This window comes from Corvus hawaiiensis, chromosome 1 (genome assembly GCF_020740725.1).
Source record: "Corvus hawaiiensis isolate bCorHaw1 chromosome 1, bCorHaw1.pri.cur, whole genome shotgun sequence".
Classification (NCBI taxonomy): Eukaryota; Metazoa; Chordata; class Aves; order Passeriformes; family Corvidae; genus Corvus; species Corvus hawaiiensis.
In genome coordinates, this window is record NC_063213.1 from 31,109,556 (window position 1) to 31,397,913 (window position 288,358).

The 288,358-nt window shown below is 40.1% G+C and overlaps 1 protein-coding gene across 35 annotated transcripts; it reads left to right on the top strand.

Moving 5' to 3' along the window:
- The first annotated feature begins 7,377 nt into the window (after nt 1–7,377).
- Nucleotides 7,378–207,752, top strand: ARPP21 (cAMP regulated phosphoprotein 21). 35 transcript variants are annotated; one of them, XM_048298457.1, is made up of 24 exons: nt 7,378–7,454; nt 62,846–63,007; nt 100,563–100,731; nt 102,372–102,571; nt 102,969–103,010; nt 103,413–103,448; nt 104,354–104,443; nt 108,501–108,645; nt 109,898–109,976; nt 111,311–111,370; nt 112,273–112,413; nt 127,813–127,921; nt 129,722–129,823; nt 136,188–136,225; nt 138,295–138,354; nt 140,868–141,100; nt 151,849–152,079; nt 158,660–158,829; nt 160,340–160,444; nt 162,810–163,115; nt 163,757–163,762; nt 170,720–170,846; nt 205,624–205,775; nt 206,932–207,752. In XM_048298457.1, exons 4-24 carry the CDS (start codon nt 102,410–102,412, stop codon nt 207,187–207,189), a joined length of 2,652 nt encoding a protein of 883 aa, XP_048154414.1. In that variant the 5' UTR covers nt 7,378–7,454; nt 62,846–63,007; nt 100,563–100,731; nt 102,372–102,409; the 3' UTR covers nt 207,190–207,752. The 35 variants fall into 35 exon arrangements, with proteins under 35 accessions (XP_048154414.1, XP_048154452.1, XP_048154636.1 ...); XM_048298495.1 differs by lacking the exons at nt 7,378–7,454; nt 62,846–63,007 and adding an exon at nt 65,318–65,476 and having other exon boundaries at nt 102,409–102,571; XM_048298509.1 differs by lacking the exons at nt 7,378–7,454; nt 62,846–63,007 and adding an exon at nt 65,319–65,476 and having other exon boundaries at nt 138,298–138,354.
- The last annotated feature ends 80,606 nt before the right edge of the window (nt 207,753–288,358 follow it).

Genomic DNA, 288,358 nt, shown 5'->3' on the forward strand with positions numbered 1-288,358 from the left:
TCCAGTTTAGTGTTAGTCTTGCAAGTTAAGCTGATTAGTGACAGATATAGATAGGGATAGGGCAATGATTTGTTATCCACTATAACAAATCAATCTAAAAATAAACATATGACAGAATAAACAACATGAATTGAGGAAACTGATTTTTTCAGAGAGATAAGGATGCCTTATTTTATCTGAAACTGGAGGCAGTCATGATAATGAGTGGGAGATGATTGTGATATATCAGAAACAGGGATTGGAGTTAGTACTAATCTTTCTTTGCTCTGGTTTTTGCTTGCAAGTAGGAAGCTTTCTAAGAGGGGAACTCAGTGGTAAAATGTGAGTTGGCCTTGGTAAGTGATGCTAAGGATGGAATTGGCAACAAAATGGGATGAGCCTCACATAATTTGGGGGTGGAAGGGGGATCTTGAGTGAGTGAAATATAATTATGGCTTTCCTGGCTGGTAATGCTGCCTTGAAGTTGCTCTCCTCCCTGTATTGTGAAGACATTTTCGGTGCAGCTGGAAATATGTTGCCAATCAACACGCAAATGTGAACACTACAAATATAAAACCACTGACATTTTTAAAGAGAAAATATAAAGGCTTTTCATCTGGAGGATATTTGTACTTGCTAATAGCTTTTGACAGTGAAAAACTTGTGGGCAGTGTCATTTCACAAATGAGAGGTTAAAATACTGAAGGATTTCTCCAAACGTGAACCCAGGGTCATTTTAAGGTTCCTGGCAGTGAAAAAGTCTAGCCCAGTCTGCCTTGCCATCCAAAGATGAACTTGTTCGTTTCATTGCAGATCTTCCTTTTCTGTTGGTTAAGAATGAGGATTTAAAAAAAAAAAAAAAAAAAAAAAAAAAAGCAGACTATTTCAGGAAAATACCTGTTTCTTATAAAGAGAGGAATTGCTGTACTAGCCATAATGATGCATCTAGTCAAGCATCTTTAATAAGCTCCTGATGCTCTGCTTCATTTGTTCCAGCCAGCAGTTCAAGGCAGGCATTGGAAATTAAAGTTGTCTTTCAGACCTGTACCTCTGAGCCAGAGATGGATGCCATCTCGCCTGCATGTTCTGCCAAATGATCCGTGATGTGCAGGGGCACCACCTCTGCAGCGGAACCATCTTTTTTGCTACCCTGCTAGTCTTCAGTGTCACCGCGCCCCTCATGAGTTACAGAAACTCATGCTGTGATACCAAAACTGGAGGCTATTGCAGTATGTGGATGCCTGAAGAGAAATTGGAGATATATGTATTCATTTTTTGGGGGTTGTTTTCCAGTCCATGTTCTTTTAAAGTGAGACAGAAAAGTCTCAACATTCCCAAATCATCTTTGAAACCACCCAAACATGTTTTTCCAAGAGATGGAGAATTAACTAGGATTGAACTAGGCTTGGCTTGAAGTATTTTTTAGCTCAGTCAGAATAGCTTTTTTTGCATGTTCCCTTGTGTCAAGAGTACGTATAAGTAAAAGCAAAAAAGAAAAAGACAGATAAGCATACTCAGATAGTGATGACACAATCTTGTTTCCTACCAGGCATGTTTCAGATGTACCTTTTCTAGTTAATCGCTAATCATTAGTGTCCATTTGACAATCTGGCTTTGCTAGCAGCTTGTATCGGTCAAGTGTTGAGGCCAGCAGCTTGCACCAAGCGTGTTCTCCCTGCTCCCTCTGCTCATCGCTGCTTCCTCTTCTCTTCAGATGGTGCAACTCAGCACACTTCTTCCTCCTTCTGGTAGGGCTGCAGCACTCACTAAATCCAGGTCCAAATGGCAATCTGGAATAGCCTCCCAGTGCCTGTAGTGAGTTAAACCAAGTGGTCTTTCCCAAAACCTCTGCCACAGCAGCCTGCCTGCCTGTTTGCTGGGTGGGCTGCTTTGTGAATGGGTTGGTGCAGAGCAGGCAGGCTGGATGCAGGCGGGGGGTGTGTGTGTGCACGGGAACATCCACTTAGGCACCTGCAAGGGGGCTCGTGTATCCTGATCTCTGCTCATTAGGAATTTTTAATTCTGCTTCTTGCTTCAGCTAGGCTCTTGCATCATCCAGGGGCATTTTTGGGTACCTGCTTAATGCCAAGCTGCCATCTGATTTTTTTTTAAACAATTTTTAATCTTTTCTGTTTGGGGGAAAAACAAGCTGTGTTCGAGCACTACTTCACATCTCTAAAAATAAAAGTTGGCTTTCTAAGTGCACAGCATACTCCCTCTCTTTCTGCCTCTCCATCTCCCCCCTCTTCCCTCGCCCTGCTTCTTTCTGCTGGAGAGACTGGGAGGGGGTCATTCTTGGCAGCCACTGAAGATGGATTCTAAGTGGTGCACAAGTGCACACATAGCAATTTGGCACACAGCAGGGGCTGGGGGCGGGAGGCATTTTGGATTTGTCAGCTCATCGGCACAGCTAGGTTCTTGTCAAACAGCAGAAGTTGCACAAGTCCCTGGTGGCTGAGATGCAATTGGTGAAGCTGTGTTGGTCTGGAAAAGCAAAGATGTGAGGTCACAGGATCATTTTCCCCCTCGTGTTGCAGCACAGTTGACAAATCAGCTCATAATCCAGCATTACCTCCTCAACTCCCATTCCCTTTCCTGTCTTGTGTGGCCCAAATTTTATGTCAGTTCTGAAATCTATTCTTTGCCTGTGTGTCTTCATTTCCCTGTTTTTATGTATCAGCAATTTTGTTAATTTGGATTCTGTGGTATGAATAGCTAGGAAATTTTAGAGACTTTATTGTAGTCAGCACAAGCGCGTGCCCAGGAAAGATTTTGTCAAGCACAGGGATTTCTAAAAGGTGATACACGTACCGAGGGAGTTACACAAGCTGCTGCAAAGCAGTACCCAATTCAGGGCTGAACCAGGGGTTGGCTTTGCCAATATTGCTGCTGCCACTGATGTGCTATTGATGACCTGTCAAGAAGTATATAAAAATTGAAAGAGTATTATGTTCCTGGTCTAGGAGCTGAATATAGTCTACATAGCATGACACAGATTTCCTTTGATGAGATGCCTCACACTTTCCCAACCTCATTTTCTGAGTTAAATTATTTTTTTCATTGTATTTTTGCATGACTCAGAGATGCCTTTTCTATTTGTGCTTGCAAGCAAAAAGCATTGGAGCTTTTTACATCTATGCTGTTTGGGAGACATACTTTCATCTGCAGGTGAATATACAGTGTAATTTTGGATATGCTTGACTTCCTTCCATGACTCCCACGACTTCCATTGACTTCCATGTCAGTTGCTTCAATTCACGGTATCAGAATTTCTTTAAGATATCTCAGTGGCAGGTCATGTAACTGTGTGGATTAGATTCCTGCCTTGACCCCTACTTCTGTAGAAGATGTTGAGTCCTAACAAAGGGAGTAGGAGGATGCTGATATATCCCTGCTTCTGTGTGTTCACAGTCCTACTACCCCTGGTGCAGCACTGCACCCTGATATGGTGAGGGGCTGCTTCTCTGTGAGTAGGTGCAACAAAGTCCTCAGAAGTTATTTTAGAAAACATTAAGCCAATCTGTCACATAAGGTTTGGCCTGGAATTAATCTTGGACTAACCTGATGATCAATCCACCCTTCCCCAGTGTGGTAGAGACTGCATAATTACAGACTTCTGTAGGAATGGAGCTAGGATTTCTGGAAATCTTACTTCAGGAACAGTTCAGAGGAGCTTCTGCTCAGCCTTATCTCCCACAACAGAGCCCTGCACATCACACACACTGTTCTGCACACTGGATGTGCATTGCTATTTTTCAGATGAACTGATATACTTAAAAAACTGAAACAGAACGAAAATTTAAAGATTATTAGTAACCAAAGATAAGAGTAGATCCAGATCCATGTGCATCAAAACATTCAAATTTTTGTTTGGGTAATTAAAGGGTTGACAGAGTTCAAAAATAAGCCTCTAGTCTAGTAATCAAGGCATTCTGCCAAGTTAAAAGTCCTGTTGCAAAAATATGTGAATATTCCCTTGTATATACAGACTAGCTGGAAACTTGCAAACTGCTTTTGCCTTATAAGAATTTATTATACCTATTCTACTGAAATAGCAACAGTTTTAAATTGCAGACGTCTCACTCAGAGTGCTTTGTAGCTTTAGCTGGGTGCGTAGGGCCTTTTCTTGGGTTCAGTTTCTTGTAGACAGGGAAAGGGACATAACTTATTTTTTTTCATATACCATGTCACAGCTCTAACCACCAAGTGTTTTGGAAAAGAAAAAAAAGCTCTGACTTAGGCCTAATCTCAATATAAGCTACAGACTCAGCTCTTTAGTTCTGCTGTGACTAAGTACAAATGAGTAAACTCAATAGCAGATATTTGGAACAGTTGTATTGAAGACTAGAGGCATCTCCACAACAAGGCAGAAGCCAAGTGTTTCTTTTGAGCATCCAGCTCTTGTGGATCTGATAGTATCTATTTTTGTCCTCTCATATCTTTGGGAGTACATTTAAAATTACAGGGGCTGGAGGGGCTGGACTAAAAAAATGCTTTTCTTCTCATTGTTGTAATTTTGATTCTTCTGATAATGCAAGCAAAGCTAGGTCAACAACATCATGGGAGACCATACGCTCACGAAAAGTGCTATGATACCATAAAAACCAAAATCAATGTATACTTGATAGTAGGGTAAAATCTCTGGTGGGAATTGCATGCAGGCACATCCAGGTTCAACACTGGCCTCCTGCCAGCACCTGAGCAGCTTGTTTTGTGTTGTAAGGGCTTTCGCAATGTTGAGTGATGACACCAGCTGTGCTCAGGTTCTCGAATTACAGCTTGAAGGATGTTGGCCATCAGGGGACACACCAGGCCTGCAGGAATGGCTGGCTTGTTGCTGGACTGAAAAGCAGAGGGTTGGGAGCTGAGGCTGAGAAAGAAATAAGTAGTTTCCTGAGTCTCTCTGGTTTTTGTTATAACTCTCTTGGAGAATATGGCTTTGCATGTCAAATTTTTGTTCTGATATGCTTACCCTCTAGTGGCATGTGCTGGCTTGGTTGTCCCATATGTAATAGAAGCTTGAAGGAGACAGTTACATCCCAATACATTCAGAGCTGAGACAGTCTGCTACCTGCACTTAAGCTTTGCAGCTAGATTTGGTTTTCATTTAGCTTGAATTATTTGTGATGAGAATTCTAGCTGAGGACACACATTTCCTGAAATGGATATACAACACATGCCTCAGCTACAAAGATCCCTCACTAAACTGATGTCTGGTGCCTTCCTCTTTTAAGGAAAGCTGTAATTTTCTTCCATAGTAAGCTTAATGCCTTTGACAGAGACTGAACAAAGAAAAGACTGATTTAAGTAATTTGTTTATATAGGTGGCTGCACATAGTCACTTAACAGATTGTGTCAGATAAAGCAGACTTCCCATGTTCCAGTTTGGCATGCATTATAAGGACTGGAAGAAGTGGATCTGAACCCACATTCCTTAAGAGAAATGTTCCTTTCTCTAGCAGGCTGGATTATGTAGCTTTCATCACCTAACATCTTTTCTCTGAAAGGCTGTAAAATACCAAGAAAAATTTCCAAACCTAGCAATAATGCTATTTGAAAGATGTAAATGTAAATTTTATTTTATTTTTTTAAGATTTAGTTTAAAGATAGATTTTCTGCTTAAATTGAAATATTTTTAAACTGAACAACTTGAATAATTAGTCAGGGAATGAGTAAACATTATTTGGCTACTGCAGTCTGGCAAGCTCATCTTGATTTGGTCAGATAGCAAGGAACAATACAGCTAGCAGGGAAGGAGGAACCTGCCCAGATATTGGCCAGGTTTATATATTACTATCAAAAGAGAGACTTGGCTGTGGAAATTAATCAAGTTTCTTTTCTCCAGGGATCAAAGAGGTTACTCAGAGGATGCAGGGGAAACGTAGGGATTCAGCTGTGTCACATTTTCTCTCTAATTGAGCTGTCTAGGGAACCTCCCACGTTTTGCAGAAGTGGAAACATCCAGTTTCATTTTATCTTTCTCAGACTGCAGCAGCTCTCTTCTTTGGAAGCCAAGGTCACACTACGTTTACTTTTGGTGTTTGTCCCTTTAATTCTCCTACAGTTTCACAAACGCTTCTGATGTATTTTTAAATTTTAGCTTATAATCACTTTTTTTTTTTTCTTAAAGGATCCATCTGGTCCCTGACATGGTTTAAAATAATCTAGCAGGCTCACAACCAGCAGCAAGACTTTACACCTTTCACAACCCAGTAGGAGAGCTTCCCCACCCATATTTCTCCATCACTGTCACCATCAGGTCCTGTTCCCTCCAGACAGGTCCTGCAGAAAGCAGGGTCTTGCATCTCTTGCTTTCCATCCCTTTCATCTCAAACACAGTCATTTTATGAAAAAAAAATGGATGCACTAGAAAAGCTTACAGCTAGGAATGTGGGAGGTCTGCTGTAAACAGCTCAGTCAGAGAATTTGTAGTTGGAGCTCACGTTTGCATTTAAGCTGCCCTCTGGTGCTTACCACTTCTGCAGTGCATGCCTTCATCATGTCCCCTGGTGCCTGGAGACATCTGCAATATCCAGGGAGAAGAGGGAATCAAGCATTGCAAAAATTCCTCTAAAAAAAAGTGGCCCCATTCTGTGGGTGTTTTATTTTCAGCAGGACAGTAACATGCTCTGTTATCATTGCAGGTTATGCTGGGCAGGAAGGTTTTCTTGATTTTGATTTTTATGAGTCACTTACAGCATGGTTTATTTTATCTTTAGCTGCATGCAACAGCACTGTCTGTCATGGTGCCTTCCCAGTAGCCACAAATTAAAGCATGCCACTGAGCAGAGTGATTGTGTGGCTGTCACCCTCAGCACAGCTGGGGCTCAGCCTGGTGCTTCTCTTCTGGCTGTTGGAGAACCTGGGGTTATCAGTGCCAAGGTAGCAGAGACAAGAAATACAAATGTACCCTTTCCTACCTACAGCCAGAAATTTTGAAAGGACCTAAACCACAGACAAAAACAGGCTAATGTGATGAATGGGAAAGGACTGTGAACGGCTCTGGGACTTCTGCGTAGGTTATCTGTCTGGCGGGATAGCCACTGGTCTTTTTGGTTTGTTTTCCTATTAACCAAAGACAAAGCTGAACAATTATTTCCCTACAAGTTGCTCTGTGCCTGAATCATGCTGCTGTCCCCGCTGCACTGCCCTGGTGCTGGCAGCGTGGGTGGTTAATATTAGCCACACAGCTGATTGTCCCGGCTGGTGCCCTGCGACAGGTGGGGGCCGGCCGCTGTGCTGGAATCCCGCCCGGACCGATGCCGGTGCTGGCACAAGCCTTCCCATTATATCAAGAAGGGCCACGTCCCGTCGCCAAGATGCCCCGGCACCCCAGGCTGGCCCCAGCTGTCTGCGGGACGTGGAGCAGGGTGACAAGCACCCAGGGAGCCTGCTGTGGGGAGAAGCGAACCGTGACTCCTCTGGAGCAGGAAGACGGGAGGTTCCTGGATGGGACTTACAGCTGTGTGCATGGGGTAAGGAGAAGGTCTCGGCAGAGCCCCAGGCCCGTGGTTTTGCAGCATTGCTCTTAGAGGAGGGAAACACACACAAACAAGTACTAAAAATCGAGTATCAGCACTCTGAAATGAGCAAATATGGGTTGCATTTGCTCATCATGTTGGCCGTAGTTTCTTTACAGCGCAGTACTTTGGGTTTGCATTAATTTTAATTGGCACTCTCTAATTTTAGAATGCTCCTGTGAAAAGTTACTTTCAATTCCAGTGGTGATTAGATGGTGATGACGTGTTTTAATAATAAACATGGGACAGATACTGAAAAAGAAATCAAATGTGCTGGCTGCACTTCTGGGGAGGGGAAGAAGTGCTATTGCTCTGCTCTAAAATTATCTGATATGTCTGATCTGGTGTGATATCTTAAGGTCTCCCATCTCTTTTTTATATACATTTTTTTCTTTCTTTCTTACCCCCCCCGCCCCCCCCCCCCCCCTTTTTAAATTTTATTTTCTTAAACCATAATAGCATCTTTTGGTAAGAACAACAAAATATCTAGGTGGTGTTTACGTAGCCTAAATGTTGGAGAGAGGAAGGGCGAGCCAAAAGACTGGTAAGGTTTCACAGGATCCCTTCTAGTGTCCTGTTCCCTTAATACAACCCCTCTCCACTGACTGTGTGAAGAAAGGCAGGGCTGTCAGGCAGGTCAGAAGGGATCTGTGTGCCGCAGTGTGACTCTTGTGTGTGCTGGTGCTGTGCATGCTCAGGGACAGAGCCAGGCAGGCTCGCATGGGGACTCGAGCAGGCTCTGGCTGCAGTGTGGCAGTTTGCTGTGTGCTGGAAAACAGATACTGCTGCTGCTTCTAAATTAAGGAAAAAAGCAAAAATAAAAGAGAGGCTCATCTCTAAATTCAGTGATTTCTGCTATGAATTGGTCCACAACCGAGGGCAGTAGGTCAGGCTGAAGTAATGCTCCTGGAGAGTTAGATTGATGCAAGGGACTGAAATCAGTGGGAATCTCTCCCTTGACTATGGTAGATTTTGGTCAGCACAGTCCTTGCTATTTCTATTTCTATCTATGTGTAGCTGTGAAACAACTTTTTTGGCAGTTGTGGAATAAATAAGCGCTATCTGGGCCAAATAAGTACAGTAGCAAACTCATGAGAAAGGTCCAACTTCGTAAGTGTCAGGTGTCTCTATGCATAGTCGAGGTTAAAGCTCCTTCCAGGAGAGGTTTTTGATTAAAGCCATTAAAATTTTGACATGTTTTTGACACGAAAGAGAGAAAATGCCTTTTCTCACTACTACTTGTGACTAATGCATGTGGGATGGTGCCTCAAAGCAGAGGTTCTTTGCTGTGGGAACTGTAATGTCTTAGGGGATTGTGAGATCCTTCCTGAGCCAATGCCTCTGGCTTAGGACACTGCTACTGTAACACTACTACTGCCCTGCTGCTCCTGACCTCTCTGCAGGCAGCACTGCACTGGGGGTTTGACGTGGCTATTTGGCAATGAGGACACTATGTAAACTATGACAATCTTGTACATCTCACAGTGCCTTGACTCATGCTTCCAGTGAAACCTTTCTCCAGCTCCCTGTTTCCCACCGTCCACCCACACTGGTTTCTATTCCTCCTATTTTGATACGTGAAGCAGAATTGCTGCACCTCCAACTAGTGCTTCAGCCATGCCTGAACAGGAGCTCCCACATGGGCATGGGCCAGTGCCGAGGGTTGGTGTTTTGCTGAAGGGACATGTGCCAAGGCACAGGGAAGATACATAACTATCTCTCTTTGAAAGTCATTGATTTGTGACTTTGAAAGTGCCTCCATAACCTGCTCACAGAGAAGCCATTTGCAAATTTGATGCCAGTTTTTAAATGCAAGATGAAAGTGGTTTTGCTGCCACTAAAATCAGCAGATCTGAGTCCCTCGGGAGAGGTGCAGCAGTCCGTGTCACTGGAGAGCCAGATCTGTCGCCTCACAAAAGATCTTCTATCCAGGTAGGAAAGCATAAACAAGCATCTGGCTCTCCAGCAGTGCTGGGTACAGACCAGCATATTACTAAAAATGATATTTGTTTTTTAACTATTATGATAAAATGCTCAGAGTTACAAAAGTTTGGGAAGAACAAAATGTTTATTCCACTTTGTACACAAATTGGTGAGAGAGAAGTTAGAGGGCATATCCAAATAAGTTTTACAATTAACCTTTTATAACCAAGCAGGTCATGCAGTCATTACTGTATCTAGAAAATTTAAATGTATTTTTTATTAAAATTATGTATAATTTTCATAGGAAACTGACATTATGTGTTTATGGGCTCCTGTGTTACATTATTAGTGCATCATTATCATAACTTACTCTCCCATCATTCTAGTAATTTCTTGGACATTTAGCTTGTAATTTCACTACAATATATGACAAATACAGTTACATTTAGAAGCATCATGGGAACCCTCTCTGTCACTGTAAACACATTACCTGGCCAGATTTATTTTAATTTGCTGTTAAGGAAATAGAAGAATATACTCTAATGACATACACTTCTAGGTAGTGAGAAAAATAATCCCTTTTACTTTTTCAACTATTACAAACATCTGACTTTTCTTATGCCGTAGGAGTATGTACACATGTATGCATTTGAGAATATAATTTCTAGAATATAAAAAACATGGGCTAACTACTCAAAATTGACCCTGTTAGGATCCTTACAGCACTCCTGGTGAACCTGATGATAGCCAAGCATGCAAGCAAGGTATCCCTTGGTCGTACACTGGCAATCTTGTACTTCTGTGAATTTATAAAGGAACCCTTCCTTCTTCTGGCACAGAAAATGTGATGATGGCCTGCTTCCTCCTCACCAAGGTCTAGAGACAAAGAGCGAGGGAGAAAGGCTGTTTGGCAGAAAGACTTGGAAGAGAAGACTGGCACATTTTCTACCAGATGCTCTCCAGAGCAAAGGCAATATGCAGATAGGTCTACAGCTATGATTGTGTATTATTGAGAAAATTTCACCTCCTAAAAATTAAAAGAGAGAAGGGAAATTACTGGAAATACAGAAAAAGGATGCATGAACAATCTTACTGGAGGCTGCAGAGGCACATCAGTGGAACTACATGACCAATCCCTTGGCAAGGTCTGAGGAGGACATACCCCCGTGGAGCTGAGTCTGTTGCTGTCCTGTTCTTGCCTCACTTGTTATTGACAAACTTCACTAGAAAACTAGGGTAATGTTAACATGTTCTCACTACACATGATTACATTTAGATGTCTTTGTCTTGAATCTAAATCTCTCTCAGATCTATCTAATTATGGTTTTCCCTTGTTAATTTCCTGGCAAGTTCAGCCACTTCTCTCTTGCTGCTATGATGGCAACTGCACCCTTATTTACACCTTCATCTCTTCCCTGCAGCAATTAAGAAAGGTTAGGTAAAAATCTGTGTATCCCTAGGCTAAAGACATCCATATGTGTGCATGCAGGAGAGAGCAGGCAGGCACCACAATTATTCACAGGGAAGGAAACCCCCATCCATTTCTCCTTCAAAGAAGGAGGAAGTGAGTTGTTCATGCAGCGTGCAGCCAGGTTGGCTTCTCCTATATTAAGAGGATGTTATAGGAAAGGCTCATAAAGAAGGTGCCCACTCAATCCTTAGAAACATGCTGGCTGCTCCAGGCAGGTCAAGTGTTAATGGAAGAATGACGAAATGGAAAACAGCAGCAGCCCAGGCTCCGGGCCCCTACAATGGTGGATCCCCAGAGCGGGAGCAGGGTAGGTGACTACCAGTGATGAATGATGTTGAGACCTCATAGAGAAATGATATAATAAATGGTTGGTCTGACACAGTAGGAAATGTTTGCATAGTGAAGTGATGGGTAATAAATAAGATTATGTTGCTATAGGTCCTTCAGGCAATGCTGGAGCAAAAACATGTTCTGATTTTCTTTCTCTAAGGAAAAAAGGTACAGAGACAAGGACTCCTATTTGTAATAGCCAGGCATGAATAAAACTGTGCTTGCTGCATACAGTCAGTGTAATCTAAGGCTGAGGCAGATCCAAGCCAAGTATTGCTGTAGCTGTTGGTTCTCAGTTGTCATAGCTAAGGTTACAAAACAACTTCCCTCACAGCTTGTCTAATGTCACTGTCTGGAGCTGAGGCCCCATCACTGTATCCATGGTTAAAAGATTGTCTTTTCTTGCACTTGTTATCAGGGCTGCCACTAAGATTGGGACAATCTGACAATTTGCCCTAGGCATTGACTCATTATATGTGATATACGATAATACATAGGGGGATACAGACCCATCTTCTCCCCTGAAATTTCCAGGTGTTCCATTTAATCATCTGCAACAGGGTTTTTTTGGGGGAAGGTTGTTGTTTGGCTTTGTTTGCTTGGTTGGCATGTTTTTTTGGTATGAATTTTCCTCTCTTGTTCATTTTTATTGGAATAACAAAAATAGAGCTCTATTGCTGCTGCTGCAGTCGTCAGTTAGGTAAGCTCTCCAAGCTAGTTTTTGCTAGGTAGATAAATACTACGTTGGTGCAGCATTGCCAATTAAGAAAGACTTTGATTATGAAATCTATTAATTGCTTTAGCTGTCTGGAAGGGATTATTCAAGAAACATCTCTTATTTGAAAAAAAAAAAAAAAGGAGGGGGGGAGTACACTGGGTATATTTTTAACATTTTGAGCTAGCTTCAAAAGTCTTGCCCTCAATTCCCTGAAACCAGTGAAACATAATCCACTCTCTTTTATTTTTCTTGTAAATACCTAAGGAATGCATGAGAAATTTAATGTTGTATTTTTTTTTTTAGTATGTATCTGAGGGTTAGTGAGGAGCAAGGGAAAGAGAGTACTTAAATTATCTGCCTAGGTTTAAGGTCTTGTATAATGCATTTCAGAATACTTTCTGTGGGGAATTTTTAGTGGCTTTCTCCCCCTCAAGAATCCTACTTCATGCAATGGCAGCTATCCTGCTATCCATGTTTAAAGGACAACCATCCTGTAGGAAAAAATAAACTCACTAAAAGTTCCATTTTACACCACTGAGTTCTAGTTTCCAAAGATTACCCTGCTGAAAATATGAGTTTTTGTGGGCCACTAGTAATTAGGATGCGGGGTGTTAGTGAATAAGGACCAGAAGAGCATTTGAGGTCCCTCCCAGATGTGTTGCTGGCATCTACAGTGGGACTTCTCGGACTGTTCAAGAGGGTAAGCGTTTATAAAATCAGCACTGAAGTTAAATTACATAGTATGTGTGGTTTTTTCATACATTTGTAATTTTAGAAGCTTTGTCATTTCAATGACTTCCTGTGCACCTGACTGCATATCTTCTGTTTTTCTCATCCATGATAAGGGTTTCTGGGACTTAGGACTTGGCAGGGAGGGAGGACTATTTTGGAATAGGCACGTAGTGACCTATGATTTGACTTACAGTATTAGGCAAAGACCCAACAATTGCTGTATCGACCTAGTGAGCACCAGCATTTGGAAAGTGAGATCTGCAAAACAAAGCAAAGCATTTTTTCCTGAATCTATCCCTTAGCTATGGTAACTCAAAGTGACTGGATAGATTCTTGCTCTTTCCTGTGCTTCTGCAGTACACTAAGCCAGAGCTAACTGGATTTTAGGATTACTTGCTGTTCAGTACAGCATTGACACCACAGGATTATAAGGTAGGACTTTCCAGCCACTGTAGTATACAATATTAAATCCTGCAATATAGTTTCCATAGTATCACATTACATTCTCTTCTCATTAATCCAGTGTTCCCTAAACCCTGTATTTTTAATGAACAAATAATTGTTCTATTACAGATAACTCTAATAGGGTTAAACCTATTTGATAAAAAAGACTACACAGTTTTACAAAGGTGAAAAATAGGGGTGGAGGAAATACACATGTGGGGAGTTGGTAATTATATACAATACAGATTGGTTCCAACATCATATTTATCTTAATTATAAAAATATGTTTGAGAGATAAAGTTTCCCTAGAAGACAGCCAGCTAACAACAGTGGTTTTATCTGGTTTGCTACTGCTCTTTTTATTTGTAGATTTCATATGCTTTACAGAATAGTTGTCAATAGGGTTATCCCCACTTTATAGACGAGGTATCCAGTTTCTTGAAAATGAGAAAAAGTTGGAGAGCAGCACCAGCTGCTAGCCATGCTATGTCCTCTTTGACTTTCCAAAGAACATTTTTACTGCCACCCATAACACCACTGCCCATTGCAGGCTCCAAACAGCACATACACTTCTGGGGGTTGGATTTCAGACCCACTGCTCTTCTTTTGCTGACAATGCAGTAACAAGCTGAAACAATTATTCCCAGGGCTGTGTGGACATTGCTAATGCCAATGATTAAATAAAACTTATTTTTTGTGACAAGGTGATACTTGTGTATTACGCCAGATCTTAGGCTGTTAAACAAGAAAATCTCTACTGATTCTCATTTCACATAGGAAATGAATACTGAAGAGGAAAAAAAGAATCAATATTTTCAAACTGGGAATGTATGTTTATCAGGTTTCCGAGAGGGACTCTGGAAAAAATACAAAGCCTCACATAATAATTAAGTTTGAGGAATATTTCCTTGAAATTAGAATCCATTTCCCTTTTCACACTTCCAGACATTGGGAATATAAAAGCAATGCCACGTCAGTTTCAGAAGGGCAGAGAGCTGAGCTGGTCATTACCTTCCCAACTGTTTTTCAAGCCCTCAACAACACCCTGAGTTTTAAGCCCCAGTGATTGTGTGAGAAGACAACATGGAGGGGCAAGAAGCTTTGCTTTGGTTGGTTGTGATGGTGGTGTTGGCAGGAGACAAAGACAAGAGTTTCAGGCCCCCATCTTGCTGAGATGAGCAACCAGACATGAACACCATCACTGGCTTCAATGTGACCCAGGCAAATATAACCACAGTCCTGGTAAGCCAGACTGCCAAAAGGTGAGAAGCATAGCTGAAATGACATTTTTAGAGAAGGCTGTGTCTCAGTAAGCTTACACTAGAAGTCTGTTAGGAAAGCTCAGGAGTCCTCTGTGGAGATTTGAGCTGTGTTTGATTACAGGAGAGAGAGGAGGTCTTGACATGGACCCTTCTTTCCCTCTGTAAGCCCAGGAGATGAGGAAGGGCCCTGAGAAACTGCAATATCTCAACCATATGCTGTTAGAGCTGAACTGAAATCCCAGGATCCCACAGTATATTTGGATTATTATATATTATATATTTCTATTACTATTTTTACTATTATAACTACTATTTTATATATATATTATACTTCAATTACTATTTTTACTTTTGTAGCAGTATTTTTACTTTTTGTAGCATTATTTACACCATATTCTTGGCAAATTGCAGAAGAGATTGGTTTGCCTGTTTTACAGGATGGGTAAACAGCTGCCTTAGGCAGGCTGACGACAGAGGCAGTTTTAATCTGACTCTTCCTCATAAAACCTTCTGCATTGCAAGGAGGCTTCAGTGAACATCTGAGCTGAGACAAGGATGGTTTCGAGTAGCAGATTATGGGGCAAAATCTTCCAGCCAGAGCTTTCATGAACAGCATGAGCCAAAGTAGACATCTCCAGATCCTAGCCCTGGAAAGGGTGATAAATAAGTCTTAAATGAGCAGTTTTATTGACAAATACCTCAGTCTGTGATGTGTGAAAGGATTTGGTGCTTTTCACTGAGTGAAAACTGATCTGTGCCATAGTAGCTAGATGACTCGCCACACAGGAATCAGAAAATGCCTTGTGACAAATGGTCAAATGCAGCACAGGGTTGATTCCATTGGTGTCCTGGGTATTCTTCTCAAGATGAATAACTGAGGTCAGAGACATCTCTGCACTGCTCAGACTCTGAACCACCAGCTCCACAGCTCATCTCAATTTTTCGGTTTGTTATGCAGAGGAGGTGGGAGACTATATATTCATCTATCTTGGGATCCTTTGGAAGAGCAGGGACCAAACCCTCCTTTTCCCTTCTACAGCTCTTTGCCTTCAGGCATTGAGAAGCTTAGGAGGGACTTCCTGAATGGTGTGGCATCCCAACCATCCTGTTTTCTAGACATGTCCCTTATGAATTTGTCTAGTCCCCGCACAGGCTTATTTTATACTTTATGGCCTCTGCAGTATCCTGTGGCAGTGAGTCACAACTTAATTACACCTTGTGTGAATAGGTTCAATGCCGCACTGGAACCAGCAATTAGTACTTGCAAAGAGACATTTTCTGTGTGAAATGTACTTTTCATCAGTGCTACCCCATGAGAGGAGCTGCCTGTTGAAGCTCGCAGGAGATAACAGTTTCAGGGGGAGAAGGGGCCAGTGCCAGCCATCACGTCATGGATGAGCCAGAGGAGATAGTCAGGTACTGTCAGCGTGGTGTCACACACCTCACACTACCCAGCACTGGAACAATTAAAAAACCCACATTACTCGCTGAACCCCAACTGCTTATTTGGTTCACCGTGGCCATGGAAACATCTGACCTATTTACACCTTCAGCAGAGTGAGTGCTGGCTGATGGAAGAGAGGTGAGAAAAGCAGAATGCTTTGAATTTGGATTTCAGAGACTGTTAATTAAGATAGTGTTCGTGAATGCATGTGAGGTCACAAGGGAGAGTCAGAGGAACGTGGCCTGAGCAGGCCAGGGGTTCCTGCTCCAGTGCCACTGTGGCATCGGGCCCTCCTTGAGCAAACATGATTTACCCAGAGGCTCTGCTTTGCATACGTAAAATAACACCCACCGTTTCCAAAGGTCTTATGGAAATTCCTTCTTCTGTCACTTTGCCAGCAAAGCACTTCACATTGTCTCTGCAGCATTCTTTCCTGAAAAGGCCCCAGTAGATGGGAAGCAGCTTGTTCTACCAAGGAAGGAAGGGAGATGAGTCTCGTTCTGCAGAAGGCTTGCCCCATGCACCTCAAAACACTCATCTGTCCTTTGCCCGTCTCCCAGTACAGATGGGAAGATGGGGAAGAGCATCGGAAAGTCATTTGGGCACATCGAACAGAGCAGGAGATTTCACTTAATTGCAGCTGGGGCATTTACCTAGACTGCACATTTCCATGACAGGATAATGCCATGTAAATTACCAGACCAAGGACACAGCACTGAGCTTCCAAATCCTATTCTTCTGAGGGCATGTATTAATATAAATGGGCACATTAGGTTTTAGCAGTTACCTGAAATGGACCCTAGGTAAAAGGAGATCTGCTGGAGAGGGGAAAATATTAAACTCTAGGTGTAAAGAAGACTTCTGCAGATACAACATAATCACAGTGAGTATTAAGAATGAAAGGAATTTCAAGATTTTAAAGATCTGTTGGGAAATCTTGAGGAAGAAAGGACGTTCACTTTTGATATTAGTGAGAGAGAGTGTCTTTAATATCCCCAAAGCATCCGATTGATAACCATAACATCACACCTCAAGAAAGCAAATTTGGTAGCTCTTTAAGATAAAAGCTCCCCCTCCACATGCTTTTTATTTTTTTATTTCACATTTCAAAACCATTCATATTCTGGCAGGTAACAGTTTTTTATCCTGAAAGTAAGGGTTGACTGAGGAACAAACTGTGCAAATTCTGTTCTCAAACACCAAAATTAGAGAGAAAATACCATCTGTTTCCTCTACAGCCTACTTTACCCGGTTCCAGCATTATCTTCTAGTGGAAAAACAGTCATGAAGCTACCAACAGGACACACAGCAATGCAACATAATGCAATGGTTTGTGTGTGTGGGGACACCATTGTTCCTCCCTAGAGGAGGCAGCTGGAAGCCCTGTTCCCAGCTGGATGGGGAAGATGTTCATATTGCCCTGTGCTGCTGGGCCCCTGCCTGGGCTTGGTGGGATTCCTCTTCCACAGCAAAGGCTTTCAGGTGGCATTCCTAGGAGTTTTCTCCTCGACCTGCTACAGCAAATTGATGGAGCTTTGACAGCAGCTGTGACTCATTTCAGGAAGAAATCCACTTGAGTGCTCATTATCACTTCAGCATCATTTACATTTTTCCCAGTTGGGGTGAATATTTTGTAGTGACAGGGCACAGGCTGTTTCCTTTGCCCTGGGAAGCCCACACAAACAGACTTTCTACGTGTAAGTTCCTGCCAGAAGCTTTGCAGCTGGATGTCTTTTGTTTCTGACTTCATTTTTTTCCCCCACCTCCTTGTCCTTTGTAGACGAGTTACACAACACTGTTTTTTCCTCCTCTAGAATTGCTGAGCAAATTTCAAGGCCGTGGAGGAGGGGGAGGAGAGACTGATGCACCGAGCCACCTTTGCCCATCCACTTGTGACTGGGGTATAATAGGTGCAGTTGATTTGAGACTGCCAAGAGTTTGCTGCCAAATTGAATTTTTCATAAACTGATTACTGCAAAGTGCTCTTGGCAGAGGAAAGTTAACACCTTTCTAACAAGCTCAGCTCAGCACAGCTCATAAGAGGGATACTGTAATAATAATCCTCTTCTGGATCCTTGGCCAGGATTTTGGATTTTCCGAGAAACTGCTTCCACCCCCATTCCCTCACCCATGAATAAATCCACTTAAGGCTTTTTTTCATAGCTGTTGGTGAAGGCATAGGAAGACTTCTCTGCTGGTGTAAAGCAGCCAATCTCCATTGATGGCAGTGCTCTGAGTTACTTTAGTACTGTGGGGGTGATAGTATGATTCAGACATGGTTGATAAAGTTAATGGTAATCTACCCTCAATAACTTAATCTTAGCATTTTTCTCTAAAGAGAGCTATGTAGCCAGGGAAAGGCGCTGCCTGAACTACTCAAACAATTTATCTGACAATTTCTGCCTTGCATTTTCTGCTTGCAAAACACTCACCCGGAAAGTTTTTGGTTCATAAGGGATTTTATTCTTCATTTTGTGTCAGTGGGTTATAAAATAGGGAGGTAAATTTAATTCTTCAAGTTGCAATATTGTCCTTGTTGCCTGTCACCCTACAAGCAGAGAGAGGCAACGTGCAAGGAAGGACAACCTCCTACCTGTAGGCAAGAGTACCTTTGCTCATTCAGAGACATGTGCTAAGTGGACAGAGTTCCCCAGAATTTATTTAACTTTCATGAGCATTCACGAAAAGAAAAACAGGAAACAGATTGTAGGTGAATCAAAGCTGCTATTTGCAGTTAGCCCAAATCACAGTCAGAGATCAAAAAATGCACAACAAGAGTATTATTTTGGACAGACTTGCATCCCTTTAGTTTAGCTATTGGAGGCTGTGCCCACTCAGTCACCTGGTTTGTGGTGGTGCCTTGATGTGAACTCCAGTCAGATATTCCAGTGGGTGGGCAGGGATCCCACAGTGTGAAACATCTGCTTGGCAAAACAGATGCTGGGTGTAAGCAATGCTTTAAAATAATATTAAAAATCATCATTTCAAATCTCCCACCCCTCAGATGACCTAACTTAAAATAAAAAGTGCTTTAGCAATGGCAACAGGGATAGAGCATGTCCTTATTTATTATTCTTTTTGCTACGCTGTTCCTCCATATTTACACCATTAGCACATGGCAGGGTTTCACACGTGCCACTGACATAGATGCAACAGAAAGCTTTTACTACTCCAAAGGGGACACATTTGTGGAAGCGCCAAGGAGAAGACAACAAAGGCCCAATGTGCTGCTAGGTCCATCACCAGCAAGAGCTTCTGTGGAATAATCCGTGTGGTGTATGGGACACACATGGAACATGTGCTTATGATTTAAAACCATGCCATCTGTTTGGGAGATCTGAATGGTTTTGATCTGCTTTGAAACAAACAAACAAACAAAAGAAGTAGGGGTACTGGGACTTTGATTCTCTTTGGTGGTGCAAACAGGCAAGATATTTCCAAGTATCCCAGCATATCCTCTTCTGCTTGGCAAGAGGGGTGGCTGTGCTGGCCCACAGAGCACGCAGGGGAAATGGGGTCATGTTTATAAAAATTACATACTCTGAGAGTTAATTAAGGTACTGTAGATATGTTAATGTTTATAATTAAAATTTTTTCCACCATAGTTTTTTTTCAAATATTGCATCACTGGCATAATTTTGTGGACCAAAAATCTACAAAAGCTAGACGTGGGAGGGGGAAGAAACCTGAAGTCAAATAAGGGATTCTTGTTTTCATTTTACTCCAGGAAAATTTCTTTTTGCTCCCTGTTAGCATCCCTTTTTAAATTAGAAGTCATTTTAATTTGAAAAATGAACCTTTGAAATTAAAAGTGAATTTCAGTTAGACATTTTAAATTATGTTGAATGTTCACTGAAAATTGTCTAAACCAATGCCAAATCCTCTCAGAAAATGCTTCATTGTGTGGCTTGAGGCAGTGTGTGCCAGCTCTTCTCAGCACAGACACATTATCTATAGCAGTAGGAGTTCTCGTGTTAAAACAGAAAGGGCATATCATGAAAAACTGCCATTTCAGCCATATAATTCATAAAAATTAAAGAAAATTGTTTGACATGATAAATGATACTGAAAATCACTATGTGATAGGAGAGAAAAAATGGCAGCTGTGATTGTGCTATAGTTAAGTGTCAAAAGAGTTTGGTGATAAAAAAATCATGTATTTGTTGTTTTTAATAAGAAAACCTATGTTTTATTGTGGTTTCAACATTTCAGAATTGAATAGCATGCCAGTAAGGAAGAGTATTAAATAAACAAGAAAGTCAAAATTTTTTTTTCTGATTTTTCTCTTTTAATCAACCAAGGAGTTGAGGGAAAGACAAGCTGCAGTTTCAAAGTTCAGTAGCTTCGTTAAAAAAATAATTTGAAAAATTCTTTCGTTTCTTCAAAAAACATAAACTACTCCTAAAGAGGAGTATATGAAGCTGACCCACAAAGACCAACCCTGCTCTTTCTTCTTGGCAAAACCACTTGTATCTACAACATAGCTTACTGAGATGTGTCTGTCCATCTGCCTCTGAGTCAGGAGTCTGTTTCTTTTGGTGAGTGCTGAGCCAGGAAGATTATGGCATGTTTTTCTCATTGTCACAGCTCCTTCCTAACTCTTGCATGATTATAAATATACTAAATACATTTTGATTCAGCCTCCAGAAGGAGGGTGGCTTTTAATACAGCAGTGTCAGGATCTGCCCCGCCTGGTACATACATGTCATTCAGTTCTTGCATTGAGGGAGAGACTGATGCCAAAGACTCAGATACTCTTTTTCTTCATCCACAAACCTCCGTGCAGTGGGGGCATTGCCAGAGCAGGGGATACCAGCTTTGTGAAAGGGAGAGCACCTGCAGTGATTTCTGTGTAAACTATTACTCATCCTCACTGCTGTCTCCCAGTAAGCCTGTTCCCTCACCATGCCCTGCAGGACTGGGGATGCAGTGCCTCTCAATGCCCAAGTACAGGTTAGGTGGAGCAAGGACCATAACCTTTTGGGTTTTCCCACTCTGCCTCCACTAGGCAGAAGAGAAGACAGTGATTTGTTTCTTCGGGTTCATTCTAGTCCTTTTTCCTTTGTTAACACAGATACCAGATTTGGGAGGGGAAACAGTTCTACATTTATTTTAGAGAAAAAAGCTGAAGTGTTGTTTTGATTCTGAACTGGGAGCTAAAATCCTCTTGACTTTCTCAAGGCACAGAATTCTAAAAATTCACTTAACGTCCTATTTTACTGGCTTTTCAGTTCTGAATTTATTTTCTGTCTTTTCCTGTGGTATGTCAATAGCGCACAGTGCTGGTTTTCATCTTTCATTTGGTCTTTTTTGCAATAGCTGAAATACTTATTTTAATTGATTCTTTTTTTAAACGTTAAGAGCAGCTGCTACTCGGTGTTGACTAGCACATCTTAACATTACTTGTAGATCACAGGGTTTCTTTTTCAAATTCTAGTTGAAAGTGTTTTTCACTTGGCTTAATCTTTTTTATAGGTATCTAGATGCCATACTTTTGATTGATTTTTAAAAAAAATAAAGCAGACTTTTTTTAAATTTGCATGGCACTGTTACATTAGACCATATAATCCAGCATCAAACATTTATTTAGACACATGCCTTGCCTATTTTCATTCAACTTGGAGGCATCAGGCAGAACCCTTGAGCATTTTGTTTCCAGTAGAGAGATATTAATGTTTCTGTGTGATAGTGTTGTTTTCTTCAGTTTCATCTTTCTGTGGCATTAACACTGTAAAGGCAACAAGTGTTGGTAAACAAGGTGCTCAAAGACCCAAACAGCAGACCTACACCAGTGAAAGCAGCGTGACACGAATTAGAGGCAAGAGCCATCTTTTGATCCACTAATATGTACTTTGTGTGCACATCTAGGTTGCTGTACAGTGCTGTCATTTACTACTGGCTACATGACAAATGAGGTACCCTTGTCATCTCTGACCTGTGCCTAAGGAAAATGAGCTTTTAAAGCTATGATCTTGTGTAAATATCCGGCCCAGTTTGCTGCCAGAGAATGTTGCATATATGTATGGTATCATCATCTGGTAAACAAATTGTATTTACAGTTTGGTCAGCATCATTACTTAATTAGACCTTGGCTGTTTAGGCACCTGGAACAAGCAGTGGGAATTTAAATTCTTCTGATAAAAGGATTTATTTATAATGAGTCTCACCCCATAATGAGTTCCAGCCAGGGGAGACTGACCATTAGCAGATGACTCACAGCATTACCCTAAAGATCAGAGTCACACATTCAATTTTATACGGCTTACATACACTCAGATTCTAAAAACTGTGCTCTCTAGAGCACAGATTCTAAAAACAAGTCTTTTGGCTCCAGTTTTTCAGTCATGTTAAATTTGATACAGTCCTGCTATGCCTGAGAGTAAACAGGCAGGATACAGCAGAGTATTTATTTTATTTCATTTTTTTTTTATTGCTCTTCCTCTCTACAGTTTCAAGAGGAAAAGAAGCTGAGTTTTTAATATTGTGAGAATGCTCAGCCCTTTTCAGCTGGGAGATGTCAGAAGCAGCTGCAGACCTAAATGAAGGGAGCTCATCTCTGAAAATTTGCTATGCTGTAATAAATGCAGGGTTCTGCTGGTGAGCTGCTGATGGCCCTTTAATGTCTTTAGCAATACTCCAAGGCACTGCTGTTCCTCCCGCTCCCTTCTCCTCCCTCTTTGCCCACCCAGGCTCAGGATTTCATCCTGTGAAGGCAAAGATTTCACTGCAACACTCAAGGGCTATGCTGAGTTTGAAGAAAGGGGTCGTGCCTGGTTTTATCATTCAGCCAGCAGCTTCCCTTCAACCCAGATTGATATTTTTTACTGGCATATTAGCTTTAAACATTTGGCTCCCTGAGTCATGTTCATATAATGGGAGTTGTTGGTATGCAGCAATATGGGGGCTGTTATCTATTTATTTTATCTAAGTAACATATGCTATGCAAGGAAAAATGTGTTTTTCCAGCATCCTTGTGACATATTTTCATGATTAGTTACAAAGCACAGTCAAATGAAATCCAAGAACTACCTTCCAGCCTCCAGGTCTCTGCTCCTCTCTCATTAATCTGTGATCATGGGCATCTGCCAGTCTGGAGACTGGAAAAGTGTTAAGAACATGACAGATTCCCAAAAAACGCATTTACAGCTGGGAAGTGAGCATAGCATATGTGGATCTTGGTAAAAGGATCTCAGAGTTTGAAGAAGGCTCTGGGAAACCATTTGGACGCAGTGTAACATGCAGTTTAGAAAACTTAGAAAGCCTTTTCTCCCTGAAGTTTGAGAGATGCTGAGTCTAGTCATGATGTCCTTGATTATGGGGTGTGTGAGGCACAGTATTTTAGGCTGGCGGGTGCAATCCCGGGGAAAGGGGGAAAGCGTGACTGATGGGCAAACCAAACACTGCCTGGAGCAGCTCTGGGTAATGTGGAAGAGCTACTAGATACTTGTAATGGTCAAGAGAATCACTTTGAGGCAAATGGGCATATGCAGACAGATGATAAAACCACAGGATAGTTTTGATTATTTGGAGATTATCACATCTGAAGGGCAAGAGTACTTTCACTGCTGGGTAGAAATAGGACTAAACTCTGCATAAAACCCAAAACCTCTCTGACAGAGAAGGAAAGAGGCCAACAGTTGGGATCCTTCTCAGCCTGACAGGGACATTTCTAGGCATTGATAAACACATGGTTTGAAAAAGAGCCGTATGGGGTTTATGAGACTGTAGCGAATGTGGTGCTTGGAGCCCTGCTGGAGGCACTGAAGCTGGCAGGACTGCGGTCATGAGCTCTCACCATAGTCACTAAAGCTCCATGGCTAAAGGCAGCAGTCCCCACTGCAGCAGGAGGCTGGATGTTTGAAAAAGCCATGGTTTCCAGAACAGCAAAGGATATGCTGGCAAAAGCAATTGACGGTTTATAGCAGTCTCCATCATGTATCCTGACTCAAGAGGGCATGAGTGAGAACATGCATGGTGAGAGAGTCCCACATGAAAGAATGCCAGCTACAGTAAAAAAGAAGCATCAGATGACCCAATGGTGATAAACCCCATTTCCTTCAGGCAGGTAATGCTCTGGGTAACCCCTCACCCTGCAATTCAGCCCATGCCAGTACGTCAGACCAAGCAACAACCACTGAAGTCAGAAGTGATCTCTGGAGGAAAGGACATCAGTGGTGAGAAGACCACCCACGTCCCCATGGCCAAGTGTAAAGTTGTCTCTACCTTATGGAAAAAGATCCGCTGGTAAAAAGCTCATTTTGTTTTATAAGCTTAGAGTCCTAACCTGAGCTTACCAAGCACTCAGCTGGCAGGTGTAGTGCTATAAAGAAAAGAATCAGCAATCATCATTATAATGAAACATCGGTTTTCCCATGGCTTGGGATATTGCAGTAAAATACCACTAGAAAGCAAGTTGCTCTGAGTGACATAAGTATTAACATCGGGAAATAATTTTTTTTGTCTTAAATTTCCCTCGCATTTTTTATTTCAGATGATGCTTTTACATTAGTTTGAATTTTTTTCAGACATAAATAGTCCATTATACAAGACTTTAGCCATCCCTTTTCTTCTAAAATTGCTCATTTGTTCTTCTATTGTTCTTGGCTAGGATATGCCAAGAAAATGAAATGGTCCTTTTGCTCCTTTTTCCCAGCATGCTACCCAGCTGTCCCAAAGTCTCTCTGCTCTGTAATACTGAATACTTCAAGGGGGAGGGAGATAAATAGAAAGAAACCAAAAGTACCTTTTTATGGGGCAGTTTGCCATTTGGCAAGAGCCTGCCTGAGTCAGAGTTTAATTGCATTTGCTGATCATAGTTTTGGACTGTATACTTTAAACTACATCTTATCTACTAAAAAAAAAAAAAAAGGAGAGGGTGAAAGAGAGGAAAATTCACACTTTAAGGCATCTGTATGCTTTTAAATTTTTTTTTTCCTTTTTAAAACAGCCTAGGAAGCTGAGAACATGCACATTATATTAAATGGAAGTAGAGACTTTGGAGTTCCAGTTTACAAAATATGTGCAAAATCCAGTATAATTAATCTCTGATGTTGCAGCCAGGATGAATTTATTCTGAGATCTATATAGAAACCTTTAATTCCCTGGTTTGACAAAGACCAACCATGTTATATTAGATATTCGAAGCATTGAGGCTGTGGTTACTTTTTTGCCTGAAGTGGCCCCAGTGCCCTCATTGTTGTCAAGTACTTTAAATGGCATTGCATGCATGAGCAGCCAACATAGTTTGTTCAGCCTAAAATACCACAGCCATTAGCTAATGGTGACAAGTTTGAGGGGTGTTTTTCAGTTTGTTCTGGGGGAGGGGGGGTTGTACTCCCTTATCTGGCGAACCTACAATTTGAAATTCCCCTGCTAAGCATATTGTGGGAATAAGTCTGTACATTGGAAGATGAGCTATTGAAAAAAAGAAATGTTTCAGGGGTGTCCCTTTCTCTATATAGTTTCTTAAAGGAGGAAAGCAGCATTAGTCCACCTGTATAGGAAGCATCCCGTGAACCGCAGTGGAGTGAAGGAAGGGCAGGTGTGGAGGCTGATGCTCCCACCTCCACACTGCCTGGGGAGCAGGCACAACTCTCTCAAAAGTTTGGCAGGTGGAGTGGGACTCCCAGAAGCCTAAAGTTTCTTACTGGCATAGTTCTTCTCTTCCATCAGGGGTCCCATGCAGGTGTATCACACTTGATCAGAACAAGAATTCAGCTCTCTGCAGCTAAACTGTTTCCAGGTGCAGGCAACAAACTTCACATTTGGCTCCTCATGTTCCACCTTCACCAGAGCAGCCTGTAGCAGCTGTCAAAAAATATCAGCTAAAAAAAATACTGCCCATTTTCACAGCTCATTTTCTTTTAGAATTAATGACCATTGGAAAAAAAAACACTTAGAAAATGCCCCCCAAAAAACCAACTGTGACCAGCACTGGGAATTTGGGGTGGAGTTTTCCATGGTTGTGGACTAGGATGGGGGCAGAACATCAAGACCTTTGTGTTGTGTGTGTATTTACCATGATAGCTTTTCCCTCTGAGAGTGATTCTTATTTTCAAACTTAGCTTCCAAAGAAAGTGCGTGAAATGGAATAGAGCACGTATAAATGCCGAGGTGGTGTGTTGCTGATTTAGGTCTTTCATCTTTAAAGTCTGAAGAACGTTGTGAGTTTCATAAAACCTGAAGGATACATCTGTGTTCCTCCGGCAGTGCAATAATAAAATCAGTGAAGGCTGATGCTCCTGCGCAGCTCCATCACTCACAATAAATATTTGAAAGGCATTACAGCTCTACAGCAAATGAGGCTGTCAAAGAAGGCCACTTCCAACAGATCATACTAAATTATGGCATGTGAAAAGTACTGCAGATTAGCAGCTCTTCATTCATTCAGCACTTAATGGCCAGGCTTGAATGGCAAGCAAGAAGAGGGAAGCTGGTGGTATTATCTATGTAAATACAGGGGCAATGTCTTGAACCCAGTTCTGCTGCCTGCCCTGAACCTTTCAAATGCCAGGGAGCTTCAGCATCTCCAAGGAGGTTGGCACCCAGTGCTTGGAGCAGACTCCTGTGGCAGCTGCATGTTGTGCTACCCACTGCACTCCCTGTTTGTGGAGCATTTTCCTCTTCCCTGATGTCACTGAAGCCATTCAGGCTGAAAATGTGTTTTGCTCTCTGTGTATCTGCAGTACAACCATCATCAATGTGTCCTTACTCTTAACGACTAGGAATAACCCATCCTTGCCTGCCCTGCCTGCTTCTGCCCCCTCCCCACTTTGCCACCAGCTCTCCTTGCAGTCTTGGTTAAATCAGCTCCCTCTCTCTGCTTGCAGCAAGTACCAAATGGTGCTCCCAATGCTTGTCTCCGTTTTTGTGTGGATTAGATGGATGAAAAGCTCAATAGAAGGGAATTATTAGTAATTGTAGAGTGAGTATTTTATTTTTATTAGTATTTATTGTGCCTCTGGCAAAATCTGCCTTTTTAAAGGAAGTGCCAATAATTAGTTATGGTATTTTAATTAAAGAGAACAATCTATAATTAACAAAGGGATGCTGTAGTTTATATCTGACTTTTATTATTTTTATTAATAAGCAGTACTTCACAGATGTTATATTTTGAATTGTTTGTACTGCTCTTTTGCATATTTTTTTCCCACTTCAAGGTGGACTAATTGAGTCAGATATTTTCCTCAGGCTTTAAGACACAGTCAACCTGACAGGGAGACTGTTAATGTAATACTGGTGCTTGTGTCAGTGTTGTACAAGTTACTCCAGACACCCTTCAGAGAACGTAAATTCACATTCTTGTGCCTTAAGTTTCGATGCTTTGCTTCTTCTGTGGTATAAGTCACCTGCTGAACTTAAAGCATACAGGTTATTTAGAAACTTAGTTTATTACCCAGCTTCTTCTCTTCACATTAGTAGTCATTTCTATTAACTGAGTGGTTAGGCATCACTCTGCAGTATTTAGATAAAAATAACTTGTATCATTGCCCACAGAAAAAAATACTTTTTAGTTCTTTTTATTTCTAAAATTTAGCTATGTGATGAACTCACATATTCTTCATGTCAGCAAGCACTACATCCCAAATGGCCAGTTTGACTGTGAAATATATTTTGTTCTAGTAAATGGTTGTTCTTCATGTGGTTTTATCTTAGTCTGGATAGCTGAAATTGGTATTAAAGCCTGGTAAAGACCCAGGGATGATAACTGAGCAACTTCCAAAGAGCTCGTATTTTTCTATATTTTGCTTTGGAGACGTATGCATTCAGTTGAAAGAGTCTAGCTGAGAATGACCATGGATAATCATTTTCTAAAAAATGTGTATGACCATTCATCAGTTTGGGTGTTCTTTAGAGACATCAAGAGGCACAGTCTCCAGGATTGTATGCTCCTTAGATAGGTTGTTGTGCCGCAAAAGCTGGCAGAAAAATTCCTGAACGGCTTCTCACTACTGGCATTAGCAGTTAACACCTTTCTTGTGTATGACAGGCCATGTGAAAGAGGTGTATGGTCACCTAAGCTCACTGTGAAAAGCAGAGTAAAATGGTTCAGAGCTGTCAGTACTACAAGATTTATATTCATTCCTTGCTGTTGTATCCTGCACGCACTGTGCAACCTCTAAGCTGATAGCTCCTGGATTTTAATTTTCAGGTTAAGTCCCTTGACACTTTTGTGGTCCTCACAGCTTTGGTGGCAGAGCCATTCCTGCAAGGTGTAGCCTGATCGAGGGATTGTAACTGCAGATTTAGTCTGAATGTTAATGGATGTAGAACTGATGTAGGTGGGGAGGGGGAGGAAGGCATTTTTTTTCCAAACAGAGATGCCTGTAGCCAGGTGAAATTGTCTGATCCCACCAGTCTTCTGCTTAAAAGGCTCCTGCTGGGGCTGGCAGAAACAGTGATGTGACCTTGGAGCGAGGGACATGTGTACATGTGTGTATTCAGCCAGGCTTTGCAGTGGGGGCAAAAAGACTTTAGCTTTTCTCCTCCTGTCTCTCCCTCCTTTTGCATCTTTCCTCCCTCCTGCAACTCTAGGTCTAGAGGTAATTGCTATTGTTTGTTTTGAAATCATTTGGGAAACTTAAGGAGAAAAAGAAACTTAGCATACTGCTATCTTGTATCAGACTTATGTTCCTTATTTATCCTTAAAGATATCTTTCAGAAAGAGTAGCCAGGATTTAGGATGCCCAAATGGACTATACACTGAATCTTCTCAGATATCCTAGTCACCTTTCCTCCTAGCTTCCCTCCTAACTAGTGATTCAAAATAAGAGAGACCTTCCTTGAGGGGAGAGCTTACCTGTGCTTAATTAGAGATTTAACTGTAGCCTTAAATGCTTTTCCAAACAGGAATCATCAAGTGAATCACAGACTTGTAAAAATCCCTGGCAGGGAAACCTTACTTCTGAGGCTTCCAGATGGTTAACCATGCCCTTGTTTTCAACTCCACTGAATAGTGCACGAAAAGACTCACAGCTAGAAATACTAGGGCTTACATTTATTTATTTATTTTATTTTGGTTATATTCCCATGAACACAAGTTCACGATCTTCTTGAAAGGAAAGTTAGCAAATGTTGGCATTTACTAAAAAGGAAATGTTTTCTTGTGCCAATGTGTGCATGAGCTAATGCAGTTTTCTATCATAGTAGAGAGAATGTCCTGAAAGTCCCTCTTCCTTATGTTGCTGAAGGAAAGAATGGAAAAGATGAGGGAAGAGAGCAAAAGATGGGGGGAAAAAAAAAAAAAAAAGAACGAAAATATTAAGAAGCTAATGACAGTGAAAGCTCACTGCCCAGGATATGTCTCTTTTTGTATTTGAATGATTTTTCTTTGTAGACAGCTTTGCATAACACTATTTTTAGAATCTCTTTAATAATTGAGCTCTAGTGATTGTGCTCAGCAGTTAGAACAGTCAGGGAAAATAGCATCTCAAAGAAAGTGTGCACCAGGGTAATAATTTAAATCAAACCACATTAGACTGTGCTCCCCTTTCTCCCCTTCCCCAGAAAGGTGAAACTCTGCTGAACACTGAGCACAGGGGAAAAATGAAAACTGGTCAAGTTTACAACATGTAATAAAATCCATCAAGAGAGTTTATGTTTTAGAGGTGGAGCACAGGAAAAGGTGATCTGGTCAGCTGTTAATGAATTGCTGTGACTAGGTGGTTTACGAGGGGAGTGCCTTAAGTTCCCACCGTCAGCAGTGAATTAGGAGAGAACAGCATGCCTCTAAGTTGCAAGGAAAGGATTGTCACAGAGGAAAAACATTTGTTAAACCACGCTGAAACAGAGGCAGAGCAGCAGTCCAGCAAGATGCAGGAAGCTCCAGTGGCACTGTCGCTGTTTGGTATGTTTGGCTTTTGCCTGGCTGCACAGCCAGGTCCATGGCAGTCCTGGCGCAGAGCTGAGTGCCCACTCTGCTCCTACCAGCTGCCTCATACAGGCAGGTTTGCCAATCCTGACTGCAAAGTATTGTCCCTAACCCCTCTTCTTACGAGCAGCAAACTTGGGGCTCCCACAGGAAAATGGCTGAGGTGTGGAGAGTAAATCCACGATCAATGAACCACTGTCTAACTTCTCTTGAAAATACAGGGATGGCAGAAACTATGGCAATCTGTAGATTAATACCACAGCCTTTGATTTTTTTGTGAACTCTATCCATCCTAATACTGCTATTTCAAATACCATTTTATAATAGTTTTGTTTGTCATTATATTGTGATAATGTTTTTTAATGACATGTCCTGGCCTTATGGCATGGTTAAGTCCTCCTTAAGAATTTCAGAAATTTACCTTGCAGCTCCATGCTGGTTGCCTTGCCTTAGATTAACATGTTTCATTACTATACAGACAGAAAACATTTTGAAACAGAAAAAGTATATAAAGTGTTATGATTAGCACTAAGTAGTGACTGGCTTTAAAGATCCAAAAATAGGAAAAAAAATCTGTAAGTGTCTTACAGTGTAATATTACAATACAGTAATAATTAGAATCGATTTTTGTATAAACCCATGGGAACTGGTAACAAATTCAGAATTTCAAAAACGAAAGTACAGGATTCAAGCTTCTATTCTCTAGAATTTTTCTTTTAACACAAAAACGCTCTTAAGAAGACTGAAAAAAAGACATTGAGAATTTCTTACCAACCAAAGAGTCTGAGTGTTGACCTGTTCTGCTCTGCTTGTCTGAAAACTGTGTGTAAACTTGAATATACACAATAATCCACTGGGAGTGGGTATAAGGCCATTATAGTTTATGACTATAAAGAAGCTGTATTTGCCTGTTAGGAAGTTCGATTTTCCTCTCAGCACATGGAAGATTCCCCTCAGCATTTTTTTATTCAAACTTTTTACAGCTACTGGAGTTTATTCTTTAATATTTCAACTCATATTCTTCTCTCATATGACCTTCTTCTTCCACTTCTGTGACAGTTTGTATAAAATAATAATATTGACAGTGCGATATGAGAGATATCCCTATGATAAGCTGGTGTCAAAGTTACTGGCTTCCCTTCAAGTTTTAACTTGTCTGTCAGAGTGAAAAGATGCTTTTCAAAAGCAATTATAATAGCCTAAGTCATAAAGATCCACTAAAAAGATCAGAAGTATCATGCAAGGCATTGGCCTTCTCTCCTGTTCTGACTTAATTTGGAAAGGATTCTCTTTGAAATTCAAGAAGAGTATTACAATTAATTGACTTCTCTCTGTTGTCTTTGTTAGTTGGGCTTTTATTTCCTTAAAAAAAATTGGTTTTTTTGCTTTACTTGTAATAAGACTGATTTTTAAAGATATTTACTTGCAGCTAAATTTTAAGCTCCTGAGTTTTGACCAAATTTGAGTTGTTGTATCCTAGCTCATGAATTGTAAGCTAACCAGAATATGTAGCTTAATCTGGGAGCTGTCAAGCAAAACAAAATGTACAGAAGTTTATTTCTCAGGATAAATTAATCTTCAATAAACTTGTAGATAAATAGATCCAAACTGTTAGCACTGAAGTGTGTATTGCCTGTCTGCAGGCAAACTGATTTTAAAGTTAAAATAAGAATATCACATAATAAATAATAAAGAAATCCTTGCATGCTTGTAGAAGGTGTTGTGTCAAAAACTGATAGTTTGAAGACTAGGCTGAAACTGTGATTGCTGGAGCAACTACTGCAGGCTTGCCTGGGCTATGACAAAGCAGGAAGAGGCACAGAAGTAAGGCCAACGTGTACCTGAAGACAGGTTATGTATTTTCCACGTGTCTATAACTGGTGGCTTTGGAACTATGTGACTGAGGGACTCTTTGTTAAGCCTATGATCCATACTTTCCTGACCTGTCACCATGGGAAGATTAGCCTGAGAAACTCCGATTCCTGCACCCTGGTGGTGTCTGGAGACGAGGTGTGAGCAAGATGAGGTGTGGAAGATGCCTGGGACAGGTCTGCTGCAGCCTAAAGGACCCACACAGAGAAAGCCCAGGAGGGGTGTGGGCTGTTGATGACAGATGGCCAAGGGGTCTAGTCCCAGGGCTGAGCCCCATGACTCGTGACTGCAGCCGTGGTGGGACAGCAGGAGGGAAAAGGGCAGAAGTGCCAGTACTCTGATCTCCCTCCCCAGAAGGACAGATTGGGGTTGATGCCTTGAGAGGCCTCCTAGAAACAGAGACTAGACAGGAGTAAGGGAATAAAGTAGGTATTTATTTGAAAGGCCTTTAAAGGTACTTTAAAGGGGAGCCAGAGGCTACTGCCAAGATGGACCCCAAGATGTACGACAGGTCACGAGTTCTTGACACTTTCATAGGTTTGGTTCATTTGCATATCAGGGTTAATTCTCCAATTAAAGCTTCAGTTAATGATGTGATTCCCCTCCACTTTCCCCCCTTAGAGGCTCTTTGGTTTATACTTTTGGGCCTAGGACGGTCTGGGTGTCCTTGAAGAGCAGGCCCAGAGAGGCTTTGTTATGTCTGCCTAGCACGAGAGAGCAGAAGTTACCAGGCTACAAGAAACTTCAGAGTCACACAATAAGCAGTACAGGATTTGAAAAATATAAAAGTTAAAACCTAAGGCATCATTTCCCCCCTAGACTCTAGCACAGCCCACCCTTGGAAAACATGGACTAATTTCTTTTCAACAGCACCTGTACTAATCCAAAATAGAAAAACTGGGCCTAAAGTGTTCAGTATCACAGTAAATCCCTTAGTCCCTGAAGAGCAGAGTGGCTTTGCTCTGGATTTCTTGTTTGTGCTTGCCCTGTTCCCAAAGTGCCTGCTCTGTCCTCCCTGATGCTCCCAACACAGAAGAAAGATGTGTTTGGGGCTAGCTGAGAGCTTCCACACACAGCTTGGCTGCTTGGTCACTACCCAGAAGAACGGTCAACAGACAACTTTTACCTGTGTTTTCCTCAATAAAAGCAGTGTCTTGGGATCTGCCTACCTGTCCTTGGCTATAAAATTTCTAGGACCCTAAAAGTTCTCATGAGAGCTTTGTCCCAGTGCCAGGAGGAATTTTTCAGTTCTGTGCGGAGTAAAGAGAAGAAAGGGAATGTCACTAGGCAGTGTGCAGGCAATACAATCGCTTTATCAAATTGGTCTCACAAGTACACTGAAATAGAAGTTTGGCCTTCAGTTTGAAAATAAACTATTTTAAATTTGTTAATGTCATATATAACAGAATGTTTATAGCACTATCTAAATGCTAAACAGAGGGAAATACCATTGCCGGTCAGTGAGCTTTTATATGAATAAAAGAAGAATTAAACTTTTATTTGGAGACTTATCAACTGATAAGAAAACCTTACTGATGGTATAACAGAGGAATAGAGAGATACAAATAGGCAATAAAAAATTAATTATGTTGTTTTCTTTTCAGCCTCATATTTGATTATATGCTTACTGAATGTTGGCTTCTATTTATTGGGGGACTTAATGTTGGAGTTATATCTAAATATAAAATAGAAAATTTAAAAAAAACCAACTCAGAAGCATGAATTCCTTGGAACAAAAAATTCATTGTTTATGGTTTACAGGTTGGCTGATATGCAAAGAATATGTGTGAGTAACATCTCTCTGCAGAATGGTAGGAATATACATATATCATTATACTTGCAGGCATTCAGCAGAATGGTAATTTTCAACTTCACAGACTTTCCTAAAGCTCAGCTGCATGAGCCAATTGGACCCATGAAATTGAAAATGAGCTCAGATTGGTTTGAAGGGATTAGAGCTACAAAGAGCATCCACAGAATGGTGAACTTGGCCTCTCTGAATTATCTGAATCCAACCTCAGAAATTCTAGTTGGAAACTTCATTTGATGGAATTTACAGTGTGCTGGAGAGCATCAAGTGGACCTGTGGTCCCAGAGATGGCTTTGTGGCTTAAATGTTGTGAGCTCTCAGCTCAAGCCTGACTCCTCTGAAGCTGCTTAGTATTTGAGGGTATTTAGGTGGATTATATGTCAGCTGGAAAGCCCATGAGTCCTAAATGTTCATGTAAGCTTGTAACTCTACTTCTGTTCCTCTTAACCTTCTTTATTTCTGAATTATGAGTGATGGGAATTAGTGGTTAATTTAATAATTGTGCTTTCAGTGGTGGGAGAAAAAGAGGAATTTAAAATTTAATTTCTCCTAACTCTTTTTTATGAAAGAAAGAGACGGAGCTAATAGTCAAATATCTGGAAAATTCTTCCTGCTTCACCTTGTTAGCATCTCCAGTGTTCTCTGTATAAATACAAAGACATTTTCCACCATAGATTACTGAGATAATAGTAATGATAGTTCCTGCTTTTGCTACCTCCCAGTGTCCCAGCATTATGGAGATTGAAGTGAGGTCATGTCTTCAGTAAGAACTGTGGTGGCTGAAATACCTGTATTGGTAACAGAAATAAAAGCTACTGATGGGAATGCACCCGCTTCCTTTTACTGCATGTGACATTCCCATCTCCTCAGTGCTCAGCCATTAAGGTATAATGAACTTCTTAATGTGCATTTGTTTACAGAGACAACTGACAGAGGGATCATTTAATTTGGTCTTCAGTGTCTTTTCTCGAAAGTGAAAGCCTACCACTCCTCCTACTGAGAATTTTCCTTGTGCAGGTAGCAAAGGATGCTGTTCTAGAGAGAAAAAGAGCTTTTACAGATTTTAGGATCCCTTGATGCACTGTAGGTTTCTAAATTGTGACTGCCAGCAATTGTATCAAAGCAGAACTCTAGTCACAGACTCATTGCATCATCTGTGCATTTGATAAAAGACATGTTCATTTAAGGATATGCGGAAAAGGAGATAAATGAAGAAATTAAAGATTCCTATATTCATGGACACTAGGCTGCAGTACAGTGCACGGGTGTCTTTCTACATAATAATAAAATTACAAAATTATAAAGTCTTGTCATCAGCAGTTTTATTTTTATAACAAAGATTAGGAATTAACAATAAAATATATAAAAATCTTTTTCACATGTAGCTAAATATGTATCTTCCTGCAGAGACTGATGCTTTGTTATTTGCTTGGGTTTTTGTCCCCTCTGGAAGCTTGAGAGAAGCTCTTGTTTTCACAATAGCATATTCCTGCCATTGTTCTTAATCAGATGGTGCCTAGCTAACATGCTATCATTATCCTTTATTAAGATACCCATTACGAAATGACCATTACTTTCTGTGTCAATCTGGAGAGATTGAAATTACTGTTAGTATGCTTTTTTGTAGTCTTATGGTGAAAAACCCTTAGAAATGGAGAGTAATGGAAAGAAAATGACCATTTCATACTAGTCAGGTAGACACAGCAGAAGGCATCTGAGTATTAATTATGTAGGAAATACAAAGTCTGTCCATTGTTATGTTATCAAAATCACTTGGGATGGGGTAGCAGGCAGTTGTGAGATGCTAAGTTGACTGGAGGATCCATTTCAAATGATATATTAATTTAGAAACTAATTAACAATTTTACTTGTAAACACACGGAAATAGCGATTATGTTCTGAAAGTGTAAGTGCATCAACACTAAGAGGTGGAGCACGGTCCTTCCTACATAGCAATGTAGTTAAATCTGACTGGAAGAGAAAAAGTCAGTTGAAACTTATCAAGGGGAGATACACATAATCTATACATATAAATATATATTTGCAGAATATATACTAGTGGTCTTTTCTGGTATTTTATGCATTCATTCCTCTATTCTAAAACATTTCTTTGAATTGAGAGTGTTTTATTAGACTAGTAAGTAATTTAAGGCTTTACATTACATTTGGGCAAGTATGTATTTCTTACTAATTTATTTTCATTAGATACTCAGATGTATAAATGCACTTACAGCAAACTTACAAAGCCCTCAGGAAGCAAAAATTGCCTCGTGCTGAAGAAATTTTATGGTACCATTAAGGCCAACCCTAGACAACTGGTTAGGAAAGTTTTATGTTATCACTGCACCATTCAAGGTAAAGTGCTAACCTGGCATTGTTACAACTTCTAAAGTTAAATGGAGTTTCCTGATAGGTCTGAGCAGCTATTTTACAATATTTATGCATTAATATGTACAGATCTTGTATGCTTTACTATCATTTCTTCAAACAGGAACAAAAATAAGGGTTTTAAGAGCACTGTAAATATCCAGTGTTGGCATATTACAGCGCTAATACCCTGTGAGCCAAATTTTCAAAAATATTTGATGTTCTGGCTGACTTCTCAAATGAACCTAGATCACAGTTCTGTACTTCAGTCAGACAGAAAAGCTGCAGGGGAAAATCTTGCTCCAGTAACTATTCTGAGGAGAAAACCTGTTAGTGGGTCTGGACCCAGCATGCCACCCTGGCACGCTGACCAGCAACATCACCTTCCGGCCTGGGTAGGAGAGAGGAGTGTGCAATCGTGGACAACAAGGGCTACTGATGTTTCTTCATTCTGTTAAGATTTAAAGCACCTGTTTCCAACCCTCAAGGCTGAAGAACAAGGGTGGATTATTAAGTTTCAAATATCATATTAAGTATTAAGGTGCAATTGCTTTCCAATTAAGCAAATTCTGGGAGTTTGCAGAATATGAGGCTTTGGATTTCACTGCCTGAAAAATTTTCACTGAAAAAAAATATCTTTAGACAGTGCTTGAGATAGGTCAAGAATATGGCAGGATGGAAGCAAGGCTGGTAGAAAGACTTCTACATGCCTGCACTAGATCGTTGTCTATACACAAATTCATGGAATATAAAGGGTGAACGTGCTTATGTTTGCATCATCTTCATCTGACAACAATCAGAAAAAGATAGCAGAAATCAAACTTAATATTTGCAACACCTTCTCTAGTACAGCCCTCAAACCACCAGCCTAAAATGGTCACAGCATTCCTTGCATCTACATTCCTTGCAGCACGAGGAAGACAATCCCTAAAGCTGATGCATGGCCACTGGAATCTAGTCAGATACTGCTGTAGGTGGAACAGGTAGCACAGCCAGACACGACCCTTTAAAAAACAGCAGCACCTAAATAAAACCCTCACTTATTTCTGTTATTTATAGATCTGCCTAATCCTCTGCCATTGTCTGGATAGAGACTTTCCAAAGTGTATGCTTTGGGCTAAATTTCATTGAAATTTGATTCAATGCCATCCAAATGTTTCTAAGAACAAACCTAGGCAAAAGTAATGTCTGGCTTTCCCTTACTAAAACCGAGCAAGTAGAAGAACCATTCTGACAGACCTTGGAAAGCCTCATTTCCCTGAAGACCTGAATCAGATCTTTGAAAATGGCCGTTATTTTGGAGATGTGCATTTTTTTTCTTCCCATGAGCCTCCACTAAAATTGCATATTTTGTAACTACTGCTCAGACATGTGCAGAAGAGATTTCTTTTAATTTTAGTAGAGTTTTTTTTCTAATTTTTCTCATGTTTTCACAATATTTTTTAAATCCTCTAAAAAATTTAGTTGTCTGAAGCTGCAGCTGTACAGTGAACTTAAGCAGCCAGTCTGGCAGTGCTCTGGATCTCTTTAGGAAATACCAATGGACTATTGATTTTCTGCCCCTTGCAGTCTTTTTTTTTTCTTTCTTCTTTTTTTTTTTTTTTTTAATGTCATAATATGCTGCACAGAGGTTTTGGCTCACAATGTTAATATCTGAAATTATCTGACATGCACAGATCATATGTGCCTCATTTCTCATGAGGACCTTTTACAGTTCACAGCTTTCTCAAGAACATTATATCTGTATTTTATCAGCCCTTTAGCATGTGGTGCTGCCTATAGCATATTTAATTATCTGCAGAGATTTGCAGTTGGTCTTCATTTCATTGAAATGGTTGAACAGTCAAGTCACTGACAAGAAAATAGCTGTGTTTGCTTCTGTTGGTACTTTGTTTGACCAATTTACTTTGATCCCTCTAACAAAGAAAAAGCCATTTATTCTGTTTTTTGCTCAGTAGAAAATGAGTTTGATATATACAGGCCTCTATCCTAACTAGAGTTCTGCTTCTGCAGGCAAAGATGAGGAAGGTGGGTTTCAGTCCCCATCCTACTAAAGGTGTGAGGGGAGCTGAGTGGGATTCTCTGAATCACTAGCAGTGACAGAAGGGGAGACAGTGGGGGAACAGTCTGGGTGACGAGAAATCAGTCTGCAGCCAAAGATGAGAAGTAGATCTAGAGAAAAAGGGAAAAGGCCAGGAATAACTATACAAATTATATTTGTCTGAGTACTTTAAGGGGTGTCAGGATAAGCTTGCTACACGTGGGATTTGAGAACATTAGAGTACAAAGGAAGAGCAATGGCTCTGTGTTAAGTCTCAGGTTTGGAGACTGTGATTAGCTGTGCAGGAAGAATGATCATGGAACAAGGAGTCCAGCTGGATGAGAAGGAAGTCAAGGTCACAACCAGGGGCTTTCAACAAAGCATGATACTTGAATCCATGCAAATACACAATTTCCAGAACCTGAAGAGGCTCTTCAAGGACCTTGGATACAAGCCTTGCTTTTCTGAAACTTCTGTGACGTTCCTCCCATCCCAGAAAAGTTATGTGTTTAATCCCTTTTAGTGTTGCACCTTAACAACAGCAACCTACTAGACCTCCACTAGGAAGTGACAGAATTAGTTTTGCCTGTGTCACTTTAATTAGCCTGTCCCTGCTCTGCACATAAATAATTTACTCTTTGCAAAATAGACTTTAACTGCATGATGAAATTTTTCCCTCTGGACTCATGCTTCTTTCATTGCAAAGAACAGTTCTGATACAGCAACAAATACAAACTGTGCAGTTGAGGATGCTGTATATCTACAGATGCCCTGCCTCACCAGTTGTGAAGTTAGGGATTGTATAGAGGAACTGAAAATGGAGGTAGAAAATTATCATAGTGAAATGTTTTCCTGAAGGTTTTTTTTCCTTGCTCCTGCCATGTTATTTTGATGCAATATTAAAACCAGAGAAAGGCAGTGGAGTTTTACAAGTCCGACTTGAACAGTTCCACAAAATGTTGCACTAAATGTCCCCTTATCAGAGGTTCAGTCACTGACCATGTGAAAGTTGCAGTATTGTGACACTGGTTCCTTCTGTAATGGATCGGAAGAGCCTTTTCTACCTCGCTCTGAACAGGAGCCATGAAACTCGTGCTCATTTACTCCCTCTCAGCTGAAGGTATAGTAACTTCCATGTAAGCTGCAGTAACTGGGAGGGGAGAGGCAGGAAGACTGTCAAATTCAACTGCAGCAGCACCTGAAACTATTCTTTCAACTGGGAGTGAAAGGTTCATTTCAACAGAAATTTGAGGGTCTGATCTCTGTGAGCATTTTATTTCATTAAATGAAATCTGGGAGAGGTGTGCTTTGGACATAAATGATGCCATTGAATGCTAGGTACATTTAAACTCTCCAAGCAAATAGAATGTCTCTTTAGCCTATGCTTTTTTTCAAATCTGAGCCTCAATTCCTGTGATCTAAAATGGAGTTAGTATCTCTTTTTAATCCCACAGATGTTTGAAAAGAAAAAGTAGTATTTCCAAAACTGCTTGAATACTTTAGTGATATGTGCCAAAATGTCTGTAAGTAAATTGTTATCTTCTTCAGAGCAAGGTGTAAAGTGCGAAGCTGAACCATTAGCACTGATGAGAAATGAAATACTGAACAGGTTCTCATAGCGTGGGTGCCACCCATCCCTGGTGTTGTATGGTTCAAGGAATCTGCAAAGCAGTAGTATGTGACCTTGTGCTTAAAAACTCCTTGCTAATGCATCCTCATCAAGGGAGTACATTGCAGTTGCAGAGGCCAAGAAAGCAGGAGCTTAGGAGTAGCCTTGAGAGTGAAGTGAGCAATTAGGTGGAGTAGAGCATGGTATATACAACACTCTGAAGTCTATGGCATGGCCGTCAGATTCATGCAGAATTTTCCGTAATCGCAGAAGAGTTTTCCATAGGAGAACAAGTTTCCTCTCTTATAAGAATGACCACGATTTGTCTTGTTTATTGGTTTTTGTTAATTGGGACTCTTCATGGAGAGTTTTTAATATGTGGTTCTTCTCAGCATCACTCATTTTTTCTAAATGAAATTTACTGCTATATTTGGAAGAGAAATAGTATAAATTTACCTTTCCTCTAAACATGAAGACTAGAACCTGTTCCATCTCTGCTGGAGGTAGTTTTGTAATAAAGTGTTTTAATTACAAGTAGTCTTGCTGTCCATGATAAAAGTGCATAATCATGCTGCACTGTGAGCTGAGATTGATACCTCTGCCTCTTTCTTCCCTGACTTTGTCTTTCCCTGAACCACACTTTTGGCAGAAACACCATATATACTTGCATTTAGTCACTTGGATGCGCTGATCAGCTGGTACTCATTAGAAATAGTTAATTAATTTATCTAGGGTATGGGTTTGTTCATCTGATTTTGGAGTTCAGTTGGTGGGGCAACACAAAGGAACATTGGGATGTGGGGGAAAGAAAAATTCATGACGTAAAATAAAAGGCATAAAATGGAGCAGATGTGCAAAGGGGACATGTTCCCTTACCTCCTGTGTCAAGTCAGAGCTAAGGAGACAGTCTCGGAGGGTCTGTTACTGGCTGAGGTAGAACTAATTTTCTTCACAGTGGCTGATGTGAGGCTGTGTTTTGGATTTGTGCTGAACATAGGGTTGATAACACAGAGAGGTTTTGTTATTGCTGAGCAGGGCTCACACAGAGCCAGGGCCTTTTCTGCTTTTCCTACTGCCGCGCTGGCCAGGAAGTTCAGGGTGTGTGGGAGGCTGGGAGGAGACACAGCCAGGACAGGTGACCCAAACTGACCAAAGGGACATTCCAGACCATGGGACATCATGGTCAGTATATAAAGTGGGGGGAAGAAGGAGGAATGGGGGGATGTTTGGAGGGATGTTTGTCTTACCAAGTCAGTCTTAGATGTGATGAGGCCCTGCTCTCCTAGGGATGGCTGAACACCTGCCTGCCCATGGGAAGCACTGAATTAATCCCTTGTTTTGCTTTACTTGTGTGCATGGCTTTTCCTTTCCCTACTACACTTCCTTTATTTCAATTCATGAGTTTTCTGGCTTTTACACTTCTGATTCTCTTTCTGATCCTGCAGGTGGGTGGGGGAGTGAGTGAGTGAGGGGCTGGGTTGCTGGCTGGGGTGAAACCATGACAGCTTGTCTCCCAGTATAAGCTCAAAATCTTGTTTAGCCCCTTTATTAAACAACTGAAAGCATATTGGTACTCAGAATGTTGGGTTCTTATAACCAGATGTGTCCAGATTATTCCAGTTATTGAGTAATCTAAAGTTTTTGTTTTTCCTAGCAAACAGTAATCCAAGCACAATATAAATCAGCAAACAAAGTTATTCTGCATTTTTACGTGTAGTTTCTGAATCCTCTCCGATTTCTTTTGTGCAAATGTGTCCAAACTTAATAAAAAGGCTAGTAGCATTCCAAGTTTGTTCATCATCTGGGGAGACAAGCAAGGCAGGGGTTGATGTGTCAGCCTGTCCTTTTTAGTGAAAGAGCCTTGAGGGATATTGTCCTGCAAGTGAGACATAAGTTTGATTTAATTCCCAGCCAAGATCACTTGAGTATTTTCTGCCACTGGGTCTAGTGATAACAGGGAAAAGCAAACCAGCCAACAAGAAACAGCAGGAACTATATGGGTATCACTGGTAAGCCAAAGCTGCCTCTAGGTGGTTTTTCCCCCGCAACAACTGTCTTTTCTCATGATACAGAAAGCCATCTTTGGTCATAGGAGGAACGTTTGAGAAGCAGAGCCAGGGATTTGCAACAAATTTTTCTGACAACTGAAAACATTTAAGATAAAAAAGGGTTTCACAAGGAGTATATATAAAAAAAGTACTTTTAAAAATGAAGTTGTTTTATTTTCAGTTAGCACCACTTCTGAGAAACTATTTCTTCCCATAAGACCTGGTAGTGTAGAAGGTTCATGTGTCTTACATGCTCTCTGATGGTCTGGTATTGCCCACACTACAATTTTTCATTAATATGGTTGCATTTTAATTATGTTTAGAAGTTTATTGTAATCACATTGTGATCATAGACTGTCTCAAGTTGGAAAGGACCCATAGGGATTGAGTCCAATTCCTTTCTCCTCTAAAGGCTACCTAAAACTAAGCCATATGACAAAGAGCAACATCCAGAAGCTCCTTGAACTCTGTAGTACTCATTTATCTTGGAACTAAGGGAGAATGCATGCAAAAGATTTAAAGTGATCAGATCATAAGATACACCTCTTGATTTCTTTCTGGCATATTTTTATATCTTAATGATACTAATATGAGTAAAGTAAAAACAAGAAAACAAAAAAACAGTTACTTTTCCATTCTAGTTAAATCTCTGAGTAATTTAGACAACACGTCCTAGTTGCAGTTGACCTGAATTGTTTACCATCATAACAGGATCCAGCATTTCTCACCAGCGGAATACTTTCACAACCAAGCCTGGTTTGAAATATGGTCTTTCAGCACTTCTATGAGAGACTCTACATGTGATTGGAAGCAGTGCTTTTTAACAGCAGGAATCCCATACTGCAAAGGATGTAACAGGATTTAGATTTTCTGTTAAATATCTTTAAAATCTGGCCTTTAGCAATGAGTCCTTACTACAACCTCAGGATAGTCTAGGATCTGTCATTTTTCTGACTTCACAGGCACAGACATTGCTATCAATAGCAGACCACAAAATTTGCCTCCTTCCCACTCCTTTTGAGTTGGCCCACCCTTCTCAGTCAGCCCCAGATTAAGTTTCTGTACGGCACTACTTCTGAACTCCACTGGAAAATCTAGCCTTCATAGAAGACAGCTTTGGCTTCCCAAAGTAGTAGTAGTGTGAGACAGAGTGAGCAATTATGATCTATCTCTTAGTTTTTGTAGACCTTGCTTGTAAACTGCAGATTGTATTTAGACAGTCAATGGTGTTCTGCAGTGCACAAGCCAGTTTAGGGCAACAATTTATGTGAAATCACCTTTTACCCTTTATTTTGTCATCATTCAGATAATTTGTAACTTTCTTGGACACCCTCTGACACTTGGCAGTGAAATTCATGTGTAGCAATGTTTTTTTCCCCTTTTTTTTTCTGCTGGGACAGCATTCAGGGAGGCTGTTCTGTTCCAGAGCATCTTTAATGCTTTCTGTCCACTGGTATCAATACTCCTTTCCCCGAGGCATACTTTTCTTGGCAAGCCTGGTGAGTTACATCAAGTAACCTTTAGATCACCACTCAAGGCACATTTCTTGCTGTTTCTGTCTTTTTCATTGGGATTTTGAAACCAGCATACATAATTCATGTAGGAAGTGCAATTTCTCATTGTCATTGTGCTACAATATGGCATGTAGTACTGATCAGTAAATTTAAAAAAAAAAAACATTACACTGGGAATTGAGAGGCCATGACAAGAAGTAAAAATTTATGGATATACTTAGTTTGCAAGCTGGAAATCAAGTGCTGCAGTTGTACAGTGCTACTGCCATTCACAGTGTTTTCTCTGCTTCATTTTTCCTGTGCATGATGCTTTGAGGGCCACCTCCATCAAATAGGAGTTTAACTGGAACTGGAAAGATCATGTAATGGAGTTGCAAGCTTACATTAGTCACAAATGAAAATACATGCTTAAAAGTAAGAACAAGAAGGTAAGAAAAAGAGCGTAATCACAGCTTAAGATGCTTTTCAGTTGCTCAGGGAATCAAACCAGTTTTGCAGTATTAATTAACATTTTAGGGCATGCTATATCTAAAGCAAGAGACTGTGTGTATGTGTGTGTGGGAGGTGTCATTTCACCACAAAAAGATAGAAATAAATAAAAAGCAGATATTTTCTGAAAAGTAATATTTTCCTTATGTGGTACAATAGAAAGGTAAAAAACATGTTTTTACTATCAAGTGAAGAATTTAGGTGTTTTGGCAAATGACATTAGAAAAACCTGGCACTTAAAAAGTTGAGGAAAAATTTGAGGTGTACGTGCATCTTGCTCTCTCCTTCTGTTGTTAATCGCTTCTCTGTGTCTCTGGCAACCAAGCTGTCCCTCCTCCACTTCAAATGCATGGAAGATGCCAAGAAAAGTTGCCTGGCCCTTTCCCCCTCACTCCACAGACACAAACAGAGTGAGGCTTCTCCTTCAGCACAGAGAGAGAGTTTAGGATTCTCAGTGAAGCCTCCCTCAGACAGATCTTTATAGCTTTGTTCTTTGCTGTATCTTTCACGCGTTGCTCCACCGTATCCCAGCTGCACAGCTGTGGGTGACAACCTCAGCCCCTCTGAGCTGCGATTCCTCTTTCCAGTGCCTCCCCCCAGCATGTGGCACCTACATAACAGCTGGGCTCATACAGCTGCTCCCTTCTTCCTGGAGTCTTGCTTCATAGGTCTCTTCTAGATGCAACATCTATTTCTGAAAATGTTGTGGATAGATGAAGAGGCATGTGTGATGGCAATATACCATGAAATATTTAAAATACTTGATTACCATTCAATGTACAGTTATCATCTCACCACATTCATTTGTATGCATCCCTTTCTGTGCATCGTGTGGTTTTGAGCCGTAAACGTGCTTTTCACTGTGCCAGGATAGCAATTGCCAACATTAAAAAAATAATATTTTGTAGTTGTTCCTAATTGAAGGTGTTGATATTTTAGCATCTGGCTATTGTAATAAGCCCATTTAGGCAAATAAAAGGAATTTGGCACGAACTGAAAAAAAGCTGAGACTAAGAAAATATCAGTAACAATGAGCAATTGAGAGAAGTCGATAGTAAAGAGTTGGAAAGAAATTTGTCCTGCTGGAAAAAGAAAAAAAAAAAAAAAAAGAAAAAGGAAGCTAACTTTCCAGGGAGACTTGGGTAAATAAGAAAACTAAATGGGGGGAATAATAAGTACTAAATAAAATGCCTGAGGAGAAATCCTGGTATTAGCAGCAATTACAAATTTTAATACATTATCTGTAAGGTAATGGAGATTATTAGGGCAGGTGTTCAGTTTTATATTCTCTTTTAAATTAAGCCTTTATTTGATATAATTTTTAAGCCAGATAACAGCAGGGATTGAAGAACACCACCGCATTTTTTTTGTAGAAGTCTATTTGTGTATCTCTGTGGTCAACTGTGTATTGATGTCTACAGTTTTGTTGTTAAAGAAATCATCAATCAGTCATTATGATACAGTGCTGGATGTACTTCAGCCTTACCTACTGACTACTGCAGGCCAAAATATTGATAGATTTATTTTCTAAGATTATGTGTTATAGAAGTTAACTGAAGGTTCAATAACTCAGCTGCATCCTTGAATATAGGTTCTTTATATTGTCCTGCTCTCACAAAGCAAAATGGAAGGGGGGAAAAACCCAGCTGAGATGCACAGTTTCAGAGAGCTTTTCTGCATTTTTCAGGAAATATCTCAGACAAGTATGTTACAAAGTTAAAATACAGAATGTCTCATCATCTTATCAATTCTTGGCTCTGCCATTTTTTGTGGCAGATTTGGGTATAAAGTAAATTTTCCAGCTTTTCACAATTCTTAAAAAAAAAATGGTAGTTGGAATTTAACTGAAAATGTATGCATACAGCTATCTATTATAGCTGCATTGGACATATGAAAAAATCAATGTTTCAAGTCAGATTGCATATTTTTAATTCAGAAATCTGAAGACATTTAATTCTGGAAAGTACAGGAAATGTTTTTTGACTTAAGATTGTTTAAAGACAGAGAAGCTAATTTAAAAGATATGAAAAACTGTTGTCATTATTTATAGCATTTCTGATGTGTTGGACTTAAAAATGATGAAAGCTAAAGCTCTTGTAATGTTTCACAAACAGCGAATTTTTTCTTTGGAAGATAAATAATGAAAGAGGAGGCTATCAAAAAGCAGGCCCAGAAATACTTCCCATCAGCATGACTCATGCTCCTAAATCTCATTCTGTGTCTGATACATCAACGTGTGCTACCCTACATAAGCCTGTGGCTTACTTTCTATTGAAAGAGGAAATAAGATGTTTCAGGTGGAGATAGAAGAGCAGATTTTGCCACATGTATGACAAGATCTCCGGCTGATGGTGTTAGCAGAGATTTACAGAGACTCTAGGAGCACTGCTGCCTGCCTGCTAGCACCACTCAGTACAGTTTGTTTCGTGTCTCAGACACAATGCACAGCTGTGTGTTGGAAGCACCAGCCATGAACAGGAGTCCCGGTTCTGCGCTTACGGTACTCAGGGATCCACAGAGCCAGGGCTCCCTTCTGGATGGAAAAGATAACATCACTCCTGTATTAGGTGCTGTGCTGCTGTGCCAGAGGTTTGAGTGATGCCAGCAATTATATGATTAAGCAAGAAAAGGAGGGGGAGCTTTTTGTGCCTGTGTGTGCAGGTACGTATGCACACATACATGCATTTATAAGCCTTTCAATGTGCTCCTGTGCCAAAAAGCATGAAAATCAGGAAGTAAACCAAGAGGCATTCCTTTATCTAAAACATGCTGAGGTTGTTTGAAATGCTCTCATTCTGGTGCTCTGAGCATCCTTTTAGGACGTGTCAACCTTTAGACATATCTATAAGAGCTCCCTTGAGTTGCTACTTGTATTTCCAACTGTCTTTGGTGAAGAATATGTTACAGCAAATCATAAAATAGAAAATATAAATGAGGAGAGATCCATGCCAAGTTTTTCTCCTACACTGTTTCACGTGTTCCTCCAGCCTTAAATGAAGGCTACCTAATACATACACCACGATTGTGCATGCAAGATTTTAAAGTGTCATTTAGCAGTGATAAACAATTGAAAGCTAGTAGACTTTTCTCACTAACACTCTCCAGAGACAATCAACTGCTTCACTAGAGCTCAGTCTTTGCCATGAGTTCATTGTCCTTCCATCTTTTGCTTTACAGAATGAAACAAAAAATTGAAAAATACAGAAAACTGTAATGGGAAAAAGTTACAAAGTGAAGAACAGATCATACAGCCAGATTATAGGAAATGAGATTAAATTCATGTTAAGAATGTCACTGATTTCTAAATATTTGAAACAAACTGTTTTAAGAAAAGGCCATTTTGACTTTTTCACTTAAAATTGTGTTTTGCATGAAGGTTAAACTCAAATCTTACTGCATTATTACTTTCCCATGTTTGATATTAATGTATATACATGGTTATAGAGACAAAGAAAACACTTGTTCCAAATGTTTGTATTGAAATTACACGATATATGCCCCATAATAAAATAGTAGAAGGTCTGCAAAAGGAGTTAAACAACTGTTCTTGAAAAAGAAAATTGCTTCTTGATCATCTGCTAGTCTCTATCACAGAAGAGAGAGGGAGAGGAAATCAGAGGGATTTGCAAGATTCAGGCTATGATCCTCCACAAGTCAACTACTAGTCACTGGGAGAGCATTCAAGCTTTTTTGTGTGGTTTGTGCACACTTTCTCTCATGCCTGTTTTTTCTCTTTCTTGAAATATTTGAGAACCTTGTTTTGAAGTGGAATGTTGAAATCTTGGCATTCTTTCAAAAAAATGTCTCTTGTTTACCAGACAGACCTTACAAGATTTTTGCATTAATAGTAGTAAGATGGTAAAAGGGACATCAGCATGCAGGTTTATTATTATTATGCAGACAAGGTGCATTTGTGGCTAAAAATGTTAATTAGGAATGTCACAAATTAGGAATCATTAGGTGCTTGTGAACAGTAAAGACAAGTGTTGACATGCTGTTATGTGACTTAAAAATTCATTTTCACCTGGAGTGACCTGTATAGAACTGCAGGTCACTTTATTTTAGAGAGGATTCTATGGGTTTAGAGGGTATTTCAGAAATGAATGATGACAATGAATAATAACATAGGAAACCTCTCATATGAAGTGAAAAGTGATTACCTTAGAAATAAGAAGACTCAGAGTTGACATAAAAGTAAAAAAAGTACTGAGTGGTGGCAAACAGGTGAGCCTCTATTGCAATGCTGGTGGAATTTAAATGGGGATGTTTAACACTAGAAAATGAATACTCCTCACCATGATATCAAAATTCTATGGGATACTGTTAGCAAAATTCATACACTTGAATCTTGGTAATTTGTATGGATAAAGAAAAATATCTAAAGTTTAGTGCTAGGAAAGAGCTTATAAAGAATTATTTCACTGTTTGTTTTAGTACACTGCAGGATTGGAAGGGGGATTCTGGTAGGATCAGATCCATTACAATGCCTTCCACACAAACATATGTGTGCACATTTCACAAATGGCCCTGTCTTTACAGGAAATTTAAGTGCAGTAAAATGAAAAAAATTCCATCACCTCACCCTTCAACCCTAGCACAGCAAGCTCCAGGAGACACCTTACTTTTGTAGGCTTTTATCTAGTGGGAGAAGAAATTTCTCAGGAAATGCAGAGCTGAGCTTTGTCCTGAAAGGAAGCAGTTAATTCACTCCAGGATTAAGCCATCCTTCTTTCCAGCCCAGCAGAAAAGGGCTTCCTGGTTTTAGTGATGGAAGTGGAGTATGATTCCTTCTATTTCCCAGTCCCTTTGGACAGATAAATAGAAAAAAAAGGAGATGAAAGTTTATGGCTGGGCTGTTGCAAAAATGAACTGATGGGGGAAAGCTTTCTTATGGCAACTGATATCAAACAATAACAACAAACACTTTCAAGAAGGCCTGAGATGCATGAGGAAAATGACCTGTATTTCTTCTTAATGAAAATGTATATTATTGTATCACATTATTATTGTGACCCTCTTAGAACATTAGAAAGGAGAATGTGAGACAGGTACATTTCTTTTTTCTGCAGAATTACATGGAAAATGCTAGGATTTTCCACAAGTTGCAGCAACAAAAAGTATCATTTTCTTAACTTTGGTACATTAATTGCATGGAGTGCTTATAGGGTATACATGAAGTTCCAAAACATTGTTCTTTTTTCTTCTTGAATTGGTCTATTTTCTCAGCACAGAGTGGATTGACAACAGTAACCTGTCATTCACCTGAAAGTCCTTTCTAATTTCATGACTGATTTTTTTTTGTCTTTGATTAAATTATATTATTGATTAAATTATATTTTAAAATACTTTCCTTTGGACTTCCTTAATTTTTCCAGCTGCCATTTCTAGTCTCACCAGCTAGCTGAAGCTATTTTTTATTGGAAATTAATTCTCTCAACATCACATAGTTAAAAAGCAAAACAAAAGAGAATCTAATTCAGCTGAGTGAATAATCCTGGAAGAACACCTACTACTGAGTACTGAATAATATAGTAGTACTTCAGAAAAAATGAAATAAATTAATTCCTCCATTCCTGGACCCCTATTTGCAGGACATCACTGGCATAGCTGGGACTGAAAGTTTCTGACTTTATCAAAAACTGGGTGTGCAAAACAGACAGTTCCTCTATTGCAAAAATGATATTACCTCCTATTTTAGCTGTTGGGCACTGATCTGAAAAAAATCAAACATTTTGTTTTCCTCCCAGTCCACCTCCATGGACATAGTGTTTTATTGTTGGAACTGAGTAATTGTTTTGGTCTGTGATCCATTGCTTCTCTTTCTTTTATTTTCCCTTCTGGCCCTGAGAGAGACCAGCAGTAACATCTGTTAGAGTTAAGATACACCGCAATGACGCTGCTGATACGGGAGCCCTGTAGCACATTGGCTGTGTAGGAGCAAGGAGATGGGCTTTTCTGTCTGCATGATCTATAACACCATGCAGCTAATTCAAGAAGAGTGAACTATTTTTGGAGGTTACCAAATGACTCAGAATAAAGAAGCAATTTTGTAACAAATGCAAAACTGAACATTCAGATTATCTGTCTGTTAAAAAACTGAAAGAAAGCAACCTAATTTCAGTTCAGCTGCAGGGAGTAGGCTTCTCTAACAGCACCCCAAGTTAACTTAAAGCATGTTCCTGAATAGAGAACCTTTGCCATCATAAGCCACAGATGCTTTAAAAATGAAACAACCCCTTTATCCCCTTCTGATGACAAATACGAATTCTAGTGCAAGAGATTTAAGCCAGTGTTTGATGTTGACTGCATTGCACCTAGAGTTTTAAATCCTATTATAAAATGATTATCTTATTAAATGAGGAGTTTAATAGTTTGCTTGTATAGTTGACAGTCAAAACAAGATCAGTAGTGTTTTCACAGAATAGGAAAAATGATAAAAATGATGAAGACTGAGTATGTACTAAGTGTCAGCTGTGTCAGGATCATGGGCTTGAGATGTAAGTTTTAATATAACATTTCTCAAACCTTATTGATCATCCCTACTTAAAATTCACAGGTTCCCCTCATAATGCTTCAGGACCGTTGCAAATGTCACTAAAATTCAACACCTGGAAAGTTTTGCACTTGATTAAAAGTAAAAAAAACCCCAACTGCAGTATTTACTCTCAAAAACTGAGACAACTGAATAGCCTTAATATTTCATCACTTTTCTAAGACACTGTATTAGGTGCACTGTATGAGGTTAAAATAGTACATAATAAGAAATAAGTAATTTTAAAACTTAGCCACTGTTGTGTAACCCTCATATAAAGATGAGTTGTAAAAATTAGGCTCAGGTGAAATCAGTGGCATGAATTCAACAGACCATTGTTTTCACCCCTGCTGTCAAAATTCTACTTTCTTTGACCAGATCTTGGGCTTAGAGGAAATAGTAGTAGTGAAGTGACTCTTATTGTACTGTAAGATAGGGTAACCTGATGTGAACATGCTAAAGTGGAACCATGGGATGGAACCAGCAGTGATTTACCTTTGCATATTGAGCTTTGAGGGGAAAAAAAGCCACATACACTGAATGAATTAGAAACACGGGCAGACTGATGGAGAACATACCCTGTTTTGGCTGAGATGAGGGCTGTCAGCAAATTAGCACTGGTTGAGTAGATTGGTGGAATTTTTCCTGCTGTGCTGGATTTTTCAGGTTAATATGGTGGAATTCCTTACTGTTTCTGTGCTGGAGGCTGGGTGTTAGAGAAAGCAAAGCTTGCAGGGCTGTGGGGAAGGGACAGAGCTGTGACAATCACTAGAGACAATCTCAGCCTGTGCTTCTCATACTTGTGACACCTACGCGCAGAGAAAACTCTGCTTGTGAAGGGGAAACAAATTCAGTTCCACTGTGTTTTTTTATACTTGGCTCTCCAACTCTAATGAATGAAAATTCATCTGGAGAAACACTAATTGGGTTTGACACCACAAACACGCAAGTAATGGAAGCAGGTTTCTCATCTAGGCAATCTGATAATCTAACAAGCTGTCTCAATGAGAATAGCTAGTTTAGGGTCTTGTGACGTTATTCATTAGTTTTCTAACACCAATCTTTACAGTACTCTTCCCAATTTGATGTATCTCCTTCTCTAGCTATAGGCTCTGTTCCTTTATACCCAAGATAATGCTTCTTGCTAATTCATTGACAATCACCAGCAAAGAACTATCACTCCCCAGCACTTCACCCTTCTCACAGTATCTCTGAGGATGTTTGTTTCACATCAATATCATTTTACCATCAGTGGCAAGGTGACCAGATGAGTTGATCAAGAAGGTGCCAGTAAGTATTTATAAATGGATATCTGGGAAATTAGTCAATGCTGAAATTAGTTTTGTGCAAGAGAGATGGTCAAACACTATTGTATTTTTAGGAACTGTCAAACTGCAGGAGTGTAATAGTTGATTGCCCAGAGGAAATATCAAAATCCTGTGATTAGCTAGTTCTTTGTTCATGCCAGTGCAGGAATTTGAAAAGGGAAAATGGGTGAGAATGTTTGTAGTTCTGTGACCATGGCAAGAAAAGAATAATAGAACTAACATACGTGTCTGTAAATAATAATGGACTGACATTATTAGGATTGCAGCAAAGCATCCTCTGTATCTTGTCAGAATTTAAAATCATCTACAATTCTCCTTGTACATCCTACATTCTTACTGCTTTTTCTGGTAATTGTTATCACTGTGAGAAGGTCTTCTTATTGAAAATAAGTGTGTTGTTTTCATGTCAATCTAAAATAAAACTAATTTGCTGTTATAGAATAACTGCATTTAACTGAAAGGGCAAATATCAGCTTCATTTTCAGGGACACAGGATTTGCAGAGAGAAAATGCGCTGTTCCATTCCTTAGCTCATCACAAAATTGCAATGTGAAGGGAAAAGTGTTTTGTATGCATAAATAAAAATCAACAAACACAGTGCATCTAACTATTTGTCTTGGAACTTTCACACATTTCTTCTTTTATAATGAATCATAACATGAATGTAAATATCAATTGCAATCTTCCAAAAAGTAGAAAGTTTCAGCTACTATTTTTGGTCACTCACTGTGCAAATAAACACTTTGAATATCATAGGAAAAGCTGCTCATAAATGGAACATTTCTCAGTTTAGTAATACTTTGTCCTATACTGTTTTATTTAGGCTATACCTATAAATAGAAATCAGCTGCTGAGAAATGAGTTTACTATGCTAAATCATACTGTTTTATTTTGCTACACAGCTAATCATGGCAAGGCTAAAAAATAGTTAATAGGCAGTCTGTAAGATCTTGTAAGATGACATTTGGAAATCCTGCAGTCATATTAGTCATTAACCACGGCAATATTCTGCCATAAGGCAATGAGTCAGACGATTGATTAGAGAACCTCATCATGATATACCCTCTGGCATGAATATGGAGAGAGGGAAAGGAAAATGAGAGAGTGCATGGGACACAGGACAGTGCCATGGAGGAATAGAAGGGCAAAGAAAGTCTGAAATAGTTTATTTTTTAGAGGTAAAGGGTAATGGAGAAGAGGGAAACAGCACAAATCATGGATCTTGGGGACCCACAAGGTGTGCTACCATCATACTTTGTGAGCGAAGTCCTGTATCACTGGAAAATCTTAATTTTTCTTACACGCCTGGCATGGCATCTTGCTCTAGAGATGAAGCAGCTGTTGGCCACCTTCCTTACAGGTGTTCAGTAAAAGTTGTGGAGAAGACTGGCATTGAAACACTGTCTGCTTTTAATTCTGCCTATTTTCTCAAATGGATGTGTAGATATGTATGGCTTTACCAGCTATCAACATGTGTGCTGAGGAGCATCAGCAAAACAAACAGTGCACAAAAGCTGACAAAAGGCCTACAGGGAACACTGGACAAATGCTCACCCTTGAAAAAATTGCTAGGCACTGCAATTAAAAGGAAAGATCTCTGCTATTTAGGAGTTTGTGATGCTTTTACTGGTGGTCCTACTATGACTCCCCTGCTGCTGTTTTGGAAATTAGCACACCACTTTTGGCTGTGATACTCAGATATGCAAGGCTGGGTACCTGCCCCATCTTTGCAGTCAAGCTTAAAAGCTGCCAGCTCCTGGTAGGAGGAAGTCAGTACATAGAAAATACCGTTTACTGTACAAAGTATTGTACAAATAACAAGAATGAGAGACACAGCTAAGTGCAGCTAAGATTTTACTGCAGCACTTTTTTTTTTAAATTCATGTCCCTAATGTGTGCTATTCTCCATAGCAGGGCATGATGACTTAAGGACCTTACTGGCAGTATTTCCAAATGACCCGTCTGTCTTGGTTTTGTCCTGTATCAAATAATCAAATTCATCTAGGTCCTCAAGTGATCTGCAATTCTATCAAAAATTGGTGAGCTTTGTAATTTTACTCCTGCAGATTTAGTACCATTTGTTCAATATACTCGTATGATGAACAGTCAGAAGTGCTTGTGCCTTCAATGCAGGGGAGCTGACCGTAACATGCTCTCCATAAAGGCATTGTCTTTTATGGTGTTCACTGGCTTTCCTGGCTTGCTGGGCTCATCTCTTTTCTGAGGCATTTCAGGAAAGATCTTCCGAGTTTTGTTTGTGTTTATAGAAAAGATATTACATTTATAATACAAGGAAAAGCTGATTTATTGGGGTTTTTTTTGGCTTATTTTCTAAGTATTCTGATTTGTATGAAAATAGTCTCCCTGTGATAAACACTTACTATAACTACTTTATAAATCAAAATAAATAATTTATTGTTTGTGCTTTTAAAAACTGTGTTAATCAATATGAAACATTTCAAAAGAATACATACAGATGATATTATTGGCAAACAAGATTGCTGCCAAGATCAATGTAAAACTCCCATCGTCTTCAATGAGACTGTTTTCAGACTGGGATGTAGGAGGTTACATTTCTGCAGACTGCCATGACAGAAGTTCATAATGACAGATAGAACTTTCCCCAGAATTACAATAGCCAGAAGAAAGATCAGAAGAAGCAGCTGTGAAGAACAAAGGCACCAGGAAACTGGTTGAATTTCTCAAAATTATCAATTCAATAAAAGGTAGAATCAGGATCAGAGCTCTGATATTTGAAGTCGAGACCTGGTTTCTGCCTAATGATGTTGTTTCACATGCAGCTTTCTCGGGTGATGCATGGCTCATCTTTTGATGGCTCATATAGACGGAGGTCTTACATAGCGTGCAACAGCAAAATCAATTGTAAGAACAAGCTTCAGCAGATTACTCCCCACAACCACTAATTAGTTTTCATAGCGGCATCTTGCCTTTCTCTCTGCCCTATCCCCACTCTTCTGAAGCACTTCCCTCTGGGTCACTTCTGTAAGCCTTGAAGCTCTCCTGACTTAGACCAAAAAGGCCAATGGGAAGAAGGCTTCATGCCTCACATGCTCACATAAGCAGTGGATCACAGGACCAGGTAACAGAGCTACAGATTTGAAAAAAGATTTCTGTTTGCCATGTCTGTCTCATTTTCAAATAATTTAATAAATCTTTTCTTCTTCATAAGAAATCTGGAGGGCCTATGTCTAATTCATCTTTGGGGGAATATGGTGATATAAACACATTTAATTTTCTTAAACAACTAGAATTTCATGACACAAATATTACAATAAACAAAAATACGTGGAAAGCTACACAGCATAAGGATAATGCCATATGCCATTAAAATATATTTATTTTAATTGTCATATTAATCGGTTGATCCTGTGGGCTGTAAATTTATCACAAGTCTGGTCTGCATTAAGAATGGATCATAAGATTGTAACTGCAAATCCTCGTGCCATTTAATAGGTAAAATTAGGTGTCCCATTAGTCACAGTTGTGACTAATTTCACCTATTCTGACATTATTATGAGCATTATGCAGTTTTTTTAATATCTTTGTATAAAGATTAGCTTAGCTGTTTTATTATGTTTGTGTCTTATTCTGTGATGTCTCATGTCTTTTGTGTAACTACTATTACTAATAGTGAGTACATGAAGGAGTCCAAGGACTACTCTGTTATTTAGAGTACAATTATTCCCAGATAACATTGGAAAACTATGAAGGTATCTAACATAGAAACTACTTTACATGGAAATCAAAATTAGCAGATAATGTGGTTCATTAATCACTACATTTTAAGGAAAATTATCTGCAATATAAACCACCAGCAAATAAAACAGAAGTTAAGGTCATGGTCCAATTTTTCAAGAGCATATAGGACATCTCTTACGCCAATCAAAGATTTTTTGAGAGCATTCTGAAATTTCTTTATGGGCATGTAAAGGCGACTGGGGATCATAATCTGGCCCTTTGTGATAGCCTCACATTCTCTGCCCAAAATATCAGGAGGCTTTGAATATAAAATAACATGTCCTGTAGATATCTTAGTCCAGGGCTCTTGACCCCAGAGTCAGCAAAAGAAGATGAACTGCAATAGCCACAGAAAGCAGATGAATCCTGAGAAAAACGGATTTCAGGAAGACTCTATCTATTTACATAGAGCAGCTGTACAATATCTGAGGAAAAATGGTGAATCCCTGAATCACATGTTGATTAAAGCTGGAATAGATGCCTTTTTTTCTGACTGCTAAACAAAGTAACTTTATTAGAATCAGAAAACTAATTTTATTCTGAGACCTACTCTCTTTCTGCATCTGTGTCACTTTCTTCCATGTCTGCTCCTTGTTAAATTTCTGCCAGGAGCCTGCCTGCCCTCTAAAGCTCGGCTTCTAGATATCGATTTAAAGAAATAATAGGAGTGTTTTATACTTTTTGCTTCATAATGCACTCCTAATAACTTTTTGTAACATACATAGCATGCAAAACAACATTAAAGAGAATGGGAGGACTGATTTTCGATTAATCTGAGTTTGGTTTTAGTTTTTAACTACAGAACATTCTCTGATATTAGGGAGTTTCATAATTCAAACTGCTGATGAGTAGCAGCCTTGGAATGAGATCTTAAATGAAGATGATGCAGCTTACTCTGTGGACCTTGGATCAGACCCTGAGAAAATTTCAAGTTATTTGCTGTGTAGGACCACACAGACCAAAGCATAGCTACCATCCCTTAGAGTTTTCACAAGGTTGAAGCTACATTGTGTGGTTGTGCTATACTGAACTTCCAGGGAATTATTTAATGCAATATGCTTCCTGGGTTTTCCATGACACTGGAAACTGATTAGACATTTAAAGTATATGGCATTAAAAAGAAAACAAACCAAATCTGGGAAAGAAAAAGCTTTTCTCACAACAAAGCAAATTTTCTTATCTGCAGCAGATGAGCAGTAGGAGTTAATATAAAGACAAAACATAGGTATATGGCTCTGACAAATTAATCTTCATCATTCTAGGTGTCCCATGCTTGCTCTAAATGAATATGTCATTCATAGCTGGATATCCATCAACTCATTCATGACAGGATGGGATTTTGTCCCATTTGGGACTATATGCCTTGTATGTATTTGCATAGATACTGACTCCTGCTTTAGTAAGTTGGAGAGGCATACAAGGGCACTTCCTTTGAATGACAGGAAATAAATTTTTTGCATGTACAGGTTCCCCCAATCTTAAGGTCAGGTTTACTAGCCAGCAAATGTGGTAAGAGTTGCCACACTTTTTAACTAACCCGTTCTTTCTCCCCTGACTGTCAGTAAATTTACCTTTGGCTGCCAGAATCCAATTTCTGTTGGCAGCATAGGCATTGAGACATGTACAGCTCGTGCAGATTGCAACCTGTATCAGTACTTAGTGAGCTCTGAATTTCATTGCTAGGCTGTTCAGTGCCCCCACAATGCCTTTCAAAGTCTTCTAGGCTCAAGTTTATTGTATTACCTTTGGCAGTCTGAAATGCAGTAATTTATATTTGTCACAACTGCCCTTCAACTGGTGTGGTGCTGGTACAACCTTGGGCTTTTTTGTCTTGTCTTTTTTTATCAGTGAGGGAGTCCAATATTCTGAATAATTAAAACCACATAAATAGTTGATCTTGGTGATACACCATGCCACACTAAATGTCTTATGTAAAAACCATGTATTTTTATTTCTACTCTCTCATTTGCTTGAGCTATATTAAAAAATTCTCGTCATGAAAAATTAAAGATGATAAGAATAGCCATTATTATCCTGTTTACTACATGCAGCTGAGGTAGAGATATTTAGCTTTCTCCTGAGGAATGGTTTGATGTATATTTGTTTTCAATTAAATTTGCATATGCCACTTTAAAGAGAAAGATACTTTATTTATCTCTCTATTTGCTTTCACTAAGGAGGGAATAAAAGTTCCACACTTCCCCCCCCCCCCCCGCCCATTCCTGCATCACTGCAGGAGAGCTCTGTATTGTGCATCATAAAGAGATTGGGAAGCTGGGTAATTAATCATGGGCTTTTATGTAATAGAAAGTTTAAAATTCATTAGCTTTATATCAGAGCGAGTGTTATGAGGGAGAACATGTTGTGAATGAGAGGGAGAGCCGTATAATTAAGGAAGTGTGTAAATAATAATGAAAGTCATTAGTGCCATTCAGTTTCTAAGAATGTCATAATGTAATTGGAGCATTAAAGTGAAATTTGCGATGACAAACATTAACGATACAAAAGAGAGAAAATGTGGTTATCTTTAGTTTGACAGATAATGTCAGCTTTCTTGCAAGGCCCAGATGGTGCACAGGAAAATGTTATGAACAGTTTTGTTTTAATATTTTTATGATGTGATATTTGGGGATACAATGTCACAAACACACAAGGAGGTTTACATTTGTGAACCAATAGTGCCTCTGAGTACAGAGCCCAATGCTGAGAGACCGAAGCAGTATATAGGGAAAGTCTTGTCCCTGATGCAAGACTGTTGTTGCAATAAAGGTGAGTCACAGTGAAGCACATTATTATGTGGCAGTGAAGTTTTCTGTCTATCTCTCTCTCTGGATATGCACTTTGAATCTTCCTTTCCTTTATTAAAGAAAAAAAAAAGAAAAAGAAAAAGAGGGGGAGGGAGAAAAGGAAGAAAATGATTTAACAATTATGCAGGAAATTATATGATGCTAAAATTGTACCATGTTCTGCTCTTTCAATGAAGGGACTTTCTACAGTTATTGCACATTGCAAAGGCTATAATTTTAGGGCGTGAAAAAATGTAGATTCCAAACAAAGGAAAATTTAAATATGTCTAGTGGATAAGGCAAGGCGAAACAAAAAGAAGGCAGCTGGAGAAAATTTGAGGGAACAGTATTATTTTAAGGGCAGTGACTTAGAAATAACTATGCTTAAGACTCCAAGACCTGAAAGGCCGAAGACCTCAACATGCTGGAAGCTTAAGCATCTGTCTTTGTGTTCTGTCCGTGAAGTACAGTGTTGTGGGATTTCCTACTGCCCCCATCACTTGGTGCCAAATGTACCTAATTTCTACATAAGCAGTCATTCATTCTTTACTGTCTCTTTTCTGCAGCTCAGTACCCAACACAAAAGTTGATTCCAAGTGTTGAAGATGAAATGTTGCAAATAGCTAAATTAATGCTAATTAATCTCACATTTGGTTGACAGTTTTAAGAAAAGGAACACTGGTCCAAATGAATGAAAGTGGAGAAGTGAGGGTGCTTACCTCAGTAGGATTTTAACCCATAGCCCCTTGAAAAACCTCTAAGATCTCCAACTGTATGACAAAGGCCACATTTTTTCACCACTGACAGAACTTGAGAGGCTTTTTACATGACATAGCAAGAATTATTCTCTGTTTACTGTAGGGCTGCTGCCACTTTTGGGATCTTTGAGTAGGATGGTTCAAAGTCGAGTCACACTGACTATGCCAAATTTTGATTACATATCTGCCTTTTCTGGTCATTTTTACTGAGGATGAACAAAACCAGTGTGATGATACATAAGCTGTGAAAAGAGGTTGCCTCCAGTAGTTTGTAAAGGGTTGTTTTTGGAAAGTGTGATTTAGCACCGGTTGGGATTTTTTGTTTGGTTTGATTTAGTTTATTTAGGTGTTTTTTCAGGTTGCTCCTGTTCTTTGGCACATCTGCAAACAATTTTGCATGTAAAGCACAACATGGCCTCAAAGGGGGCAAGTACTTAATTTCACATGGATTATGAGGGGAGCTGATCTGCCAGAAAATTCTGTTACTCTCATGACTCTCTCTATTGTGGGGGGCATCGTCACCTCCTCTGGAACAAGTTTCATGGCCAATGTTTTATTTTTCTGCTGCTTCCCTAACTGGATGAGTTAATAAGGCTGGTCATTGTGAGCCTCAGAGCATACACTGCAGTGAGGTAGGGTAGGCAGCAGGAAACCAACCCATCCAGGTTACACAGATGCTGTGGCAGCAGGAAAGAAACACATCCAGGTTACACAGATGCTGTGGCCAGGATTCTTTCTAGAGATTCCAGTGTGAGAAGTTAAACACTATTCTTAAAAATTTTAAAGGAAAATTGAAAAATGGTATCTGTTTGAAGAGTGTCAACATAGTACTGTAGTATCAAGTGACTTGTGAAAAATACCTGCAGGGTAGGCCTAGGCCTCATGTAAATTGGGAGCCTTCTCTTACATTTAAAACATGAATTTCAGAGAAGACTAGACCTTCTAGAAGAAAAAGTTAAGAGGGTACCACGTTCAGGGGAATTTCAAATGGAGGAGTTGGTAGTTAGTGAGTACTCAGAGTTACATGGGCTGATTGGCACAGCAAATCTTCCTTTTTTCACCTCCAAATCATTTGCCAACTTCATTCTCTAGGTTTTCATACGGTGCCCAATCTACAGCTAGGGTTATGGTCTTCTCAAAAATATACTTGGTTTTGAGTGTTAAACCAAGCCTACAAGCATGTTTTACTGCTATTCTTAATACTGCTCTGGCAGGATTTCTATCAGGTAAGTGGGGATTCCTCTTGAGATTCTTTTTTTCCTTCTTTCCCCCTCTCTGTCACTTCCTGGATCCACTTACTTACCCATGAAGTTCCCTGGTCCCTCAGCTTCCCTTCTTCCAGGACACCCTACAGGCAGATGTACGTCTCTGATGCTTTAGCAGTGAGAGAGACACTATATACCTGTGTTGAAAGCCTGTATTATCCACATCTTATTGTGGTAGCTAAAAATTGCCACCAAAGCTTGTCTGCTGGCCAGATGTGCTGGGAGGTAACCTATGCTTTATACTTTGCTTCAGACAAAGGGCTGCAATAAAGACTTTTCTTGGTAAGATCTTGATGGGAAGCTGCTTTGTGCCAGTGAAGTTGTTTGTGACTCTTATGGCTCCTATGCCAAGGGCTGTAACTACTCTCCGGCAGATGCTGTGTTTGTCATGTCTCCTTAGAGCCACTTCTATTTGTGAGCCAAGCAGTTCCTGGGCTCTTAGGTGACCCTGAGCCATTGGATTATTAAAGCTCATAAATCCTATTGAGAGAGTTTGGAATTTCCTCAGCTGGATTTCTTCCCTACAGTACTCTAATATGGGCAGGTAGTGCACACTCTACAATGAATTACAGATCTCAAGATAACCAACTCACTGCATTCCCTGCCTGGGACTGTCCCTCCTCCTCTTTTTCTCACCGTTTTCTCTTGTGCCCATTCTAACACCACAGTTCACAACACTCTAGCTGACTCTCCTCTTACTCACCACTGCGTGTTTTGTAGCTTTGTCCTATTGCGCATGCGACACATATATATTATAAAAAGTACCACTATGCTAAGTTTCTACATCAGAGATATGTTTCTGTCCAGTGCAACCGAGAGCTGCCCACTGCTTGAGTATCTCATGCTGTCACAGCTCTTCCAATGCTGTCGGCAATGTGACTGAGTCAGAAGGATACCAGGCCGAGCCCTTTCTGTGGTTTCTGGATTACTTTGGAACATCCTTTTTGGAGCTGCCAGCCACCCGTCAGCCCATGAAACAGTCCACTGCCCCACCTACACTGTGACCTGCAAGTCCCCCGGTCCTCCTGCCTGTAAATGTAAATTGAGGAAAAGGCTACAACACGAGAAACCATTTGCACAAATGCTAGCTGTCAAAGCCAGAGTTCAAATTCCTGCTCATCTTCATCTGAAAGTCACAGTCCATCAGTGCTGCAGGACCTACAGTTTCCAGTCTTAGGGGGGATCAGGCAACTTTTTTTTGTGGGGTGAGGAACTCCACGCTGTAATATCCTTTTCAAGATACACAGATATGGCACATCAAACACTTTGGGATTTCTAAAAGAAACTAAGAGGGGATTTGAATTGTCAAATACAAAGAAATGATTCTTTGCTTTTAGTGGGGAAAAAAAAGCTGTTTCAGCCCCTCTAGCAACAGATTATATTTTTAAAGGGTTGTTCATTGATCTTTCTCCAAAGAAAGAATCTGAGATTTCAGTACCTGATCTTAATCCTAATGAAATCCATTGCAAAATTCTTACTGAGTTCATTGGAAAGAGCATAAAGCTTCATTTTTATTTTGTCAAATCTGAGATACCAGGACATGCTTTACACAAATTGCTTGGGTAATTTTCCTTTACTTGAGATATTGTAGCTGCAAAAATATTTCAGCTCTTCCTGAGAAGTATTTAAAATGGGAGCAATTTGGCTATATTTACATATTGTAAAGTGCCATTTTAAACATAAGCACGGTATTTTTAAGTCCATCTGCAAATTATGCATGATTAATTTGTTTGTAACGTGTAGGACATAAAAATGGAATGAAGTTTAAAAATAAATAAAACCCCCTAAAACTGATCTTTTTCACATAAGATTATGATAAAATATATCAAAAGTTAGCTTATCATATTGTTGTGCGTCAAACTGAATCATTCCATAGCTCCAAAACACAACAGACTTTGTGTTAGGGTTTTTTTTCACTGAGAAATGACTAGAAGCAGCAGCAATGTGCAACCACTTGTGCATGCTTTTATTAATGTCTTTAGTAACACTACATGCCTTCTGTCCCAGGAATCTGTGATTGCAGAACTGCAAGAAGCTCTGTATGTTTGTCTGTATCTCATACTTCCAGTCTGATACCGGGTTTTGAGAGTCCAGTAAGGTTTTCTTGATGTCTAAGTGAAATTGAGATATCATAGCTAGAAAGTGTGCTCGCAGTGAACAGGTAATATAATCTGTTGTCGTGCTTTGGAAATACCTTGAGCTGAAGCACTTGGTGTTGTCTGTAGGAATTTTGTGTACATATAGTTCACATATGCTTCACCTCTATATGGTGGTCCTATTGCACAAGGGCACTTGGCAATACCAGAATTCTAAACCACGTGTGCTGCTGGTTAATTAATTACATGCTTTATTCAAGAAAGTATTTGGTGAAATAGGTCTTGTGTCTTTTCTTTTTTCCCCCAATTACCCTTGAAATTTGGCCAGGTAACAGACAGAAAAAGTGTCAGAGGTCTGAATAGTTGATCAAGCTCTGTTTCTGCTTAAACACACAGCTTCTGCTGACTTTCATGAAGCTTAAATGGATAGTTATCCCTGTCCATCTTTACAAATCAGGACAGGCAGCAGCAAGTCATTGCTGTGGTTTGCCACCTCTTCAATATTATGATTGTGCAATGATTGTGATTTTTCTTTCTACAAAGAAAAGTCCTCACGAAAGGGATGTAGGCTGCATATTCTGTCAGATTAGTATCTGACTGAGAAGGTCTGAGGTGACTTCTTAACAAAGGAAGGCAATTTCACTTATTTGCACATGCTGTGTTTGATGCTGCTCAACCTTCTGAGTTGAAAAACTACATTACATGATACTGGAGTGATACTGGTTGGTTTTTTTTTTTTCCCTGATTATTTCCATTGGTGTTGCTGTAGCTGGCATCTTCTGGCATTTGGTAACTTGCTCCAGGCACATCCAGCCACATAGGAGAGGGTGGAATGAACTGCCAGACTACAGCTTGGATTAATTTTTATCTCCTTACAGATCTGACGTATAGTTTTGGCTCTTCCCACTCTGAAGGCACGGCAGTATCTCAACGGTGGGAGATAAGCTGTGGACACGTGGCTGTTTTACATCTTCATTGTGTCTAGTGACTGGAGCAAGGTTCTGAAACATTCACTACTCTCATCCCGTTCCCTTCTGGAGGTGAGTTGCAAGGAATTTAGTGAAGGCATGAGTGAGTACTGCTTTTATGTCCTGGTGCAGTGTGCATTCTCTCCCTTCTCTGGGTACCCTGCTTGGGAGTGAAGGAATGATTGGCAGCAGCCAGGTGAAGTTCTCTCCATTTCACTGCGTGTTCAGAATAGTTTTGATAACCAGCTTGGAAAATTAACTTTGGTCCATTGTTGAGATGGCTGAAACATCAAATGGCTAAAAGCAAAGAAGTGGTCCTTGCCCTGTCACCAGGTGTAGCGCACTAGTGCCATTTATAGCCTCTCTGCTGCTCTTTTTGCTTTCAGATGGAACCTGTAGCACAGTGTGGGACTATGTTAAAGAATGAAATTAAAAGTAGATGGAGCCACATGCGACCATCCTAGGAGGGAGCCACATCAGGAGGTGCATTAGCAGAACAGGTTTTGGTGTGCCTGGCTGAATGCCTCTGATCACTTGAAGCGTGCACCAAGAGCCAGCTAATGCACACCCTGTTGTGGTTCATCACTCACTGCATTCTTCCAGTCTGATTCCATTCAGCAGTCCGCAGTAAAAGCAGGTGTTTGCTTCTGAGGGGAAAGAGGTATTCCAGGGGTGCAAGGATAATACATACTAAAGCAAACATTTCCCCGCAACTCTCCCCCGGCCGTCTGTATATTTGTCCATATTTACTGGTACACGAGTTCTACTACAGTCATTAATCATGGCAAACTGTCTTCTCTAACTAGGGCTTTCTGAAAGCACATCATGAAAGGAGTGCATTTTTAGTGCATTTTTAACTGTGTATTTTAAATAAGAGTTGTCTGTCTGTGGGAGTTGGATTATTTGTATCACTGCAGACAGAAATGATCTCTATATTTCATAGGACCTTGCTGCTTTGTACTTACTGACTGTTTATTTTTCATCCATAGGATTACTAATTGCAGCTAGTACCAGACTCTTCTGTCTCCTTTCAGGTTATTGTAGTAGAGGGCATTGTACCAGATGCATGGTTATTCACAGACATGCATTTCCAGCAGCTGAATTGCTGGATCTGCTCTAAATGATCTATGGCAATTACGTTTGGCGTTGTACAGCTATAATTTTACTGCATATTAATAGCCACCTAGCAAAGAGGTAAATGTCCTTTTCTCGGCTGGGTGCAGAATGAATGCCTGGATGTATTCAATTGGGTAAAACGAGGCCCGGGTTTTAAATGCATAGCAGCGGTTTTATGTATCGGAAACGCGTGTGCTGGTGAATTGCCTGTTTCCCTCTGCCTTGATGGTGTGCAGCAAGGCTCCGAGGGAAATATCATCAAGCCAGATCTTAGATAGAGACATGCTGGGCAGGGGAGGGGGAAGGGGATCATGTGCCCCATTTTTAGTGGCTCATCTGCTACCACCCAAAATCTGCTGCAGTCTTTTTTTTTTTTTTTTTTTTTTTTTACCCCTTTCAGCAGCTCGGCTGCCTAAAGGCTGTCAGGTTTCACCAGCAAAAAATAATAATTAAAACCACTCTCCCTAGACCTTTCACTAAAGATGTCCTTTGGAGTCAAGGCCCATTTCCTTCCCTCTTTTTCTTGGGGGGCGTGTGTCGGGGGCGACAAGGAGTGGGTGGGAGCAAATAACAAGGAATCGGAGGGGATTAACGAGCTTTCTCCTTATTAGCCCCGCTCGGGTGCTTTGTCTCTGCTCCTGGCTGCGGATGGGCTGACGGGGTGGGTTTGGGGGAGGGCGGGGGGGGGAAACAGTGTGACTGGAGGGGCCGGCGTGAGGGAAGCCACACGCACACGGGCGGGCGGGCGGACAGACAGACAGACAGACAGAGCCACCCCACACACACAGACAGACACCGGCCCAGCCGGGCATCTCCGGGCCCTGCGCGGGGTTGGGTGGGGTGAGGGCGCGCAGCGCAATGGCGCCAGGGCCAGCGGGTCCTGTGCGGCAGCCGGGGGAGCGGCAGCCGGAGCGGCGGCGCTGAGCGCAGCGAGCGCGGAGCCGGCGAGCGGCGGAGCCGGAGCGCGGCGCTGCCTGCGGTCCGGGGCGCACCACGCTGCGTGGGCGGGGAGAGAGAGAAAGGCAGAGGGAGAGACTCGCAGACAGACAGTACAGCCCGGGAGCGCGGCAGATAAAGGACGGAGGACAGGGAGAGAGGAGCGAGCCAGAAGGGGATCCAGGCAGGCGCCGGGAGCGGACAGGCAGAGGCGGGCGGAGCGGCGGACCGGGCCGGGACAGGAGGCGGCCGGCGGGTCGGGCGGTGCCGCCGCGGCCACCGCGCCCGGCCAGCACCGCGGCGCGGCGGCGGATCTCCTCCCGCGGCGGAGGCGGAGGAAGAGACCATGTCTTTCAGGAAGACAGTCACTGTACTGTAACAGCAGCGTATCCGCAGCAAAATAAACAAACCGGCCAACCAAAAATACCAAACAAACAAAAATAGCCCGAGCCGCCAAGACGCTGGGGGCAGATCCCGTTTTCAGGCAAGGTAAAAAAAAAAAGGAAAAAAAAAAAGAACGAAAAAAACCAAAAACAAAACCCAAGGAAACCAAAGCAGAATCTGTCGACATTTATGTGGCGTGATGTTCTTTGTTGTCGCGATTTTTTTTCTTGTCTATTTTTTTTTTTTTTCTTCCAGCATGTGTTTTCTGTCATTTCGTTGGAGTCATTCGCCCCATCCCCCCACCCCTCCCCGTGATCTTTTAATTTTTGAGGTCAGGGCGGCTGGAGCATGTGGAGCGGAGAGAGAGGGAAACAGGAGCTGTCTATGCAACCGGGACTTGCCTTTATTGCGTGCGATGGGCAATTATTAATAGCGGCTACAGGATTCCGGCTCTAAGATGTGGTTTTTACTAGAGGGGGAGGGAAAAGAAAAGGAAAAAAGGGTATCGCTCGTAGTACGGCGGGGCAGGATGCTATCGGTGCTGGAGCGGGCGCCTCGCATGGGACTGCGGAGCGGCAGCGTAGCGGTGGTGACAGCCAGGTAGGGCGGGAAGGGCTCGTCGCGGGTCTCGGCGCGGTCGCGGGGCCGCCTGCCCCGCGGAGGGCGGCGGCTTGCCAAAGTTTCGGCCGCCCGCCGGTCATCGCCAGAGGCGCTGCTGGTGGGAGCAGAGGCGGGTCGGGGTCGGGCGCGGAGGTGAGGTGGCCGGGAACCGGGTTGGGGCGGGGGAGATGAGCGCCAGGGAGGGGGTCTGCGGGGGGAGATCGCCCTCCGCCTAGTCGTCATTTTAGCTAAAATGGATCGAACTCTTAAGAAAATTCCAACTTTTACTCGCTGATTTGTGAACAGCATCGCGGGATCCGCTTTCAAAGCCGTGTTTGCTGGAGGGCAAGCCTGGGCTGCTTGGACTGGCATTGTTCTTAAGGGTGGCGATGTGAGTGCAACAGATTTACTTGATGCTTCCGTAGCATCTCTGTTTGCATGCAGTGGAGGAGGCTCACAGTCCGGGAGTTACAGCCGTATTGTTAGGTGTCCTGTTTTCACAAAAAGCAGTTCATGTTACTCCGCTTGGTGTATTCTGCTAACTTGTCTGTGCGTCTCGAACGATATCGCTTGTAAATCTAACCCCGACGTGCTCATCCAGCGCAGCCATTGCGCAGCCTTGTTTAATTGCTGTTATTTATTTTGCCTTCATTTACTGTGTCAGCCAGCGGGGGGAACACGCTCAGATTCCGGATGCATTTTTAAGTGCTAGGTGTGTCTCTGCGCTTCCAGGTGTGTGCGGTTTGGCTTAAAACTCATCCTGCCGCCGTGTGACATCGCTGTAAATGTGCCGGCAGGGGAAACAAAAGCATTAGAGAGAGACACAAGCGTCTGTGCATCACCTGTTTGACTTCTCTGCCGTTGCAGTGCTGAGCCAGATGCATGCCCGGTGCGCATTCTTCTAAATGGCATATGTGTATTTTAGGCAAGTACAAAGCAATTGAAGCTGAGGGTGATGGGGAGGGGGTAGAAAAACCAACAAAACAAACCAAAACCGTACTGTAAACTGACCTGCAACTTTTCAGTCGTATAATTTAACTGCACGCTGATTTTGTTTTAGCAGTCTTCGTCACGGATCGAGGCAAGTTTATGTGCACAATTGGGCTTGCAAATTGTTAATCTCGCACTGACTTTGCCTCTCAGTTCCCAGCTGGGCATGGTTACCTTGAGAGCTGTGGTATCAGCACTGTCAGAGCATGCTCCGGTGGGGAGATCGGGTGTGTTCTATTTTTAATACTATTTAATGAAGATGCTTCTCACTCTGCAATATACGAAGCATAATGGAAGAGCAGAGTGATGATTGGTTATGGATACTGGAAAAGGAAAAATGCAAAGGTAAAAACGGAAATCCCTCAAATATTTCTATTGCATTAATGAAAGAAAATGCAGCTGTGCAGAAAAGGTGATTGATTAACTGATTTTAAGTTGAAGAGTTTTGTGGTGTCTAGGATGATTTTTTTTTTAAAATGTTCTTTTCAAAAGTTGCATGAAGCAAGCTAGACAGATTATTTTGTGCCGTTGGTAAATCCGATTCTGTGTGGGCATGCTTAAGTTGAAGAATATGCCATTTTATTTTTTTTTTTTTAATAGTAAAGTACCTCATAGTGGAGTAGCGCTGAGGAACATCCTAAAAATTACTTATTTTTTTCTTGTGATTACCAATTTTTATTATTAACTCTATTTACATGCCTATTGGTAGCCTCCTGAAGCAGGAGTTTTGAGTTTCTATTCCTTGCAATTAAAAGTTAATTCAGTTGATATTAAAAATCGTTGTTGCGTGCAACGCTCACAGAATGCAAGTGGCTGTAAATCTCTTGGGAAGTGTAAAGGAAAATACCTGTCGATAACTACAGTGGATGCCACTTGGTGAGATGCATGGAGATACTTTTGAAAGCTGCCCTGTTTAGTTCAGTGTAGTCAGAAATGTGTTTGTTAGCTGTTTGTGAGAATCCACGCACTTAGAATTGTGTAGAGAAACTCGCCTTGATTAAATAAGTCTTCTGTAAAACAACTGTATTTTCTCTCTGTCGTCTGCAGTTTTACAGGATGGTGGTCTAAGAAACAGCTGAGTACCCCTCCTGCAAAATCCTTTTTCGAGCAGTTGTTTCTTTCTGCTGTGTGCTAGTCCTTTTGACTGCCCCAGGGCTAAGTGTGCAAGTGAGGATTGCTCAGACGAGTGTTGCACCACATCGTACCTGTGAAGGAAAAATTACATAAGGTTGATGAGGAAATGCAAAGAGATTTTTAACACAGGTGTATTTATAGTTCTTAGAGAGGGAGAAAACAGTGCAAAAGTAACTTTGCAACTTCATCCTGTTGGAGTAAAACTGTGGGCCAAATCATGTTTTCCTGATGGTGTTGCTTTTCCTGTGGGCTTTACTGGGGTTATTTGCATGATTACAGTAACTGGACTTGGCCTGATAAATCACTGTTATTAAACAGAATTTCTGGGAGTACATAAAAGAAACCTAAGAAGTTTTATTAAAATCCGCTGTGCTCTTGACTTTCTCCCAGGTTATGATTTTGAATAACTAACTTTAAACTTGGAATGAGTAGGGGGGAAGAGAAGTGTACTAATTCTAGGATGGTTTACTTACAGTCTGTCTTGCCTCCTGTAGGCATTGGTCTCAGTGCAGTCAGTGGGAGCTTCAAAATTGGCTCCATGGTTTTATCAGTGCCTAAGACAGACACAGGGACAAATTTTCAGCAGTTGTAAATTGATGTAGTTTCATGGGTCTTAAGAAGAGTGTAGACTTATACCAGCTGATGATAACATCTCTCTGCTTACGACATACATATCTGTAACTTGCATTGAATGGTGTTACCAGTTTCGATGGTGTTAATTTCAGAGTAGAGGAATTAGACTGGCAGATCCTTGTTTATAGGGACTACTCACAAATGAGCGACTTGGTCTAGTGAGTGCTCCCAGCTTAATTTCCTTGATAAATTTTAAAGACCGTTTGTAAGGTACATGATTATTTAAAGGAAATGTTATTCATGTTACGTAATCTCTTCAAAAATTTCATTAAAGATTGGCCAGTTGAGAAGTAATGTAACTACCATGCAATAAACTTGCAAAATCCATTTGTCCCCTGCTTATTCATTTATTAGATTTGAAGTTCTGTATTCATGTTCTTAGCAGGTAGTAAGTCAAGCAAATGGGTCCCTTTTTCTTCTAGAAGATTGAAACATTCATCAAACAAGTAATGCGTGACAAAGACTCTGTATGTTCCAATGGAGAGCACTTGATTCTGAAGATTTAAAATACTGTGTATGAATGTCTGTGTATCTGTGTGGTAACATGCATTTCTAGGACACATTCTATTTTGATGACAAACTGCAATCCAGGTAAGTTAGATTTTTCCCCAGTTAAGGCTGAGTGAATTGAATTGCAGATAAGTTATGCAAACCCTGTGAGGTCATGCATCTAGTTTTTGACAGTCACCAACTGAGACCTATTCTGGTCTCCAGGCTTATAACTGTGTCACCCCTGGATGCTAAGTCTCCCTGATTGATTGCTGGTGTTCGTTTTGTTTTCTAATTTTTCCACTTGATACATGAAATGCTCACTTTCAGAAACATGTAGATGTAAATAAATTTATGTGTTTGTTTGTAACTATCAAAGTTATTTTTACATAGTGATGTAATGGTAAGCCCTTCTAGCAAGGAATTAACTTCAGTACGAGTGCAAATAATGACTCATATCTGGGGGTTTTTTGTTGCGGGGTTTTTTTTAATAAATTAAACCTGCCTGTAAATTAATGTAGACATACTGCTTACTGTTTGTGGGCAGGATAAGTTTTTCTTGGGGTCTTTCTTAAGAAGGAGGCTTAAGCCCAAATCAGAATAGCAGCCACTATGGCTTGCATGAGTATGCTGGTGTACACACACACAGAGTTTATTAGAGAAATAAAAAAGACATTATACTATAAAACTGCAGTACTTTCCATTTTAATTAAAATTGTATTTTTTTAGTAAATAACATCTATGATGGGTTCTTGCCAAGTAAGTCCTCATTTGTCACTGAAGGTCCAGACTGCTTAGTTGTAGGACTTTATAGCTGCTTAGATGTTTGAAGTAACTCTAGTTTTAGACTTCATGTTTTCTCATATGGTGGTTTTACAGTAGGCAAGCTGGATGATGCATTGCCAATGATCCTATGTAAGAGTGCTCCCTGTATGCATTTATGTTTTTCCTTAGCTCATCGTAGTTTATGAGAGCACATATGTAATCTGTATTAACACTTACTGTGTGACATAGGCAGTCCAAAGATATGAATTGGATTAATTCCAGGGGAGGGGCACTGGAGCTCTCTGTCAGCTTTAGTGAAAATGCCCCAAGCAAACACTTCCATAATGTCCTGTCACAGCTGCCCTCTTCTGCCTGGTCATAATGTTGCTGGTATTTACTTCTTCCTTTTTCACTGTTGTAGTTTTCTGGCTTTCAAGTAATCCACCATCAGTACACTTCTTTTTGGTTCCTTGGAAAAAGTGGTTGCGGAAAAGGTCTCCTTTCATTCAGGTGGACAATTTTTTAGTCACATGGTGGGATCCTTATACTGAAATCTTTATTCTAGAGTCCTACATAGATAATGAGCTGTTATATGAAATGATGCATCGCTTTTTTTTGTCCTTTTTTCCCTGGCTATTACACGTAAATTCGCTGTTAATGAGAGGAAAAAGCAGACTAAATACAGAGAGAAATACATAAACAAGGAGTAAACAAAATTGCTTTTTACAGGAGTGAGTTCATTATGACTGTTTAGATGGATGAACTAATTACAGCTTTGGTAAACATGGTCAAAAGAAATACTAAATTGGTTGTTTGGTTAGTGCTGAAGGAAGATACAAAGTGTGAGAGTGATAATGTCATATATCATGACTAAGCTGAAATGCAGAAGGCATAGTTAGGCAGTGACAGCTGGGAATTTGAAATTTATGATTTGGGTATCCAATGACTTTATGAAGCAGGGGGTTTAGAGTACTTTCTAGTTACTGGCAGTGTAGGGAGGCAGTAACCATGTAAGGCTGTTTTTGGGACAGACATTCACATAGCATATGCTGAAGTATGTAAGGTGAGAAGTGCATTTTTATAAGTGGAAGAAAATTTTCACAGGGAAATTGGGACACAAATCAGATGTCTGATCTTGATCTTCTAAGGCCAAGAGTCACAGATAACAAAGAGTAGTACCATGAGAAAGCAAAGTCCTATAAAAGTGTTTTTGTAATTTAATGCTTTTTGCTATATTCATAATTTAGTCTTGGACAATACCATGATTTATTTATGAGCTGTTTATACAGCGCCTGTGTTAAAATTCTAGAAGCTTTGTAACGACTTCCAACTGATAAAACTGTCTTTTTCCAAAATTGGATGCCTTCAACTCAAAGGAAAGCTTAAATGGTCAGCAGGATGGTGTGACGAAAAAATAGCAATTAAGAAAAACCCCAGAAAATACTCCCACACCCCCTCCCTCACAAGTAAATGCTCTGGTTTTTAATTTCTCAAAGGTTTTGTCTTCTGTTCGCAATCTATGCTAAAACATAAAAATCAAATATATACAAATCATTGACTTTCAAGCTTCTGTTTATCCCAGTTTTTACAGCCATACAGCAGTGATTTTTACTGGATTCATAAAATCATCAGATCCAGTTTTATGTTCTAGGATTTGAACTCTGTCATCAAAAGCATGCCTAAACAGCTAATAATTTTGTCAGTAATTAATCCTCCTGCAGTATTTGTATTTTTATTGCCTCATGAGCTGAAGTCTTCCTGTGCCTTCAATACAGAAAGCATTTTGGAAGTTTTCATCATTAAATACCAGAGTCAGATTGTGCTGCTTTTCTTCACAGGGAGTGCACACATCTTGGGTTTGGTGACCTGCAGAGCTTCTCGTGGTGTAATGCTTTTTTTACTGTGAAGAAAGTTATCACAATTAGTTCCTGCGGAAAGAGGGATGGCAGGGCTTCTCAGTAGAATGAAGCTGATGAAGATAAACTGCAGTAATTAGAAGCATTTTATAAATACAATTAAATTATTATTAATTAACATGAAGTATTCAACTATATATTTGATTGAAGGAGAAGTTTTACTGGGGAGCAAACTTCAGTGGTGTTGATGGTCTCATGTGAAATAGATAACAGCATGAAGTTCTTGTGAAGAATATGCCTACTTCATGCTTTTTGGCTGTTTGTGCCATTGAACTTTATTTGAAGTGCATGAAGGTAAATCATAAATTGCGGTGGTTCAAACTATACCTTGAGGTTTTTCCATTTTGAAGTGACTGTTCCATTTCTAAATACCTTGCCATTGGCATAACATTTAGAACAGTTTAAATGAGGCTGCTTAATGCATTATAAAATATTTGTCGTGGAGTCAGAAATGTTTATGGTGTCATAAAAACTTTAAGAGAAGCACATCAAATAAATTGGTCCACTCTAAAGGCTCACTACAGATTTTAGTGTAAGCCTGGGAAACATCTGATAGCTTTATAATTTATGTACTTTGTAAACCATGAAATCTGAAGTGAGAAGGTGTGACACTCATGCTTTCAGGTGTTGTTCCTTTAGGAGAAATTCAGAGCTTCTACAAAACGAAAAAAAAGGGAAATTCTGAACATTGATCTAAAAGGAAAGCCTAAAGAGTGACTTAGGGCGTCTTAAGTGCTGTATTTCATAACACGTACTACTGTTAGCATCAGGAAATGCTAACAAAACTGTTTGATCCAGGTAGGATTTTTGGGGAAGCTTTAACTCATCAAAAATGAGCATAAGTTGGAAAACATAATGTATTTACCAGCTTTGTGTCTCAATATGCTTTTCCATTACAGTGTAGCAGTCTGTTCTGCAGCTGAGCAGCAAAATGGAGTGAACTCTAGTGACAAGAACTGTGGCAAGCAGCATAAGAATCCTGTTAGAGATGGAAGACAATGAATTATTACTGAGGGATAATGCAACTTTTGTTTAATCTACGCACTGTTGAAAATGACTGCATTTGAGAGAAGTCCTTGAATGACCTGCTTCTTAAAGTAGCCCTCTTAAAATCGGTGGCAGTGGGGTCAGGGTGTAGTGGAGGATTAGTGCCAGTAGTACTACTTGTGATGTGAAATCAGGTTAAGGGGCATCAGAAGTAGGAGGACAGCAAAGGGAAGTAGGACTTTCAGGAGATATTCCCTGAAGATTAAGTAATTAAGTAGATTTTGAATAATGCAGAAAAAATATATAGATGTGTAGCCTCTTTTCAGTATCATTTGTTTTCTGATTAAAAAAAAAAAAATCCCTTACGCATGTGTAGTGATGCCTGTGTTTGCACGGAGGATCAGGACAAAATGACTACTGTTCTGCAATCACATCTAGTCTCACCAAATCTGAGGTTACAGGGCTTGTAAATGATCCACGTCTTCTGATTTTTGCTGTTGCAGAATTGCTCCTCTCTGCCACCTATCTGGCAGGAGAGAAAGGAAGATAACAAAATTGTTGCCAAGGTCTGAGGGCATCTCCACAGCAGTGTGGGCTAAGATGGGACTTCTTAGCCTGACTTGATGTCAGTGTAAGAGGCTGATGGGTGAGTCTTGGGGAGACATGCAAGATCCTGGACTCTGGTATGTAGCCAGTTCTGTGAGACTGAATTGGTTTCTATCCTTGGTTGCTCTTCTCTTGGCATGGCAGTACCTCATAAGTTAGTCAAGTATTTACTGGAATAGCGTAATGTGCCCTGTGATGACTTAAATCCCCACCCTTCCGTAAGGGGCTTTCTATTAATGGAGAAGGATTGGCAGGAAAGAGCAAATTGAGACACAGGTCTTGATGCAGCATTTTAGCTGCCTGTGGTTCTGCTGCTCATAATCCTGTCGGCGTGGTCGTGGGGCTGTGGTTCCACAGACACCCTGTCCACTCGTTCTTTTGTCGTGATGGTTTCCGCAATGCGGGAGGAAGATGCGGCAAGCACCTACCTCTTTCAAAGCCCACGTATTTCTTTGATGTGTTTGTTACTCCTTAGGTTTTTTTTTCAGGAAGTAGAACAGAGAACATAATTCGTACTCACGAAGGCTAATTACAATTTTTCCTCTACAAATAATTTCTTAGAGAGCTGGGTGTTCAAAGAACTGCTGCTAACTATTTCCTGCGCTACAGTTATGCTCAGTGTCCAGGCAACGAGTGTCGAAATGTAGATTCTTTTGGCACCCGTTCCTGTTTGTGTTTGTTTGGTAACATACACTCATGTCACGTCTTTATTAATGTTGTCAGGCATGTCAAAACCATCTGTAATAGAACTGCATCAATAGAAGAGCATGTCAGAAAATGTGACAGTAAAATATTGGCACTTCTTAACAAAATTTTTATTGATTAAACAGCACAGTTTCAATATATGAAAAAATGAAATCAGTTCTAGTTGTTTCAGGACTTTGAGAGCAGCTCCAGTAACCCCTGAGTCTTTGACTTGCCTATAAAATGACAGCAGACGGAGCAATTTAGTGGTATATTATGAGAAAATTCTGTGGCATGGGAATGTGTTTGTTAGGTTTGCATTGACTGAGATCACAACAAAAGAGGAGCATAAGTGACCCACGTATTTCTGGTGCATAGTTGAATGTTCTCCTGGAATCTGTCATTTATTACCTATACTCAGTAGTTGGAATGAGGCTGGCATATGATATTGTAACATACCAGTGGTCCTCAGAACATCAGCTGCATGTACAAGCAATTTCAATGTCTATTCACTGCCAGACAGATGATTTTAATAAAAGGAATTCAGAGGCTGTGTTCTTGACCTAAGATAGTTTATTTTGGGACCAGTAACTTGAGGTAATATTGTATTATAAAATTGGAAAAACTGAGATAATTTCAAGTAACTTTGCAACCTCAGCAGAGAAAATATAAAATATGGAGGGGAGCTAATGTTATATTATTTTGTCAAAGCTGAGTATGTGAAGTGGAGCTTACTGAAGTTAGGAGATTTACTACATTCTTACGTGTAACATAAACAAGGGATTTTTCCTAACAATCGGTCCATAGCCCTGATTTGTAGCTTGCTGAAAGTGCAGGAAGATAAATACTGGAGGAATTCACCGCAGTCCCAATATAAACTCTGTTCTTGTTCTGCTTCTTAATACGCATATTTCAAGCAGTCATTGGCGTGGATGTCTCTGCCTCTTTTTTGGCTGTTTTGACACTTGCATCAGTTGTCTCTATTCTACTCCATATATTGTCTGGCCATTCTTCATACTGAGCTTTTGCTTTTTTCTAAGTTGTGCCCTTTATGCAAACTTCACTTTGTTAAACTGGCCCTTCTGGCTTTTCTTGGGTTTTCATCATTTGCTCACATTTTCCAGCTTTTTTTTTTTTGCCTTTTTCTATGTCAGTTACCTGCCCCTGTTTGAGAGAGTTGAAACCTTTGATTTAATTGTCATATAGTACTGCAATTTTAAAAATAGCCTATCTTGGTAGATTTTTGGACAGTCAGTTTATAGTAAACATTACATAAGGCATACTCATTATTCAGAATATGCCAGTTCCCAGATCTCTTGCACTTTGTTTTGGTATCTCTTAAGGAGGAAGTGCCAATAGGTCTGATTGCATCTGTGAAACAAAAAGTTTTGTGGTGAAATCCAGAAGATCCTGTGCTTTTGAACTTCATGTATGCAACTCATATTGGTGTATCTGGGTCTCTTTGGGGCCTCCATCCAAATTCAGTAAGCTCCATAGAATTGTGTGTATGGTTGGTGCTCCTGGAAAATGTTGTGTCCTGTACTCTCCATCTATTTATTTAGATTATTTTGGTTTTCTGGGACTAGCAGTATTTTCAATAAATTTTTGTCAGTTGCCTAGAAAATAAAGTGTAATGTAAATGACCCAAACGAAATACCTTTGACAAATGTGTTTGTTGTCAAAGATTTACGTGTTGGCTCTCTGACCTTTCAGATGGACTTCTCTCTATGTTTGAGCACCATAGCACCTAAAACGTTATGTTGGATGCAGTTCACTGTGTTACTGGGTTGTACAATGAAAAGAGGGGAAAATGACTGGAGTTCTTACATATGGAGAATTATTTTGTATTTCATGTCTGTACACTTGTTGAATAAGCTTGGAAACTGCACCAAAAGCTGAAGGTTATATATTCCTGCATCTCTGATTATCAGGATGGCATGGCCACAGATCCTGGTCAAAACTGGGGGAAACTGATTGATTGTAAAGAATGTTACCAACTGAGACAACTAGCTGTCCACATTTGGGGACCTCTACTAAACACATAATCCATATATATTTTTATGAAATACATATATAGTAGCTCCTTCTAAAGACAGAAGTAAAGGAACTGTTGACTGAGATTTCTCACTGTTCTGTTTGAAGAAACATGGTTTGCTGCCATCATCTGAAAGCTGAAATCTATTTTCTCCTGTATTTTGTTTCTTTTTTTTTCTTTTTGCTGAGATACAGCAGGAGAATTGCCTGTATTCAGCTGCCAATTATGGATTTAATTCACTTATTTGTTTTTCAGTAATCTGATTGCCATTAGAGCCTAGTTCACTAATTGCTCGCTGTACTCTGTCAGTTTATTATGAAAGTAACAGTCTGAAATGAAACCTAATAAAGAAATGATGGCAGCAGTCTGAACAGATGATGTATAGTAGTTATGAACTGATCTTTTGTTTCTTTTAATGGGTTAATTTCTGGACTGGTGGACAGTCAGCTCTGTTGTCTCTCAAGTAGCATGAATTGAAGAAATCTCTTAGCATTTAAACACAAAATTCTGTTGTGTGGAGTCATTCCATGTTTGAGAAGGATGTCATCTTAACAGGCTGTTTATTGCACAAATAACAGTGCCTATGCTTTTTCAATGTCCTTGGTGGTAATTTAATTCTTGAATTCAATTGTTTGCCAAGGAGATGATTTGTGATTTTTAAAAGTATGGGTGTAAATGTCTGTAGTACCACAGACTTGGAATGCAGTGAGAGGGACTATTTTTTTTCACATAGCCTAGGTTTCAGTTGACTGACTCTCATTTTTATTGACTTAATTCTCTAATCTTAATCCTTGCAAATAAAGGCATGAAAATAATTAGCCCCTATAACCCTATTGCTGCAACTCAGAGAAATATGCAGCAGGATCCTGTTTCTGTAGTGGGAGGCTGGTATGGCAGAAGATCCTTCCACAATGTGCATCCACATATTTTGTGAACTCATAAGTTCAAAATCTAGCATTTGTATTTCTGAGCTTGGAATTTTCCCCAAATGACTGCATTATCAGTCTGCTGCTCAACTGCCTTTCCAGTGCAGTGGATAGGAAAGAACTGGATTGCATTTGGAAGACAGAGAGGCATAAAGCTTGTTTTCATCTTTCAGCTAAATTCAGGCATTGAAATGGGTGAACTCCTGGTACATGGTAGGGGAAGTTGATCTAAAAGTAATGTTAATTGTGTTACTAAGTTACATTCTTCAGCCCGGTAGAATGACTGTAGATGCAGAATGCAATCTTGACCATTCCCACTCTTGTGCTCCCTAGTGTCAGCTAAATGAAGCAGAAATTTATTGTTGAAAACTTCTTTTTTTTTTGCTGGCATTTCTGTAAAAGCAAGAAATGGGAAATACCAACAAGTAAATTCCCAAGCTTAGGATGAGGAGGATGACACTGGGGTATTGCTGGTGCCTGGCAATGAAGTGTGTGCACGAGGAAATGGGCTGGGAGTGGTCATGGGCCACTGGAGACCTGTGCTTGTCAGCCCTGCATGGGCTGTAAGTGACAAGTGTGATGGTCATAAAATGCCTGTTTACTTAAAGAAGCAAAAGGAGACCCTTTTATAAACTGCTTCACTAGTCTGCCAAGAGAGGATGTGTTCACTGAGTCCCGAGTGGAAAAACAGGGCTGCTGCCTTTTACGGTGTTTTGTGGTGGTGTCAGTGAAATACTGTGACATGTTTGGTGGCTTTTGTTGGGTTTTATGTCAGGAAGGGACAGATTTTCAGTACTTCCAAATGCCTGTCTGAGGTTATTTAGATAATTTGGGGTTACTCTTTTTCAGTGAAGGCTTTTAATAATCTTTAAGTCTTTAAAAGGAGTCTTTCTGATGGTGGGAATAGCTACAAATTCAAGTGCTACAGATAGTGTAAGTTGACGAGTTGTATGGCATACTGATGTTCTCACAAAAAACACCAGCTTTCCCAAAAAATACCTTTTCCAATAGGAAAAGCAGATAAATGGGGGTATTGTGAGTGAGTAGCATGAAGCTTTTTCAAGAGGAGAATGGTCTGCCATGAGACAGTTAGTTGGAGAAAGATATGAGAACAATAAAAATTCCCATTGTTCATGGGGGGTTTTTTGGTTTGGTTTTTTTTTTTTTTTTTTTGGTTTTATTCCAAACTTAATCCAGCACTGAATTTCCCTTCCTCACGTTCAGCTTTGAAAAGCATGGACGTCCCTCTGGAAGGAGAATAGGCAGCCGGCCATCTCTCATCGCTGTGAAACTTTGTAAGAAAGATTAATTTGGGGAGTGAACAGAGGAAGAAAATAATACAAAAGGAATTGCTTTTAAACAAAAGATACACTTTTGTCATCATTTGCACTGCTCAATGAAAAGTAAGCTGTCCAGCCTTTAACTGTGGTGACCCAAAATATGTCTGTACAGTATGCTGGCAGTTGTATAATGTGGTAGGCAGTGAGGATAAAACCCATGGTATAAATGAATAGTCCCAGCAAGGCTTTGGAAAACACTGGGAGCGAGTTCTAAGTCGGGTAATGAAAGGAGATTTGAAGTGAAATTGAACTGATTGCCCTTCCTGATTACCGTGGTCAGCTTGCATTGATGCCCTGTAACGTCCTGCAGTCTCAAAGTACCCCAGAGAAAAGCTTCTCCTTGTAAGATATGAAGAGGTGGTTTGAGGGGTGTAGTCAATGGTAATCAGGCAAGTAAAAGAAATGTGGAGAATAGCAGTCCACTTTCAGTACTGCATTTGTTGTAAATAACTAAAATGCCATCACTTTACTGTTTAGATGCTGATGTGGTTACCTGTTTTTCCCCATCTTTATTGTCAGTTTTATGATGCAGGCTTGCGTGCTGCATATTTCTTAGTTCATTTCTTTTAGGACATAGTCAATCTGAGCCATTATAAATGACTTGTCAGTGCTATTTCAGTCTAGTTAGATTTATAACAAAATGGATCCTATAGAGAGAGTTTTGCATAAATAAAAGCATTTGTCTTGCTCTTTCACTTTCCTGCCTGCTATCTTGTAGTAATAGTTTCTGAAACAATTTGATCTAGAGACTGCAGTTAATTGTAATATGCTTCAGGAGGTCATATGAAAGAAGCACAGAAAGTTTTTCCTGGTTGTTATTACTATTTTTAAAAATGCTGATGCTCTATGTTTCTTATTACGTGCCCTGCATCTTTATGTATCTAGGCAAAATAATGTTTTTAAATACCCTTCAGTTTTCTTAGTGGCTCATGTTCATGCACAAGCATTCACTGCCTGCCACAGAAGTGTCTGTCATAGAGGGGGGCACTGGAGAATGGAAGGTGCTGGAGAACGATGGCCATGTATCTGGGAATGGGGGTGCTGGTTACCCACCTAGCTCTTGTTTTGACCAACTTCATTGCTTATTTAATCTCTGTATTCCTCAGTGTCCTCACCTGGAAGCAAATACTGACTTGTCCATTCCCTTGAATGTGTTTTTGTCCCCCCCCATTAGCTAGAGGTGAAGGCATTTTAGAGCCTTTTATTATAAAGAGGCACAACAGGAGTATTAACTTTGCCCCTGTTGGGCTTATATTGGCATACACAATCAAGTTATGATAACTTCACAAGTTAGCTCAGTCACAGTTACTTGTGTGCAGTCCTGCAGTCTGCAGCAAAATTGAAGATCCTCACTTTCCTTTTACTGTAGTTACTTTCTGCTGTCACTGTTTGGGTATTACAGACTTTATTTACTTGTTGTTTTACAGACAAATAATATGACAACATGTTTCTGTTTCAGCAGGTGACAATGTTGAAGAATTTGAACAGGTACAAATAAATATAATTTGAAAAATAAAGTCTCAACCATATGAAAATTTAAGAAATTTAGTACTTGAGACAGAGCTTGAAAGAATTGAAAGATTTCTTTCAGCTGGTTTATTTTGTAAGTCTAGAAACATACGCTTATATATGGCATATAGTTAGGGTTAGCTCTAGCTGGGATAGAGTTAAAATAAAACCAAAAAACCCCCCCCACCATTGTTTGAACCTGATGATAAGTACAAGTAATTAGAACACATCCAAAACCGCCAGATTTAAGTGTTGCAGACAGCTGTCACTTATGTGGGGAGCTTTTTATTTTGCAGGTCAAAGTTTAATAGACAAAACATTTTGAGGGGGAACATTTTGAAAAAGTTAGAGAGTAGACATGACCTGTTTTGTTCTATGCATATGAATCCCCCTCTTGTGCCTTTATTTTGTGTAGAATATTTATAAAAGGTCATCCCCTTTTAGTAAGCAATAATAATTTATAATTCCCCTCTGCTAAGTTCCATGCAATCTTTAAAAACCACTAGTTGTGATACAGCTGTGATTCTAAAATAACCAGTATTGAAATCGGAATCTTTATTTATCTGTTTTATTTTTGGAATGTAAATATTTTTTGCAACAGCTTTTTCAGAATATAATGAAAATGTATATTGTAATGATTGTGTAGGCATGTGTAAGACTTTAATTGCCTTCTGCATCTGTGTGTGGACTTTGTAACTTTTATTTTGAAACTATTACTTTGCATTAGAAGCTATTATTTTTCACTTGACAGGGTTTTTCAGGAGGCTGGAATACAGAAGTAACTTAAAACCAGGTGTTGTCTAGTTTGCTGGGCTGTGTATGTGTGAGAGGTCCTGGCTTTTACCTTTAAACCTTCCACTAGCTTCCACTATGGCATCACAGTTTCACTCTTGGATGTGCCTGGACATCACTGAAGTTTGTGACTGAGTCAACCAGTTTTTCATGTCGCTGACTTGTACATGTAGCTTTTGCTTAAATCGGTGACTTTTAGATAAAAAATTAATTTTGCTTCCTCTTTACTATTTTTTTTATAACTGCTCCATGCCATAGGTTTCAGGCTTTTTTATAATCTTTCTCAGTGCTGCTCTAGGCTCATTTTGAGGAGTAGCTGTACGACAGGTACCCTCCATTGTGCCAGAGTTTGCATCCCGTTTCCCTGCCTATCCAAGGAGTTACCAGCCATGGGTGAATGGCTGGGACAAGTGTGTTAATTGTTTTTCTCTTTTTTGTGCTCAGCATAAAAAAAGGGTTTAATTTAAAACAGCAGTATCCTTTTCTTTTCCAAATGCCTTGGAGCATTGTGCTTCTCTGATCTCCAGGTTTTCTCATACTACTGGAAACTTTACAATTTTCTTTCAGTTGCAGCTAGCTCCAGCCAGTCTCTTTTTTTTTTTTTTTTTTTTTTTTTTTTAGTAATGTCCTGTTTCTCTGTTCTTGAGTCCCTTTGGATTTTCTGATACTTTCAATACCATGAGATTACCCATTTCTCACACCTTTGTACCTTTGTGAACAAGGGAACATCCCTATGCCTGTTCTGTCTTCCCTGTGTGGACAAGAACAGCTTTCTGGTTATACAGAGTTCTTTGTTCACATCTTTAGTAGTTTCTTATGTTGTTGAAAATGTGTAATGCATTTTGAATTTTGAAAAAACAGATTGGCTAGAGGCATAAATTTCAAAGCTAGGTTTGTTAATAAAATAAGCGTATGGCAGCAGTAAAACATGAATGTATTTAGCATTAATTTGCTCTTTGAGAGGCAAGAATGCCTGATAAAACCCATTACATCAGCCAGAAGAGCTGAAAGACAATTTTTTCCTGCTATGGTGAAGTATAGATTGAGCTACAGACTCTGTTGTGTTGGATTTCTGATTGTCTGACAAAAACATATATCCATTGTCTGAGTAAACGTTCATTCAGTAGATTTATACATAGAGTGTGGTCAGAAGCATAAACAGTCTTCCATGCGTGTCGCCATCAGTCAGCACAAGTGTTTCTTTAGGACTTCATGCTGCAAAAAAATTTTGGCCTGATCTGTTAAAACAGTTGTGAATGTTTAAGTGTTAAATTACATGTGTTTGTCAGTGCTTACAGGATGTCACTACCCATTTGCCCCAGCAGGATGATACTCAGCTGACCTTAGCTTCCACAAAACCATGTGAAAATAGATGCAACTGCAGTCTAAGCAAAAATAAAAGTTGTTTTACCTGGTTTTACTCATACCCAGGTTTCTTGTATGGATATACAAGTATGTTTATACAAGTAAGCTTAGCTGTACTTTCCTGCAGTTGAATTTTTGCATTCACTGTGGTCAGGAGTAGTAAAATAGAGCGAAGAGAGAAGGAAACCGTAGAGATGATTAGGTTAAATTTAACCAAGTAAACTAATAGCATTTCTGTTTCTTAAAAATTATGTGTACACACCAGTTGCACACATATAATTGGTGTTTACCAAAAAAAAAAAAAAACCAAAAAAATGGGTATTGAAATACCACTTTTCATTTAAAAAGAAGGGCCCCATCAGGTTCTTTTGTTTCTTTGTTTTCTAAAGATAGTCAAAGCTCCAAACTATCAGGTAAACGTTCAGTAGTTTCACAAAGCTGGGGCAGTAAGAAGTGTCCACATTTTGGGAGGGAAAGAGATCTCTTAAGTTTTATGGTATATCCTTGTGATCAGGCTTCCCCAAGAGACAGTCTGTAGAGTAAAAACAAATTGACTCCCTTCAGTTCCTATGGAATCTCCTAAAGGATCAAGAAAACAAAAATGTGGTGGTTGTAAGGCTGTTACCATCCCCAGTTCACATCTGGAACCAATAATCTTTAATTTTGGAAGCAAACCCAGAAACAATGAAAGAAAGCTCCAACCTGAGATACTCTCCTGGGAGGTAATTCTGAGTTTGGAACATGCTCAGAGAAGTGCTTGGCAGAAGAACTAAAGACCATTGAAAGAAGTTTTATGTTGTGTCTCTTGAAACAGAAATAAATTTAATGTACTTAAATTATCCCTTCAGACCTCAAGGTCTGTACTACTATGTAGTTCTGTTCTTTTCTCTCTTTTTTTTTTTTTTTTTTTTTTTTTTTCCCCTCCCTGTTGTGAATTGCCAGAGATTCCAGCTAGGTATGTGAAATTTGTTCTTGTACTGGTTCACATGCTTGGACTGGTACAAATATTTAGCATATGAAGTCAACAAGCCTTTTTCATAAGGGATTACAAAAACTGAAGAAGTGTATGTAAAGGACAATTATGCAGGTATTTCTACTTTGAGAGAATTTTAAAAAGTTGTTAAAATGCTTTGTCATTTTTTGGTTAGTTTTATCAGGTCACTCAGCAAAATCTTCGATGTTTGTGTTAAAATGAGAAGAGCTTTGATTTCAGTAGAAGAAGGCAGAGCATTTTCAGAATAGAAGGAGGTAAGCTGATCTTGAGGCCCTTAATATGATGTGTGTAAATACATGGTTGGAATTACAATCCCCAGCCACACAGGACTGTGGAGTGGGAGGGTTGCATCAGTAGCTTTGCCAATCACAACTTCAGCTGGAATACTGTTAATTCTGCTGTGGCAAGGAGTCAGTGCAGTCTGATATGTGAATCAATTGTTACAGGATACTAAATGTTCGCATACTGAGAAAATTACTTCCACTGAAATTGAAACAGGTTTCTCGTATTGCATTTGAACCCTTGGCAGTCCCCAAAAAAGTGGCTGTCCAGAAGTTAAACACTTGGGATATCTGTTTTACAGTTCAGAGGATAATAGTGAGGCATGTTCATAATGAATGGAAGGGAAAGAATATCCTCTAGGAGAGTTCTTCTAGCAGCGTGTTCTTTACCAACAGCATGCAAGTTATATTGCAGTGCTCCATGAACGATGCTTGGACAGCCAAGTGTATTGTCATTTTCCAGGGATTAGCCTATTAGTTGTTACGATGCTAGTGGTGGTACTCTTCCAAAAACAGGGAAACTGACTCTCTTGATTATCCCTGCTCTTCGACTTCATACTTCAAAAGTTTTTATGCTGAAAAACCCCTTGAGGAGGGAAACAAGTGTTACAAATTGTTTTAAAATACTGATTCTAGCCTCCCTTATGAAATATCCATAAAAGCTGGATTTTTCAGTTTTGCTTAGTGTTTACACCAAGAGCTCTTTTTAGTCCCACACACTGAAAAAAGGGACCTTTACACTGAACAGGCATAGGTGGGAGGCAAATTGAGAAATAGAGGCAGAGATCCACATTCATGCAGCCAGAGCATGGGAGACATGCACTTGTATCATCAGGGTTTTATTTTTTCAAGAAGGTAAGTCACATTCTTCCTAACAGTGAGTGAGAAAGCATTTCCCACGGAGTGCACACCTTCAGTTTGAAACGGTTATTATGATATTGATACCTTTGTTACGATATTGATAAACCTAAACATAGTTCATTGATTTTTGGAAAGTTACAGGATTAAGAATACCTTTCAAATGCCTATTTTACTTTGTGTTTTCTTTCCTGGTTTGTGTTTTTAATACTGCCCAGTATTCTTGCCAATGCTCTTACTTCTCTATATCATAAGAGTGTTTTTAGGCAGCTGTGTAAATAGCAAACTGATGTGTCCTGTTTATGCATGTGCAATGTACTGAAATGTCAAGATACTTCATTTCTTAGGCTGTCCTAAGTATGAAAATGTCTATATGCCAGAGCCTTTGAAACAGTAATATTCTTGTCATGCTCTGATTGTAGCCAGAACATGAGAGATGAAAGATTTTTAGGTAGACAAGACAGCCAAGAATCAGGCCAGTCCTGATAACGTATGAAAAATTTCCATTGTGACCTTCTGGTCTCAGCACCTCAAAGGAGTGTAGATCAGAATTGCACACAACAGACAGAATATTTACAAGTGTTGGGCTTCTCCTTCACTGTTGGTTTTAAAGGCATCGTTGAAAAGATCCATCATTGCCTTTCTTCTGCTACAGCTATTTTCTTTGATTTTATAGAATTGGTGACAAGCCACTTGCAGTGAATGAAGCTTGATTCTGTAAATATTTTTGGTTACATAGGTAAATATTTTGGGACATGTTGGTTTTGTAGAAGTTTTATTAGTCAAAGGAAGTATGTTTCAGGGAGATGGTGGTTTTGGTAGAGTAAGATGACGGGAACAGGTTTCACTCAGCTGGCACTCAAACAAATCCTGCCTCATTGTTCCATTCTGAGTTGTCAAGCCACCAGTATGAATGCTGGAGGCTGCGTGTCTATCTCAGTATTTTTCTATTCTGTCAGTGCCTTGGTATTTTGATTTTGTGAGGTCTTAATGTTTCCCAGAAAAAAGATTTCCAAGAAGCAAGAAAGACCCTTTGTTGAACCTAGCAGTTGAAATTTGGGCAGTTCTATCAAATAGTATCATTTAGGAGACCATTAATCTTTTAAATTCTAACCTTTGGTTGAATAACAAAAAAAATGCAACATTAGGCATAAGGTAATATGTGAGCAATTACAGTTGGCAGCCTTTGCACCTGTCTTTGGCTACAGTAATATACAAACGTAAAGAGCCTCAGATTTTTTATTCCTATTTATCCTGTCAGACTAGAAGCAGGCTAAAATTTGCCTGACTTTAAGATGGTCATGGTTCAGATAATGATTGAAAAAGGTCAGATGAAGGAAGGAGCAGTGAACTTGTTCTCTATTCCTTGTTCTTCAAATACACTTCTAAAAGAAAATCAGGGATTTTTTTATCGATTTGTGGTTTTGAAATTTGAATTTTCAGAAGCAATAATGTGTTTGGATTCTTTTATTGGAGAAAACAGACAAAGGAAGACTTGTCCAGTGGCAAGAATCTTTTGCTCTTTAAAAATTGCTTTGTGTCTAAATGGGTGGGGAACTCAGGGTTGGGAGATTAAATTTAAGATGTAAATACAAAGCTCTTTGAACAAGAAGTGTGTGGGGGGAGGTGGGTTTGGGGGGTTTGTTTGCCTTTTTTATGAGAATGATCTCCAAATCTAGAAGTTACAATGATTAGTATTCAGAGTTGTAGTAATACTTAAAGGGTTGGTTGAGTCCTACTGGTTTAGCAGTTTCACAGGCTTTGTCTGCATCGAGAAGATGAAATGGGGATGGGAAAGCAAACTGAAAAAATAACAGCAGCAAATGTCATAAAAGTTACAAGATAATGTTTTTTCATATGTCTTAGGAAGGTGGGTTAGGCCATAGGCCTCTTATCTCTCTCCTGGGGATAAAGAAAGAGGGAATATTGCTTCCCTTTGTATTGAATCACAGAATAAGCTGAGTTACAGGGGACCCACGAGGATCTTTGAGCCCAGCTCCTGGCCGTGCGCAGGACTTGTCCATCTTCTGAAGCCATTGTCACCTGGTACTTTTTTTGGTATCATATTGTTGTAGACTGAAGAATCTCCTTGTGAATAGAGAAGATCTGGCTACTGTTAATAGAAAATGTAAGGTCTTTCAGTTGTCCAAGAGACGTAGGCCTTTCCTTGGCTGGCTGCATTCGTAACTGGGGACACAAAAAAGGGGATCTAATGGTGCTGGTGTTAGTGCCCATAGCAGGGTAATACATTCCAGGAATAACAGATTTGCCTGCATGGTGTTTTTAAAAGTGGATTAGGGTAAGTACTGGTTTTCCTAATACTCCGTGCTCTCAGTTCTTTTTAAATACCAAATTCACTGCAGACTTAAACAATTAGAGCACACAGAAACGACAATATTCTTCCACATTTTTCTTGTGCTGTTTCCTTGTATCTTTTCCTCCCTTCCTTATCCTCCCTCATTTTTGAAACAAACAGGAAAATTAAGTACCAAAACTCCATTAGTGCTGCATTGCAGTTGAGAATGAAATTGTCAGGATGGCTGCTTATGGTTCCCACTACCATAATAACTAGGCTAAATTGCATAAAACTTACAATATAGCAATAAGGAATATTCCTTATGACATGTTATGTATGCTGTGGGAGCCATCACTTTGAAAATCTTGACTTCTGTGTTTTTAAAATATCTTTTGAAATGTAACATTACTGTATTTCTTTTCCTTTTGCATGGGAATTTTTTTCTCATGCCCACTGGTGATAAAAATCAGGTCATGAATGCCATCCTGATATCCCTGTGAAAAATTCATAGCAACCAGTCCTCCTCTTTTATTTAATGAAAACTGTTACAAGAAGAAATAAATTACAGTATGTGGTGAATTGAAAAGGCTAAACAGTGAGCTCCATTACAGTCACATTGCATCTCAGTACATTCTTCTAAATGATCTTGGATAAATGTTTTAGAAAAACAGGTTGAAATATTACCTCCTTGGCTTACAGACAACTAAAGGGATACTTAAATTGTGCTTGTATTCTGCTGACTCGTAAGTGTCATACCGTTTTGCAGCTAGCAAGCCTTTGGTTTTCATCCTGCCATACAGTTAACAGTTCCTGTGCCAAGGCTACACCACGTAGACATCAGGAATATTACTGAAGCCCTCACCTTAGCAGAGGTAAACTGATGATGAGTGCTGAAGCTCACCTCTGCAAGCTGCTCTGGCAGCACAGCAAGTCTTGCTCTGTTTGCTAGTCCAGTGGTGGGACTCCTGAGCTGTGGTCATCTCCTTTTTGTCTGCTTTCAGTCTCACCCTTCTTTTAATCTGTTTGATTTGGTTCTAATGTTTGAATGTTTTAGCTGTCAGACAATGGAGACTTCATATGTAATTTGCAGGATCAGGAAGATTGATCTGAGACTGGCCTTGTGAGAGTCTGATAATTTCTGTTTAGTTCAAGAAGATAGTTTCATTTTCAGTGTCATTCTTCAGGTTTTCCACCATCATCCTCCTCTTATGACTCTAATTTAAATCAAGAGGAATTTGTATGGAGCAGTAGGATAGTTTATAATCAACAGCAGGGTATTGCATTTACAATGATTTTGTTTAACTTGCTATAGTTGGAGTTCAAGTGCAGAAATTCTGTTTGGTTTTATTCTATTCTGATAAGAAACTCGAATTTCATAAGGGTCTGTGATATTTTGGTGTCCAGCTGTCTTTGGAGGTTTATGAATGTTTAAGTGTCTTTATATTTGTTGTTGTCCTTTATTCTATATTCTAATTAACAGAATGATGATAGGTGTTTTACATTTTTAGTAGAAATTTGGCTTTCTCCCTAAACGTATTTACTCCATTCTTCTCTCATTTTGGTGCACTTGCTTCCTTTATTATGGTTGCTCTAAGCAGCTCTTGTCAAAATGTGGAGGATTCTGGACAAACACAGATGAAAAAGCATTTCCTTCATCAAACAGGATGCAATCCTTTTCATTTGTTAATTCTAGTAAAAATGGCAAATTAGACTTTAAAAGCACAGTGCTATCTGAAATGCTTTGGCTTCACAGGTGTTATCTTTGCAGTTGCTGACAATCTTGAATTGGTGTTGGAAGGTGTACTGTGAGAAAAGCTCTGACAGCCACAGCCTCAAGACTCCTTGTTTATAGGTCAAGATAAGGTTTACTATCAATAAACCCAACTATTTTATGGTCCTGTACTAACATGGAGGTACTAACTTGTACGTTTATTTTCCATGAGCTGGCTGTCTAACTCAGAAACTCTTTTAGGAGGACCAAGATTCAGAAGAGTGGTAGAAAGAAGAGAGAAATATTACTGCATGCAGGAGCTTCTAAGGATCAGGGCTTTTCTGGCCCAATTCTTAACTTGAATCAAACCTAGCTTTACTGGTGCTGTTGAACCTTTAGCATATTGGACTGCATGGTGCAATTGCAGGAGTTGCTGGTGGACTTGTGCTTGGTCCCTCCTAAATAGTGGATATTTTCTGAAGATGTTACTTTGCTATTTAGAGGACAACCTATAGTGTGCCCATAAGTTCTCTGACTGGAGACAGCTATGTATCTAATTAAAAGTAAATTCCAGAACTGCGCTTACTGCTAGATACCTTATTTTTTGAGGTATGCAACAGTTTTATTACCTTCTTTTCTGCTGGACTTCTAAGGGAAGAAAATGAAACTTGCCAGGTTATTATGTGTATATATAGTACATGCATTTAAAAGCCAATGCTCTTCTGTAAGAGCAGTGAAGGATCACCTGTGCAATATAGAAGCCTAGGCAATAGCAGAAGGAAAAAAATTCAGCCCAGTTAATCCTGATCAGCATACAGGAAACCCAGCTGACAGTTTGGAAGTGTGAGGTTTTAAGGAGAAGAGAGAATATTGCTCAGAGATACAAATATTTGAATTATTTTTGAAAATAGCTAAAGTATCTAGCAGCTGAAGTTAATATCAAATATATTTTGTTGTAAAATTTGTTTTTCAAGTCCTCTCAAGTTTTTTTACAATACGGCCATAACTTATACTGTCAAGTGATTACTCATTTAATCACAAAGAGGTATTTCTTATGGTAATAAAAGTTTTGGTATTTTAGACTGGGATTTTTTTGTTTCCATAATGGAGCGGAAATTTTCACTCAATCATACGGACTTTTTTGAAAGTCATGCATGTTTGGAAGTTCAGTGATTCTCTAGCAGAGTTGCTAGTGTGTGGTTATTTACACTTGCTTCTGATGGTATCTACTAAAACTTGGAATAGTGGTAAGCTTGCTTATAGTCAGCACCTATACATAACAAACCCCTGGGTGTTTTAACCCCATTTGGAAACAGAATCTGTTTACTTGGGATTTGGGGCTGAGGGGGAAAGGGAGGGTGTGTTTGATTATTTATTTATTTATTGAAATGAATACTTATAAACTGAATGACACAACTGTGTGATTTTGAGGTATCGTAGCACTTACAATACCGTTTGTGGAATAGTTTGTTTGCTTGATTCTTCTGTATGAAACTGCAATTCTCTTTCCCTCTTCTCAGTGTCTCAAATTGTACAGCAGATAAAGGTTTTTAATCAGTATTTGATCAGAAGATTTGTTTTGCTGTAGAGTGTGTCATACATGAAGCAAAGCATACAGTAAATTACTATATTGTCTTTTGCGTAAAGTTCTCAGGCACGTACATTTTAACATCAGCAGAAAAAGGCATAAATTCTTGCCGTTGCACTTTGACATGTTACAATAAAGGATGCCAAGGATAAGGTCTTTTCTTTTTAGGAAGGGTGATTTGGAAGAAGGGTCGCAGTTCTGAGGAGAACCGGGTTTACAGTGGCAGAAGTGGTTACTGACGTGCCCTTTTCTCATAGTTGTGTCATGTTTCATCAGCCTTTGAAAATCTTGAAGGTATCAAAATAAATCTTGAGGCTCAAATAACATAGCATTACATGCAAAGAGCTAATTAACCAAACAGACTTTCTGTTTTACACAACAGGATGGTTTCAGTTCTTGGAAGGGCAAGGTCGGCCTATACTCAAAATATGGTTAAATACGTGAAAAATACTTAATTCACAGGTGAACTTTTTAAAACACTAGAGGGAGAAAAAAAGAGAGTCACTGGATTATGTGGTTGAATACCACTAAAATATACATAAACAGCCAATACAAATTTTTAGTTAAATAATTTAGAGAAACTGAAGTTCCAAAGTACTGATTAAATTCTGAAATCTTAGAGATACCATCTTGAATTGTTAAAAAAGTCTTTCATTTTTCAAAAAACTTATAAAATTAAAGTCCTGTATAACAGTCTCATTTAAGGGCCAGACTGGAAGTCAAGCCTGAAAATACATCTTTACTTTAAAGAACTTGTGGCATAGAGCTGTCTCTAATATATATCATAGGCAGTAAAGTCCTTCCACCTACATTTTTCTTTTTCAAATTTCAGGCAATATATTCTGCTCTGTGATTCTGGTGTTGTGCTTGATAATCATATTTTTGTTTTCCCTAATACTGAGCAATGAAAAAAATGTGATGATATGGCTATTCTGCAGTGGAAATCAAATGTATTGCAGGCTGTAGAGTTTTGGTCCCACACCTCTCTCCTGTAATTTAAATCTCAGTATTTTTAGATCATTGATGTAGTTAGTGGTTTCTAGTGCCAAGTAAGACAGATTGTTTCACCACAGGTAAATACAATTTTTGAGATTATAGGAGGTTTTTTTAAATCATATTTGAACTTCTGGAGACTTCAATCTGTATAACAAGATTTAAAGTACTGAAAAAGCTCACTGTTTTTCTGATTGTTTTTTTGAATGTCCTTTTGGATTAATTTTTTTTTTTCTAGTTTAAATTTAATAGAACATATTCCTTGGAGTCATTGGCTTGAATATTTGGTTTCTTCTGTGTATTCATTGCTCTTTATTAGTTTGTGTGTCATGAAGCTTTCTGGCTGGGTGTATGTGGGGTGGCCAATTACATTTTTAACAAAGCTGCTTATCTCTCTCATAAATATGTCATAATTTCTACCCTGAAAAACACAATCAGGCATTGAAATACTTTTTCTGCCTTTTCTTCTGTTTGCAGTATCACAGGGAGCCTGGAATTGCCCACTGGAAAAGGCAAACATAATGTTGAAACCACAGGGTTTCTGGCAAGATCTTTTCAGAAGCCAAAGCTGTAAATCTGTGAACTGGCATTGCCTGTTCTGTGAACCTGAGCTTCTGCCTTTTCTCTCTTGACTATTGTTACTGGTTCTGAAGAGGATTTCTTCCTCTTGCTGGCCATTAGGGTGACAGTGTAAATACCTGATTGGTATTTCGTAGTTGAATGTCTGTCTTTGTTTCTTCAGCAGTTGATTGCAGTGTGTCACACATTGTACTGATGCTGCTAAGGAGCAAGTGTGATGTTTATCAGTACACATCTCAGGAGGGGTTTTAATCTCTGGTTTTTCACATGACAAGGGAAGTGACAAAAGTTATAAAGCTTGATTTCTTTGTTATTTCTATGAGTGAGCATAAGTTGAGGTTATTTGGCACTCCAGTGCTTGGAGCATTGTGCAAAAATGTCTAATGGTTTAATTGACTTTTATAACAACCATTCACTCATTAGGCCTTTTGACTTCTAATTTATACTTATAATTAGCATTTTTCTTAATTTCCTTTTGAAACCATGATAACATAGAGTATTGAATACAATCTAGAACATACTTAAGGCTTCTTTTTTTTTAATGTGTGGTATTTTTTACTTTACTGCTTTGCCTGACACCAGACAAAATTGCAACCAACAAAATGGGATTAATGTATTTTCATAAAGTACAAAGATGCCTATATTAAAATGTAAATATATGTATAGATAAAATAAATAAAAAATATATTTTCATATAGATATTTATATCTATTATATGTGGGTTTAGTTTCTCTGTAGTATTAGGGCAGAAAGATAATGTCTCTGCCTTAATTTTCTTTTTCTTCAGATGGGCTTCCAACAATGAGAAAAAGGGTGTGTGGATCTGATGTGGAAAAATAGCCATTCTTTAGAGAGTCAAAGTTAAAACCAGGCCATCTCCAGCCTTGATTGAAAACTGTCAAAATCTTGTCCATATATCTTGCAAGATTTTAGACAGAAAAGCAGTTTATAGCAGAATGAGTGTACTTGATAAGACTTTGTGTATGTAAATTGTTCTCACTGGATGTTGCTCTCCTAAGTCTACTAATGCACAAAAGAAGTCATCAACAAAGCATTTGTATTCCAGTCTTACTTTCTGATAAACAAAATCAAAGAAATTTTAGGAATGTGCCATTGTTGATAGAAAAATTAATAAAATTATGTATTAAAAAGCATAAAATCATCTGGTACTGGGAACTCTCAAAGGGTCTATCCAGCCTTTGTTGATTTTGATTGTGGAGGCTTGGCTGGAATCTGAGCTTAGAAAACTTACTCGGCATTAAAACAAGCATGATATGAATTGTGTTTGAATTTGGAAAGTATAAGTGCACTTTCTGAGCAGAAGAGTGTGTGGGGCAATGTCTCATAGTGTATGATGGTGCTTTTTTGATTTTGTTTTTTAATCTTTATTGGTTTTGGTTTTTTTTTTTTTCTGGAATGAAGAATTTTACTTCAGCTGCAAGATGGGCTTGTTTCAGAAAATGGCTTTAGGAAAGAAGGAATAGCTGATATGTTTAATTCTGGTAATCAGAAGAGACTTTTGGAGGAAAATAAAGTTTTGAGTTTTTTTCTTTCCATTCTTATATGAAACATTTTTGCTGTTTTGCAGTCAGTGTTTGTCTGCTAAGGCAATTCTAGTTGTTAAGCTCAGGTCTGTTTCATCAGTGTAATGCTGCTTTGCTCTTAGCAATTATTTTCTTTCAGGATTTGCCAATTAAGCTAGTGCTAGTGAAAATGCACCTAATTTGTCAGGAAATGGCAGGATGAAATATAGGGGCTATTATAGAAATTGAGAAAGAAAAAAATCAGGAGAAGCACATGTGAGGCTCAGTGATACTTGGTCAGTTCCTGATGTATTTTCATTCTGTTTATGCTTCCATCCCTGGTGATGTTGGAAGAAGTGTAAAGAAATTGATCACAAGTTATGGGCCATCCATTATCTGAGTGTTATGTGCTTTAGTAAAATACTGTGGTAGTAGTGGACGAAATTGTTTTGTTCCTTTTGTTTAGGGATGTTGTGGGCTCTTTTCCCCCCCTTAGACTCGACTGCTTTATGTTTGGTTATTAGTGAATGATGAAAGATGGCTTAGCTGGCTGCTCGTTTTTTACCTGCAGTCTGCTTCGTCTGAGTTCTTCAAAGGCATATATGCTCAAAATACAGATGCACAGTGCTTGGCTTTTCTAGTCAAGTCCTTAAGCTTTAGGAGGAACTGAGTAAAGAAATAAGTTGATCTTGTAGTTGTATGTAAAGCAAAATGGACATAATCTGTGGCTACCTGAGAGAAATGGTGAAGAGAAGGCATTGAAGGAAGAAAGAGTAGGGATAGCTTGACTTAGCGAAGCAAAAAATGTTTCAAGGACTTCTGCATTAAACTCAATTATTGCGAAAGGTTCTGTGAAAATTAAAATTAATGTAAACTGTATTATTCTACCAGATTTCATTATGCATGGAAGTGGATCATGGCATCACACAAACAGCTTTAATTATCTCACCGAGCTTGTGCAGGGTATCTGTAGCCCCACCATTCAGTCTACAGTGGCTCCCACACTCTGACTCTCTGCCGTAGCTCTGATTTGCCCTCAGCACTGCTGAGACCCCTCTGTGGGGAGCCCGGGTTCATCTGTGCTGTGCTGTTGATCAGTGTTCATGTTGAAATGATAGTATTCCTTCTGGGACGTCCTTGTGTTATTCATTGTCCTTAAACTGGTTTTAGAGTTCGTGGAAGTGGTGCTCCTCTAGTGCATTCACCACTACGTGTTGATGGGTAGAGGAACATCTGTGTCCAGAGTGTAGTCTTGGTGAGAAGTGAGGAAGCAGACTGTCGATTGACAAAAAAAATACAGACTAGAGGTAGATAGTAATGGGAATAGTGCAGACCTGTTTAACTGGCAGCTGAAAGGAACAGGCTTCTTTAAACCTGATGGCAAATGATGAGGTAATGTACAGTTACTTCCCAGAGGAAGACAAATCTGTTGTGAAATCAAGAGCGCTAATTAAACTGGAGGGCAACTATTGGCACAGTAAGAAAAATGTACAAAGTATTTGATGTGTACAGTGGGGTAATGGAGATGATGTCCTGGCAAGGCAGTGAGATTCTTGAACATCCTTACAGCAAAATTACTAAAGCATCCTCCCTAGACATTCTCTAGTCATAAAATAAAGCTATTGGTCTCTAAAGAGGACTTTGTGATATAATTATCTTTGATAGCTGAGAAATAGACCTGATTATCTGGGAAAATGAGTTTCAGTCCCTCTTTCCATTTGAATTGTGTATTTGCCCATGCTGGCTATTGTTTTCATTACGGGATTTAAGGAAAATGACTTCTGTGTATTTCAAGGAGACGTGTGTGCATTGAGGATGGCTAGGAACCTCACTCTCACTCTCTCTCTCTCTCTCTTTGGAGTCTTGAGTGCTGTGCTGTTTTCTACCACCTAACAGTGAGACCAGTTAATTTAATGACTTTGATTTTAGGGAAATTTGTCAGGTTTTGCCGGGGAATGAGATAAAATTTGGCGTATGTGTTTGAAATGCATGAGGCGGTGTTGAAGGCTGTTCTAAAGCAAACAGCTCATTCCAGGAGTGCTGATTTGTACATCTGATTAGCTTGTTAAAAGTTTGGGTTTTACTTAGTTCCTACTAAAGTTGTGTGAGTGACATTTATTAGCCAGATCACTCAGCCTCATATCTTTTCATGCTGATCCTGGAAGACTTCAAATGATCATTGTGACAGATAAAAGAGCTTTTTTTTTTTCAAGCCTTTTCTTAAGTATTAAAACAAAGCAGACTCTCCCTATAGGCCATCTATATTTATTTTTCTGGGTAAAGCTTCTAGCTTTGCAGAAATATAACAGGCTGGAGGGAACATCATTATTACTTGGCTGAAGATGATGACATTGACGTGAGGTCGTCTGACAGGGGATTAAAGTGGAAAAATATTGGTGGCAATCTGTTAGGAACAAGAGTATCCCTTTGAAAAAAGGAATCAGGTGTAAACCACAAAAAGTTGATTTGCTTCTGGGTTTTTTCTTTGATTGTTAAAAGAATTTTTGGTTGTTCTCAAGAATCCTTGCTGTACTTGCTGTAATTTGTAAATACTGGGTTTCACATGCAGATTGGGATGAAAGCCAGTGCCTTTCCGAGATAGATGTTTCAGCTGAGAGGGTACTCCATATCATATAGTTGTCTCTTTTGAAAGAAAACTGGTTTTTGTATAGGATTTGGTATCTAGTTCAGTGCGTTTCAATCTGCCCTGTTTTTGTCAAATTTGTCTGCCACTGCCACTGATGGTTGATTTCTGGCCTGCTTGAGCTGGGTCAGGGGCCTCTGTACTGTTGCTTGTATGCAGATGCTCATGTTTCAGTAACTCCTGGGAAAAAATAGTGTCTGCTGACAATCTCTGGTGAAGTGCCATCAGTAAATGAGTCTAAATAACTTTTTATTTGCAAAGGTCTGTGACACGTAGGAGCAGGAAATGCAGGCAATCACACTGGTTTTTTAGTGATGATGAAGAGGGGACAATGTGAGGAGGAGGAGGTGGGAAATAAAATAAGACATCAAAACACTTCCATTAAAAGTATTTTTGCACCTGTTTTTTAAGGTTTAGTCTTCAGTCTTTTAACAACCAATGAACTTGTAGGATTCCATGCATTTCACAGCCTTAAGGGTTTGGGGTTTTTTTCATACTAAAGCATTTTGATATGAGAGCTGGTATGGATTATTATCCTGCTATGCTAATACACTGCAGCAAGCTTGGCTTCCAAGTGTATTTGTGTATTTCTTTGGGAAATGTGGGAAAAACGGTGAAAAGGAGCACACAGTCTAACGATGTAAAGACTAGGACTAGTCCTAAAGATAGGAGACTGACGGCTGAGTAGTAGTGTATTTGATCTAAAACTGTAGGATTTATTTTACTTGCCTTTTTTGTGTTTGGTGGTGGTGTTGTTTGGGATTTTTTGTTGGTTTCGTTGGGTGGGTTTTTTGGTTTGTTTTTTTTTTTTTTGTTTGTTTTGTTTTGTGTTTTTTTTTTTTTTTGTTGTTTGTTTTTTTTGGTTGCCTTTTTTATTTTAACAATACCTTCTATATCATGAAGGTTTTCTTTGAAGCCACCAAAGAGTTGAAACTTTTGTTTTCATTATGAAACCTGAGATTTTCTTTGATTTGTTTTAATGGTAGAAACCAGAATATTTAAGTAAACATCGAATAACAGGAAGTTTATGGTTTAAGCCATAAGAATCTGTCAAAATTGAGACAATCAATCCTGATAATCTTAAAATAATGCTGATAATCTACTGATAATCTTAAAATAATGCTGTAGTTCATTTCCAGTGGTTTCCAGGAGTCTGATGAGTGAAATAGCAATAATAATTTAAACCTCTCTTGATATGTATGGGTGAGGTTTATATCACATAGGGGAAATCCCAGCTGGCAACTCTGCTTCCAGCTCATGGAAACCATTCATGAGATTGGAGAATCACGATGGGATGAGAAGGATCCTGGCGTATAGATAAGGCCAGTATTAGCAAGTTTTCAGTAGCAGGATCTGTTTGGGCTTTGGAATGACTTTTACCTCTGTGCTTGGCAGATTTGTCTGAAGAAAAGCCCTTGGATTTCACTCTGTCAGAGTTCTGTCCTTCCTGCTGCTGCTGCTGCCTGCTCTCAGTTAAGGGTATGCTCTTTGGCCTTAAAGCGTGCTAATTTCTTCTCTGAGAGAGGGCATGTGTGATACTGGGAGCATAATGATCTTGAAATGCCTGCTTCAGTATGTGTACCTATGAGGCCATCAAAACATCTCATACATAACATGGAAAGGGCTTGCTCAGCTCTAGTGGCCTCTAAGGGTTTTTTCAGATGTCTATCTTGAATTTCAGTTGATGTTAAGCTCTCAGGTGCTCATTGCATAGGGTTTTCTAACATCTTTGCTTGCTTTTCTGCTCTTTGTTCTTTTGACAGTTCTTCTGGGTATGGTTTTTAAACTCTTGCATTAAATTAACTGTATTCCTTCCCACAGACTTTTCTTGGAATTTGCGTGGTATGTGTTGTATGAATGTATGTGACCATCCACGCCTTCTTCCATTCCTTTCTCTTCAAGCTCTGACTGTAGTTGTTCAAGCTCAGTAGTACCTTCAGCTTCTGAAATGAAAATCCTGTTAAAAAGAAAGGAATTTAAGAAAAACTCAGCATTTCCATCCCACATTGTATGCTGAGCAGCTGGTGCTTATAAATTCTATACAAACAGATTATATTTCCATTAAAGTGGATCTACAAGTGACTTGGTGGGTTCCTGTATTTTCTGTTGTATTGCTGTGTGCAACACTCAAGTTGCTTTAAGGAGTTAGGGGCTGAAATTTTGCCGCAAGCTCCTGTGGACTGCTAAGATCCCAACACCCCATCAAGTTTTGCTCACTTGCATATCAAAAAGGTGGGTTTTGCCTAGCAACAAGCTTTGTGGTTTCTACCTGAGGATCAAAAACAGAAGTGCATTTGTTCAGCCTTTTGCGTCACTTCGGTACTGAAGGTTTTGACAGTCAAATCATCCCTGACATTTCTGTTGATGCGCAAGAAAGAGAATAATCCAGTATGTTTTTCCATAGCAGTGCTGTCACTGCAGCACTGACAATAGTAAAAAGTACATTCATCACTGAATAACGAGATATCCTGGAAACATACGAGAAACAGAGACGTATTTCCAACAAAAATGTCTCACTTTTAATGGCTATTTTCTGACTGATTCCTTTTTGCTATTTATACTCTCCCTGAAATATTTTATGGAAACCTGAGTCCCTCTGAAAACCCACCCAAACAACCAGAAGTGTATTTTACGTATTGTAGTATGTAAATGATTAGTCATCACTTGTAAATTGCTTTATGAAGAGGGAGGAAATCTATATTAAGGGAAGGTGAAGAGCTCAATTTGATTGCTGTATGTCTCACTTATTCTTGCCTTCTTTTTGTTTCCCAGAAAATAATTATGAAGGATTTCTTTAAAAAAATCATCTGAACAGGCATTGTTATTCTGGGTTTGAGGATGGTAGATGTATGTTGTAAGATTATTTTCCACTTTCTTATGTTTTCTTGGGGAAATTTATGGATAGCTTTTTTTGTTTTAAGATTCTGTAGTCTTCTTGTACATTGCCAGTGAAAAATGATGTCGTCTTCAGAAATCTTAAGTGTAACAATATGGGGAACTCATTTTATAAAGAAATTTGTATTGAGTAAAGCACGGTAAGATGATGTTGAACATCTGTGCACTGTTGAGCATCTGTGCACAAGACCAAGTCTTGGCAGATCTCTTCACTTTATGCATATGGTACCCTTTGGTTGGTTGGTTGGTTTGTTGTCTGGTTTTTGTTTTGGTCTGTTTATTTGTCCTATGAATAGTTAATTCGCAACAAATGGACTCACTGGAGAATTCTGAAGTCAATTTTTTGTGTGTTCTGATTTTGGTACAGATACCTGTGTGTCTGTTAGTTTTGGAGGGTTTTGATTACAGCAGTCTGTTTCCTGGATGGCTGTTTTTGAGGCAAAACCTTAATGCATCTTCTTCTTAAGATCTTAATGCATCTCTTCATTGAGATTTTTGATTTGTGATCGATTTTGGTTGATTCCCTCCCCTTACCCCTTCTCCCCCTCTCTTTTGGAAGTGTGAGGGAAACAGTTTATGGAAGATGGTTATGAGGAAAGGATTTTGAGTCAGAGGTTTATTCACTCTTTGCTCGCTGAGTATTGGCTCCCTGAGATACTTTTGCATGTGCTTGAGTACTTGGACATAGTTTTCCATGGTGTTCTTCCACTCTCATTGTCAGCCTGTGTTTGTAATGAGCTAGAATTTCCAAAAATATCCTGCAAGAAATACCAAAAAGCTACTGGGAATACTTATTTTCTATTACTCCCTACAAATTATTAAATTGTTTGAGGAAAAGAAATAGTTACGTATATAAATTTGCGGGATGGCAGCAATAGTTTACAGAGCTGCCTGCTGGTCTCCTCTGTGTGCCAGAGCTCGTGGATAGAGCAGGACTGGAGTATTGTGAAAGGCTAAACTCCACTTCCGATGCGTCATATTCAGCTCTTTTCACATGGCAAGTTCCAGTGCGCTGACACGTGCTGTTCAGCAATTGCAGGCGTGCACAATGTAAAACACACTGCAGAAACTAGCAGTCTAATAACGGGAGATGATTTTCTGTTTCTTTGATTTTATTGTTGCTTGGCTTCCTCCCCCCTCCCCAGTAGAATATGTGCTTTCTATTTGCTGTTTTTATGTGTCTGCATTGACTGCTTCAACCCTGACTCACGTGCAAGTCTTGAGAAGAGCTGCCTGTTTTCTCAAGACAGTTCAGCACGTGGCCATGGCCTGTACATCAGTCTGACTCATCCTAAAATGCTCATTTTCTGTTAAATCAGCTATTCAGCTGGCAAACACAATCCTGATGAACAGCAAAAATTGCATTGCTGAGGCAACTCTTTCTTTAGGTTTATTTCTTGAACCATAACCTGGAAATCTCCTTTTTCCTCCTCACACAGTGCTTCAGAAGAAATGTTTTTGGTGGCTGTTGTTCAGGGAATAGGATTTCTTCATTCTCCTCCTCTTCTTCCTCCCATCCTGGATAATTTCAACTTTTATTCAGCTTATTAAATGAGCATCTCAACTCACTACCCTGGTAAAGCAGGTCACTTTCTAAAAGCACCCACCTAGCTATTTTTTCAATAGTGTTTGACTATTGAAATTTTAATTGGAGCAGAAGCCATAGTTAAAAAGCAGGCAGATCTTTTCTCCTCATACCCTCATTGATTTCTGTTGAAGCAAACAGATGAGCTTATATATAAATATGTATATATCCTTTTTTTTAATGAAAAGTGCTGGAATTCGCTAAAAAAGGTTAAAATTGAAATGAGTAATCTTCAGTGCATAATGGAATTGTTAATTTTAGCTCCTTGCGTAGGAGCTGTTATGACTTGAACAGCCGGCTCTAGCCTTCATTAGAGAAGAAGCAGGCAGTTTTGAGACAGGTGGAGCTGGATCAAGCTGTGAAAGTGACTTGCTTGAAACTGGTCATTAGTGTTAGAAACCTGGTCCTCTCCATTGCATCCTTCCCTTGCTCCGTGATCATTGCCGGTGTTACTTACTTCTCGTCTTTTCCAGGTTGACTAAGATGCGTCAAGCTCTCTGAAGGACCAGCATGGAGATTGGCACTCAGAACTGTTAATGGGGACATGGGACTCACGTCGCCGTTGATCATTTGTGTGGACTTAACCAGCAAAGCCCAACAGAAGACGCTAGAAAGGCAGTTGGAATTATAGCAGTTTTTCAGGTAAACGGCTTCTTTGGTGCAGCTGATCCCAGTGTAATTGTTGTTGTGAGCACTGTGTAAGCATGTAGATGAGCTGCAGGTTCATCTCATGAGGAGCTTGTGCATGCATGTGCATTTCTTGGTGAAAATCCTTATCAAATTAAGGGTTATTTAACAGACCAATTAAAGGTCTTGCCATTCATCATGTTTTGAATTTTCATCAAAGTGGTTCAAGTTTCAGTTGTAACTGCAGAATAGCCAAAATCATCGGCCTTCTTGGGGAGAGCGGTGGGAGGGAGGAGAATCACAAATTAGCTCACAGTAAGGCAAGTCAAGCTTCAGGTTAGTTTCATATTCCATTCAGTTTGTTTATGAACCATCTAGCTTGATTTCTTGTTAAATTCACAGTCCTTCTCAAACAGGAAGATTATATAGGAAATTTTACTTGCTTACAGTGTGAAAACAAAGGCAAAAACTGGAAGAAGTGTTTATAATTCAGTATGTCTTAGCTTTTTCACTTAAAATATGGCTTAAAAAAAAAAAAAGGTAAGTTATACTAGTGCTGTTGAACGTTTAATTTCAAACTGTAAGAAGAAAGATGGCAAAGTGTGGTTTTGCTTCCTAGCTGCTGTTTCACTGTTGAGAAGTGGCAATGTGTTGCAAAAGACCCTTCCTGAAATAATGTCTTATTTCAAATACAGTTGTTTTTCTTGAAGATGCTTCTTAAGCCAAATGGATGGGGAAAGAAAAGTTAAATTATTCATGAGTCTCATTTGACAAATGATCAGTGGGGGAGTCTTCAGGAGGGAGCTGGGGGCAGAGAAAGAGAGAGAAAATAATAGGCTTTAACTCTGAAAAGCCTTTAAAGCTTCTGTACAACAAGCCCATTGTAAGCTGATAGTAAATGCTGTTCAGTTAAGATTTCTTCATTAGAAGTACCTGCCAAGGGCTTTCTGTACAATTTTCCTAGTACTGAAGAGTGACATTGGTTTAGGGAAGAGGCTTAGGGTTTTAATAATGGAGCTGTTCGTTTGATCCCTGAAAATGTTGACTCTGAGAGCTTTATTGCCTAATTTAGAGTTCATACTTACCTTGAATTATTACCTCTTAAAAAAAAAGATAAATATATATTTATAGTGGTACTGAGCAGCATGGCTTCTGCTATGCATAAAACCCACAGCTGAATACAAAAAACAGTGTTGTTTTTATTTGTTTGTTTGGCTATTATCTTTCATTAAAAGGAAAAAAAAAAAGGAAAAAGAAATGAGAAGAGGGGATCACCAAGATGCCAGAGACCTAGAATGGGTCTTTTTTGCCTGGTGCCACTGAGCTTTGTGGTAGAGTCCCTCACTGTCCCTGCCTGCACCTTGGCAGTCCTGGGGCTGAGCTGGGGAGTCACAGCACCTTACCTTAAATCTGCCCTCCACAAAGACTGTTTAGATCGGAGCTCTGCTTGTTTAACCTGTGATAATTCTGCTGTTACCCAATATTGTTGATTCTGTACATCTCTGCAACTGGGACATGTATAGTTTTCCACTCCTGAGCTGCACATTTTGGTTTGTTTATCAAAGGAACTGAAACTGGGAATTAAAAGAAAAAATAAATTTCACCCCCAATGTTTTTTGTGTATGTGTTTGTGTTGTGGTATCTTGACCTTTCAGGTCACCAAATCTTGTTATTTTAATTTCTGTCTGGAAGAATGTCTGAGCAAGGTAAATTGAACCAGGAGACAGCAGAGGAAGCTGCAAAAGAGCAGGAGACTGCCATCTCTGAAGCCAACCCAGATAACTGTGTTCTTAATAAATCTGAAAGCTCCGAAGTAGAGGAAGAGAAGCTCAGTGATTCCAAGACAGATCCGCAGGTAAGACAGGAATAGTGAATGGGCATAAATATCGATGTGTTACCATTGCTTTTCCATTTCTGTGAGTTCTTTCATTGCCTACACTTCCCCTATTTTTTCTTATGATTTTGAGACTGTTTCTATTTTTTCCTTTCTAAAATTTTGATTTATTACTGTATTTTGGGTTCTTTTATTTTGCTATAAAATAAATGCTGTTATTTGTTATACCTTTCAAGCTCTTTAGGCTGCTGTCCATGTTATTACTTTTTCTGAGAAGTTAATTTCTAGACATCTGTGTTAAAGCTTGGTGAGATATTTGACTGTTTTCCCTCTTTGGGGATTTAGAAAACTACCTTGATCTCATGAATTTACAGGTAATACTAATGAATAATTACTTAATGTGTGGTTTGGTTTGTAGGTGTTACTGCCAACAAAAAGTTGTTATGCAAAGCCTAAGAAGGTAATTTGATAAGAAGACTTTATCGGATGAGGGGTTTTTAATCCTTTTTGCTCAATCGAATATAAAAATAAAGGGGGAGACCACAATTTAAGAGGAATTTGGAGAGGGGGAGCATTTACTTAAGTATACCTTTTCTTACATTTTTATTATATGCGAAATTAGAGAACACTGTGTAGTGTTTTTTCTTGTTTATACCTGTTTGTAAAATGAATGAAAATGAGCAGAGATGATTCTTGGTTTTCCCTGCTTTCCAAACTGGGTTTGGGGAAGTTGCTTTTGCAGTCAGCAACTGATTTAAAGCATCAGCTAGAAGTGATTTAGTCTATTTATTGGTAATGCTCTTGTCATGCCCACTGTCCCCTGAAGTGAAAACTGCTTCTCTTTCTTTTTTGCTATACCCAGAAACGAGGTGCAAATCAGCAGAAAAAGAGATCCAAGGTAGGGGTCCATCTCTGTCTGGAATTGCATGCCACAACAGTATGAAGAATTTCAGTTAAATGTCTGTCTACAACTGAAATGGCATTCTTTCATCACTTGTGTGGTTTGAGTTTTTTTGTTTGTGTTGTGGGTTTTTTCCTGCCCCCTACCCCATAGTCCTTTTACACAAAGGCAGAGAACTGCCTCCAGATAAAATGTGTCAGGCTTCCCTTTATCCATCATAATTTTATGCTGCTGGGCTTGCTGTGTCCTTGTGTTAGACAGCATGTGTGCTTCTATGCACCACTGGAGAAGGAAAAGGTTCACTCCTTTTGCTTTAGTAATTAATGTTTCTGTTGGAATTTTATTTTAATGGAATAATCTTGACATAAAGAAGCAGAAGTTGACTAGCTTCCTGAGGGGAAATGGGTGGGGGCAGGTGTGGGAAGGAGCTTCTAGAAACAAATAAAACCCTGAAAACCTTCTTTTAATTTTTCAAGTGCAGGTCCATAATACATGCACATTTTATTGTCCATGTTTCTTGGATATAATACTACTAGAAGAAAGGGAGGGACTCCCAAAACAAACAAAAAAATCCCACAAACCAAATCAAAAGGAGACTTTGAGTTTATGTTAAATTACTTTCAGTATTGGACTATCTGTTCTTTGCAGTTACAATTTTTGGTGGAAGTGAGTGAACTGTAGCTGAAATGATAAAAGCAAAAAGAAACCTACCACCTTCCCTGTGTGGCAAATGTCGTGCTGCTTAGAATCCTTTTTTATCCATGTCCAAGGCAGATGCATTTTTGTGGACTGGGTGGGTGATAGTTATTTGGGGTATTTAGCAACAGCTGATGTGGGCAGCTTATGTGACGTGGGGTCAGTAGCAGTGCTTCCTGTTTTGTTTTCTCTCTCTCTTAATTCAGTCAGGAGCTAAGGGAAAACTCGTGCGGAGTCTTGCTGTGTGTGAAGAGTCATCCCCTCGCCCGGGAGCGGAAAACCTTCATGACAACCAGGTACACTTGCAATCATTGCTGTTAGCTGCATGGTTGACCTCCATCTTCAGTTGCATGATTGTGTTACTTAATCGGGCATTTAACAATGTCTTTCTTGGGGGAAAAATTACATCCGACAATGAACGTGTTTTTATGGAGTTATCTGGTTTAGCGTGAACTTTAATTTGAAATACTACTTTTGTACTATATCACAGGGTGTTGTTTGCTTTTTTTTCCAGACCCCCTGAAAATTTCAGCAAATGGAAAAGAATTCAAAAGAATTCAGATTTTAAAATTTAAAAAAATAGTAACAATCAAAAAGAATATTAATATGTTCTTTTCTCTAAGGCTATCTCTTTCAAGGCTGCACCAAATACAGTTACGAACATGCTCTGATTTGTGGTTCCTCTTAAGACTTCAGTTCATATCAGTGTCCCCCTTCACATAAAATTCAAAGGTCCTTCGCTCTCTAAAGTACCTTGGTAGAGCCAAGGATGCCTCCTACTGAGTGGCATTCATTTTTTAAACTCTTGGTGTAAATTATCCTATATCAAAATCGTGTATTTGAGTTTATCTGTACTAGTAGTGTTGTATTCCCATCAGCTGGTAGAGTTCTGTCCTCTGCACTCCTCACCTTGGACAATAACACTGGTGGCAGTCTTTGCAGACTAACTTCAAAAAGTACTCCAAAAAGCAAAAGTTAAGCCTCAACTACTCCTCTTTGCTTGCCTAGTGAGAGCAAGGCTTAAAAAAGCCCAACTAACTAAAACCCAAAATATGATGAACACTGCCTATAATTTATGAGATGTTTATGTGCAGTTGAAATGAGCCATCGAGAGAGCTTGAGCAAGTGGCTTCTTGTGAGCTTAGCACAAAAATAAAAAATGACATTTAAGTGTACTTTCTCACTGTTTCCTCTGTTGACTTGAAATGAAACAAATCTGTCTCTCCTCTTAGCTCATAAGTAAGGAGAGGTTTTTCTATTTTTTTAATTTTATTGAAAGACCAAAAACCAAGTTGTTTAGCAGCAGGACACTTACATGTTCTACTGCTCTACAATGATGCTTATGCAGTAGATGGGCAGGTTATTTTATCAGTTCTGTTGTAGGTAGACGCTTTCTGCTTGACTTGCATTACTCAAAATGCGTGGCTTTTGTTCCAATTTTGTTTGTATTTTCTATTGTTTAATGGAGAATGAAAAGGAGAACAATATAAAGAGATTGTATGAAGCATCGCTGGTAGTTTATAATGTACTGCACAGGACCGGTACTAAACTACAGAGAGACTGGCAGGTGTTGAGGCAAAATCCCTATCCTTAATCCAGGCAGAGGAGGGGTTCCTGTTATACACAGCCTTTGGTCTTGCCTGACTGACCAGCCTCAGCAAAGATTTCTTTGACCATCTTAAATATTTATGGGAGATGAAATGTCTCCCTTGACCCCAGCATGTTTTCTAAAGGAGCAATTGGCTTGGTGTAAATAATTAGATAGGAATTGCCCTTTTGCTCTTGCTGACCATTAACTAATGAATGTGGCTCAGCTTTGCCATGGAAAGCTGGACCTGCAGGCTCCTCCTTGGGCTGGCTGAAGGATACAGGAAGTTTTGTGCCAACGAAATTGTTTTGCTTTCACTTTAGAGAAGAAATAACTTATTTTTCATTTGGAATTATTTTTTCTTAATTTTTATTTTGTCTTAATGGTTTACAAACCACAGGGAATTAATTATCAGAGAATGTACGGTACCTTGCCAGAACTACTGAGTATGGATTGTACTGCAGACTTGATGTTTGTATTTATATTTGAATACTTGCCTTCATTTTCCTGTATAAGGAAAAAACTTGTTTACCTGTATTACTTGATCTTGAGTGCTTATCCAATGGTTCACTATGTCCTTACTTAAAAGAAATGTTGCCTTTAATGTTATACTATAGACCAAGAAGTGTATTATTGCAATTTGAAAATCTATTTTGTTGTTCACTCTACTTGTATCAATGTATTTATTAACATTGTATTTTATTATTGAGAAAAAATCAATAAAAATCTAAGAAAATATACAGTAGCTTGCTTTCACGACTCTACAGCCCTTTTGTGTGTTTTTTCTAGTGCAAATACATCGGTATTATGTTACATGTAAAACAGTATTTACTATATGTTCATATATGTGCTTTTCTGTAAAGTCTGTCATTTTCATAAGAGCATTTTTAAGAACCACTGTTAAGTTTAGGATTAATATCCTGGGAACAATGTGGCCAGTTACATTTTTCTCCTGTTGAAAAGCTAGCAGCACAGTTGCTCTGCTCTGGGCAGTGCAGGGAATCAAGTTATCCTTTGGGGTCATTTGGCAATGGTTGATCCAAAGTTTGTTGTTTGAATGAGAAATCAGACTGCCATAAGAAGTGAAAGAAAGCAGGCACAGCATTAGTTCCCTGAGCACAACTGAGCAGGTTAGGAAACATCTTTCAATGTATCCTTACCTGAGATGACCAGGAATTCTCACTCTTTCCCTCTGTAGGCTCAGATTTTGGGTAACACTGTCAGACAAAACTAACAGGAGTAGGGATTAAGGGTGGTAGGTCAGGTTAAATTTTGGGTCCAGGTCTTTGTTTTTCTTTTACGATGCTTTTCATCTCAAGTCTTTTGTGCCACATTCAAACTTCACAAAAAGTCAATAATGATTAAGCTGAGAAGTTACCAATTTCTGTCTTACTGTGGCATGTTTATTTTGATACCTTGTTTTGTTAGGACCTTGTCTTACATGTCTTGTGATGGCTGATTTGTAGTTCTTTAAAGAATTCAGAAACCTAAAATTTGTAGTAATTACTGGAAGCATCTTTTGAATTCCTAATGGTTACTTACACACCCCTTACTTTAAAGTTTTCTATTGATCTTTTGGTATGCTAGTATTCTTTGAAAAATAGTGAAGGAAGGGAATTTACTAGCATACAAGAAACTCCGGTTTTCTCCAGTATTGGTGAATTAGGTTTTCATTAACATGATGTCAAAAAATTACCAAGCATGCAGGACTCTCTTCTATTAAAGAAAACTGCTTTACCCAGGGAGTTTTGTGACAGCTTTCTTCAAATGTGCTTTTTTACACTACTTAAGCATATAGTATTTTCTGGGCCATTTTTTTTTCTTTAAAAGAATAAAACACAGAAGTATGCTTATTCAATTTTGTCCAGCCAGATTAGGATTTCTTGAAATACGAAAATCCTGCCATGGTAGCTTAAAAAGAAAACTATTTGGGTTTTGTTAAAACAAAGCCAGTATAAAATAATGTTGTGAGCAGGGAAAAACAAGTTCTTTAAAGAAAATTAGAAAATGCAACCCAGCTTGAGTTCTCAGTTCTTGCTGACTTTTTGAAGCTGAAGCATGTTTCAAAGGGACTCATAGTCTCTGAAATACTGAATTCTTGAGGGTAAAATTTGTGATGCTTTTTGGAAGTTCACTTACTACTACATCCTTGGAAAATCACAGGGCACATTTCTCCGCTTTTGCATATGTCTTTAAATATGAATTACCTGATAAGTTAGTAAGCCCTCTTGTATACCATGGAGTATAAAATTTGCTGGCACTATTCTACTATTAGAGCCAGAAAACTCCATTTAGCTGATACTACACTTACATATGTAAAACAGTTCATATCAACCTGCAGATTTTCTAGTGAAGGGAAATGAGTTTCATTTTTCAGATGTCTATCCATTGATCATCACTTAACAAATGTAATATTAAATTATAGAATTAATTAAGAAAGGCCATATGAAAAGTATTTCGTTATTCTGAAAAGTCTTAAGAGAGAATTACTGAAGTGTAGAATGATACAGTCCCCTTAATAGAGGTAGCCTAAATTTTATAACATTCAAAATATTAGAGAAGAAATACCTACTTACCACTAGAATTTGGCCTCTAAGATGTCATTATTCTCCTGGCTGCAAAGTACTGTTTTTCAAATAGGAAAGAAATGTATCTGGCTTCAACTTTTCTAGCTACACATAGTTTAATGCCAATATCTGCAGTTTGGAAGCCATGGGAAGCTTACTGAATCTGGCCCATAATTATCTATTTTTTTTCCTCAACAGGAATCAATCCAGCTACAGCTTTCAAGTTTTCCTAGTTTGCAAGAAGAAGATAAATCTAGTAAAGATGACTCCGAGAAAGAAAAAGAGAAGGATAAAAATAAAGATAAAAACAGTGAAAAAAGCAAGATCAGAATGTTATCAAAAGGTGAACTTAAAAATCTTTAAATTATTATAATTACCATTGTAGAAAGGATTCTATGTTTTTACAAGGATTTATTTCTTTATTTGTGTATATATACACAGCAGAAGTGTTTTCATACACTGAGAAAATTCGGAACCTGAAATGTGTATGCGTAAAAGTTATTTTCATACAAACATTAGGCTTTAAAAGTGAAGAAACTTTCCAAACTGAGGTCTTTTATTAGATGTTATTAGTTTTCTTTAATGTAAGATAGATCTTTTGAATGCTTAACCATGTTGGTATAAAACACATAAATATATAAATACATGTGTGATTATATACTAAGTGCATATAGTGTATAAGACACTAATACACTTTTATCCAGATTAATGATAAAATATTGGCATGTAACTTGTGCAGTGTAGGCAGCAGAGAGTAATCCTCTTCACTATTGCTCCTCTCTCATGGAGAATATATCCTAAATGCTGTAAGGAAATTAATCCTTGACATTTAACCTGCATTGCAGTCTACTATTATCACCTACCAAGACTTCTTCAGGAAAGATGTTTATCTAAATTTGGTATTGCTTTTTAAAATCTTTTTATTAATCCATGGTACAAAGTTGCAGTGTAATCACTCAAAAATAATCATTGCCTACCTGGGTGTGGGTCTGCAGCTGGTGTGAATTGTCATTTGGCTTCAATGGAGCTCTCAGAGTTCACGCCAACTTGAGGATCTGTGTGTGCATTTGAGTCAGGAGATTATGCTAAAAAATTAATTCTGGCTACTGTCACGCATCCCTATTACCTGCCTACTCCCAGGTGTCATTGGATTTCAGTCTTTTAATGCAAATAGAGTTCCCACTGGCATGATTCCTCATTTGCTGAGTGTACAGCATTTATTAAGTGACGCAAAGAGACATTGATGAATAAAACTTCTTTTTCCTAATTTTAATTTTTTTTAATGGTTTAATGGAAGAACTTGGCAGGGTCTTGAATGGCCTTGAAAGTTTCCTGTGTTTTTCAAATGACCAGGAGTTTCTGTCAATGTTTAGTTTTGATGCTGTGTTCTCAGTGGAGTGGTACAGAGAAACCATGAATGTCCACCTGATGCTTCAGAAAATTGATCTTTCTTGGCTGAACTCCAAATGTACATTTTCTTTCAGAGCATATGTTTTCAGATTGTTGCTGGAAAATGGATTTTGATTTATAGCATAGTTAATCGGAACTGTTGAAATGAAGTAAATGAGTGGAGGCTGTTTGTTTTTATTTTTCAGATTGCAGTCAAGAATATACAGACTCAACAGGCATAGATTTGCATGAGTTTCTCATTAACACATTAAAGAATAACCCCAGGTAAGTATTTCCTGCATTAAAGCTGACATTCCTGAAATTGTAGCTGGCAGTCTTCGACTTCCCGTAACTGTACACTGTGTTTTATTTGTTCTGGAGATGGTTATGAGGGAAAATGTAAAGGAGGTAGGCTGTTAACTGAGAAAAATGCTATAAAAAGTCATCAACTTCTACTCCTCCATCCAGTCACCCATTGCTTAATTTCACTTTCAGTAACATCTGGTCTTTGTCCTTACCTTCTTGTATACAGCTCTCCATGGTGATTGCAATAATATATTATAACTATTGCAGTTGGAGATTTGTATATGAATATAAAGTAGCTTCCTTCTAGCAATGCTGCACACAATTAAAATCCTGTGCTCGTTGCCAGATTCTGCTCTCAGTATTCCCATAGTTTTCATTTGGAGCTACAAGCCCATCTCATCATTAAATTTGCCTCTAAACAGCCAAGGAGAGATCTGTAACATTTTTATACATTGTGATTTTCAATGTTCGTTTCACTTGGATCTGTTGAATAGGTACCATGTAATTCTGCAGTTATTCCTAGGAGAACTCTGAATAAATGGGTACCGAACAGCTTGCATATCCTCTTGTATAGATGATGGAAGGTCCTTCATCCTTTAGTTGCTTTATCTGTGCAAATTGAGAAAGTTCAAAAGAGCTAAGGGATGATGGGACTCTGTCAAGCTTAGAAATGTGTGGAAGTACGCTGCGGCAACTTCTGAATGTTTTTGACAAGGGAGGAGGGGGAAAAGGAACATCTGAGACCTTCCAATTAAAAACAGAGCATTTTTCCTGAGAAATACTCTGGCATTGCTTCCTGGGAGCCATGGTTCAAAGGTGGTGTTCTCCATTGTGTTCTCTAACTAAATTAGATGTGTCCAGCTTTCTTGCAGCAAGTCAATGCCTTGTGGAAGATACGTCTCAGGAAAAATGTTGAAAATTTCTGTGGGTAGCATAAATTTCTTCTTGTGAAAGATCTAGCTTAGCTGGAAATCTCATTTTCCATCAAAAAAGAGTGAAAAAGGACCAAAGCTATCCATAGCAGTGAGAGTCTTTCTAGGCAACACATTGATTGCAGCCTGTTGTGGCTGGAAGCGCTTTCAGACCATAGCTGAGCTCATAGAAGAGTAGAATCTGTATGTCAGTGAAGATGCAGAAAAGCAGGCTGTAGTCTTTTGCAGATGATCCAGGGTAAAAAAAAGCATGTTTCATTTTTAATCAAGATGACTGACAATGCTTGCAAAATGGCCTTACAAACATTGATATATGAATATTTTCCTATAAAATGTCTATTCATAGTTGATGGTACAAATCCTTGCATTTCTTTTTGACAGGGACAGAATGATACTCTTGAAAATGGAACAGGAAATTATTGATTTTATTAGTGACAACAAGTAAGTTGAGTTCCACACTTGGTTTATCAAGTCACATGCATGTGTGGCAGTGTGAGTTGCGTGAGGGATACACTCATATGGACCACAGTGCTTCTGAGGGCTGTTACAGGCACGCTGCAAGAGCAGGCTTCTGTTTCCTGCCACGTGGTGGGACTGCTTAAAATACAGTAGATGTAAATGAAAACCTTTTGCTTTTCATTGTGTTGTAATTGCACTGGCTCTGCTCATTTAGATCTAAAAGTATAATTAAAGCTTTTAGCGTAGAGAATAATCAACTATGTTATCTCTTGGCTTTTCCCTTGTGCTATGTTATTCTAATGCATTGGAAAATAGAACTGAGGTGGAGAGATTCTTGCTACTATGTGGTCTTTATAATAAAATATTCCTGCAGCTTTAAAAATAGAGAGAATAGCAGCAGAGGAAAAATTTATGCTGACGGGAAATAAGCATTTTGTCAGAAATAGAGGAGAAAAGGAGTGTTTGCCAAACTAGATCTTTCCAGAATTGCCCTGCATATGACCTTTGGGAGAAAGGCAGAAATCTGTTGCCAGTGTCTCAGCAAATCTGTAGGATTGGTTGTGCAGGGAGCATGAGTGCATGTGGGGGATTGTGGCACGAGTTCTTCCCAACATACAGAATACTGACTAGGTACCGTGAAGCGTGAGCTTTGTTTGTCCCAATGTTGCACACAGAAATGTGCTTATTAGAAATTCTAAAATTAATTCCTTTTTTTTTTTTTTCTTTCAGCCTTTCCGTAGTAAACTTTTATATGTAAACGTGTAACGGAGAAGTTTTCAGTGAGATTTCTGTCCCCTGAATTATCAAATGTATTGTTGTTTTCATTTGTTTATAGCTTAGAGGGAAATGTAATTATCAGTGCTATTTGTCTCCTTTGTTTCTAGTAATCACTATAAAAAGTTCCCTCAGATGTCGTCGTATCAGAGGATGCTAGTGCACAGAGTGGCAGCTTATTTCGGAATGGATCACAATGTGGATCAGACTGGAAAATCTGTAATTATCAACAAGACCAGCAATACAAGAATGTAAGTAACAACACTGTTGTGTTTTTCCTTGTTCCCTTTCTCAAGACAAGAGCTGGTTTGTACCATGACTGCACAGTGTAATTTTTTTTGTATTTTTTTAGATTTGTTTTTGCAGCAGGAGTGAGTGCTCTTTATTGTTTTCTAGGTTGGGAAGAGAGGACAGGGCTCTCACGGTGCAGTTATCTAAGGCTATAACAATACATAAGGAGAAGCCAACCTTATTGGTCCCCTTGCAAGAAAATTAGCACAGTATCTTGGAATGTTACTTTTCCTGATTCCTTAGTGCCACCACTTTGCTACAGAAATGAGCTTGTTGCTTTGCAAGTCACCTGATGCCATGCAGCTATGTCCTAAATAACCCAAATATCTTTGGAAGATTGCCTCTTTCCTTGTTCTGGCTCTGCCTGCTTCAAGAATCATTTTCCGCCCAGCCTGATTATTTAGGATTTGGTTCCCCTCCACCGCCTGCCACCATTCATTCCCTTTTCTTCTCCTCCCATCCTGGTTCCACTTTATTTTCCATTCAAAGCTCACTGTTTGACAACAGTGTTTCTGTGAAACACAAATTCCTTCTGATGATTCAAATGCATTGCAAAATTCTTGGCAGATAAAACCTGTGCTGGCATGAGTTCTGTGCTCCTCCATGAACCTGTGTAAAGCTAACCAAAACTTGATATGAGCTGCAGTAATGTGTCCATGCCTAAACACCATCACTTTTTCTGCCAAGTGCCACATGTGTATTAAACATAGCCTTCCTCTCCCTCTCTACCTATAAACTAATGAAGAGGAAGTAATTACAACTGGGTAATGAAATTTTGGTATCTGGTATTGCAACAGGAAAGCCCTATTTGAAAATTGTGTACTTCCTGTATTCAATTAGTAGGAGAAATATAAACATTTATTTCATTTATATATCCAGTAGTGAGGTGATTTATATATATCCAGTTGCAGAGAGTATTTTTTTAATGTTATTAGCTTCTCCTGTAGAAGGGTGGAAGGGCTTGGGAATGGTGCTGTACAGGGCTGGGAGTTGAACTCAATGATCCTCGTGAGTCCCTTCCAACTCAGTTTATTCTGTGGTTCTGTGACTACCTAATTTTGCAAGATCAATACACATTTGTATTTGCTATTCCACTGAGCCCTAAAAATCTTCCATGTGAATGTAGTAAATTTAAGATCATGGGCAATTTATTTTAGGTCCTTTTCCTGGGCTGTCCTTGAGATACTTGGACATTTGTGAAACAGCACTTGGGCACTAATGTTTTTAAAGGTTTGAATAAAGTGTGCACTAACAGTTTGATTTTCAGAAGTCAAGAGAATTACAGTAGCTCGATGAAACGCTCAGGCTGCAAAGGCTTAGCCTCAGGGTCTGATAATACCTGCCCCCTGCTAGGGCTATCTTTGGTTATGAATAAGAAAAAGCTGAGTATGCAGCAATCTGGTGCTCAGTTTTGAGCTGAAAGCGAGTCCCCTCTAAATGAAACACAATCATGTTTGAATGCTCTTTAAGCATTCCTCTCTCTTATAGAGTCCTCCCTTTTCCCTTCACATCTGTATCACTGTTGTAGTGCACCGAGTGCTACGGACCTTTCCCTCAAACCATTGCCTTCTCCTGGTTGACGTGATAATAGAATAATACTAGCGCATTAATATCTGTAAATGCCTTGCTCTGTTGCGTGGCTTTCATCTCAGAGATGGGTAGCATGGAAGTGCTGTGGGAAACGCTTACACAGGGCTTCTGGAGAGGACACTGAAGCCTTCTTCAACAGTCAAAGCTTTATCTGAGTGCTCTGGTGAAGCTGTGGCTTCATGCATGGTGGGAGTGAGCAAGAAAGGCTATTTGCTAGGTATGAACTGCCATCCTTGCAAGCTCAGCAGGCAGGATGTTGTAGGGATATAATGGATCTAATGGCCCTTTCAGCTGTGGTCTTGCAAACTGGAGGTGAGGCCATTAAAAATTCCTGCCTAAATATTCCAGAAATAAACACAGGGCTTTGCCCCTCTTTTGACTGTAAGTACAGCTATTTTGTAAGCACCACACAGGCTGCAGATTTCTTCCCTCTTCAGTGATTTGGTGGTAGGTAACTGGATTATACGAAGCTCGTATTGCCTTGTGGTGCTTCCAGTGTTATTTACATTATTTTGGTATTACCATAAAATAAAGCTTTTGTGAAGTGGCTGTTTCTTTTCATAACTGGAGGATATGGCATGTTTTTTTAAAATGTCCCTGTCTCTGACAGAAAACATTTGTTATTATCTAGCATGAATAAGGGCTGATGAGATTTTATTATCCGCAGCAAATATTGTGTAAGTTCCACATCTGAAAGCGTCCAGTGTGATTTCATATGTTCTGCATTTCACTACTCTCAGAGGAGACAGTTTTGTGCAGTTCAAAATCAACACCGAATACTGGGAATGTGTTGACTCTATTAATTACTACTTGGACAGTATCCAGAATACCGGAGAATCTGAAGAGCGTCTGAAACGCTGCTCACCGTGGTTATGATGTGCTGTAAGACTGAGCCTTGATAGCTTTATGTGAATTTATGGAGAGGCCCCACAGACAGATGTTCTGAAGATTTGCATTTTGGCAATAAATTATCTCTTTATAGCATGTGGTTTCCAAACTACTTTAGCTACTACTGTGGAGAGAGAATATTTTTACATACTCAAGAATTCATAAATTCAGCACTGGCTGTGACTTCTGTGTACGTGTGCCTGTTTGAGAAGAGCATATGACTCTGCAGTGTCGCCTTGTGGGCTTGAATAAGCACCTTGTGCTTATTTTTTGGCTGAGTGAGGGTTCATGTCATATCTCTGCTCCCGCTTGCAGGCGATGAGTTCTTCCCAGGCTCCAGGCGGTGAGGTGCATTTATCCTGTTCAGCAGAGACCTCCTGTGCTCGCTGCCTGCTTGGAAGTACAAGTGTCAAAAGAGTTAATGGTTTTGAGATGAAAGAGCTGGCTGGAAAACTCTGGTATCAATGTTCCCATACGGGTGCCTCGGAAAGGACTAGTGTGTGTCAATCAGGAGATAAGAATATGGTCGGGGTGTTTCCGTGCTTTCATCAATTGGCTGTCTTAGGACAACATGTATCCACTTTTATGTACCTATGCCTGTAAAGTACCTACTTCACGGAGGTTTGGAATATGAGAAAGAAAGTGTTTATGGAAGAAGTTGTAGCTGGACGGAGGGCTGTGACTTCTCTGTTTGTCTGTGCTGCTTTACATAGAGGGAAAAACGATGGTAAAAAATTCATTAGGATTTGAATCTCTGGCAGTGCAATCCTGCAGCTTTCATGAACTCTCAGTGAAGTCTCTCTTAAAAACACAGTCAGACAATAATGGCAATTTTTCAGTCTGAAGAGTATTTATAATGAAGAGCTTAATCTAAGAATCTAAGATGCCTTTTTTTTTTCTTTAATTTCATTGGAATATGAATGAGTTATGCTGTTTTCAAAGCTTTTTTTTTAAGAAATGAAATTTTAAAAGATACTAAGGCAGTCGAGGTCCTCACTGTTTGTTGACTTTAATACAGTTAAGTCTCTAGCTCTCATTAAAGAATAGTGGATTTTAAAAACAAATCTTCTTTTCATATGATTTTTGAAATTTAAAGTAGGTAAAAAAAGGAGAACAACTTCAAAAAAAAAAATTAATGATGTCATGTCTTACAAAAGTCCTGCCTAACTAAATCATCCAATTTTTGAAATCTTATTCTCAGCAGTATACATGAGAAAAATTGATTAGAGAATGAAGGAGGATTTTGCTGCTGTTATTTTGTTTTTATAGTCAAAGAGCTCAAATACTACTTAAAATGGGAAATCTGCCTTGCTCAGTATGAAACTGCTCTTGTGTCACCATTCTAATGTATATTTGTCTGTCATCTGTGTCTGCCTGTCATCTATCTAAAGATACACAGAAGTGTATGGGGAACTTAAGACAGTGAAATACGATATAAAAAGAAGTTTGGAATTGAGGCAATATGTTAGTGCGCCCCTGTTTGGAGCCAAAAGATGTGTACGTGCCACCTTGTGTTCTGCGTATTCCTCACAATTCCTATCAAACAACTGGAAGTACTTCAGAGTTTTTTGCAGAACTGTTCATATGGTTAGATGGATCAGATTCATTCACTTGACTATCTGTAGATAGGTGGAGAAATGTAGGGGATATGTGTTTGGTGTGTTTGGTAAATTGAAAGGATTTTCATTTGGTTGAGATCATCAGCCATGTGACAAGCATGTCTGTATCACAGCCCACACATGCATTCATGTACTTTTTTTATGTAAGTGTGAGTGGCAGGGCTCATCAGAACCGAGAAGGTAGGATGCTTAGGATATATAATGCTGTGTTTAGACATTTTCATACATTCTGAGGGTGTAGCATAGCTATTATGAATTTCATACCAGTTCTCACATCCTTGGTTCTATTTTATTTTTCAAGAGCGTTGTGAGTTATGATCCTTGTGATGCATGGGTTTTTTCCTACTCTGTTAATATTATACTGCCTCAGTTGGAAAGTGTTTTGGTGCCTTTGAGATGCTTCAAAAACTTGAGGCAATATTAAGCTGTTATGTGCGTTACAGGGGTTCCTTATAAGCTAGAAATGAACTGTATCAGCAGAAGGAGACACAATGTTCAAGTTGTACTTTGAATAACCTGCAAGGCTTTTGTAGTTTGGCATACAATCTGTGTTATTCTGCCTCCTCTGTGTACGAGTGGTTTGAATCAAAAGCAAAGAAGAAAAGGTCTCTTTGGGCTTCTGTTGTGTATTCACTGAGCGATCTTGCTGTAGATAACATCTATGCTAGTCGAGGTGTGCTGTGACAATTTCACTATCTTCAGAGTCTGAACTTTTGTACAGGATCCTACAGGCATGTCAGTAAAATGGGATTCACTGAACATGGCAATTTCAATGAAGAATAGTTTCTAGAATTTTTTTTACCCTAGGCTGAAGTGCCAAGAAGACTTTCTTGAGATATCAAATGTTACAGCCTTTGGAGCATGCAGAAAAGTATGCCTTTCCCCTTGACTGAATAAGGTATTCAGTGTAAATGACTTTAATTTCTTTAAGCAGTTGTTTGCTGATGGGAAAGATGGGACATTTTAGCGATAGGGGAGTAGTGACAAATGTATACCTGAATGTGAATACCTTTTTTGTAAAATCTCAATCAAAGCAATTCAATGTTTGCCAGAGAATTTGAAGAACAGTTTTGTTACCCTCCCTGTTGTAAGCCAGAATAGTTATCTTGCAATTGGTTTGCTGCATGGTGTTAATCCATCTGCGTTCAAGCACCTTACGCTATTCTTAATTATCATATATGTACAGAGAGCAATGATCTCATGAGAGCAGAATTGCTTTATGAGCCACATGATGCATGAAAACGCACATGAACCCCCTTATTTCTGCTTTTATTATTTTCATTGGAGTCTGGCATTCTATTTTTTTCTTCAAGGGACTATGGAGTCAGAGGGCCTCTGTTTTCTGTTTTAGTTACCTCTTTTCCATCTTCTCTACAGAACAGTTGCTCCTTGGCTACTAAGAAATGAACAGAAACTGGAGATACCCAGACTTTCCCTCTGATTTACAATTGCTGTTGCTCAGTTGGTATTACAACATTTTCTGTTACAAATGTGTAGAGAAATAAAAGGGTGCATAGTGGATGTATGCAACTAAATGAAGAAACTGTATAACTGAGAAATAACATTGTAGCTGGCTGAGATATTTTGGTTTAAGATGAACTAATACATGATGCGACTAATAATTTAGTAAGAACATCAATAAAAGAATAATGTATAATAAAAACTATGAGGTTTTGTAGCTACATTGTAACATGTAGCATTTAAGTAACAGGTTACCTTACATTTTCATAGCTTTTAAGGTTTTTCTCATACAAAATAATGTGTTTATTTCAGTCTGGGATTAAATTAGGAACACGATTAGAAAAAAACTTAGTTTTTATTTTGTTAATGATGGTTGAATTAGGACAGCCTTTTATTTTCAGCAAGCATTCTGTCATTTTAGTCATGTGCCTTTTTTACATGAAAGATACAGATGAAAAAACATAAATACTTAGTACACTTGAAGTTGAGTTTAATTTGACTCTTAAATACTGGCTTCATTCTTACTTCAGTGTAAGCTGTATACTGGACCCATAGAAATTACATATTCTGTAAATGAGATGTTAGGGTTAATGAACCAGTTCTAATAGCTCCCATATTAAATTTTCATCTAATGTGATTTATTAAAACTAAATTGTTTATAATGAAGGTGGACATGTGCTCTTTACAGCTGTTCTATACTGTGATGAAATACTAGTTAAGTGTTATTTAGAGGATATCTATGGTATTTCTTCTTCTATTTTTTTTTTTCTTTTTAATCACACCACTTAATAGTGTAAGTTTTATTAAACCTAGAAGGTTACTGTCACCTACTCTGTGTGGGTAGATGGAAGGTTGCCCAGGAAGAGAGTGCTGTGGAATAGCAAGTAGGTAATTTGGTTTAAGGAAGCTCTTTCTTGCATGAGTAATTAGTCCTTGTGCTCGTTCAAGCTGTAGTAAGAAAGTGCTCATTAATCAAGATGCTCTTTGGTCACTTACACTTTCAAATCACTGGAGAGAGATCTGGAAATCTGAGATGGCCCCTGTGCTTTCCTCAGAGGTAACAGCGTATCTGTAGTAGGTGAAGTAATGCATTTATATCTGAGCAATTCAGAAATAAGGTGTTGATATTTGAGCAAGTAAATGTTAGAGGTGGTTCAGAGTGGTTATATAATTGCCTTTTGCTCTTCTGTAGCCTGCCTCATTTTTAACGCAGGAAATAAGACTTCAAGAAATGTAAAAAGTATTGAATTTCAAGAAATCTTTGTCTATTGTTTCGGCTTGCTGCTTCCAGGGTAGCCTTGTGAGGCTGTCTCTGACAGTTTATTAAAAACAGGCCCTCTTCTTCGGGCCAGTGATTGTTCAGAGTATGACTTCTGATCCATGAGTCTTCCTGCTAGAGATGGCAAAAATGTTCGTGGCACGAAGCAGAAGTCAGAACAAGAATTTGTTATGGTGTTAATGTGCATACGTGAGGCATTTCAAGAGGACTGATAGTTTCTTTGTTAGCCTGATGGTTTTTGGTGAACCATCTTCAAATCTTCAGTAGTCTTCAAATCTTGAATTTGCTTCCTTTTTCTCTCTTGCTTCCTTGTTAATTTTTGAACTTCTGAAATAGAAAAGTGTAATTTTAAATAGATCACAGTAGTTATGCAACACTGTAATTTTCAGCCACTTACAGAATATGCCACATCCTTAAAAATCAGATATTAATGAATTCCGTAATAAACTATGCTACCACTTTTGAGCCTCTATTAGCTGGAAATAAATTGGTACTGTGTAAGATGTTCAGTCTCAATAGACACCCTGAATATCAAGAATTAAATCCAGCTGGGGAGAGAGCAGCAGAGGCAGGTCCCTCAGTAAAGAAATAATCTTAGTTTGATCACAGGAGGACAGCAGAGCATTTTGAAGCTCTAAAACAGTCCCTGCCTGAGAGAGGACATTGTGCTTCTGTCCCGTCTAACAGAAGAGCTGATGCTTGCATGTGCCCTTGGCCTGCAGGCTTCTCCTCTGTATTCAAAGCCCCTGTTCTGGCCAGAAAATACTGGGCAAAATATTGAGGTTTGTACTCAAGCAGATGTTCAGGGAGCCAGGAGGTGCTGGTTTTGCATCCATATCTTAAAACAGGATGGTTTTCTGGAAATAAGTTTTAGGAAAGCTTGTGGGGGTCATGAGTTGTGCAATGATACCTCAACATTAGATTGGGGTTTTTAAGTATTGTATCTTTTGAAATCCCTCAGAATCTGGCCCTCTGTTTGGTCCACAAGATACTTTGGCACGAAAGAGATTCCTGCAGCACCCTGACGGATGGGCAAAGGTGACATAATAAAGCCTCATAGTCACTGAAGGAGAAATGCTTCCATGAAGCATTCCTGCCTCTTTTTTCCAGTCCTGCCAGACTTACTTGCAACCCCAAATAGAGGGGAAGAATGTCTGTGAAAATAACTTGTGACTTTCCACATCCCTGTTTAATAATAACTGCTGAACATGTTTAGAGGCCAGCTGCTGTTCCTAAAAAAAAAAATAAAGATTATATAGTCTTATACCAGAGAAAAGGTACCATTTGGTTTTTTGCAGATTTTTCCCCCCTGTGCAACAGAGAAGGCAGCGCTTTGAAGAACTGTCTTGTACATTATTTTTTTTTAATAGCTTTTAATGTGCTTTTACCATCATAACAGAAGTTCTTAGTGACTCATATGATAAAAGCAGCAATCTGTTAATGAGGCATTTACCTTCAAATGCTTGCAATGCTATCTTGAGTGGTTTTAAGTATTAAGATGTGATAATATAACTGCACTGTACTTTAACAATTATCTATATTTAAATTCCCATTCTGGCTTTTTGAAACCATGTTTTAGCATCCATCAGCCCCTAAATATATGAAACCTATTTTCAGGGTGTAATTTGAGGCCCTCCTTCTTGTAAAATGTTGTTCTGATAGAATTTAATCCACAAATTTAAACTGTTGGGCTGGAATTCTGCCTTTTTCATTAAGTTGGGTGATGAGCCTTTTGACAGTGATGATATTTGCTTCCAACGTCTGTAAATTCTCTAACTCTCAGAATATGTTCCTGTGCCTCCACGATCAAAACAGGCATTTGTACTGCAGATAAAAGTTTTGCCCCTCAAGGTGTAAAGCAAAGAGGCAGCAGTGCTGACATAATTTTGCTAGGGTAGTAATGCAGAACCCCAGGAGAGACTTCAGCCTAAAACCAAAAAAACACACAGCAGGCAGATACAGTAGATACTCGCAAACTAGCACACTAGGAAAGGCCACCATACTGTGTCACAGCATGCCTTCAAAATAGAGGCCAACGTGATGATGGACTGAGCAATCAGTTTAATTAAAGACAAGTGTAAATAACAAGAAAACACTGTTAAACCATCAGAACACCTGCATAAGAGTGCCCCAGATCTTCACAACTTTTCTGAATCCTGTCAGCAGCAGCATTTCTCTCCAGCTCTTGCTACTCCATTGCTCTCCTCATGGCATCCTTGTATAAGATCCTTTTTGTCAGTTATTCATTTTGTTTGCCAGATGATGATTCTGAGTACCCCAGGTGGTGTTTTTCCCATTTCTAGCCCCACTGGCCTACCTACTTTTTGCTTCTTGTTGCCATTCATTCAGGAGAGGAATATTAACGCACTGTCCCATGTAATATGCATTAAATGAAGATTGCACTGCAAATGCAAAGTTCAATTTTTTGGGCTCCTGGCCGCCCCAGTGATCTCCCCTTTTGAACTTGCATTCCTGTGTGGGGTTCTTTCAGACAGCTGCTTGGCTGTTACCTGTGAGGCTTTTGCAGATGACTTACACTAAGTGCTTGCTAGATTTTTTTAACTGCATCAGGCACTGTAGTGTCAAACTCATCTTCTCCACACATGGTGAGGCGCTTGCTTCTTTTGAAAGGCATCTTGCAACAGCCTGTGTGCTGCGGGGCTGTCAGATACATGTGCCTCATAATAAAGATTTATGTGCTGTATAGAAGTCAGTCCTGAAAATACCAGACTGTTTGTGTGCTCTGCTAATGCAGTGACTAAGTCTTCAGAACTGTAACATTCAAAGCTCATGCTTGTCTCTTTCCATTTGTCCTTTTGGTGTGGAGTCTGTGCTTCCTGATTCTTAGACAGTTATTTCAGAGCTAATTAACTTATTTTAAATGAGTGCAGGCTTTTTTTCCCCCCTAGTACTTCATTTCTTGTCTTCTGTGCAAATAGAGGTCTATGAAACTGCATTAGTTTGCTTGGCAGACTCAAGGAAATGCCCTGTTCCTTCCTTAGTCTGTGTATCCTAATAGCTATTACCATTCTGCAATATGTTTTTAAAATCTTTAATTTGATTAAATTGATTAAATAGTGAATACCTGGTTAAGGTAGTTAGGGCTTGGGGTTTTTTCATTGCCACTTACAAGGGTTGACTCAGAATCAAAAGCATTAAATGAGCATGTAATGGGGAATTCTCCTTAAAGAGTCCATGTAAAAAATATGCCTGAGGGATGAACTCTGTTTTCTGTCATCCAGAGATAAATTGAGAGGAACTCTACTGAAGGGAATGGAAGTAGCTTGCATTAAAGTCACCATAATGATAGAAGAAAAAAAATCATCTAATGCTATAAAAAAATCTTCTTTTTTTATTTTTCCTTCCTGATGCACAGAAATATTTTGCTGCTTGCTCCAGCTTTACCATTTCCAAAATACAAGCTTCCTTGTAAGGAATGAGTCCAGAAAAGTGCCTTTGGGGCCTTGCTTAAGTAAGGACTGAAGATAGCTTTTAAGGAACTATAACATCAGAAAGGAAAATGGCCAACTTATAAAAGAAAGAATAGACACAAAAACCATCTAAAAGGTAGTGATGGGGGGTTGATCCACTATGGATTTCTTGCTATATAACTGACTCAGTGTTTCACAAAATGACAGCATGGTTAAGGATGGAAGGATTCTGGAAGTCATCTTGTCTAACTCTTGCTCAAGCAGCACCACCTGGACCCAGTTGCCCAAGACCATGTCCAGAACCATCCCTGTCTTTGCTAGTGCCTGGTCACCCTCACAATGAAATGATTCCAAGCACAGAAAGAAGAAACTTCATCCATATCTTGAAGTGACCATTACAGTACTCTGCCCACAAAAAAATGAGTCTGAAAGAGTTGAAATGATCATTGGCTGCCGGGGAAGGAGCACAGACGCAAGAAATGGGGACACAGTATTGCCCTGAGATTTTACCTGGGTACTCTCCCCAAGTCTGGACCTGACATTGCACAGAAGTATGCAGAAGTGCTCCTGAGCCAGGGAAAAACACTGCATAGTAGGGTTAATGATGCCTGTTACATATTGTGTCCACCTTTGGTTAAACTGATCCCTTGACAAGAAGTGGTATCTTTTCGCTGTGGGGAATAAAACAGATTAGGAGACTGTTTAAAGTGATGCAAGCAGACTTCGCAGAAGTTTGCAGATGCTCAGAGTGTTTTGGGAAGCTTTTAATGGTGAAATGTTTGGATGCTGCAGGATACCTACTGAGGTTGGCTACCCGGAGGTATCCTGCTGGCATCTATCTGAATATCATGGTGCTACCTTTCTGGGCGGGATGGAGAGGAGAGGCTGCTTTGTCTGCTCAAAGGGCCTGTGCTTTCTGGCAGATCTGGGAGTGAGAAGGGGACTGTGCAGCTGCCTGAGGATGCACTGACTTACTCTCAGGTCTAATCTCCATTAAGCATTCATAGTGCCTGATCAAGAGTTTTACAGGGAAGGAGGAAATGTGCTCTGCATTTGCTTCAGAACCACATTGCCAGAAAGGTGACTAACTGAGCTACCTGACAAGTGTTAGGAAATATGAATTCATATGCAGTTGTGGTTTTGTGAAGTTGCATTTTCAGGACACAGATGTTTTGCTTTCATCAATACTTTCAAGCAATAAAAATTTGGGTGATCAAAAGGTTATATTAGATAAAACCAAAACAAAGAAAAAACCATGCCAGACTTTACATCTTTTTAGCCTGTGTGCTTTCCCCCTCCCTTTGTGTTGGTTTCTGAGCCTTTAAGCTATAACTGGGTCATGCTTTTCGGTTTTCTCAGTAGAGTCCTCAAATTTAAAAAATCCTATTGACTTAAAAGGTATTTCCTCCTTAAGCTTCTTTTTCTGGAATAGTAGGCTTTGAGATTCTCAAGTGATGCACTAATTCCATGGGGGGGGGTAAATGAAATACCGAATGGGCTAAATGAAATCCATCATACAAGTAGACAGCATGGCTTGTAGGCAAATATTTGCATATCTTTTTCCTTGCACGTGGCTCTTACCAAGTAGATGGGTGTACTGTCACACAGGGTCAACCCACCAATACAGTACAGGTACTGTAAGTTGTTTTGTTTGTGATTTGTAGTTTTTTTTGGAAGATCCCGAAATAGTGAAGAATACTTGAGTTAGTGATAAGGCCTTCAGAAGTTCTCAGAGCCTCTTCAAAAAGGCTCTGCAAGTCCCATTTTTAAAATTAAACTATTTTTAGGATTTGAAGACGTAATTTAAGTATCCAGTGTGGTAATAGTGAAGAAGTTCCTGATTTTTCTTATTTTTGTAGTAATAATAATTGTAAACCTTGCTTTGACTTCAGTAAGAACTTAATTCATGCCATACTAAAAATAATCTTGATAAATTCACTCCCTTACATGCATGAACACAATCTTATATATTGTGCTGACTACTAGTGGCAGTATCAGCTAAAAAAGCTTAGAAGAGTAAATGTGATTGTTATTAATTTAGGACTCACATGAGAATAATTCCCTGCATCTGCTGTATTACTGTAATTATATACTGTGTTAATATATTGACACCACACTGCATCTTGCACAAAATTGCACATTATTTTCTTCTTTATAACCAGCTGATTCACCTGCAAATTCATAAACTAATGTAACAGATTTCCCCAGAATAACCACAGTGTGTCTGCTTCCTTACAGCAAATGCATTATATAGTTACAGGGAACTTTAAAGCTGGGAATGTGGAGTTTACACTGACTTCCATCAGTGGAACAAACCCAAACGTTTGCAGAGTCAACGTGTTCTCTACCCAAGTCATTCAGAACATTTGGTTTCACTTACTGGTTTTGAACATTGTTTGCCATCTGTATCCTACCAATAATTTATTTTTGCAATAGATGTTAAAAAAGAAAATGCAGGAGACAGTATTGAAGAGAAAAACACATGCGCATGTGTGAATATCTTCTTTGAAATAGTCTGTTTCTTTCAACTGATGGTTTTCAGTGTTTGAGGGAGGCCTGCAGGTTGGTGTGCCTGAAGATCCTTGTTGCTGGGGTATCCTAAATCTCACTTGACAGTCTTCCTTCAGGCTTTGCATCCCTATTAACTGAGTTGGTCATACTCTTGGGGACCTTGCTGATGGCAGTGGCCCAGAGCTGCAGAGATGACTGAGAGCGGTGGACTTTCTCCTCACGGTGCTGAAGGTACCGTGGTGCTCTGGAGTGCTCTGCACATTTGCAGAGTCTCTCTGCCCAAGCAAATTTCTTTTCACAACTGAAGACTGATCACCTATTGGGCTTGTAGATTAATTTTATTAAGAGGCACATACTGAATCATTAATTTTGACTCGTGGCTTGATCTATACTTCTCCTATTCTCTTACGAAAAATAGAAAGATTTTATAAATAGTAAATGAAGTGAAAATGAGATTTAAAATTTAAAATAATGCTATGAAGTATGAGAATCATGTTAGTGTTTAAATAAGTTGGTAATTGGAGGAGACATTTTTTCAAATGTTTATTTTTCAAGCTTTTTTTCTCTCCAATTTTTGATTACCTTTTTTCCCCTTCATTTTAAAATCTAATTAATTTGCTTTGTATATGGTTTCGTAGATGCTCAGCAGATAGTTTACAGCTCTAAATTTTACACTGATGGTACAACTGCAGAAATTTTGTTTGTGCTTTAGGATGTAAAAAAGAAAAATAGCACTTCTCAGACAGTCCTGTCAAAGCACAATATTTGAGTGATTGAATCTTCGTTTCTGGCTGTGCAAGCATAGTACTCATTAATGGGAGCAAAGGGAGAACAACCCACCTAGCAATCCATTAATGGGGCTTTGTAGCCCTTCTGTTTATGAGGAAACATAATGAATGACCCATTAGATGATGAAATTACTATGCAGAGAGCCATGGTCCTTTGGGCTTTCCTTAAAGAGGGCTAGTAGGGCATCCAGGGAATCTAGTGACTTGGACTCTATATCTACAAGCAATGCTATATCTGTTGGTGCCAGCAGCTGTGATGGTGAACAGAGATTTCTTGAATTGTCAAAATCTGTGGAAATCAGGACAGTGTGTTTTGTCACTTAGTCACAAAAATGTAAATTGTGAGCAGAAGTGGAAGTCCTCAAAGTTCACACAGAAAGAGAGGCAGGATAGCTGGTGTGCCTTACTATTTAATTTCTTACAGTTTATTACAAAAGTTTCCTGTATATTTGGCAATGAATTGTTATGGACTGCAATTATGGTGTGAATATGCGCTGTATTTTGATTTGAAATCCATAATGCTGTAACAACAAGATGGTTGCTGATTTATGCATCTGGTTTAATTTTCTGTTGTGAAATAAGATGAAGCTGAAAGGTTTATTTAACGCTTGTAGAGGACTTTTATTTGCAAAAGCACTGACTTTAAATTCTGCCTTTTGATTTCTTCACCATTGCTTCTGTTGATGTCAGTGGAAGCTTCGTGTCTTGTTTGTGTAGGTATCTAGACATGAGCATCTCCTACCACCACTGCTGTTGGCAGCTCTTTCAGCACTGGGCACAAGGCTTGTGTTCCCTGACAGGAATCTCACTGTGTATTACTGCTTTTAAAACACAGTTTGTGGAGTAATTATCACCCTCAGTCAGGTGATAGAAGCATGTGAATGTGAGCCCAGTTCTTGAGGCCGTTGGTCACCCGTTGATGTGGTTGGGCTTAAGACACTGCAGGTTTAAACACTGCAGGCTTGAAACATTACCCCTCTGGGAATTATGCAGGCTGGAACATTATTTATTGACAGCTATGAGGCAATGGCAGTGACCAACTCGGCCACAAAAGTTGCTTCTTAAAATTCTCTTTTTGCACAAGGTGAAGTGACATAAGATACTGCTTTTTGCACAAGGTGAGAACGTGGAACAGCATCGTAACAGCTTATAAACCTGAAAATGCTGAGCCAGAACCAGTGTGATTTGGATTTTAAAATAAATAAATAAATGTGTGAGTTTAAAGTGGTGAACTAATTGGTACTCTATGATTGTTCTGGAGTATTTTTCCCACTAAATGGTGATGAGATCAACTTTTGTTTAAGCAAAACATCATCAGTCCCCCCCTTTACTGGTTTTGTGTACTGGGAATGAGAAAACTCTTGGGTGTCTCGTTTTGGTTTTGTTTTGTGTTGTGTTTTTTAAGATTTCTACCAGTTTTTCCTTTTCAAGATGGATAGGCTTCACTAAGTGGCAGTGTTGCTGGAGATCCCAGCTACTGAAGGAAGCGAATTAACATACAGTATGGTAATTTGTTTTCCCTGTCCTTCAGTCACAGTGAGGAGAGTCTAAATATTTCAGTGACTGAGACTTTGGATTCCCATTCCTTGCTACACAACAACAACAAAAGCTATTTATAGCAATAACAGTTAGCAGTGATACAGCAGCCTCAGAGAGCTATAGGCAGCATCTCACAAATGTTAACTGCTTTTGCACTGAATGCCTCTGTGAAAACAAAGAGCACTGAGAAATAAAGATCAAGGCAAAACCAAAAGAAAGATTTTTTTATTGCTATGTTTTACTTTGCTGGCAGACCAGAGCAAAGGTTTTCTGAACATTTAAAAGATGAAAAAGGTGAAGAATCCCAGAAGCGATTTATCTTGAAGCGAGATAACTCTAGTATTGATAAAGAAGACAATCAGGTTGGTTCTCGGTTCGAGAGTTGCTGAAATTTGTTCTGTTTTTGAAGGTGGGCTGACTGATGTTATTGTTGTTCTTTTGTTGTTGCTCTCCTGCTCCCCTGCCCTCCTGCCCCTCCCCGCCTCCTCTGGCATACATACCACCGTGGGTGGCATCAAGCCCCAGCGTGGCCGCTTCAGCCGTGGCAGTGTGTGGGTTTGCATGGGTGGTTTGCTTGGCGCAGGACTTGCTGCATGCCCGTGGGAGGGGGAATGCCGGTGGCTCCGGGCTGCGTGGAAGGCTGTGTCAGTCGCATTCCTCAATGTCTTGCCTAACTACGGCAGTTGTTACGCTCCCTGTAGCTTCCTTCTTCCGTTGTACCCATTCAGAGTTGGAGTTCAGTATGGAGCAGTGATGAACTGATGTAGCCCAAAAAGGAGAGAGGGAAAAAAAAAAAGTGAAAAAAAAAAAAGCCCCAAATATGTGATGGTGAGGCCAGGTTGATTTTTTTTTTTTTAAAAACCGTCCTAAATTAAGTTTTGACCAAAAATAAATGAGGCTCATCTCTTAGTTCCCTTCCTCCTCCTGTGCCCTCACCACCTTTTACTGTCTGTGTAACTTACTTGCTTGTGCATGTACTGTGGCAGACGTTCCCCCCTGTGTTGCCTGTGCCATAACACTACCTTACCTTAGGTGAGCTTGATGAGTAGGGGAGCGCCAGGGAAATGTGTGTGTTTGTGCTGCCTTTAAAAGCAGGTGTTGTGCTGTTGCAATCCAGTGCAAGCTGTGTATGTGGAATAGATGAACAAAAAAAAAAATTATCTGAAACGGTTCTGATGTGATTTGCTTTTATGAGAAAATTCTCACAGGTAAGAAGACAGCGTATGCTTTCTTTGCTAGGGTTATATTTGTGGAGGAACCAACCAGTGAGTCTCTTGTTGCCACTTCCCTTCATGTTTTCAGTAAAGGACTGATTTTTTCTTTCCTCTTTTCACCCTCTTTTTCTTTGACTTTCAGTTGTACATAGCAGCCTTGCCAGTTGTGCTGCGTCCAAGTTGGCTTTGAAAAGAAACCCCAAGCAATTTCAGGGTGTGGTGACCATGGGGATCAGTCAAAGGAAAGCAGCATGACCTATCTCACCCGGTGCTGGGGTGCAGGGGGAGAAGGAGCAGTCCTTGAAACCCACTTGCCAATGAAGCGTTTCCCTGTGGGGGCTATCTTCTCCACTCCTCCTTCCTATGGCACAGCCATTTCCCACGCTGTGGTTTACCAAGAGGCAAAAATAGCCCTTCTTTTCCCAGCAAAACTTCAGTGGAAGGTTCCTTATGGTGTGAAAATGGTTTAAACTGTTGTGCCGAATATCCGGGACTTCTCCTTGCACACACAGACTTTGTGGGTTTCTTCTAGGGTTTACAGTTTATCTCTTGCAGCCTAGTTACCCTCTTTCTTCCTCAATTTCGTAGGTAGCACACCACTGCCTGCCCTCCTGCTCCTCACAGCTGATACAAGAACCGAGAAATGTTAGCAGTTGAGAACAGTGGCACTTAGACCTGGGGTGAGCACACCCAATTTTAGGATGGCAGGTCCACAAAAGCTGTGCAGAAAGCCTCCTTTTGGCTACCTGCTCTATGAACCCATGTGCAGTATCTAATTGGAAATCCTCAAGCACCCAGTCTTGCAGGGTGCTTTGTGCAGGAATGACAGCTATCATTTTTGTGCTTCATTTGTTTAAGTGAACATTTATTATTCTCAGCTGACAGTTACTTAATGGCAGTTTTTAACAGCTCAACTTATATAACCCTCCTGGTTTTCTTTCTGCTCAGCAAAACAGAATTCTTCCATTTAGAGATGACAGACGAAGTAAATCAATTGAAGAGAGAGAAGAGGAGTATCAGAGAGTGAGGGAGAGAATATTTGCACAAGATGTGAGTAGTTATTTTAATTGCCTCTTTAGTGCCATACCTTCGCCGGTAGTCAGACAGTATTGCCCCCTCCTACAACAACACTGCAGCTGGACTTGCCCTGTGGAGCTGGAGATGACAAGGGAAAGCAGAGGGTGCAAGAGGAGCTTTAGAGGTATGGAGATTTGGCTTCTGGAGAGTGAGGTGATGAGAGTTGCAGGGAGAAGAGTAGAGGAGAGATCAGGCCCAGGATGTTGTCTGGGGAGTGCTTATCCTGTTTCTTTGAATGTCCATGTTCACTTGGCTTAGGTTTACTTCTTTTTTCCTTCTCTTTTGCTAGCCAAAGAGCAGTGATTTAAGTGGACACTCTCAATAACTTCAAATAGCTGTGTTATTTTATATTTTTTTCAAGGTGGATCAAATCTTTATAAGTGTCCTTCTGCAGAGACTCCTCATGGCTTTTGTTTTTTGGGCCAGTGCTGTAGGATCAAGACAACGAGAATAAAGAAAGGGCAGAGGTTAAACATGGAGTTGCATCATTTTTTTGAAATAACTGATTAAAGAACTGTACTTCTACCATCAGAAAGAGTCAGTCATGCTGTTGATGATTATATTGTAAAAGGAATACGATGAAGCAGACATTATAATTCTTGCCCTTACCAAAAATTCAGAACTTGTACAACAAGGTGTATTGCTAAGGAAAGCATTTAAGTCTGAAACATCTGTGAGCAATATCTTATGTTCCTGAAAAAAAGAAGAAAATCACAATTTGCTATAATACTGATGAGGTAATAAAAGGAAAAAAAAGAAAAAAAATCAGCATTTTAATGTTCTATCTCACATCTCAGAGGGAGTTCTGCAATATAGAGGAATATGGTAATAAATCCAATTAAAACTATTTTTGAAAATCATATTGGGCAGTGTCCTTTTAAATTAAAACTGTTCATATGTTGCAGGGCTAATAGTGTTATTATCTGGTTTTGGAGTTGCACATGTCCAGGTTGGGTTTTTTTGGCAGAATACACTGTATAGTTTTAAGATGTGTGTTGTTTCACTTGCTTCTTAGTACATAGCTAGCTACATCTAAATGTTTTTAGTCTCAGTATTTCTTTCTTGGCTGAGATGATTCCAGTTAAAGGAGAGGCCCTTCAGTTCATGTTTTGGTTTCAGCATGTGGGTCTGCTGTAAATACTGTCACAGTCTATACATGGTAGAGTTGCCAAGTTGTTCAAGAGCTCCAAAAGCCGCTTTGCAACAAGTTTCTGATATGAAATATGCAGGTTTTGGCATATTACGAAAGAGCTTACGCAAAACCAAAAAATCTTTGGGTTTTGACGAAGGCTTTAGATGAGGCAAAATGCTAAAAATTACCAAACGGAAAGTCATTACCAAAAAGTCCAGTTTCTATCACAAGCTGCAACTAGAAATGCCAGGCTGGGAAACAGAGGTGGCTGGAAAAGTGTGCTGAAAGTGGCTCCATAGCGTATTGCCGCTGTTACCTTTAGATATTTCAATTCTAAAAACAGGCAAGTGGTGAGCATTTGAATTGTCCACAGCAGGAGGTTGTTGTGGTCCATTGGGTTAGCATCTTTGAGTGGCAGGACCTAAGTAACAGTGTGCTTTGTGGCAGGCATTTTAAGTGGAATCAGGAGGGAGCACTTTTAAAGATCAGAAATATTAGATATCTCTCCCTCTCTCTCTCATATCCACTCCTTTGCTCTCTCTCTCTCTGCTATTGCAGGTGTTAGTGAGCATCGTAGTGCAGTGAATTTCAGCAAGCTATATGTTTAATGTTAACAGCAATCTATGTTTTAGCTGAGCTTTTTTGGGTGGAGCACTCCTTGCCAGATAAAAGGTATTTTTAGGATGATGCCAGTGGTTGTGGTGGTGGACAATGTATTTTTTCAATTTTAGGAAAGAGAAATGGCTTCCTATTATAGATAGTCACTTACTGCATGTAAGACTTTGAAGTTTTAAGGCCCTCTGCGACCATTAATTAATCCAGTTTTCCCCAGGTTTATGTGAGGTAGGTACCTAAGCCTTGTTACTCTGCAAATTACAGATGTAGAAAGAGAGTCACAAATGGATTAATCATGTGGTATTTTGTTACCTCTATACTGTTTACACTGCTGTAGTCAAGCATTTATCAGTGTCTTGCTTATGAATCTTAGCAAATGGATCATAGATACATCACTTCTAATTAGAGTATGCATGGAGAGAGCTTGCATGAGAGGTCTTCAAAAGGCAGTCATGAAGGTCAAGAGTACTGCCGTAACTTGTTGCATCTCCCTCTCTAAACATGTTTGAGGTACCCAAAACCCTTTAGATAACCGCCCAAGAGTCAGAACTTTAAACAAAATTTATGAGGAAAAGGCAGTCTGGTTACAGGGGCAAAAAATTCCATGCATGTTTTGAGTGCTGTGAAAAATGTCTTAACCTGGACCCCATATACCAACAGAGAGCTCGGCCTGTCCTTCCTTTGATCTTGCAGTACTCTAGTGCACCAGATCTCTTCATTTCCAAGTGGGAAGTTTTTAACAAAATAAGTATTTTCATGAGTAATGCCATCATTATGATAGTCCTTATGATGATTGGTCTGGTATTAGTCAGTTTAAATTATACTTTCTGGCAAGTTTTCCATCTGCTGTGTTGGCTATCACAAATTTTGACAAGGAGAGCTGGAAGTTTTAATGACTCCTGTCTCAGCAAGTGGCAGGGATTGAGAAGCATGTTAGTTTGATATCTTAATAAAAGGATTGGTGAAGAAATGAATAGTTAATAAACATGATCATTCCAGCTCACTGAAATAAGAGCTGCCAAGTGCACCTCAAATTTTTCAGGCTGCTGACAGTAAAAAAAGTGCGGACTGAGCTCTGTTATGCTCGAAACTATTTTCAAGGTTATTTTTTAATTGCAAAACTTACAGCCTTCCTTTTTAAAACATGTTTTTATTGGAAATGTAGTTTTAAAACAATTTGTATATTTTACAGCCAAATGCACTGGAGCAGAGGACTGGACTGTCTGGGTCTTGCAGAGAAGTTCCTTGTCTGAACTGCTTTAGTTGCCTTTGGGAAGTTGAAAAGTAATTGTCCAAGAAAGAGAAAGAACAACATACAGGAATAAAAAAAGTTGTTAATTCCCTGTGTGTAGATTTAACAGAGGATCCCAAATGCGTGCATAAATGATGCATGAGGTTTGGCTTTTAAGCATGCAGAAAAGTGATTCTAAAGACTAGCAATCAAATTACATGGGGGAAATTTCATTCTTCAAGGTTAGCGCAATGTATAACTTCATGAGCCAGAGTCACGCTAGGACCATTCAGGGTTCATGTTCTCTGGCAATCATTCTGTATTCAATGCAAAATGTAGATGTTCTGTTACTTACACAAATGCTAGAATTGCCTGTGGTACACATGGAACTTATTAAAGGAAATACACCATGCTGTTTATTTTCTGTTGTCAACTGTAATGGCTGGTTTTGACTAAGGAGTGTATTCTGAAGAACTAGATCCTTTAGGTACAGTAAGTCACGATTCCTCTAGTTAAGAAAACTCAGAGAATCTTTATCACTCTCTGATTAAAGAGAGAAACAAGAAATATTTGTAGACGTGGCTTCAGCCTGTTCTATTCCTCTAGTGGGAAGACATTAGGAAGAAGAGTGCTTAATATTAATAAAAATAAATCAAAGGCATGCCTCATGCTGGCCACCATAAACCTGTAGATACTAAAACTCCTGTACTGGTGTACAGAGACTTTGTGGCTGCAGATCAAATAATAAGCGTTAGTTGGAAGCCTGAGATCTATCACATCTTGTTAACTGACAGGAAAATTACTACCTGATGGTATCCACTGCAGGATATTGCTGCATGTTAGTAGTTATTTGTGTTGGCTAATGTAATTAAAAACAAAAGCAGCATCTCCCAGTTTACCTACTGCATTGGCAGAACTGATGCACGTTTTCCAGTTGAGACTTTAAAAGGTTCTTGAAAATTGGAAAAGTGAATACAAGACATCATTTCTTAAAAAAAAATTAGTCATACAGAGCACCCTAATGGAAATCTTGCATGCAGAGATTTCCAAGAACACTAACTTGTAGGTAATCTTACACAATTTTTTGATCTGGTAGGTTTGTTGTCAGTATGTCCGAAGGTTATACAAGAGCCAGGTGTTTTAAGGATATTTTTGACAACAGCTGTGCTGGGTGTTTCAGCTTTCCTGGTGCTTTAAATTGAGCACTGTTGATGCTATACATCAGGAAAGTGAGTCCTGACCTTGTAGAGCTAAATTTCTATCCAGAGCTGCTTAGCCATCTGATTTTTAACAATAAGAATAACATAATAAAAAAAGTGCCTGTCTTCTCTGCCTCTCAGCCCCACACCTGTACTGAAGAAAAATTTCCAGGGATTGTGTGGCACTGCGCCAACATCATCAGCCAAGAAGACAAATGGAGTTATTATGGGCTCCGTTTAAAGTCTGTAACACACTTGATAGTGGTTCCCATCAAGACACTGAAAATGAAGCAGACCTTTCTGCTTGCTTGATAAAATATAAATCCTATATATTTATTCTGCTTTATGCCCCAGTCTGTTTTAAAACTTTAATAAAATAAATATTGACAGGTACATTACATGCCCCTTTGCTTTTGTAACTTTGTGGGTACACAGACCAGTACTCTGGTCTAAGCAAAGGTTTTTCTGTAAGAGTAGCTGTAATCCTGTGCTTTGGAATGGGACTGCACAGATGTCCATCATGAAACTCGAGAAGAAGACACAGCCCCACAGCTGAGGTTGTACAAGCCCGTGGGGTGATTTCACTATGCTTTTTGGGGCTTTTTGCTTCAGCATAGTTAGACTATGCTGAAGTCTGTACAGCCACATTTGGGAATGAAACCTGGTACCTGAGTAAGGTACGTAAAATGAGAGAAGACACAGTGTTGTAGTTGTACAAAGGATCCCGGTGATTTTAGGTGAAACGGTTTGTATCTGCTCTCAGCCTGGGGTGAAACCCTAGGTCTGCTGTAGCTGGTGGGAATTTGGTTCTTGGCAATGGAGAACTTGCTCATGATGTCCTGAGGCTTTGTGCTAAAGAGAAACGTACTTGCCCCTGATGCAGCCCAGAGCCTTTCAAATTTAGCAGGAGTGCAGGGTGGGAGCTCGCCTGGGAAGCCCACAGACCTGTCAGCTGTTCCCAATGTGGATTCTGAGTGGGTGAATTACACTCTAATGAGAAATTGCATTGTCATCTCAGGGATAAATTTCTTCCTTTTGTAAAGTGATGGGATAGCGCTGGCTGTGGTGCCAAGGGAGAACTTTGTCCAGGCGTCAGCTGGAGCATTAGGAATGAGCAGGGTGTTTGGTCAGCACTCTTTCGAGTGGGTCATTAGCTCACCCTTTTCAAAACAGACGCATCCAAAATCTGGGCCTATCCCGTACTGTTAAAATTTGACAGAGTTAATGATGGCATTTTATTATTCTCTGGGCTGAGTCCTGTTATTACAGAAGTAATGGGCATGATCTCTGGTGCCTTCCTCCCTTTGCCTGCCTTTTGTTTAAATTCAGTGCAAGTACTGACTATTCTTTCTTCTGTACCTCATCGAGATATAATCCAGTGACAGCTACGAGCCGCTTTGTGTAGTGAACATGAAATAGGAGGGAAATGAAAAAATCAAAGAGGGAGAATTATTCATGGGAAATTGAGCACAGCTTCATTTCTCTGCATAAAAAATTAAGTAATTCTGAAAGAATTATATGCTTGCCCATAGGATTTATTTCTTCTGAGCCCTTCACCTTTCTTGGGATCTAAGTCCTCCAGCAGAGAGCCTTCTTGCTGTGATTGTTGTTAATATTATTATTAAGAAGGTTATTATCATTTTATATCTCAGTGTTCCCTCTCCAACTGTAAAATATGAAGTCACACACTATTTCTAAGTACTGCAGTATCTTCTCTCCCTCTGAGGAACTTTGTCAATTCTGCATGCTTTCCTTCTGTTTGTCCTTCCTACCTACAGCTCTGTGCTATCTTGCAGTTTTATTTTGAGGTGGTAGGCCAGACCAGTGGAACCTTATGTTATGCAGGAAAAACATTTTTCCCCTTCAGATTGCCAGTATTTTGCACATACTGCCTTCTTCAGATCTCTTGACTGAGAAGTTTCAGTTTGTTCCCAAACTGAGACACCTCATTGGCAATGTGTTGTAATGCATGGAATTTATTTTACTGGCCTGACCTTATTCTTGACCTTTTTTCCCCTCTTGTCCTCTGCAAATGCAAATGATGCATGAATTGAAATCCCCTTAAGCCTGAGCAGGGGAGGTAATTCTAAAATCAAGGAAGAAATTGGAACAGCAGAGCATATCTAGAACGTCTGATACAATGCCTTTTTTATTTTTCAGTCAGTTTGCTCCCAGGAAAACCTTTTTGTGGAAAACAGGTAAAAAATAGCTTTATTTTGTGTGTGTGTGTTAAACTTAGCTGTTTCTCTTATTTTTTGTCTATCTATAGTTCTATAGTCATTTATCCTAATGTGAAGACTGTTGAGCAAATTTGTAATCCTTATTATCTGCAGTGGTTTTGTGCTTTAAGAGGGGGTAATAGAGCTTGCCTTGCAGTATGGTATCCAAGCAGATAAAGTATTGCTGCTGCTTTCCTGAGGCTTGCATTTTGATTTTAAAAAAGCTGATTGTGGGAGAGAGGGGGAGCCACCTAAGCTTTCATTTTGAATGACCATTCTGTCTCTGGAGTGCCTTTAGAATTTAACTTATTGATCTTTAAAAAGCACTCTAGCAGTGGCTGGATGACGGTATTTATGAAACACCAGACTTGAGTTTCTGTTGTTTAAGCTGCTCTCCTGTGGGACTGAGCAGCAGCATTGACATCACTTGCTGCTTGTGAAGGCTCACAAGTTCCTGCTTTACTGCTGCAGTGTAGTAATGAGATGGTGATATTTTGGTAATATTTGAGCTCACTGTTACTTTGCATTACTGCGTGATAGTTCTCGTGAATGTTATTTTTGTCGTGTTAAATCCACTCAAAGCAAAGGGAAGAGGAAACTGTGTTTAAGATCTACAACATATGAAATGCTGGCTCCATAACAGCTGTAAATTAGCTTAACTGTGTTGAAAATCTTAGAAAGTGTGCACCTTTATGGCAGATAAGGATTTTAACCAAAAGTGAGAATTCCATTGGTGGGTGTTTGAGCAGTGCTGACCCAAGTCTGTCCTGCACAGGTTTTAAAACTGTTTATCACCCTCTTGAATAAGGGGAAGCTCTCTCTCACAGTATTTTGTTCTCTGTCCATCCTTACATATGTCAGATGCATTTATGGGTGAAGCTGTTCCCATAGAAAATGACTCCACAGTAATGGTACAAACCAGCTTTTCCGATGGACACTTCTGTAAGTGGAACGAGGGAAGGCCCTCGGGAGATCATGGCCACTGTCATCTAACCACCTCATATTCTGAGGGCCAAGGATAATTCCTCAGCTGCTGCTTCTGTGTTGTGACTGTGTTTTATCAAAATAAATCAAAATTGCAACAGAGGAACCCATAAAGCAAAAAGCAGATGCTCCCATAAACCTGTTTCTCCCTCTCAGGAGAGATTGGGACGACAAACATGACGCAGTTGTTCACTTTTCCTAGTCAGCATGGAAAGCACTCAGAAGCTGTGCTGCCACGGGTAGGGTGGGTACCTTTATGGGATAAACCATGAACTCTCCATAGCCAGGTCTCCCCTGGTTTATGCATTCAATCCCACACCTGTGTGCAGGAGAATGTGGTCAGTTCTGGTATTTGCACATGGTTTGCTGTCCTTGAACCCATGAGCTGACTGACCAGCCCAGTGTGAGGATGCATACCTAAGTGGAGACCAGTAGAAGTCCAGGTTGGAAATTGTACTGCCTGCATTGTTGCTGTCCTGAGGGAGACTTCAGCTGCGTTCTGCAGAACACTGCTTTTTCTTGCTGCATGCCCTACAGCCTTTGATCAGGTGAAGCACTTAAACTTGTACTTAGCTCCATGCACATGAGCAATCCTTTTGATTGGCTGTGTTGAAAGTTAGGTATGTGTTAAAGTGCTTTGCCTTTCTTTTGCGTCAGAGGATCTGAGCATTTCTCCGAGCTGCAAAGACTTCCAAGCGACTCAGCAAGTACTGAAAATTACATATGCAGTATTTTGCTGGCTTGCATTTTTTATGTTCTTATTAGGTGATATTCTTATGAATTTTCCTTTGGATGTAGATGTATGGTTCCTTAGCTTCTGAGAATTACCTTGCTCGGTGACAGGAAATGCTAAATGGTCTTCAGCCTCCCTGGCTGATGTTTCTTATGTTCAGTTGGCTGTGTACAGCTATGGGAGAGGGAGGAGGGGGCGATTTTAGCATTGTTTATTTAAACTGAATCTAGCACGAATTGAAAGATGTATCTAGAAATTAAATACAGCTTTACAGATCAGATAAATCTGAATTACCGTGTTTGTTAGCATAATCTTTCTTTTCATTTTTCAGTAGGCTGTTGGAAGACAGTAGCGTATGCAATGATACGCATAAGAAAAGACAGCTGTTTAGGTTTGTATGAATTTTATTTAATATTTATTTCCCAGTGCATCTCATTTGTGATTCTATCTGTGTCCTTGCCAAGGGACACCTTGACATGTGTGGGAATGTCAGTTTGTTGGTTGGAAAGGAGCATGGAGAACAGAGTTCTATCCCACTCTTCCCATGTTCTCTGAATGCAGAGGTAACAACAGGACCCTTTTCTTCGGTTTTATGGATCGCTGCCTCAGAAACCATGTGAGATTTTCAGCTGCCTGGCTGCTCAGGCTATTTGGGAGAGACTAGTGGTAGCTCATTTTTGCTCAAGCATATATGACAGGCACGTTTCATAGACTTGTGCCCAGACTGACCTTTTTTCCTTTTGTTGGTTTGTTAAAAGCTGAAGTACATTGAGGCAAAACTGATTGAAGTTCCCTTATCTGAAGTACCTATGTTTTGAAACTTTTTTCTGTGAACTTTGTCTTCCCAACTCCAATTCCTTCCGCAAAGAGAACATTCAGATGCATCTCATATCCCAAACAGCATCCCAAGCCAACGGGAAATGAGTAAGAGTCAGTCCCTATTTTCATGGAGAGCAGTTCTACCAGCTGATACACCAGATCAGAGGAAGACTGAATCTGGTGGTGACAGTGTTCTTCTGAGAGTTTTAGGAAGGTTGTCTTCCCCCACCACGAGCTCTCACAGGTTCAGTTCAGATCAACCAGGCTGCTCTAAAAGTCAGTCAGCTGCCACGAGTCTTAAGCAGAGGAGGATGAAGGAATGGATGCTTTCAGAAGCATGTTTGTCATCTATTAAGGCACATGGACAGCCAGGCAGAAAGCACTAGATGTCTGTGTGCATTGGGGTTTGCATATGTCACTTCAAACCTATATCATTTATATTACATAATTTTTTACTATGAGGAGAAAAGGATGTGTGAGGAAAAAATTTGGTATGTGGTTGCTGAGTCTGCATGTCATCACAGCAGCCACAGAGGAGATGGAGAGATTGCACCAGATAAGGAACAGTGCTGGAGCATCTGCATCTGCACCCCATGACCACAGGCAGCAGGCAAAAATCTCTCCTCCTTGCTTTGAGTTAGCCTTGATGATCTGAGAGTCTTGGACTGGGCATGTAGGATTTAGGAGGTGTCTACTAATACAATCTTAATAGCTAATACCTGTTTGAGTTTGGGGAACTAAAAGAAATTTTTTGTAACCCAAAACCACAGAAAACAGGGATACAATAGCATTCTGTTTCTCTCCCTCTTTTTCACTAGAATATAAATATAAGAGAATTGTTAGCATCTAAGCACAAGAGTACAAAAGAGTCTGTAAATAATATACATTGGGTTTTTTTCTTCCTGATTAAATCTTAAAGGAGGATTTCTTTTTAAAATCTTTTTCCTTTTTTGTGTTGTTGCTTCTGTGCTGTTTCTCTTCATGCTTACCCACTGTCTGGGTCTAGCAAAGGTCAGCAGGTTTATACTGCTGATCACATCTGAGAGAGGCTCTGTTACAGGCAAGGAATGCAACAGCCTGATCCCATCTTTAACATGCTGCCTCCTTCATGTCCCAAGTGACACAGCTCAGCAGGTTCTCCAAATAAAAAGCAGGAACCAAGTCCATAAGGAAAAAGGGGACCAAAAAAAATTAAATACAGTCCAATCCTTTTGATTTGTAGAAAGAGCTTTGAGCCTGCAAGCTATTATACTGTAATATAAGACACAGGAGTGGAAAATGTCTTTTAAAATCCTTCCAAATACAGTGTTATGAGCATCACTTGGGATAACAGTCAGAGTGCACAAAGCCGTGGTAGGCGTTTTGGTTTTGTCATTTTAGCAGTACTGTGTAAGTAGTTTCCCATGAATTAAGCCAAATTCTGATCACAATTTGCTGTGTTTTTGCTCACAGTACACTGGGTTCTCTGCAACTGTTCAAGGACAGTCTCTACCCAGAGAACTTCACGATTATTGTATGCAGTGGGGAAATAAACCAACTCCTGGGTCTCTAAGTGAAGCATCAGCAGTGAAGAGATTGGGGTCACACTGAGAGGACACATGTTTAGGGAAGGCTTTGGATGACCTCTCAAAGCTGATAATGACTGGGAGCAAGGTGCAATAGAAATAAGGATATGAAGATAAAGGTAGAGTGCAGGTGAAGTTGGTGAGAAAAACATCATAGGGGATGGGGACAGCAAAGTGAGAAGTAGTGAGGGGCTCGCTGAGGGAGGAAAACACTCGACAGGCAACAGAAATGCTATATCAGTGCTGTGTAATACTGCTGTGTCAGCCCCATCTGGTGAAGTGCTGTGAGGAGATACCCAAAAGGGGAGGGTGGTAAGTGCTGTGCATATAAAAAGGGTATAGCAGTGTTTATGTGCTGAAGGCAGATAAGTATGGGGGTGAAATCCCATTTCAGACATGCTTTTGTAAAGGCAGAGTATTTCCTTTTTCTTTATTAGGGTCGCTGCAGGGTACCCAAAGATAGACTCTGCCTTGACATGGTTTTATTTGTGTATAAATCTTTGTTTCATGATGTCTGTAGGGGTAACAGAGACAGCATCGGGAAGACATCTGGCAGTCGACAGAGCAGTACAGAGAACGAATTAAAGTGGACAGACCACCAGAGGCCATGGAGCAGCACAGACTCGGACAGCTCAAATCGGAATTTGAAGCCAGCCATAACAAAGACAGCCAGTTTTGGTGGGATAACCGTCCTAACAAGAGGAGATAGCTCATCAAGTAACAGAAGTACCGGCAAACTGTCTAAAACAGGTAGCTAGTACTGTATTGGGTTCACAGTGCTTCTTGTTGTGTGCTGATAAATGGCTGTGCTGGTGCTTGTCTGAGTATGGTCTGTCACAGAGTGGTTTGGGTTGGAAGGCACCTTCAGAGAACATGTAGTCTGACCCTCATGGTTGGACTAGATGGTAAGATACATCAGCAGTTTTGTTTTCTTTATACAGGAGATGTGTATGTCCCTCTATGGATGCTAGTATCTGGGTACCTGCTCCTGAGCTTTTAGGGATCAAGAAAAAACACTGTGCCTGAGGTTTGAAAAATCATAGGAGAGGTAGGCTTTCCCTGGAGTATAGCATGTGCACACCCTATTGAGCACCATCTGCACTTGTAGCCTGAAAAGGTGGTATTCCTTTCAGAAAAAGCACAGATTTTACCTTTTTATTAATCCTGATATTTTTGAGTTGTGAATAATTAAATGTCAGATATCTGAGGAGAAATACAAGAACATTTTGTTGTCATTGCTAAAATGCAGCCCATCTGTATTTTGGAGTACAGCCTCTGCCTTGTTGCTGGCAGTTGAGGCTGTGGTGGAAGCAAGCAGACTTGGTGGATTCACAGAGGTCCTGCAATCTCTCCATTTTTCGGTTTAGTTCCCATTAAATGAAAGCATCATTTAAAGAGACTATGAATCTGGTGGGAATTCTGCATTTATTTGCATTAACTTCACGAGTACATTAACATATGAGTGAGCCACAGGGTCTGGATCTAAGTAATTTCAAGCTATGCTATTAAGCTGTTCTATTATACTTTAGGTTAAAAGTGCATAATAAGTAATGAGGCCATCAGATGATTCCATCAGATTGGTTCAGTTGATACCTATAGTACAGGACAAATGGTAATCAATACTTAGCACTTAGTGCTCTTTCAGCTTGAGAGTGTTTTATGGATGGTTCTTAATTTACACCCAGTTTATCAAACGCGGGTTGGTCAGATTTCATTCCTATCCTGCAAATTTTACTGTAGCTTTTGTATGCTGGGGAATGGAGTTTCCAGAATAAATAAATAAAACCTTTGACGTAGTAATTACATTTTGGATCTCTGGATGTTGAGCGTAGTTTAAAATTTTAAACATTCGTAAAGCCAGAGTTGAAAAGACCTTTAAGGTCATCAAGTCCAACCATTAACATAACATGGTCAAGTGCACCCCTAAACCATGCTCTCATGTGTCTTAAATACCTCCAGGGATGGTGACTCAGCCGCTTCCCTGGATATAGTCTGTTACAATGCTTGACAATTTTTTCAGTGAAGAAATTTTTTCCTAATATCCAACTTAAACCTCTCCTTGTGAAACTTGAGGCCATTACCTCTCATCCTGTCACTTGTTACTGAGAGGAGAGGAGAGAGGAGAGGAGAGGAGAGCCCCACCCTGGCCTTCCTACAACCTCCTTTCAGGTAGTTGTAGGGAGTGAAAAGAACTCTGAGCCTGAGCCTAAACAACCCCAGTTCTCATCAGACTTGTGCTCCAGACCCATCACCAGCTCTGTTGCCCTTCTCTGGACACGCCCCAGCACCTCAATGTCCTTCTTGCATTGAGGGATCCAGAACTGGACACAGGATTTGAGGTGTGGCCTCACCAGTGCAGAATGGAGGGGGATGATCACTGCCCTGGTCCTGCTGGTCACACTATTGCTGATACCGGCCAGGATGCCACTGGCCGCCTTGGCCACCTGGTAACACTGCTGGCTCATATCCAGCTGGCTGTTGACCAACACCCTCAGGTCTTTTTCCACTGAGCATTCTTTCCCAGGCCTGTGGTACTACATTGTTGTGACCCAAGGGTAGGATCTGGCACTTCGTCTCATTGAATGTCATAAAATTAGCCTCAACCCATTGCTCCAGCCTGTCCAGATCCCTCTGTAAAGCCTTTTAACCCTCCAGCAGATCAACACACCCTCCCAGACTGGTATCATCTGCAAACTTCCTGAGGATGCATTTGATCCCCTTGTCCAGATCATGGATAAAGACATTAAACAGGACTTGGCCCTAGGGAGCACCATTTGTGATCAGCTTCCAACTGTGTGTAACTCCATTCACCCTCACTCTGGACCTGGCCATCAGCCAGGGTAAACTGTACACCCATCTGGGCCATAAGCAGCCAGATCTTCAAGGAGAGTCCTGTGAAAAACAGTGTTGAAAAACAGCTTTCCTGAAGTCCAGGTAGACAACATCCGTAGCCTTTCCCTCATCCACTAAGTGGGTTACCTTGTCATAGGAGATTGTGTTGGTTAAGTAGGACCTGCCTTTCCTAAACTCATGTTGACAGGACTCTATTGCCTGGTTGTCCTGTATGTGCCGCTAATGGTACTGAAGATGATCTACTCCCTAAGTTTTCTCACACCAAGGTCAGACTGACAGGCCTCTAGTTCCCCAGAACCTCCTCCCGGCTTTTCTTGTATGTAGGCATCACATTTGCTGGCTTCCACTCAACTGGGACATCCCACTGGGACTGCTGATAGATGATGAAAAGTGACTCAGTGAGCACTTCCACTGTCTCCCTCAGAACCCTTGGGTGGATCCCATCTGACCTCATAGACTTGTGTGTGTCTAGGTGATGTAGCATATCACTAACTCTGCCCTTGGATTATGGGGGTTTCATTCTGCTCCCTGTCTCTGTCTTCCAGCTCTGGGGACTGGGTACCCAGAGAACAGGTCTGGATATTACAGACTGAGGCAAAGAAGGCATTAAGTACATCAGCCTTTTGCTCCACCTTTGTCACTGTGTTTCTCCCTGCAACCAATAAAGGATGGAGATCCTATTTAGCCTTCCTTTTGTTGCTAATGTATAAAAACATTTTTGTTGTCTTTTACAGCAGTAGCCAGATTAAGTGTTAGCTGAGCTTTGGACTTTCTAATTTTCTCCCTGCATAACCTTTTTTTTTCCCTGAGCCAAGCTGGCTGTGTTCCATGCTGGCCTGTCTTTTAGCACATGGTTACAACCTGCTCCTGTGCCTTAAGATTTCCTTCTTGCAGAATGTCCAGCCATCCTGGACTCCTTTGTCCTTCAGGACTGCTTCCCAAGGACTCTATCAGCCAGTTGCCTAAACAGGCCAAAATCTCCCTCTGGAAGTCCAAGGTAGCCAATCTGCAGACCCGTCTCCTTACTTTTCTGAGAGTTGAAAACTGTCTTTTCATGATCACTGTGCCCAATAAAGCCTCCAACCATCACATCACTCACAAGTTCTCTGTTCACAAAAACCAGGCCCAGTAGGGCACCTTCCCAAGCTGGGTCCCTCCCCAGCTGTGACAGGAAGTTATCTTCCATGCACTTCAGACTGTTTCCTCACTGCTGTGTCGTATTTCCAGCAATTACCTGGTAAGTTGAAGTCATGTACGAGAACAAGGGCCAGTGATTATGAAACTTCTCCCAGCTGCTTATAGAATATTTCATCTGCTTCTTCATCCTGCTTGGGTGGTCTATAACAAACTCCCACCATGACATCTGCTTTGTTGGCCTTTTCTCTGGTTTCTACCCGTAAACACTCAACCCTTTCATCACCATTGTCAAGCTCTAAATAGTCAAAACACTCTCTAACATACAAGGCATATCCCACCACCCCTCCTTCCTTGTGTATCCCTTCAGAGGCATTTCCAGCCATCCACTGCAGCGCTCCACTTGCGTGAGTCGTCCCACCCATGTTTCCACCAGGTGATGGTAACTGTGTCACAGCTATCCTGCTATGCGGTTACTTCCAGCTCCTCCTGTTTGTTCTGCGTGCTATGTGCATGCAGGTGCAGATGCCCTTAAGCTGGGCTATTGATCCTGCCCCCTTTTTGTGGGAAGAAGCCATAATTCCTACTGATCGTTCTCAGGCACTTCCATCATTTATGACACATCAGTAACCTTTTTGTCTTCACTGCCACATGGATCTCCATCCCCTGCCTCCACTGGGATTTCAGACCAAAGAATCTCACTAGCACACCATCCCTTAAATACTGGTGTGCTGTATTACATCCCTTTCCCTTTTCAAATCTAGTTTAAAGACCTGATAACTCCTCTGCAAAGATACTTTTCTGAACCCTTTGAGACAGGTCTACCCTGTCTGTCACCAGCAGGCCTGGTGTTCTATAAACCACCCCATGATAAAACCCCAAAAATTTTGTCAATGACACCAGGCTCAGAGTCTGTTCTTAATCTGCTGGCTCTTCTTTCATCAGTTCCTGCAACTGGAAGGACAGAGGAGAACACTCCTTTTCCTCTTGATCACTTAACCAACCATCCCAAGGCTTTGAAGTCTCTTGATTGCCCATGGACTTTTTGTTGGGACTTCATTGCTGCCTACCTGAAAAATCAGTAATGGTTAATGATCCATAAAGCTGTATCATGGTAAAAAGTTTTCTTTTCATGTCTTTAACCCAGCCCAAGGAGGCAGCAGACGACCCCAAGAAATGAGTCAATCAGTGTGTTGGGCCCTCTGTTCCCTTCAGAAGGGAATCTCCCGTGACCATGACCCATCCTTTTTCCTTTATGGAAGCAGTTTTGATGCAGGGTGTAGTCAGAATTAACCTCCAACCAAGTGAACCACCATCCTTGCTGTTGTTTGGTTCCACTTTCAGAGCCTCACATCTGTTATCTCAGGGCACCTGGGACAGTGAGATAATCACAGAGGAGACCTGCCTGCTGTGCTAGGCAGGAACTTGTCACCATTGCCCCCTGTCCCCTCATCACTCTGTTCAGCCAGGTGGAGAGATGACAGAATCCTCCCTATCGTGTTCTGTATGCCTATGGGATCTGCCCTGGAGAAGGCAGGGGGCAATTTCAATGGGTATGTAGTTTTGAAACTACACTCTCATGTATTTTTTATTTGAATATAGACTGAATAGGCTATACAGTGGGGCTTGAAGTATAGAATACAATGGTTTCAATTCCAGATTTCTTTGCCTCCAATGACTATTTCAATAGCATCAGGACTGAATTTGATGTACAAGAATTAGGGAGCAGTCACGGGCTCCTGCTATACTTTTTTTTGTATCATTCTACCTTCAGTAGAGTGCAGGTAAATGTATTTTTCTGCAGCATTGTGCTGCAGAGGTGCAAAGCATTTAAAATGGTGTCAGGGAAATCCAGTTTGGAGGAGACATCTAATTGCAAGGGCAATATTTTTAAGAAGCCATTTTAGTGTTAAAATCAAGCATAGTAAAAAGGATGCACTTAGGAAATGTATTAAAGGAGAGACTTGTGGAGTATGCCAATACTTGTAAATGCATCTGCACTCTGTAGGCACCAAACCCCAAATTGCTTTCAAATGAAAGCTCTTATAATACATTTTTAAAACATCAGTGATATTAAAATTCCATGCTCTTTTTAAAGTGCTTTGACTTTTAGTAAGGAATGTGTTTAAACTGGAAAGCTAGCCGAGGCACAGAAATAGTAAAAGAGAAACAAGATAAAAAGAAGAGGTGGGGAAAAAGAGCAAGACTGGATGTCAAAACAAACGTACACCTTCAAAGCCAGGACACGAAGTCAGTTAGCCTGAGAAAAGTCATAAGAACTGATGTCCTAATCACTATTTCTAACCTTCTCTCCAAAATGCTATTGAATGGCATTAAAGCAGAAAAAAAAACCAGTTCAAAAACAATAGGGAAATTTGTCTGGATAAAGTGTTCTCCCTTTACCAAAAAATAGCTAAGTGCATTCATAGAATAGTCAAAGTCCCCATGTGCTACTTGCATTTTCTAAGGTGCATTAGGTACTAAGCGATACTTGATAGTATGCAAAACGTGCACAACCTTCATTACTCTCTACTTGTGCCATAGGCAGCCCAGGTGTTCTGTAGCTCACTAGATATTTAAAGGTTGATAGTGTTTTTATTTTGGGTGATTTTGATTATTTTTGTTTTCTTGTCTTCACTACAGTAGTTGAAGTGGAATTGCAGAGGTGTTGTTACCCATGTTAGGCATGCTGCCCTGGTAATGTGGCAGAGCCTGCTAGGCACCGATTCTGTCCCAGTTCTCCTACAGAAAGTACTAGACTTTTCTCTGAAGAATTTTATGGTTCACAGTAATGAATTTAAAGTATTTTTCTCTTGCATATAATTTGTATGAAAGCAGCATGAAGTCATTAGCTGGTCAAAATGTTCCTCATTGGCTGAATGATGGAAAATATTTATGGTCTCTTTAAATATGAAGATTATTCCATATATATATGGCCGTCATCCAGAAGCATTGTTAAGCACTCTTCTTGAGCACAGGAGTATTAAAATTTTCAGGATTTTCACAGAAGGCTCACAGCTGCCTTCGACAGGGTATACGGTGATGCAATATTAATGTTGTAGCCTTTCTAGATCACTTTTCATATTGTCACCAAAGTTAAATGTTCTGCCCCTAACCTGTGGTAAATCAGTAATTAATGGTACATAGCAAACAAGCAGAAACTGAAGCACAAAAAGATGTTAGCTTGCCCTTAGGCAAGAGATCACAGAACGTGCTGTTCTCTGCAGTAGAGTCCAGTAGTGTCAATTAGTCTTAGACTTTATTGCATTCAGCTGCACAGGAATTGGAGCTTAGCAAAGGAATTCTGTTACATCATTTTTGCAAACTTCACAAAAGGGGCTGTTTGAAACCCATTACATGGTTATCTTATTGGTTCTGATGGTTATTTTCATGCACCTGTTGATCGTTTAGAGTACCCTGTTCTACTGAAAAACACAGATTGTACACTGCAAATAAAATTTCCTTCACTGTTATTCTGTAGCTCAGTAGGTACAAAGAGACATATTCTAAGCTGTAATTCAATATCGGGTGGGGAGTTAATAATTTAACAAATTTCAATCAGATTGCATTCCTTCTACTTAGGACATCATACAAAGTGTTGGTTTGTTTAGCTTTCTAGTAATATAGTAGACTTTCCAGGGCTGACTAAGAGTGGTAAGTGAAATAGTTGTCCCTGTAGGGGTACAATGATGTACCTGTTCAGTCTGTAACACCCAAAAAGAGAAAATCTAGCACATCAACTACCATGTTATTGTCACTGACACATTGCAACAGGTTTTAGCATCATGAGGGAAGACATGTTTCAAAGAAATGTTCTATGTGTGTCTACATGTCTAGTTAAATACTTGTTGGAAGGCTTAAAAGTTGTAACTATTGCACCTTTAGCTTCTCTTAATGCATTTGCCATTCAGTGGAACGCACATCTGTTGGAGCGTATTTCTTTCCCCCTTAGTTGCAGAAAGCTGGCTGCATTGGGATATTAGCTGTGTTGATACAGATCTGTAGGGATCATTAGCTTCCTTGGCAGGGCTCCAAGTAATCGGAGACACAGTCTAATCTCTCCTGTTAGGTGCTCATTGCTACTCCTGTTGGGAAAGGCATTTCAATACATTACTGCAGGCGTTTTAATACATTAACCTTCCTTTGCTGGTTTGTTTGTTTGTTTTGTTGTTCAGCTTTTGCGGTTTTTCTTAATAAAGTGTCCTGTATATTATATTTTTTCTCTGAGTTTTGTAACTGGATTTCTCCTTCTTTTTCCTTTCGTAATTTTCTTGAAACAGGTATTAGCCTGATGAATCTTGTAAGTACAGTGAAAACTGTCAGAATATTGATGTATGGGCAGCAGGTCACGAGCCAGCTTCTTCCAGTCCTAATTTTCACACCAACTGACTGTGCTGAAACATCAGTTTTATTTTTAGAAGTTCAGCTTCGAGAGAAATAATCATGTTCACATGAGCACGTACCATTTTCATTTAAAAAACTGCTAAATATATTGTTATGTAGAGAAAGACAAGTGACTTACAGAAGTAGCAAATAGATATTTCTAATCCAAGAACCTATATCCAAGACAAAAATGCTTCCAGTGCTCTATTGTTCCTGAAAAATTGATGGTCTAGAGTAAACAGTGGTAGTGGCTAGATCTTGAGAGTGTAGCTGGTAAGAAAGGAAACATTGCCTTGGACTTGGAGGGTGAGATGAGCAGAGATGTTCAAAGTCATCAGATACTGAATGCTGATCCAAGGAAAAGTAGAACAGGACACGTTGCATCACTCACTAGTGCTTAGAATATTGGAAAATAAATGGTACTTCCACACTCTCCCTCTGCAAACCCTCTAAGCTATTAAGCATTTGTGGTGGTTTTTCTGTCTCTTTTTCTTTACAACTCTTTGAACTTCTGTATCTCTCAGAATACTTAAAAAATATATTAATGGAAAGTGATGAGAATGCAAAGGTTATTATTATCTCAACTGTGAAGCAGCAAGAAAATTACAGAATAATCTAGAAGAACTATCCATCATTACATATTGAAAAAAAGAGGTTAGATTGTGTAATGGGGGCAAAAATCTCATTTAGTCCAAGTTCCTTTCAGAGGTCTTTAGCAAGACATCTCTTAATATGAATCTGAATAAAGTCAGATAGTTTATTTTTTTCCCTTTTCTACAGTACTGAATTCATTATACGGTGATTTCTTATTCCAAATTTAGACAGCGTGAAAACAGCTAATCAGAGCTACAAAGACAAGATTAATTGGTGTTAATTTCCAAACATTAGTGTTGGAATTTACTTGGCTTAATAGGTCTAGACTTAAAATGATAGGAAATAAGTTAGAATAATGGAATAAAATAAAGTAGATCATTCTTATACAGTATAAATGGGGGCAAAATTGGTAAAGTAGTAATTTCTGGATTTTCTTTTTCAGTTCAGAAAATTCTTGATACAGTTTTGTGACTTATTTGCGTTATTTCAAAATCACTAACTTGATCTACTGACATGGGAGAGCAGATCTCGATCTTTTAAGGCAGACATTTCAAAGCTATCAGCTTGACCAATGTGAGGTGATAGCTTCAAAGTATTTTCCACTGCTTCCATGTGATGAGTACACCTGGATTCATTGCAGTCCTCTGGCTTGTATCACACAGAAGCTGGTGTAGATCAATACATGATTCTGCCATAAAAACAACAGAAAGGGGGAAAGAAAAAAAACCACCGCACAGTTGAGTATCAGAGCTGCAATCTTCTTTTATGCCAATATTATTTCATTGGGATACCACAAAAAGTGGAGAGTCTGAATTCGGGCTTGATACTACTCACACGCTTCGAAATAATGGGAGGTTTAAGAAATCTCATCATCACTACCATCTCCAGGTAGCTTTCTCACCCGTTGAATTCAAAAGGTGGAGGAAAAGAGGAGAAAGTAAAGTGACAGCTCAAAAGAAGCAACATGAAGTGCATGTAGAAAGGCTAGAGAAATACAGCAGAGGACTTGAAACTGATCTGGAAGGAAAATTGAACTCCAGCAGTTGCATTTACAATTGCAAGGAAGATGCCAAATGCTACTTGCAGTTTGATGAGGATGACCTCCAAAAATAACTCTGCAATTTGTAGAAACACTGAAATCTGAAATGATCTAATAAATAGAATTATTTCTTCAGGAATAATATTTCTACATTTCTAACCTCAGTCTACAAGGAGGGGGAAAATACGGTGACTAATACAACTTTGAAGTGTATTTATAGAAATTAAAATTTTCCTTGGAAATCTCTTCTGCTTTCTTGATTAGATATTGAGAAGCAGATTTAGTGTCCTGCTGATGGCAAATAGTGCACAGCTTATAGAGAGGACTGTGTCTGTAGTAGCTGCTGCACAAATACAAAGTTTGAAGAAGATGGATAAAAAAATGTCTTATGCAGTAAGACATTACCTGCAATAATCTGTGGAAAGATGCTCTGCGAAGTAACAGGATGCTGGTGTGATTTCTTCAGAAGAAACCTATTCTGCTCTAATTTCTTTAAATATGAGAAAATAAATGAATTTCAAGTGCATTTGACTGAAAATGAATTTGAGGCTCTAAGCAGTCTACTACAGGGTCTACCTACAGTATCCCATATCTGAAAGGATATAATTTGCCTCAAAGTAGTTTTCTAAACAGAAGTCTGAATTCTGTCTTTGCTTTTAGTCTGTACCTGCAGGTGAACACTGTGGAGGTTAGGTGCACAGACAGCGCACTCAAGTAAAATGACATAAGTAGCAATTAAAACATACTTTGCTCTGGGGAGGAAGCATCCATACCATCTGCTTTAAGGAAGCTGATCACCTGAGCCTTATGCTCCCAGAGATTCTTGTCTTTTTTATGTGAAGCAAATTAAAATCCAATCAAGTAGTATCTCCGAAGTTTGGAAATTATATTTGGGGTTTAAAATAATGTGTCTTCCCATCCTTCCAGGAACTAATGTGGTTTAGCATAGTTGATTTATCTTGCATGATCCGTTTTATTAGGTTTGATGTTGAAAAACCAAAGTGGCAAAATTCTTAGGTAGCATCAGATAGCTTTAAGTTAATATGGATATTGCACAGCTACCTTGTGACTAGATTGATAACTCAGTTGCTGTTGCATTTTACTTACAGAGAATGTTGGTGATATTTTGTGTTACATTTTTGTTTGTTTTCTGGGTTTTTTTTCATGTATAAACACTATGTTTAGTTTTTATATCTTATGAACTGGTACCTTGGCATTATAATACATGCTGAGGATTTTGTGTTCCTCTTTGGTAAGTCTACTTACTGGCTGAGGGGGGAAGCAGATGTTGCATGAGGAAAGTGGGGTTTTGGGTTGTAAAAGTTACCACTGGGTGCTGGGTTCAGCAGGGAGTGAAAATCCTGCTCCTGCTAGGTGGGCATAGAGTGATGCGTGCCTTTGCAGTCTGTGAGGGCTGTCCTTGTGTATGTGCCCTATCTGGTGGGGACTGTGGTCCCTTGTAACCCTGCTTCCTGCTCTGATTATGTCTCCCTGTTAGGCTCAGAGTCTTCCAGCAGTGCTGGCTCCTCAGGATCACTGTCACGAATACATCAGCCTCTCCAAAGTGCACCTCTCGTCCCCGGGGTAGCGGCCAATTCTTCAGGCAGCGTGTCCTACCCTGAGAACGGGATGAGTGGCCAGGTGGCCCCCAGCAACACCAGCTATATCATTCTTCCACTTGAAGCTGCAGGGATACCGCCTGGCAGTATCCTTCTCAACCCACACACAGGTCAGTACAGTTCTCTCCTGCCTGATTCTGCCCTTTGGTGTTTCTGATGTCTGCTGGGGAATCAGCAAATTTCTTGTTTCTAGACATATTTTTCTGGAGGCACTTTATGAGCAAATATACATTGAAATGATGTTTGGGAAGTGGTTGTTTTCAAATGTGCAGGCAAAGCTAGATTCGATTCTGAGGCTGTTGTGGCATAGCTAGTGGGAAGTGATACAAAACACACTTGCTCCATCCCAGACAAGATACTCATCATTCAACAGTCCTGGCACTCCCTGGCTCTCAGTGAATCCTCTGAGATCCTGTTAGCATCAATAAAGACAGATGCTCTTCTATATCAAGCATGCTGAGATACGGTGCAACCAAAATGTAACATCACATTCTTAGAGATTGTGCTTAACAGCAGAATTTCACAAGGCTTAAAGGCTGCATTTGAATTTGCTCTTCAGAATTAATGTTACGTAAGCTGTATGATTAGTAATTGTATTTAAATTGTGAGGTTTGTGATAAGAGCAAGATGTAACTCTTCGATTCATGATAGTTTTCATCACTGCAGCTCACAGTCAACACTTGCAGTGCCTAAATGCTAGAGCTCCCAAGTGCTGTGAGAGCTTCAGAAACTCTTCAGTTTGAATTTGGGTGCTTGCTGAAAGTGTAAGGCAAATTGTTACCTCCTTGGTCTGGATGAAGTCTGGATCATGTTGTGCTGTTACTCCCCACTGTATTGTACTGTCAGTGTTAAAAAGGTTCAGAGAGTTTGAGGCTGCGGTGCTTCTTCAGTAGTTCAGACTATTCCAGTGACCTTGACTAGCTGTGCTGTCAACCTTAGCTGAGTTATGCTGGGTTTAAAACAAGAAAGCCTGTAGTGAAATGTATCTCCCATTATACTGAGAGCCGAGGGTTGAACTCCAGAATATTTTTTTTCAAAGTCCTTAATAGAACATTCAGGAGTGTTTTCTTTGAGGATTTTTGTTTATAACTTGTATTTTATGGGTATTAAATCCCTGTGTTCCACTGTTTGGTGGAAATACTTAAAGCTTATTTGTGTGTCCACTACTAAGTATAATTTTTTTGGTCATAGTTCAGTCAAGAAAGTTGCAGCATTTAAGAAAAATACAGCCTTAGTAAACTATTAAGCCAATCTTTCCACAGGTATTTTTAGATATTTATATCTGGGGCTCATCAATATCTATCAGCATATTTAAAACCAAGGAGGAGTTCTTGTTTGTTCAGAGTTGAATGTGATAAGTTTGGTAAGTTCTTTCTGGAGAGGTGACTTGGTAACTTGCACAAACCTTTACTCTTCAAGTGTACTTTTTTCCAAGCTTCTGCATTATTGACATGAGAGCCTAATACTGTCAGCAAGGAAAAGATCCATCATTATATTAATCTGCTTATTTCTGTTTTGGTGGTTATCAGTTCTGTCTGAAACACTGAAATTTCTTGATCAATACAGAAGACAGCATTTTGTGTTCCACCATATGGTCCATATCCATACAAAACTCAGCAGGCCTAGGCAGGAGTCATCTGTATTTCGGGTGACAGGACTGAAAAACAAATGAATTGATGCTGCTTGGAGCCCACAAACAGCTGAGAGATACTGCTTGTTCCTGGACAGGCAAGGACAGAGGCTGGAGCTCACCACACTTGAAAGCCAGAGGAGCTGTGTAAGACAAACATCTCCTACATCTGTCTTGTCAATTTAGCAAATTGCAGCAGCTAGTTTAGATTTTTGCCTGGTACCTAGGGAGTCTTATTTTTCTGCTATAGGTATAATGCCTTCCAGTATTGTCACTAGACCAGAGAACCTCATCTTCCCTCTTCGTATGCCTCATTGTCTGCAGATGCATCGTTGGGAAACCCTTGTATGTTTGTATGTTTAACATTCAGGTGTTGCAGTGGGGATCCTGCAACACGCATATATCAAACCAGGAGTCCCGTGGAAAGGAAATATATACGGACAGACAGATTCTTGATAGCTGTTTCAGAGAGATGTTTATTTCTCCAGCCGCATGGCCGGAGCTCTGCCCAGGAACTGTTCCAGTCACGGGACCAAGGGTCCTTCTGCCCGCGCAGGGAACACAAACCAACCAATGGGAACGAGGCTGAGCAGGGGCAGGGAAGCCCCGTGTCTGTGCCCTCAGGGCCCCTCTCCCAGGGCTACACAGCGGGGGAGGGACCCCAGCACCTCACCCGTTTTATTTTAATAAAAGGAGAATGAAAACAACTGGATAAACATAACAAGAACCATTTCAAGACAAAACAAGCCACCCTCCTGAGTCTTTAAATGTCCAATCAGATTCTCTGGAACATCTTAGGGCTGACAGAAGGGAGACAGAATTCTCTGAGCATGCTTTGTGGGGAAACTGAGGCAGGAGAGGGTTTAACTTCTTCCCTCCCCCTTTTCATCCCCCACTCGGCATTGGAAAGGGATTTTTGGGGAAACAATTGGCAAAAGCATGGTTTTGTGAGGGAAACCATGGATGAAAAAACGGATTGGGAGTACACTGGGGGTAATAGGATATAGGGTAAAAGGGAAAGGTGGGATTAGGAAAGGGAAACTGTAGGGGGGGCTTACAATGGAGATATTGTCTAACATGACTACGATTTTTTGCATATATACTGCCTTTTACAGAAACACCATCAGGCCCAGTGACCTGCGATGCTTGTAACCCTTTTCTCCCTAGTACAATATTAAATTCCACCACCTCTCCATCTCCCAAGCTTGGGATGCATTTTTCAGGGTTATTCTTTTTAATAGCAGTTCTATGCACGAATATGTCTTGCTGGTTGTCACACCTTGTTATAAAACCATAATTTTGCTTAACATTATACCATTTTACTATCCCTAAGGTCTTAGTTGCTATGATCTTTTCCTTTTTCCGAGTGGCTGCTGTTTTCTGTCTCGCTGCGTCTTTGCTCTCTCCTTCGGTCGCTCCCGTGTTGGAATTCTCGGAGCTGCTGGTGCCTGCGCGCTCTTCCCGGGGTCGCGTTCGGGGCTGCGCGGGCCGGGCCGGGCCACGCCGCTCAGTTCTCCGTGCGTCGCCTCCTCTGGTCGCAGCTTCGCTGCCGCTGCCGGGCGCTGCACCCACGTCTCGGCCGGGCCCCCGAGCGATGACCCCCCCGCGCTCCGCTCCAGCGCGCGTCTCGGCTGGGCGCGGCTCCGTTCCACCGCCATCGCCGCCAGCCGCCGCCCGCGTGCCGCCCCTCTCGGTCGGGCGTTCACGGGGCTCGCTCCACCACGCGCTGCACGCGGCCGTGCGGGTCCTGCCGGGTCCCGCCGCTCCCACCGCGCCTCGCTCCGGCACCGACACTGCGGCTCGCGTGGCTCCGCCCGCGCGCGGGAATTGCCTCGCTGCTGCTCGCAGAGCGCTCGGTGCACGTGGCCTGGGCCGCACGGTCCCTGCGCCAGGATTCCCTTCGCCAGGACACAGCTGACATTGCTCAACAGTCTCGGTAACTAAATAATATTCACGAAAATATTCTTCCATCGGCATATATTTTGACTCCAGTATTAACTGTGTCCAAACGGTTTTCCAAAAGCCCTTGGTAAGAATTAAATCCCAAGAAACATAGAAAAAGTTCTTAAACAACCATGCCAGGAAGTGTTTCAGTTCTTTTTGAGCTTGAATCAAGCTAAAATTTACAAATCGTTGTTCAAGTATCATTTTAAGTTTAAGATAAATGTCCATATGCGGCTCTGAGAGCCAAGAGTCTTCCCACGGTTCCTCCATAGTTTAGATATGGAATAGCAAAGCAAAACCAAGAAGAGGAATCCAAAGTTTCCAGGGTTTACTCACACAAATCAGTCGCTTAGGGATCGGGGATCGTTCTGCTCTCAAATCTCCACCATTTGTTGCAGTGGGGATCCTGCAACACGCATATATCAAACCAGGAGTCCCGTGGAAAGGAAATATATACGGACAGACAGATTCTTGATAGCTGTTTCAGAGAGATGTTTATTTCTCCAGCCGCATGGCCGGAGCTCTGCCCAGGAACTGTTCCAGTCACGGGACCAAGGGTCCTTCTGCCCGCGCAGGGAACACAAACCAACCAATGGGAACGAGGCTGAGCAGGGGCAGGGAAGCCCCGTGTCTGTGCCCTCAGGGCCCCTCTCCCAGGGCTACACGGCGGGGGAGGGACCCCAACATTCAGGGAGCAAGTATTTTGTGTATATATTATTTTGTGTTTGTTTCAAACCTTGTGTTTTGTTTCTGTGGCTCCCGTGTAAATATATACATAATAAAGTAAATGGAGGGAGCAGATTCTTTAAAAGCCTAAAATTCTTGTCTCAAACTTCTAGCTTCATGCTGCTACCTTGTGCTGGAAGGCAGACTGTACTTCGGCATCTGCTGTGTTTTTCACATGCAGTAAAATACATGCTGCAAAATAGTCACTCTTTGGGCTCAGAATCTTTGCATCTTATTAGGGAAACATTACAAAAGAAGCTCCATGGGGAGGAGATTTAGATTGCTAGATGCTGTGATCAACTATCAAAGTGATGGATGCTGTCAGAAGCAGAGGTGAAGAGAAGACAGTTGAAAGAAAAGGAAAAAGGATCTTTGTTTCCTGTAATGAATAGATTTTCTTATCCTATGTAACCCCATTCTTTAGTTCTTTCTTCTCTTGCAGAGTGGCTACTTCCAGTCTTTTTCTCTTTTGATGATAACACCATGTCCTTTAAAGATCTTTCCTTCCTTTCACACTGCATAGTCACTGACTGTGCAAGCCTCTAATGGCATCTAGAGATGCTGTCAATATCTTCCTGCTCTGATTATAACACTCTGCTCCTTCCCAGGTGTTGGGAATCTGCACTTTCTTTTCCATATCTGCGGTTTCCTTTATTTTCTCTCCTGTGCTTTACCCTTCTCCTTCCCAGATAGTCAAGCTTCTTACTTGCTTTGGCAAAGAACCATTTATGTGGCTGTGCTCTCCATTTCACTTACTTCATCAGCCTGCTTCATCCTTTAAAGGATTCCTCTTGACATGTTCTTCCTTAACCGCTCTGACAATTTAAGAGCATTTACTTTTCATTTGTACTCCTTGAAATGACATTGCAATCTTTGCCCTTCTATCAGGGGCACAGTTCATAACTTACAAATGTCTTCCCTGTTACCTTCTGATCTCTCCTTTTCATTTCTGATTTCAAGACTTCTTCATGAGAAGTCTTTTTTTATCTTTAAAAGTGTTGCTGGGACTTTACACTTTCAGTTCTGTCATCTTTCATTGAGCCACAGGAAATACTCTTTATTGGCTTCCCTTGAGCATCTGACACAGGCTTTGGGAGCGTGTTATCTTACTCACTCAGTCTTTTAAAGTACTTCTGGGGCTTGAGATTCCCAAAGCTTGGGAGTCCATGCCATAGTCACCCAGTGGGTTCACAGCAAGAATCAGGAAATCAATAGACAGAACTGCGCCGTGCTTCTTTTCCACTCACTCATGACCTTTCTCAGCGTGAATGTGGTGTTGAGTTCATCTAGAAACTTGATGCTTTAGAGAGAGAAGGCAAGGTTCTTTAGCCAGTGTTCCTCATGCATTTCTGACCATGATTCATTGGAGGGAGAAGCTGAAAGGCTGAGGAGTAGATAGAACAGGTAGAGATTCCGTGTAGGGTACAAATCAGAAGTTCATTATTTCACTGTTGCTCTAAGTCACTGAACTCCTCCAGATCTCCCTTTTTATTTCAGATATTCATACTTTAGTTACCTGCTTTAAAGGTTATCACATCATTGCTAAAACTGCTTCTTTTTTCTCATGAAACCATTTATAATTCCTTTGATTTACAGATTTATGATGGAAATGAAAAGAGAACTGAGGTAATGGAAAACATTTTTCATACAGAGAAATACAATTTCTTTTTTGTTCTCAAGACAATGACTTAGGTAAACTTTTTTATTTTAAAGAAATATTGATTTTACAAGGTTATTTCCCCCAGCTTTATTATCTGAAGCAAAATGAGTTCAACAATTTACCAGAACTCTGAACTGAATTTTTCTTGTATATAAGAGATTTTTAAATACATCTTAAGAGTTGATTCCTTGAAAACTGGAGTTCTAGCTCCTCTAAGTACATAGGGCACAGCTCTCAAAAGTACAGCACTGTGTTATTAGAATGTGTAAATAAATTAGTAACAAGTGTGGGTTTGTTTTTTTTCCCCTTTCCTACAAACTGTATTGTTTTAGAAGTAGCTATGTACATTTGACTGCTGTTGTATGAGAGGAAAATGTAAGGGAACATTCTCTACCTTCAGTGTTCGCTCCAAAGTTCAATTTTAATGTTAATTGATTCATCGTTGAATGATTTTAAGTAACCATAGCATCTGAATCATGTTATAGCCATGGTAACTTTCCACCCATTCATTGGAAAATCATACTGCCTAAACAAATATCTGCTGTCTTCCCTGAAAAAAAAGAGATGTCTGATACTGTAATTACTGTAATGAGATATTGAGAGTGATGAACACTTTACTCTTGTAGCAGGTCAGCTAAAGAGTGATCAGTTAAAGCAAAATTGTTTGCTTTCACACAGGAAACAGTATGTTCTTAAAAGTGTTCAGCAAGGGCTGGGTGTTTTGTTTCAGGTCAACCATTTGTAAATCCTGATGGGACGCCGGCAATATACAATCCTCCCAGTGGCCAGCAGACAATGAGGAGCCAGATGGTGGGACAGTCTCAGCAGCAGCCTTCACCCCAGCAGCCTCAACAAGTTCAACAGCCGCAGCAGCAAATGGCAAGTCACCTTGTCACACAGGTAGGTGTGGTATCATTGGAAAAAAAGAAGGAGCTCTTGGGGATATCAAGAATGACTTAGAGGGTAGAAGGGAAGAATGCATCTAGACTGAATATCAGGATGTTATTTTCAACATGAATAAAGCAGAGAGGGAAGATTACATCTTCAATTTTATCTCAAGGATGATTTCATTTTCAAAAGTACTGTTAAGTGAGTTGGTGTATGTCTACATAAAATTAGTTTGCAAAATTCACCCATTAGTGGAAGCTAAAGCATTCATTTTCAAACCAGTGCAGTCTGTAATTCTCTCCAAAGAGCCAGGGACATTTCTCTTTTGACAACAGTGTGCCTGAGTCAAAGAATAAAAGTACAGCAAGAGCTCTACAAACCCTTTCATGTCCAGTCGTATTGGGCCCAATCTATGGGTGGTCTCCAAGCACCTCTGCCCCAGATTGGTGGTTTTCTGCCTGCGCCCATGTTCTGGCCATGATCCTGCTCTGAGCTAGAAGTTCTGGAGCTACAGCAGGAAGAGCGACGTTGTTTGAGCACATGGTATGTTGGCTCTCTGGTCCCTGAGCTGGCTGTGGCATATGGCCAGGTGTGGCTGAGCATGGGCAGCAGGGTCTGGGTGTTGTTCAAACTTAATTTTGTGGATTGCATGCCTGTTCTCCCAGAGCAGAGCAGGCGGAGGGAACTACTCAAGCAAGAATCCTACATCCTGCTTAGTAATGGAGCAGCCAAGATCTGCTGTGGTTCTTGTGCAGCTTTATAATTTGGCACATTTTCATCCCAGGTTACACAGAAATAGAGCATTTAAATTCAGTAAAGTTGCTTTGATTTTACTGGGTTTGGACTTACATGATTATGACTCCTATTACTTGATCGGGTCTTCACAGTTTTAGAAGATAGTACCAAACCTATGCAAGAAGTTACATGAGAGGTTAAAATGAAAGGAATACTAAAGCTATTCCAAGGTAATAGTGCTGTGGAAAATTGTTTTTTTCACTTAGATAAACATCTGCTCCAAGCTGATGGCCTGTCTGTTGGTAATTCACAGCCTGTTCCTTGTCATTTTTTGAAACTCTTGTGTTCTCCCAAAGCAGCTTTACAATCATTATTCTTTTGCCTGTGACACGCTCAGAGTTAAATCAGTCACTAACAGCAAAATTCAAATATACACTTATGCTGTGCTGCTTTCCATTTTTATCTCGGTAAATTAAATGTAGAATCATAATTTGGCTTTGCCTCACATTACGAGTAAGAAGGTATAGCTGCGGCTATATTTAATCTAACAGCCATCAAACCCATGAAAAGAGGCAGAATTACCAGTAATAATTGTTTGGTATAAGACTAAAACGAAGACTAAAATCACAATACCTGACCTCTTGTACTCAGGCTGGTGATGAGTCACCTGTATTTTCGGAGCTGTGTTTGAGATCTTTGTTCTCAATAACAAAGGTGGTGGTGGTGGTGGTTGTTATTTTTCTCTAAATGGTGGAATTTATTGTCTTTCCCTGTGCTTGTTTTGCAGCCTGTTCAGACAATGCAGCCATCTTCTCAGTCAGTTCAATATCCAGCAGTTTCTTATCCTCCCCAGCATCTCCTGCCAGTCTCTCCAACACAGCAGTTTTCTGTGGTACTAAAGATTTTTTATTTCTTTTTGTTTCCTTGAAGTTGGAGGTGTGAATATGTGTGTCCAAGAGCCTCGGGGAGCCCTGCAACAGGTGTCCCACATGAGAACCCTGTCTAAATACCTGTTTTCCTTTATGCTTTTGGTACTGACAGGCATTTTGTAAGAGCATTCCCACTGATTCTGGTTACCTAACCTGAAGGGTGATGTTACACCAGGGCTCTCTACCTGCTTAGCAGAGCCTCCAGAAAAATGTTTCGTTGTGCCTGCTGGTAGGAGCTTATGTCTTCTCACTTAATACCAAGGGATTTTAAATTAATAACTTGAATAGGTTATCCCTATTTGGGAGATTTGGGTTATCCCTCTTTCATGTCTGCAAAGGCAGGAGAAGAGACCTCCAGAAATCATTATTTTTTATTTTATATTCTTTTATCCATATACTAAACCCACTGCCTGGATTTATTCCTTGGTGATATCAGAGCACTTGGGAAGGAGAGTAGCAGTGAACCAGCTGCAGAAGATGTGGTGTGCTGTACATCATGACAATGCACCAATGGACGTGTATAATGAAAATAAATAGAGTGTGTTCTTCTGGAGCCTGATTCTGGTTTGCTGCTTGCAGGACTAAGATTATACTGTTCTAAAATGAAGCTGACATTTTAAAGAGGCACTGTGAGATTTTTTTCTGTTGTTTTTCTCTCTTGCTCTAGTAATCTTGTTTATGACTGAATTTTTTTTTCCCCCAATGTCACATAGTTACAGTAAGATATGGAAACAAAGCTGAATGGATCCCTGCAGATAAAATAATGTTATTAATGGCTAGTAGATGAGTGATACCATTTTAAGGAAAATAAATTTTCCGTGCTTAACAAAAGTTGCATGTCTCAATGCTAATTCTCTAGAAAAGTGTGTTGCAGGAATATCAGGTTGCCCTAGTGACAGTCACAAGAAGGGTAATATTTTTATTGGCTAATTCAGTAGTGAAACTTCATCTGAATTAATACCTTCAATATACATTCCATTATACAAACACTGTATAGATTATAGGTGTTTAAAGACTTTTTTCTCTTTTCTGAAAATCTAGAGGCATTTCTGGCTCAGCGAAGTTTCTTGTAGAATCTGTTAGCAGTCATTTGCCATTCTGGTAACGAATATCCTAGCTTTTTAAAGGAACAACTTCACAGAGACAACTCATGTGTCTGAATATGAATGTAGGATGATGGTAAAGTTAATAGCATTACTGCATTACTTCCATAAACCACCTGATCATCTGTCAGTAGTGTTTAAAACATTAATCCATGACATCTGTTCTCAGTTGTGAGGGGGAGTCTCTGTAGAGTCCCCAGCAGTGCTTTCCACAAGCAAACTTTTTGGGTTTTTTAGTTTTGTTTTGTTTCATTTTTAACACGGTTTGAAGTTTCCTGCCATTAAATACGTTGTGCAGGATGGTTTTGGAGAATGAATACCACAGGGCTGTTAACAATATTAAGAGGCTTCTTTTAAAAAATAATATGGATGTTCTGAGCAAAAAGCATTTTTATAGTGCTTATTTCCTGTCTGTAATCAGCACACTACATGATGGAGTTTTGAGTATTTAAAAGTCTTATGATATGGGCCCAAATGAAGATGCCTAGAATTGTATTTGTAAATCTTTGACTTCCATAAAATAAACTTGACAGCATTGAACAATATGAATCTTTTTGCAAGAATGAACAGATACAGTTCAGAATGCCTGTATTATTACTAGCATGTAATGAGGTCCATTGACTTTATATGGTACGTTTATCCTACCACATATTTATTTTTTTCTTTCCCCCTTCGATCAAATACAGAACTTGTTTCTTTCCAACACAGAATAAAAAGCCTTGAAATAGCAACATTAGGCTTAGCTTTTTTTCACTTTCTCTATGTTTACAACCTTGGATTTTCAAAGCAATTCAAAAAGGGAAAGATCTGCACCTGAATCCTACTGAATTCCTCTTGGGATCAATTTGAAACATGGCTGAAATTACCAGCATGTGTTTGGCTGACACATTCTGTGTTTGGGGATAGAGGTATTCATAATGTTATTTTCATGCCCTTTACATTTAAAATGTCTTCTTTTGAACACTGTAAAGTTCACTTGTCATTTTGGAATTAAAGGTGAGTGTGGCAGGCTAAGAGCCAAAATAATTGGCTTTTTTGCCAAATGATCCCATTCACCTTACAGTATGGAAGTCTTTGTCAAGGTATTTATAGTGATTTTCACTTTAATTGCCTCCATTTTTGTAGATACCCATGCAAAGTTTGGCATGGATTGGAGCTGAGTGATTCCTTTCCCCCCTCATGCTCTGAACCTATTTTGCTTTGCTAATTCCTGTGCCTGCTGCAGCCATCATGTCTCCATCCTTCTCTCCTGCCTTCTGCCCCGCAGCGAGATGACATGACAGCGCAGTTTAACCAGATGAGCTTAAGCCGTCAGTCATCAGGAGACAACCCCGAGTCGCCTTCTGGCCCCGTGTACCCCTCGCCAATCCTGCAGCAGCCTGCCCAGCAGACAGGTTACATCATGGCCTCCCCGAGCCAGCAGCTTCCCCCAGGAGGCTTTACGGGTTCAGGACCACCGGTGTCCCAGCAAGTGCTGCAGCCGCCGCCGCCGCCCCAGGGCTTTGTGCAACAGCCACCGCCACCTGCTCAGGTAGGCAAAACCTCTGCTGCCACTTCGGCACGGTGCTCTTTGTAACATCAGGAAGGGAATATAAACATTCCAGATATTTTTTATTTTTTCCCCAGTAAAAGTTTAGCAGGTCTTTAGGTGGCAGGAAACTTGCAAAGGCTCTGTTGTTTCCTGGGTTTCATCAATGCCTTGCCTCTCCTCAAAACATTTTCTGAACATAAGTTTGTACTCCATGACACATCTGCACATGAATATGAAGGAGGAGGGTGAGTAAATGCCCATACTCCTTTTTCTCTGTACATATACCAAAAGAGCAATGTGCACATCAGCCCAGGTAGTCGTTAATCATATTTAATTGACTTGAACATGTGAGGTGTCACAGATCAGTAATTTTAACTGTCTTCCTGAAGACTGATTATGTTTTACTGTTCACTGCCAAACATCTCTGCTTGTCTCCTGGGTACCTTTACGGAATATTGAAAGTGATTACTGTCAAAAAGTAAAATGCACAGATGACTTTCTGGCCAATTTTCAAGGCATACACATTAAAAAGACAAATTTCTTTTATCCAATTATAAATAACTTCATTTAAATTCTACTTTAAATGTTATTAATAGCATTTTTATTGTTTTCATTTTATCCCTTGGAATTAAAAATACAAGAATAAGGTAAAAAATTTCACCATTTCTTTTAATGTAAATGTATTGTAAACCCTACTGGTTGGGGGTTGTTTTCTGGTGGGTTTTTTTTGTTTATTGCTTCTTATTTAAAATCTCCAGTTGTGCTTATTAATGGGATTCTGCATTGCCATAGGAATGAAAAATTTTCGCTGTTACAGTGTTTTAAGTGGGCTAAGGATCTACTTAATTAGATCACTAAATAACAATAAAAGAAATCTGAGGACTCCTGGATTCTGACATCCCATAGAGGGCTTTGCAATCCATAATTTCTGTTAAAAAATGTGCAGCTATTTTTTCCAGGAGAAGGCTTGCCAAAAACAAGTTTGAAGGAGCTGAAGTTCAATATAATGTGATTTCTTTTACAAAAAATTGGAAATACTGCTAGAAAAATATTGCTAGAAAAATATTTCACAGTTTGCCAAATGTAGCAGGTTTTGTGTTTTTTTTAAATTTGGGAGAAAAAAAAATGACCTAAAGAGCAAAATTCCCTTATGAGTCCATCTTCCCATCTAGATTGTGTCTCCTAAGTAGAGGCTGTCCAGGCTTTGGTCCTCATGTACAACCCCCAGGTGCCCTCAGTGTTTTCCAGCATCCTTTAGTCAAACCTCATGGCACTTCTAGTGAACTAGGTAAATGTGAGCATCTCCATTTTCCAGGCTGCCACCACAGCAGGCACTGATGTGTTTCCCAGCTCTGCTGGCCAGGGTTTGCTGTGGGAGTTGAGGGGGCTGCAGGATGGTGCTGCCTGTCCTGACAGAGACCCCACGCCACCTCCTCACCCCCTCGGGTGAGACCAGATGTGCAGCTCGCCCTGGAGTCTCTGCTAGACCCGCCTCGGTTGACGTGGCATAGGCTGCTTTGGGCGGGTTTGGCCACAGCTCCTGCCCCTGGCTGAGCCTTGCAGTGGGAGTGTTGGATTTCACCCTTGCATGCGCAGCAGGGTGCAGGGTTTTCACTCAGCACGGTGTAGTGTTGCTTGGTGGAGCTGTTTTCCAAGTTAATCCTTGCTCTGGTGCTACTGGGAGGCGGATTAACTTCTTCAGAGGACTTGATGAGGAGGTGCCTTTTCATGTACAGTCTGCTGTAGGACCAGTACAGTACTGGTGCATTTAGTGGTCACTGTGTCTCTGTCCATACCCCAGCTGCTTTCCTCCTACGTTTTAACAAAGTGGAAAGTTACTGACAGCGGAAAAATATCTTTTGGCTTTGCAACAACTTCAGTTGTTTCACTGGGGAATGGTTTGTCCTCGGGGGTGTGTAGAAAGGTGAGAAATGCAGTGCTGACAGTTTCCTCTGCTTCTGCAGACATCATCCATCTCCAGCTTGTTGCTGTTCCAAAAAATCCTTGTCAGATACCTGTGGAAGAGGGCCTGGCAGGGTTTAGTGGCTGCTGCCCATGCCCCTATCCCTTGAAAGCACAGTGGCCTTGGTCTGCTAGAAAGGAGGGAGGGCAGCCCCTCTCTGCATCTGCACACACAGACGGGAGCTTCTGATTGACATTTCAAGTTTTAATTCTTTCACTTCAGTCCTAGATTGTGGCACAGTGGTTTGGATACTACATGCAGCACATGTACGGCAAATAGGGGATCCCTCCTATAAAAAGATAAGAGTGATTCCTTGGAAAATAGTAGTTCTTCTAGCCTTAGAGCACTGTTTTCTGTACATGGCATGTAGATCCCAAATCCTTGTCCTGCCCGTGGCACAGCTTCACTGTGGCAGTGGCTATTGTCTGAGTCAGCTGTTGTTACTCTTTGGGGCTCAGATGCAGTAGTAAGGCTGCTCTCAGACACCAAAGCAGGTGGTCTGAGGCAGGCTCTGGGAAAAAAAGAAAGCAATAAGGATGCTAATGGAAGGAAAACATTATGTGATGCATTAATCAATGCAATGCAATCAATGTAAAAGCACTCTTATATCTTAAATGTTGCTATTGAATTTATACCAGTATAAAAGAGGCATGACATTAATGGCTAATTAGTTCCTGTAAATGCACTGCTGATAAGGTTGGCTGTGGTACCCTGTATGCTGTTGGAAAATAGCAGTGAAAACCTGGGTGGAGATCCTGTGAGTATGATAATTTCCTTCGGGAGGTGAAAGGGGGAGAAAGAAACTCTCCTACACACCCGATGGTACTGCATTTAAATTACTAGCTTTTCTATTAAAGTTCAGTTAAATGTGGCTCTACAGCTGCTCTCCAAGATTCTTTCTCCCAGTCTGTATTAAAGCAGAAGCAGGCTGAGTTTGACATGACATGCCTAAGTGGTGAGAGAATCCTTTACATTTCTTTTTGCTTCTTCTTTCATCACAGGTGTTCTGCAGCTTAACAGAATCATGATTTAATAAATCAAAAATAAGGATTTCTCTTTGTTCAACCAATTGGAAAAAGAAAAAAACCAGCCCAAGACCCAACCATTACTCTGGGTTTGCTAAAGGGACCTGTAGCAGCAAACGCTTGTTTGCTTTCTGTCATGAATATCGAACATATGTTTGCTTTCTTTATTTTCAATTTTCTTCTCTTTCTGATGGTTTTTCTGTAGCCCTTATGGGCCCAATACTTTAACAAGGGTCCACATTCTGCTTTGTAGTACTTTATCAGTGGTGCCTGTCTTTGCCTCTGCAAATGAAGAAGTGGAAAAAATGCAAGTATTATGTTAGTGGGAAAAGATATCCTCCCTTAAAAGTTATTTTCATCTCTGACTCATTCTTTCTGGAAAAGTGATATCCAAAAATGAGATGGCATGAATTCTTGGAGAGGCCTGGAGATGTAATTAACATGTTGAGGGATTTTTCACCTGAATTAATTTTGTGTCATCATTAATTTTAGCTGTCTCTTTGCAGAAGCCTGCTCCGTGAGAGTCTGTAGTTACCCTAAGACAAAATCTTTATTCACAGCATGTCTCCTCCAGGAAACTTGTTACGAAGAAGGCTGGGGAGTCACTGCAAATGAGCGGGGCTTTCTTTGATGATCTTTGAAAATTATATTGGACGACATCTTACAAGTCATTATTTTTTGTTACCTGTTACTGTAATTATTACAGAGGGGGCAGGGAGGTAGAGAAAAAGCCTTGAGGAATGACTGATCCCTGACAGTTAGATATTGGGAAGAAATGGTACCTTCATGTGTCCATGCATCACTGGGGTTTCTCTTGTCTTCTTCACTCCCATTTATGCGACTGTAACAGTTGCATTAGCAATGGTGTCAGCATCTGGATGAAGGTGCCAGTCCAAACCTTACTGGATATCAGCAGTGTTAAGAGAAGGTAGAATACCAATCCAATGGCTGAATCAAGATATAAGCCAGTAGGGAGGCAGTTTATGAAAGTAAAATCATCCTAAAAATGTGAAATAAACAATACCATTGAATTTCATGGGTGCTGCTAGAGAGCAGCCAGAGAGACACCCAGCCTCATCATGGGTTCCAGACTGTATGTGGACAGAACAAAGCAGAAAGCCAATACTGCACTGAGTCTCTACCTATCATCTGGGGACAAAGCACATTAGGAAGAGAAAAAAAGTCATGTCTCTCTGTGCCATTTCATGAGTGTCTCTGAAGTGATTTGCCCAGTCCTGTTACAATTTAAATTAAAGCATTGTATATGAGAGAAAAAGTAGAACATGGTGGAATGGTCAGCCTACAAACAAGGTAATGATTAAAAATCTTACTAAAAATTATTTTTCACAGTGTCGACGATTAAGATCAAAAAACTATGCTTTTAGACTAAAGAAGGTGGCAATTATTTAGGTTATGGTCTTAGAAGCACATTTTTTTGGTAAATTTATTTTATTTTTAGGGTAACCATATAGCTGCATTGGCATGCTTGTTAATGCTGTGGAAACTTCCTGGTTCTGTAAATAAAATGTTATACAAGCAAAAGGCTGAAGGTTTGATTGTGCATTTCGCATGGGAATGCAATTCAAGTATAATTTGGCGTGTTGGTAGGCTGCTACAGAAATGTAATGTTTTTTGTTGAAGAGCACAGAAGTAAAGGTGTTAGTAACACTGATGTGATGAGAAACTAAAAAATTCAAGAGGATCAGAGTAGATGATGTAAGTGATACTTGTTATCTCTGATCCCTCTAATTCCACTGTTCACCAAAGTAGAATCAGAAAGGAAAAATAACGTTTCAGCTGCTGACACAGAGATGTATTCAAGATAAATGAGAATGGATCCTTCCAAGCCCGTCAAGCATAAAAGACCTATTTTAGACCATGTCTATATTTTAAACTAAGCCCTTCTTTTAATGTCTGAGCTTTAAAAAAAAAACAACAGAACCCCTCCCACCAAACCAAAAACAAACAAACCCCAAAACAGCAACGACAAAACACACACACACAAAAAACCAAAACAACAAAACCTACCAAAATCCAAACCTCTTCTTTTTGTGTCATGTGTTCATTACTACTGGCTAATTCATGCATTAATCTTTATAAGTAAAATAATTTTTTTTACTCTTCTACTACTAGCATTTTTTTCATGCTGATAGATTGCACTCTCATAAACTTTTAAGTGGGTTGCATAACAAATGCACTCCAATGAATTGAGAAAATGAGAGAAAGGGAGACAACCCTTTGACTAACACCGAGATTTTATGTGTGTGGTAAAAATAAATAAGTGTATGCTTCAGTGTACATATTTGGTTTTGTGCTCAGCATGTTCAACTATAAACCTGACTTCAAAACATAGATTCTTGAGGTTATGTTTCAAGGTTAATACCTATACAATCATTTCCCAAGAAATAATTCTCATTGTTGTCAAATGCTTATGTATTTTTAAATATCTAGGGGCTTGTCTGCACCAGGAAAATGAAGAAGTTGGGTTAAATCAAATAAATCCTTTAAGTGAGATTAAGCTGCTGGGAGGAGAAGTGAGTGTTTCCACAGGGGTTTAATATTCTTTAGTTTGTAGAATATAGTAATAGAAAATAAAGAATATTTGAAATGTTGTCTATTCTGTTCCCCTGCTCCAGGGCTGGATCAGCTATTTGCATTGACTTGACTTAGAGTGAATCTCATTTCTTTCAAGCCTCCTGTAGCAGAGTGTCGCTGAGAACAATCAGCTGTCCATGAGATGAGTTCATCACACTAAACTCTCCTGATCCACAATTTACACTGCTATGATGCTTAAAGAATAATTTTGCGCCTTAAACGTTTGGGTCCACTTTCCTCTTCCTTGTGGCTTTTCTTTGCAGAGAAACAAATTCATAATGGTGGTGTCCATTCTACAAAGGCATTTTGTTTTTGTTACATTAGTCACTAACAAAGCAAATGGCTTGAGGGCCAGCAGCAGCCATTCGGTGTCACTTGGTATTGTCTGGAGGGAGGATACCTTACAACATTTTCCAGTCAAAACCTTGTTTTTCTCATACTTGTTTGAATCAGGCTGATATTAGCAGAGGGAGGGAAAAAAATTAAATTAAAAAGAAAATCAGTAGACCTTGAAGAATGAATGGGTATTCGGCCTCTTGATTGACAGATGCTACTGACTGTCAGTTGGTCTGTGGGGTTAACTTCAGCAACACCACCCAGTCCAGCTTTGTTAATCCTAAATCCTTCTCCCACCACAGTTACTCATTCAGTAGGCTTCTACTTGCCCAAGTAGCCATCCATAGCCTATTCTCACCTAGTCTTTTGTGTCTGTGCCATTTTTTCCTCATCTAGCATTGGAGAATTTCCAAGAAAAATTTCTGATCTCTCTTACAATGTCCTACCAGTAGTTACCTTTAGGATGTAGTTACCTTTACTCTGCCAACTGTATGGGTGATCAGGTTGAGTGATCTGTATCAGGCAAATAAAAGTCACAAAAATAGTTCTTGTTTTTGCATGAAAAATATAAAAGCATTTGGTCTGACTCCATGCATATGTCTGTGTAGTATAAATGCTACACACAGAGTGAGAAAAAAATAGTATGATTTATTAAGAAATGCTGACAGCTGTGGCAGAAATTGTGAGAGAAGCAATGTTCTTCCAAGCCTTTGTCCCTCTGCAGTCTGTTCATACCATACACTGCCAAACTCTATCAGATGCCTACAGCATCCCTGACAGCTGAAAATGAAAAATTTTGAGAGCTTTGAACTTGTGAAGGGTCAGTTGAAAGCTGTTTAGCTCAAATGTCTCAGTAACAGTGGTGTGACATGTATAGGAAAAGTCTTTTGCTCCAGTCACCCTCAAACTTTCATGTTCACCTGTGTGATAAGGAGATGTAGTACACGTTGCTCTGTAACAACAATAATAATAGAAAAAAATAAGCCCATCTAGCAGAACTTGCTGACTTGATGCCTACCGTCAGCTCCTGCAAGAAAACAGCTATGATTGTGTTTTGAACTATAATTGTTTTCACCCCAAGTGCGAGAAGGGCTTTAGAGGGAAATGTTTGTGTAAGGAGGGATGTAGCTGTTAATCAGAAGCATCAATTTGATAATTGTTTCTTACAAGTGTTAAGGGTGCACACACTCCATTTTGCTCTCCATCTTGTTTCTACGTATTTGTACTCCGGGCCATTCCTTGCTTTGACTGGACCATTTCCTCCCGAGTTCATTTAATGGTTCAACATGCTGTCTGTATGTGTTGTGTTGATATGGAAGGTGGTGTTTGCATCCATCTTCCTGCAGCTTTTGACATTTTACTGTGATAAAACATTATGGTGATATTTTTTCTTTGGTATACACATGTAGCTTTTTATGAATCCTTTCTGTTTTTTTCTCTTTCAATTAAAATTCTTTTTCTTTTCCTCCTGTTTCTTAAAGTATCTGAAATGAAATGTGGGCACTGATAGCCCTTTTCCTGGCCAAAAGCAAGCAGCAATTCTTGAATAGACAGGAGGCAAACCTCTTCTCTTGATTAGTGTTACCCCACTAATATGCTTGACTTGAACTCTTGCTCCCCCTCCGTGTTCTGTTCTATTTTATGAATCTTTGATCTCTAGAGTTTACTGTTCTCTTTCTTTGCAGATGCCAGTGTATTATTACCCATCTGGTCAGTACCCTACCTCAACAACTCAGCAGTACAGACCCATTGCCTCAGTTCAGTACAACGCACAGCGGAGTCAACAGATCGCCCAGACTGCCCAGCAAGCAGGTATGTACATCTGGTACTCATTTCCTCAGCTGCTCACAGTGCCTTTGCAGATGAAACCTGTTGGTTGTGCTTTAACCGAACAGCAGTGGGGGAAGCTGGTTGCTGTTCTGTTTGAAAATACACTGAAAATTGCAAATTGAGAAACCTTTTGCTTGGACATCCCAAGCAGTGGAAGAGCGGATGTTGCATCCTCCATCCATGCTGTCCTGCATGCTGTGTCCTCAGCGTCCATGCTGCATGTGGCTGGGCACAGAGAGAGCTGAGAGGGAGCTGGTGTGAGCAGTCACAGCGCACGTTCAAGCCAACCATTGTGGTTGCCCTTCGTCATGGCAACTCCTCACATGTTTGTATCACCCCACGTAGCGGACAGGTGCGCGATGATGCAGAAGGGGCCACTTCTGGGTGTGCTCCACCACGTTGTGCTGTCCCTGGGCCCGAGGAGCAGCAAGGCTGTGTGTGGTTGGTGGCCGTGGGGACAGCTGCCCGCAGCGCCGTGCGGCTGGAAGGGGGGCCGTTACACTGTAAGAGAGTGAGTAGCAGGTCTCACAGTGAACCGGTCTCTTTTCCTGCTGTGTCATGCCACCCTGGATGACTCCAGAGTAAGAGGGACAGAGGGAGAGCTGGGCTGGTGTGTGTTGGGGGAGAGTAGGAATTGTGGTTGTGAAGGAGTCGTCGCATTTCAAGGGAATAAACGATTCTGGTGTTTGAGATTTGTTTATTTAAGTTGCTGTCTGTTTCTTTAGTGCATACCTTCCCTCATAGGGTGTCTCAAACAGTAACTCCAGGTGTAGGGGGATGAGGTGGAGGGGAGGATTTTGTTTTTTGAGATGTGCCAGGTAGGACAAAGTTTTCATCGTTCAATCTCGGTTTGGCAAAAACCCTTTAGAATGGCAAAGCAGATTCCCTGCAAAAGCCTTGATATGAAAGTCATTTAAGATGCAAGTCAAGAGCCCAGACATGAGATGTGAACAAGACTTATGGGGTCATCCAGCTTGTCAACCTATCTCCATAATGTGACTGCTGGCAATTTTGTTCCACTCTCTCAGGCGCTCAGGGAGACGAAGACACAGCAAACACAGCTATAACTAAGCAATTCATTACTTCTTTTTTTTTTATGCTGCTCTGTGTTCTAATAAAATTGGTGACATTTTGGTCGGTGTCAGTGGTGACTGACTGTGTCTGCTTTCATACCTTCATATTATACATTCCTGAGAGAGAGGAGGGTGAAGTATTGCACAAAGGTCATCTGTCTCTTCTAGCTTCTCCTGCCTGACAGTCTGGTACCATATTTATTATCTCTGTATAGTGGATCTTTGAAACAAAGTGCAAATCAACTTAGATGACATTATCTGTATCTACTGTGTTATAAAACCATATTTATCAGTTTAATGCTACAGCCATAGCCTAGTGGAGATTATGGTAGGTGATATGCACAAGAGATGGTCTGAAGTACGTGAGTGATGTTCTGGAGAAGATCCAGCTGTGTGATCATCAGAAAATCCTAGTTTTAAAGATATATTGTGGCACAGGAGCTGTTATGTGTGAGTACGGACAATGCAGAGATGCAAATGCTAAATTTGTTTCAGTGTTTACTGCATCATTTTCCTTACATGTTTGGAAAACATGAGTCAAGGAGTTTGTGTAAAATATGTAGCACATCAATCTTTTCCTGCAATTCGCTCTTTCAGCTGCCTGCTCAGTTGGAAGCATTATTTTTATCTCTTGTTTAAAAATGAAAACATTGTGTCTACAGTTTAGGCTCCCTGCTGTGGCGATGATTTTAAGTGTGTAGCTATTCTCAGATCTTAAGACATGGCTGAGAACAATTTTGCAAGCTGGTTCATCCCTTTGGCCTCTGATACATCCTTCCCCCTAGCCACGGTCCCAGCATGTGCTAAGTGTGGCAGGAAGCAGCTTGCAGTTCCCTACAGATCTTTTCTTGGAGGTGGTGTAAGGATCGTTCAGATTTACTGCATCTCTTGGTATTTGGAAAACAAAGAGCTGTGTATGACCAGAAAAGAGCAATCCACAAGTGTTTCAGACTTCAGTTTTCCTTCCCACACAGCCTTAGCTTCAGATCAGCATGTGAGGAGCCAGGGATAACAAGGGGCCAGAAAAAGAAGATATGAAGGAAAATGGTGTTGATGAAACAGAGTGTAGTACAGGACTACTGAGGGTGGGAAGGGTGAACAGATGGGAAGGAGGCAGATGAAAAGATGATTTCTGAAATGGTTTCCCCAAAGACCTCGCATCACTTGCTGCTGCTTTGGAGAGAGGACGGCTGCACTGCAGGCAGGCCCACAGGAGCCCAGCTGGCTGCTGGACCTGCCGGCTGGCTCCTACGGCAGCGGGAGCAAGGAGGCAGCCTCAGCCTGGCAGCTCAGGAAATATTTTATTAAAATAAAAAGTTTGCCTGCTTGGAGGAGCTTTTGGAAGCTCTCAAAAGCAACAACTAGGAGTTCAGATCTTACTTTCGCCGCTTTGGGATGCAGAGGTCAAAGTTTGATCTAATGCCAGCAATTTGTTTTCATTTTTGTTAGAAAAGGTCTCTTCAGGAGTGAAGCGATATTGATGACTTTTACAGCAAACAGCTAAAGTAAAATGTCAGCACAGCATCTGTAGTGGCTGAGGGAGCCTGTACTCTCTCGTGGCTCTGGAAGGAGAGCAATATTGAGTTAAAATGGCTCCAGGGCAGAAAAAAAGATGAGCTCACCTAAAATTAGATTAGAGCTCTGGCAGCAATAAATCATTTGGAGAGAAGGCTGAAAATATTTTGTGTGTTTATTTACCTTTTTTTTTTTTATTTGCCTAAGTGCTGGCTTATGTGAGAACCTAAGTGACCTATTTCTGGCAGAAGCCTAGTACAATCAGTGTCATCCATGAAGATTTTGTACAAACCTCTGCCATTTGAATTATGTTCATTTCTGTTCAAGCCAAAATGTGGTATCACTGTAAACAGGAATATTTTTGTTTCACTCATGCCATTGTTGCTCTTCTTCATTATGCTGCTTCTGCACTGTTTTTGTGTTCAGAGCTGCTCAGTGCAAAGTTTTTCAACGTGTTGCCATTGGGTGGGGCCAGGGTTGAGCTGGTGTCTGTCACACCATGGCTATGATGTAGGACGTCATAGGTGGATTCTTAAGGTGTGTTCAGGCAGGTATTCTCAAAACCAGTATGCTCATTTTTCAAACCATTTGAGTATGTTGCTGTTACTAATTTCTGCGCTCCATAACAGGTGACACTGTGAAGTGCCCAGTTTTGTAAGCACATGGAAGAAAATACTATTTCTGTATTCACATCTCGCAGTACTCTGTAAATTGCACGTCTGGCATCATCAGTATTTAATTCTTCAGTAATTATCTCTATTTTGATAGACTGATCCTAGTTGCTGTCTGAGTAGAAAAATAGAGACATATTGATGATAAATCAGTAATTATTTCTATTTTCTCATGATAGAAGAAATCAGCAATATGTTATTTTATATCTGTGTCTCTATTTTCTTCCATTTTAGCAAATGCTGAGCACTTTGAGGATTTTTCATCTCTGAAGTGTTTCATAAATACGAGCTGGATAAATATATGAGTATTATCTTCGGGTATGGAACTGTTCTTATTGCTGTTCACAAATGAACAAGCAGCAACAAATTGCATTTTTTTTTTTTTTCCTTCTCTGGTTCATTGTTGTATGTTTTCCTCATGTTCCAGATAATTTCAGAGTACAACAGAAATTTTCTGGATAAAATAATATTTATCTTCTTGCTTGGGCCTAGTTCTAAGAGGCTGTTAGCTTGATTTATCACACAGTTGTAAGGTAAAAGTCTGTGAAGTGTGTTTTGCATCAGCAATGAAATAATCTTTTGAGGAGATTAAAGCTAAGATATATAGTACTCTGATAGTAAGTTTTCCTGCCAAAAGTTTACACTATAATATATCCAGACAAAATTAAGATGCTATTTGACATAATTTGTTGTTCTGTAATTCTGGCAATGAATGTAATGATTTTAGGATTTCTCCTACATTCAAGAATCAACAAATACTGCCGTTATAACCTTTCAGGGCTCAGATATCATGAGAAGACTCAGAGAGCATAGGAAATCTCTCTATTTTTTTTCCTAAAAGCAATATATTTGTTTGTGTGCAGTAGGCAAAGAAAGTCCTTTTGTGAGGAAAGTATATATCTGAGCACTGTCTGGATGTACAATCCTTTCTTAATCAGTATGCATGGATCTTCTGTAAACAGCAAGGGTTGTCTTGAAGGAAAGGTTCCTGATGGAGTACAGTATTATAAGCATTTACAGATTCCAGTAAGGTAGAAGAGGTAATTGTCTCTTTAATGCATCTCTCAAGCAAATTCAAAGTGAAGACAAAATGTACTTCAACAGAGTCCATAAATTTGTTTAGGTAGGAATCAGAGACAAATAGACAATGAAATACTGAATTTTTGCTTAATTTAATCATTTCAGTGTCAGCATAATTGAAGAGTGTTAACTTCAAGTCTCTTTCATCCTCTTTGTCATCTGAAAGCATTTGTCACTATAAACTGATACTTAGTGGGAAAAAAATGGGGGAAGGGAAATGTGCAGCACTAAAAAAAAAAATTGGTTTGTTATCATGGTCATTAGAGAACCTTATGAAGAAAGATTGCTGCTTTCTACCTTCATTAGCAACCTGACAGGAGCTCATGGTCCATGATGGATTTGTTTGCATAATTCTGTCTATAATTTCTCTGCTTATATAAACATAAACAACTTCAATTTTTAAGTATGTAATTATCTGAAGAAACTATTTCTCTAACAGTAATTGCTTGCTGTGCTATTGAAACAGATTTGTATGGAAGGTGTCCATCGGTGTTCAATGCTATTTTTTCAGCAGATATTACTGCTCCTGAAAAGCATTGCAAGGGGGGTGCGTCTCATTTTTACAGAGGCTTGACAGGAATGGGAGGGACAGAGCCCTACTGTACAGATACTCAAGTGTGGTGCTATGCTCATTAATATTGGTGGAAGGCCTTGAAATTTAAAAGAATTTTGTGAAATAGTATGACTAGATCAAGAAGGAGTTTGCAGCAGTTTAGGTTGGACTAAGTTCAAACTCGTGAACTTGAAGTGATCCACACCGATATCAGTACATTCTGTTCAAGTATTTTATGTTTAAATTGCCCAGAAACTTAGAGCTTTACCTACAAGCATGCTTCCATTTAAACAGGATGTCTCAGCCCATGCTAGCTGAGGTTTTGTGCTCTGGATTTCATTCCTCCTAGTGCTGGAGGAGGATTCTGTGACTGAATATTTCATTCAAGATTTTTTGAGAAGCTTCCTGAAAGAGTCAGGACTAGGGCTTAAAATTTTTTCGATTTCTAGTCTTAAAAACACTAAATCCGTTTGTCTTTCTGACATTATACAATAATGCTGCACCAGTACTGAACCAGCATTCAGCTTTACAGAATATCTGTAATTTAAATTAACAGCAGCATTCATACTATCACACTTCCTACAGCATATCTGATTCTGAAAATTAAAAGGTGAAATCACTTTGTCAAAAAGCTTTTTTCTTCCTCAGATGACTTGTTTAATTATTCAGCATTCACACCAGGAGAGAGCAAATATTGAGGGAAGAGAACACTGGTAGGTTCAGCATCTAGAAAAGTCTTAAGACAGGTGCTTATTTCTGGTTTTCTGTCAAGGCTTCACAAATTGTGTTCAACTTCTCTAATACTAATTAAAATTTAAGCCATTTCTGACAGCGTTTCTAGCGTTTCACTGTAAAATACAACTTTTAATTTTAATTTTGTTTTAGAGAATGTGTTAGTCTCATGTCAGTTAATGTACAGGAACAACAGAGAGAGAAAAGATTTCTAACAGTGTTGTACAGCAGATAGAACTTCAAAATAGCCTCTGTAAAAACTGCAGAGGCCACACGAAAATGTAGGTAACACTCTAAGGTATTCAACAATGTCTACAAAGAATCTTTGTATTTCTGCCTTTGCTTTGCCAAAAAGAGCCATACATCATCTCTGTTGCTAATTCTGTGTTGGATCAATGTGCAGCGCTCCCACTTCTTGCGGTGGAATTTTCCAGCACTGAATAATTGAGAGGTTTATATTGTAGTCCTTGAGAGCAAAGGCAGATTTCATCTTTTTTTCTTTTTCTTTTTCTGATACCATCCTGCCATTGGTAGAACTAGTGGAGCTCCACCACTGACAGAAATGCTAGAAGGCCCCTCTGGAAGGGCAGAGGCCACCTCCAGCTCTGCTTCAGGCATGCTGCTCACAGTAGGTCTGTAGGCTTTGGGGCTCAGTTTTGTGTAACTATTCTGCAGATGAAAGCATGGAACAGGATGCAGAAGTGGAGGGCTTTTGGGTCTCAGCTAATAATGGAAAAAATATTCTGAACGTACACCAGAGATCTGCACTGCGGGAAGGAGGAGTGGGGAGAGCTTTTGCCTCACAGTTGCTATTGATTGAGGATTTAAGAATCGAAGCACATTTTGCAGTTGTAAAACTCAATAGAACAGGACACTTACTTAGACTGGGATGCAGTAGAAGAATTGTGAGTATGCCAGAGGAAGGGCCCACAGCATGTGTTCAATGTTAGGGCAGAGGAACTCAAGAATAATGTGGCAGTAACTGAAGCTGTTCTGCTGACCAGTCGTGGTATGTTAAAAAGTCCCAGCGCCTTTACCTGAATTTTGTTCAGCCTTTGTCACCGGCTCTTACTGTTTGCCTAAACTACCCACATGAACAGCATCCCTCCTCAATTGCAAGGATATTTTTATTTTGACTTACTGATGGTAGTTACATAGAATGTATGAATTTATATAGCAAGTGAGCAATTGTTTAAAGTTCTCCTCGGTTTGTTTGTAAGTTGAAATAATGCTGATAGTATGGGTGTGTGAAGGAGGCAGCCCTTGAGTCTTCCCAAAGAAAGCAGCTGGTTTCCTTAGCAACAGGCAAGGATATGTGATACCTCTCCAAATAGTTTTTCACGTCTTCCCAGGTCCTGTTCTCTGTTGTGGCTCACTCATTATGCACCAGAGCAGAAAGCATTCCTGCAGCATGAGCTAATTGTAATGCGTGATGGCTGGTAGCTGTCATTGGTATTGAACAGAAAATAAAAAAGATTGAATTTGCTGTCTGAGTGTCTGGTTCTAACAACAGCTTGATTATTTCTGTTATTACTAGTGATACATAGTCCCTCCTGAGGTTTCACTTCCAGTGGGTATCTCTGGCATTTGTCATTATGAATGATAAGGATAAACACAGGTTTTCTTGCTGCAGACTCTGGTGAGGGTTCTTTCATGCCTGATAGGATGTAGATTGAGAAAGGTAAGAGGTATTTCTTTACTTGGCCTTGGTTGCCAATCCAAAAGCTTAGCTGTAAATGCGAGTCATTTTATGTTAATTCACTCCAGAACTGACAAATAGAGCTGCTGTTGCTGCTTCTGTTTATGTGTTGGTGGCAAGATATGGCTATGTCCCGATCAGGAATGTTATTTTCAGGATGAAGAAACAAACAAGCTGCACTACTCAATATGTTGAACTGCAGTTCCTTGTTACACAGTGCCTTTTTTAGAAGTTTGAATCCCTAGTGCAACGAGTAATGGGAAATTAGATAAGCTTTTACTCTGGTACGTCTGGAAAGAGCTGAGATTAGAAGTACTTTAACACAGATTTTCATTCTGAATTTTTACATATTTAATTTAACCTTTATTTTCAGTGCAGTTCCCAGGATCCTAGTGTCTTGGTTACAAATGTGGTCTTTTGATTACAGTCTTTTGACTACTGTCATGTAAATGCATAAGGACAAGAAAAGGAAAAGAAGCCAACCTGTGCAGTAATGATTTTTGTGCTATAGTCATATGAAGGGGCTACAGCTAGACTTAAGGCACCTCTTTGCTAAGAACTAGGTATATATATAAAGAAATTTTCTTTTTTACTCTTGGGACCAAGGAGAGATCTTGCAGGGCTAAAAGAATGTTAAGGCAGGTACCATGGTGGCCATCCAGTTCAGGGCTGTTGTTCACCTCCAGAAAAGTTCCTCAGCTTAGGTAAATCAGAAAAAAGAAAGAAAAAGCTTTTACTGTGGCAGCTGTTTATTCATTCACACCTGTAAAAAGTTGGGCATCCAAAGCTCCCACTGAGTGCTGAAAACAGGAAGCACATTTTTGGGATTGTAGGTGTAGGATCTGTAAGTGTGTTTTCCTAAATGTCACTGTTTGGAATAATTTGTGGATTTGAAACTGTTTTAATTTCTCGTTGTCTTCAGTCTCAGTGTTCCTTAGATTTGCTTATACAATGAAAACCCACAGCCATCATGAGAAGTGAGTAGTGGACTTCACCTGTGAGTAACAGTAGTCTTTTTCTTGTAGCAAATAATCTCTTTCTGAAGGACCTTAGCCCTGTGGCACTGCATAAGGAAAAAAAAATTTAAAAAAAAGAAAAAGCAGCCATTTCTGAGCAAGCAAATATTTAGGCTATATATATATTTGTATCCTTGCTCTTTTTGTCAGTCTGTGTTATCAAAACAATTTGTTACCCGTGCTTCAGCACTGTCCTCAGGGCTTCCAAGTAGCATGCAGGACATCTTCAATAGCATCTGCTCAACAGTGCTGCATTTCCAGCTTTCTCTTTGTTGAGAGCTACCTTTCATAAGGTACCGAGTCTGCAGGAGTGCAGAAGACTGGATTTTTACAGGTCCTACAAAGGAACCCCCACAAACTGAATTTTTAAGGCTCCCAAGTACTACTTTATAGAATAAGAAAAAGAGGGGAAATGTATTAAACTGTAAGAAGCAGTGTGCTACTTCAAAATGATTGCTGGATTAATAGTTTGTATCAAATGGCAATTTTAATTCTCTCTCTATTGGAGAAATAGAAAGCAATTAATCTTCCGTAGCTCATCGGGAAAAATAGGGGCTTACACAAGATCTCAGTGAAGCTGTTCCTTCACTTAACCTTGAGCTGGGCAATAAATAATTATAAATGGCAGCTACATCGCAAGGCAAAAGTAATTTGGTGAAATAGAATTATCATCTAATGCAGGAATTAGAAATTTGAATTAGGTTTCCTGATGTTCTTTGTTCCAGAAAAGTATGAATTTGATTGTGATCTGTGCATAAAAGAGTGGAGCTGGGTTTTACAAAGCGTATTTTATATCCAAACTATCACTAGATGATTTATATTGCAGTGTTGACATAGGCAAATGCTCTTGTGCTCTCTCAGCTACAACTCACAGAGCCTCTATTGAAAAGACTTGTTTTACAGAGGAGCAAGGTGATGTCCAAGGTGCATGGGTACATTAACATCTGTCAGATAATTTCCTGCTCTTCACTAAGGGCACCATATCGTCAGTACTGCCTTCCACAAAATTTTCAGTGTATCCATCATATAAAGTTTCTGTTCCACTGTGGTGTGCTGCTGAGGAGAGTAAGGATACAACTGAGTGTTGCTTCATCCTGAGCTTCTCTCCCCTGCCCACACAGCTTCACAGGACTTCAGCCTTCCCCCTCAGTGCCACACTGCCATTCCTTACAGCTCCCATGCATGCCTTGCAGATCCCAAAGCAGTGTTGTTAACCTCTCTTCACCTTGGGACTTTTCAGCCAACTCAGTGGAAACTGGTCAGTGAAAGGATCAATGAAGCATGTATGATACGGGTCATCAGTTCATATCATGGAGCAGTGCACAGGATACTCTGATAAGGAGAGGTAAAGGATGTGAGGAAAAAAAATAAATGCAGGAGTGAAAAGAGCTGTATTTTTTTACTGCAGAACCATGCCTCAGCATACTGGTCCACGAGAGCAATAGGCAGGAGTTGTTCAAGCCCCAGGCTAACTCCATAAAAGTGGGAAGCCATAAGTTTATGTCAGTTTCTGTTCAGGAGGAAAACATTCCTAAACATAATAAAGCAAATATTATTCTGCTTTTCTTTGTATTGCTCATCTCTGTTTCCCAGAATCCATCCTTGCAATATAAGGAACAAGAAATGTGTTCCTAGGAAACACAGCTAGCAATGGCAGTGGGTTTGCAGGACATTGTTGAGTCTGCACACTAATTTCAAGGAGACAACGTATGTCTGTAGTGAGCCATATTTATACTTCCAAGGTGGAAACTTCACAGTGGTAAACACTCATCTGTATTTATCCATCCTGTCTAGGTGTTGATAGTGTGCTGTGGAGCATTTACAAACTAAACTGAAGATAAAAGTCAATAAATGTAATGTGCAATTGCCCATACACTCTTCGTTTCCTCTATGCAAATTTGAGACTAACCAAATGGCTACAAAGGCTGACATGGTATGTCAAAAGTTATGGAACTAAAGAAGTTATGGAACTAAAGTTTGTACCTTTTTCCCCCCTTTTCCCCCCCTTGGATGTATTTATTTGTTCCATTATAAGGAAGAATGTGGAAGTGCAGAGCTAATAATTTTTTATTAAGGTTTTTACTCAGGCTACATGTGGTCTTTTTAGTCTTTAAAAAAATCAGTTAGCTGACCAATTTGAAACCTGGAAGAGGGCACAGTTAGTCCAATTTCTGTCTGCTCAATTCTACTTGGTCCTGATTACTACATTGCATAAGTTTACAGTGGTGTTTGGAATGCATTAGACTGCCATTTTTGCTATAATGTGGCCCATTGTGTATCTAGAAAGAGATGATTTATTGGAGAAACGGGTGTGGGTGCATGGAAAAACAATTTGCCTTAGAGAGTTGTTTCTAGATGACTAGTAAAATGTTGATTCCAAGTAGGCCATAATTAATCAACAAGAACTCTTTTCCTGAGTTTCTTCCTGTAGGTAAACAGACTCAGGACATCCATCAAATAGAAACTTAAGAATGAGGGGGGAGCAGCCTGAGTCTCCAGTTAGCAAAGCAGTTGTATTTCTTAAGCAATACCAGCAGGGTGCTTTGCTGAGTGATTGCAACATTGGCTTTGAAAACAAATCCTGAATTTCTTATTTCTCGTAGGTTTCTTAAACTTTTAATGTACTTCTAGTGGCTGCTGCATGCCAAGAAGGTGACCAGTGGCACAAAAAATGGGCTGGTAAACCAAAATCTTTGTCTGATATCCCCTCAACTGGCCTCACACCTTTTCTTTCAGCTTCTTTTCATTATGTTGTGGTGTGCAAGTACATCAGTCGTTACTTAGTGAGCTCTAATCACACTGAGCTCACTAAGCACAAAAGTAAATGTCAAAAACTTATGTTGATAATCTGGTTTAGAGCAGCTTTGTCACAGTGCTTTCAAAAGCTTTAGGTCTGGAGATTGATCTGGAGATGAAACAAGTGGTAGCCCAGTTTTGATACTATACTGTAGTAATCTGGAAATCTCGGTAAGTTTTGTTAACTAGAAATGTGATTTCACTTAATTAATGTCTGTTTTGTGTTGTGAGAGATCGGTGATGCTGAGAGGTAGGACTTTACTGAGCACACTGTGCTAGCAATGGAGCAGGGGTGGATATTGGTGGATCTGCCATGCAGGTGGTTGATTCCCAATTTTGTTTAGTAGCTGCAAGAGTATGTCATTCGTCTTCTTTTTCAGCAGTTTGGGAATTAGATTTACTTTTTAATACCTAGAAGTCAAAGAACTTCCAGCCATCCTTTGTTTAGGGCAAGGTCCATAGAGCTTAGTGATAGAGAAAGATATCTGCAAGGAAGGTGGGCTTTCTGGATGTAGAAAAGGGGGGAAAGTTTGAGTGTCCATGACAGGAATCAGCCCTCAGGAAACCACCTGCTTAATCTGCAAGAGTTGACTTCTTTTCAAAAATCTGAAGAACTAGCTTGCTGGAATGAATCCCAGAAGTCCAACAGTTAGGTGAGGTCATGCATGTAGTTTCATAATTGGGTTGTGCTGTAAATGAGGAAAAGCCATAATGTTCAAAATTGTTGTTCAATTCCTTAGGTAAAGGTCATGTGTCATATCATTTCAGTGGTTTTTGAAACAAGGGATACCTTTAGATTAATTTTGCAAAGGTGCCCATGAATTGCTTAAGAAACTCCCTTAATCTTGATGCACAATGAAGATAGTAAAAGCGCTGTTTCAGGATTCGGTATATCAGCTGAATTTTTACCTTTGCTCAGAAATTGGCTATCCAAGCATTTTCTATTGTTTTCTAGTGTCTAAAGAAGGACAGAACTAAGATGCCACATCTGTCCTTTTAAAACCTAGTTTATCTAAACACCTGTAGTTTCTACAACGCGCTCTATCTGTCCTACTAGAAACACAGCCTGTGGACTGCTGGTGTCCTTGAGAAGGATTGTGTTGGGCCCAAGAGCTGTCCTTTTGTTGCATGACTGTTGGGGTCTTCCGAGGCAGAGTTGAGTGATTTGCTTCCTTAGGAACAGTAAATTCTGTTTGGATCCCAACTGGCTGGCAGCTGATTTTTTAACACCTTTAATATGAATGCTTTGGAGTAACCCCAAGAAAAGTCTTGTGTGGAGGGGGTTTTTTTCCAATTTTTTTTTTCCGTATGCCTTGTGTCCATCTGTTTCTTTCCAAAGATGAACCTCTTTTTATGATTCACAAAAGCTCTACACGTGTGCCTTCTGAGTATGAGGAGAATGTGCTTAGGTACGTCTATTCTCCCCCATGTGATTAAACTAGGAGGAAAGAAAACTTGTGGCTTCAAGCACCAGTTCTCCCCAGGGCAGGAGGTTAACATTTGACAAGATGACTGCCCTTTTGAAGACTCCCAGCAAAAGCAGATGCAGATTTAATCGAGGCTTGATCTTCTGAAATTCACTTTGCCTGCTCAGCCTGCTTGTCACAGGATTTTTCCAACAGCTCACAAAGGATCCATCTGGAGAAAATTGCCAAGCAATGTTTACCAATCCATCTGTGCTCTTGAATGTCTAGACCTGTGTAAGGGCTGAGGTAAAGTCTTTATAAGTTGTCATGCTGAAAACCATTTTGAAGTTCTCCTGTGGTTTGCAATGTAAGAAATGTAAAGATTAGAAAATCTGCTGAGGCATTTTTCAGATTCATTCCAATTCTTCAGCAATTTGTAGGGCAAATTCTCTTGTAGTATATATGATTATTACATAATTAAATACTACATCTCATTCATGTGCCTAAGTCACTGGAATTAAGGTTGTAGGGACTACTTTGATAGCCTTTTTTCTGATTTCTGAATATTTAACTTTGCTCCCTGGTGCTCACTGAGGCTGTACAGACAAAAGTGCATCGACCTGTATTCCCATTTTTGAAAGCTGGAAATATGACCCCTAAAGAGAATGCAACTGTAGCCAAGCAATGACAAATTTCTCTCAGTTTTCAGTGCTTGATTTTCATTTCAGGGATCCGCTTGTCTCTGTACAGTTGTCAATGTGTGTGGTTTGCTGCGGATTTATTTATCAAGCTTTTTCTTACAGTTCATGCATCCCTAGCTTTAGGAATAATGCAGTTCCCTGCTGAAGCGTCTTTCAGGAGTGAAACTGCTGTGATCACACTGCAGAAGAGCAGGGCTGGCATGAAAGGAATCTTGGGGAGTATGAGATTTCTCTTTACTTTGGACCTTAACCTTCTGCTGGTGTGAACTGACATTTGGGCAGGTGCATCTACAAAGACCATCCTGCGCCGTCAGAATTCTTATTTGCTTGCAGGGCTTGGGAAAGAATGGTGCTGCATACCAAAACGTCTGTAGGTTTTTCATCCTGGCTATTTCAACCTTTGGTCTTGAAAAGCAGATTATTATCTATTGAGTTAGAATTGTATTTATATTTTGGCAGTATGTTAAAATAGAGCCTTAGCAAAGAGACACCAGTTGCCCTTGCCTGAGAAGTAATATTGATTCCAAGAAGATGAAGAAGCTTTTGTTGTCTTGTTACAAAAGATTGTAATATTGACATAACAGAAACTGAAAAATTGAACATAATATAGGGGGAATTTTCTTTCCATTTGAAGGACAGCACTGCAAAGAGATGCTTTACAGTTACTAAGCTGTAAAAGCATGTGGCAAAGTGCTCTCAGCTTTTATACTGTATTTACCTTTTATGACAGCTTTCCAGAACCACTGTCTTAGGCCTGGGAATCCTGCTACTATTTTCCTTGGAGACCTACGGAACATGACATGTATAGAGCATTTCTAGTTTTTGTATTAACTAGTTTGTGTTGCTGAGCCCATGAGTAAAACCATGGCTAGATATTACTGAATACCTAGTAAAAAAGAAGCAGGTAGTGGGGACAATATACCTCAGCAAGTTTCAGAGACCACATTCTCTCCTTTCCTTTTGATGGTGATTTCTGTGGAATCTTTCCTTGCAAAGAGAATAATGAAATCATAAGTCCATCACACTGTTAAAAGATGCTGGGTTTTGTTCTGTAATGAGATCTCAGAGGCCCAAGACACCATTCCTGTTCTCCCTTTGGAAGAAAAATGAAATGCAGCTGCAGCAGCTAGGCTGGCTGCTGTGGCCAGAGAGGCTGGGGAAGCTGTAAGAGGAGTTGGAGATGGAGCAGTAGGTTTCCAGTAGATTTGGCTCTTTAGACAAAATAACATCTGTGCCCATACAGAGAAGTTATCCTTCCGGGGAATTGTCCTGAAAGACATTTCAAAGACTGCAACATAGAAATGGGTTTTTGGGAAGAAGGTAGATTTGGAACCTATTTAAGAGTGAAATCTTCCGGGGAACAGGGGATAAAGTGAGTGTTTTCTGGGTTAGAGTATGTGGGAGCATTATAAATAAACATTTTCTGGGCACTTCTCCTGTGGCTACTGGAATGCTGTGAGGGTTATTTCATTGCTTCAGGACAACAAGTCACAAGCAGGTGATGGGACAGGAAAGGGTATTCCTGTTTCTTGTGTCTTTGAAATAAAGACAAGGGGCTATGGCAATGACTGCTACCTCCTAGCCAATTTGCAGTAGAGGGGGAGGATCCCTCCTCTGCTCAGAGGTAAAGTTTAGCAGAATATTTCTAGTCTTTTGGTAAGGTAGAATTTGAGGAATGTTGCCAACATTCCTTTATTTAAAGTGAAAAACATTAATCTGAAAGGAATAGACAAAAAAAAGACAGGGGAGGAGTGAATTCCTTGTTACATTTTTGATATCCAAGTTGTTGTTACTGAAGAAACAAAAATGCTCTCAATCTTCTCCCTTGCTTGAAGTAATCTATTTATGCCCTGTATTTCTATGAAGTGCTGTAGAAAAAAATCATAATTACAGTGTATGAAACTAATTCTTCTACACTGCATTAAGTTTAAAATAATGTTGAATCCATATTTCCATTAGCTAGCAGTGAAAAAACTATTAAGACTAAGACTTAACACACAATCAGTTCAATTCCTGAAAATGTTTCTACAGAAGCATGGTGCTGCAGAGCTATAAATAAATGGAAGTCATAGCCTGAAATGTGCTGTAGTATCTGTACTACCCAAAATTTCAATTCAAGAAAAAATGTACTCTCTTCTAACTATTAGATTAGAACTACAAAGGGGGCAGGTTCTAATTGGTACTGAGCTCTTCTTTCCTACATGCTTCAGGGAAATTAGGAAAATTAGTTTTATCACTTTGGCATTTTCTCCAAGCCCCCATCTGTAGAGAAATCATTTATCTCGCTTATTTTTAAAGTATCAATCTGTGTATAGGTGTTTTACACCATTTCAGTTACGGTGTCACTGGGCCATTTTTCATCCAGAGCATGTAAATACAGAAACACAACTCGCAGGCATTTACTGGCATAAACTCCAGAAGTGGCCAACTTCTTCTAAAAAGTTACATGGACTCATTCTGTCAGTATGCCATATGCCTGAGGTCCTCAGGTTATACAGTAATGGGTATCACAGAAGTAGGATAGATATTCATTATCACTTCCCACGGGAGTGTTTTGGATTAAATAAATTAAAAATTCCCACTAGACAGAAAGTCTTCGTTAAATGTGCTTTATTTTTTGCTGATGAGCTCATTACAGTATAACTGCTGACAAACCTCTTCTGATCCACAGCAAGATGTAACTGCTTTGGCCCAGTCATTAATTTAGGACACGAAGATGTGCTAACTAGTATGTCACAATGGGAGGACTGTAATAATTGGAGGCAGATACAATCTATTAAACTTTCCCTAGTAATATGAGAAAAGCCTTGCACATGGCTCTCCATAGCAGTGTCCAGGGATATGTTCTCTTCAAATGACACCCCCTGAAGAACGAGTTGACTCTGAAGTCAGTCTTTATCTATGCTAGTACGTCAGAGGGTAGATTTTAGCTCGAAGTGTCTTAAAATAATTTTTCAGTGGTTTACATTAGTAAAATCCTGCTGTGGGTTAAGACTTTGTCATCATGCATTTTCTGTGCTCCTTTTTCAGTGCTGCTCAGAGCCATGGGAAGAGTATGGTTTTTTCTCTGAGATTGAACTCATGTGATCAGTGAACAAGTGTGCCCAGCGACTTGATTCCCTTGTAGAAAGGGTGTTGCAGGTGGTGACTGCAATGTGGCCAAGTCCCCATCCCATTCTGGGTGTTAGCAGAGCTAAACCACAGCAGCCCTTGGGTCACTTTGCCCACCGTGCTGAAGCCGTGCAGCAGGGGTGCTGTAGGTCCACAGCCTGCAGGTTGCTTCTGTGCCTACAACGTAGAAGCAGGAGACAGTTATTTTCCAGCTTCCACTTAAGAGGTAGCATCTCAACTGTGACCTTCTGTGCCAAACTTTGTTCCAGAGCCAATCTGTAAATGCTTTGTATGTCAGCTTTAGCTGGGAAGTCCCAACCTCTCTCACCATCGTAACATTATCTTCCAAAAAGCCAATGAAAATATAGCTTTGATGTGTTTCTTTTGGTGCTCAGATGCCATTGCATGTGAGGTATTATCATGAAAACCACATTATCACAGTAACTCAGGGCCTTGGGGCATCTGATGTTGCCAATTGCCTTCACTTCTTGCTGGTATGTAATTTATCACCGGCGTGGCCTACCCTGCTAATATGTGCCCTTTGTGGGCAGAGGCGAAGCTAATGTACTTTCAAAGTGTATTTGAATTGCTTCCATAAATCACAGCTGTCACTGTGAGCAGTTTTATCACTTGCCAGAACAATATGTTACGTTTATGCTTTATAGTCTTGGAACTCTTCTGAACTTTTGTGTAAATTGTAATGAATCATAACTTATTTTATCAAGCAAATTTGAGCAGCCCAGGGTTTTGTTTAATTACTATTATTATTTTATTTTTACATGGAAACTTTGCCTAGCTCTGTAAAGAAGAGCATTTTTATGGGATATGCTTTATAGTTGTAGTTATTATTTTTTATTAGTAATTAGCTCTAAGAACACTTGCGGTTTGATTTCTGTTTGTTAATTTTCATTCTCCTAAGAAGTTCACGCAGCTGGGGTAGCTTTGTTTTTGTAGGCCATTTCCTCTCCTACTCTGCTGTGTAGCAAAAAGAGCAGCTACATGGCAATCATGGGCCGTGGAGTTGGAGATAGGGAGGAAGAGCCTCCTTGCCTCATAGATTTTATTTGCTAAGTGTGCAGAATATCCACCAAATTAATCAGTTGTGTGGATTTAAAATAAAAAGCCTTGTGAAATCCAGAAAGCACTTGCAGGAGAGCCATCCTACCTGGGAACTGAAGGGTAGTGTAACAGGGAAGTCAAGAGTACTTATTTGTGCCTAAGGCGTAATTAATGCCTTCGTCTGGGAGTGCTTCCCCTGAATCATAGGAAGCAGCTGGGAGCATGAACAGCATGAGTCCTCAGAGCTGTGCTGTGGTGCCCTGGCTCAGGCATGGGCTGGGGAGTGGGACAGCTGTGCCTCAGCAGCCAGAGCCACTCACCTGGGCAAGGAGCGGCTGTGCCCACACTGCCTGCCCACCCTGTCCCTGTCGCGGGTGTGCAGAGTGGGGCTGTTCCCATCTGCCAGCTCAGCCTCCCCACCAGGCAGGGTCCTGGTAACATCACTGAAAACTCTGCACAGACACAAGCTCATCCATCATATTTTTCTTCTCCTTCCTTAGTCGTAGATCTGGTTATGAGTGTGACCTGTGACTGGTTTAGGACTTCACTGCAACAAGAGACTCTCCTCAGCTCTTCTTTCTCAGGGGTGCTCTGACATTAAATGCACTGTTTCCAGAACAATCAGTAAAATATCTCCTTTTTTACGGCCATGCTTAAAATACCAGTGAATATTTATGAACCAATTTGCCATGGCTTCTCTGCAATGGGAAAAAAAAAGTGGGTTTTTTTTTAAATTGATGCAATAGCTCATTCCAGAATATGAAGACAAGGTCTATAAAGTAGTCAGTTTTATAATTAGAAAATTATTTATTTGCAGTGGATATTTGCTAAAATGTGAAGATTGTAGTTCTCTGGTTTTTAACATGAAGAAGATAGGCTAATTGTTTAAAGCTGAGCAGCATCTCTAATGGGAATTTTTAGGTGTAGATCAAGTTCCTTGTGATGAGGAGTAGTCTAAAGGTATGACTTAGGTTTGTCCTTTTACAGAAGTTAGTGTTTATTCTCAAGATTTGCGCTCAGAATGAGCACTAGTTGCTAAAGAATGTTCTGCAGATGTGTTTGCAGATCCTGTGATTTTCTCTTTTCAAAAATTTTAGCTACACAGACATTTTCAGCAGATTGGCTAGGCACATCAGCTACCACTTCAGAAATGCATGTCGTAAATTTTACATGAAGAGACATTTTTGGCAGCTGCTTTGTGGTTTGACTTTGAGCAGCCCCAGAAAGGGTATGTGAAATCAGTTACCCCATCCAGACCACGTAAGCAAGAAGCAAGTATTTTAGCCTGAGGATGACTTGGAGGATGGTACTGCATTAAATTCAATGATTGCACATAGAGGAATTCGTATGTACTTCTGCCCATGTACATAGATCATTTCATAGGATCAGAGGAACTAAGGATGCAGGATACTCCTGATTCTGTGGGAAAAGAAACCAAAACACTAATAAACCTCGTTTTCCCACAGAAGACATCTCTCCCACCTTAGCTGAGCTTGGGGAGCTGGCAGATGCTTTTTAGCAAGCATTGTAAAGCCTTTGCAAACCCTTCCAATTTAACTTGAAAATGTCTGTTCGTACTGCTTTGTTGACAAATCTCTGATTTGCAGAGACCTGTAGCTAAGATTTTGCTCTGGCAAACAACTCTTACTATGCCCTCTTCCTCACCTTCCTGCCAGTATTGACAGACTTAGAGCTCTGGGAATGTGGCCCTACCCTTGCAGGCACTGCCAGAAAAAAAAACCCAGACATCTTTTTTTAGGTCAAAGAAGCATTCTTCATCTAACTGAAAATTTTGCAAAGCTATGTGTGTAGCTCTTAGCTAATTCAGCATTTAAAGGTCTCGTTACAGATTATATTGAAGATCAGATGTTTTTCCATTGACTTATTGAATATATAGCACTTCTCAGCACTGCTGAATTTCAAAATGATTTATGAAGATGCCACCCCTCAAAACGTTATTTTACAGATGACAAAACAAATAAGCAGAAAGAAGTAGTAATGCACTCAGAGTGTACTAGGTCCCAGGCAAGCAAAAAGCTATCAAAATTTACAATGTATGCAAGGAAAAAGTTCCGCTGCTGGCTCTCAAATCTACCTTGACAACACACTCAGGTTGATCTTCAGTATTTATGCTGAGTTGAAGACTCCATATGTTTATGGTCTTTATTGTGCATTTTCCATCGCACAATTTTTCTCTGATTGCTTAGCTGGCATCTATCAGGAATTCAGACTTTGCAAATACTTTTGGCCATGAAGACTGTAAACACAGCCTTGCTGGGGTTGCAAAATATTAAGTGCTGTGTGACAGCAAATGCTCTGTGGCAGCTCTGCCCCAGTGATTTCTGAGAGCAGACATCGCCCTGGAAAGACCCACATCAGACAAAGCACAAATATTCAGAAGACTTTCCTACATTTAAATTTGTGCTATGCTTTTGGGTTTTTTGCTATTGAAAGTAAATTTTACATCATTTACAGTTGCAGATACTTTGAGGGGGAGGTAAGGGGATCAGGACTCATCCTGTGGGTTTTGCAGAACAAGTCTGCATAAAATGCTCTTGTTTGGCAGATCAGCCTTCTCAGGCTGTTGAACTGGATGAGTTAACCAACATCCTCTTCTGCAGTGGTAACACTGGACTAGCTACAGTGGGAGTTTTCCAGCTAACGTGCTGTGCAGTGAAAGCTGGGAATGAGTAAGAGCATAGGGATGTTTTCTTTCATGTAGCTGAATTAAACCATGTTCTGGCTGGACATTTTGACACCTGTTGACCACAGGCTTGATTCCAGGCTTTCTCAAGCCTGCAGAAAGATTGCCCCTAGCATGAGTGAGGCAGGGAATGGGGGACTGGTTCCTGCCCATTTCCCAAGCACTGCTGTCAGCCTGTTGTCCAGCTTGGTAGTCACTTGGGAATCAGTGCAGAAAGTAAGTGGTGTCTTCTGAAGTCAGCTTCATCGTCCCTCTCCTTTTCTCTTTCTTCAGCTCTCTTTGGGCCAAGATTTCTTGGCTCAGCTGTTCAGGAAAGCTTGCTGCTTGCAGCTGAGTGTCATTTCTATTAATTTCTTTCGAGAAAACACAGGGAATGTGTGAGTCCAGTCCAGGTGTTAATCCTCTTGTTTTCAAATGTGACACTAAACCCTTGTTGGAAAAGGCAAAGGTGAAAGCTTACATCCACAATGCATTTCTTTTTTTTTTTTTTTTTTTAATGTTCATTTTATTCTGCAAGGGTTGAAAATGCATTTGCCTGTGATGTGGAGATAGGCAAGCTTTGTAGATTTAGCTGCCCAATTCATCAAAAGAATTTGTAAAACTGTATGAACAAGTTATTTTGCACATTCCATGGCCAGTTGAAACCAAAACTCAAATTCCTGTGAAATGAGACTCATATACCCAAGGCAAACTAAGATATAAAACAAAATTGCCTATAGATACTAAATTTAAAAAAAAAAAAAAATTAAAAAATGAGTTTTGGAAATTGGTAATGTTCTATTTGGGATGTCAAAGGGGAATGTTCTTATTTTTCAGACATTTTTTGCTTTTACTCATTTATTCCCTTCTTTGTGAGATGCACAGTTTGGCCACAGGGGAAGCTTACTGGGCACTGGGATGACCACACCTGTAGATTCTACCCTTCACCTCCTTCCAAGAAAAAGCTTTAGCTGGAAGATGCAGCCCAGCTGTAGTGCAGCAGTCGAATGTATTGCTTTTGTACCTATGTCAGAATTAGCAATTAGCATTTACATTTCTGCAGGGATATGGAATGGAGTGGATGCCCAGAACTGAGGCTGATACAAAGTACTTACAGGCACTTTACAGGTCTTTTGCCTTGTAGTTCAAGGGCTAAAGGGAAGGGAGGGTCTCAGTGATAACAACTGGTTTAAAAAAGGCTTAACCCAATTTCATTAAGGCATTTTAAGTAAGAAAGACAGGAAATGTAAACTAGGGACTACAGTAAACTAGAATGATTGGTAATTACAATACAGACATGAATGGGAGCTCCCTGTGTCTGTGCCACAGAAGTGGAGAAAGGTAGACTCATCCCTGATTGCCATTTGGTTTATTATTTGCCAGTATCTCTTGGTACATAGCCACTGCTTAGTCTAATGGCTCTTTCATATAGGCACATACACGTGCAAGGGCCATGCAGGAATGCAGGCTCAGTCCCACCTTGCTCCATTTTTCCTCTTGGGGGTTAAGCAGTGGTTGTGCAGAGGGATATGAGAAATTAATTTGTTTCATATATTGTAGAAACTGAATTTTATTGGAATGGGACCTCTCTTTCCTTAATTTGATTGCTACCTGCCTGGTCAAGTTTCTCAGAAGCCTTTTAAAGCGATGCTAAGAATATAGTGTGAATAAATGTGCTTGTGTCTTTCCCCACTGGAGATGCTCTCTTTCAAGGGGTTGAGTTCCCTGGCCTCAGTCCAGAAGTTTATTCAAGCCTGTAAATCATTGCTCTGAAATCAAGAAATTAACTTATATGCTTAAAAGTTAAGCAAATTCTCAAGGGCTCTGCCGTATAGGGACCGGAGTAATCACTGTGTTGCAGGCGAGTGCTTCTAATATGCTACAGAGCCGGTTAAGGTCGATTGCTAACCCCAGCAGTCTTTGGATTGCATTCTGCATGGGTGCACTTGGAAAAGATGAGATTTTTGCAGTTGGACCCATATGGGTAGACATATGCTCCATCAAAGTCCTGTTGGCTTCAGTATTGTCCCTGTGCCTGTTTGTATCGGGCTGGGGGCTGTAGCCCATAACTTGCTGTGTCCTTATGTTATAGGTAAACACACAAACTCAAGGCTTTTTGCTCAGTGATTTGGTACCTGTAGGTGTATGCAGAAGCTGTGGGGAGGAAGAGTGCCATGAGGCAGTGGCTGTGTCTTTGTTGCAGGCAGTATTTACAGCTGATGTTGTGTTCATGAAAACTCTTCCTGAGGCTGAGACACAAAACAAAGCCCAGCTTGTGAAGGTGAAAAAGCAGGGTTTGGTTGTGATAGCAGTCATTTACCCCAATCTCCCCACAGTAAAATGGAACACAGTTTCATTTTACTGCACTGTATCACCAGAACCAGATCCTGTCTTCTCCCAATAGAAAGGATGTGAGCAGAGCAGGAGCCTGTACCTGGAGTTGTGTGGAAAAAACCAGCCTGGCAGAAGCAGTGAGAGCCCAGGGATCATCCACATCCACAACTGTGCTCGGAACAGCAGTCCCTGCTCAGAATAGGGGTCTGAGTACTCAGCACACGTATTTTGGCGTACTTTCCAGAAAAGTATTCTGCACTTTTCTCTGTGCAAATGATTTCCCTTGGGTGCTTATTTTCATACCTCCAGCTGTCTTATCTATTCAGGAATGCATCGTCTTCACTATAGGGACTGCAGCTATTCCTTGAAGTTTGCACAGTATCTGGCATGTAGGTTCACTTTGAGCTTGTGCTTGTAGGTATTTCATCAGTATCAAGAGCTTATGCCAAGACAACAAGCTGATATCAAGAGCAAAGTTACAGATAGATCAATACACAGGGGCTCAACAATTTGTTTGCTCATACCTGCCATTATTTATTAGGGGTCAATCCAGAAAATCAGACCAGAAGAAATGAATCCGATGAAATTCAGTGAATCTGTGTTTTGCAGCTTGCATGGAAAATTTGATCCTGTTAGTTTTGTATTTGTACTTCTTTTGAGTCACACTGAAATTTGTTTTTGTGGTTAGCTGTCCCATTGCTCAGTTCCTTAGGGATTTACTAACAAAATCAATAGATATTGCATATAATAGTTATGCTATGGCCATGAACTGTTTTATATAAAACAATGCAAACATAGACACAGGTACGTATAGGGAATATTGCAGCTGCTGTTCCTCTGATGAGCACATTATATGCCAAAGGAGTCTTACTGTCAACACTAATGGGTTCTTACATCTGTGTTTTAGTTGTACATTAGCTATTCAAAAACCTCCTAAAGAGGAATTGCAGCAGACATCACCAATGTAACAGTCTGTGGCTACAGCAGAGGCTGCTACCAGATCTGGATCTGTTTTGGTCTTTAAGCAGTAAATCTCCCTTCAGAGCATCTAGTTTCTCCAGAATTATCTATTGGCCTGCCAATGGGTCTGTGTTGGCTCTCCTTAACATTGTCGGGATTGGTGGGCAGGGGCTGAGAGCAGGATTATTCCTGGATGTTCCTTAGCACTATTTTGGACCTCCCTGTTTTTGTGAGAACTGTGCACAAGCTTGCAATACATGTCTTCAGTGGCTTAGCTCTGTTGGGATGAGAAGGCTTCACCCCTTTCAGAATAATGTTTCCCAGGTCCTGTAGTACCCTCCCTGCAGGCACCTCAGCTGGCTTTGGGCATCAGCAACACTCCAGTGTACACCCTTGCTCATGGTATTGCCCAAAGGGACATGCTGTCTGAAGCTCATTTCTCCAAAGCTGTTGAGCCTGTTCATGTGGCTCCATGGATTAACTTATTTCAAAAGCACAAAATACTTTCCTTCTCTCTCTTTATTTCACCTGTGTCATTTGCTGGCTGGGTGACTTTTTTTTTTCTTTTTTCTTCTTGGTCTCCAATAAAATGCAGAAGCCTCAGATTACAAAAACAGCTGCACATGCCTTGGGTTAATTCGTTTAAGTCAGGCTCCAGGGTCTGGGCAAGTGCCAAGATCCTGGATCAGCTGCTTTACCAGAATTAGGCTGCTGTAATGGAGCCCTGCATTATTGTGTTGCAATTATTTTGGATTGCAGCTGGCTGTTCCCTCTATTTTTCTTACTGAAGTGGGATAAAAGGATTTTGTCTTAAAAATAGAATTTTCTTTTCAGAATCTTACAGAAGCTTTGAGTTATATACCATGTCTGTAAGAGGTGCTCCTCCATTTATCTTCAGATTTATATTCCAGGATCAGAGCAATAAATATTTGTCTTAGTTTTTGAAGAGCAGGAAGAGTGCTTAAAGGTCTCAAAACATAAAATAAATGTGTATTGGAAAGGAAATAAAAGAAGTTATTAAAGTGTCATATAATAACATGGTTTTAGGTTCTCAGCAAGGACCAGGGTTTATTTTCAGTATTGTGCCACTTACTAGTAGCAAGTTCTTCTTAAAGCTGTCCCTATAATTTTGAAATCCTTTGTGTAGAGAAGTAAAGGAATGGATCCAGATTTTAAACAGAATAAAAACATTTCCCCAGCCTTGAGTCTCCTGTATTTGTATCCATTCAAGCTCTTTTTGTTGCCTATTTATATACATTTCTTGTCTAATAACAGCTCTCTCTGGTTCTCCGATTGATAGCAAAAAGTAAACTGAATGCAATCATCTATCTTTGAACTGTTCAACTGTGCCCTTCTTCATGTTCTTGTTAATAATGCCAGGTCTCCCAGGAGCACTCTCAGGCAATTTTATCACATAAGCTTTTTGTTTGACCTTACCTGCTGTTCCCCTGGAACATAAGGGGGGCAAAAAAAGCCAAAATGCCAGCCTGCCTTAATTAAAATTTTAGTCTCAGAAGATGTTACAGTAGGTGATTTCATTAGATATATAATGAAAGTATTTAATCATACCTCCTACTTGTTTGGGCCTTTTTACTTGGTAGTGAAGTCACTGAGTTTTAAACCAACTCTGTTCAGGTGTGGAAAAGTAACTGAGGGGTGGATACACATCTTTAAGTGATTCATAAATTCATTTTACCCAGAATTTTGCATGTTTGCCCTCAAGGTGGTTGCTTGGATGATGAAGTAGAAGGCACTAAATAAATGTTCAGCACTCTTTCCAAAAACATTTTTCCCCCGTGGGGTATCGAGCATGCATGTATATGTTTTTTAAAAGATAATGCTATTCCTCATTTCCAGGTTGGAACTTGGCATCATAGAAAAAGGGTAAAAGAATGGGTAGAAGGGTAAAACGTAATGGATATTTCTTTGACATGTAAGAAGTGCTAAATTTCACCTTGTGATATGTGGTGTTACTTTCCTCGTTTCTCATTGCCATAATCTAAATCACCCCAGCAGGAGGCTTTCTATCTCCCAGGTGAACCCATTTGTTCTACGCAGTGACTATTCTCAAGGAAGAGTCTGTGCACAAAGCACTCTATCTTGGCTTTTGTAAAAATGTACCTTATTTTAGTTTACATAGCAGAGTTAAAAAATACATTTTTGAGGCTCTGATCCTGCACATCTTTTGAACCAGGAGGGTTTGTTTTGCTAGGGAAGCTGTGTTGCTCCCCTAACTTTTTTTTTTCCATTTAGCAGTGGAGAGGTGCCCCCAATTGGCAGCATTGTCTCAAGTAGCACATGAAAACATCCATGCTTCAGATGCTCTGTGCTTTGGGCTTCTTCCAGCCCCAGGGGTTGCAAAGCAAGTAAAACCAGGAGTTCATATAGCTTTTTGAGGAAGAATAAAGCAAGAGGACAAGGAGGGGCAGTTCACCTGGGGTAAGATAGATCCTGTTCTAGCACTCTAGAAGAACTCACCACATGGGCGATTTCAGAACTGTTATCTACACCAAAAAAAAAAAACCCAAACCAAATAAGACCAAAAAAAAAAAATCTAGTGTAGCAGAGTATTTTCATCAGCAGTTTTTACTAAATCCAACAAATAGGTTGCTCTGGAATAATTCAAAATTGCAGGATATTTCCCAATTTTATTTCTTCTTCTTCTGAAGCTGGATGAAGGTGTTTTTACACTACTGCTTTTGTGGGATTTGTAGCTTTGTAAACCGGGGATAGAAAGAGGGGTGGGGAAGACAGGCCACCTTCTGTTATCCAGTATTTTTGTTCTTTCTTTTGTGATAATAAATCTTACTGGCTCACATCTCTGATGCATATAGATCTTGTTAGGTTTCTTAATGCAGCTGTATATGGCTGTTTGTCTGTGAGTCTGACAACAAATGTGGCTGTTGGTCTGTTACCAGGTTTGCGAAGCATGTATGTGTTTTTTGCAGATCTATGGCCAATTTAGGGACTGGGAGCTATGATTCTGGCAGCAATTATGTTTCAAGACTCGAAGTTCAACATCCTGCAGTTTTATAACCTCAGCTCTGCAGAGAATTATTCAAGTTGCTGTCATTGTAATCACTTTAGGAATACATTTGCTGCGTTATGTTTCCAGTGAATGTAGCTGGAGTGCCATTAGCTAAAAATTGTTTTGATCTCGCACAACTTGAAAGAATTGATGCCATTAGTTTAAAATTTTGAAAACAAAACTAACATAATAACCCATGGTTTCCCCTGCAAGCTGTACTGCTGGAGTGGCATGTGCTTTTACCTGAAATGAAGGAAGCCAAACTGTGAGTCCCTTGTGTTAAAAGGCTTCTCCTGTTTCTTGAGGGTCTGAACTTGCAGAGTGCTGTGGGGGAAATGAGTCTGTGTGCTGTTACGGGTTTTGACACATGCTGTTTGACATGCTACCTCATACCTCTGTACCTTTTCTGTTGCTTCTTAAGACTCCCTTGTTTCAGGCATAGGTATTCTTGTTTGTTTTTTTCCCTTTGTATGTGCATGAAAACTAGGTAAAATAACTGCATGGTCTTGTGTTTTGAGGGGAAAGGGATGGAATTTTAGCATCAGCTATTATGTATTTGTCCTTCTAGCACACATGGTGTCCACTTCACACCCATAAATTATCTGTGATGTCTTTAAGTAGAATATAAAGCTCAAATGTCTTACTAGGTCAAGACATTTTTATGTGTATTGCAGAGAGAAAGCAGACACAGTAGGAATGGATAGATCAACTGCAGCAGATTTGCTTTGCAGCATGCTTTGGATTTTAGATCCAAGCTTAAACTACAAAATTGTTTACAAAGAGGTTTGGATTCCAGCTGCACAAGATGCAGCTTAAATCTTCAGACTCACACAGAAAATAACACCAGGATGGAGACACTAATTAATGTGTCTTCTGTGGGAGTCTTCCAAACTGCAGACACTTTGGGGTGAGGCTAAAATCAAGATTAGCTTAAATTTATAGATTAATTTTACATTCTCCATGGGAGTTTAGTCCATCATTTGCAGTGAAACTTGCCAGATAATGGTCAACTGCATAATGAAAAAAACCCCAAATATTTTCCTCAGGCAATTGGGCACCCAATTCTTACACATAACACCTGGACATGAGAAGCCAGTGAGAACCCAGTGCCTTGGAGAAGCACTCCTCTAGAGAAAGCAGTGCACAGGGATGGTGTTACAATGTCCATCCACATGGGAGGTGAAACACTCAGTGAAACAAGCAGTCCAGTACTTGAACATCTCATGCAAAGTCAGGAGGTTCTGATGGACCTCTAGAACAAGAAGGGCTTTGTTCTGGCTGCCAGAAAACCCTTGCCTCAAACTCCTGCTCTCACTTGTGCTGGGAATGGATCTCATTGTTTGGCTCACACAACTTGGCCAACTGTCCTATGCAAGGTTCTCCAACTAGGCTGGCTTTCCTCCTGTTTTACAGATAATATTTAGGGTGTTTGAGAATCAAAAGGTTCTTTGGGATGCTTAGGAACATGGCTTAGTGGTGGACTTGGCAGTGCTAAGAGCAATGGGTGGACTTGATGAATTTAGAGGTCTTTTCCACCCTGAGCAATTCTGTGATTCCATTCTGTGATTCTAAGACAGTGTTTGGTCTTGCTGGATGGCTTGTTTCAGTATTTTTCTTCCTTCCCACTTTGCAAATACTTTGGGATGGACCAGCTGAGAGCTTTTGGTAAAAAATGAAGCTGTCAAAAACTTTACAGAATGTACTGATGTGTCTATGAGTGAATTGTAGTTCTACAATAACATTTTTTCTTCTCTGGTTATAACTTGATCATGGGCATTGTAAATTTACATTATTGTAAAAGCTACATCCATACACTGTAATACTTTGTCCGTAGCTTATTTTAAAAAGTAAAGGAGAACGTAGCCTAGTAAAATTGTGGGAACAGAGACCAACCATATTCTTTAGTCTACAAAGTCTACTGAGCAGTACTCCAGCCAGGGAAGAGTGAACTAAAATAGGCCAGAAATATCCCTTAGAATACCCACTGTACACAGGTGAACTCTGCTTGTGGAGTGAACTGGGTGGCATTGCCAGCACGTGATCAAAGAGACTGGGGAGAGGATCCTGTCTCATATGCAAAAAATTAGTGCTTTTCCTTGGGCGACAGGAAAAGTGTTAAGAGCTAACTGGCTAACATTTTCCTAAGTATTTCAAATCTGGAATATGTAATTTAATGGTCTGACTAATACTGGACAATGAGCACATTCTAATCATATCTTTATTACCAGAAGTTCTTATTAACCTGATGAATATCTTCTAGCAAGGTGTCCATCCTCATTTTAGAGAATTTAAGTAATACAAATGTCCTTCCACTTAGTAAATTGCCTCCTTGTTAATTATAAGGGGTCTGTTGAAACTTTGAATTTTACTTCTAATCTGAAAAGTTCTAGGTTTATCTTCCAGCCATGTAATTTTATTATACCATTTTCTGGTCTGTTCAAGAACTATTGTTGTAGTTTAACCCCAGCCAACAAGTCAGCCTCATGCAGCTGCTTACTCACTCTCCCCAGTGGCACAGAGAAGAGAATCAGAAAATTAAAAATGAGAAAACACACGGGTTGAGGTAAAGACAGTTTAACAGGGAAAGCAAAAGCCACATGTTCAAGCAAAGCAAAACAAAGGATCCATTCACCAATTCCCATGGGCAGGCAGGTGTTCAGCCATCCCCAGGAAAGCAGGGCTCCTTCACACCTAAAGCCGCTTAGGAAGATAAATGCCCACTCTGAACACTCCCCACTCCTCCTTCCCTCAGCTTTATATGCTGAACATGTTGTCATATGGTCTGGGTTATCCCTTTGTTCAGCTGAAGTCACCTGTCCCAGATGTGTCTCCTCCCAAATTCTTTGTTTACTTCCAGCCTCCTTGCTGGTGGGGTGGTATGGGAAGCAGAAAGTCTGAGTAAGCACTGCTCAGCAGTAACTAAAACATCCCTGAATTAACAGCACTGTTTTCAGCACAAATCCAAAACCTAATCCCATACTAGCTACTAAAAAGGAAATTAATTCTACCCTGGCCAAAACCAGCACAACTATCTATTTGCAGATACCTCTTCATCTTTTGAATAAGTTGAGCAGAGTGAGCTCATTAAGTCTTTCAGAAAGAGGTGCACTTCCTGACTTTGGATCATGTTTTAAGCTTGCTTCTCAGCTCTTACCAGTTTTGGGGAGTCTTCTGCAAATGTAAGCACCTTCTGTGTGCAGAATTTGCTGTTAGAATGTTTTCAAGAACTTCACAGGCTATTCCTTTGTGTCTGCACCAAGAGTTGGTGCTTGTTCCCCTTGGCTTTTCCATGAGAGCTCAAATTCAATTTCTTTCCAGTGCTCCTGGCAGTTGCAGCAGAGGCTGAGCTGCTCTATACTGGGGGAGGTAGGGGGAAGGAAAGGGAGGGTGGCATAAGGCACCAGAAAGGCACTAGTTGCAGAGCAGGCAGGAGCATGACCAAATCTGTATAGCAGTCCACCCAGCCCAGTTACTTCTGCTTGAGATTTCCCTTTTGACTTTCTTTTGGACTTTGCTTGCCTAAGCCACTGAAGTGTATTGCCAAGGTACCCAAATTTTAGGTGGCACTACACTGAATAAAGCAGAAAGGGAGCAGGTGAGCTCTCAAATCGTGTTACGGCAAAAGCACTGAGTGTATGTGTTTGCATTGGATGGGCTTGGATGCAAGGACTCTGTTCAAGTGGTAAGGGTACAATAAGATTTGCAGTTCAGGGAGTCTCACCTGCACTTGTCAGACACTCTTTACCCACAGTGCTGATACACATGTTCCGAAGGTGTGCTGCTAACACGTGCTTCAAATCTAAAATGAACAATGAAACAGTCCCTCCCAACATGGATGTGCCATCCATGAAAGATGCATGCTGAGGCCAGGAGAGCACCAAACATGCTTTAATTGCAGCTCTGGGTGACACTGCTGGCAGAGGTGTAAACCCACTGTGTTTTGTCTTTTGAGCTGTGTAGGCTCATTAGGAAATTGAAACATTTGTGGGTCTTTCATGCAGTCTTCCTCCCCTGGGATGTTTAAGTTAGATGACTTTCAGCATGGCGATGCAGGCTGTAAAGCTTCAGAGAATTACCTTGATGGTATGATGGCCTCTTCCATTTCAGCTGGAATCCAAGGCTCATCTTTCCTCTGAGGCATTCATTGAAATTCTGTGCACGATTTGTTCCTCTGGTTGTTTAACAATGTCTCTCATGTTTGCCCTGAATTAAAAAATCCTTCTTTGTAGCAGAGATAACATAGAGCAGGATGATATAATTGCAGTAAAGAGGCCCTGGAGCTTGCAGTAATAGGATGGTTCATCTGATGTGTATTGCCATTAGAAAATAACCCACGTATGTATGTTCTCAGGGGACAGTAAAGAGTCTTTTAAGGATTGCTCTTTATGTAGTATGAAAGCTAATGAGCAAAAGAGCAAGTGCAAAGAAAACTATTGCTGCATAAGCATGTTGCCACTTCCTGTTCTCGTTTTCTTACACCTGCGTAGCTCCAAAATCCACCTCTGCCCAGTAATGCCTGGTTTTTCATGCACTGCAGTCAGTTTTCAAAACTTTTGAGAATGCAGTATTATTTCCATGTCACTGAAAAGTAAATAGCATGTGAAATGCATGGCATTGTTGGAGGATTGTGCTGTGTGTGTACAAATTAAGTAATTCTGGATTTTGGTGAAGTGGCAGTCTCTGATAGTCTGTGCCTGAGGGAAAAAAAAAAAAAAAAAAAGAGGAGATAGAGTTTCACAAACAGTGCTAAAAGGTTGATATTAATCTCAATTCTCCCACCTCCATTCTTTTTCCTGGCCAGAGTGCAGAAACATACAAAGATATCAACACACAGTAAGCACTGGAGGACCTGTTTCAAATATTACATGGAGAATTTGGGCTGCAGTGATAGGAAATTCAGAGCAGCTGGTTTTTGATATTAACAACTTCTTGTCCAAATGGATTGCCACTTAGAGTGCCAATTGTTCTACTTGCATTTGTGCTGAAACAGAAGCCATTTAGCAGAACAGATATTGGCTTTTTTGTTTTGACACAGCATTTTTTTTCTTGCTTATGGAGCTTGTTGTAGATAAAAAAATTAATGCTCTTTTTAATATGCTGCACCCCCTCTGTACTGTTGGAATATACTTTTGTACCTTGTGATGTTTTTATGTTCAACAGAGTGGATGAACCTGCATCTTTCTTCATGTATTTAGCATAATAAAGGGTCAGGCTTTGCTATCAGGTAAAATGAAGTGCCTTTACTTGAGATGCAGAACCTTGAAGAAGATGCTGTATTTTGACTAAATGCTGTATTGGGTTCTATAGCAAAGTCTGACATCCATAGCTTCATTTAGTTCCAAAGAGTACCGATCATAAAAAAAGAAGTCCATGAATATTAAGTAAGGAAGAGATGACAGGCAGACAGCATCTTTGCAAAGATACTCACAGGCCAGTAAACTTCTTAAACATCCCTGTTTCTACTCACAAGTCAGGGGAGTCAATATTCGAGAGTACTTCCTTCTGGACCAAAGAAGTGACTTATTTTCCCTTAAAATCTAAGAGGGTTCAGGATACAACCTCTTTGCTCCCATCTAATCAAATTGGAAGTATGTTAGTGTGCACATGAAGTACTTATCTGCTTGTACTGAGGCTTTTCTGTGTGGTCAGAGCATTGCAAAGGGCTTACATAAGGGAGTAGGAAAAAAGTCTTATTCTCATTTTCAGGGATGTACGCAGTACTCTGCAGGTTTGGACGGGGGTGAGGGGTGCACATGTCCTATGAGCAGGAGAAATTGCTAAAGTCCTTGAAGAATGTTAAAATAAGATTGTTAAAATAATAATGCATAGCCTAGTGGACCTCAGCTCTTCAGCCCATCTCCTTTTCATATTTGTGCACCTAAAACCTGGGGTGGTTATGTCATGTACTAAGCAGTGCTTGCTAGTACAGAGGAGATTTTCAGGGCTGGGTGTTTGTGTGTGTATGTCATTGGAACTCGATGGTCTTTAAGGTCCCTTCCAACCAAAGCCATTCTATGACTCTGTGTTTTTGTAATACCCCCAGGAGATCATGCCTATATGTTCATCATAAGGGTATCTACTTCAACTTTTCCATAATTTTTTGTTTCATTTTGATAGTCATGTCTGCACTGGGTAATAAATCTGTCATATTTGGAGAATATGGAACACAAAGCTGAGGTGAAGAGAGAGCTGTGTATTCAAACACGCAGCAGACTATTAGCAGTAGTCTGACTAAAGTAATGTTAATGCCATCATATTTACTGGAGATAACAGAAGGGCTGCTTTCTACCTGAACCCAGTGGTGTCTGTCTGTCTCTGCAGAGCACCAGTCTGCTGCCCTGTGCCAGTGCATCACAAGCCAAATCTGTGAGCCCAAATCCAGTGTTCGATTACATTCCCCAAAAGTGTCACTTGATCCCTAGTCTGCCATCCATCTATCATTCTTTACACATCTGGGACTTACTTTAACAACTGCAGGTGACAGGAGATGAATTTCATGGGTCTGCTTCTGCTGTCAGTTGACACCCCTGTACTTAAACTTCAGTCCTGCAAATACCAGGATAGTAATGCTAAATTTTTTATTTCCATCCTTTATCCCCTCTGCCCGCCCCCCCCCCCCCCCATAATTGGTGTACTGGAGCAGAAGAGGACTTGCAATTTTATTATTGCTGTATAAGCCTTCTGCAAACTCAGTTACAGCAGTTCTGATGTTGGTAATTTTTATGACTAAAAAATATGCTGACACAGTGCTTGGGCATAGGAAAAGAGCAAATCTGAATGTATAATAATCTGGTGAGTTTGGGAGATGTTTAATGCTACATCCTAGCCAAGTTAATCACTCAAAGAATTCATTTTTTTTATTTTGCTCAGTTGACTGGAGACATTAATCTCAGAAATGGCATCTTTAATGCCAAATACTTGACCAGAAATCCTAACATTTCCCTGGCATCAGAACAGGTTTTGAAGGAAAGCTATCAATTGACAATAGACCAGCAGAAACAGAGACATTTGTCACTTTATTTTTCTTACATAATGAAGAAATATCCAGATGATGGTTTTCACTTTGTGAAGTATATTGAACCATGTACTGTATTCATGAATATAAATTGAGCACACATGACACAAATTTTTCATAGAAAGATGACACAGAGTTGCTCCTTCTGGTAGTTCTTCTTTGTCTGAAATACGGTTATTGTAAGAACATCACCACAGAGTTAATAGTGCACTGCATAACTGCATGTTAAAAATACGAGTGCTAAAGAACACAGAATGTGTTAAGGAGAAATTATTCATAGATTTATAATACCTATATCTGGCCACATTGTGCAAGGACAGGATCTTTCTGCATCTTCCTTTCCTACTTTTTCTGCAGAGTCCTCAATTGCTAAATATTAGCATCACCCAGCCAGCCCAGTTCCATCTGTCTAGGCTCATTCCCAGGCGAAACCGTGTTGCTGCCGAGCAGTGCACCATTTGTGCTTGCCTTCCCATCCACAGTGCTGCCTCATTAGCAGCTTGGCTCTCTAGATCATGCAGTCTTTGCCCATTTCTCCACTAGTCCTAGAGAAGCTGTCCGAGCAGAAAACCTGCAATATTGTGGTGACTTTGAACACAAAGTTAGTGACAGGTTAAAACAGAAGAGTAAGCTTCTCATCCTTGTGCAGGTGCTGGTGTGTTAGCAGTGTTCCTACTGAGCAATGAAGAGGGCACAAATTTAATCACTCAAAATTTATGATTTTCCTGCTTCGATAAACGTGAAACTAGTGGGATGGAATGTGACCCTTAATATGCTCTAATTACATAAAAAACCTTGCAAGTGAGAACCAGTCTGTATGGCGATGTTCTTCTTGATTAAATAAAGGCTTCTCTGTTTACATCGTGCTAAGGAACTGCATTAGAAGGAAGGTAAGAGGGTGGGGTAAGAAATGTGACCTGAAAGAAACTGTCAGGTTAGACCGCGAAGGCCAAATGCTGATGTCGTTGAAGTTGTTGGGAGTTTTGCCTCTCAGGAAATAGCCAAAGGACAGTAGCACCCTGTGTCTCTTTAGGGCTTTACAGCCCTGTGCTGCAGTCAGACATTCCTCCAGGTGGTCTCTGCCACGGTGTTAAAAAGCATAAAGAAAGTGTGCTGCCCCACTCAGGTCAGCCTGCCAGGGCTGCTGCAGGCTCATGGCACTTGTTTACTGCACTGCAGTTTCTGTTTCCAGTAACAATTCTGTAGGAATGAGTAACTTTTTGACTAAGGCGGGGATAAATGATGGGATCATTTGCTGTGCCTTAGAACAGTTGTAATTTTGCCCCTACAAGCAACAGGGTATTTGAAGACGTCTTTCTTCTTCCAGGTTACCAGCCTGTCCTGCCGAACCAGCAGCAGGGGTTCCAGGGTCTCATGGGAATGCAGCAGCCGCCCCAAAGCCAGAACCTGATGAATAATCAACAGGGAAATCAGGTGCAAGGCATGATGGTGCAGTATCCAGCCATGTCGTCTTATCAGGTATTTAGGAACTGTAAGGAAAGACTGCTTTTCTTGGAGAATGCTTAATTGAATTAAGTTTTTGCATCACACAGTGCTCTTATAACTTCATTTGGACAGTGTGTGGCAGGAAACCTTCTGATGAATACGCTCCTAAGTCAGATCGGTTTCTTTGTTTCTTGTTTACATGGTCTTAGTACTCCTGATTTTCATTCTGATTTCGGAATGTTTCAAATGAACTATTTATTACAGCCTGTAGTAAGGGTAAAATGTCACAAAGATCGAAGGAATTAGACTTCTTCCTGTGAAGAAAATTAATTTTAAAAAATATAAGAACATTGTTCATTTCTTCTCTTTTTTGCCAGTGCAGTACTGTTTCCTGTAATGAAGTTGAGGGCTTTGCCTGATCCAGTTAAAAATTACTCATCTGTGGAGACTCCTGCCAAGGATCTCACCATGTCTTCTATAACAAGCTGTAGCCAGATGGATTATTGTTTATTGGGTTCTGGGGAGAGGGAAGGCAGTGGCTTGATTTTTACCAAGTCCGTAAGTTACCCAGACTTATTTCCCCACCTTTATACCTAGTTTCTGTGAGTTATGCCAAGAGCATGTGAGAGGTGGCCTGGTCTTACACTTCCTACTGGTCCCTCTGGAAAGTTAAGAAACTAAGTGACATCTAATTCATTTTAATAGATTGCACTGATTGAGCAGCCATTCCCCTTTTCCCTCAGCTTCTTTGAAAACACTGCACCGACACAGATGGAAATGGGGGAATTGCTTGTGGGTAAAATTTTCCCCTTACATCTTCAGAATTACTATAGTGAAAAAGTGTTTTAAAGGTTAATAATCAAGTTACAGGTTTAGACTTTTCAGATGGCCTAGATATACCAGGGTCAAGTCTTTTGTTTGCACTGATCCCAATAATTCATATTCTAGTAGGTCACGACAGAGACACTTTCTAGGCCTAAAAGCAGAGGGAATTCTCTTTAAAACCTTCTCTAACAAAAAAATCCTCAGAGATGAGAACAATTCTGAGCAGCAAAAAATAGCCCATTTTGGCAGAACATGCAGTATACTCAAATTCAGCTAGAAGGAACATAGGGGTACTGGAACCTACTTTAACTTGCTTAGTAATTGCTATCTTTTTTTCCCTGCATCTTTCTATATTCCTACCTAGGTGCCAATGACCCAGGGTTCTCAAGGATTGCCGCAACAATCATATCAACAACCAATCATGCTACCTAATCAATCAGGTCAAGGAACACTTACAGCCACTGGAATGCCTGTCTACTGTAATGTCATACCTCCTGCCCCACAGAACAACCTCCGGTTGATTGCCCCACACTGCCCCTCCAATAACGTTCCAGTTATTTCTGCCAGCTGCAGGACAAACTGTGCAAGCATCAACAATGCAGGGTGGCAGGTCAAGTACTGACACTGTGGCTTAGATATATGAGGATAGCGGTGCATTATTTGACAAAAAAATCATGGCCTTCAAATGAAGAGGAACACAACAGAATAATCAGTTGAGGACACAAGTACTGACTATGCTCAAGTGATTTGCTGCTGGAAAAATCTGTAAAAAAAAAAAAGAAGTAAAATAAATTTTGAAAAAAAAAAATGTTTGCTGGTTAATGGTGCATATTTTTGTCATGTCTGCTAGGTATGCCTTTATAGCTTAGCTAGTGACATGAATTCATTGAGGTAAGATTTTTTCCTACCACTGAACACCACTGTGTAGATTGTAATATCCCTGATTCGGATTAGTTTTGTACTTTGTGTTGAGTTTGTGAAGCTAAAAGTATTTAAAAATATAATAAAATCACATTGTACCAAAGCTGTAATGGAAATGAAAAAAAAATTGAAAACAAAAAGAGAATTACTGGATGGAAGGAATAATTTATATACACTATAGAGTTTTTTTATGGATATATACTGTATTGTAGTGCTTAATCACAATAAAGCTATTTGACCTCATGAAGGAAGGTCATGTTTCTACCACCTGCTTGGTCTCCTCTGTTTCTGAGTGACTGAATTTCCTTTTGTTTCTTCATTGTCTTGTTTCCAGTGAAACTGATGGGGAGATGGTGCCTAATGGCCTTAGGCGAGTTTGATGAGAAGGCAACATAGCTGTGTGTCAGCATGCAATACCATAACAGCTAAGACCACTTTGGAATTGTAGCATAGCCACCCAGGAGGTATCCAGTGAATGATACCAGTTCACCTTAAACTGAGTTTGCACTTTTCCAGTCCCTAGGGCCAGGAATGTCACAAACACAATTCATCATTGCTGCAAGCCTCTACTAAGTCCCACCTCTTCAAGAGAACATACAACAATTGTGCATGATTGCTGTCCCATGATATTCCATCCACTGGATGGAAGATAGTTAGTACTGATGTAGCAACCACAGTACCCAGCAATGCTGCTACAAAGAGATGCTCTACCCAATTATTGGTGCTCCAGCTATAAAGCCATCTTGACTAAAGAAGATGACCCAAGAATCAGGTCTGTCATTTTCAAGTAAGTGGGGATGAGCAATATATTTGGGGGGTTTGGCTTTTAAAACACAGTGGTTCGCCAGAAAGGTTTAGAACTTTTTTCAGTTTTGTGGTGTTTTTTATTATTATGTCTATCTTCACTCAAATTCCCATCTTGTTCTGATAAATGGTTCTTGATTCATTAATGCTGCATGGAGTTTCTCGTGTTGCTTCAATGATGATGGCATTTGAGACAAACGTCTGAGTCATTTTTCACTTAAACTTCATTTTTGATCAATTTTGAGCATCTTTACAATAGTTAAAAGTTGGGCACTCCAGAATTATGGATACACATTATGAAAAAAACCGAGATCCTTCTTTCTGTGATCCTTCTTTCTGTGATCCTGTCTTTATGTGACATAATCTGATTTTAGGTACCCAAGATTACAGCAGCCTGCATGGCCCATGACCAGTGTTAATCTGAATGTGAAACAGCTTTAATTTTACCTTTAGCATATGTGGCCTTTCCTTTACTTTCCACTTCAGCTGTGGAAACAGGAACTGGAGGGGCTACAATCTGTATTTGAAAGAAACATTTTTCTTTTCTATACAATGAAGAGATATCTTTCACAGTTCAGTCCTTTTTTTACATATGTCTTAAAGTGTGGAATCCAGTCCTGTGGGATCATAAGAAAGCCAAACACTGAATTTTATGTAGTGTAATCACGATTCATTTGCTGAGAGACAGTCAAGAGCATGAGCAGTTAAGTAAACACAATTCACTCTTCAATTAGAGGTGAAATGCCTTGGGAGAGCCTGCTGATTGATTTTTTTTTTCTTTTTTCAAATCAAGATACTACATTTGAATTTTGCCTATGACCCTGAGCTCTCATGTCAGATTCCCTGCATTGTATGCCTTATTTCCTTTATGTGTTTCGTATACAACAGAGGTTTCTGTCCTAGCGTGGCTACAATTACATGTAATTGCTGCTGTGGCATCACTGACAGCTGAATGAATGGGTGTCCTTCTCTGTCAAAGCTCAACAGTTCCAGCAGGAAGGACCTACCTCTAGGTAACCTTGTACAGGATGTGGGAACCCAGAGTGCAGAGAGTATTTCTCTGCCTGTTTTGAAGGGTTCTACCCCCCTGGACAACACTGTTTTTGACCTTCATCCATGGAGAAAATTGCCTACCCTCTGGGAAGAATTAGAATGTACAATGGTGTGAATTAGGTGATAGAATACTATGTAAGATTGTCATGGTGAAAAATTTAGAGGTTTTGGGTTTATTAATATAGTAAGTAGATAAAAGCAAAAAACATCAAAATGGAGGATCCTTGTAGTTTTCAGGTTTCTTCCTCCTTCTTTGCCTACTCCATTTTCTGCAGTATTGGTAGTAGAGAATGATTGGTTACAAAATGCTGCAGTACAGGGCTACGTGAAAGAATAGTTCATTGGGCATTGGTAGCAAAGTAAAAATACTGTATGCTTTTAGTGACCATTGGTTAGTTTACCTTTAAAAAACCTTGAGCTTTCCTGCATTTTGCCTTTTGGTATTTGCTCTGCTTCATGCTATGTTGCCGGCATGTAAATTACTGATAAGATACAGTAAACAATCTGAAGACCAAGAAGTTCCAAAAGATCTGTTCATCTCTGACTCCTGGCAAAGACTCTAAAAAGTCCCCCCCATCAGGGGAGACACAATTAAGACGTGGCCTGCATCACAGGACAAGTTGTGTGTGCCCAGGAGCTGAAGGAGAGGGGAGGGAGGGGGAATCTCTATGCACCCAGTGTCTGGAATGAAGACACCCTTTGGTTATCACTATATTTAAGTCCCATTACTTCTCTGAAGCACTACTGTTACCTTATTAACGTTCCCTCTTGTCAGGGAACAATGAATGAATTGCCTTGTAAAAAAATCTGCTCTCAGCATCATAGATCGATGGCAAGCTGGGCTGTAGATGCTCTCAGTAGAGATGGGGAAGGGAGTCAAAAAGGAAAGCCTAGGCATCTTGCTTCTGTAGACAGAATTTCCTCATGTCCTTAGGCTGCTCCAGATCAGCATATCCCATGCCTGACCATGGCCATGCTTTCCCATGGTTTGCCTGTCTGCTAGCACAATGACCAGCTGGTAGAAGACACCTACTTAGCTGTGGGAGCAGGGGTCCTGTTGACTGACTTCTCTTAGCCTTGTGGCAGCAGCGCCTACCTACACATTAATGTGCCTTCCTGCTGGTATGAGAGTTGAACTTTTTATATAAAATTCAGCAGTTTTGGTAGGGAGTCACAGCCACCCACCCCAAAATGGCCTACATCCTCTGACTGTCTCACTCTCCAAAGAGTTCAAATCTCCTTAGGCATATGAGGAAACTGAATGTGTTCTCCCTCAGCTATGGAGAATGCCCTAATTATTACAGTATCATATACATGGGGGAGCCATCTCATGTGGTGGTGCATGTACTTGCTTTATGCTGGAAGAATTTGTATTTGAAGACAATTAAGTAATTTTTCTATATCAAGTGAAGCACAAAAAATACTTTCTAATTTTTAATCATACTATATTTTCAAGTCTTTATCCTATTTTTTTCATTTGTGAAAATAATCTGGGATGGATTGCTTAGCACCTTTCTGCTATTAAAACAGAGATGTTTCAGCATTATGAGCAGGGGAGGGAATGAGGAGGAAAAAAGAAGTGATGCAAATACATATAAGAAAAACGGGTAGGTGAAGCTCAGTGCTTTTTCCTCAATCCTTTGAAATATTTGTAGGTAATCTCCATAAGAAGAGTTCTGTTGGATTCACATGGCCAGACTTAGCAACTCAGTAATTGGTCACCATGAGTTCAGAGTCCTGCTTATAGTAGTGAAACATACATATATGTATATATGCATATATATATATAGAGAGAGAGAGAGAGAGCGAGAGAGCGCATATAAATATATAAGCATATACAGGACGTGCTTCTCCTGTGGGGATGCTTTGCCTCTGTGGGCTTGTTTTTCTCTAGTCTTCCCTTGGAATTTGGCAGACTCAGGCAGCTGCTGTGTGGAAGCCCTACTGTGGTGCTAAGGACTGTTTGTTGCATTTTCCCTTTGCCTACTGCATACTTGCCTTGTTAATTGTATTATTTTGCTTTCTCCTCCTTTTTTATATTCTATAGCTGTTGGGAAGTTCTGCCAAGGCCCCATACATATTTAATTTGCCACTTTTTTTTCTAATTTGTATTACACTGAGAAACCAAAGAGGCATATCCTGAATTAAGCTGACTCCATAAGATGACACTGGTCAGCCTTTTGGATAGCTCTAATTCTTTTGGGCTGTAATTTGCAGAGGCTGTGCATTCTAACAGAAGCCAGATGCCATTTGCTATTGTTTTGCCATTTGTGCTGCCCAAGAAGTCAATGATTTCCTTCTAAAACTGTATTCCCTTATGTGTCTGTTTAACTCTGTGTGGAAAGCTTCCTGTACTGAAGGAAGACTGCATGAATTATCCCAGCAGCAAGGAATGGGAATGTGCAGGGGGGCTGTAGAATAGCCAGAGCATCTTGTTCTCTGCCCTCTTAGCTGCTCCATGGTATGAGGCCCTTCCCTGACATGGCCACTGAATGCTTCAGTATGATTGTTTCGCTTGGTGTCCCTGAAATGTGCGTGGGTCAGTGTCCTTTCAGTCCCTCCATTCACTAGACCATTGATTCGTGGTCTGTGTTGCCCCTTTGGGCCAACTGCAGAGAAACCAGTTTCCTCCCTTAATACTCAGTGGAGAGGCTCTGATGGAGGGTGATGCCCAGTCCAGGCTTGGAATTTTGGCATGTTGTCCCTCAGAGCTCCTCTTGACTGGTAAGGGAGAGGGAGACTAGTCTTTAATCCTCACAAGTGTACCACTCGTGCTTAGCCCAGAGATCGTGCTTCAGAAATCCTCACAGCTTCAACACCTGCTTAGCTCATGTTGTCTAAAACCACATTTCTGGTGCCGGGCATCGCCATCACTTTGGGCAGTGGCCAGCTTAGGGAAAACTTTGAGGGACACTCAGACTGGTGCTTCAACAGCAATCCCACAAGCTTCAAGGAGGTTGTAGCGAGGCGGGGGTCAATCTCTTTTCCAAGATAACAATCTATAGCACAAGAGGAAATGGCCTCAAATTGCACCAAAGTTTAGTCTGGATATAAGGAAAAACTTCTTCACTGAAAGAGTAGTCAGGCCTTAGAATAGGCTGCCCAGGAAAGGGGGGGAATCACCATCCCTGAAAGTATTCAGAAGGCATATGGATGGGGCAACTAGGAATATGCTTTCATGGTGAATACAGTGCTGCTAGATTAATGGTTGGACTCAATGATCTTGAAGGTCTTTTTCAACCTTGATGATCCTATGATTCATATCTGTATAGCAGGATATAGAAATGCCTTGGGTGTTTTGGAGGAGGAGAAGCCTCTCTAAATGCACGTTGCCTGCACCTACCGCAGTACGGGTGATGCAGCAGTTTGGGGGATGCCTGCTCCCAAATCAGGGAAAAAGGAGAACATTTCCAGTTGGATTTCTCCCCCTGGTTTGCTTTAGGAATTTTCTGTCTTCTCTGCTGGTTCCTTTCATTCTTAAGAAAAGTGCTTATAATGAGCCTTTGAGACAGTGGATTGATGTTTAAATATTTAACGCCACAGAGTGTTTCTGAGGACAGCTGGCCCTGCAGTCAGTGAGGGGCATGAACTATTGCTGTATTGCTGTATGTTTTGCAGACCCTGGCTTACACACTCCTGAAAATACAGCTGTCCAGTGCACATCAGAAGAGGGAATTGTCCCCCAGTCTTCTGGCTCTTTTTACAATATCCTGCCAGCTGTGGAAGGGGATGACTCCTCATTATCTCTCCTGATAGAAGGACAGGGGGACATAAGAGAAATTCTGCCTGTTAAACCAGCACTCTCCAAACAAAGAAAACATGAGAAGAGCTCTTTTTTTCCTCATAGGGTATATAGGCAACCTGTTGCATTTGATGTAGCAGGTGCCATTTCAGAGATGGGTGGACATCGTCAGAGCAGAATGTAGTACTGAAGGCTGCTAAATACAGCCAGCCAGTGTTTAGTCCACAGAGGCAGAGAACAACCTGAAGAAATGTCTCCATATCATTGCCCCATCCATAAAGCCTTTCCCCAGACACTATCAGAGATGAGTATTGGACTGGGAATGAACCTTTGACCTGATGGAATGTGCAGTTCCATAAAGCAGGGGTTTTTTACATAGTAACAACAACTATAATAATAATAGTTGGTATCACTTGACAGAGTCCATCCTGCAACAAAACTGAGGATCAGAAGGAGGGGGTAAGGCTAATCTTGGGTTAATTTTCTTCAGTTTGTTTAGTATCATATGGCCCTGACTGCATGAGTGACTATGACCTTACACAGCTGCTTGTTCTGCTATTCAGAGCAGGATGTATTACCATGCAAAGAAGGAAATAAAGCTTACAGGGGAAGCACCTCATGATCTTTTCCTTATCTTTCATTTCTTCTTTGTAGCATATACTTGTTTGTTATTGTTCTAAATGTTAATTATTCACAAGCAATTCCTTTGTGCTAAGCGTGGTTTGCTTCACTTGATAATAATTGATTTTTTTTTTTTTTTAGCTGGCTTTTGGTAGAAAATCTCTTATTTCATGTCAAAAGTCCTGTTTTTTTCTGAGCATCAGGTGTAATTGCTACTAAGAATGGGTTTTACAGTATTTTTTCATTGACTTGAGAGAGGTTAATTGATGTATGAATTACAGGAAAAAAAACTGGAAGAGAGGAACTGTGATTAGCTTTCAAGCTGAAGAGTAACAGGTGTTCAGGGTAAACTTCTGGACAGCTTGTTGAAAAGAGATATTAAATTCCTCCCTGGTTTTCATTTGGGGAGATCAGTTGCAAACCTACTCTTATGGAAGCACTACATTCCAGTTCATCCTTGTGTTTTTAAGAAATAGGTTTTGAAAATAAGTCCAAAAAATTTCGCCTTTTATGCTATGGGTACAGTTTTACAAAAGGCATTTGTGAAATGTAAATGTTAGACAATTGTATACCCATTGAACTCTACTAAATATCCCTAAAGAAATGTCTTAAAAAGATCCCCTCAAAGAGTGCTCTCTATCTTCAGATAAAAAGCAGGCTTCACAGATCCCAAGGGTACATGATTTTTTTTTAACCCTAAGGATAAATCATACATGTGTGAATCAGGGCACTTGCCATAGACAGGCTTTGTTTGCAAAGTTGTGCCAGATCATCTCTGCCACCAGGAAAAACTGCTTTTATCTGCATGAAAAACAGATGTACGTCAACTCCTTTGGTATTTTTTTTTTTCTTAGGCAGTGTCTTCTTAGTGTGATAGGAAGAACAAGTGAATTGGTAGGAAACAAGACAGAAAATTTTCTACTTAGTTCCCATTAACTTTGATCTCACCAGGATCAAATCCTATGCCAGGTGGAGCCTGTGGGGAAAAAGGGATTCTGTGCATGTGGGTGCATGTGAGTAAAAATTTTTGTGATTAAGAAGAATGAATTGTTTGGATTTTTCCGAAGCCTTTAAACTGAAACAAGATTTTACAGAATTTCTCATGAACTGTGCTCCTGTCTTCCAAGCCAAGTGTTATTGATTCTTTGAGGACATGATTTAGACATGGGGCACAATGTCAGGAGGTGAGTGGTTGCAGCACAGTCCTTTGATATGTGACATTTCATGCAGCTACTTGCAGGAAAAATGATCTTACCTAGGAATGAAGCAGGAAACAAATTGACATTGAGATCAAACCTTAATTGGAAAATCTGGACAAATTCTGCCTTTGAGATAAAAACTTCTAAGATACCTTAGAGACTACTTCCACAGGGAAAAAAATAAAATTACTTTCAACATCTCTATGCCTATTGTAAAGGCCAGGCGGTCAGACCTTAAAGCAAAGTGCTGGATATTTGTAAGCTTCCTATAAATAACAGTTTAGAGCAATTCATACATACATTCTCAGCTAATCTCATTAACAGTAAGTAAAATGGAGGCCAGCAAGCATCCAGAATCTCCCTGCCCAAATATTCAGTGAGGGTCAAGTTTTGTCTACACTTAAGCTTGAGGCAAGGTTTCTTTCATGGGATGCAAGCAGAGTTGCATTTGCATGAAGCTCACATGTGGCACTTGAACAGAGCTCCTGTGTGGTTAATGGCCACCCTTTCATTTTGTTTCATCTCTACAGATGAAACACAGAGACAGACAGCATGCTGTAATTCAGAGCTGCTTCAGGCATCCACACTCCTGCTTCCTACTGAGTGCATGAGCCTGTTGGGCAACTTGCTCCCATGACTATGGGCTATGCACAGCTTGATGCTTCTTTTATCGGCATGGATATCAGAAAACCACATGTCATGGGGTTTGCTGTCATCTTCCACTAGGCTGAAATTATCAGGGTGTTTTTCAGAAACTACAAAGGGATCCAAATTATATGGAAGAACACTTGGATAAATCTGGATCCTTCCTTCTGTCCTAGAGATAGAGAGGAGGATAAAAAAGGACTGGTTTAAGTATTTCTTGAACATATTATATCTTCCCAGTCCACTGGGACTTGAAGATTGTATGTAGTTGGCATGTGGTGGAAGGAGTTACTGCTGATGTGTGAATAAAGATGTTGCAGACATCAGAGCTGTCACACAGCAGTGGAATGAGCTCTGGACATGAAGCACTCGTCCAGCACAGAAAAAATTTTGATTGGAGTGTTGTTCTATTATTTATTTATATGCTTCTATGCTCCCCTGGACTGGGGCTGTATTTTTTAGAAAGCTGCCTTGCATATAGCAGATGTTCTACGGTTCAGTGCTAGAGGCACTGCCCCTCTTTACTTAGGAAAAAATTGCTGTTTGGATCAATTTTTTGATTGGTTGGGTTTTGTGGGTTTTTTTTTGTTTGTTTTCGTTTTTGTTTTGTTTTTTAGTGGAAAGAATTTTCTGAACAGATGTAAGTATCTCTTTAGCAAAAAATGTCTGTTAGTCAGAGTAACTAGCATTGTCCCAGTACAAGTGTGTAAAGGGAAGCTGCAATTTTTTAAACCACTCATCCAATATAGGACCCTGCCGGTATAACGTTCTTCTCATCTATAAAGCATGGGGTGTTTATAAAACAGGGGGTGGTTTTTAACTACTACATTACCACTGGTTTTTAAAAACATTTTAATGCAAATAAATGTCTCTTTTTTTGTTGTTTTTTGAGAACGATAATTTCTTCTGCATTCAAAAGCATCAGAAATTGCTGATAGCAAGCTGCAGTGGCAGCACCATTTCACTCAGCTCTGCGTGATGAGCTCTTTGGATGCTGTGAGACAGGTACCACTGCCTAAAACAGAATTTTTACTGCATTTTTTCTCCTTTTTTCTTTTTTTTGCTGCCCAGTTTTATGCTGGCTAAATAAGCTCATACTTCTGGGAGCTGGGTATAGTCTCTGAAACATCTTACACAGGAAACAAATGGCTTGCAGATTCGGTGAGAGAGGTGTGATGGCAGCTGTTTTTTGGGAGCACATGGGGAGGTTCAGAGCAGATAAAATGTTGCTGTGTGCTTGAGGAATATGAGCTGAGGCCCTGGAGCTTAGCATGGTGAAGTCTCTGAAGCTGCTGGCAAAAATGAGGAGCCTGCACTTGTGATGGTTTGTGAGGATGCACAGCACCAGCATGAGAGACGTGACCTGATGCCACTGTGGCTTGAAAATGAAGTCATACCATGGCTGCCTGTTCCCTGTGCATATTATGGACAGTGTGATAGTGGTCTTTGAACAGCAGAAGCATGGAAGAGCCAGCTGTGGCCACACACAAGGTGCCAGGGAAGGCAATTCAAACATCAGCAATATGTATGATATCAGTAGGAGAAGGATGCCTAATGCTCTGGCACCCTTGAGAACTGGAGGGGAGATGAAACAGATGCTAATAATCACACTACAGGACTGGTTCTGTGTGAGAAGACTGATCTTTTGAGCTCACAAACACAGGCAGAAAGGGCACCAGCTGAGATTCTCAACCTGTGCTAGCAACAAAGAATATTCCTTTTGCTGATGCTGCTTTAATTTAAAAGAAGAGCTATTATCCTCAGTTTTTTGTGATAAAGACATATCCTTTAAAGAGATCTGTGAGGATGAAATATTCTAGGGTGGCGTGAATCGCTCTGTGCAGTCCCCATTCCTCTCTCTAGGGGGACCAAGGTAATTAGTGCTTGACATCTAACTTCTAGACAGCGAGATGTGGGACAAATGATACCCAGGGCACAGAAAGCATTCCAGGTACACCAATGGCAACTACTGGATTGCCAATGCCCTGTGATGACTGTCGTTAGAACACACACTTCCACCACCAACTGGAGGGCAGCCTTTCGAAAATGAATCAGTGAAATGTGTGTCATGGGTAGTAGCTGGAGAAAAGGCCTGAAGGCATGGGATACTCTCTCACAGAATTACTTACTTCTTCAGAAATAGTAACATCTTGAGCTGAGGGAAGACCAAGGGGAAGTGCTGGGTGTGATCTTTGCTGCTGACAGATAATGGAGCAAGGGCTTTCAATTCAGTGCTATGTATCTGTGAGCTCCATAAAACCAAGGGTCACAACTGCTCTGTCTCTCAGCCTGTTACCCACTGTATTTCTTCATAAGAGTCATTTATCTGTGTCTGGCTTCTCAGCTGGTGCATTTGAGATTGAAATGGTGGCTGTCAGCTTGTAAGAAAAACTGGGTCCTGCAGGAGTTAAAGCCCTGACAGCAGAGATCGACATTGTTGGTGGCTTTCAGATAACAACGATTACCATCTGCTGGCGCAACTGCCTCAACAGATGCACATTCCTGTCAGTCATCTTTGGTGCACATCCACATTTAGCTTGCGAATAGTGCCTAATGCCAATGGCCCCAGACATGCAGCTATGTGACCTTCTGGTCACTTGTGTGGACCAAGTCATCCTGGTATCTGTGAAGCTCAGAGTCACGATAAAACAGGCATCCCGCTCAGTAATCTGCTGCCACACTTAATCCTGCATTTGTTTCTTGCTTACTTACAGCAGCCAAAGTGGCATTAAGAGCCCCCTGTGTTGGTGGCACTGGAATCTGGAGCTGGGCTCAGGCAGGCAGCAGTGCTGCCTCCTCCCAGCCAGCACTCAAAACTGCTGGGCAAAGTCCAGTGCTGAAGTGAGCAGATACGACCAGTATAAATATTGCACATGCTCAGCTTTTAGGAGAAGGCAGAGCACTCCAGGGAACGGACAGAACAAGTTTGCCAGTGTTATTGTTCCAATCTCAGTCAGGGTAGATGCATTCTCCCCAAAAAAGCATGCGTTCCTGGAAACTGGAGCAGTGTCCTGATGTGTAGGTGGTGGGGCAGGCCTGATAACCTCCCGCACAGGCACGCTGCTGGAGTCCAGTCATGCCTCTCTTTGCTCTTATACATAATCTCAGTCCATCTTTCAGAGAACACTAACTTTAGCTCCCCTCAGAAATGTTAGGCTGCAAGTTAGGGGGGTAAGAGTGGTGCTGGTACACACTTGAATTTAATGTGCTGGATGCTACTCTATAAGGTAGCAGAGTTTTTTATCCTTGTCATTTCCATCATGTGTCTATAGAAAGAGGTAGCACACATATGGAACTTGTTTTATACTGACATTAAGTACTTCTGAAAACCTAGCTAATTAAAACTGTGTTGTGTTCCAGTTTTGTTGTGTCTCTGCTACCACATGAGATAGTGGCAAACACCAAAAGCAACACGGACAAGTGTAATTAGTTAGCTAATTTAGTGGTGTACTTGAATTCTTTTTATTTATTCACTCATTTTTATTTGCTCCTTCTGAGTGCTTTCACAGTTGTTTATTTTTCTTAAAATGCCATTCACCATTGCACATCAATTAGAAGAGAAGGGAGGAGTTATTTTTTAAGGCATTGACACCATCTCTGAACAACTTCTTGAATTTTGTGTATTTTTGATTCATGATCTCCTGTACTTAATTTATTTATTTTTTTCCTTAAAACAGTCTTCATAGCTACAAAATGCTCCTGGAGACAGAATGTGGTATTAAGAGTATAGAAACAGCCAATACACTGGAAAATATATTTTCCTGTAAAATAGCTTATCTTACCTGCTGTTGGCACTCAGGCTAGCTTTTGGCTAAAATACACAAGATACCAAACGTGACTTTAACTGGCACATCTCTTTGAAAGAATATTCTGGTTGAATGCGTGCAGTGGAGCTGTCCATTGTGTCCCAAAACACAGGTGGGCAGGAAAATGTCCGTCTCAGGGACTAGATTGGCAAAGTCCTTGCAGTTCCCTCTTTTACCCAAGGTAGTTCTAGTGTAAGCCAGAGCCATGAACTTGCACTAAGTGTAGCTGGTTTGCACTTCTGTCACCATCCATGTGCACAGATTCAACTTCTAGTGCATGCTGGTATCTAGAAATAGCAGTAGTGGCAATGATATACAGGAAAAGGAGGATAGTTTCAGATGTTGATAGTGTGAAGCTTCTTGACTGAAATATGCTTTTTCCTGTTCTCTTTCATTAAAAGTCTTAACATTTCTACCCTCGTTTAAGGGAAGTGCTGATCCTATGGGAAACCCTCTCCAATAGTACCAAACTCTTGATAATAATTTTCCCCAGATATTTCATTGTATATTCGCAGTGTAAGGAGACTAGCCTCATAATTTCTTAGCAGATGGAGCCACTTGGGTGAAGGGGTTTGACCAAGATCATGCAGAAAGTTAGCAGACAGCAAAAGAAAAAACAACCAGAAAACAAAAAGAGTACGTGAGTTCAAGAGAAACACAAAGTTCCTCCATGTAGCTGATGTTAAAACTAGGAGACATCAGCATGGTAATGCTCAAGGCTGTAATGAATTCCTTATCCCCAGTGTTGCAAAGGAAGGTGCAGGATGAATCCCAGAGGTAGGATTCATGCCTTGCTCATTCAGAGCAGCTTAACTTCAAAGGCAAGGCAAAAAACCTCTGTGGTTCCACCCCTGCCTTCTAGTGCGGTATTTTCTCGCTCAATTCATTTTTTCTGCTAAGAGGTACATAACAAGAGGTTGATATACTGGCAACAGGAGAAATCCAGCTCAAGCAGATTATAGAATTATAGAATCTGACTTCTCAAGGTGTCAGAGGCTTATATATATACATTCTTTTTGTTATCACTGAAATAAAATTGTCCAAAGTTGGGAGTGTAAAGGGCCTGCGAGAGCTGGCAAATCTCAAAAAGAGATGGACAGATCTGATTTTTTTTTTAAGTACCACAGCTCTAGTGAAACAAATCAAATACAGCTTTAAAACTTCACTGCTTGAACTTCTCCTCCTCCCCTTCCCTCTCCCTGGGGTTTCTGTTTTAGAGATCTTGAACTGATTTGTTGAGACAGATCAAAGTATAAAGTATTTCTCAGCTGGTCTTACTTCTCTCACTGGATTGTTGTGGCAGGAGACAGGCAGCTCATTACAACTGGGAGAGTGCTCCTATGAAACCAACTTCATTACAGCTGGTAAGAAAAATAAGATTCTGCTGAAGCTATAGTTCACTCTCACAGAAATAAATTATTTTAGAATGAATAAATAATGTCACACTGCATCTCATTAGAGTATAACGCTGAGTAGCAACATGATGTTAAATACATCTGAACTGTACTGCTTCTGTCTGGCATTGTGAAGTCTTTGAAGTACATCTTGGGTTTGTCCAATTTTAAGCACGTTTGCCCTATGCCTGTGATGCCTTTTCCTGGTCTGAAAATCAAGAATCAAACACAGTTAGAAGAGAAAAAGGGATTTTACCTCTGTATTTATTTTAAGGATCCTTGGGTGCACCACGTCTAGGTGGAATGCACCGAAGCACACACCACAATGCACGCCCATGATAGATCGGGTATAACATTATAGGTCTTACTAATTAGCATATCTATCAAAGATTCTCCAATGAGAGGCTCGAGTGAGCCCCCCTCCCCGAGGAACCTTCCCCCTGGATGGTTCTATCTCAGTTTACAAAATGTGTTCTGGAGAGGACCTTGGTGTCTGGGGCTTTCTGATCCCTAATTATGAAGCTTGTAAAATGTTTCGTCTCCTAGCTTGACGAATAAGTCTAAGAATGTAGGCAAGAAACCACTAAGAATACAAAAGCTATAAAAAGGTATATAAAAGGGATATAAAAGAAAAGGCAAAAAGTCATCATGGCATCACTTGTTCAATATCCTCTCTCTTCAGCAGTGCTTCAGTGAACGGAGAGGATGGAAGGGGGTTATGTACCTCAACAGCCTGTCAGCCTCCTCCAGCTGCTGACTCTATTTAGTAAGGCACGAGAAAGTATTGGGTCAGGGTATGTTTCCAGGGTGAATGAACATGGTTATCTGAACCCAGATGTGGCTCCTTAATTTTTCCAAGAGTGCATCATGTATAAATCATGTAGCGCAGGTCTGTTGCCAGTTTGAGACCAGCTCAGAATAGGCAGGTTAGGAGGCTGCTTCTTTCTACAGACCATGTATGTGAGCTGTCTTTCCACAAGCTCCTGTCAGTCAAGGGGCAGGACAAGCTTTCTGCCTTTTTCCCCTCTGCTCTTGTTGCTGTTGTTCCTCCCACCACTCCCTCTTGCTTGCTCCCAGCACTATTCCTTAGTAGTCCCAAAACCAAAAAAAAGCCTCACATACTTTTAACCAGGGTCAATGCCATGGTTTGCTCACAGCTATGCAGATTTTTTGGGTAAAGCAAGGGAGAATCATGGCTCCATTCAGCAGCAGAGTGGGTTTGTGAAATTATTCCTCAAGAGGATTTTAATCTTAGAAAGAAGTGGAAAGAGGAGAAGAGAAAAGAAATGACCCACCTAAGGTTCAGTGGCAGGGATAGGAACAGATTTCAGGTCTCCTGACTCCCATGAAATCACAGGAATTCTGAAGTCATGAAATGCTGAAATACATTTTAGCTGCACAGGGTTTTATGGGTATGTTGAGACACAATGTGCAGAAAGCAGAATGGAAGTGCCTTTCATTGGAAAGGGGATCTCCTCCTGAGGGTTTGTGCTTATGTTTCTGCTTAAATGCAGCATAAAAGAGCCACACATTGTGGGCTCTTTTGCCTTCCCTTCCTTTCATATAAGACAAAAGAGAGCCAAAGAAAGAGATGTTCCTGTAGGGAAATGTAACTGTATTACATGTCAGCTGGCAATAATTTTTAGAGCAGCAGAACTGCTATTTTGGACAGGTATAGCTAGAGCATGGGAGCACATCCGGGACAGTGAGGTAAGAGGTACTAATCCTGGCACAGGAGCAAAGCTGGCCTAGGTGGGCATTTGGCTCCATTTAAAACCAGTGTAGCTGTTCCATCTACACAAATGTTAAACATTGCTCAGGCTCTGCAGCAAGTCGCTTGCAGAGTAAAGCAAGATACGGGATGGAAGTGAGGTCAGGTCCAGAGTCTGCCTGCTAAAGGAAAAGGCTGAGTGTGGACAAGAGACACTATAGCACTAAGACAAACTTCCAATGCAGGACTTGCTGCCCCTTGTATGGCTGCTGGCGAATGGGACAAGAACAGCTGGTGGATCCAAGTCCATGACTCAATAACTTTTTCTCTGTATGCCCCAATGTTCATCTCAGCAGCAGCCACTGCCTGGTTTCCTATATTTGCAGTGTAGAAAAAGCAGACAGTCACTTGACAGGACTGAAAATGAAACACGGCTTCCTGCTTACCTGTACCGTGTGTGGAGATTTTAATAGGTGTACCATAAATGGGACAATTTTTGACCAGGTTCTTGCAAGACATAGTAAAATAAGTCTGTGTTTTGTGAGCCCAGATGTAGTGCACTCCACTCTGGGAAAAAAGGACCAGCCATGACTAAAGATGTGACATGAACGTACACTCCTGAGGAAGGGATGAAAAACCTCATGTCTCCTCCCCACCCCTGTCTCAGCAGGCCTACCATGAAATTAAATTTCCTCAACAAGGCAAGGTTTGAAGAACATAAAGCACATGAAGTCTCCTGGCGAGGCTGTATTTGAAAATTGTGTTCTCAGTTTGCTGTAGTTTAACAGCATGAGAGTAGCCTCATTGGGATTTCCTGTATGCTAATGCCAGTCTTTGATAGCTCATTCATCTCACCTTTCCATGGTGCTCCCGCATGGACACACACGCTTAGTGTCTCTGTGGGGCCTGCGACCAAAGTCAGTGTCCTTGTGGGACATTTTAAGCAGGTGGAATAGCTAAGCATCATGATGTGTCAGTGTTTTCTTGTGTAAAACAAGCCTAAGCATGAAAACAGAAGAAATAAAGCCCAAAAGGGACCTTCCATGTCAAGGAACCATGTCCAAAGCACTGTGTCAGCCTGTGTTGCTTTCATTCATGGATGACTATAAAACTATATAGAAATATTGTTTCCCTGTCCCTGTGTGCATGGTCTGGAGCCATGCCCATCAAGGGCTTTGAGACCTGTTCTCCAAATATCTGTCACGATTTCTGAGGTGACTGCAGCATAGAGAGATTTGGGCTGGTATTAAACACAGGTGGAGGGGTCCCTGTAGCAAAAGACATTGATCCATACCTCTGTTCCTGTTCCATAGTTGGTGTTTCAGCTACTTAGAGGACACCATTTTATGTGATTGAGCTGGCAAGTTTGAGGATTGAAAAAGTGTCAGGAACCTGTACCTATTTCATGTGGCTTTGTTTGTCCAAACCCACTTTTTTTGATCTTTCCACGAGTCACAACCCCTTACCCAGCTGAAAGCTGACCTCTGTGCAGCACCCTGTTGCTTTCTGAATGGTTTCTGCTCCACAAACACTTCTACAGGATTCTAAGGAAAGGAACAACAATTTAGCTGGCATCAAATGTGCCAGTCTGCCTACACACTGTCAGTCCAGTGTTACAGGAATGCTGCAAAATAAGAAAGAGATGGCAAACATCCTATTCTATTGTCATGCTTTTGGTCATTAACTGGAACTTTGATCAGATATACCTCACAGATAAAGTCTAACAAAGAAAAATTCTATATTCCACAAACATCCTTAATGGTTTTGCTATTAATTCAAAGGGGGCTGGGGATTGATACACTCTGACTAAGTCTTGGCTTTGTTAAAAAACAGCTGTGAATTACTTACAGTCGGTGGTGGTGGTGCTGGGTCAGCTGAGTATAATTGATCTTCCTGATAGCTTGCATTCCTTCCTTGGGAAGGAAGAAAAAGGGTGGGCAGAGAAGAGTGCTGGGAGTCAATAGCAGTGAGTACAGTTGTTACTACATTATGTAGTTCTAATATCTGAGAAGATGTGATTGTTTTGGATTGGATTCCATGTTGGCAAGCAGAGATAAGCATTTCCTACTGTAATGAAGAGGGCAAATGCATAAATCAATTCATTAATATTGTGAAATGCTTTGAAGGGCATAACGTGTGCTGAGGAGACCAAAATATGAGCGGTAGGGGTACAAATATTGCAGAGCTCCTCTGTGCATCTCCCCAAAGTCGTGCTCCTATCTTTTTCTCCTAGGTCCCCAGTCCTCCTATTACACCTTTTTGACACCTCAGTACAAAGGTTCTAACCCTACTGGCTCTCAGATTAGCCCCTTTCCTAAGGCCTTGGGCTGTGACATACTGAAGCTCTTGCCTCATACACACCCTATGTGCTTGCTCCCGTTTATGTTGCCTCAGTCCAGCTGCTCGGCAGAGGAACCCACAGCAGAAGGTTGATGGTATCTGCACAGAGGGTAAATACACTGCAGCTGTGAGGGTCTTGGCAACGTGGAAGTTATTAATACTTCTTTCACATTGTTTCTTCAACAAGATCACTTAAAAGTAATATTAGAGAAGTATTGCTTCCCTTAAGAACAGCATGGGAAAGCAGCAATAGTTTCCTTGAAGTGTAGGAAAGTTCTGCTTGTTGTGCTTTCACCCTGTTGCTAGAGATAGCTTAGTGAATGCCACAGTGGCTGTATGCCAGCTGTACAACCTGCCCATGACAGTCTGATAGGAGAACATTGGAAAGATTATATGGGTTAAATAAATCTTGTGGGTTTGCTTCCTATCATGTTGTTTCTATCATTTCTATTTCATGTGTTGTCCATGAAAAAGAGTTTGCTTCCACTGGAAAGTAGGATGCTCTTCATCAACCCCCTGCCCCTGCTTCTGTTACTGGTAAGGACCTCACAGTAACTGTGCTCTTTGGCATGCCAAGTGCCATCCTGTCACCTATGCCTTGCTAGCTCAGGCCTTTGCTGTTGGAGAATCTCAGCTTTTCTGCTGGTTACAAACTTCTGTAGTGAAGCAGTGCAACGCTAATGTGAGAGATGACATCTCACCCAGGAACAGCAGAAACAATGTTGCTCGAGATAGCTGGCTGCTTCCTGTGTGCGTTAGATTGCATGAAGGGTTACGGGGTTGAGCCTGCAAATCTATATTCACATTATTTGTTATATTATTTCTTGCACGTATGCTGTTGTGGCATGGGCTGGCATGTTCTGCTGCCATGTATCTATGGATTAATTATGCAAGTCCTGTATGTTTCACTGTGTCTTACAGGCAAGTACCTGTAAAAGGTATCAAGTACCCATAAATAAGAGGTACTTTGGCAATGTTTTGGTTAATATTGTCTTTTCTTTCTAATATTGCAATTAGTAACTTCTTAACACAGCAGAAAATTCTATGGCTCTATTATGTAGTGGGAGGTTGATGGTATAAAGCTTCCTGTCTACAAAAAATTTTTGGAGGTTCCTTCCTTGGTTTATTTCTGGTTTGGCCCAGATTGATTTTTTTTTTTTTTTAACTTTTTTTTTAATTATGCGAATTGAAACTCTGGGCTTCTTTGCCACATGCTGCCATTGATGAGCCCAATTTATAGGCAAAATTCTGGAAGAAAAATATGATATTTAGCTAAAGGCATTGTCTCTGGTTTGAAAAGTCCCCTGAGCCTTAGATCCTGAGAGGCTTGAAGAATATAATGGGGAAGGAACAGTATAACTTTTCCCTTTCTCAGACTCATCCTAAAATATTTCTTTTTGGGCTCAGTCAGAGACAGAACTAAGTGCTGAACTGATCACTAGAGCTCTGATTCACTAGAGCCTATTTTCTCCTTTGGACTCTGTGGATTATTGCTTAGCTGTCAGTAAGATCTTTATTCTAGGTATGATGATATGAATCTTGATATGTTCCTATTTTTGATAATGTATAATTTTAGGACTTTATTAATGTTTTCTTCTGTGCCTGTAGGACACCTAGTAAAAAGATAAGAAACCCCATTTCTGACTACGTCCTTTCAAAAGTGTTTATTTACAAGTCCATGAATCTGAAAATTATTTTCCCCATAATACAGAATATTTAGTTTAGATAAAATAACCATAGGGATGGTTAATAACTTTACACATCCAGACTGATTAAGGCAGCAGCTGATAAAACAGGACTTGACTTATTTCAGACCTCATTGTGTTTTTGCCCTGGGTAGCAAGCAAATGTAATTTAGCTTAAATTCATATTGCCTTTTTTATAACTTCAATTGTAGCCCTTATGTTCTACCCAAATCAGTAAGAGGCAGAGTCACTAAACAAGTTCCCATTAAAACAGTGACCTTGCACCTCAGTGCTATTCAAGTGGGTTTAATAAGTCAAGCAATTGTTTCTCTGAGGTGTTTTGGCCCTGTGCTTGCAACAGGCAGAGGGAGTACATACCAGGAGCAATCTGAAGAGACACCTTTATACAAGTTTGTACTGGGTGAAAATAATATATAGGATCTTTGTAATTTTTTTGGACTTGTTTTAAAGCACTCAGCCTGCCATAAACCACTTCCCTAAAGTAATATTGAACTTCAGCTGTGCAAAGGCCTCAAGCAAAAGGTGCCTAGATGTGGCACTTAGGGACGTGGTTTGGTGGTGGACTTGGTAATGTTAGGTTAATGGTTGAACCTGATGACCTCTAAAAGCCTTTTCCAACAAAACCAAACAATTGTATGAAGTATATCCAGCCAGAAATTTCTCAACAGACTGTTCTCTCATTCAAAAATACCAATTAGTTGGAGGTTGAACTAAGCCCTAGTTTGAGTTGGATCAATGAAACTCCCAGAAGAAACACCACAACCGTCCTTCCAAAGTCGGAACATAGCCCTGTGAAAACTGGAATAAAGAACACACTTAGAATTTTGTCTTCAGATACATGTGGCCTGAAACTTTCAAATTGTGGGTTATGGTTGAGGAAGTTGAAATCACAATGCTGTGCTTAGCTATTTTGAACTGAACAGTTTGGTCTGGACCTTTTATGATGAGATGTTTGGGGTTTTTTGATCGTTACTAATTTTATTACTTTTTTGATTTTGCTGCATGTATAGACACTTCTGGAGTGTTTTTTTCCTAGTTTAAATCAGAGGGGGTTTGTGAAGGAGAGACAAAATGTAGATCCTGGGAGCTGAGTAAAGCAGACCCGTATTTCTGCCCAAGTGAGGGGAATTGCTGTCTAGGACATCAAAGAGAGGATGACACCAAAATGAGGGGCATTCTGCTGGCTCTCCTACAGCAATAAGTTTTCCTTGTGCAAGCAAAGCAGTGAAGGTGAAGCAGGGACAGATACAGTTGACATGGGTGGGAAGAAAGAGTAGAAAAGGTGGAGTTTGTAGCTCTGCAGGACGTGATTATATCCTAACCTTCTTTCTTAACCAGGAAATCTGTATCTGGGTGATGCAATTCAAGGACAAACTCCTCTGGTTTTGATGATTTTTAAAAAAGTAGATTAATCTTTTTTCTTTCACAAGGCTAGCCTGGGGTTCTCCTGGTTGTACCTTTGCATGCCAGCTGAGGACTGGAGCTCCCTGTCACACATCTGTCTTTTAAGAACTATTGTATTCTGCAAATCATCCATATTGTGACCTTAGGTATTCTATATAGCAGTCATAAAGCCGAAAATTATAGTCTATTTCTTATCCAACTGTCTGCCTTATGGAAAATGAGTGTGCCTGTAATTGGGCATGAAGTATTTTAAATTGGGCCATCAACCAGACTGCATCTGTTGTTCTCTTTATTATTATTCATCACACATCACAGACACTGATGTTGTGTTTTCATTAATTTTTCTATTAACTTTTCCCCATCAATGTGATTAAAGATTCATTATTCTGAAGCAGAGTAAAACAACCTGCCACCACCTCCCAAACCTGAGATCAAATCAAAACCATCCTGCATATGACATTAGACAAAAACTGATTCAGCCTTATAAAAATGAGTTCATAGCTCTGAGAACAGATATGTTAGCAAAGGATTAGCTGTTTAAATGGTCAAGTCAAACAAGGTGTAATCAGAGCTAACTTTACAGATCCTCCTCATTTCACTTCTCCCATCTGCGATTTCACAATCCTTTAGATGGGAGTTTAACTTAGTACCAATTATCTATGTATTTAATTTGGCCATGTAATTGGCAGACATTTCCAGCTTAGCTAGTTTTTCTATATGCTATGTATTTAATGGAGCTGAAGGATTTTTTATTCCCTCTTATTATGATCTTTCAAGAAATATGTAAGCTCTCCTGCCTCTTCTCTCTTTCTGAGCAATATTGCCTTTAAGTCTGAAAAGTACCCTTTCTAGAAGATTAAAGAATATTCTATAAAGAATGGGAAAATGATGGAAACAGAAGTTAGATTGTCCTTAGATATGGTTCTAAGACCATGTGGACTAGCAAATATAAAGTTTAGAAACCCACTGATGACTGTGTTTCCATCAGTGTTATTCTGTTGTATAAAAAATGCAGGCATCAGGGTTTCGTCAATATAAGCCCTTCTCCCCTTAATGATGTCCACATTTTGGAAAAACACATAAAGCATGTTGAATAAATGTCTTGTTTCAACCTGTATGGAACTTGGGGGTGGGGGGTGGGGGGTGGGATGTGTCTGTACAGGTTGTCCTTCATTTTGAGACCCATGAGAGTACAATGCTTCTTACTGTTCTCTTCTACCAGGAAGCAGGTGAGAAATAAGGCCATAAACTTAAAGCATTAATCTTAAATGGAAATGTGGTGGGGACAAGAAAGCTTTTGTTTGGGCCATGGCTGTGTAAGAAAGCCAAAAGGAAGAAGTTGCATTGAATTAGGGAATTAGTCCATCTAGGTGTTATGTAGCACCTGTGCCCCAGCTTAGAGCTTTACTCCACCCAAATACTTTACATGTGTGTAGTGGTAACTGACATGCTTTTAGGAAAAAAGCAAACTCTTGCCATGTCTTAGTGCAGACGTGCTTCTCTTAGAGCTCCCTGTCTTTGCCGAGTCAGCTTCTGAAGCCAGGATTTTCAAACGGTCCTGAACTCAAAGGAGTAGCTTAAAGGACTCTAATGATAACCTGCTGCTCTCAATAATGGCTGCCTAATAACATTGTCCCATACCAATTTTCAGACATCTCAGTGCACAAACTGGTCAGCAACTGCTCAGTGAAAGAGCTATGGCATGTCCTTGGTGGCTCTGAAACATGTGTGAATGGTGACTTCAGTCTCTGTGTGGATTGCCCTTCCTGGGAACAGGAACCTCCATCCAGGTCCTGTGGTTGGTACCAGCTCTTTTGTAACAACATGTTAATGGATCAACATCATAGCTCTACAGAATAATAAATTTAATTTACCCTAAGTCAAAATTGACAAAACTTAGGTCTGCAGGCAGAGACCAATGAGAAAAAAGCAGGCTTGATAGCAAAATGGTTCTGCAAGTTATCTTTAGTTTCACCCATCTCTCTGGTTGGGATCCACGTTACTTGCAAAATTTCATGTATTGTTTTAGATAATGTTTTCAATGACCATGACTGGGGAGAAGTGTCTGCTGTTTTCTCCTTGGAGAGGCCTTCAGCTTTCAGAGTTTGTAATTCATGAAGGCAATATTTAATTAAGTCATCAGGAGGAGGTAAGTGAGGAAACTTGTTTCTTGCACTTTTTTGTCCCCAGGTGTACTTCTTGTCCCTGCTTAATTTTGAAAGAAGAAAAAAAATGCTCTTGTCCTCCAGACACGGCTGTATAGGGCCATCTTCTGGTCAGGCAATAAATAAAACTCTACTGAGTGTTAATGCAGCCCAATGACTGGCTAGGCAGTAGCTTGGCAGTAAACACCATTTTTTACAGATAAATAAATAAGACCAGTTGCATGCTCCATGTTCCTCTCTTAAGATGGCATACAATTGTACCCCACAGGTTTGAGGAGAAAAATTCTGCATGGGAAAATTCTTTAGGGGGATCTTAGGTCATATTCATATGTACTTCAAGTGAGGTGCAGCATTGCACAAGAATTTTTCATTCCAATATTTTGAGACAAGCATGAAATTAACGTACTGGAAGTATTCAACTGAATTTTTTTTTCAGTCTACTTGAGAGGCTCAAAAACAGTAGACCTGGAGGAAAGATGGATCTGAGGGAATGGCCTAAAATTGTGGCAGGGGAGGTTTAAGTTGGCTATGAGAAAAATTTTTTTCAGTCAGAGGGTGGTTGGACACTGGAACAGGCTCCCCAGGGAAGTGGTCACGGCACCAAGCCTGACAGAGTTCAGGAAGTGTTTGGACAATGCTCTTGGGCACTGAGTGTGACCTCGGGATGCCCTGTGGAGGGCCAGGGGTCAGACTCGATGATCCTTGTGGGTCCCTTCCAACTCAGCTGATTCTGCAAGTCTGTGATAGTTTTATCTGAATTAACACTGTATTGCTAATGATGAAGGAAGAAAATTTTCTGGAGACTTCTCAATTTCATCATAGTTGAGTACTGGAGAAAAGGCTGTGTGGACTAGCTCTGGTCAAGGGGAAATGACAGAGAAGATGATTTATATATATATATATATATATATATATACGCATATTTAAGGTTTTAGTTGATCTGATGCCTCTGGGTACATCTGGCACACAAATAGAACACTTAAAAGTGATATGCTATTAAACTGGAAAGAATTACAGTCTAAGACAGAATTGAGGAGATGAGATGCAAGCAAAATTGTTTACCACTCTAAGAAAATATCTAGCACTTGGATGATGAAAAGTTAAATCACAATTATAGGAGTAAACATTGCAGTCAAGAGAGGTATTGTTTCCCCTGGAGACAAGCCAGTAGGAGTTACCTGTATTGCTCTTCAGAGATGATGTCTTTTTATTCTCTTTTCTTCTTTGCGAGGAAAATGCACTGCCTGAAAATGACATGTCCAACTGTGACCCTTTTAATGTGCCTAATTGCCAGAAATTATGTGCTCTCTAAACCCTGACTGTACCATTTGCATCAAAGTGCTATGTGGTACAAGATCACTGCATCAGAGTTTGATACACAGGGATGCAGGGAAGGAGCCCATCTCCTGGAGCAAGGAGACAGGGAGGGCAGAGCTGTTGGCTGCAAGAGGTATGTTGATGAAGGGTGTGGTGTGTGGTGAAGCCTGGAAGTTCACATTGGCTAGGAATGGTGTTATCTTCAAGTTAAAGGGGTTTGAATCCAGTATCCAACTGTTGGTGTGTATGACTTTGCTTGGATTCATTGCTTTTTTTATGTGGAGCTACGAATGTAAAAAAAATGTCGGTACCTGACTTATTGCAGTGTTTTAACAGACAGTAAAAGGCAACCTGGAAAATTCTGCATCTTTCATGTCCATAAACTCACCTCCACTCCTCCATGCTTATTACACCTCCCTTCTTAGCACTTTAGCAATCCAGTACCTAAACAATTCTGTAACTTGTAAGTGCATCATAAATTATCTATTTTACAGCTTACCAAGAGGAACACAGAAGGACTCATGAATTCACAAAGATTATTTTTGTATTTTCATCAATTGCAAGCAACTTGATGAAACAGTTTATCCAACTCATTAAATGAACTGACCCCTGAAGGTTAATGTAGAGTTTCGGAAAGTGCCCAAGCAATTAAGCCAGAGCAGTATCAGAATGGCTCTGGCACATGCAACAATTTATTGCCTCTGTGCAGAGAGCTCTGTGGGGTGGGATTCAGTGGAATGACTTCTTTGTTTTTACCTCACTTCCTGAACAGTAGAACAGCTTGCTCTCCAAAATATACCCCAGGTGGTAGTATGTACATGGGTAGCTTCTCCCATGTTCTGTCCAAACAGCCGTAAGTCTGAAACCTGATGAGTTACACTCACCGCAGGGAAATGCATCATTTGTTGTGTTGCCTTTTCTTGGTCTTAAAACCAAGAGCCAGATTCAGTTAAGGGGAAAAGGGGGTTTTACCTTGGTATTTATTTAAGGATCCTTAAGGTGTACCACTTCGCCAAGGTGGAGTGCGCTGAAATGCACCCACAAAATAGATCGTGTATACAATTTGTAGACCTTGCAAATTAGCATATCTACCAAAGATTTCCCAATGAGAAGTTTAAATGTGTGATATCCCCCCAGCCTGAGGAATTCCCCCCTGGATGGGCATATCTTAGTTTACAGGATGTGTTCTAGAGAGGACCTTTGTTTCTCAGGATAGCGTAGGACTTTCTGGCCCCAACTGTGAGGTCTCCTGGCTTAATGGAATATTAGGACTATGTCAAGTTATCAGGCTTAAGGAATTACAAGTATGCATGCTAAAAGCACTGAGGATACATAAAAGCTATATAAAAGGGTATATAAAGGGCATATAAAAGAAAAGGCAAAAAATCATCATGGCATCAGTTGAACATGGAAAGAAAAAAGCACATCACGTGAAATAACCATGGAATCATAGAATGGTTTGGGTTGGAAGGGACCTTAAAGATCATCTAGTTCCAGCCCCCTGCCTTGAGCAGGAACACCTTCCACTAGACCAGATTGCTCAAAGCCCCGTCCAGCCTGGCCTTGAATGCTTCCAGGGATGGGACATACACAACTTCTCTGGGCAGCCTGTTCCAGTGCCTTACCACCCTTACAGCAAAGAATTTCTTCCTAATATCTAACCCAAACCCACTCTCAGTTTGAATCCAGTCCCCTTTGTCCTGGCACTACATGCTATTGTAAGAAGTTTCTCTCTGCCTTTCTTGCAGGCTCACTTCAGGATTCTGGGAAACTGCAATTAGGTCATCCCAAAATAATAGTGATAATAGCTGTTAACTACATGTGGTTAACAGGTCAATGGCAGCATACAATGGGTGTTTCTCCTCCCAGATATAAGTTTTACAGTGGTGCAATTTTACTATATGCCAAAACATAACTGACTAAAAGAAACAACTGGATATTTCATGATATATAGCCCAACAAAACAGCTTCCTACTCAGTAGACATAATGTGAAGTTGTCTGACTTACCTGGCATACGAAAACAATAATCATCTCCCATTCACCTGGGATGTCTCATGGTAGAGATGTCCACTACCCCCTTATTCTTCTAGCCATGGTATCTCTAAAAAGAATTCTGGATCGTCCATATATCAGAAAGAAAGAGGTAAAGAAAGTGTTAATGGTTCAGATGCAGCACCTGCTTAAAATGTTGCTGCCTCAATTCAGTTTGCAGAAAGCAGGGGGTGGTGTGGGAGCAGGAAGGATGGGATGTCTCCAGCTGTTTGAAGAATTTCTGCCATTAGGCATATACCTGAGGTCTGAAGATAAACTTTTTAAAGTGCACTTCATGTTGATCTCTATTTCACTTAGGCTGATGTTCAACACTGACAGCAAGCTGTTCTGTAGTAGCTCTTGTTATTTTCTCAGACAGCACCCTTAGGACTGTATAAATGGCAGCCACAGGAAAAACATATTGAGAATATCATTATTCTCTAAGTGAGTTTCTATTGTTGTTACAGAACTTGGAGAGTCCGGAGCACTGAGACTCATAAAAGTGTCTTTGATTATTAGTTCTTATGATTTCATCTTTTTTTTTTCCTGTGTTGGAAATGAGCTGAGATCTTGAATGAAACAGGCATTTAAGATGATGGTGTTTCCTGGAATTTATGGAACATACACTACAGCATGATGAATTGTTATAATATGTTTATCTTGAGTGTTCATAAGATAGAAATATTTATTTCACACTTACATAAAGAAAATTAGAGGTAGTTTAGAACTAAATCTAATGCCTAAAAACGAAAACAAAACAAAACAAAATCTTACAGGGCTCAAAGAAAGGAAAAATGTTGAAGAAAGGCTTCCTTTTTTTTTTCCCCTTAAAGCCACTGAAAAATCATGGTACTCTCTTTTGGTTTTTTTCTTCACAGATTTAGAAATATATTAACATTCCTTTGTGCAAAATCCAAATGTAAGGAGTACTTGGTAATGCATCTGCCTTCTTATGTTTCCAAGTGTCACAGCTATGGTTCAAGCTAGCTTGTGGTGATGCACACATTGGCCAGTGTTATTGATGGCATCAGCATAACTGGCTTGAGAATTAACCTTTCTGCTTACAAAGGATTTAGGTAAGGCTTATAATGCTGAGCAAGCCAACAAATCTCTTCCTGAAGACAGACAGGGGGTTTTGGGGGGGTTTTTTTTTGGTTGTTTTTCTTTTAAACTTAACTGCCTGGAGATGGAGCGAGTTCCAAGGAGTGAAGGAGCTGCCCTTTATGACAAGGGACTTGCAATGCTCTTGGGCACCTCACACTGTCCATTACACCTCAAGATACCAGATGAATTATAACTGGGCTGCAGCTCTGTGCACATGCACTCCTGGTCACCAGGAACTGCGAGGTAATTTACTATTGCCTAACTTGCAAAGGAAGAGTGTACAGTTGAGCTGTATTTATATTGCTTCTCCTGTGGGCCAATAGCACACATGTAACTTATCAAATCCTGGTAAGAAAAAGGTTTTTACCTTCTTAAGAATTATCTAGGCCCTTTTTAATGCAAAACAGGAAAAAGGTGTCTGGAGATTTTCCTGTCCTTATCACAGGTCTTAGAGCACCTTATTATCTGATCAAGCTTTTACAGCTTCATTGATGTCATACTTAGGGATATAGTTAAATAATTATACAAATTCTTCCTGAGGAAAATTTAGAGGCTTATCAGGTTTGACAGAGGTTCTTAGGCTCTTTCTCCACAGGGAGTTTTGGGCAGGCAAATCTTTTGCTCCATGTTATTTCCATATGAAATGCATCTCTGTATGTACTGCTGTCTTTCATTTGCACAGAAAAACAGCTAGTTCCAGAGCATGCTATTGCAGTCCAGTCATAGGAACTGCCAGCTCATTTCTGTCATATGGACAAGTGACTGGGCTGACTGTGTGAAGCCTCTATTACTCGGTTATAAACAACCTGATACTTCACTGGTCTCAATCTCTTCTTGCATGTTAAATTCCTTCAGAAAAAGTGTTGGCTTATCTGCATAATTATTTCCAGCCTCATTTTGCCAATCATTCAGGCTTTGTCTTTAAAATACCGTCTGTAACTGGGAAAAAGTCCTGAGGACAAATCTCTTCAGGGCTTGCTTATGCAATGGAAAGCAGTTCAGAGATTGTTGCCCTTGTACCAAAAGGGATGGATTTGAAACCAAAACTGGCACAAGTACACTCGTAAAAGACAGTTAATTTTCTAGGGTACAGAAATGAGATGCATATGGTTGTCTGCAGAGCAGTGGTCAGGCTTCTGAGAGGGTCTGGAGAGCTTTTGCGACATGTCACAGACACATCTGTATGGGTAGTTCCAACACCTTATCAGAGGAACGAATTGCTGGACAAACGTTGATCCTGAAGAAACAGGATCACTGAAATTTGGGGTTGTACTGGAAGTTATTTCCCCATAAGTTTGGTGTAAAGTTGCAAAACTTAGTTACTATCCGTCACCGTAGATTGCTGAACTGGTTCTTTTCCTTTAGGATGACTGCATAAAGGCACTGATCAAGCGAGACCTTCTCGATCTGTGTGCTTTCTTGAGGCCTGTCTGTCTTAAGCTCCTGTAGTCCTTGAATATTTCCTCTCAAACAAGCTCTAAATGGCCAGCAGTCAGTTATTGCAGGAGGGATTCAGAGCCAAGGCACACGAACCTTAGCTCCATGCTGTAAGTGTAATGGATGTTGCAGTGAGTCCCCTGTTGCAGCAAGGTATCTAGCAGAAGGAAAGCCCTTGACATGCAGTACTGGGGATTATGTTAATCATGATGACGTAGGAAAAGTAGCCAGCTGTTATCAAATATCATCGCAAAGCAAGGTGATTGCTGTTTCTGTAGATGTATAGAAAGTGTCCTGCGGCACTGTGAGTGACTAGAGCACATGTTGTTAGGTACTCCATGCTTAAATGGACATCCAGGAGTGAGGAATTGTTTTTTTATTATTTCCCTTGGTCAAAAACATAATTTTGTTGTCTAGTGCAAAGGAAATAGGTGGATAAGCTATTGTAAAGGCTGTGCAGGAGCTGCTTGCTTGTTGATGAGGTTTCAGCTGAAGGTCAAGGCAATACATCTGCAGGAGTTCATTTGATGAAGTGGTTAGTAAGATGATGCTTCTTGAAGAAATTCCTCTACCTGAGAAAGACCAGTTGACAGAGGAGTGATACCGTGGATACATCTGGTTGTGTATGTTTGGGAGGAGAAATTACACAACTGAAATTTGTCAGGAAAGGGAAACTAGAACTACAGGGTTAAAGAAATGAGTGAGCCAGACGTTGGTATCTGCTACAAGTTTGTTCCTAGAGGAAGTCTCAAGGGTGCTAAGATAATAACTGTTAAGCAAAACTAAAGTTTTTAAAGCAAACTGTCTTGACAGACATGTACAAATCTGAATTTGGCAAATGTTGCTATAGAACAACATATGTTCCTGACTATAGGAAATGTTGCTGTAGAACCCCAGGCAATTCTCCAACTTGGCTTAGGGTAACAAGGTGGCTGCTGCAGGAATGTCCATTTGAGTGGCTGCCCTCTTGACCCAGTGTTCTTGAAGCTGCAGTACAAAAATTAAATCGTGTCATCAATGAGGGCAGGATGAGGTGCTGCCAGGTGGGCTACAGGCTCAGAGTGGAGAAGCACTGTGGTGGCATTTTCACCTGGAAAACTCTGGGAGGATGTGATGTGCTAGACCAGACAAAATACAGCTGAGCCAGCTCCCTACCTTGCAGGGAATTTAGTGTGACTGGCAATGCTTGGTGAGCCTGGATCAAATCTGTAGGCCACCACAAAAAGACACTCAGGTGGTGACAGAAGGCTTTGTATAGTCTTTTTGCTGCCATCTTTGAGTTTCCAGCTTCTGCTTGACCTTGTTTGCTTTAAGTGCTCTGCTGCAATGCTGGTGGTGGAAATCGGGCTGTGCTGGGGGGCCAAATAAGTTCTTTGGAGTAGCTCTGCATGGAAAGCCTTTATACAAACAATATACTTAATCTTTGCTAAATTGAAAGCTGCAACTTTCCATTTGAAGAGAAACTGAATAAGAACTGTGTTCTCTGTTCTTTTCTTTGTCTTAAATTTTTTGACCTTGCTTTTCCTTCAAGCTACAAAGAAGCATGTGGACAGGGTAGATGACTCATGTCTGTGCCCTTCATTTTCTCATTAGAAGATGTAAGATCAGAGATCTGATCATTAATTCTTCTTTGTCCTCTGATCAACACTTCTTTTGCATAGACTATGATTACAATATTAGGATTTCCCATTACACTCCAGAAAAAAATGAGCAGTTTGCTGCAAGTTTGGAAATCTGAGTTCTTTCTCTCAATACTAGCCTAAAGTCCAAGCTCTTCTTATAACTCTGTACTATGAAAAAAGTCTGGAGTTGTGTGGTTACTTCATTGTTCTGCTGTGCAATGGCAGATAGTTAAGCATTTGCTGATTAAAGGGGCAACATCCTTCACACACATTTTCTTTGCTTTCAAAAACTGGGTTTCATCCATCTTCACCATGATACATCAAGGTAGTAACTGCAGCAAGCCAGCAGGCTACTAACACAGGGGGGGAAAGGGCTGCCCCCTTCCTGGCTGTAATAGTCTGCAAATTGGTGTATGTCACTTCCAATTTTACACTGGCTGAAAATCTTTGGTGTTTTTTGTCTTGCAGTTGTTCCCAGAGTGGGAATACTTCTTCCAATGTATTTGTGTCTTGATTGGTAGTGGGACAGGTTGGCTTGCTCTGTTACTGGTGAGCAAATGAGGGTAAGAATGCAATCATTACTAAACAAGGCTCAACACTTTACCTTCCAGGCCTTTTGATGTGCTTCTTTGCTTCCTGTATTACAATTCCTACACTTGACCACATTAATTGTTTCATCAGGAATTTTTTGTTGTTGTTCTTTTTTTTTTTTAACCTGGTGACTGATTTATTGACATTACAACCAAATAATATCCAGGAGAATCACTGTAGTGTACTTCAGCAGAAAGAGAAGTTAATATGTCAGTTTTTATTAAGCAAGAGTGATTATGTAGTTAAATACTTGAGTGAAGAATTCCATGTAAGACTGAGCCCAGTGTGCTTTCCTAGAAACCATACTCATGTCCTAATGAATGGATTTAAAAGCTTAAAGTGGGTGTAATAATGGGAACAGTCTCTTGCTTCAAAGAAGGAAGAAGTCAGTGGTAGAGAGAGTGTAAGCAAGTTTCTTTGGTTGCCTATAAAGTAAAACTCATGCAGTACGTGAGCTTGTGCTAGCTCTGTGCACAGGCTGGAACTGAAATCTCTAACAAGAGCAGCACCTAAAGAAGCACATAAAACTTCTGGGACTAAGCAGTGACAACATTCTTGGAAATAGAATAAAAGGGTTTGGTGGGATAACTTCCAGCAAATCTGACAAAGTCACATAGTTCAACCTCCAGTTCTGAACCAACCTTTGTAAGAGTCTCTTGGTCTCCATTCATGATAGTGGGAATCTAGACAGTCAGAAGAGTGATGATGATGATGATTATTACCAATATTTTCCCCTTCCCCACAATGGGAAATTACAAGAAGCTGAAACTGGGATTACCCCATCACAACAAAAGTTTTAAAGGATATTTCCACTGGAAGCACACTTAAAAAAAGGCGTTTTTAATGTCTGGACACAACTATGGTATCAAATTAATGACTAATGTTTCTTTTCTGGCAGGCTCCATGCTTGTGGATTTCTGCATCTCCACAGAAGCACACTAGGTTCAGTTGTGGCTTCATGCATTGTTTACATGCACAGAAGCTTCTTTGCTATGCATCCTTATGCTTGGGACAAACACCATCACAAGGCAGATCTACAGGCATCTAAGGGTCAGGAGAATGGATGGTGAGGCCCAAAAGACCCAACCAGTCTGACACTTTAAGTCACTGGATCATACTCTGTGTCAAATCAAAGATAGCTTCTAATTTTCATGGCAATGGTGGTCTATTATATTTATATGTAGAAACACTAAAGAAAAGCATAAGACACTCAAATTTTGTCCTACTTTTGAGTTCATAGATTGTCCAGATGCAGGAAAATTAGTTTATTCCTGTTAAAGCAAAATGTTCTCCTTGAAGCTAGCCAGAAAGAGTCAAGGTTCAGCACTTCCCTTTTTGCTAAAAATAAGAGTGATGATCATCTTTCTGAGATTTCCTTGACTAAGGCTCCGCTTTCTGGGATGGATGGTAGTATGCAGTGTTTCTGTGTACAGTAATCAATGCTGAACTGGGGTTCTTTGCAGCATCGCTTCTGGGAATCCCATGGCTTCTACAACAACAACTCTAGCTATTGAACCAGTCTCTTAGGTAATCAGACTCTCCCTTATATCATGTGCAAGATTTCTTTTTAATTAGAAAAAAATGCTGTTTCTTACAAGCAAAAGACTTCTGTCATTAGCAGTGTGTGTCTGTCTGTGCATTTGGTCCCAGATTAATTTAGAAGCTGTAGCAGGAGCAGTCTCCTGAGCGAATTGAGGTTTTTCCCCTGTCATCATGAAAGATCAGTACTGCTCTAAAACACTTTCAGGAAGGTCCCGCTTTGAAATGGCCTTTAATACCAGTGATTTCTAATGGGATGTTGAAATACGACAGCAGGAATGTGTGCAATGAGTTCCAAAAGTCTAATGACAATCTAGTATTTATCTTTTGTGTTGCTAATCTCTTTGCTGCCAGCAGAATAATTTTTGGCATGTTGAAATGAAAGTCCATTCACCCTTTCAGGTCCCAACGCTGTATAATTGGAATGTAGGTTCTGCTTGTTTTTTTCTTTCTCTGGATACCTTACTACTTTTTTTTTTTTTTTTTTCTTTTTGTGCTGTTTTTCTGCCATTTTTGTTCCCCTGCTATCTCTTTCACATAGCAAATCAGTATGAAACCACCTCAACTCGCCACTTCCCTGTTTTCAGCTTGTTTTGATGTTTCCCATTTACACCTGGACGTATTTCTGCCATAGCAATATCTACTCCATCCACCAGCTCTTCTTCTGTGCTCACCACCAGGAGACACCCCCTAAGCAGAATTTTGCCCAGGACTCACTTCAGCTCCAAATACTGCATCAGGTGTGCCTGAGAAATCTGGCCTTTTGCGCTCTGCTCGTCTGACCATGTTTGTGTCTTCCTGCCTCTCGAGGAATTCAAATGGAAAGAGGTTAAATGGCAGCTAGAGTGGGACTATAGCCTTTTCTTCATAAAACTGCTTTACAAACCTATGCTATGCCATGATTAAAATGACAGTATTGCTTGGCTGAGGAGGCTAACAACAATGTGTTTTGCATGCAGCTCATATTCTTCAGGATGTTCTCCACGTAGGTTTTTCCTGCAATATTGTCTTCAGATGTTTGATTTCATTTGTGTCACTTGTCAGAGATTATTGGCACTGCAGCTCTGAGTAATTTCATTACCTACTACTGTGTATTGATGTTAATGAATTATGTTATTCCTGCACCATTATGTGTTATCATCCTTCAGTACAATTGAGACACAATGTATCAGTACTTGAAAGATGTCCTGCCATTTCTTATGACTCGAACTGTATATTATTTCCGTGGGTTTAGATCTTAAACTTTCCTTGATTTATATGGCTCATCTGATGGTGCATTGTGAAGTCCCTGAATGACTGCCTAGAAACTATTTCTTTCAGAAAAAATACAGATTATGAAACATTTAAGACCATGTCCAGACTTCCCAATGTATTTCCATCAGCCCAGTGGTGTGGAAATGCATTCATCCTCAGAAATGGTTTTTGGAATTTTTCACTATATTTCACAGATATATTTGAAGCCACATACTAGAGACAGTGTGCAAGGTTATATGTTTTAGGCACCACTAAGTCAGTTGAATTAACCAGTCTGAAAATCTTTGGGGCTCATCTAGGTATTTAAAAACCTGATAATTAACAAAGTTCTTTCACCTCAAGTGCGACCTTATTTTCCATTGTAGATGCCTTTGTACTTTTTCCTGCTGTTTATCGTGGAATATGCTAACAGCTTTTTGCTTGTTCAGTAAAGTGGAACTTAAGCATCAGTTATTTGGCACCTTTTGTCACGTATGACCCCTCTTATGCTGCGAACCACATTCTGTTCATGGTCTGTATTTATAAAAAAAGGTTTTATTCTGCATTTACATTGGTATGAAGAAATTGAATTAGTCAATTAGCATATAGAATCGCTTAATATCTGCAATCATACTTGTCTGTTGAAAAAGAATGTTATTTTTACTGGGGAAGTAGGGAGAATAGTAAATAAATTACACTGCTACTGTAATAACTGTCTTGATTTGTTTTGTTGTTGTTTAGTGTCCTTCAGAACTATGTCATTTGAGCAGTACTGCCAGTAAGAAATCCATTTGCTCAGACAATTACCAAAATAGGGCAGTCCTGTAAGATATGTTGTGTTGGTAGTCAGAATGAAACGCTGTCTCTAAAGGCAATAAAACACTGCCACGAAAAGCCTGGCTAATTATGTTTCCCTGCAGTTTCAGTTGATAAAACCCCCTCAATAGGTATTAAACTTCAGAATGAGTAAAGTAATTTGAGCAAGGGAGATGAAATCAACAGCATTTACTAGATTACGAGGTCATATAGGGATAGTATTAATTTTAGGTAAGGTCTGCTGTCACACAGAGTATCAGCCAATGTAGGTTTGCTTAAGTGAAATGTGAATGTTCTTGTTCAATATGACAAAATTTTTATTAAAAAAGGTGAAGTGGGTAAATCACTAGCTCAAACTGTCAAACTTCCATAAAGGCATCCCTACATATGATCCTAGACTCTATCCTAGTAATAAAGTTCGACTTTTAGGATAGGTGATATTTTAATTCTAGGTGTTTGCATTATGTTTCAAGTGATGGGTTTCTTTCTACAACCAAAATAAATGTTGTAGAAACAGACTAGGGCAGGACTCTGAGAGATAAGTTGTGGACTATTTCTTAGCTGCCTGTACCCTCCTAGGTGGGTCTGCAAAGAGCTTTTCCTCAGAACTTGGCATTTGCAGTATCAAGCTTCCGTGCAAATTTTCAGCTTATCAAGATGCACGTGCTAATTCTCAGCACTTTCAAACTCACCTGAATTTACAGGAGTAGTGTACCTGCATGCTATTTCTACTCCTTTTCTCTGAGGAAGGATCAGGCAGCCTCACCTAAACTCCTGTAGTCCTTTAGGACACTAAATTAGGACCCAATGTATTATGGCTGTTTCAGTGTAATTTCCCACTTGCCTGGACAGATAAGATACTTTACCCATGGTCATTCCTAAAGATGAAATCCACCAGAGAGTAGTAGATACAAATACATGGAGAGGGAAGTTCTAGCCAGCACATTTTCCACCAGTAAGTGTTCACAAACATTAGACTTTGCCAAATGTCCTAGAAGCATTGATAGATTTGATATATAGGGATATATAGATATTTCACAAAATAGCTGGATCTTAAAACCTTTAAGCCAAAGTCAGAACTTCACAGATGACCACATCGAATGAAGAGGATTCAGTGCTAAAAGCGGGATTAAATGCTAAGACTTTGAGCAGAACAAAGAACAGATACTTTAAAAGAGCTAATCAGAAGAGAAGGAGGTGCTCAGAGGAAAGAGGGACCAGTTAGAAGAGTAAGGACTTTTAAGGTTTCATTATCATAAATAGTGGTATGTGTAAGAGATGTCCTAGTGCAAAAACACACACAAAATTTACTTCAACCACTTCCAGGATCTCTTTTTATTTTAATTTTGCTGCTTCATTTCAGCTCTAGCCAGCATTCTTCTAGGTCCATGGACATTTTATCCATTCATGTCCTTCACATCCATTCACTAACATCTCCTCTAGTTTCTTTTTAAACAGTTTTTTTGCAGTTATCTTTCTGTCTTTATCTTTACAAACGTCCATCCACCCATCCATCTCACCCCCTCTAAACACCTTTTTTCTCTCTCCTCCCCTTCCATTTTTCCACTACTTTCCATGTGACTACTTTTGGTGACATCTTTCACAGTTTCCATCTTTCCCTGCTGCTTTTTTACCTTGCTATTGCATTTTTTTGTCCTGCAGTTGCCTATCCCTCCTGTAGCAAATGGAAAATGAGAGTGATGCAGAAAAGTTGTAGCATTTCTTATGTTCCTCTCCAGGAATAGTCTAATTTCCCCACCTGATTCACAGCATGACCCCATAAACAGTGGCATCAGCAGAGCTGAGGGGCTGGAATTGTGATGCAAAGGCTTGGACTTTGTGATTGTCAGTGTTATCTTGCAGCTGGAAGTTTTTCTCTCCACCACCCCTACCTTCCAGAGTTGGCCTCCCTAGCACATAGAAGATGTCACTGCAGGTTTTTCTGTTGCTTTTAGTAGCAATAGAGTACAAACCCTTTTAAACAGAGGCTAGAAATGTCTAACCCTCTAGCTACCTTGATGATCCATCCAGCCAGATCAGTAAACTATTATCCCAGGCAAGGCTTTTAAAAACAGAGTTGGATAATCTGTCTCTACCTAGACATTCCATTACAATGATTTCTTTTTTTTTTGACCACCCCTCTATTTTACATCCACATGTCTTTCCAACAGGAAGCTATTTCTGATACGTACCCTAGAAGTTCTCTCAATAGCATTTCCCTTGTGTGTATATTTAATCCACTCTTCTTGCTTTCTCATTCCTTGCATTTGTAGATATAGAATCAAATCTATTTTTTTGTACTGCTAAAATTCAACCTCAACAGATAATGTTCAAAAATGAGCAGAAATACCACCCTGTCAACAGAACTTTTTCTTGAGAGACAGAGTGCAACATACCAGAGTGCATTCAAAGGAATCATACTGAAACGTCAGACACTAGAAATAGAGTACTTCCTACTTAAATTCAAACTTTACCTTCATTGCTATTGTACTTAAAACAGTAAAATAAAAGGATCAAGCACATAATGCTGAACTACTGAAAAGGGATAGGAATGAGAATTAACATCTGGGTGCTCATTCAACAGCGATGTCTCCAGAAGAAGGAAATTCAGCGTAGTCCATGCACATTTGGATACATGCCCTGAGAAACCAAAGCAGAGTCTAAGAGAAGGACAAAACAAGAGCATAACTAAGTGCAGTTATTGAAGTGCTGCAGTATTCCACTGATTTATGTAAACCTGACACTAAGTAATTCACTGCAGATTTCCTTAATCTTACATTTAGGACTAAACTATGTAATAACCATTTCCCGTAAAAATTAGAAGCTCACTAAATCTGATCTACTGTACAGTTTGCTTGATGCTTTAAGAGATTTAAAAAAAAAACCTCATGAGCTCACAGCTGTGAATATAGCACCCATTTTAGCATGATGGTCTTTCAGTAGTAAGTCTTTTTTAGAGATTGCTATAATGTTTTGTAATCATCATAGATTATAGAGGTACAGAAAAGCCAAGGGGATAATATGCTTGATGTTTATAACTCCTACCTCTTCCACCTCCTCCATTTCATAGCAGACTGCATGGGAATGTGATGTAAGTTTTAAAGAATCATGCTGCTTTCTGAAGCCAGTTGAAAACCAGTAGATGTGCAGCTAGAAGGATAAGTAGATCTGATCAAATACTTGAAGCATGTCTTGTCAGGTGATGAAAAATGGGAGGTTACATGATTAAAAAGTACAGGCTGAACTTGGCCCTCTTGGCTTCTCTGTATCTTTTCCTACTCTCCAAGGCCATGCATAATCAATTTGCATCCAGAGGAAGCTTACTGCCTTTCAACTTCTCCACAGACTGAACACACCCAAATAATGTGGATTTTTGGAGCATGGCTCTTTACTTCATAGAGAATGATGCTAGAAAGGGTCTCAAAATATCTTTTCTTCTAACATCTCCTTGGAGAATAGAGAAAGATAATGCATTTTATTTTAAACAGGAGACTCCAATCTTGGGTAAAGCATGGAATTTTTTTTTCCAGCTGTACGTGTTTCTGTGTATACAGGACTTTCTTATTTTTCATCTTCTTTTTGTTTTTGCCCTTGTAGGCATCCTCTTCCTTCAACATCTTCCTGTGGGTGTAATTTCATTTCAATGTATGCATACATATTTATAGTAATAGCAATTTCCAGTGGGCTTTCTAGGTTTCAACAGATTTTGAGATGGTGTCGGTTTTCCAAGAACAACAAGTTTGAGTACCTCAGGTGCTGGGAGCTTTTGGAAATTGGGGCTTTTGGGTATTTTTTTCCTTTTTTAGCAGTGGTAGTACCAGTCATTTCATGTGGCTTTGATAGACACTAAGGGCAAATGTAAATATGCTGTCAAAGCACTGTAATCACAGATTTAATGGCCACCTGTGAAAACCTACATAAATAAAAAATCTGCCACTTGATAAAAAGTTTCTCTAGCCCAGATGACAAATCCTTTTCGTGCCCTCCATCTTCAAGCACCCAATGCAGTGTCTGGAGACTTGTGTTGTGCACCTCTGGCATCCCCAGATGTGTCAAGCCTGTGTTGGCCAGGTGACAAGTCCTCAGCAAGTTGTGGCCTGTGGCACCTCCTCCAGGCTCACAGGGCTGTATCTCACTTCCTCCCTCTGCTCTGCCAGGCACCTCACTACCAACATCCAGTACAACTCCAAAAGTGTCCTGTACTGCTCTCCTCCTGTAACAATTTCTCTGTGCTGGTGGTACATTCTGTGTCAGCTGCAACCTGTGTAACACAATGAGAGACTGAAGAAAGCAAGATGTGTGTTCCCAGCCCAGGCAGGAAGCCTGTTGCTATCCCTTCCTTGTCCTATTTTTCTTGCTTCTCCTTGTTTATCTTTCCTCCTTCCCACACCCTTGCAGCACTGCTGCACAGCAGTGACACGGCTGGCCAGATAAAAGGTGTATTACTTGCACCACTTCCTCAATTTTTGGGGGGAATGTCTTCTAAGTGACCTACCTCATGAGTTTCTTTGCCTTCTTCAGTTTAATAAATAATTTTTGTGATAGTTGCTGCACGTTATTTGTAATTAATCTGTTCGGTAGTACTGAATATTATTTTTAATCTTAACAAGGTTGCTCAAAGCATTTAAAAGAGTTCCTGTGGCAAGTAACAGAGAAAGTCATCATAACTATAGGTTTTGCATACCTAATATTAAAGAAACTTAGATTCTGTAAAATGGATTTTCCAAATTAATATATAATTCCATAGTTAACAATAAACTCAAAGGACTTAAAATACAAGTAAAAGGAAGCCAAACTAATTAACTTGGAGTCAAATAGGACCAGAAGATCATTTGACCTGGTGACACGTGTTTAAATAGTGAAGGTGTTCTGGGCCGTTTAGATATCTGCTGACCCCTGGCAGCTGAGAAAAAGAATGGGTTGAACAGCCCCTAATGAGTGTGACTACATTGTTTCATATGGTGCTGGGATGAGCCTGTAATTTGGGTTTACCAGCTGAAACCACTCCACAAAACTGTTGGTGTGTGTCTGGTCTGAGTGATCAACTTGGTGGGTGAAGTGAATGTCATTAATATTTCTTGTCATCACCATTAGGGATCATCACCGATAGGGAGTTGTAGAAGTCATTTTAAGCTTGGTCTGGAACGTTTTCCTGACAGCTTTGCAAGGTTAATTCAGGCCTGTAGCTGCAGTGCTACAGTGAGGCATGTATGCTACAGTGCTACAATGAAGCAATGCTGGAAATGAGCCTTCTCTCTCTTGAAGTGACTCTTCTATTGGGTTGACTTGTTATCTCTGCCAGCAGGTGTTTGTTGTCTCTGATGTAATGCAACTTTGACAGCTGAACCATTGACCACAGAATGCATCCCAAAACCAGCTGTGGTTTCCCCAGCAAAGGGATGTCAAAAGCGGGCATTGTCTTTTATAGAGCATGTAAGTGTAAATAGCTGGAATAGCATTTGCTTCTTCAATAGACTGAACCCTGGTTTCTTAAAGAGACATGGTGAATACTCTGCTCATGTCAAGTATTACATTTTTATAATCTAAATGTAGCTGTGATGTTGCAGCAGATGCCCATAGTTAGAGTTCTTCTTGGCTCCATCTGTGAGGTGAAATACATTATTTGAATCTTGGAATCTTTCCTCCTGCCTCAAGAGTTTAAAATAAGAGATTTGTCTTATATTAACCTAATCAGAATGAAATATCTTGAATACCCTCAATCATATTGCATCAGGAACATGTACACAGGCAGAAGGGCAATGCAGGGTTAGCCATCAGCTACTTCATGTTTATACAGCAGTAACAAGCTGTTGCTTCCTGACAGTGAAAGAGGGCTTGGTTTCCCTGTTTTCAGTGCAACCATGCAGTTCTGTTAACCTCACTGTTGGAAGTGCAGGTAGGAAAGCAAAGAGATCCCACCATGAAGGAGAACATGCATCACACTAGGCAGTGGCAACAAAATCCGCTTCTCCTTTCCATCTGTGAGCATATGAGGTCAACTCAGATTCAGATCTGTCACAAATTGGGGTAATTGGTAGTTTTAACAAGTGCTGTGTACAGCACTGTGAGCAGTGGTGCTCAAGGCCAACAAACATCACCTAGCTTGTTTTCATGTATGTATCTGCAGGAATATATCCTCAGAGGCAGATGGCGTGCTACAGTTCTTGTCCAAGCAACAGAATTTGGTTAAATTGATTATTTGGGCACAGCAGCATTACACTGTCTTTCATTGGCACCCTTCTCAGGTGTACACAGTGGTAGATGCAGCTGAATTTTGCTCTATGCAGCAATATATACATTCAAAATGTTAGTGGGCAAATGCTTACCTGGTATAAATTGATGTGGCTTCATTAACTTCAGTGAGACCATGCTGATTTAGAGCCACAGAGGAGCTGGCTCTGTGAAGCAGTCAAATTTATAAAGGACTGCATAATCTACTAGGAAGTCAAGTCAGGCCAACCTCTGTGTTATGACATTTCCGCTGAAATTCACTTTAATAAGGTAATATTTTCTTCCAGTTCCATAAATGCAAATCAGCTGAACTGCACTTCACATACTTTCTCATTTAATTAGAAACTCTCAGTCCAACTATACTGCAAATGCAGGTGAAAGTGAATGATTCTTACAATTTTTCATTTTAATTATCTTGATTAACTTTTCTCTTCTTTGCAATTTTATTATATTTCATTTCAGAAGTGTCCTTTAATTTAAGACAATAAACTTTTATTTAGCAAGCTGGAGAAACTAGAGGATATGATGCAAAGAGGATTTAACTCATTAAGCATTAATGTTACTAATATTCTTCTACTAATTATTCATTAAGTTGATTGTCTTAGCAGAAAAGTAGGCTTGGCTTCCCTTGTGGATCACCACTTTTTATTTGCATATGGCACAAAAAAGGTAGAAATAGCAAATCTTACCAAAGTTAATGATGAAATACTTCAGAGGACATAACACACTTAATGAATTTCGCATCACTAGATGTATTTGAGAGTTCCCATTTGATTTTTAGCTAGAAAACTCCAGATATATGCTTTTATATACTTTTAGAGATAGTGGTACCTATTCCTCCATAGTTTCTTTGTTTCTGAGAAATAAAGGTATATACAAGGGGAGGAAAAGGTCACCAAAAATACATGCAATCTCCCTTTCCAGCCTCCTGAAAATCCTGCTATAAACAGAATTACTACTAAAAAGAAAAAAAAATAAAACAAAAACCCAAACAAAACAAAAACCCAACCAAAAAAAACCAAACTGGAGGGATGTTACTGTGTCCACTAAGGATTTTGTTGCTGTGTATTTTACAGGGGAACCTACTGTGCCTCTCTTTTTCCAGTAAGTTCACACATTTTGAATTTCAAAGACAGCTTCAAGAATGGAGCATGGGAAAGAAGACTAAACCTGAAGTCAGCCTCTTTGTGTAATCCAGGAGGAAAGTTAAGGGATGACTTGATTATGGAACCTGTAAAATTTCTAGCTACTGAAATGCCTGATACAGCATGCATGTGGAATTCAGATCTCTGCATCTAAACCTGCACTCTTGTAAACTCTCCTCTTACCTGCTGTAGGGCCCGGAGATGCCTGTATTTCACAGATACTTTCCCTGTTTGGCTTCTAAGCTCTCCTCAGGACTGTAGATCAGAATTGTGTCTCTCTTGGCAAGAGAATGGTGCCTAAGCTGTGTATTAGCCTGACTAATGCCCAGTGTCTGATCCCCTCCCTATCTGTGCCCCCGAGGTATCACTTGAGAGAGCTGTAAGAACGACAGATCAAAGGACTCAGCATTGGGCTCCATGTTAAATGCAGGGAGGTTCGTGTCAGTGTAACTTCCTACTAAGCTGTGCACTTGCCTGGGAAGTGCAGGACTGAAGTTCACTGTGATTTCATTTCCTAAAACGTAATTACAAGACTATTGTGAGACATTTCTGATGATGGGAAGCACTTTTTGCCTAGTTTCTGAAATGATGCCACTCTCCAGGAAACAATTCAAGAATTAAGAGGCTAGGGAGTGAGAAAACAAAATGGAATACAGGTCTCCATATATATCAGTGTTGGGCACATGTTTTAAAGATGAAAATGTTGCTGTGAATGTAAACTTCCTCTGTTCTCTGCTCTATGGATGGATTTAAGCTTGAGTTTTCAGATTCCCCTGTGAGCGCTCTGTCAGTGAGCTGATTTAAAAGCCAGTCATCACCACTCTTGCATTCATTTTAGAAGAAGACTGAATCCTCCATAGCTCTTCCACAGAAAAGACACTGACTTTTACCTTTAGGGGGATGATACTCTCCTTATAAGTGTGGGGTTACGGGTCCTCAAAAGCCAGAGGTGACTAATTCCCAGCTGTCAGAGATGCAGGTGTGGCTCTGTACTAGATATTTCCTCCTGACTAGCCCTCTATTGCATACCAACAGTATGTATCATTCTGGGATAAGAGACTACCCCCATCTATTGTGCAGGGAAGCTAATGCATTTTTCTCCCAGTTACAGATTTCACTCTGGGAAGGATTAAGTTTTGCAACCTTGTCGTGGTTTGAGCCACAAGAAAAAGTTTTCTGAAAGATAAGCCAAAGACTGAAATCTGAAATTAGTCAATATCAGTAACAAATAATGGCACAACTGTTTCTGTTAGAGCATGTGTTCCAGTTTGGTCAAATTTAGAGATATATCCTCTGAGAGAAGGCACAACCACCCCTCCCCCACCAGGTTCAGGAAAAATAAATTTTCCTCGAAGGAAAGTGAAGGAGATAAAACTATTTATTTAACAAACACATGGGAAAGGAAAATAATGCTCAATAATAAAATCTTTTGCTGTGAAGAAAAAAAACCTGGGAAAGTGTTAGAGTCCTCCCTTTGGTCTCCTCAGAGCTGGGGCTTGGCCCAGGGCCAGGCCCTCTGTACTCGGTGGAAAGTCCTCCCGATGTGTTCTGATACTGAAGCAGTCCAGCAGAAAAGGGAGAAAATCCGAAATTCCAGGGAAGGAAAAAAGTTCAACTCTCAGTCTCTCTCCGGAGAACAAGAAACTGAAACAACTGGCCAAAAGCTGACTGGAAAGCAGCAAGCCGGGTGCTTCCTCGCTCCCCCGCCACAGCTGGAAAAGAAAAATCGCTATCTCTGTGTGACCTTGAACAAGCTGCAAACTGCTTTGAGAAAGTTTTGCTCAGCTTTTCCTTCCTCCTCTCAGGCTCAGTTTAAAGGCATAGAAAGGCACAAGTATTAATTTCTGGGCATAGGGCAGTGATATGGGATACACATCATAAAGTCACTCCAAGACACATGTAACTGCTGGAACAATTTGGGATGCTGTAGTAGGATGTCTGTGATAAAAGGTCTTTAATCATTGGGAGCCTTCCTATGTGATCTATTCGAGACAATACTCTGTGAGTGACAAATTCTTGGCCTCTGATAAAATCTCATATCAGAACCACTATGCATGTGTTTATTGGTTTCTGCGCAATTTTATGCGGTCAGGCTTTTGAAATTGAAGTTCCTGGCCCTCAATGGACAAAGGGTGAATCAGAATTATATTCTCATGCAGTGTTTTGTAAGGTCATATTCATGTGATGCTGCTTAATGTGTCAGGGAAACAGCTGAAATCAAAGACTGCATTCTACTCTTTGAATATGCTTTCCATTCTCATTCTGTAGTGCTGGATTCTTTTACAACTTCAGACCTGTTGCCTGAACTACAATAAAAGGTCTGGATAATCTGGCAAAAATATTCAAAACTTTAATCTAGCTATGGTGGGTGTGCGTCAAGAGAGACTCTTGTCCCATTCTTGCAACAAGGCATATCTCGCTCTTGAGATCTCATCTCACTCTTGAGATGGTCAAGATGCAGAAGGAGAGCCTTACTCAGTCTCTCTTGGAGGAATATCTTTTTAAGAGTCATTTTTGAAGATTAGGAGAGACTTTAGAAAACTATCTGGATGAAAAAAATGGTGTTTGGCTCGGTTTAAGACTGGAAAAGAGATGCACTAACATTCTTAGAGGAAGAGTGTTTTTTCAGTAGATGATGTTTGCCATCACTTCTAGCTTTGACTCAGTGTGACTTTGTCCACAATGCCAAGGTTCCTGTGCATGTCTAAAATCATAATTTTGAAAAATTATTTTCATTAATTTTTCACTTTCATAAAACAAGGTAAACTGAAAATTTGATAATAAATAAAACTTATACTTTGATACACGATTTTCAAACAATGAAAATTAAATTTGCTTTTTAAACAAATCTTTCAACCCTTCTGAATATCCAATGCTTTCAAAACCCTGCCACACATTGGCATGCTTCTTTCTCAAATTGACTCTGTTTCATCAGTCTTTTACCTTTTCTCTCAGCTTCTGCTACTTGCTTCTGCTGGAAAGAATCCCAGGCTCCTAGTTAGCCTTTTCTTTGGTCTCTGTGAGACTATTTGTTTTCCCAGCTGCTGTTGGAAGTAATGCACACAAGGTCATTCAGTGTTCCAAATGCCTGGCTGGCCATGGGAAAGGTACATGGAACCAATCTGATAACTAGTCTCTGTTATTTGAGTAAGGATTTATTGAGTAAAATAAGTTTCCATAATGATAATATTTTTGTGTTATTAGCCTATCAATATCCACTTCAACCCAAAGCTTGTAAGGCAAGTTTGAGCTGAGCAGTTAAGAATCCATGATGACAGGGAGTCTTCTGTTGTGTTTCCATAAAACTTCACACTTTCAAACAGAAGAGTCGTGAGACCATGAAGTATAAATACAGATGAAGCATAAATAACATTTCAAAGGGATAGTAACACAAGGAATAGTGAAAATGAGATAAACTAATGTACACTAGTGTGAGAAAAATAATTCTCTACTGCATATCCTCTTATTCCTGTCTTAGAATCAGTCAGCTTGCAGAAATTAGATCTTCTAAGGAAAACTTGGCTTCTAGTGCCACTGAAGGTGGTAGGAAATTTTTGAAGAGATTCTTGTAGTGGATAGCTCTCACCCCCTTAGCAGCTCTGAGCATGACTGGCCCTGGCCTCTGAGGAGGTGGCCCAAAGGCATCCATTGTAGAGATGTGTCCCATGTGGCTTTTGTCTTTGAACTCAAAAAATGCGTTTCTGAAAGAGCTTTTAAAAAACAAACTGGCCTCGGTTTCTGTGGAAGGATGGAGACAACAGGTAACAGTCCCATTTAGAAATATTAATTACTGGCTTATATAATTTCAACTTCTGTGCTTGTCTTTGTTTTGTCTTAGTTCTCTCCCTCTAGACCTTGCTAGTGATGGTTTTTATTCATCCACCTGCTTTACAGCTTTCACCACCAGTGGAAGAGGATCGGTAGCCCCATTTTTCTTCTACACTCTTCACCCTCATTTGATCTGTTCTTGTTTAGAAGTAATTGCCCACTGACAAGGTGAGAGCAGGGCACAGCAGAAGCACATTTCTCACACAGATTTGTTCACTGAGAGGTAGCTCTCTTTTCATTTTCATATTTGACCTGGTTTTATATCATGAATTATTTCTAGAGCCATGAAGCAGCAGTTTCAGCTGGTTTTACAGTCACGAAGGATCCCACTACGCTTAGAGTTTTAACTGTAATTTATTTCAATTAAATATTTGCTATATTAATTTCCCAGAATTGTATTAAATGTAGGTTTTAGTGCTTAGTACTCCTTGTGGTCCTCTGCAACTCTTCTTTAAAGGATGTGTTAAACCTAGGCTTTAGTTTTCTTGAAGAAAAGACCAGAAATATCTGTGTGTCATGGGTGTGTTTTGTTCTGTACGTGCGGGGAATCTCTCGTCTGTGATCCCTGTGGGCTTAGATCTTTGTTGGGCCATCTCAGCCTGGCATTAACTTTTTACTGACTGGAAAGAAAATTTTAGCTCGAGACGTACACTTGCTTTCAGGAATACCGTATCTGACAGGTTGTATCTATCCAGTTATAAATATTAACAGCTGCCAAATGACAGGTTTAGAGTTGTGCTGTGGAGCTGGCCAAGGCAGCAATTACTTGAATTTTAGCTAGTGCTGCACATTGACTGTGGATACATTAGCTTTAGTGGAGATTATTTAGAGGCTCAGTGGCTTAAAAGCAGAAATCACTTACACTCATATTGGATATTATTACAGATTCGGGAGAGTTGGCCATAAAACCACTTAGCTTCCTGTAACAAAAGGACTCCTAGCCAAGCAAGTAAAATGTTAATGAGACAGCAAGCACTAATTTTCATGTCTGTAGCCTTTCCCTCCAAGGTTTTGCTGCTTCATACTGAGATTCATTAGAGTGGAAATGGTTGACTTTAAAAAAGAAACACCAGCTAAATTGCTAGGGTGTAGAATTTCCTTTCAGATCATAATTATACGTGATCAACGGAGTGTGTAATTAGTAAGTTGTGTGAAGGATATTTCCAGAACAATCAGCAGCAATTTCCTCTCTGCTGTTCCTTTCTCTGCTCTGAGGACCTTTTGTCTGCTTTGGTAGCTGTGGCTTTCTTTTAAGCCCAGAAAATACAAAAATAAAAACTTATATCAGGTAAGAGTGACACAATAAATCATAATAAAATAAAAAAAACCCTGCGACAGGATATTTTGTCACCATTGTAAGAGGCCTTACTGATTTTCACTATGTTTCCAGCACTTGAGCACAGGGGAAAACAGGTTCATTTCTGGCCTCCCTTGACAAACCTGTGAAACTCTTGCTGGAGCCTGGATTTGCAATTGCACAGCAAAAATGTGAGAAGCTGTCATTTTCTTCAAATATCATAGGAATGCCCAAGTTGTTTTCTAGTGCTATGAATAATTCATGGAATAATTCAATGAATCTGTCCAGCATGGCTAAAAATAGCTGAGTAAACTGAGTGCTTTTGACCTTAAGAAACAAAATCGGTTTCAAATTTATAATAAATAAATGAACAGCCATTAAAAATTCATATGGAAGCAAAGATGTCAGTCTGTAAAGACATGGTTCGGTATTGTACCCTGAAACGGAATATCCCATCTTTTCTGTCTAAAAAGAGACTTTCATCAACTCCACACAGCCATTTGGTTAGAAGAATGAACATTTCCCATAATCAGGGTGGATCAAGGCTTTTGCTCATCTCTCCTTGTCCCTGCAGTTAACAGGCACGCTGGCAGGGCATAGCTTTGCTGTGTCCCTGACTAAGAGCTGTCCCCTTCTCCCCTGTTGATCCTCAGCAGAAGAGTGTTGCAGGAATGATGGTTCTGAAAAGGTCAGGGATGGCATCCAGTGCCGAGATCTTGGAGATCTCGGCTGCAGCCTGAGCTGTTCCTGTGTATGAAGTTGTGGAGCTACAGACCCTCAGTGCTGCGGGCTGAGGTCAGGACTGTGCATCCACTCAGCCTTCCCCCCTGCTTCTGACAGCAAGCACTGTGCCTTGTCTGCAGGCAGCTCTAGCGATTCTTCTGCTCTCAGGGATGTCCTGCCACTCCTGCACTGGGAGGGGTTTGCCTCTTTCAGTTCCACCGGTTTCATTTTAGAAGCTATGGGTGTGCCTGCTCCTGATAGATTTATTTTGTCCCCCCAGATTGTTTTGGCAATCTTCCTTGTATGTGGCAAAGCCACAAATTAGTTTGATATTGTGGTAAAAATAATACTACTACTTCCTTAAGCTTTCAGTGCTTCTCTCCAGTGACATCACAAGGTGGCCTTTCATGGCCCCTCCTACTTCTTTTGTAATATGGGAATATCTTTCCTTGACACAAAGAACTGGGCCTCAACCTTGGTGTTGTGTTCAATCAGTCTCTATCCTTCTGATCAGGATATATCCTAGCTGCTATAGAGTTTTGCCAGACTAGCATAACAAGCTCTTGCAAAGCCTGCAGATTGTGGAAACTGAATACTGCGGTTCTCACTAATCTGGCTTGTGAGGTGCACAGAAACAGCCAGCCAGCTTGAAAAACTACCCTGAACTTGGTATAGGAGGGCCAGACTCTGCAGTACAGAACTAAACTGCAACATTTTCAAATAACTGGTTTAAAACTTTTTTTATGAGGGGAAATCTCAACCTTAATTATCAAGTTGTTTATGTCCTCTGTATGAGAATATATTCCCTTAAAAATATTTTTCTGGCTATATAAATAGGGGCATAATTTTCAGAAATAGTATTCTGCTGTTCTAACCAATGTTGAGTGGTAATTTGTGGTCAAAAGTGAGGTTGACCATGAAGACTTTAGAGTTTGCCTTTCTGTATTGATACAATGTTCAGATTAAGCTTTTGCACCAGCTGATACAGGGAGAAGAAACAAAAAGATCCCAATATCTTGATTCTGCAGATGTGTCAGACTACTTGCATAGGCCCTTGTGCAGGTGCTCTTATCAGTTCCTCTCCCATTATATGCAGAGTGCACAGTGCTCAGATCAGCCACTGGTTATGAACAACTGCAATGGAGGGTTTCTTTTAATGTCTTGAGATTGCAAGAAAGGAAGTATTTGGGGCATGGCTGCCATAATATGCAACCAGACTGCCCAGGTACAAATGTGAGCACACTGTACTGGCACCCCTTGCCTGGCAGAGATAGGCAGAATTCTTCTCTTCAAACCGTTAATAAAAATAAAAGTCCATAGCAAGTGGATACTCTTTCCTTACAAAAGCGTTTCTTGCGCTTTCATTGAAAACCTAGATTCAACAAAATCCTAAAGTGTAGACTTGACTGGGAGAAAAAATCATGTTTTCTGTATAGTTGCTTGATTTCAACATTGAAAGTTTTCAGCACACTTTTATTCTTCTGAAGGCAATATGAATAAATGGTGGTTTCTATTGCCATGGTAAGTCTTTGGCAGGGAGAAGATGGGATGGGAAGGTATAGATGTACTTTGGTCACCACTCTAGTCTTTGTATTTTGGCACATTTTGGAGTGTGAGGTGAACACACAGGGTGAGCTGTATGTTCACCCTGTGGGGCTTCCAAGGCAGAGATGTTGAATATGTTTTAAATAAATTGCACCTTTATAATTTATTCATAACTAGCTTGCTAACTGAAAAATGAGAACAGCTACACCAGTTATTTCAACAAAACTTTGGCTGATTTCAAATGCAATTCCTGTCAGTAAAAAATATAGGACCTAATAATTCTGACCACTTCAGAGCTTTGCCCAAATGATCTATTTACTCAATGACTGATATAGTTTCTAGATACATGTGGGTTTTTTAAATGTGAGTTGTTTTCTTTTTTTTCAATTTGCATTAATAGTTAAAACTGCAAATTTGGTACATGGCTGATTCTGCAGCATAAATTATATATGTGTAATTCAGCAGCTACTGATCTCTTTATGCAACACGGGATCATGAGCTGTGTTTTTCTGTTCTGAGCTCGTTGTGAGTCTCAGTCCCTCTACCACTTTGAATCAACATTTCTTCTTTTCCAAGGAGTATGTGTTTAACCTGTTTCCTTTGAGCTAGAACTTGAGCACCTGACAGTGACAGGGCTTGACTGAATTTGTGACTACTCTCACAGAGGAAACGTTAATGTTGCTGAAACCGAGATCCAGACTGTTGTCACTTAATATTTTCCTGAATATCAGAGCTGGGGGGTTAACATGAACTAATGTAAAATACTTTTCTGTATGGATCAGCCACTCAGAGTCAATCTCTTTGGGGCAGAAATGGCCACATGGAGATCTGAGACGCAAAAACCCTCTGAAATATGGCCTATGATTTGAGCAGGAAATGTTTGATTATCCTGTCATGGCTCAGAAATGAAGCTCTTGGACAGTGCATATGGCAGTATGACATCTCCCCATCTGGAGATGGACGTTTTGTTCCTAGTGCTGTCCTGAATTTACCATATTGCTTTGGACAAGGGACATAATCTCCACAGCCCTTACAGAATTAATATAAAGACTCCCCTCTCAAATGGGGGCTGTCCAACATGGGTGTTTTGATGCGCTGACTGTTTAGGTGGACTCTGGCTTTACATAGCAGATGTGGGAATACACACCGCCCTTCTGCACTTCGTAGGGTTGCTGCTTTCCTGCTCCCTGACCGCAAGCGTGTCTTACAGAGGACAGCCTGATCTGCAGTGTAGGAGGAGCTAACACTTGTGTCAGAGTGCCTCTGAACAGAGGTGCTGCAGGAGATCTGTCTGGTTTTATTGCCCTTCCCCATTTTTCCCCACAAGATGCAACTTCCAGCACATGACCTGATGCTGCTTTTGTCTCCAGATAAAGATATTAGGCACTTGAGAGGCTTTTCATCAAGGTGGGCTATGTGCCAAAAACTACACCATGCATGGCCAAGTCCTATCTGCGTCTTCTTTCATAAAGACTTTCAAGATGCAATGTCTTTTCCCTAGTTCCATCCTGATGGCATTTTGAGTCCAGTGCTTGTTCCCTTAAGGGGCCCAAGTGGATTCAGGATAGAGGTGATCATCTAGAGCAATGTGGAATTTCTGTGGTCCACAGCTGACAATGTGCCCGGTGCTCTTGGCAGTAGCATGGTCCCTCATGCAGGGAGCATGCAGAGCCCTCTTAGGGGGCTCAGTTCCTAGAGGGAAGGGAGCAGAAAGAGCATCTGTGTCCCATGGTAGAAGATTGCTACTCCAGCAGACCTCAGCCTGCTCAGAGGACTGGTGTGGGTTCCTTTTTTTTAATGACTTTTCTGTGAATGTATGCCTGTGTAAAAATAGTTCTGCATTTCCACCCGAAAAAATTCACCATTTAACAAGGGAGAAAGTGGTGTCTGTTTTACTGCCTGAAGCCACCATTAGTCCTCTTGCCTTTTGCTTCTGGTAAGGTAGAACACATAAAAATGTGTTGCTCCCTAGAAATAAAATTGCTGGTTTTTTGCTGAAGGGAGAGCTGAGCATCCAGGGTACCACAGTGGGCTTGCAGCAGGCCAGGACTGTGGGCAGCATGGAGGATTGCCGCCCTCTGTTGTTGTAAGGAAAAATAAATATCTGCAGAACAGCTAGTACTGTTCTTTCTCTGTCCTTTCTTTGGCTTTTTTCTTTTGTGTTTTTTTTTTCCTCCCCCTTTTGATTTTTACTTTTTCATGCAGTGGCTGGCTGAAGATCCGTAGCTGACAGATGGCTGGTTTCATCTGGCTACCTGAGGGTCTCTGTTGCCAAGTAAATTCTTGTCACCAGTGGTCAGCAGGTCAAGGCTGCTCGTCTCTGCTGTCCTCGCCAAAGCATGGAGCAGAAAATCAGTCATGCAAATCTTTGTGCATTTTGTTTCCAGCGTGAGTGTGTGCTGACGGAGTTCCAGATGGCTGAGGGACACGTCCTCTGGCTTGCCGGTACCCAAAGGGCAGCATTGCCACCTGCTCTGTGAAACACAGGTTGGCCCAGGGAGTCTGGTTTGCAGAGATCAACTTTTATGCAATGCAGAGTATGAAGATGACCTTGTACATTCCTCTCTCAGTGACTGTTTTATAGTAGTTATTTTCTGGTGTCATTGTAGCTAGTGACAGTTAATTTCTTTTTCTTTTCCCCTCCTGCAGGTTATTTGCAGAAAAGCTGTTTTGCAGTTTCAAGTCATGAAGCCTTACCTGCTCCTACTTTCATTCTGAACACAAAGCCTTGCACTTCATCAGCATTAACTGATCCTGATGCATTCCAGACAATGAAATGATGTCTGTGGGGGCCATTAGGAGAAGCCTCCCTGGGCTGCTAGATGCAGAATTTATAGAGTCTGTCTTTAACCTTTCGGAAAATGGAGAAATGTCTCATTATCTAAAATGATAGCCTTGTACACTGGAGAGTTTAGCTATTTGAACTACTTAACCAACTCTACTTCTAATATATATATTTCATATTTAAAAACCTGAAGCTGCAAGAATTGTTATTTCTGTAGGTGAGAACATTTTCACCACACTTACAGGATAGGGCTATACCCCTGTGTATTCCAATCTGCCATTCAAAGTGATCTGTTCTCTTGCTCTGCTTCGTACACCATCTCTTAATAGCAGCTCTTTCAAAATCTCACCTGCAGAAGAATAACAGTTATATAGTGAAGGCTTCACCTGCTGGAATTGAGTGATCTACCCAGGAAGAGGCATAGATAATCAGGAGGGGTATTGTTACAGGATTGATCTAAGGAGCACACTGTCACTTTGGGGGAGTTTTGTGCACGGCCAGTTTGGTGCTGTGCATGCTCTGAGGCAGCAGTAGTCACAGAGGTCAGGTCTTCTTGCTGCTTGGCCAGCTTTTGGGCAGAGAAGGTAAATGCAAATAATCACAGTAGAGGATAAAGCCAAAGGCAAAAAGTGATTTACCCAAAATCTCATTGGGAGCATGTGAACTAGGAATTATAGCTCAAGCTGTTGAAGCTTGGTTTAGTGTCTCTGACTAAAGCTCAGCATTCCTTTTGGAACAGCAAACTGCAGTACAGTCGACATGGGAGAGGTGGGGTGAGCCCCTGGGACAAGACCCTGACTCTACTGCACTCTGGAGATGCTAGAAGCTAGTTAGACCTCAATGTGATGATATCAGAGTGAAGCGCTCAGCCAGACGTCTGCCTATTCAGCCTTGGCATAGGCTGTACCACACAGGAGACAGACCTCCTTCTCCTGCAATACAGCTCTATGTGCTGCTCTGGGAAGTGCTACTAAGCAATGCAACTGCAGCCCTTTTCTGTCCCCTCTCCCTGGATTTATCCCTGACTGGCCTTTGTACGGCCTTGCTGTCTTCAAAAAGAGACATCAAAATTGTGTGAAAACCAATGCCTCAACAGAAAGTAGTCCAGACAGACCATGCTGCTATTATAAACAGCCTTAATTTTGTACATTCTTCTGCTTTATGTGTTGCAATGTTTTTTGCTTTGACGGAATTCTCATACTACTGTTAGTTTTACTATAGCACCCTTAGAGGAAGCTGTCAGGAGCTGCAAAAATTTCCTTCTCCTTTAATCCACTTTTAATCCACTCTAAATCCAGCCCTTAAACTGTTTTGCTCCCAGAGACCTTGGGCAGTGGTATTTGGATTGAGACTAGCTCCCACTGCAGAGACATCCTGCTAGCCCTGTAACATCTGGAATGGCACAGGCTAAGGTAGGTAACAAGAGTCAAGGTCCTCCTCCACAAGCCAATGGGAATAGATAATTGCTCATAAATTGCTGTTGTACTGCTTTGATTTCCTTGCCGAGGAGCTCTTAGCTGAGAAGACTGATACTTGCACTGAAAAGAAAGTGAGGAGAAATGTTACTTTCTGCAGTGGAATACAATCAACCAATACTGCAGTTTTACAGGTGGGTGATCAAAACTGCTGGGTTTTCATACATTTTCAGAGGGCACATACTTGATAGATGCTCCCTACAGATCCACCAGCCTTATGCTGGGTGCTGGGCATTTTAAAGTAGATGGTAGCAGTTTTTACCTTCCCAGGCTATGAAATAGTCTTAACTGTTTTCAGTGTCAAAGTTTGAATGGTGAGATACATGAGAATTACATGCCTCCTGGCTCTGCAGAGTCGAATTTTTATCTTGCTAACTCATCTGATGTGAAATAATAGACTGACAACCGCACTGAGCCTTACAGAAAGGTACAGAATAGGCTCGTTCCATCCCATATGCATACGTGATCCCATGCTACATACAGAGCTTTAGTATGAGTGCCGTAAAGCTGCAAGCAGGATTTCAGCCCTCATTACTCCCAGGAGGAGATGAGAAGTCTGCCTCTTGTCCAGTAAGCAGACTTTATCTTGAGACAGAGTTCCTCAAGAGGGTATGAACTCTCAGCAGGGGAGTACCTGGTTTCCAGCATGCAAGTGCAAGCAGTGCACCACCTGCCTCTCTTGGAAGATTTAAGATGCTCAGTGTAAGTTTTCTTGCCTTTGCCAGCAGGCTGATGGAGTGGTATAGAATGACTCCATCTCCATTGCAATTTATGGACAAATAAATCAAGCCTTTAGGGCCCTTTTTCTTTCTGCCAGCCTCTGCCAGCTTCTCCCATTCATAAGTCAGCTGCCTTCTATTTGAATGCTATGTTATTCTGGTATAGGTTAAATGCAGATATAAAGAAAGACATCCAAGGAGGCTGTAAATGGCAAATGATAAAGGTAGTTAGTACGTAAGTAGCAAAAGGAGCTATTCAACAGCTGTGAAACCTTTCCCTGTGATCTTAGAAGTCAAGTATCTGCTGGGGTTTGTGCTCCTCTGTGGTTAGGTGTTAACTGGAGGAAGGCCTATGTTTGGTCCCACATACTTAGAGGAAGTTGTATTTACTCTTACACTTTTTCAATAAGCAGAAAAAAGTAAGTGGTGAAGTACAGAGGCAAGATAGCTATTTCTCTAACAATAGACTTCAATAAAAGCCTACTTGTGTAAATTTACTTTTGTCAATATTTGAAACATAGGTCTTGGTTGTTACCTAGTGCTCTGGAAGTGAAGATGTCTTACAGGCACCAGAAGAGTGTAGAGTTTGTACTGAATAGGAACAGGGTCACAATTCCGTGCAAACCCTTGCACTGCAAAGAATGATGAATCTGATGGCTTTACAGCACAGAAATATAGGAAAAACTGAGTTTTCTTTCTCCACTTGCATTTTCAGCACTGCAAAATACTGCCTTGTTCAAGGAAGGGTGCAGCTTTAAAATTTCTTAATGGGTTTGAAAGTGATTACCTGAATCCTTCTGAACCAACTCAGCTGATGTGTCATTCTGTAATGCATGCTTTTTCCCTTTGGTACAATCTCAGTTTCCTACCATTCCTTTGAATTCTGCATGTGGTTTGACTCTTACCTTCCCATTCCTGGAAGCAGACTGTCAGTTAGTCTTGTCTAAAAATGCTTGCTTTATCTTCCCTGCCAGAGCTGTAGATAGAGGCTCCTTTCTGCCTGCCTGGGTGGGTAGAAGAATTTCCCCACTGCTCTCGGTGATAGGACAAGTCCTCTTAGGCAGGTGAATTGGTAGAAGAATGAAATGATGCTGTCCTGCATGGCCTCTTTGCCAGTATAGCTACTGATATAGCACAGGCTGCTTGATGGGTAGCAGAGCTCTCCCTGCTTGCTACTATGAAAGAATATACTGGGAAGAGAACAAGTATTGCACCTCAGTTTCCCAACTCTTTTTGCTTGATCTCGAGGGAAAACTTTGCAATAAGATTTATGACAACACTTCTGTTGACTTCATCCAAGCATCCAGTGGGATAACTATGTCACTGGAGAGATTGGAAAAACAACTAAGATTGGCCACATTATGGAACAAAAGCTTTAAAGCACGCTCTAAAATTGTGGACAAAGCCTGCACACAGTACATAGGACAGATTTATGTTCCAACCACATGATAATTTTTAGGTGGGAGCTGAGAACATCACACATCATCATTTCTTAAGATGCTTTGACAAATAGGAACATCTTTCTCTTAGCAGCTACTTGAATATTTTTGCTAATGTTTCATCCCAGCAAGATAAAAGGCATATTTAAATGTGTGTATGAGAGGGATTTAATTTTGTAGACATAAGCTTGAATTTTGTTTTCTCTTTGAAGACTATTAAAGAGCAGCTGTGGAATGAGTTTTTCTTACTGATTTTTTTTAAATTAGGATTTTGAGGACTTCTGTATGCAAAACAGGAGATGGAGCTATTTCCTAGCATGAGACATATTTTGCAGTTTAGTAAGCACTGGCAGTAGTTGCCTGCTGCCCTTGATACAGTTCTTACATTATCATGATTTCAGTCCCCCTCTAATCCCTCTTTTTTAAAGCTCAGTAGTAGCTGCCAACACATCAAGATGACATTTTATTCACAATCTGGATTTGTGGTTAATGGAATCAATAGCCAGCAATCCTTTGCTTATGTCAGTGGGGTAAGCAGCTCTCAGAGGTGCCAACTGCTTGTTTTGAGGTGAAAGAGGTTATGTATAAGGCTCAGAGTTGTGTGTCCATTTCAGCTACCAGGCCAAATATGAATTAGTCTTGAAATCCTTTTTTTTGTTCCTAGTCTTCTTTTACACAAGATCATATATTTATCCTCGAGTATCTAAATTAAATTTAACTGGTAGTTTGTTTTTCTAAGGAAATGAGGCTTTTGGAGTCATGTGCCTTGTCTGTGTCTGTCACACAATTTACTTTTGAACCACTGGTCAATTCTAGTGGCATTTGGCAGAGGGAGAGAGGTCTTGGAAATAATTACATTCCTGCAAATGGCACAGAAATTGACAGCTGGGTGATGGAACAAACCCTGTTAACATTCTTATGAAGGAGAAAGAGTCAGCATTCGTCTGTTAGCAAACATGAGGAAATCCAGTCAAAAATATGCATGTCTTGGAATACTCACTTACTTGGTTTTGCTGTCCCTGGAATGCTTTTTATTTGTTTATTTTCACTCAAGGCATATAAAAATCAAGAGAAGTAATTACATTTTATTTTTATGTGAGGAATTGTAAGGTTGTTTAGGGAGAAAAAGCTGAAACAGAATCAATAGTTAATTTTGGGGGTTTGTTTTGTTTGTTTGTTTGTTTGCTTGGAAGATGCACCAAAGAAATAAATAATGCTCTCTACTTCCTGGCCCTGACAGGAAATGGGAACAGGGTAGTATAAAGAGAAAGTGTCATTTCCAGATTGCCTGGAAGCAGAAAAGCCTAAGAAGTAAGAGAATCTGGTAACATATAACTATCCTATGCCATCTCTGTTATTCCTCGGAACAGATGCACAGACCCTGGAATTATTTCTTAGGTTATCTTTCTCCCTTCTTCCAAAGCCCCTGTGGGCTTTACCTGATCTATGAACAAAAGAACAGCAATGTCTAGCACAGGTCTCTTTTCCTTTTCTTGTTGTCATTGTGCTTCACTGCAGGGTACTCATTGTTCTTGTCAGACATGATGTCTCTTGGCATTGTTTCTCTCCCTGTAGCTGCCATCCCAAGTCATGCTGCAAATAGCATGATACTGGTGCCTGCCCTGAGCACGCTTTGGCTCAGGAATGCAAAGACATGTAGGTTTGTGGAATTTGGGATATGGCCAAAGGAAGTGCTCCAGGTAGGCGGATTTCTCCATCTGCTAGGAAGGATCAGCCTTGCTAGTCAAGGAAGGGTCCTGCCTCCTTTCCCTGGGGAGCTGAGCTAGGAGATAAGAAAGGAGATATTAGTTTACTTTGTGTGCATGTGTAACAGAATAGAAAGTAGGAAATGACAAGCAGTTCAATGAATTTGTTTTCCATTGTGAAATATGGATTGCTCTTTTTTGTGATTTCCATGAGGTCATCTCTGTTACGAGGTTAGGAAATGTTCTGTTTCTTTGGATGTGTCTTTGCTCCTTGCCTATCAAAGCAGAAGTGTGTCCTAGCCCGATATTTCCCACAGGCTGCCTCACCCACCCTTGTGTCTGTTCAGCACCTTTCTCAAATCTATTTTCTGCTGTTAATTGATTCTGGCTACAATACTCCAAACACTTGACAAATGCAACAAGAGTAGTTCACATCTCATCTAACCTAATAAGAAGCAGTTTTTTCATATCCTGTAAACTTCATTGTCATTAAACTAAAGACCAGTCTACAAACATTACTGGAGGCCTTCTTATTCAATTTGTGCTGAGGACAAATGAGATATTTTTGTATGGTGTTTGGCACTATTCAGGCTTTGCCTGCATAATGTAACTAGACCTCTGTTTGTTTATCCTGAGCCCAGATAATTACCTTTTCAAATGTCTTATTTGCATCCCTTCAAAAAGAATTTAACCAAAAATGTATATGTATAAAGAACAGCTAAAGGGAAGGAATAGTTCATGAAAACATTTTAAGGTTCTATTTTCTCACAGATCAGTTAAATGTAGTGTACGAAATCTACGCAATTATGGATCCTGTATTTACCATGGATTTTTTGTTGTTTTGTTGGGGGTTTTATGCCTTGAGTTAATGAGGCATTAACTTGGGAAGCAGTCCTCAATATGTAGGTAGTTTTAAAAAAAAGCCACCTGAAATCGGTTTGAGTAGCAGAGCATGCACAGTTTCAGCATTATTCATTAGAGTTAGTTCAGTTAACTGTGAAAAAAAATTAGGAGATGATGAATACACATTTTCTTTCAAACTCAGTGGGTGTCACATAATAAGAGTGAACAGCAAAGAGAATACAAGACTTTCTTTTCTCCCACAAAACTATTTTCAGTCCTTGCTTCCACCAGTAAAGATGCTGACAACTGCACTTATATTTTGGAAATATTCACCAGGTAATTTGACGTATTCTGGCACAAGTGGTATTATAGAGTAAGAAACAGAGTGTGTACTTTCAGGATATTTTGAGGTCACCTGTTCCTATTTCCAGGCTGTAGGGGAAAAAGAGTATCTCAGCTAGCCAAAATAGCCAAGACCTTGTTGATCATCCACATTACCAACAGTGAAGGTCTCCAGCTTGTCTGGTTCATGAATGCAAGAAAATATCTGCTTGAGAGCAGATCTCTTCCTGCTCTTATTAAACTGGGTAAGAGCAGATATATATTAGAAACTGTCTGAACTCCCACAATGGACACAGAAGGGAAGGAAATGGCAGGTATTCACATGTGTTCTGGAAGTGTATTGTTGCTGGGGAAGGAAGCCATGAAAGCTGGAAGATGTGGAAACTGTCAAATTTGGACTGTACTGCCTTAATCCTGGTTTGGTTTTTTTTCGTTATCTGGTCCTCTTTTTGTCAAAGATTTTTGCTGTGGCGAATCCTTCATTTCTCAAGACAGCTGAACTGTATGATACAAGGACTGATGACAGACAGAGATCTACTTATGCTAAGGAAGCATAAATAAGCCTGAAATAAGAAAGATCATACAAATCGCCAAGAGGCTGCCCGTCTTCCCTGAAGTAAAATTTTTCCACTGAATCTTAGAGGTGTCAGGCTAAAGCACAGAAGCTTTATGTTTTATTAGAGTTATGGTCTTAATGTGGACACAAGAATATGAGTAAGATGATGCAGGTTTCCTTGCCTCATACTCTTGGCCTAGTTTCTCACAAAAGCTTGGTTCTGGTATGTTTTCTTCCTTTAAAGCAGAATAACTTTTCTCCCACTATGATGGTAAATCTGCCTCATTTACAAACATTTGATCAGTGGCATTACTGCAGCTCAAAATTAAAATTGGTTTGAGCAATTTCTGAAATCAAACTGATATTTTAAGTCTTGAACTCAAATGGGACAAAATATGAAACCTTCACAGCTGTGCTGTAGCTGAACTCAAAACCTGTGATGTTGCCTCCCTGCCTGAAATGTTCAATTGCCCTGGTTGCTGGGGGACTGCACCATCTTTCAAGCTTCAATGTACTTAGCTCTAGCATACAGCAAATTTAATTTTCTTACCTTATCATCAACACAGTCAGCAAGTCCCCTGCCATTAAACATTTTCACCAAGTGAAAGCACTGGCACACAGTGATCAAATTACTTCTCAGTTTTCACTTTGATAGGCTGAATAGATTAAACTTCTTAATCTGCAAAACAGCACTTCTGTAGTCATCTTTTGCTCTCTTTCATATTTCCAGTTTTCTCCAGTGTGGACACCAAACCAAAATAATCTAGTGCTGTGTACTTAAGCCAGACCACTTCCTTTACTGGAAGTGTGAGATAAAGATATCAGTAGATGATATTGGTTTTCAGTTTTCATTTTTAAGTCACATTATTTGGGATAAACGTACAGTTTAAAAACAAAGATATGTGAAAATGAAATTCACTGGATGAATGCGTTCCTTTAAAACAGGTCAGTGCAAAGGTACTGCAAAGGAGGAGGAAAAACAAATGCAACCAGCAAGTTTAAATGCAAATTTCATTCTTAATAGCAAAACTGGTAGCTATAGAAATTTCAAATATGTTCCGTAGTGGCCCCTGAGAATGCCAGTAGTGCTGCATGGGGTTTATCACTGGTTCTGTATTCAAATAATCAAAAATAGGCAATGTTATTTTGTGGACTCTGGTTCTTAAAACAGTTTTCTTACTTAATACTTATTTTGAAAAGTTTTACTGTGAGTTGATATTTCTTTCCTCGAAGGGAGATCAACAAAGGTTTTCAGTGCATGCTTCCAATAAATTCATGGTTCATTATATGGGTTTTGTTATTTAATTGTATTTCTTAGACAGTCTAGTAAAGTAGTATTTAGTTTTTCCAAATGTGTATAAGATTGACCTAATATCTGTTTTCATGTCTTCTGATGCATTTCAGGTTATTTTTCCTGAAGTGTTACACTGAAGGAAGAGGCTACTATTTGTTTCCAATTAATACTTCCATATTCAAATATGGCATACATCTTTCAAGTCTCTGTCACTTGAATCAAACTACTTCCTCAGCACACTTCTGTGTTACTTCCACCTTATCACAAATTAATTTGTGCTTCTTCTTGTTACTAATTAAACTCCCCCTCTTTTTCAGAGGAACTGTCTTTTTATGCTTATCATCATGTCTGGGTTTCTACCTTCCGAGTTTTCCCTGTTTTACAATTACTGTCTCATTCGATAATAAAATAGCTGTTAGTATAGGTAGCACTATTTCCTGGCTGATAGTTACCTTTATGGCTTCTCCTGCTACCTGTCAAAGCCATAACTATTTCATTTGTCATAGGTTAGCAAGCATAGTCCCGGAAGGGATGTCCTTGCTAAGGGGTGCTTACAGTTTCCTCTGGGAACTGACAGAACCTATCAGCTGGCCAGTTTGAATATGGACAATTCTCTAAGCCACTTAAAGTTGTGACCACCTCTGTGATCCACATTTAAGAATAGGCAAACTCCCCCTCCAAGCTCTCTCTCGTTTCCGGTGCTGGGACAGGTGGCTGCGGGCCCCGTGTGGGGGCCAGCGGGCCCGGCCAGGCCCTGCTTGGGCCAGGCCGGGCCAGGCCACGGCCATCCTGGAGCCGATGGACCTGTTCCAGCCGTGGAATCCCCCCCCCACTGCCTTGCCGTGGGCAGCCGGAGCGGCTCGGCTCTCCCCCCTCTCCACTGCGATAAGAAAAATTCAACATTCCAGCTGCAAAGCTGCAAGGCCGAGGTGAGATTAACCCTTTTTATTGTTGTGAAGAGCTGAAAACCTGAGGGAAGAGAGAGAGGAGATGCTTAAAGCTGAAATTCTGTTGTGCAGCTATGATATATCAGAGTATCCTGTTGTAATTTCATGAAGATATGGGGGGTGGAGTGTTCAACTTGTGAGCAAAGCACCTGCGCTGAGATAGGCAGATGCTGACGCAGCTGTAATTTCATGAGGAGTTTGGACAGGGAGAGATGGACCAGATGAAGACTTTTGCTCCAAACAGGAAAGGAGAAAACCTCAGTCCCTAGAGATGAACCAGATGAGGACTTTTGCTCCAAACGGGAAAGGAGAAAACCTCAGTCCCTAGAGATGAACCAGATGAGGACTTTTGCTCCAAATGGGAAAGGAGAAAACCTCAGTTCCTAGAGATGCTCCCAGAGATAGTCCTAACGATGAAGATGATGAAGACCCTTTGCTCCCAGGGAAGGAGAAGGGCCTCTGTTTTTGTTTCTGAACGGCTCAACCTTAAAATTGTACCCCAAAAAACTTCAAGAGTGGATCCTCGAAAGCAGTTGCGGGAAAAGCTGCAAGTCGGGGGAAAGGACTCACACGCAGGCAGAGAGACTCCTCTTCCTAAATGGACTGAACAATATTTGGAAGTGGGCGGCTGTCTCGTTGTGATAATGTTTTCATAGCATGAGCAAGAAGAGACTTCTCTTTCTAAATGGACTGAACAAGGTTATTATGGAAGTGGTAAACAGACTGAACATCTTAAGGGTTGTCTTTGAACATTGTCAGTGGGAGAAGGGAGGAAGGTGGGGGGAGGAGGAGAGTTCTGAAGGTGTGGTATAATTTTTTTTTCTTCTTTTAGGTCTCTTAATAAACTTCTTTATATTCTTTCAAGTTTGGTGCCTGTTTTGCATTTCTCCTACTTCTTATCTCACAGCAGATAAACAGTAATGAGTATTTTGGACCAAACCACTACATCATTAGTTCGTGGTTTCCTCACTTCCCACCTCTCCTGCCCCCCCCCCCCCCCCCCCCCCTTGGTTATAGAGGAACTGTCAGTCACACAGCAAATGAATGCTGCAGGAAATCCAAAGTGCCTTCTCATATAATCCAGCACTGTAATTTCCTCATCTACATCTAGTACTGGTAAAAACCCAACAAACACTGTGTAGTGTTCTCAAACCTGCTTTATTCTTGTGACTAGTTTGAGAGGGCTTTTCACTGAAGGACCATTTACTGCCTGGTGCTGTGATTTAATCTGAGTGGCTTTGCCAGGAAGAGGTTTTGTGGCTCTGAAATTTAACAGAAGTTAAAAGTTCACAAAACAAGGCTCTGGGAGGAGGTATCTGAGTAAAGGAGGGAGTCTTTTAAGGTTCTCTATTGAGCAAAAAAATTAATCCACTCAATATTTGAAAGATTTCTTCAGATACTGAGTCGATACGCCTCCAGAAAGGTTACTAGGTTTTTTTATACAGGACATCAGCCTGTCAAAAACAGGTAACAGTAATCAACCTTGAATTTAGAGGTCTTCACTTCCAGCGTGGGTGGTGGTGCGTAACCATTCTGCCCTTCTTTAACAGGGCTGCTTTTAAATATTGCAGCACATCATCCCTCCATAGCTGTCCTTTAGGGATGTGAGTTTTCCTCTGACACTACAGAAAATCCGTTTAGTTGAAGTAAAACAGATGACAATGCATTTGTGAGCTGTGAGTGCATTTGAAATTATTTGTCTTCATTAGTGCAATCCTCTGTAATTATCTTTTTCCCATTGCCAGCATTTCATTAACAACATTTCAAGTTTCAGTTTCCTTGCCATCTCCTCCAAAACCCTTAGAGCTGATTCTCTGATGTCTAATAAGTGTGTGGGTAGGGAGGGGCATATGTAGAGGTCTTTCCCACTGTGGGTGAATCAGTAGGATTCATCAGTAGGATCTGACTTGCTAAAGACCACCTATTTTCATTAAATAAAATTTTTATTCCATTAAAATAAGTAGGAGTTTCTCACCAGAACTTCTACAGAGCATTCATACTCCAGACCTAGCTGAAACTGACATATCAAACCATGTTTTCCACCCTTTTCTTTCTTAATATTTGTTCTCTTGTTCTTGAAAGATGCTGTTAATGAAAGCAGACTGGCATATTTAGAGGGAGAGCCCCATGGATGTGCAGGAGAGGAAAGACCTGCACATGAAAACTAGTTTTCATATTCAGCTTAGTTATCTTTCCTCTTTCCCATTCAAGTGAGAGTTGTAGGGATTAATAACCACAGTAAGTACCTGGGACACAAAACACTGCCTGAAAAGTAGCAATGTGTAGTGAATTGGTAGGTCCTTGGTCTCTGTTCTGTTCTCCCATGAAGTGCCAGGGATGTAGTTGACTTCATGCTCTTCTTGCTGTACCTGAAGACACAGGGTAAAGGGAAACACTGTATGATTTTTCCCGAGAAAGGACAAGTTTGCAACATTTTCAGGTCATAAAATGTTATGTTTCCTCATTTCCTTAGAAATTAGCTACTGCTACTAAAGACCTACCCTATCCCTAATTACATGTGAAGAAACAAGTCCCAACTGCATTGGTTGTGAATGCAAGATTACATCTTAAAGAACTTGTACTGCCACCAGACATTTCTCTGTCACAATTATTCAAACTAGAATTATCCAAATAGCAGATTGGCTACCTCAGTAAGTTGCTAATTAGTTCATATTTATTTTAAAATGGTGTATCAGTGTTGCTTTCTCTCTTTTCCCATGTTCTTAATTATTGAATGAAAATTTTGAGGCTTTTTATACAAAAAGATCCTTAATTGGGTTACACTGTGCCAATTAGTTTTGAAAGTAAGTTCCTTGCATTTCTGCCCTCCTCAAAATTGAATGCAATGATAATCCTACATTTGCATCATGTGAGTACCATGTAGCAGATTATATATGGGGGTTTCAAACAGCAGCTAATTTCCTTTTTGCGATTCCTGATATGCCTTGTATGAGATTAAATCCTTTCCTTGGTCAGCTTCTTATAGATATAGAGAATATTTCCACCTGAGAAATAATCCTTGTGGAGAGACAGCTGGTTTCCCTCAGAGTTTTTCATGAAACAAACTTGATGCCCACCCTGTCTGAAAGGCTAATGGAGCTCTGAGAAGCAACGTACTTCAGATTCTGCCAAGGATGCATAAGGGTGAGGGTCTGACTGTGATTATGTATGTAAAACAAAAATAATGCACAAAAAAAGGTGCCCAGTGATTCAGAAAATTTATGTAGTGGAATTGCTTGAGTATGTATAAGTGTCATACAGAAAAATGTTTATTGTCTACTATCACCTTGAGTGAAGCAAAATGGAGTTCCAGACCTGTAGTTTTATTGTTCAGAGGTTTGATTTCTCCCTACCTCCTCCCAATAGGGCAACTCTACCAGGGATCATTGGTGTAGCTGTGGCATTGGTGTAGCTCAAGATACTAGTGGTAGTCCTTGAAAACACAACTTTTAGTTGGGTGGTAACCTGTGGTGTTAAGGGAGATGCTGGAGCTATTGCACAGAAATTAAAATATCTACGTGTGCATACACACACACAAGTATTATTGTTGAGCGTGTATTCACAATCAGTTGAGATCACCTAGGGGTAATTTTTATTACCATTGTTCTTTCAACTGAATTTATGTTGTGCTAGTATTGGCCAGTCTTGTGACATTTATGGTAGAAAAAATAATGGGGAGCTGTGATATCACATGCTGTAGCTCGTGTTTTGCTTTTGGGGGGCTTTTTTCCCTTTTAAAAATAGTGCTGCTCCTCAGAGTATCTTGGATGGGCTTTTTGAGCAAATGTTCCTTGTGTTATTTCTTTCCTGTCTCTTTTCCTTCAGTAGCACTCAAAAGCCAGAGGCAGGATTGTGGAAAAAATAGCTGCTACTGAAAAAAACAGTGTGATTAGTGTGCTGGATGCTTTCCTGTTAGCGTGGAGTGAGAAACAAACTTGTTAGCAGAGCTCACACTGTCAGGCCAACCACTTGCTAGCTGTCCTGGGTATTCATAGGCAGAAGACGTGGATGCATGTTGCCTTCCAAAAAACAAGCAAACATCAGCTTCCGTTTAGAACTTCCTGGTTATAAATCTTTGCTAAAACAAGAAAGTTTGTCACTAAAACTAAGTAGTTCACATTATTCAACTGAGCTAGCAAAATTTTTAATAACTAATAGTGAAATACTATCTGTGTCAAAATCAACAAAGTAAGCAAATTAGTTTCAGTGCTTGATTAGTTATATCACTATGCTAATATGGCAGAATAATCAATCCTTGTTTACCATTGTGTATAAATCTCACTAGGAAACCTTATTACAGGCAGCCAATCCTCTAATTGGAATCTGGAGAAGTATCTTCTTCCATCTTCAAAGCAGCTGTCTTGATCTTGTCAGGATCAGATATCTTAAATTATGTTATAGTCTTAGAAAAAAATTCCAACTTATGATAACTATAAAAACATCTAAAAAATATGCTGGCATAAAAAAACTGGCTTAATGTTCAACTGCAAACTAGAAAAGCCATCAGACTGTGATACACTTTATCTATACTGTGTACTAAACACAATGTTATTACTGATTTTGGCAAGCAAGAAAATTAAGAATTTTTGAACATGATGACAGCTTTAGATCTTGACAGAGAATATTTCTCTATTAAACATTGAAAGATGAAACCAATAAGCACTAAAAAATGTACAGTTTTGTAGGTTTGGATGCTCCCTAAGTATTTGCCTCACAGCAATCAATTTGTTTGCAATTGTAAAACATGTTGTATTTTCCTTTTGCCTTTATAAAAAATAATATTTGGATATTTAGTGTCTTCTTATATCTTGTATTCAAGACAAAAAAGGAGTTTTATTTTTCCTTTTCAGATCCTCCTTTTAACACAGGAATTTAAAATAGAATCTTGCATTGCCTAAGTAGCTGTGAATTAGATCCAAGTTAGCTGAGCAAAGATGGTAGCAACCTGGCAAATATGTTGAGAACCAATTAGTCATGTATTGAACATGTAGTGACGATTTGTATTGTATTACGGATTTCTTCAGTAGTTTTCGTGACAGCTAAAGTTCTGCCACTTCTCAAAAGCAAGTAGACCTTGTTGTACCTACATTTTATGCAGACAAGAGCTGACAGCCTTGTTAGTTTAGCAGAGGGTTATAGTCAAGACAAACTGAATGAGGCCTGGAGTCTCCAAATTAATTGAGATATTTGATTCAACGTGTATTTACCTCTTCTTTCTGTGAGCAGAGCGGTGATTTGTAATTTTGAAAACCACGTGTAAAATATGGAAGAGAAGTATTCTATTTTGAGGGCATTTTGCACCAACTTGCTCACAAATGTAATCTTGGAGAAGTTTTGGGCTGCTGACTTGCAGCAGCAAGCAGAACGAAAAAAAACCACTTCTTCCTGTTTCCTCCAAAATACCATGTGTGAGAAATCAGAGTGGGGGGAAAATAGCTGCAACAAAATGTTACAATATTTTTGTCAGACATATTGTGTTTGTACTGCATGTATTCTCTAATTTTAAAAATAGGCAAAGCGCCTACATGGCAACATTATTTTCTGCTTAACGTAAAGAATTTGGTAAAGACTAGGTATTTTCTTTTTTGTATCTTACAGCTGGAGTCACAAAAATATCAGAAGTGTCTGCTTAGATACAAGTCAGAGGGATGGAACACACATTCCTTAATTTCTAGTTTCCTAGAAAGACTGGAATTTATTTAACTTTAGATTTTAAGAGGAATCTCAAATGCTTCCATGTGAAACTAAGTTACTTGAAATAATCCTGAGGAATTGTTGCACTTTGATCAGATGGAGTGAAGTGTTATCTGGATTTTGATTTTTCGTCATACTGCATTACAGGAATATGCTGTCAGGTTTTGTTTTCCAGAAAGTTTTAATTTACCAATAATTTCTGAGGTTGTGCTTAGAATGGAGGACTTTTGATAAGAAATTTTTGATAATATCTAACCCTATTTTTTTTCCCCTCTCTCTTTGATTCCAAACTCATGTCACTTCCAGTGCAACCCTGATGCTGTGCCCTGTAAAAGGAGCATATGGAGTGAACTCAGATACATGTGATGTGCACCAAGAGGACCAGACCATCCATGGCTACAATCAGTGTTGGCACTCGGGTAGGTTTAACACTTCTAACTTCCTCTGCACCTGTGTTACATCCTGATGTGACAGATTGGCCTTGGAAAGTGATAGATAGATTAGGAATTCAGTCAGCGAGGGGGGAGGAGGACAGTCCCTCAGCTGGCATAAACATGCATTAACTCATTCATCATAATTCGTGGACCTCACAACCACGACGTCAATTTATCTAGTTGAGCACCTAAGCCTTTCTTAAAAAGATTACACTGACTTTAGCAAAGCTGTGATGATTTATTCCTACTTTAAATTTGCCCTCTGCAAGAATGCATGCCTGATCTTAATATGCACACAGAAACTTGTTTGAAAAGGAGAGAGAACTGCTGCTGTACACTTGACGTGTAGTGACTGCAGAGAAGACACAAATAGCAAGTAAGCCACAATCAGAATCTCAGTGTGTAACCTGCTCTCTATCCATAAATGCATTTTTGTCAACTACAGCTCTAACAGTACAACTCTGTGTCAACTCAGCCCTCTTTTAAAATAAAAAGTCATATTTTCCCCTTTCCTCTCAATCAATGGTAATTGTGGATGAATAGAATATTCATGATTATAATTGATTGTATTGTTCCAGTGTGGAAAATAGTACTGAAGCTGTTGTGGTGTGATTGTGTGACTGGATTTTTACGGGTGTGCAGGACTGACCAGATCTCATCCAGACCTGTTTTACAGCTCTACCTTTCCTCTCTGCTTCCCTACATCACTAATGAGGTCTGAGTATGCCTGCTCTTGAATTGCTAGTTGCACTGCTGTGGACTGGGATCAGGCAGCCATTAAGCAGAAGCATTATTTATCCATCACCAACCTTCAAGCCTTGAACATGCAGAGCTTGGTCTACTGTCACCTGATAGGATGCATCTTTCTCAGTGGGGAAAAGGGATTTTAGCAGCAGAGCTAGCAGGGCTCATCAATAGGGCTTTAAACTAGACAATAAGGTGTAAAGGGGCAAAGTGTCAATTCAGAAGGCTGGTTTGTCTGAGCAGAGATCGTCTTTAGGAGATAAGGCAAATGAAGGTGTATGCCCAGTGGAAGCAAGGTCAGGTGACATGGGAAGAATACAGAGATGCTGCTTGCCACTCTAGGCAGAAAATTCACATTGTCAAAGCTCAACTGGAGATGAAGCTGATCAGAACTGTGGGGGACAATAAAAATACATTTTCAAAATACATTCATGGCAAAAGGCAGTGTAAAAATAACATCAGCCCACTGCAGAATGAGGGTGGTCACCTCACAGACTGGGACATGGACAAGGCAGAGGTGTTTAATATTTTCTTTGCATCTGTCTTCAGTACTGGTGACAGACCTAGGGGAATACAGTGCCCTGAGCTGGAGGACCATGATAGCAAGAAAGATAAACTCCCAGTTGACCCTGAATTTGTGCAGTACGTTTAGTTAACCCTGAACCTGCAGAACATCATGCGTTACACTTTAGGGTCCAGCTGCATCCCTAAAAGTCTATGAGGCCTGATGGGATTTATCTGAGAATACTCAAACAGCTGGGTGATGTCATTGTGAGGACTCTCTCAAAGATTTTTGAACAGCCTTAGGAATCTTGAGTTGACTGGGAGCTAACATTGTCCAAATTTTCAAGAAGGGCAAAAAGGATGACCCTGGTAACCATAGGCCTGTCAGTTTCACTTCAGTGACTGGAGAAATTATGGAGAAAATCACCCTGGGAGGTATTGAAAAAACACCTGAAGGACAATGCAGCCATTGGTCCCAGCAAGCCCAGCTTCACAAGGGGAAAGTCCTGCTTGTCAAACTTAATTTCCTTGTATGACAAGGTAACACACTTAGCTGATTAAGGGAAGCCAGTTGATGTAATCATTTTGGATTTCAGTAAAGCTTTTGGTAATGTCTCTCAGAGTAACCTTCTGGACAAAATGTCTAGCACACAGCTGGATAAACACACCATGGGTAAGCAACTGGCTCATAGGTCAGGCACAAAGGGTAAATGGAGTTACATCAGACTGGTGACCGGTCACCGGTGGGGTTCTGCAATGACCAACGACAGGACTCAAGGGAATGTTGTGTCAGGGGAGGTTTAGGTTGGATATCAGGAAAAGGTTCCTCACCCAGAGGGTGGTTGGGCACTGGAACAGGCTCCCCAGGGAAGTGGTCACAGCACTGAGCCTGACAGAGTTCAAGAAGCGCTTGGGCAGTGCTCTCAGGCACATGATGTGACCTTGGGGTGTCCTGCACAGGCCCAAGAGTCAGACTTTGATGAGCCTTTTGGGTCTCTTCCAGCTCAGGATATTCTATGATTGATTTCAGTTCTCTCTCAAGTCACAGTTGTTACCAGTCTAAGCCAAACTCTTTAAAAATACTGCACATAGTAACTAGGCATAAATCTTCCTCTCATGGAACTACTTTGACCTTGGACAGTTCTGGTGTGCCCTTGGCTAAAATGTGGTCTTAAAGGAGGAACATTTAACATTGGAGTCAAGTGTAAGCCCTACAATGCTTTCTACGTCTGTATTATTCTATTACGTTGTAATTTGGAGAAGTGAAAAGAAATCATGTGATGATCCAATTATCAATTCCTTTCAGAAAGTCTAGGGCTGCTGAATGTGTTTGGTGCTCCTTGATTGTTTAGACAGATAATATAGCTTTGAAGTCATATTTCACCCCCCCGCCCCCACTCATGTAAAGTAAGGATGCTGAGCACATGATGTGTATTACTTTCTGTCAAAATTTCTCTTCTAACATTTTTTTCCACAGTAATTTGTAATCATTTGTCTGGAAATACAGCATGGCAGTGCTATAATGTCTAACCTGTCTTCAACTGTCTGTTCAAGAACAATCTATACTCATTATTTTTCAGTATGTTTGTACATTCTAATTGTACTCCCTCAAGTCTGAACATCCCCTAAATCTTCCCTTGTACCCTAGAAGTTAACTGGAAAGTCTCTCATTCAGTGATAGAAGAACCAGCATAAATTATGATGACACATAAATTGAGTGTTACTTAGCAAGTGTCAGTTTAGTTGTCAGAATAAACTTCAGCTTGACACAGTCTGTATAACCATATCACATTGGTCTTCTTTGGGGAAGGAGTGTTTTCATTAAGTTAGAAATACATAGCTGGGCACAAGATACACATAAAATCTGAACATACTGAAGAAGGTTTTTCCTGTGGCTTTGACATTCAACTGAAATTCTCCATCAGAAGAGAGAAACACTTGGTTGAACTTGTATTGGGTGTTTGACTGCTCAGATGTAGAAATGATTCCCTGACTCTCATGAACAAGCAGGCAGAACTGTTTTAACTAGGTCCCCCAAGTGTGCATATAGACTAACAGGAGGTGTGTGCTCTTCAGATTCCTCCCTGTCTTGTGGTGAGAGAAGGAACAAGAAGTCTGGAAAAAAGTTTAATTGAATTGAAGAATTGAAGGCTGAGATATGAACTGAACTCATCACTTTTCTCAAGATCCTAATTATACTGCTCTGCCAGAGGCTGTATTTTATGGCATTCCACTGCAACTCCTGATGGATTTACAAAAACGCATACACCATCTGTGGAGTCATGCAAGATTTTCCTATGAAAACAGCCTCAGCAAGAAATATTTATGTTGCATACAGCTTTAATAGGGAGAAATGGGTCCATTTTGTCAAGGAGGGAATTGGCTTGTCATTATTCAAAAATCACTCAAGATGAACTGCTGTGGGGGTAGACCCCCTCCATATTGAGGTGGCTAAGCATTTCTCAGGACCAGGGTTACAGTCATCAGTTTTTCCAACTTTCAGTGATAATTTCCTCTATTGAAAGCTAGATGACAATTATCACTTTTGAAAAAGCCTAGACATATTTTTTTTTTCTGTAATATTTGTATTCTCTTTCACAGTGAAACATAATCAACATACATTTACATATTTCTTGTAATCAGGACAAGTGGAGGTGCATGATGAAAGAGGGATATTATGACCAGAGTGTACAGCTTCATCTTGGTATAATGCAACTAATTACAAAAACCAACTGCAAAAATTGACAAAAATTGTCAAAAAGCTTGGCTGGTGCATGTTTTTATATTCATTTGTACTTGAATCTGTAAGTGTACTCTTTTACAGCACAGTCCTTCTAGAAACTTTGGAAAAATAGCATATTCTTCTTGCTGGAAAGACAGGCTCACACAATGCATTGTCAGATCTGCCAGTTTTAGTAATGAAAATAATGCTTACTGATTTTCACTATGTTCCGCTATATGGAACAGTTCAGATGAGACTTAGCTGAATGCCTCTTCATGTCATGTCTAAGCACTTAATAAATTTCAATTAATGATTAATATTTTCAAACCCTTTTGAAGAAAATGTGCTAGGACAGATGCTGTCCAGGATGTAATTAGAATACAACAGGATTGCACAGTTGTAACTGACTTAATTTATCTTCTATGAACTACTCTACTACTGAGAATTATGAAAGGAAAAGAACACATTTGGTTTTCTCAAAGAGACTTCAGAAAGCACCACATAAATAATCCACATGTCTAATTCCTGACAGTTCTCAAATTGATGAACAGGACAATCCATTTTGTAGACTTGAGATAAACACAAGGTTTCTAGTGATGAGAATTCTTGCACCCCTTGGTGCTTGCCTGTGCAAAGGTATTTTATTTAACTATAAAAAGTACTGGGCCAGAGGGAGCTATGATTTTTTCCTTCTGACGGCTACATTTTCTGTGCATTAAAAGTGCACTATCCAAGGAGCAAGTAGATAAACATTTTTTAACATGTTCTTTTTTATATATATATCTATATATAATATACAAGAATCTATATTTTATACATATATACTTAATATATAAAAGGCATGAGTTTTATAAATATGTATGTTTTTATATAAAATTTATAGATATATTTCAGAAAATAAAAACAGTCAGCACAGTTTACAAAATCTCATTAAATTTGAGCAGCCTGTCCTAAAGTCCGTAACATACATCCTCATATCTGGTCTTGGTGATGCAGGGGTAGATTTCTTCAGCGGAGTAATAAATTAACTGCCACCATTTTTAAATTTTTTTTTAAAGTACACAACTCTGCCTTTTCTTTTGCTGCCACAGAAGCAATGCTCCATCTCCTCAGTTCCTCAGTGTCTGTGAGCAAGAGTCAGCTCTAGCACCTGCTCCTTCCTGTCCATATGATGTGGCTGGGGCTTGTTTCATGGGTAGGAGCCTGCCAGGGCTCTCCACGCTCATTTTGCGGATACACGTCAGCAATCTGAATCTGTTCTCCTAGTCCCCACACAGGAACAGCTCAGCTTGTTACCATTTCTAGCACATCTTCATCTGTTGCTTGGTTTACTGCAGCTATAAAGCAGCAATTCTCTTCTATTACTATTTCCATGAGAGGCAAAAAAAGAAGGTATATTACAGCTTTAAAAGTCACCTGAAGTTATTCACATCAGCATTATGCTGTGTTTTTCCCTTCTCCATTTTTCTGTTTGTCAAAGCAGAATGCTTTTCCATGTAGGAAGAGTTTGTTTTCCAGTAACTTCCAGCATTTCTTTCTAGTAACTACAAGCAAAGAGTTTAATAGCTGTAATGAATTCTCCCATAAACAGTGAAATTAGGAAGTAGGATTGTACAGGCTGTCTCCCAAAGCTCATTGAGTTGAGGCATCAACTGAGAAGGTAGAAGCTCAGACTGAAGTTTTTCTCCAGGGTAAAATACATATGAGTGTGACCTAAGAATTCTCTGATGCCTAATGAGGTGCACCCTCACACTCCAATAATTTCCTTGATTGCAGCACTAAAATAATCCCTTTTCAGTCTGCCTGGTGAGAGAATTCAATATGGTTGAGTCATCCTTCTTGCTCAAATTCTCTTGAATTTTGGCAGCAGGTTCAAAAGTCCATAACAAAAAAGAGGCAGGTGAAGTACGAAAAACAAAACCCAAGTCTCATCGAGTGTTTTTTTGAATAAGGGCTTTTCTTATCCAGGAATTAGCAGCTTTCACTCTTGCTTGCTGTGTTTCATGTCCCAGGATGGCTAATGCAGTGTGGAAGTAGTGAGGGTAATTGAGAATAGTTACCACCAGTGGCAATACTTGTAACAAAGCCCTTTATTATATAAGCACGGCAGGAATGTCCTTTAAAGAAGGCCTTAAAAACTGAAACTAGTACAAAGTTCAGAACTGGCCAAAATTACTCCACCTAATTATCATATGATTGGAAAGCATTGCCCCAGTGAATCCAAAATATTTCGTTGTGAGAGGTGGAGTGATCCTGAAAGAAATCTGAGTTTCCTAGCATAGGAAAAAAATTATGGTTTGGTTTAAATAGGGCATTTAAATTGTTTCTTGCACAAAATTGTCAATTAAACAAATCTTTTCCTTCATCATTGTTCGTTGTCACTGAATCAGCATTTTCCAGTGAAAAATTTATTAGAAAATGTCCAGTTTTGATCTTTATAATAATTTCCATCAGGCTAAGATGAGGTTTGTTTTGAGAAGGGTGGTCCAAGACTGTTTCTATAAACACTTCTTGTCTTAAGTTGGCAATGCTGGCGTGAAGCAGTAAGTTAGTAAATAGTAAATAGTCTTAAATGCATTGAGGTAGGGATTGAAAAAATGCTTTCACATCCTTATTTTCTCCCTCTCCAATTCCTTTTGTTTCAGTGGGGAAAAGTATGCTTTTTCGTCATACTCAAAGAGGTCTGTCTCACTTCATTGTTATGAAATAGTAACTCTGTCTGCTTTGGTTTTAATTTGGTTTTGGGTTGGAATTTTTTTTTAAATTTTTCCTTTGTTGCTTTGTTTGGCTTTATTTTACCCACTTATTAGTTAGTCTCCCTTATGAGAAGTATCTGCACTCAGAACTGTGGGTTGAGGGATTGTTTTGATTCCTACCTAGTGGATTTTTTTTTTTTTTAATAAAATCAAATGTTAAACGAAGGGTAAAAGGTAGCATTTTAAATAGTTCATAACACTAATTGCAATCTGTGGTTCTGTTAATGTTTTGTTAGGGGAGAAAATAAACCCAGAAAACACTGACCAACAGGGAACAGCAGGTACTTATTAGAAGTGTTAAACTGAACATTAATAATTCTATTGTGTGCTCGGAAACCATGGCAACAGTAGGGAGTGGCAATAAAGATAATTTTCCTATGTCTAAATACATTATTTAAAAACTGTACTCGCTTCTACTCTTGATCCTAAAGGCAGATAACTCCCCTAAAATAATGATTATGGCATATGGATGTGAAAGAGGAAAATGTCACTGAACAACTGGTTTAAACAAAAGAAGTGTGAAGCCAAGGTGAGGCATTTAATTTGTTTTCCCCTAACTTTCTAAGCTGAAGATAAAAAATATTTGGAAATTTTTGGTCATAATGGAGATACAAAAGTCTCAGCCAGCTGACTGCAGTAGTCATTAAAATCTACTAATAGTAAATCTCAGGAATTGTTTGCCTGAGAAAAGCATCCTTCCCCGGAAATTATTTTTAGGAACAAATTGTATAAACGTCTGTCAGGAATAAAACACAATTTATTCTGGTTTAGGATGAAGGAATAACTAGCTGGTCTGTTGAGTCCAGCAGCAGTTTTTGGGTATGTGGAGCCATGGAGCAAGAGCTACTGAGGATGCACCCATGCTGTGACTTTTGAGCGTTAGTGCTTGGTGTGGGGACAGTCCTTGATCTCACAGGATGCCAGTTGAATGCAGACAAAGAGCTAGAGAAGAGTCAAACTATACAGCTACTCATTTTCTGTGCTTCTGGTTCAAATACCTCTTTAGTTACTGGGCTGTGCATAGATAGTAACCTCCCATGGAATATTTAACACTGTAAGTGAGGTTTTCCTTTTAAGGTCATCTAACAGCTCTGGGAAGAGGTGCATCTCCATTCCTAGCTCTGCCAGGTGCCTACACAGGAAAACAAAAGGGGAAGTGAAACTCTAGGCTTCTTCTTTTCCTCTGTGCAATGATTACCAATTCCTAGACAGACACTGTGTGGACATGGAGAGCAAACTGGTGTAACCCATTTATAATGTGGGCAGAGGGTACTTCCTGAAGGGACCAGGATGTGAGGACTTGATGGCTGGTTGAGTAAATGTGAAGGCAGTTAAATCTGCCTGAATTTCCCACATGGAAGCTGATGAATATGTGAATGTGCTACTGGCATCGACAAATTAATTCCAATGGATACCAATGAAATTTGATCAGTGGTCTGAAAATGAAATTCTTTTCCCACTGGGCAGCAACCAGTTCAGTTTCAAGGTGCTAATATTGGCGAGAAAGGGACCCTCTCTGCTGAGGGCAGCTTCCCAAATCTGAGTAAAGTATCTCCTTAAAAGTGCATGCCAATAGCTGCAATCTGCATGCAAGTCACAAGAGCAACATTTCTTCAGTGTGTCTGTCTCAAGTAGCCACCAAGGGAACAGAGTTGTACCAAATTTAGGTCTGTGTAGTAGATCATGCAGGGAGAAACAAGCATCTTTTCATTTTATAGACAGCTGGTATATGGGAAGAGAAGCAAGAAAATGGAAAAGTGTTTGCTTAAAAAACAAGTGTATCTTGGTGGCCATGTAAGCTGCCATATGGAGAGAGAGGGCTGGCTATGGATGCACTTTTTTCCTATTTCTTCATGGCATAGGCCAGGAGGATAGTTACTCGGCAAAGACACGAACAGCATTTATTGAACACATAATCTGGACCTCTGCTGTTGTCAGTGGAGCTTGGCAGTAAACACATAAGCACTTGTGAGGTGAAAATCACCTTAATACCAACTGTGACCAAAGTGTTTGACTCCAGAGGCACGAGTATTTAATCACTTTATTTTTTCTTATATTCATGGTTACAAAATAACTGATTACACATGACAGACACCTTAACTCAAAAAATATTGATTTTTAAAACTAAATATCTCTTTGTATTTGTTCATCTAGTAATACCATGAATTCCAGAAGTGGAAGCATACAGGAAGTGTAAAAATCTAACCAGCCTCTGCAGAATGCAGTCACTCATTTTCTACTACACAGTGTTTTCTCTCCTGCAGCATTTCAATCTCAACTTTTGCTAAGTATTCTCTCTTGGGCTTTTACTCTGGTCATGAATCTCAGAAGAACTTATTAATACTATAGGTAAACTAAATGGATATTGTAAATAAACTAAAAGTCAGCTTGCATTTTGTTTGGTTTTGATTGCCAGTTGAGTGGATAATTCCTAACCTTTTCTTGAATGCTAACTGTTAAAGAAATCTGCAGATATTGAGAATATAAAATCAGAATAGTGGCACCTGTATTTCAACCCTTTTTTTGTTATTTTTAAACTTACACTTCCTCTCCACCTGTGTGAAAAAGAGAATACATCTTCCTGGATGTGGGCAGGTCAACGTTCACCTGATGTAAAGCAGCACAGTTCTAATGATTTTGTGGCAGTTACCTGACTTGAAGTGTTTGAGAAGTCAGCCTGGTAAAACATCACCTGAAATCTACTGAGCTGCTAAATGTCTCTCTACACTTTTTAGACTTTTGTGCTACTTTTTTCTTCAAAAACAATGCATTATATAGTTAATGCTAGAGCTAGCTGAGTGTGCTAGCAGAACTTTTTCTAGAATAGTAATAACTATTTTTGCATTCACCCTTTTCCCAGCTGCAGTTTGAATGCCACTGGTACAGGGCGAGAGAAAAGAGTGCAATCTCTTCAATGAAATTAAGGGCTATGCCATGATTCCAAGAAGGGGGAAAAAAAAAAAGATGTGAAACTCATGTGCAACAGATATGTGGCAAAGTGCTAAAGCTGATTACTAACACATAAATCTACAAAGCAGATATTAGTTACTGCCAGGTGACTTCCAGGATATCTTGCTGGGTAGTGCTTTTCCAGAGAGCAGAATCATTATGAAGCAAGCTAACTTTCTCTGACTGGGTACACCTGATTACTCGGTAGGAGAAGATTGTCTCACAGCTTCAAGGTAGAAATGTTTTGTCCTAGTTTGCTTTTAAAACCTGCCAGCTAACTCCATGAGAGGAGAAGAGGTGCCTTCAATAGAAACTAGACTGCCTCCATCAAGGGGCCATTTGTGCACAAAGGGAGAGAGTCAGCTTTTCCCCAGGATCAGAGGCTGTAGGTGAGAAACCAGGATGAAGGGCAGGAGAGGAATTCATTCCCCTGCTTAAATGAGTATGGTGCAGCAGACGTCCTAAGAAAAATCTAGGAATATAGCTTTTGCCTCAAAAATTTCCAGCTCCCAAGTTTTACCTTTGTGGAGTTTAACTTGGATTTGAGAAGACATGTTGGGGGAGAGGTCATTTGTTGCTCTAATAGATCTGCCTTTTGACCAATCCTTTCTCCTTAGCTTGAGTTATTATAAGAAAAGGTATCACTGGGTAAAGACTAATGGTCCCAGGTGTCTAGGCACAAATGTGAGAGCGTTGCAGAGCATAGCATCAATCACCACCCGACTGCATGGTACTTCTTGCTTTTACACATTCCCAATAAATTATTTCTGTGTTTTCCACCAAGGAAAGTTGTTAAGGAAACTTTCCTGTCTGTCCAATCACTCTGACAATCATGTTCCCACCTGAGACTTTCAGTGCTGTGACTGAGCGCCTTTGCAGCAGCTGGCTCCAGTGAGCTGATGGGTGCCCCACTTGACATCCTAGACACACCACTCTTGCACTGTCAGACAAGGTTTCCTTACTGATTTCACCACTCGTTTCCCCTATCAGGGTCTCAGACCTCTGGTTCCTTTAAGTAATTTTATCTTGGTGCAAAAACCAAATTACAGCTCAAGCTGGTGTCTCTGAGGAGGGAACCCAAACAAAGGAAACCCCTGGCTTTTATGCTCTCACAGTCTATTCATGCCAGTGCCTGGGATCTTTCTCCAGAGTCATTGGCTCCTGTTTTGTCAGGTCACCTGGCTGGTCCCACAGGTCCCCTTTCTTGGACAAAGGGCCTGCAACAGTTCATTGTTTCTTGCCTCGGGTTCCTGGCACCCAGAGGTCAATCTGCAGCTGGCACTGCGGCTGTACACTGAGCTACTTACATCAAATGTATTTCTCAACAAAAACAATTTGTCAAGAGTCTGTCAAACCTGAAGAACTGTTCTGGCTTTTATCCGAACATCGGCCTAAGGTTCCTCAGCCATGGACCCATTTCTTTGTCAGCTGCACAACACTGTTCTTTGTTAAACCACCCACCAGGGAATCATATCCACCCTACCTTTTCCTGACACCCAGCTGGGTGAGACAGGCCTACAGGGATGGGAACAATGGGAAGAGCTGTTCCACCATTCATTCAAAGGAAAAGATTAGGAGAACAGTGGCCTACTGTCTATTCTCACTCCAAGAAAAAAAGGCTTTGCTTAAGTGGATGTGGTTACTTTTTCTTTTCTAGGAATCAGAGAAACAGGGAAGGCTGCTGTTTGTTATTACTGTTTTACTGCAAAAGGATTGAATAACATACTGGAAGATGGATCTTTTAATTGATGCTTCTGATGCAAAAACTGTATCTCCCCATGAGGCTGCAGAAGCAGACAACAGTATAGAAGCCTCCTTTATGCATTATGTGCAGTTAAAGTTGCAGTTTCAGTTGTTAGTCTTACATCTGTAGCTAAATAGACATGACAGCCTAAGTGTGTCTCTTTGTTGTCTGTTCTTTTGGACATCCTCCAATGTCTTTTCCACCAATTCATTATTTTCTCTGCTTTCAAATTACATAAGTCTTGGATTTTTACTGAGGTTATGTCAACAGGTTTTGCTCTCATTCATTGCAGCTAAAAGTACCTCCTTTTCCTAAAAGTGCATCCCTTTTCCTATTTCAATTGCTTTCATGCGATATATGTCAGTCAAGTGCAGTTCATTTTCACACAAGCTAAGCAGATTGATATGTTTCACTAGCTTAATTATGCTGTTATTAACCTTGCAGAGATGTTTTGATGAGTTCATTTTGAAACACTTAGTTATCTGACAAAAAATATTGAGATATTATCCATACAAGTGTTTCACCAGGCTACTATCAGGGATTTCAAACACTGGGAGTTGTACTGGAAATCTGACCCACTAAAATATCTGCTAGCAATGGCATGCTCCTCTAAGATGTATTGTCCTTGAGAAAAAACACAATTCACCCAGATAGGTAGAAAGTTCATATTCATGAGAAAATTTTCTCAGCAGCAATTGGCATGATAATCTGGTTTGTAAATGCAGTTCAAGGTAGATCCAACAGTGACAAAGAGTGCATTTGAACAGAGGGTTTGTCAGTGTAATCTTGTTTGCTCTGGAAGGTGGATGCCATTAGCCACAAAACCATAACGTTGCAAGTTTGGAGATGAGATACTTCTGCAAATAATTATAAGCCATATGACAAAACAAACAGAATCCTAAAGTCACAGGGCAAAGACCTTAACAGCGTATCGGCCTTTCTGATGATCTGGAGATAATCAGAGACTTGCAGACCATTTAACTACTTCATGGTAGAGAACCTGTACTCTAAACAAAGTTTCTTCCTAGACCTCCTACGTATTATGGGTCTCCTCACACGAATTCTTTGAATTTTGGAAAGAGAGATATAATTGACCATCCCAAAGAAGCTTTTCAGCATTTGTGGCTGAAAGAATAGGGGATGCAAAAGGGGCTATAAGGCAACACTGCATCTATACATGCTAGCAGAGCTGCGATGGTGTTTGTTGACAGATGCCTGGAACAAAAAGATGAGTCCTGTAGGATGCCTTTGTTGTGTTCCAAACTTTTTCTGGACTGGAGCAGTGCTAACCTCCATGCTGGGGAGGCATTGCCTCCCCCCAAGCTCTCTCCCAGCACAGGCTCCTACAGGAAATGGTCCCTCCAGATGGGACAACAGTTGAGTGGATTGGTAGAGAAAAAAATTCTCCAGTACTGTTGTAACTAGACAGTGTTAAGCTGCCTAGATTTAATGTTCAGTGTGCAGACTTATGAGAACTTGTCTCTATTTTTTCTTTTTTAATTCTGCTTAGTCCTCAGCTGATATAAATCACTACTGTACCTCTGAGGACAACACACTAGCACTGTTTTTCCCAGCTGGAGATTTGTCACTCCATGTCGAAACCAAAGATGCTGAAGAAATAGAATATTCATTGCAAGAACCCTGGAAATACTCCTAATTTGCTGCTTGTGATCCTTGCTGTTAACTGCCTTTGGCTCCGTGGTGGCTGGCACAATCACTTCAGAAAATGGGTGTGTAGAGAATAAAGAACGATCAATATTGTTTGGATGACCGTGAGGCATGCTACCACATGGGTGTTTTCATGAAGGTTTATGTGCAAATGAGATAGCTTGAAAGGGAATTTCTAGCAGGAGAACAGAAAAAGTAAAATGGTAGTTCAAATCCCTCCTAATAGCAAGATTTATCGCTGTAGGAGAGGATTCTCCTGTCTGTGATGTCAGAGAAACATCAAAAGACACTGATCCACTAGACCAGCCATCACAGTGAGAACTGGAGAAACACCAAAACACCTATTGCTGAAAGAATTGGAGTTTGCTTCCACAGCCCTAATGAAGATTTTAAAAAGAATGTTAATTACAGCTGTCAGCACACTCAGGCACTGTCACTTCAGAGAGCTTTTTGGAGTACTAGCCAGCCACACTCTTTAGGAAAAGCATTTCCTGTGTTG

What these genes read in the sequence shown, in the direction of transcription:
- ARPP21 (XM_048298457.1), top strand. Translation starts at nt 102,410, where the DNA reads ATGTCTGAGCAAGGTAAATTGAACCAGGAGACAGCAGAGGAAGCTGCA. An exon ending in ACATTAAAGAATAACCCCAG is followed by an intron (nt 109,977 to 111,310) that starts GTAAGTATTTCC and finishes TCTTTTTGACAG; the next exon opens with GGACAGAATGATACTCTTGA. An exon ending in TTGATAAAGAAGACAATCAG is followed by an intron (nt 127,922 to 129,721) that starts GTTGGTTCTCGG and finishes CTTTCTGCTCAG; the next exon opens with CAAAACAGAATTCTTCCATT.